This window comes from Mesoplodon densirostris, chromosome 3 (assembly GCF_025265405.1).
Source record: "Mesoplodon densirostris isolate mMesDen1 chromosome 3, mMesDen1 primary haplotype, whole genome shotgun sequence".
Classification (NCBI taxonomy): domain Eukaryota; kingdom Metazoa; phylum Chordata; class Mammalia; order Artiodactyla; family Ziphiidae; genus Mesoplodon; species Mesoplodon densirostris.
In genome coordinates, this window is record NC_082663.1 from 173,182,286 (window position 1) to 173,470,643 (window position 288,358).

Below are 288,358 nucleotides of genomic sequence, written 5' to 3' on the forward strand. Positions count from 1 at the left end.
TTTTGATTTGTAACATTTCATCACATATTCAGGAATAAACTACTTTATAAATGTATCCTTATAATTGCTAATTTGTATTTTGACATTTCGTATCATAACTTTGATGAATATACATTTTATTCTTAATGAGGTTAGATTTTTCAATCTTTTATAATTTTCATTTTTGTGTTTTTTTTAAAAAGATCCTTACTTAGCCCCAGGTTATAGATATCCTTCTGTGTTTTCTCTTACAAACTTTAAAGTATGCTTTTAAAGTTGAATTTTTTTCCTGTATGATGTGATTTGAGGGTTCAACTTTTTCCTTATGGATAACAAATTGTTCCAGCATTGTTCTTTGAACTGTAATCAAATTTTCTTATGTGCAGTACTGTTTCTGGACTTTTTGTTTTGTTCGATTAGTCCATTTCTCATTCTCTGCTACAGTATCATAGATTAGTGCTTACAGCTTGATTATAAGTCTTCATTTCTGCTAGTGTAGTTGTCCCACCTATTCAACTTCAGAAATATCTTGGCTATCTTTTGGCCTTTTGTTCTTACACATATATCTCAGAATCAGCTTGTCAATTTCCCCAAAACATGCTGTTGGCATTTTGATTAGAATTGCATTGGATCTATAAATCAATTTAAGGAGCATCAATGTCTTTATGATATTTAGCTTCCAATTCATGGACATGGTATACCTCTCCATTTACTTATGTTTTCTTTCATGTATTTGAATGAAGTTTTTAAATTTTTCTCCATCATGGACTTACACATATTTTTAGATTTATAACTTAAGTTTGTTATATCCAGGTAAGTGATACATTTTTAGATTATGTTTTCTATTTGTTAAAGATATAAAGAAATTTATTTGGAGTTTGTACATTAATCTTCTTAAATTCAGCAACTTTTGAAATCTTTTATTAGTTCAAATAATATATCGGCACATTTTTGGGGTTTTTTATGTAGACAATTTTATCATCTGCATATAATGACAGAATGTTTTCTTCCTTTCCAATATTTATACCATTTTTTTTCCTGCTTTACTTCTACTGCTTACCAATGCGATGCCAATACAATAGCTACCAACACAAGGTTGATTAGAGAATTTTTCAAAAAGAGCCAAAGGGCTTTTTTCCTTATTTTAGTTTTAGGTATCTCATTATTATGAATAATACTTGGTTACTTTGCAGCTATCCCTTAACAAGTTAAAAAAGTTCTCTTGTATTTTTAGTTGCTGCATTTTTTCTCATCTATGGAAGTTGAATTTATTGAACATATATATATACACACACACACATATATATATATATATATATATATATATATATATATATATATATATATATATATATTGTGTGGTACGTGGGCCTCTCACTGTTGCGGCCTCTCCCACTGCAGAGCACAGGGTCCGGACGTGCAGGCTCAGCAGCCATGGCTCACGGGCCTATCGGCTCCACAGCATGTGGGATCCTCCCGGACCGGGGCACGAACCCGTGTCCCCTGCATCGGCAGGCGGACTCTCAACCACTGCACCACCAGGGAAGCCCTGAACATATTTTTTAAATTAATTTATTTATTTATATTTTATTTTTTGTTGCGTTGGGTCTTTGTTGCTGTACACAGACTTTCTATAGTTGTGGCGAGCGGAGGCTATTCTTTGTTTTGGTGCGTGGGCTTCTCATTGTGGTGGCTTCTCTTGTTGCAGAGCATGAGCTCTAGGCATGCAGGCTTCAGTAGTTGTGGCACAGTAGTTGTGGCTCAGTAGTTGTGGCTTGTGGGCTCTAGAGCACATGCTCAGTAGTTGTGGTGCATGGGCTTTGTTGCTCCGTGGCATGTGGGATCTTCCTGGACCAGGGCTTGAGCCCATGTCCCCTGCATTGGCAGGTGGATTCTTAACCACTGTGCCACCAGGGAAGCCCATTGAACATATTCTCTTTGTCTATAAGATGATAATTTTTTGTCTCTTTAATATGTTAATGTGATTAATATATTGATTGGATTTTAAAGTTTTTTTGTTTTTTCAATTTTATTTTATTTATTTTTTATACAGCAGGTTCTTATTAGTCATCAATTTTATACACATCAGTGTATACAAGTCAATCCCAATCGCCCAATTCATCACACCACCACCACCCCGCCACCCCCTCCCCCCCTCCCCCGCCACTTTCCCCCTTTGGTGTCCATACATTTGTTCTCTACATCTCTGTCTCAATTTCTGCCCTGCAAACCAGTTCATCTGTACCATTTTTCTAGGTTCCACATATATGCGTTAATATACAATATTTGTTTTCCTCTTTCTGACTTACTTCACTCTGTATGACAGTCTCTAGATTCATCTCAACAAATGACCCAGTTTTGTGCCTTTTTATGGCTGAGTAATATTCCATTGTATATATGTACCACATCTTTTTTATCCATTTGTCTGTCGATGGGCATTTAGGTTGTTTCCATGACCTGGCTATTGTAAATAGTGCTGCAATAAATATTGGGGTGCATGTGTCTTTTTGAATTGTGGTTTTCTCTGGGTATATGCCCAGTAGTGGGATTGCTGGGTCGCATGGTAGTTCTATTTTTAGTTTTTTAAGGAACCTCCATATTGTTCTCCATAGTGGCTGTATCAATTTACATTTCCAACAGTGCAAGAGGGTTTCCTTTCCTCCACACCCTCTCCAGCATTTGTTGTTTGTAGATTTTCTGATGACGCCCATTCTAACTGGTGTGAGGTGGTAATTCATTGTAGTTTTGATTTGCATTTCTCTAAGAATTAGTGATGTTGAGCAGCTTTTCATGTGCTTCTTGACCATCTGTATGTCTTCTTTGGAGAAATGTCTATTTAAGTCTTCTGCCGATTTTTCGATTGGGTTGTTTGTTTTTTAATATTGAGCTGTATGAGCTGTTTATATATTTTGGAGATTAATCCTTTGTCCATTGATGCATTTGCAAATATTTTCTCCCATTCTGAGGGTTGTCTTTTCATCTTGTTTATGGTTTCCTTTGCTGTGCAAAAGCTTTTAAGTTTAATTAGGTCCCATTTCTTTGTTTTTGTTTTTATTTTCATTACTCTAGGAGGTTGGTCAATAAGATCTTGTTGTGGTTTATGTAAAAGAGTGTTTTTGCTATGTTTTCCTCTAAGACTTTTATAGTGTCTGGTCTTACATTTAGGTCTGTAATCCATTTGGAGTATATTTCTGTGTACGGTGTTAAGAGTGCTCTAATTTCATTGTTTTACATGTAGCTGTCAAGTTTTCCCAACACCACTTATTGAAGAGGCTGTCTTTTCTCCATTTTATGTTCTTGCCTCCTTTGTTGTAAATTAGGTGGCTATATGTGTGTGGATTTCTCTCTGGGCTTTCCATCTGGAACCATTGATCTATATTTCTGTTTTTGTGCCAGTACCATACTGTCTTAATTACTGTAGCTTTGCAGTATAGCTTGAAGTTGGGGAGCCAGATTCCTCCAGCCCCATTTTTCTTTCTCAAGTTTGCTTTGGCTATTCAGGGTCTTTTGTGTTTCCATACAAATTGTAAAACTTTTTGTTCTAATTCTGTGAAGAATGCCACTGGTAATTTGATAAGGATTGCACTGAATCTGTAGATTGCTTTGGGTAGTATAGTCATTTTCACAATATTGATTCTTCCAATCCAAGAACATGGTATATTTCTCCATCTGTTTATGCCATCTTTGATTTCTTTCACCAGTGTTTTATAAATTTCTGAGTACAAGTCTTTCACCTCCTTAGGTAGGTTTATTCCTAGGTAATTTATTCTTTTTGTTGTGATGGTAAATGGAATTGCTTCCTTAATTTCTCTTTTTTTGTTGTTGGTGTATAGGAATGCCAGAGATTTCTGTGCATCAGTTTTGCATCCTGCAACTTTACCAAATTCATTGATTAGTTCTAGTAGTTTTCTGGTGGCATTTTTAGGGTTTTCTATGTATAGTATCACGTCATCTGCAAACAGTGGCAGTTTTATTTCTTCTTATCCAATTTGTATTCTTTTTATTTCTTTTTCTTCTCCGATTGCCATGGCTAGGACTTCCAAAACAATGTTGAATAAGAGTGGTGAGAGTGGACATCCTTGTCTTTTTCCTGATCTTAGTGAAAATGCATTCAGTTTTTCACCATTGAGTATGACGTTTGCTGTGAGTTTGTCATATGTGGCCTTTATTATGTTGAGGTAGGTTCCCTCTATGCCCATTTTCTGGAGAGTTTTTATCATAAATGGGTGTTGAATTTTTTCAAAAGCTTTTTCTGCATCTCTTGAGATGATCATACGGTTTTTATTCCTTAATTTGTTAATGCAGTGTATCACAATGATTGATTTGCATGTACTGAAGAATCCTTGCATCCCTGGGATAAATCCCACTTGATCATATTGTATGATCCTTTTAATGTGCTGTTGGATTCTGCTTGCTAGTATTTTGTTCCAGAATTTTGCATCTATGTCCATCGGTGATATTGGTCTATAATTTTCTTTATTTCTGATATCTTTTTCTGGTTTTGGTATCAGGGTGATGGTGGCTTCATATAATGAATTTAGAGGTGTTCCTCCCTCCACAATTATTTGGAAGAGTTTGAGAAAGATCGGTGTCAGGTCTTCTGTGAATGTTTGATAGAATTTGCCTGTGAAGCTATCTGGTCTTGGACCTTTTTGTGTGGGAAGATTTTTTTTTTTTTTTTTTTTTTTTATTTATTTAGTTATTTAATTTATTTTCAATTTTTAAATTGAAGTATAGTTGATTACAATGTTGTGTTAATTTCTGCGATACAGCAAAGCGATTCAGTTATCCATACATATACATTCTCTTTTTTTAGACTCTTTTCCATTATGGTTTATCATAGGATATTTTTTTTTTTTTTTTTTTTTTTATTTTACAAATTTAATCAGTTATACATATACATATGTTCCCATATCCCCTCCCTTTTGCATCTCCCTCCCACCCTCCCTATCCCACCCCTCCAGGCGGTCACAAAGAACCGAGCTGATCTCCCTGTGCTATGCGGCTGCTTCCCACTAGCTATCTACCTTACATTTGGTAGTGTATATATGTCCATGCCGCTCTTTCACTTTGTCACAGCTTACCCTTCCCCCTCCCCATATCCTCAAGTCCATGCTCTAGTAGGTCTGTGTCTTTATTCCTGTCTTACCCCTATGTTCTTGATGACATTTTTTTCTTAAATTCCATATATATGTGTCAGCATACAGTATTTGTCTTTCTCTTTCTGACTTACTTCACTCTGTATGACAGACTCTAGGTCCATCCACCTCATTACAAATAGCTCAATTTCATTTCTTTTTATGGCTGAGTAATATTCCATTGTATATATGTGCCACATCTTCTTTATCCATTCATCCGATGATGGACACTTAGGTTGTTTCCATCTCCGGGCTATTGTAAATAGGGCTGCTATGAACATTTTGGTACATGTCTCTTTTTGAATTATGGTTTTCTCAGGGTATATGCCCAGTAGTGGGATTGCTGGGTCATATGGTAGTTCTATTTGTAGTTTTTTAAGGAACCTCCATACTGTTCTCCATAGTGGCTGTACCAATTCACATTCCCACCAGCAGTGCAAGAGTGTTCCCTTTTTTCCACACCCTCTCCAGCATTTATTGTTTCTAGATTTTTTGATGATGGCCATTCTGACTGGTGTGAGATGATATCTCATTGTAGTTTTGATTTGCATTTCTCTAATGAGTAAAGATGTTGAGCATCCTTTCATGTGTTTGTTGGCTGTCTGTATATCTTCTGTGGAGAAATGTCTATTTAGGTCTTCTGCCCATTTTTGGATTGGGTTGTTTGTTTTTTTGCTATTGAGCTGCATGAGCTGCTTATAAATTTTGGAGATTAATCCTTTGTCAGTTGCTTCATTTGCAAATATTTTCTCCCATTCTGAGGGTTGTCTTTTCGTCTTGTTTATGGTTTCCTTTGCTGTGCAAAAGCTTTGAAGTTTCATTAGGTCCCATGTGTTTATTTTTGTCTTTATTTCCATTTCTCTAGGAGGTGGGTCAAAAAGGATCTTGCTGTGATTTATGTCATAGAGTGTTCTGCCTATGTTTTCCTCTAGGAGTTTGATAGTGTCTGGCCTTACATTTAGGTCTTTAATCCATTTTGAGCTAATTTTTGTGTATGGTGTTAGGGAGTGATCTAATCTCATACTTTTACATGTCCCTGTCCAGTTTTCCCAGCACCACTTATTGAAGAGACTGTCCTTTCTCCACTGTACATTCCTGCCTCCTTTATCAAAGATAAGGTGACCATATGTCCGTGGGTTTATCTCTGGGCTTTCTATCCTGTTCCATTGATCTATCTTTCTGTTTTTGTGCCAGTACCATACTGTCTTGATTACTGTAGCTTTGTAGTATAGTCTGAAGTCAGGGAGCCTGATTCCTCCAGCTCCATTTTTCGTTCTCAAGATTGCTTTGGCTATTCGGGGTCTTTTGTGTTTCCATACAAATTGTGAAATTTTTTGTTCTAGTTCTGTGAAAAATGCCAGTGGTAGTTTGATAGGGATTGCATTGAATCTGTAGATTGCTTTGGGTAGTAGAGTCATTTTCACAATGTTGATTCTTCCAATCCAAGAACATGGTACATCTCTCCATCTATTTGTATCATCTTTAATTTCTTTCATCAGTGTCTTATAATTTTCTGCATACAGGTCTTTTGTCTCCTTAGGTAGGTTTATTCCTAGATATTTTATTCTTTTTGTTGCAATGGTAAATGGGAGTGTTTCCTTGATTTCACTTTCAGATTTTTCATCATTAGTATATAGGAATGCCAGAGATTTCTGTGCATTAATTTTGTATCCTGCAACTTTACCAAATTCATTGATTAGCTCTAGTAGTTTTCTGGTAGCATCTTTAGGATTCTCTATGTAGAGTATCATGTCATCTGCAAACAGTGACAGCTTTACTTCTTCTTTTCCCATTTGGATTCCTTTTATTTCCTTTTCCTCTCTGATTGCTGTGGCTAAAACTTCCAAAACTATGTTGAATAAGAGTGGTGAGAGTGGGCAACCTTGTCTTGTTCCTGATCTTAGTGGAAATGGTTTCAGTTTTTCACCATTGAGGACGATGCTGGCTGTGGGTTTGTCATATATGGCCTTTATTATGTTGAGGAAAGTTCCCTCTATGCCTACTTTCTGCAGGGTTTTTATCATAAATGGGTGTTGAATTTTGTCAAAAGCTTTCTCTGCATCTATTGAGATGATCATATGGTTTTTCTCCTTCAGTTTGTTAATATGGTGTATCACATTGATTGATTTGCGTATATTGAAGAATCCTTGCATTCCTGGAATAAACCCCACTTGATCATGGTGTATGATCCTTTTAATGTGCTGTTGGATTCTGTTTGCTAGTATTTTGTTGAGGATTTTTGCATCTATGTTCATCAGTGATATTGGCCTGTAGTTTTCTTTCTTTGTGACATCCTTGTCTGGTTTTGGTATCAAGGTGATGGTGGCCTCGTAGAATGAGTTTGGGAGTGTTCCTCCCTCTGCTATATTTTGGAAGAGTTTGAGAAGGATAGGTGTTAGCTCTTCTCTAAATGCTTGATAGAATTCGCCTGTGAAGCCATCTGGTCCTGGGCTTTTGTTTGTTGGAAGATTTTTGATCACAGTTTCAATTTCAGTGCTTGTGACTGGTCTGTTCATATTTTCTATTTCTTCCTGATTCAGTCTTGGCAGGTTGTGCATTTCTAAGAATTTGTCCATTTCTTCCAGGTTGTCCATTTTATTGGCATAGAGTTGCTTATAGTAATCTCTCATGATCTTTTGTATTTCTGCAGTGTCAGTTGTTACTTCTCCTTTTTCATTTCTAATTCTATTGATTTGAGTCTTCTCCCTTTTTTTCTTGATGAGTCTGGCTAATGGTTTATCAATTTTGTTTATCTTCTCAAAGAACCAGCTTTTAGTTTTATTGATCTTTGCTATCGTTTCCTTCATTTCTTTTTCATTTATTTCTGATCTGATTTTTATGATTTCTTTCCTTCTGCTAACTTTGGGATGTTTTTGTTCTTCTTTCTCTAATTGCTTTAGGTGCAAGGTTAGGTTGTTTATTCGAGATATTTCCTGTTTCTTAAGGTGGGATTGTATTGCCATAAACTTCCCTCTTAGAACTGCTTTTGCTGCATCCCATAGGTTTTGGGTCGTCGTGTCTCCATTGTCATTTGTTTCTAGGTATTTTTTAATTTCCTCTTTGATTTCTTCAGTGATCACTTCGTTATTAAGTAGTGTATTGTTTAGCCTCCATGTGTTTGTATGTTTTACAGCTCTTTTCCTGTAATTGATATCTAGTCTCATAGCATTGTGGTCGGAAAAAATACTTGATACAATTTCAATTTTCTTAAATTTACCAAGGCTTGATTTGTGACCCAAGATATGATCTATCCTGGAGAATGTTCCATGAGCACTTGAGAAAAATGTGTATTCTGTTGTTTTTGGATGGAATGTCCTATAAATATCAATTAAGTCCATCTTGTTTAATGTATCATTTAAAGCTTGTGTTTCCTTATTTATTTTCATTTTGGATGACCTGTCCATTGGTGAAAGTGGGGTGTTAAAGTCCCCTACTATGATTGTGTTACTGTCGATTTCTCCTTTTATGGCTGTTAATATTTCCCTTATGTATTGAGGTGCTCCTATGTTGGGTGCATAAATATTTACAATTGTTATATCTTCTTCTTGGATTGATCCCTTGATCATTATGTAGTGTCCTTCTTTGTCTCTTCTAGTAGTCTTTATTTTAAAGTCTATTTTGTCTGATATGAGAATTGCTACTCCAGCTTTCTTTTGGTTTCCATTTGCATGGAATATCTTTTTCCATCCCCTTACTTTCAGTCTGTATGTATCTCTAGGTCTGAAGTGGGTCTCTTGTAGACAGCATATATATGGGTCTTGTTTTTGTATCCATTCAGCCAGTCTGTGTCTTTTGGTGGGAGCATTTAGTCCATTTACATTTAAGGTAATTATTGATATGTATGTTCCTATTCCCATTTTCTTAATTGTTTTGGGTTCGTTATTGTAGTTCTTTTCCTTCTGTTGTGTTTCTTGCCTAGAGAAGTTCCTTTAGCATTTGTTGTAAAGCTGGTTTGGTGGTGCTGAACTCTCTCAGCTTTTGCTTGTCTGTAAAGGTTTTAATTTCTCCATCAAATCTGAATGAGATCCTTGCTGGGTAGAGTAATCTTGGTTGCAGGTTTTTCTCCTTCATCACTTTAAGTATGTCCTGCCACTCCCTTCTGGCTTGTAGAGTTTCTGCTGAGAGATCAGCTGTTATCCTGATGGGGATTCCCTTGTGTGTTATTTGTTGTTTTTGCCTTGCTGCTTTTAATATGATTTCTTTGTGTTTAATTTTTGACAGTTTGATTAATATGTGTCTTGGTGTATTTCTCCTTGGATTTATTCTGTATGGGACTCTCTGTGCCTCCTGGACTTGATTAACTATTTCCTTTCCCATATTAGGGTAGTTTTCAACTATAATCTCTTCAAATATTTTCTCAGTCCCTTTCTTTTTCTCTTCTTCTTCTGGAACCCCTATAATTCGAATGTTGGTGCTTTTAATGTTGTCCCAGAGGTCTCTGAGACTGTCCTCTGTTCTTTTCATTCTTTTTTCTTTATTTTGCTGTGCAGCAGTTATTTCCACTATTTTATCTTCCACCTCACTTATCCGTTCTTCTGCCTCAGTTATTCTGCTATTGATCCCATCTAGAGTATTTTTTATTTCATTTATTGTGTTTTTAATCGATGCTTGATTCGTCTTTAGTTCTTCTAGGTCCTTGTTAACTGTTTCTTGCATTTTGTCTATTCTATTTCCAAGATTTTGGATCATCTTTACCATCATTATTCTGAATTCTTTTTCAGATAGACTGCCTATTACCTCTTCATTTGTTAGGTCTGGTGGGTTTTTATCTTGCTCCTTCTCCTGCTGTGTGTTTTTCTGTCTTCTCATTTTGCTTATGTTACTGTGTTTGGGGTCTCCTCTTTGCAGGCTGCAGGTTCGTAGTTCCCGTTGTTTTTGGTGTCTGTCCCCAGTGGCTAAGGTTGGTTTAGTGGGTTGTGTAGGCTTCTTGGTGGAGGGGACTACTGCCTGTGTTCTGGTGGATGAGGCTGGATCTTGTCTTGCTGGTGGGCAGGTCCACGTCTGGTGGTGTGTTTTGGGGTGTTTGCGGACTTTTTATGATTTGAGGCAGCCTCTCTGCTAATGGGTGGTGTTGCGTTCCTGTCTTGCTAGTTGTTTGGCATAGAGTGTCCAGCACTGTAGCTTGCTGGTCGTTGAGTGAAGCTGGGTGCTGGTGTTGAGATGGAGATCTCTGGAAGATTTTCGCCGTTTGATATTATGTGGAGCTGGGAGGTCTCTTGTGGACCAGTGTCCTGAATTTGGCTCTCCCACCTCAGAGGCACAGCACTGACTCCTGGCTCCTCAATTTGGGATGATTTGTTGTCTATTCATGTATTCCACAGATGCAGGGTACATGAAGTTGATTGTGGAGCTTTAATCCGCTGCTTCTGAGGCTGCTGGGAGAGGTTTCCCTTTCTCTTCTTTGTTCTCACAGCTCCTGGGTCTCAGCTTTGGATTTGGCCCCGCCTCTGCGTGTAGGTTGCCGGAGGGCGTCTGTTCTTCGCTCAGACAGGACAGGGTTAAAGGAGCAGCCTCTTCGGGGACTCTGGCTCACTCAGGCCGGGCGGGAGGGAGGGGCACGGAGTGCGGGGCGAGCCTGCAGCGGCAGAGGTCGGCGTGACGTTGCACCAGCCCGAGGCGCGCCGTGCGTTCTCCCAGGGAAGCCGCCCCTGGATCCCGGGACCCCGGCAGTGGCGGGCTGCACAGGTTCCCGGAAGGGCGGTGTGGACAGTGACCTGCGCTCACACACAGGCTTCTTGGCGGCGGTAGCAGCAGCCCCAGCGTCCCACGCCCGTCTCTGGGCTCCGCGCTTTCAGCCGCGACTCGCGCCCGTCTCTGGAGCTCCTTTACGCGGCGCTCTTAATCCCCTCTCCTCGCGCACCAGGAAACCAAGAGGGAAGAAAAAGTCTCCTGCCTCTTCGGCAGCCCCAGAGTTTTCCCGGACTCCCTCCCGGCTAGCTGTGGCACATTAGCCCCCTTCAGGCTGAGTTCTCGCCGCCAGTCCCAGTCCTCTCCCTGCGCTCTGACCGAAGCCCGAGCCTCAGCTCCAGCGCCACCCGCCCTGGCGGGGGAGCAGACAAGCCTCTCGGGCTGGTGAGTGCCGCTCGGCGCCGCTCCTCTGTGCGGGAATCTCTCTGCTTTGCCCTACCCAGGTATGTGGGGGAGTTTCTTGCCTTTTGGGAGGTCTGGGGTCTTCTGCCAGCGTTCAGTAGGTGTTCTGTAGGAGTTGTTGCATGTGTAGCTGTATTTCTGGTGTATCTGTGGGGAGGAAGGTGATCTCCGCGTCTTACTCTTCCGCCATCTTACCCGGAAGCCCGGGAAGATTTTTTAATTACAGTTTCAGTTTCATTACTTGTGATAGGTTTCTTTATATCTTCTAATTCTTCCTGGTTCAGTCTTGGAAAATTGTACCTTTCTAAGAATTGTCCATTTCTTCATGTTTGTCCATTTTATTGGCAAATAGTTACTTGTAGTAGTCTCTTATATTCCTTTGTATCTCTGCAGTGTCAGTTGTGGTTTCTCTTTTTTCATTTCTAATTTTGATTTGCATCCTCTCCCTTTTTCTCTTGATGAGTCTGACTAAAAGTTTATCAATTTTGTTTACCTTCTCAAAGAACAGGCTTTTAGTTTTATTAATCTTTGCTATTGTTTTCTTCATTTCTATTTCATTTATTTCTGCTCTGATCTTTATGACTTCTTTCCTTCTACTGACTTTGGGTTTCATTTTTTCTTCTTTCTCTAGTTGCTTTAGGTGTAGGGTTAAATTGTTTATTTGAGATTTTTCTTGTTTCTTGAGATTGAATTGCTATAAACTTCCCTCTTAGTACAGCTTTTGCAGCATCCCTATAGGTTTGGGCCATCGTGTTTTCATTGTCATTTGTTTTTATGTATTTTTAAATTTCTTCTTTGATTTCTTCAGTGATCTCTTGGTTATTTAGTAGCAAACTGTTTAACCTCCATGTATTTGTATTTGTGTTTTTTACAGGTTTTTTTTCCTGTAATTGATTTCCAATCTCATAGCATTGTGGTCAGAAAAGATGCTTGATATGATTTCAGTTTTCTAAAATTTTCCAAGGATTGATTTGTGACCCAAGATGTGATCTATCCTGGAGAATATTCCGTGTGCATTTGAGAAGGAAGTGTATTCTGCCACTCTCAGGTGGAATGTTCTATAAATATAAGTTAAATCTACCTGGTCTATTGTGTCATTTAAAGCTTGTGTTTCCTTATTTATTTTCTGTTTGGATGATCTCTCCGTTGGTGTAAGTGAGCTGTGGAAGTCCCTTACTATTTTTGTGTTGCTGTCAATTTCCCCTTTCATGGTTGTTAGCATTTGCCTAATGTATTGAGGTGCTCCTATGTGGGGTTCATAAACATTTATAATTGTTATATCTCCTTCTTGGATTGATCCCTTGATCATTATGTAGTGTCTTCCTTTTCTCTTGTAGCAGTCTTTATTTTAAAGTCTATTTTATCTGATACAAGGATTGCTACTCCAGCTTTCTTTTCATTTCCATTTGCATGGAATGTCTTTTTCCATCCCCTCACTTTCAGTCTGTATGTGTCCCTAGGTCTGAAGTGGGTCTCTTGTAGACAGCATATATATGGGTCTTGTTTTTGTATGTATTCAGCCAGTCTGTTTCTTTTGGTTGGGGCATTTAATCCATTTACATTCAAGGTTATTATCAATATGTTTGTTTCTATTGCCATTTTCTTAATTGTTTTGGCTTTGTTTATGTGGGTCTTTTTCTTCTGTTGTGTTTCCCACCTAGAGAAGTTTCTTTAGCATTTGTTTTAAAGCTGGTTTGGTGGTGATGAATTCTCTTAGCTTTTGCTTGTCTGAAAAGGTTTTGATTTTTCCATTGAATCTGAATGAGATTCTTGCTGGGTAGAGAAATCTTGGTTGTAGGTTTTTCTCTTTCATCACTTTAAGTATATCCTGCCACTCCCTTCTGACCTGCAGAGTTTCTGCCAAAAAATCAGCTTATAGCATTATAGTGATTCCTTTGTATGTTATTTTTTGTTTTTCCCTTACTGCTTTTAATATTTTTTCTTTGAATTTAATTTTTGTTAGTTTGTTTAATATGTGTCTTGGTGTGTTTCTCCTAGGGTTTATCCTGTATGGGACTCTCTGTGCTTCCTGGGCTTGGGTGACTATTTCCTTTCCCATGTTAGGGAATTTTTCCACCATAATCTCTTCAAATATTTTCTCAGACCCTTTCTTTTTCTCTTCTTCTTCTGGGACCCCTATAATTCGAATGTTGATGCATTTAGTGTTGTCCCAGAGGTCTCTGAGATTGTCTTCAACGTTTTTCTTTCTTTTATCTTTATTCTGCTCCTCGGCTGTTATTTCCACCATTCTATCTTCCAGCTCACTTATTCGTTTTTCTGTCTCAGTTATTCTGTTATTGATTCATTCTAGTGTATTTTTCATTTCAGTTATTGTGTTGTTCATCTCTGTTTGTTTGATCTTTAGTTCTTCTAGGTCTTTGTTAAACATTTCTTGTATTTTCTCAATCTGTGCCTCCATTCTATTTCTGAGATTCTGGATCATATTTACTATCATTACTCTGAATCCTTTTTCAGGCAGATTGCCTATTTCCTCTTCATTTATTTGGTCTTGTAGGTTTTTACCTTGCTCCTTCATCTGTGACATATTTTTTTGCCATCTCATTTTTTTTTTTTTTTGATTGGTGGAATTGTGTTCCTGTTTTACTGGTTGTTTGGCCTGAGGCTTCCAACACTGGAGTTTGTAGGCTGTTGGGTAGAGCTGGGTCTTGGTGCTGAGATGAGGACCTCCAGGTGACCTCACTTCGATGAATATTCCGTGGAGTCTGAGGTTCTCTGTTAGTCTAATGGTTTTGACTCAGAGCTCTCACCGTAGGAGTTTTGGCCCAACTCCTGGCAGTTCACTTGGGGGTTCCTCCTGTCTCCTTGGACATCGAGGTCCCTACCAGCATCCAGTGGGTGCCCTAGTTGTGGGGGGATGTGAACTCTGCATCTTCCCATGCTGCCATCTTCCCCCATACCGTTTTTTGTTTTTAACAAAAACAGTCCCTAGTGTTGGCAAGCTCTTGCTGCTGTGATTGGACAAGACAAATAGGAGAGGGGTTTAGTCACCAACTACATGAGCTGGGTCCAGCCATTAAACTGCAAACCACAAAGCTGTTTTACCCAGGTTGACATTTTGTTCAGGGGCCATTATTTTGGAAGCATTTTCTTGGCACCAAATGCACATCTGAACATTTAAATCCAAATATGCCAACAGATGCTTCTAAAGTAAGAGCATTATAAAACCAATTTCACTTCAGTTAGTAATGCTTTCTCCATCATAGTTTAAATAAACTTTTAATTTTTTAATACTTTTAGATTTACGGAAGGCTTGCAAAGATAGTATAGAGAGGGTCCATTTACTCCACACCCAGTTGCCCCTGCTATAAACATCTTAGATTAATTAGTACAGTATGTATGTCACAATTGATGAACCAATATTGATATATTATTATTAACTAAAGTCTATACCTTATTCATATCTCCTTAGTTTTTACCTAATTTTCTTTTTCTTTTCCAGAATTCCATCAAGGATATCATGTTACATTTAGTCATCATGTCTCCTTAGGCTCTTATTTGCTTTGACAGCTTCCTTCTTATTGATGACCTTGATGGTTTTGAGGAATAGTGATCAGATATTTTATAGAATGTCTTTTAATTGGGATTTGTCTGATGTTTTTCTCATGAATAGACAGGGGTTATGGTATTTAGGGAGAGAGATCACAGAGGTTAAGTGACATTCTTACTACATCATATCAAAGTACATACTATCAACATTATTATCACTGTTGGTACTGATCTTGATCACCTAACTAAGGTAATGTTTGTCAGTTTTCTCCTCTATTAATTTAATCATTTTTCTCCCTTTCTGTACTATATCTTTGGGAGGAAGTCACTATGAGCAGCCATTAGACAGTCACTAAGGTATATAGAGTGTTTTCCCTTCTCTTTGAGGAAGAGTATCCAAATAAATTCTTTGAAATTCTTTGTCCAGATGATATGTCTCTTTTCCTCCATTTATTTGTTTATTTAAGCATTTATTTATTTATTAGTTATATCATTATTTACTTATATCTGTATTGACTCATGGATATTTATTTTATACTTTACATTATAATCTAATGCTAATTTATTTATTTTGTTCAAATTGTTCCAGGTTTGGCTATTAGGGGTTCTTTCAACTGGTTCCTCTGTCCCTTAACATAATTTCATCATTGTGGGTATTTTTTCTGGTATGTGTGTGTTGAGGTGGTGAGGGTAGTGCAAATGTCTAACTTTCTGGCATTACAGGATGCTCTAGGCCCAGCTTATATATTTTCCACCCCAATTCTGAAATCAGCCATTTCTACAAGGAGCTCCATTTCCTTTTTTATTTTATTTTTAATATTGGAGTGTGGTTGATGTACAATGTTGTCTTAGTTTCAGGTGTATAGCAAAGTGATTCAGCTATACATATATCTATGCTTTTTCAAATTTTTTTCCCATTTAGGTTATTACAGAATATTGAGTAGAGTTCCCTGTGCTATACTGTACATCCCTGTTGGTTATCTATTTTAAATACAGCAGTGTATATATGTTGATCCCAAACTCCCAATTTATCCCTCTCCTCCAACTTTCCCCTTTGGTAACCGTAAGTTTGTTTTCTAAGTCTGTGATTCTGTTTCTATTTTGTAAATAAATTCATTTGTATCTTTTTTTTAATACTTAGCTTATAAGCAATATCATATGATGTTTTTTTTAATTTATTTTTGGCTGCGTTGATGCATGCAAGCTTTCTCTAGTTGCAGCAAGCGGGGGCTACTCTTCATTGTGGTGTGTGGGCTTCTCATTGTGCTGGCTTCTCTTGCTGTAGAGCACAGGCTCTAGGCACACAGGCTTCAGCAGTTGTGGCATGCAGACTCAGTAGCTGTGGTGCACAAGCTTAGTTGCTCCGTGGCATGTGGGATCTTCACGGACTAGTGATCGAACCCATGTCCCCTTCAATGGAAGGCAGATTCTTAACCACTGCACTGCTAGGGAAGTCCTTGTGTGATGTTTGTCTTTCTCTGTCTGACTTCCTTCACTTAGTATGATAATCTCCAGGTCCATCCATGTTGCTGCAAATAGCATTACTTCATTCTTTTTTATGGATGAGCAATATTCCATTGTAAATATATAACACATCTTCTTTATCCATTCATCTGTCAATGGACATTTAGGTTGCTTCCATGTCTTGACTATTGTAAACAGTGCTGCAATGAACATTGGGGTGCATGTACCCTTTCAAACCATGATTTTCTCCAGATATATGCCCAGGAGTGGGTTTGCAGGATCAATATGGTAGCTCTATTTTTAGTTTTTTAAGGAACCTCCATACTGTTCTCCATAGTGGCTGTATCAATTTACATTCCCACCAACAGTGCAAGAGGGTTCCCTTTTCTCCACACCCTCTCCAGCATTTATTGTTTGTAGATTTTTTGATGATGGCCAGTCTCACTGGTGTGAGGGGATATCTCATTGCAGTTTTGATTTGCATTTCTCTAATAATTAGTGATGTTGAGCATCGTTTTTATGTGCCTCTTGGGCCACCTGCATGTCTTCTTGGGAGAAATGTCTGTTTAGACCTTCTGCCCATTTTTTGATTGGGTTGTTTGTTTTTTTGATATTGAGCTGCATGAGCTGTTTGTAAATTTTGGAGATTAATCCTTTGTTGGTTTCATCATTTGCAAATATTTTCTCCCATTCTGTGGGTTGTCTTTTTGTTTGTTTATGGTTTCTTTTGCTGTGCAAAAGCTTTTGATTAATTAGGTGCCATTTGTTTATTTTTGTTTTTATTTCCATTACTCTAGGAATGGATTGAAAAAGATATTGCTGCAATTTATGTCAAAGAGTGTTCTGCCTATGTTTTCCTCTAAGAGTTTTATAGTATCCGGTCTTATATTTAGGTCCATTTTGAGTTTATTTTTTGTGTATGGTGTTAAAGAATGCTTTAATTTCATTCTTTTACATGTAACAATCCAGTTTTTCCAGCACCATTTATTGACAAGACTGTTTTTTCTGCATTGTATATTCTTGTCTCCTTTGTCATAGATTAATTGACCATAGGTGCATGGGTTTATTTCTGGGCTTTACATCCTGTTCCATTGATCTATATGAAGAATAGTGTTAGAAACCAGTATCTGGGCAGTATTTTTGCTGGTTTCTATGAGTGTGTGCTTTCTTGTAGGCCCTCTCAACTGACTGAACAGGAAAATATGTGTGTATACTAACTCATATATGTATGTACACATATCTACAGGTATTTCTATATGCAACCATTAGTACCTACCTATTTTAAGCTAAATATGAGTTTATACTTATGTTTCCAACTCTAATCCATTACCACATGTATCACTCTAGCTTTCTTATTTTGTTTGTCTGTAACCTGCCACTCCAACAGTGAGAAACCTGGCTCCTACTACTGACCATCCATTTATTTAATTGTTCAGTTTCAGTATACATATAAAGTGGTTTCAAAATTGTTAAACCATGCTTCCATGGGATACAACCTTATCAGCTGGAGTGTGGTGCTTATGTGCTGTTTCTTTTGCATTTAGTCTTGTATACCCTACCCATCCTCAAAGTTAGTTAGGTCAAGACCATTTCCTTCTACCCCCTTAAGGAAGGCTATTTCATGTATTTCTAACACAGTTAAATTATTTTGTCATAGTCTATATTCCATCTTGAGATTCCCCCAACCTTCTAATTTTTTAAAAATTTGCATATATTGAGGTTTATTCTTTGTGCTGTAAAGTTTTATGTACTTAAACAAATTCATAGTGTTATGCATCCATGATTACAGTATCATACAGAATATTGCCACCACCTAAAAATATCTCCTGTACTTCACCTGTTAAACATACCCTCCCTGATTTTTTTTAATTGTTGTTTTGGACAACAACCTTCTAGTTAAAAAAACAAATTTATGTGTGAAAAGCATTTCTCAAACCAATATAATTTACAGAAGAGCTTGAAAACATGGGTCCACCTCTTTGAAGAGTCAGGATCTGAGTAGGACAAATCCAAGGACATTGGACCTTTAGAATAGAAGGAGAGAAAAAGGAAAACATGAGAGCACCCACAATAAACATCACTCATTTTGTAATTTGTCTTTAAAAAGCTACAACGTATCATTGCTTCAATGTGTAAAGAGCCAAGTTTATTCATCCGCTAAATGTTTATTGAGCACCTACTATGAGCAAGATATCATTAGGCACAGAAGATCTAGTCATATCTAATACATACCTCCTGCTTTAAAAAGTATTTCATCTCATAGCTCTTCATCCCCAGATTTTCATTACCTTTCAGAGAAGTTGAAGGAATGGTAGAAAGAGGTTCATAACAGTAAATATATAAGTTCAGATGCTAACTCTGACATTTACTGACTTATTGACTGTATGATCTTGTTAGGCAAATGACTTACCAAGTTTTTTTTGTTTGTTTCCTCGTATATAAAATGAGGTAAGAACATCAACCTCATACAGTTGTTGGAGACATTCTAAGAGCTTCTGTCCTGAAGAGTGTCTGACACGTCAGGAGCGTTCTGTATGTGATTTTGCAGTGGGGTTACACCCATTCACACTTTTTTCAAAAGCAGTACCTACTCTGTTTTCCTTTCTTTTCCTCCATCAGATTTGATCATGGACTTGTCAAAAGGGTGATAGATAAGACAGGCTTTTGACAGGCAAACCTCTCTGTAAGCAGCCATAGGGCACTTTTTAAAAACAATCTTCTGGTCCCCAATCCAGATCTACTGCACCAGAATTTCCAGTATAAGGATAAGGGTTGGAGGACCTGATGGCCTGTTTTAACAGCATAGAAGGTAATTCTGATCATCACAGAAATTAGGAAAATACTGGCAGCATCTTCCTACATTGCATTCATTGTTAAGAGGAAGTATGCCCAAGACCTCACAAAAGGAAGTGATAAGGAAGTATGGTGCAGTGATATTGACAATAAAAATATAATGCTAATGGTGGTGGTGGCAGTTAATATTCATTGAGTACTCCATTGTGTGCCTGGCTCTGAGCTGAGCCCTTTATAAGCATTATCCAACTGTATCCTCACAACATCTCTATTAGGTGGATGCTGATATTTTTCTCTTTTTACAAATGAGAAAATGAGCCTTAGACTAATTAATTAATTCATCCAAGGTCATCACTAGTAAGTAGTGAACACCTGTTTTCCCTGACTTCAGAGCCATTTCTCTCAACCACAACAAAAAAGTAATTATGGACAAAATGCTGACAAGTGGAGACTTGGGTACCAGGCCAAGATTTAGTCTTGTTCGTACACTCTACATAGACTATAAAATTCAAGTATTTGATAAAAGACTGATTTTTAGGTCAGTCATTTCATATGGCTCAGTTTCCCTATGGGAGAAATAAATGGGAGTTGTAACATTCTGTGGTTCCCACATTTGCCTTTTCTCCCCCCATTTTTTGTTTATTTCAGCCATGATTTTTGTTGTTGTTGTTAGTTTTCTATTAGAGAGGAAGAATGAGTCTGTAATTTTCACTTTGATGTCCAAATACAACCTTTCTGATTAAATTGTTTAGATATTCCTTCAACAGGAAAAATAATTCTGACTCTGAAGATACAAAAAGTTCTGAAGTTACGCAAAACTAAACCAAATAGGATTTTAAAACCAAGCCACTTAATCTCCCTTTCTGCCCAAATTCTATAATAAACAGCCAGTAAACAGTCAATATGACTGTGGAGTATCAGTACCTGTATCACAGCGTTATCTCTTCAACCAAAGCAAACACTTACTGAGGAGAGACTATTTGTCAAGCAGTGGAGACAAAAAAAGAAAAATAGGCCATGGTCACTATCTTCAAACTGCTTATCCTCTGTGACCAATAAGGCAGCCATTTCAGCTGTGACAGTGAAGACAGATGGTACTCTGGGAGACATGTGACTCTGGGTGTCTAGAAAGATTTCATAGCAGAGCTGCATTGATGTTGGCCTCAAAGTATAGAGAGGAATTTTGATAGATGCGGATATACTTCCATGGGAGGACAATACACAGAGTACCATGAGCCAAGGTAGGGAAGTGAGGAATTAGAGGACATACTTCAGTAACATAGGGTAGTAAACTCAGCATGTCTGAACACCAGTAAGTGTGGACACAGAGTGGAAGAGAAGATAGGAAAAACAACTTGGGGCTAATTGAGATTTTGTTCTGAATGTGACACAGGGGAATGACTTTGTTGTAGCTGCAGTTTTAGCAAAGAAGTGACACATTCCAAGCTGTGCTTGAGAGAACCTAAGTCTGACAAGCCGTGTATATAGAGGAGAACTTGGACTGGGGGCTGACTGAAGATAAGGACATTAGTTAGGAGGTGGTTACTAAAGTCCGGTAAAAGGAAGTAGAGATTTGAATAGAGGGAATGGCACAAGGGATAGCAAGGGAAGATGCATGGATGAGAGGGTCATGGGTGGGGTACCCAGCTGGCTTCCTCTGCAGAGGACAAAGTGCCAGTTCTGAGAGCTCCTTAAAGAAGACAGGCTGTGAGCCTCCAAGTCTGTACTCAGTCATTTCCTTAAGTCCTGTTTCTTTACTTTACCCAATAACTACTGGATAAATAAACACATCTTTAGCAGAAAGAGAATGAGATTTCAATTCCACAAACTTAGATTTGTATTTCAGTTCATCCATTTATAGCTCTGTGAACTTGGGCAAGTCATATAACCCCTCTGAGACTCAGTTTCCTATTTTAGTGGGTTTTGGGAGAAAGAAAAGAGATTTAAAGTGTATGGTATATAGTAGGTGTGCAGCAGAGGGCAGTTGTGATTATTGGTATCACAGGTGTTCCCGTGGAATGGAAGGGTAGCAGAGACCTTGGAGGGCCCTATCGAAAAGATCGTCCATGGTACAATTTTATCGTCTCCTTTTACTCTCAACTAAACAGAACTGAAAACCATTTTTCTCTTCTTGCTTACACATATTTCCACCATATTTGCAAAGGTCCTGTTGGTGAGAAATCAATTTTTTATACCTTACTTGTATTCTTTTCCAACTGAGAGAAGACTTTCATAGACATTAGGATAAGCATCAAAATAAAATGAAACATGTTCTGCTTCTTCCAAGGCTTGATTCACCATAACAACCAATACTGTCTCTTACATATTCAGCAGACTCCTTCTAACCTCCATTTGCCATTATAATTCTTGAAACAAACAATAAAATAGCACCATATATTTTTAATAATTTTAAACAAAATTCAGCTCCTGAGCCACTGCCTGCCTCCTCCTTCCAGAAGCAAAAACACAGCTCAGAAATAATAACAGTATGTAACATTTATTGAATGCTTGTTTTATGCTCTGAATTTTGCTCGTCTTACTTGATTACCTTACTTAATCATCAATAAAATCTGAATAATACACATAGAACAAATGTTACTGGTTAGTAATATTACCGTTGCTACTTTTTGTGGCCTTTTAACTACAGACAATTTGCTATGTTTTAGGGTTTTTCGTTTCCCCAAACCTCTGTTTTTCCAAGTATTCTTTTGTTCTTCAGCATTACCTTTTCTCTTTGTCCCATCCTTAATGATGTGGAGGGGACAAGCCAGGACCTTTCCATCTGTTATGGACTGAATTATATCTCCACATTTACCCCGCCAAATACTTTTGTTGAAGTTCTTACCCACAATACCTCAGAATGTGACTGTATCTGAAGATACAGCTTTTAAAGAGCTATTTAAGGTTAACTGAGGTCATATGGTTGGTCCCTGATCCAACATGACTGATGTCCTTCTCAGAAAAGGAAGAGACACAGGGATGTACTTACACAAAGGAAAGACCATGTAAGGACAGAGCCAGAAAGGGTTATCTGCAAGGCAAGGAGAGAGGCCTCAGAAGAAACCAAGCCTGCCAGCACCTTAATCTTGTACTTCTAGATTCCAGAATTATGAGGACATAAATTTCTTTTGTTTAATAACTCACCCCATCTGTGATACTTTTTTACGGCAGCCCTAGCAAATGAGTATGCCATCTGACCACAGGCTTTTTCAACTTTACTTGTACTTCTGAAAAATCTTTAACTACAAAGACCCTGCTTATAAAGTAATTTTAAATTAATTTATGTCATTTTTCTCTTTATCTTCAGTTTCAAAATATTCTCTAATTTACATTACGACATCTTCTTTGACCAATGAGCTATTAAGAAGTATGCTGCTTATTTTCTGAACATTTGGTAATAGTCTAGTTATCTCTCTGTTATTGATTTCTAGTTTAATTCTATTGTGGAAAGAGAACATACACTCTATCATTTCAATCTTTTGCAATGTATTGCTTTTGGCCCAGGCAAGGGTCTATTTTGATAAATGTTCTAAATCCACTTAAAAAGAATTTGTATTCTGCACTGATTGGATATGTTTTACAAACATTGATTCTATATCTTAGTTTCTTGTCTGCTTTTTTTTTAATCACTTACTAATTGAGGTGTGCTAAAATTTCCAACTGAGATTACGTCTTTGCCTAGTTCTCCTCTTAGTTCTGTCCACTTTTACTTTACATATTTTAAAGTTATGTTATTAAGTGCATAGAAAATTTGAGTAGTTATGTTTGTTTAATTAACTTTTCTATTATTATGAAATGTCCTTTTCTATGTTTAGTAACACCTTTAGTCTTAAAGCTTTATTTGTCTGAAAGTAATATTATAACTGCACATAGTTTCTTTTGGTTAATTTCCACATGGTATACATTTTCCATGTATTTAATGCCAAGTTCTTGATGACTTTATATTTAGTATGTAGCTTTTTTAAAAATTAATTTTATTTATTTATTTTTGGCTGCGTTGGGTCTTAGTTGTTGCATGTGGCATTCTTTAGTTGCGGTGAGTTGGGGCTACTCTTCATTGCGGTGCGCGGGCTTCTCATTGCAGTGGCTTCTCTTATTGCCAAGCACGGGCTCTAGGTGCGTGGGTTTTAGTAGTTGTGGCACGTGGGCTCAGTAATTGTGGCTCGTGGGCTCTAGAGTGCAAGCTCAGTAGTTGTGGCTTGTGGGCTCTAGAATGCAGGCTCAGTAGTTGTGGTGCATGGGCTTAGCTGCTCTACGGCATGAGGGATCCTCCTGGAACAGGGCTCAAACCCGTGTCCCCAGCATTGGCAGTTGGATTCTTAACCACTGCACCACCAGGGAAGCCCTAGTATGTAGCTCTTGTAAACAGATTAGTTGTTGGTTTTTGTGAGTTTTTTTTAGCAAGTCTGACAATCTTTGTCTTTTACTTAGAATGATAAGTTCATTTACATACAATGTAATTATTGCTATAATTTGGTTTAAGTCTACCATCTTGGCTTTCATTTTCTTTCTGTTCTATTTGTTCTTTGTTTCTTTATTCCTTCTGTCCTTCATTTTTTACTGATTATTTTTAATTATTTCATATCATTTTAATGTTTCATATTATTTTATCTCTTCCATAAGCTTTTTTGGTTATTGCTGTTTTGCCTTATTATTTTAATAGTTACCCTAAAGTTCAGACTATGCATCCTGAACTTAAATATACTACTTTAATTATTAATACTTCTCAAATATTGCAAGAACTTTACAACAGTTTAACTTTTTTACTCCTTTCTATCCTCTGAATTATCATTTTCCTGTATTTTACTTCTATGTGTTGTATATAAACTCCACAACACAATTATTATTATTGCTTAAACAGTTGATATTCACATCAATTTGTCTTTTCTAATTCTCTTAATTCTTTCATACAGTTTTGTGCTTCCTCTAGGGTAATTTTTCTTCATCCTGAAGAATTTCCTTCATTATTTCTTGTAGTGTCATGGCTGGTAACAAATTCTCTTAGCTTTTTTTTTTTTTTTTTAATATCTTTAAATTTTACATTTATTTTTGAAATATTTTTTTATCTTCCTCTTTTAAAATTAATTTTTATTGGAGTATAAGTGATTTACAATGTTGTGTTAGTTTCTGCTGTACAGCAAAGTGAATCAGTTATATGTATATATATATCCACTCTTTTTTAGATTCTTTTCCCATATAGGTCATTACTGAGTATTGAGTAGAGCTCCCTGTGCTATACAGTGTGTTCTTATTAGTTATCTATTTTATATATAGTAGTGTGTATATGTCAATCCCAATCTCCCAGTTTATCCCTCCTCTCACCCTTTCCCCCTTGGTAACCGTAAGTTTGTTTTCTACATCTGTGACTATATTTCTGTTTTATAAATAAGTTCATTTGTACCATTTCTTTTAGATTCCACCTATAAGTGATATCATATGATATTTGTCTTTCTCTGTCTGACTTACTTCACTCAGGATGACGATCTCTAGGTCCATTCATGTTGCTGCAAATGGCATTATTTTGTTGTTTTTTTATGACTAAGTAATACTCCATTGTATATATGTACCACACCTTCTTTATTCATTCATCGTCAATAGACATTTAGGTTGCTTCCATGTCCTGGCTATTGTAAATAGTGCTGCTGAAAGATTTCTTGATGGATAAAGCTTTTTTTTTCTTTTTATGTAGTGTGAAGTTAATCCATGTTTTATGGCTTCCATATTTCTCATTGTGAAGTTACTATAGTTTTGTTTTGCTTTGTTTTATTTTTGTCTCTTCTTGCTTAAATATTTTCTTTTGTCTTTGATTTTTGGCACTGGAATGATTTGAACCAAATTGCAAGTTATTTTATCTTACTTGGGATTTGCTTCTTGAATGTGTAGGTTGAAGTCTTTAACTACTTGTGGAAACTTTTAAATTATTTTCTCTTCATATATTGCTTCTACCCCTTTGTCTCTTTCTTCTCATTTTTCTGGGTCTCTGACATGATTGTTAAAACTTAAAGCTCTAAAACATAGGCAGAACACTCTATTACATAAAGCACAGAAAGATCCTTTTTGACTCACCTCCTAGAGAAATGGAAATAAAAACAAAAATAAACAAATGGCACCTAATGAAACTTAAAAGCTTTTACACAGCAAAGGAAACCATAAATAAGACCAAAAGACAACCCTCAGAATGGGAGAAAATATTTGCAAATGAAGCAGCTGACAGGATTAATCTCCAAAATTTACAAGCAGCTCAATATCAAAAAGACAAATAACCCAATCCAAAAATGGGCAGAAGACCTAAATAGACATTTCTCCAAAGAAGATATACAGATTGCCAACAAACACATGAAAGAATGCTCAACATCATTAATCATTAGAGAAATGCAAATCAAAACTACAATGAGATATCATCTCACACCAGTCAGAATGGCCATCATCAAAAAATCTACAAACAATAAATGCTGGAGAAGGTGTGAAGAAAAGGGAACCCTCTTGCACTGTTGGTGGGAATGTAAATTGATACAACCACTATGGAGAACAGTATGGAGGTTCCTTAAAAAACTAAAAATAGAACTACCATATGACCCAGCAATCCCACTACTAGGCATATACCCTGAGAAAACCATAATTCAAAAAGAGACATGTACCAAAATGTTCATTGCAGCTCTATTCACAATAGCCCGGAGATAGAAACAACCTAAGTGTCCATCATCGGATGAATGGATAAAGAAGATGTGGCACATATATACAATGGAATATTACTCAGCCATAAAAAGACACGAAACTGAGCTATTTGTAATGAGGTGGATAGACCTAGAGTCTGTCATACAGAGTGAAGTAAGTCAGAAAGAGAAAGACAAATACCGTATGCTAACACATATATATGGAATTTAAAAAAATGTCATGAAGAACCTAGGGGTAAAACGGGAATAAAGACACACACCTACTTGAGAATGGACTTGAGGATATGGGGAGGGGGAAGGGTAAGCTGTGACAAAGCGAAAGAGAGGCATGGACGTATATACACTACCAAATGTAAGGTAGATAGATAGTGGGAAGCAGCCGCAGAGCACAGGGAGATCAGCTCGGTGCTTTGTGACCGCCTGGAGGGGTGGGATGGGGAGGGTGGGAGGGAGGGAGATGCATGAGGGAAGGGATGTGGGAACAGATGTATATGTATGACTGATACACTTTGTTATGAAGCAGAAACTAATAATAAATAAATAAATAAATAAATAAATAAAAGCAACACTAAAGACCACTTTAGCTTCAAAATAATAAATAAATAGTCAAAAAATCAGTTTCATTTCTATACAGTAACAATTAATTATCAAAATTAATTAATAAAACAATCTCATTTACATTAGTATCACAAAGAATAAAATATTTAGAAATAAATTTAACCAGAGGTAAAATATCTGTACACTAGAAACTATAAAGTATTCATAAAAGAAATTGAAGAAGACACAAATAAATGGAAAGATATCCCACATTCATGGATTGGAAGAACTAATATTATTAAAATGTCCATACTACCTAAAGCAATCTACAGATTCAATGCAATTCCTATCAAAATTCCAATGGCATTTTTCACAGAAATAGAGCAAACCATCCTAAAATTTGTATGGAACCACAAAAGACCCTGAGTAGCTAAAGCATTTTTTAGCAAAAAAAAATCAAGCTGGAGGCACCACACTTCCTGATTTCAAATTATATTACAAAGCTATGGTACTCAAAACAGTATGGTATTGACATAAAAACAGACACAACAACCAATGAAACAGAATAGAGAGCCCCCAGATAAACCCACATATATGTGGTCAACTATGACAAGGGCACAAAGAATATACAGTGGGGAAGGATAGTCTCTTAAATAAATGGTGTTGGGAAAAGAATACAAATACACATGCAAAAGAATGAAAGTAGTATAGGTATTTCCTATGCCCCTCACAAAAATTAACTCAAAATGGATCTACATCATAAACATAAGACCTGAAAACATAAAACTCCTAGGAGAAAACAGGAAAAAAATCTCCTTGACAATAATTTTTCGAGTATGACACAAAAAGTACAAGCAACAAAAGCAAAACTTAATAAATGAGACTAAATCAAAATTTGAGACTAAATCAAACTAAAAAGCTTCTGCACAAAAGAAACTATTAACAAAATGAAAAGGCAACCTATGGAGTGGGGGGAAATATTTGCAAATCATACATCTGATAAGGGGATAATATCAAAAATAAATAAAGTACTCACACAACTCAAGAGCAAATAATAATAAAAATTAATTATTAATAAATAGGCAGAATAACTGAATAGACATTTTTTCAAAAGAAGACATAAAAATGGTTAATAGGTACATAAAAATGTACTCAACATCAGTACTCATCAAAGAAATGCAAATCAAAACCAAATGAGGGGCTTCCCTGGTGGCGCAGTGGTTGAGAGTCCGCCTGCCGATGCAGGGGACACGGGTTCGTGCCCCGATCCCGGAAGATCCCACATGCCGCGGAGCGGCTGGGCCCGCGAGCCATGGCCGCGGAGCCTGTGTGTCCGGAGCCTGTGCTCCGCAACGGGAGAGGCCACAGCAGTGAGAGGCCCGCGTACAGCAAAAAAAAAAAAAAAAAACCACATGAGGTATCACCTCACACCTGTTAGAACGGCTATCCTCAAAAAGATGAGCTAACAAGTGCTGGTGAGGATATGGAGAAAAGGCAATCCCATGCACTGTTCGTAGGGATGAAAATTGGTGCACCCATTATGGAAAACAGAATAGAGGTTCCCCAAAAAATTAAAAGTAGAAGTATTATATGATCCAGCAATCCTACTTCTGGGTATATATCCAAAAAAAATAGTATTTTTAAGAGAGATCTGCACTCCCATGTTTATTGCTTCATTATTCACAGTAGCCAAGATCTGGAAACAATGGATAAAGAAAATGTGAGATACACCCATGTACACCCAGAACTATCAGTCAGCCTTAAAAAAGAAGGAAATCTTGCCATTTGCAACAACTCGGTTGAATCTGGAGGACACTATGCTTGGTGAAATAAGCCAAACACAGGAAGATAGTGCAATCTACAAACGTCAAACTCATAGTAGCAGAGTAGAATAGTGGTTACCAATGGCTTGGGGGGGGAATGGGGAGCTGTGATCAAATGGTATAAATTTTCAGTTATAATATGAATAAGCCCTGGAGACCTAATATAAAACTTAGTGACTACAGTTAATAATACTGTATCATGTACTTGAAATTTTCTAAAAGAATAGATATTGTGTTCTCACTGCAAAAACAAAAAAGTAATTTCTGAGGTGATGATGGATATGTTAATTAGCTTGATTGTGGTAATCATTTCACAATGTATACATGTATCAAAACATCACAGTGTACTCTTGAAATACATATAATTTTTACTTGTTAATTATACCTTAATAAAGCTGGGGGAAAATGTCCGGGTGGCAAAACAAGCCATGAAATAGGAAGTCTTCTAGATTTCACAATGCCACAGTAGCAAATACAACCATCAGAAGCTCTGCTGGTTTCTCCTTCTCCTGGAAGTGCCGCTCTGGCAATAGCAAGCTAGTCTGAGAGCCTACTCCCAGACTTGGAAATTCCTCCAGGAAAAAAGAAAAGGACTCTGATCCCAGCTTCCCTAGAAGGGGCTCTTTCCTCTAAGGAATTCTAATTATCCATCTATATTTGCTTCCATACCTCTTCAAAGTCTTTTTAATAATCATACTTCTAAATATTGATTTTGTTATGTGTGGTTGTTGCATAGAAGCAAAATCTTTTTAATACATGTCCTTAATTTATCCTGCCTGGAAACAGAATTTCTACACTGAATTTGGCGTGAGAAATTTCCCCATAACATCCCTCACCAGGTCTCCATCTTGAAAATCACAAACACCCAGTGCTTATTAAATACGACCAGACACTGTACTAAGAATTTCAAGTGATATAAACATGTACAATGCATATATGGCCCTTGCCATTATAGAGCTTGCAATTGAGTGAGAGAGCTACAATTTTTTTTAATCAGTATACAATTTAAAAAGTTAAGTGATATAAAGGAATAGCATGAGGTAAAAGATTCCAAGAGACTATTGACTTAGATTGCAGGGTCAGGTAAATCCTCTCCTAGGTGACAATTAAATTGAGACCTTGATGCCCAAATCCCGCCTCTATGCACTGGCACCAAATTGAATCTCAGAGACAGAATTTTGGGTGAAGTAGAAAAGAATATCTTTATTGCTTTGCCAGACAAAGGGAGCTAGAGTGGGCTAATGCCCTCAAAACTCTGTGTCCCCAACCTGGAGGGGGTAGTGAGGAGTTTTATCATAATGGTTCAAAGAGGAAGGGATGGTCAACTCGTTGACATTCTGTTGCCAAAATCTTGGCTCTCTGTACACCAATGTCAAAGAGAAATATGGAGACAGAGTTATAGAGGAGAAAGAAAGAGGGGTTTTATTTCTTTGCCAGGCAAAGAAGGAACACAGTAGGCTAGCAACTCAAGAACTGTGTCCCCCTTCCTAGGGAATAGGGAGAGGTTATACAGTCAGGACTCAGTAAGAGGTATGTGATAAGGATCAAGGCAGTAACAGTCTTGATTTCTTCTTTCTTCTGCAAAGTTTCAAAAGGGTGGGGTTGCTGACAAGATTAAGGTGTGTGCATGGTCTCAGGGGGTCAGGTCTCCTAATCTTGATGAGCTTCTCCAATGGTCCCTTTACTCTTGCCTCAGGTGCTTTCTGGCTGCTCCCCCCTTGATTAGCAACTGTTTGAATCTGCCCTTTGGAACTCAAGGAAGGTCATGAAAGCTGGAGTCTTGCCTACAAGAAATGGGGAACAAAAAGGCCTCCATGCCCGGGAGCCCCACAGGGCCCTGCTTGGCATCAATTCTTCTGATTGTTTGGTGATGTTGTAATTGGGAGTCAGCATCATCAATCTTCTGGTTCCAACTGGTCTGGGTTCTACATTCTTGTGGGCAGCATAGAGTTAACTTCTTTCACCTGGTGGGAGTTTTAGTATCTGCAAAAACTCAAAGATATTATTATATATACCCCTTGAGGGGGAACCAGGACCCTGCCCCAAGGCTGCACTATTGTTTCTTGACTGCTCCTCCCTTGTCCCAGCACCCCCATCTTCCCTGATTAGCAACTGTTTGAACCTGCCCTTTGGAACTCAATGAAGGTCATGGAAGCTGAATGAAGCCTATTCCCTGCAAAAAAGAAATGGGGGACACAGAAAGGCTTTTGTGCCCAGGAGCCCCACAGGGTCCTGCTCAGTTTCAACCTGAAAAATAAGAAGAAATTATACCAGAGAAGAATGGAAACAAGATCATTTCAGAGAGAATAAACGTTATATGCAATAGTGTAAAGTTGGAAAATGTCATATTGTGATTTGTAATAAGAAATATATATTTGGTCTTCGTCCCCATTTCTGACACAGAACTCCAAAAACCCTTGGAACTTCCTGTGATAAAACCCTTGGAACTTCCTGTGATAAGAGCAATAAATGTGTCTTTTGTTATGTTAATGAGGTGACTTTTGTGCCACACCTAAGGATGGGGGCTGGATGTCGAGAAAAGTGATTAGAGATTGGAACTTTCAGTCCCACACCCCTGACCTCCAGGGAACTGAGAGGGGCTGGTGATTGAGTTCAGTCACCAATGGCCAATGAGTTAATCAATTGTGCCTCCATAAAAACCCAAACGGAGTGGGTTTGGAGAGCTTCTGGGTTGGCAAACACGTGGTATGCTCAGAGAGGGCATGGATGCTCCATGACCTTTTCCATATCTTGCCTTATTCATCTCTTCCATCTGGCTGTTTTTGAGTTATATTCCTTTACAAAAAACCAGCAATCTAGTAAGTAAAATGTTTCTCTGAGTTATATGAGCTGCTCTAGCAAATTAGTCAAACCCAAGGAGGGAGTCATTGGAACCTCTGATCTATGGCCCATTGGTCAGAAGCTCCGGTGATAAAGTGGGTTTGTGACTGGCTTCTGAAGGGGCTGGGAGCAGGGGGCAGACTTGTAGGACTGAGCCCTTAACATGTGGGACCTGATGCTATCTCCAAACAGCATTGAGTTAAATTGTAGGGCACCCAGCTGGTATCTCAGAGCATTGTTTAGTGTGGAGGAAAAAAAACTCATATTTGGTGACCAAAAGTATCAGAAATGGAGAGTTCTGTGTGAGCAGTAAAGGAGACACAGGAGGTGGAAGACTGAGTTTTTCTAATACAGATGCTGTCTTTATCAAGCATTGGAAACCATGCAAGCTTGAGTGAGAAGGAGCCTGCTAGGAGAGATGCTAGGTCATTTAAAGCCTTATGATCAGTTAAGGTCTTATATTTTATTCACTGAATAGTTTTAAGGACTGAAGTGCCAATTTGCTCTGTGGAGAATGTGTTGGGAAAGAGTAAAACTGAACACATGTAGATGGGTTAGGAAGCTATTGAAAGTGTTCACATGGAAAATGACAATGACTTGGATTAGGATGGTGGCTGTTAAGGTAAATAATTGATTGGATTTGAAATATATTTTAAAGGTAGAATCAGTAGGACTTGGCCATGGAATAAACAGGGAAATGAGAGAAAAGGAGTTATGAAAAGTTTTGGCTTTAAAAAGATAAAAGCTTATATTTTGTTTATGTAGATTTTCCAAAATACTTCACATGCATTATCTGATTTGATTGCCACAGTAACACAATGGGATCAACATTATTATCCCTTTTACAAAGAAGGTTCAAAGGAGTCATGTGGACTGTCTGCTGTTAATCTAGTAATTAACCCACAGCTGAGACCAGAACCAAATTCTATAGTACAGATCTTCCTCCACTTACAATGGGGGTTACATCCTGATAAATCCATTTTAAGTTGAAAATATGGTTATTTGAAGATGCACTTAATACACCTAACCTACAGAACATCATAGCTTAGATTAGCCTACCTTACACGTGCTCAGAACACTTATACTAGCCTCCAGTTGGGCAAAAGCATCTCACACAAAGCCTATTTTATAATAAAGTGTTGGATATCTCATGTAATTTATTGAATACTGTACTGAACGTGAAAAAGAGTGTTTGTATGGGTACAGAATGGTTGCAGGATATCAGTTGTTTACTCTGATCACGTGGCTGCCCGGGAGCTGTGGCTCACTGCTGCTGCCCAGCATCACAAGAGATGATTGTAGCACTTACCACTAGCCCAGAAAAAGATCAACATTTGGAATTCAAAATACTGTTTCTACTGAATGTGTATTGCTTTCACACCATTGTAAAGTAAAAAAATTGCAGGTCAAACCATTGTTAATTGGAGATCGCCTGTACTGGTCCAGAGCTCTTTTTTTGTAGTAGTATACAGCTTTCCTCCTTCGGTGTGTGTATAAGAAATACAAGAGAGGCAATAATCAGAAAGTTGATGTTTCTGCCATGTCCTCAGTCACTACAAAAGTCCCAGCCAAACTCATCACCGAGTAAATCAAAGAGTGTTCTGGAGCCAATAGTAATAATATTAGATGCATTTTATTGACACCTTCACAATCTTTCAAGCCATTAACATTATCTCATTTGTCTTAATAATCCTTTGGAATACATACCAATATTAATCCTTTTTAGAGCTAAGGAAACTGAGGCACAGAAAGAAAAAATACTAGTAATTGGTCAAGCGAAGATAACACCAGAGCCTACACTATGCTGCCCGTTATGAACTCGAGAAGAAAATTTAATAGTAAAATCATGATTGCCCAGAACTGAATCCAGACTCAAAATATGGGCATTCCAGTGCTGGCTTTGTCACTAGACTGTAGCCTTTAGTCCATTTCTTGCCCCTCAACCCCTGCCTCACCCATAGCCTCAATTTCTACCTGTAAAATGAAGGGCTTTCATTACACAATTTCCAGGGCTCCTTCTGAGTCCTATTCTTGTTTTTCCTGTCCGTTTGTAGATAATTATATTTTCAAGAGTTGGTTAATATAGTTTGTGTTACTACCTGCCAATCTCCTCACCTACCACCCCCACCCAATTTTTTCTTCAGGCTTGAAAACCTCCCACTACCCCAGACTTTCTTAGACAGTTCTCAGCTGGCTTTTCAGGGTGTTCAAGAAACATCAGCTTGGTTGCTAGCTTGGCAATTAACTCATCCTGCTAGCACACTCTGTGTGAATGCGCTAAATTGCAGAGGGTGTTTATCATATGTCAGGCTGACAGCCTCCTGCTGCTGGCTTTGATTTGCTAAATACCTGCAAATAATAGGTGCCTGGAACACCTGGTCTGCAGAGCAGGGTGCAGAGCAGAGCTGCAGGCAGCATCTCAAGAGGATCTGGTGCGCCCACCCGTATCCCCTGCCTGTCCCTCTGCTTCTCAGAGAGAAGTGAAGAGAAAGTGGCAGAACCTTAAATGAACTGAGATCGACCTTAGTCTGGACTGCAACCAACTCAACCAAGGGAGGTGGGAACCCACTGTCATCCCTTTGCCCTGGCTGATGCTATCATGATAAACTAACGAACAATTATGCTGTGCTTATTACTATATGAGGATCGATGCCAAATACATCAGCTGCACAAACTTATTTAATCTTTACAGCACCCCAGGAGTTTAAATAACTTGCCCCCAGTTATCCAGCAGGTGGATAGTATAGCACAATTGGATTTGACTTGTTCAGATCTCACCTCAGCATGAGAATTTACCATTAGGTCTCCTAATCCCTTCCCATTGCCCTGTTTTCCACAACCCAAGCATCGCTAGGCATTCTGAAAGGTAGTAATGAGTTAGCAAGCAAAATGCTTTCTGCCGTGTTTATCCTTCTCAGTTATGTAATCCCACTGCTCAAAGTGCAATGGTCCTGACCCAAGCTGTGAAGGTGTGATTTACACAGTGGTAGAAAGAGATTTGATGAGCAACCAATCAGAGCATTCTTTTGAGACTACCGTCTCCTCTATCTCATGCTGACTCTGGCTCCACTCAAGTCCCAGTCTTTGAATTTGGAAGTTGAAAGGCATCGGTCAATTGGTTCAGTTGGACATAGTATTTTATTGAAAACACTGAAACGCCAAAAACCAGGTACCACTGCTTATATTTAAAATTTGTTGCGGTCAGACAGACTTGAATGAGACTTTTGCTTTTTACATATACAAACTCTGCAATCTTAGGCAATTTGCTTAACATCTCTGAGTCTTGGTGTCCTCATCTGTAAAATGGAGGTGGTATAGTACTTTCTTCAAAGGTTTCCATGAGGATTACAATGTAAACTTCACCAGGGAGAGGAAGCATGGGATTGTGAGAATACATGTGCTTTTGAATCTTTTCTCTGAGACTTCAAGACACTGAATAAGTCACCCGGTGTCTGTGAGTCCATGTTCTTCACCTGTCCGTGGGAATAATAACACTGCTTTGAGGGTTGTTGTGAAGAACTAAATGAGATAATGTATTAAAAACACCTAGAACAGCAACTGCCACAGACTTCTTGCTCAGTTAGCACAGCTCTCTCTGTTGACACATATTCGTATTTTAATTCCTTAATTTTTTTTGCACTCACACGTAAACTAGATGATGTTATCACGTTAGTAGAGAAAAGAATATTAATTAGGTTGATGAACATAAACATCACTCAGGAATTCAGTGAGTTTAATATCTTTGTAGACCTATTAGCTTCTCCCAACTTTCATAGTTATGAGTTGTGGACTTCAGCAACACAAATGTATATGAGTCAGAAGCAGGACTGAGCAAAAAGGTGTAGTTGCATGGTGTCAACCCGCAGTCCCAAAACAGCTCATGAATGCTGGTGAGCAGTTACTATCACAGCCTGCTGGTTCTGTGTGTGCAAGTAGTGCAATTTTTCTCTTGAATTTGGTAAGCTGGAATAAGGGACACACTGAGGCCAAGTTCCTTCACTGGGGGCAAGTGGTGGCCTGCTGTGTCTGCACTTCCCAAACTAGGGCTTTTGTACCAGGACCTCAAGGTCCCACAATTGACAAAATACTTCCCACTGTTTGTCAGTTCTGTTTTTCTTCTTCAATGTAAAGTTATTTGACTTACTCTTCAATCAGGAATAGGTAATTATAGCTCTTGCGAAGTATAAAAAAAAAGTTTCCATGCTGGGTTTGTATAAAAATGTAGTTGTCATGGCCCTCAGGAGAAGGGGGCTGGAATTTGCAGAACACATGGCAGAATCTTTCTGTAGCCCTCTCTAGGAAGTCTATTCTGAAGAGACACAGGGACAGCTGTTCCCTCCAAGAGCTGTCAGCACACATGAGGGAAATGGAAATAGGCAGAATTCTTCTCAAAAACTAACTTCTAGGCCAAGAGAGGAATGTGGTAACCTCAGACCCCTGGCACAAGAAAGCCTAGTAAGTCAGAGGCCAATACCCAAATTACAGATGCAGTAACATACCTATAATTTGAACCACTGAAACATTGTAACAAAACAAAGGGGTCTATTTTAAAAAATAAAATAAAAGACAAGGTGATGAACAGAAAAAAGTCCTGGGTTTAGAATCAGAGAGACCTTGATTAAGCTCCTAGTTGTGGGATCTGGAATAAGTTATCCATCCTCTCTCAATACGAGCTCATTTTTCTATAAACAGGGATGCTAATGTCCACCTCAGCAGGGTTTTGTGTGGATTAAGTGAGATAATATACAGAAAATCCCTAGACTGATTTCTGGCACACAGCACTGACAAATACATGGTCGCTTTTTTCATTCTTGAGTCCTCCTGGGGAAAAGGGGATTCTTCAAAGTGTTTCGGGTTTTAAAGTTTGTTCTCTATCCTCCATGTTTAAAAGGAACTCTCAAACTTGGGTATTAAGTGATACTAAGGCCCTTTATTGAACATTTACTATAGGCAGGCACGAAGCCAAGTGATTGACATGTATCCAACATTAAGTGGTACCTTTCATTATCGCCTCCTTTTTACAGAGTAAGAAACTGAAGCTATAGCTTTAAGTAACTGCATCAGTGACCTAGTTAGGAAGGATCAGAATCAGGATGGAATCCAGGTCTACCAGGAGAGCCAAAACACTCAACAACTGTACTTTTCACCTACCCTGAATTCTAGGCTGCGTGACCTCATTTATCCCTATGCTTTTTTTTCCCACTCTTCCTGACCTCTTTTCAGTATCTTTTCTACAGTAAAATCTTAACTCATTTGGGATTTGTAAGCATTCTGATGTTGAGGCTACCACCACTGCACGTTGTTCAGGAACCACTTGCTTCATACCCAGCGTAAAAGAGTGGTGCTATGGGTATGTTTAAACTATTTAAGGGGGCTCCCCTGGTGGCGCAGTGGTTAAGAACCTACCTGCCAGTGCAAGAAATACGGGTTCCAGCCCTGGCCCGGGAAGATCCCACATGCCGCGGAGCAACTAAGCCTATGCGCCACAACTACTGAGCCTGTGCTCTAGAGTCCACAAGCCACAACTACTGAGCCCATGTGCCAACTATTGAAGCCCATGCTCCTAGAGCAGTGCTCCGCAAAAAGAGAAGCCACTGCAGTGAGAAGCCCAGGCACCGCAATGAAGAGTAACCCCTGCTCGCGACATCTAGAGAAAGCCAGCACACAGCAACAAAGACCCAACGCAGCCAAAACAAACAAACAAACAAAACACTATTTAAGGAAGTGAAATGTCCTCAAGCACCCCTGAGTATCATTGTTTTTGTTTACTCATTAAATCAAGTCACCTCAGCTGGGCAAACACGTGTCCATCCTAAGTCCGTTCCTGTCTATGACACTGAGATAGAAGTAGCTTTTGAGTTTACCTTATTTACCTCCTTCACTTTCCATGAAAGACCTTGGGCTCCTAGAGGTTAATAGTAGCAGTACAGTAGTAGTAGTCAAAGCAGTAGTGGCAGCCACAGTCAGAGTGGTTGTAGCAGCAGCATTGAATGCTCACTATGAACTGGACAGAACGCTATGCACTTTATTTGCACTATTACATTTAGTTTTCACAAATGACTATGAAAAACAGACATTATTTCTATCCTCATCTATAGATAAAGAAACAGAGATTCTATAGTTCATTCAAGGTCAATTAGCCAAGTAATGACACTATAGTATTTGCAGAGTGTGTTCAACTGATAATATAGAATAGCAACCCCAATTTAAAGGCATTGTCACACTGGATTCCCTCATACCATCCCACATGAGTTTGGTGGGTGTCTATTTTCTGAAATGTGCAAAACCATATAAGTGAGGCAGATAAAATTATAAAGCATAGAAATTCAGAGAATAACTGTCAGTGAGGCTATTTGACCTTCTGTGAAGCATTAGAACAAGGACCAGCAAACTATGGCCTGTGGGCCAGATCCACTCCGCCACTTGTTTTTGTAAATAGAGTTGTTTTGAGACACAATCAAGCCCATCCATTTATATATTGTCTGTGGTGGCTTTCAGGCAACAGTGGCATATTTGAACAGTTGCAAGAATGACTTTATAGCCGGTAAAGGTGAAAACATTTACTATTTGTCCTTTGACAGAAAAAGTCTTCTGACCCTGGCCTGGCTTCGAACATCACCAGTTCTACTGATGTCCTACATTCCTCCCAGATCACATGCCAGCCTCCCACTGCTTCTCAGAGGTAACTAATATTCTAAATTTTGGGTGGACCATTATCTTACTTACTAAGAAAAAAGTTTTGGCACATAGGTATTCATCTGCAATATTTCATATAGTTTTGCTTGCTTTGTTTAAAGGAAACTTTTTATTGAAGTACACACAGAGAAGTGCACAAACCATAAGTTTGCGGCATACTGAATGTTTACAGAATAAAAGCAGTACTAGCGGTAGTAGTTGGGTGGTGGCAGGGGTATTACCCCCACCAATGTACAGAACATTACTAGGACCTCAGAACACATTCTCATGCACCTCCCCAGCCACTATCCCTTCCTGAAAGTAAGAACAATTATGACATCTATTACCATCCATTAGTTTTGCCTCTTTTTTTATGAAGATGAAACCGTTGATTGTGTAAGCTTGTACTTGGCTTCTTTGCTAAATATTGTGTCTGTGAGATTCACCCATGTGATTGCATAAAGCAGTTTGTCAATTTTCATTACTCTAGTATACCATTATATGACTATACCACAATAGTGTCAGTATTTTAATTATCATTCAGTTGTATTTTAAATTTCCGTTATGATTTTTTTCTGGTCTCAGGACGAAAGATGTAAGGTTTTTTGTTTGTTTCCTTTATTTCTTTAAATCTATCCCTTTTAAAAGGTTATTTCTAAATGTACTGTGATTATATGTGTTCTAATAATGAACATATTCTGAAATTTATTGATATTTGCTTTATGGCCTAGTATTAGGTCTGTTTTATGAATGTTCCATAAATGCTTGAAGAAAAATATTATTCTTTAGTTGTTAGAAGCAGAATTTTCTGTACATTTATTATATCAATCTCGTTATGTGTGTATTCAAATTTCTGTATCCTACTAATTTTCTCTCTGCTTGTCTTAAAATTGATAAAGATATATTGAAAATTTCCATGATGGTGGATCTACCAATGTGCCCATGTAGTTCCATCATAGATTATATCTATATGTGTGTCTATATATGTATAGATACGTATAGATATAACATTTTATTAGATACATATAATTTCAGAATTATTATGTCTTCCTGGTAATAAAACCTATCATTATGTCACTATTTAATAGTGATTTACTTTATCACTAATCATGCTCTTTATTTATCTTAAAGTACAATTTGCCTTATTACTCAGCTTTCCCTTGGTTAGTACCTGCCTGATATGCTTTTTTCCATCATTTTTCTTTCAATCTTCCCACAGTCTAATGTTTTAAATGTGTCTTTTAGATATCATAGAGTTGGATCTTTAAAAACTTAATCTGATAGTCTCTGTCTCCCAGCTGACAGGCATAATTCATTGTAATTGTTACTACTAATATCAATATAATTGAACTGTTTTCTATCATCTTATTTTATGCTTTTTTTCTCTTTTTTCTATGACTTTTACTCTATCTCCTTTATGCTCAATCTTTCTTGACTGACTGACTAAGATAGTTATATGTTTTCCATATCTATTTCTCCTCTTTCACTTTTCTGGTAATGATAGTCTATTTCTATTCTTTTACCCTTAACATTTTCCCATGAATACTTAACCTGGAATTTAATCAACAGAACCAAAAAACCCTTCCTAGCTACCAAAATCTACCCCATTTTAAAAGCCATTGAGTTATAAATGATAATTTTTTTTTGGTCTATAGTAATAATATTTTAGAGTCTAAAATTTCACAAGGAATTCCTACTGTGTCTATTTTTGGGGCCCAATAGTAATAAGGACACAGGAATTTATATTCCTTCCTTTTCCTTTCTTTATTTTTTTAATTTTCAAAAGAGTTACCAGAATTTAAGACATACTTTGATTGATAAAGTTTTTTTTAAAAAATCCATCTTGTAAGCAGACTGTGAGATCTCAGAGTAAGGCTCAGGCAAGATCACATTAGGATCACATTTGGAACACGGAAGAAGCAAGGCCACTCTGCAACCACAAATGATTAAACACAGCCTCCTCTGACTGACCTGCATGATTCTGATGCTGCTTTACCAATGACAGCTCTAGCCCCTATAATCCTCCCACCTCCTAGATAAAATGCACTAGGATACAATCACTGCTGCTTGAGAGCTTCCAGTAAAGAACCAGCCCTGGCTTTCTTAATCCCTCCTGAGAATCATCCAGCACAAGCCTAAATCCTACAAGAAGCCCTTCCTAGTCTCCTTTTCCCTTACTAAAATGTTCCCATGGATTCACTGGAAGGTGTTTTCCTTTGCTACAGCAAGCTAAATAAACCCAACATTTTTTTCTGGGTGTTCTTGGTGGCTTTTAGTCAGTGGGTTTCAACAACTTTGATCTCTATTTTTTTCAATAACAAGTAAATTACTTAAGTAATGATGAGATCATGTGGGTATTCCTTTTATTCCAACTTAACAAACTTTCTAGAACAATCTATATAGCAAAATCAAGTTGTTTTAATACAGGTGGCTTTTGGTGATAGGTTTGAAAAAGTATGCTTGTGGTATACATAGTCTAAACTTTGAAAATCGTACTTTGTACCTTGCTAATGTAAGAGACAATGTGGAACTAGAGAAAAAGCATCAGAAAAGCAAGACATAGGGTAGACCCCATCATATTATTCCTCCTAGGTAACTTACCTGTCCTGAATCTTGTTGTCTCCATTTGTGAAATGGGCATATTAATAACCTACCCACTGATCTCCAAGTTTTACTGCGAATATAGGCATATGACTTAAAGTTTATTTACAGAAATCAGTGTTGTCAATGTAATCCATGCAATATGGCAGTTCTTGCTTTGCTACATAAAAATCACCTGGTGAATTTTTTTTAATACCGTTACCCATACAACTTAAATCAGAATTCAGAGCATGAGAACTGACCCAGAATAGCCAAAACAATATTGAAGGGGAAGAACAAAGTTGGAGGACTGACACATCCAACTTCAAGACTTATTTTAAAGCTACAGTAATCAAGACAGTGTGGTAATGGCAAAAAAAAAAAAACCCAAAAGATTAAAAAAAAATCCATATTTTTGAAAATACCTCAGATGATTCCAATGTGCAGCCAAGTTAGAGAACCAGTGGGTTAGAGAAGTGCTTTTCAAACATTAATGTTCATACAGATTTTTTTTTTATACAGCAGGTTCTTATTAGTTACCTATTTTATACATATTAGTGTATATATGTCAGTCCCTGTTGCCCAATTCATCCAAAACCACCACCCCCAGCACTTTACACCCATCCGTGTCCATACATTTGTTCTCTACATCTATGTCTCTATTTCAGCCATGCAAATCAGTTCATCTGTACCATTTTTCTAGATTCCACATATATGCATTAATATACGATATTTGTTTTTCTCTTTCTGACTTACTTCACTCTGTATGACAGTCTCTAGGTCCATCCACATCTCTACAAATGACCCAATTTCGTTCCTTTTTATGGCTGAGTGATATTCCATTGTGTATATGTACCACAACTTCTTTATCCATTTGTCTGTCGATGGGCATTTTGGTTGCTCCCATAGCTGGGCTAATGTAAATAGTGCTGCAATGAACATTGGGGTGCATGTGTCTTTTTGAATTATGGTTTTCTCTGGGTATATGCCCAGTAGTGGGACTGCTGGGTCATATGGTAATTCTATTTTTAGTTTTCTGAGGAACCTCCATACTGTTCTCCATAGTGGCAGTATCAATTTATATTCCCAACAACAGTGCAAGAGGGTTCCCTTTTCTCCACACCCTCTCCAGCATTTGTTGTTTGTAGATTTTCTGAAGATGCCCATTCAAACTGGTGTGAGGTGATACCTCATTGTAGTTTTGATTTACATTTTTCTAAGAATTAGTGATGTTGAGCAGCTTTTCATGTGCTTATTGGCCATCTCTATGTCTTCTTTGGAGAAATGTCTATTTAGGTCTTCTGCCCATTTTTGGATTGGGTTGTTTGTTTTTTTTAATATTGAGCTGCATGAGCTGTTTATATATTTTGGAGATTAATCCTTTGTCCGTTGATTCATTTGCAAATATTTTCTCCCATTCTGAGGGTTGTCTTTTTGTCTTGTTTATAGTTTCCTTTGCTGTGCAAAAGCTTTGAAGTTTCATTAGGTCCCATTTGTTTATTTTTGTTTTAATTTCCATTACTCTAGGAGGTGGGCCTAAAAAGATCTTGCTGTGATTTATGTCAAAGAGTGTTCTTCCTATGTTTTCCTCTAAGAGTTTTATAGTGTCTGGTCTTACATTTAGGTCTCTAATCCATTTTGAGTTTATTTTTGTGTATGGTGTTAGGGAGTGTTCTAATTTCATTCTTTTACATGTAGCTGTCCAGTTTTCCCAGCACCACTTATTGAAGAGACTGTCTTTTCTCCATTGTATGTCCTTGCCTCCTTTGTCATAGATTAGTTTACCATAGGTGCAAGGGTTTACCTCTCGGCTTTCTATCTTGCTCCATTGATCTATGTATCTGTTTTTGTGCCAGTACCGTATTGTCTTGATTACTGTAGCTTTGTAGTATAGTCTGAAGTCATGGAGTCTGATTCCTCAAGCTCCGTTTTTTCCCTCAAGACTGCTTTGGCTATTTGGGGTCTTTTGTGTCTCCACACAAATTTTAAGATTTTTTGTTCTGGTTCTGTAAAAAAATACCATTGGTAATTTGATAGGGATTGCATTGAATCTGTAGATTGCTTTGGGTAGTATAGTCATTTTCACAATATTGATTCTTCCCATCCAAGAACATGGTATATCTCTCCATCTGTTGGTATCACCTTTAATTTGTTTCCTCAGTGTCTTATAGTTTTCTGCATACAGGTCTTTTGTCTTTTAGGTAGGTTTATTCCTAGGTATTTTATTCTTTTTGTTGCAATGGTAAATAGGAGTGTTTCCATAATTTCTCTTTAATATTTTTCATCATTAGTGTATAGGAATGCAAGAGATTTCTGAGCATTAATTTTGTATCCTGCAGCATTACCAAATTCATTGATTAGCTCTAGTAGTTTTCTGGTGGCATTTTTAAGATTCTCTATGTATAGTATCATGTCATCTGCAAACAGTGACAGTTTCACTTCTTCTTTTCCAATTTGTATTCCTTTTATTTCCTTTTCTTCTCTGATTGCTGTGGTTAGGACTTCAAAACTATGCTGAATAATAGTGGTGAGAGTGGATATTCTTGTCTTGTTCCTGATTTTAGAGGAAATGCTTTCAGTTTTTCACCATTGAGAATGATGTTTGCTGTGGGTTTGTCATATATGGCCTTAATTATGTTGAGGTAGGTTCCCTCTATGCCCACTTTCTGGAGAGTTTTTATCATACATGGGTGTTGAATTTTCTCAAAAGCTTTTTCTGCATCTATTGAGATGATCATATGGTTTTATTCTTCAGTTTGTTAATATGGTGTATCACATTGATTGATTTGTGTATATTGAAGAATCCTTGCATCCCTTGGATAAATCCCACTTGGTCATGGTGTATGATACTTTTAATGTGTTGGATTCTGTTTGCTAGCATTCTGTTGAGGACTTTTGCATCTCTATTCATCAGTGATATTGGTCTGTAATTTTCTTTTTTTATAGTATCTTTGTCTGGTTTTGGTATCAGGGTGATGGTGGCCTTAGAGAATGAAATTGGGAGTGTTCCTTCTTCTGCAATTCTTTGGAAGAGTTTGAGAAGGATGGGTGTTAGCTCTTCTCTAAATGTTTGATAGAATTCACCTGTGAAGCCGTTTGGGCCTGGACTTTTTTTGTTGGAAGTTTTTTTTTGTGTGTTTGTGTGTGTTACGTGGGCCTCTCACTGTTGTGGCCTCTCCCGTTGCGGAACACAGGCTCCAGACGCGCAGGCTCAGTGGCCATGGCTCATGGGTCCAGCCGCTTGGCAGCATGCGGGATCCTCCCGGACTGGGGCACGAACCTGTGTCCCCTGCATTGGCAGGCGGACTCTCAACCACTGCACCACCAGGGAAGCCCATGTTTGAAGATTTTAAATCACAGTTTCAATTTCATTGCTTGTGATTACTGTGTTCATATTTTGTATTTCTTCCTGGTTCAGTCTTTCAAGGTTATACCTTTCTAAGAATTTGTCCATTTCTTAAAGTTTGTGCATTTAATTGGGATACAGTTGCTTGTAGTAATCTCTTAGAATGCTTTGTATTTCTGCTGTGTCTGTTGTAACTTCTCCTTTTTCATTTCTAATTTTATTGATTTGAGTCCTCTCCCTCTTTTCTTGATGAGTGTGGCTAATGGTTTATCAATTTTGTTTATCTTCTCAAAGTACCAGCTTTTAGTTTTATTGATTTTTGCTCTTGTTTTCTTTGTTTCTATTTCATTTTTTTTCTGTTCTGATCTTTATGATTTCTTTCCTTCTGCTAACTTTGGGGTTTGTTTCTTCTTCTTTCTCTAGTTCCTTTAGGTATAATGTTAGGTTGTTTATTTGAGATTTTTCTTATTTCTTGAGGTAGGTTTGTATAGCTATAAACTTCCCTCTTAGAACTGCTTTTGCTGCATCCCATAGGTTTTGGATTGTCGAGTTTTCATTGTCATTTGTCTCTAGGTGTTTTTTTTTTATTTCCTCTTTGATTTCTTCAGTGCTCTCATGGTTATTTAGTAACGTAGTGTTTAGCCTCCATGTGTTTGTGTTTTTTACGTTTTTTCCCCTGTAATTCATTTCTAATCTCATAGCATTGTGGTCAGAAAAGATGCTTGATATGATTTCAATTTTCTTAAATTTACTGAGGCTTGATTTGTGACCCAAGATGTGATTTATCCTGGAGAATGTTCCATGCACACTTGAGAAGAAAGTGCAATCTGCTGTTTTTGGATAGAAGGTCCTATAAATATCAATTAAATCTATCTGGTCTATTGTGTCATTTAAAGCTTCTGTTTCCTTATTTATTTTCATTTTGGATGATCTGTCCATTGGTGTAAGTGAGGTGTTAAGGTCCCCCACTGTTATTGTGTTACTGTCGATTTCCTCTTTTACAGTTGTTAGCAGTTGCCTTATTTATTGAGGTGCTCCTATGTTGGGTGCATATATATTTATAATTTTTATACCTTCTTCTTGGATTGATTCCTTGATCATTATGTCGTGTTCTTCCTTGTCTCTTGTAACATTCTTTAATTTAAAGTCTATTTTATCTGATATGAATATTGCTACTCCAGCTTCCTTTTGATTTTCATTTGCACGGAATGTCTTTCTCCACCCCCTCACTTTCAGTCTGTATGTGACCCTAGGTCTGAAATGGGTTTCTTGTAGACGGCATATATATGGGTCTTGTTTTTGTTTCCATTCAGCAAACTTGTGTCTTTTGGTTGGAGCATTTAATCCATTCCCATTTAAGGTAATTATCAATATGTATGTTCCTATGACAATTTTCTTAATTGTTTTATTTTTTTTGTTTTATTTTTTTTTGCGATATGTGGGCCTTTCACTGTTGTGGCCTCTCCTGTTGCAGAGCACAGGCTCCAGACACGCAGGCTCAGCGGCCATGGCTTACAGGCCCAGCCACTCTGTGGCATGTGGGATCTTTCTGGACCGGGGCACAAACTCGTGTCCCCTGCATCAGCAGGCAGACTCCCAAACACTGTGCCACCAGGGAAGCCCTTGGGTTTGTTTTTGTAGATCCTTTTCTTCTCTTGTGTTTCCCACTTAGAGAAGTTCCTTTAGCATTTGTTGTAGAGCTGGTTTGATGGTGCTGAATTCTTTTAGCTTTTGCTTGTCTGTAAAGCTTTTGATTTCTCCATCGAATCTGAATGAGATCCTTGCCAGGTAGAGTAATCTTAATTGTAGGTCCTTCCCTTTCATCACTTTAAGTATATCATGCCACTCCCTTCTGGCTTGTAGAGTTTCTGCTGAGAAATCAGTTTTTAACCTTATGGGAGTTCCCTTGTATGTTATTTTTCGTTTTTCCCTTGATGCTTTCAATAATTTTTCTTTGTCTTTAATTTTTGCCAATTTGATTACTATGTGTCTCGGTATGTTTCTCCTTGGTTTTATCCTGTATGGGACTCACTGCGCTTCCTTGACTTGGGTGGCTATTTCCTTTCCCATGTTAGGGAATTTTTCAACTATAATCTCTTCAAATATTTTCTCGGGTCCTTTCTCTCTATATTCTCCTTCTGGGACCCCTATAATGTGAATGTTGTTGCGTTTAATGTTGTCCCAGTGGTCTCTTAGGCTGTCTTCATTTCTTTTCATTCTCTTTTGTTTATTCTGTTCCACAGCAGTGAATTCCACCATTCTGTCTTCCAGGTCACTTATCCATTCTTCTGCCTCAGTTATTCTGCCATTGATTCCTTCTAGTGTAGTTTTCACTTCAGTTATTGTATTGTTCATCTCTGTTTGTTTGTTCTTCAATTCTTCTATGTCTTTATTAAACATTTCTTGCATCTTCTCGATCTTTGCCTCCATTCTTTTTCCAAGGTCCTGGATAATCTTCACTATTGTTATTCTGAATTATTTTTCTGGATGGTTGTCTATCTCCACTTCATTTAGTTGTTTTTCTGGGGTTTTATCTTGTTTCTTCATCTGGTACATAGCCCTCTGCCTTTTCATCTTGTCTATCTTTCTGTGAATGTGGTTTCTGTTCCACAGGCTGCAGGATTGTAGTTCTTCTTGCTTCTGCTGTCTGCCCTCTCTACAGTCATTTTTTGGGAAGAGGGTTTGATGACCTACTCACACAGCTATAACCAAAAACCCTTCAACATTCTCCTTTCTTAAGGATGAGAAGAACATTCCCTTAATGAGAAGGATCCATTACAATTATTTCTGGAATCCGAACAGGTGCTATAGATGTGAATGAATTCTGGTCGTTTTCATTCTGTGACCTTTGAATATTTCCCCAACCATCGCAGAGCCACTCCTGGGGGTCGGATTTAATGATGACCATGTTCTTATTTGTTTCTGGGACTTAAAACAAGGGAGGAATTAATGATGATATGAGCACAAAAAAGAAAACCAGTATAGTTAAGTAGTTGAAGCATGACTTTGGAATCAGCTAGATATGGTTTGAAATCCTGACTCCCAATCCTTCAAAGCTAGGAAGCTAGACTCTCTGAGTTTAGTAATTTCATCTGAAAAATAGGTTTACAGTGGTATGTACCTCACAGTGTGGGTCAAGTGACATAGATACGTGAAATGCCTACTGTCAAGGTCATAATGCAGTGGCCTCATGTTCAGTAGGTACCTATTATTTCATTATCAGCTACCACTGAAAACTGGTACACACAGGTCTGTTATGACAGCATGTTGAAGGAGCAAGCACAAAGATTAGGGATTTTGGAACATCTGCTATCCTCTATCTGTCTGGTTTAATTTAGATGAGATGGTTTCCATCTCTAGCACCGATTGCCTCCTTTGTCAAATGAAGGAATCACATCAAATCTTTTCTAAGACTGCTTCAAGCTCTCATAATGATAAAGTCTATGAATTCTTCCCTCTGGCTCAATTCAGAACACGATTTATTTGAAACTGATCATATGCTATTTTTGAGTATCTACCCATGAGCATAGGATCTTTTGACTACTTTTGTTATATCCCAAACTATTAGACATTCTATTGGGGTTTGAATATGATAATCCCACCCCTCTACCCTCAAGTTCTGAACCAACTGAGAAATAGATACAGGGTGCATACAGCGATGCAAATATCAGCTTTTCCCCCTTGCCTCACAGGTATAAGCTGGATTGAATCATGGGGCTTTGATCTGAGGTTAAAATGGGTTTCCCACTCACTGTGTAGTGAACTGAATTTTCCCACCCACTCATCATAAGCAGGACTTGTGCAAGCCTCACCCTTGAGAACATTTCCTTCCTCCATGTATTTTCTACAGGAAAAGCAGAGAGAGAGCAAACACATGAAGTGGCCAATCGCCCAGAGTGAGAGAGACATACATACTCAAGAATGTGAAGTGATAACTTCTGATAAAAAATTCCTCCTCACCTTTTTCCTGGATGTTACTAATCAGAAAAGTCACCCGTTGCCCTGTGCATATGCTAGAAGTGATTTTCTAATTGCTGGTTTCTCTTTTGGAGAGTAGTGGGGTGATCTCTATACCAGTGGAAATAGTAATAAAAGAATAAGTGTTCCTTTTTATACAGGTCAGGTGCCTAGTAAATATCAATCGATTCCCATAGTCTCCATTTACATATAGAAAACATGTTTGTCACTCTTTGCCATATCAGGAAGTTTATTCATGTTATTAGGATATTTAATTAAAATTATTTATTTATGGTCACACTTAATGATAAGAAACCCCCACTTTTTGAAAAGAATAGTTCCCAAAGCACCTTTATCTGTCTGGAGTAGATCAATTCTGAAAGAGACTGAACCTGAATAGCTATCACATCTAAGCCTAAATGGTGCAAAAGAAAGCAGTTCACATCAAATAGCATAGGATGGCTAATGAATGTGTGTGTCTTTCTGCTTAACCACTGTTTAAATCAGTTGTTTACAAACATATTTGTTGCAGTACAATCCTATTTCTAAGTGAAATCTTAGATGTAACTCCAATACAAAAAAAAAATTAAAAAGTGAACTACTTTTATTGAAACTGCAGTATGTATCCAATAACATGCAGTGTACATCACTTCCTCATTCTGCCTTGGGCCCCAGGGAGCAAGTGACTTACTGGCAGAGATGGAAACACATTGGTCTTCTAGTCAAGGACTCTTTCTAACTCATTTCATTATCTGCTGAAATATTTGGGGATGGGATTCCAGCCTTATCTTCATTGACTTTGGAATAGCTCACCAGGAGAAAGTACGGATTTCTGAAAATTTCATGGTCTTTGTGGCTCTTCCTGAGGAAGAATGAAATCTAGAGTCCTGAGTTCTAATCTTGGCTTCAGCCCTAACTAGCAAGTTATTAAACCTCATCATAAATCAGTTTTCTCACCTATAAGATGGGGATAAGAGTAACATAATATCACATGAAGTAGGTAACTTTGCTAATTGTTCAATAAATGATGATGATTTTAGTGATAATTATCATTGTTATTTTTGTAAAACAGCAAAATTCAAGTTTAAGACAGTGGTTCTCAGTTATAGATGGTTTTATGGCTTGAATCGTGCCCCCCAAAAAGGTATATTGAAATGTGAATGTGACCTCATTTGGAAATAGCGTCTTTACATATGTAGTAAATTTGAGGTCAAAATGGCAAATTAAAACCACAATGAGATATTATCTCATACCTTTTAGGATAGCTATTATAAAAAAAAAGTAAGTGTTGATGAGAATGTGAAGAAATTGGACCTACAAATAGTGTTCGTAGGGTTGTAAAATGGTGTTGCCACTATAGAAAACAGTATGACAGTTTCTCAAAAAAATAAAAAGTAGAATTACTATGTGATCCAACAGTCCCCCATCTGGATATATATTGAAAAGAATTGAAATCAAGATTTCAAAGAGATGAATACTCTTGTGTTCATTGCAGTTTTATTTATAATAGTCAAGATATGGAAGCAACCAAAATGTTCATTGGCAGGAGAATGGATAAAGTGTGGTGTATACATACAATGGAATAATATTCAGTATTAAAAAAGGAAAGGCACTATAATACCCAAGACCATCTGGGTTTTCCCCTATGTTATCATCTAGGAGTTTTATAGTTTTGCACTTTACATTGAGGTCTGTGATCCATGTTGCATAAATTTTTGTGAAGGGTATAGGGTCTGTGTTTAAATTTTTTATTTTATTTATTTATTTTTTGCATGTACGTGTCCAATCATTCCAGGACCATTAGTTAGACTATATTTGCTCAATTGTATTGCATTTGCTCCTTTGTCAAAGGTCAGTGGACTATATTTATGTGAGTCTATCTGGGCTCTCTACTCTGTCCCACTGATCTATTTGTCTAGTCTTCCACCGAAAGATACAATTGTTGCTGTTATTATTTTGAACAAGCTGTTAGATCGGTTAAGAGTAAGAAAAATAAAAGTGATCATTTACCTTCACTTATTCCTTCTTCAATGCTCTTCCTTTCTTATGTAGGTCCAGGATACACTGTCTTGATTACAGTAGCTCTATAGTAAGTCCTAAAGTCAGGTATGTGTCAGTCCTCCAACTTTTTCAGTATTAGATACTATACAACAAATGTACTTCTGACCTATATTATATTATTTCTCTCTAAAGAAGTTCTTTTAACATTTATTGCAAGGCAGATATAATGGCAACAAAGTTCTTCAGTTTTTGGTTGTTTGAGAAAGTCTACTTCTCCTTTACTTTTGAAGGTACAGAATTCTAGCTCAATGGGTTTTTTTCCACAACACTTTTGTTTTGTTTTGGGGTTTTTTTAGTTTGTTTTTTTGTTTTTCTAACCATCTAATTTTCATTCATGGTCATAAAAGCTTTTCCAGTTAAAAGTCTTACTTAATGTGTCTATAATTACTTTTTCTAGATTTCTTTTCTTTTTTTTTTTAAACATCTTTATTGGAGTATAATTGCTTTACAATATTGTGTTAGTTTCTGCTGTATAACAAAGTGAATCAACCATATGCATACATATGTCCCCATAGCCCCTCCCTCTGAGCCTCCCTCCCACCATCCAAAGCCCACCCCTCTAGGTGGTCACAAAGCACCGAGCTGATCTCCCTGTGCTATGCAGCTGCTTCCCACTAGCTAGCTATTTTACATTTGGTAGTGTATATATGTCACTGCTACTCTCTCACTTCATCTGAGCTTACTGTTCCCCCTCCCTGTGTCCTCAAGTCCATTCTCTATGTCTGTGTCTTTATGCCTGTCCTGCCCCTAGGTTCATCAAAACCTTTTCTTCTTTTTAGATTCCATATATATGTGTTAGCATACAATATTTGTTTTTTTCTCTCTCTCTCTCTTTTTTTTTTTGCATTACGTGGGCTTCTCACTGCTGTGGCCTCTCCCGTTGCAGAGCACAGGCTCAGGACACGCAGGCCCAGCAGCCATGGCTCACAGGCCCAGCCGCGCCACGGCACGTGGGATCCTCCTGGACCGGGGCACGAACCCGCGTCCCCTGCACCGGCAGGCGGACTCTCAACCACTGCGCCACCAGGGAAGCCTTGTTTTTCTCTTTCTGACTTACTTCACTCTGTATGACAGACTCTAAGTCCATTCACCTCACTACAAATAACTCAGTTTTGTTTCTTTTTATGGCTGAGTAATATTCCATTGTATATATGTGCCATATCTTCTTTATTCATTCATCTGTCAGTAGACACTTAGATTGCTTCCATGTCCTGGCTATTGTAAATAAAGCTACAGTGAACATTGTGGTACATGACTCTTTTTTTTTTTTTTTTTCTTTTTTCTTTTTTTTTTTTTGCGGTATGCGGGCCTCTCACTGTCGTGGCTTCTCCCGTTGCGGAGCACAGGCTCCGGATGTGCAGGCCCAGCGGCCATGGCTCACGGGCCCAGCCGCTCCGCGGCATATGGGATCCTCCCAGATCGGGGCACGAACCCGCATCCCCTGCATCGGCAGGCGGACTCTCAACCACTGCGCCACCAGGGAGGCCCATGACTCTTTTTGAATTATAGTTTTCTCAAGGTATATGCCCAGTAGTTCATATGGTAGTTCTATTTTTAGTTTTTTAAGGAACCTCCATACTGTTCTCCATAGTGGCTGTATCAATTTACATTCCCACCAACAGTGCAAGAGGGTTCCCTTTTCTCCACACCCTCTCCAACATTTATTGTTTGTAGATTTTTTGGTGATGGCCATTCTGACCTGTAGGAGGTGATACCTCATTGTAGTTTTGATTGGGATTGCTATAATGATGAGTGATGTTGAGCAATCTTTCATGTGTTTGTTGGCAATCTGTATATCTTCTTTGGAGAAATGTCTATTTAGGTTTTCTGCCCATTTTTGGATTGGGTTGTTTTTCTTTTTGATATTGAGGTGCATGAGCTGCTTGTATATTTTGGAGATTACTACTTTGTCAGTTGGTTCATTTGCACATATTTTCTCCCATTCTGAGGGTTGTCTTTTCGTCTTGTTTATGGTTTCCTTTGCTGTGCAAAAGCTTTTAATAAGTTTCATTATGTCCCATTTGTTTATTTTTTTAATCTTTTTAAAAATAAATTTATTTATTTATTTTTGGCTGCATTGGTTCTTCAGGCAAGCAGGGGCTCCTCTTCCTTGTGTTGCTCACGGGCTTCTCATTGTTGTGGCTTCTCTCACTGCGGAGCACAGGCTCCATAGTTGTGGTATGTGGGCCCAGTTGCTTCAAGGCATGTGGGATCATGGACCAGGGCTTGAACCCATGTCCCCTGCATTGGCAGGTGGATTCTTAACCACTGCACCACCAGGGAAGCCCTATTTTCATTTTTATTTCCATTTCTCTAGGAGGTGGGTCAAAAAGGATCTTGCTGTGATTTATATCATAGAGTGTTCTATGTTTTCCTCTAAGAGTTTCATGGTGACTGGCCTTACATTTAGGTCTTTAATCCATTTTGAGTTTATTTTTGTGTATGGTATTAGGAAGTGTTCTAATTTCATTCTTTTACATGTAGCTGTACATTTTTTCCAGCGCTACTATTGAAGAGACTGTCTTTTCTCCATTGTATGTTCTTGCCTCCTTTGTCATAAAGGTGGTGACTGTATGTGTGTGGGTTTATCTCTGGGCTTTCTATCCTGTTCCATTGATATATATTTCTGTTTTTGTGCCAGTACCATACTGTCTTGATTACTGTAGCTTTGTACTACAGTCTGAATCAGGGAGCCTGAATCCTCCAGCGCTGTGGTTCTTTCTCAAGATTGCTTTGGCTATTCAGGGTCTTTTGTGTTTTCATACAAAATGTGAAAATTTTTTTCTATTCCTCGTTCAGTCTTGGAAGGTTGTGCTTTTCTAAGAATTTGTCCATTTCTTCCAGGTTGTCCATTTTATTGGCATATAGTTGCAGGTAGTAATCGCTCATGATCCTTTGTATTTTTGCAGTGTCAGTTGTTACTTTTCCTTTTTCATTTTTAATTCTGTTGATCTGAGTCTTTTCCCATTCTTCTTGATGAGTCTGGCTAATGATTTATCAATTTTGTTTATCTTCTCAAAGAACAAGGTTTTAGTTTTATTGATCTTTGCTATTGTTTCCTTCTATTCTTTTTCATTTATTTCTGTACGGATCTTTATGATTTCTTTCTTTTTGCTAACTGGTATTTTTTTGTCCTTCTTTCTCTAATTGCTTTAGGTGTTATGTTAGGTTGTTTATTTGAGATGTTTCTTGCTTTTTGAGGTAGGATTGTATTGCTATAAACGTCCCTCTTCGTACTGCTTTTGCTGCATCCCATAGGTTTTGGGTCATTGTGTTTTCATTGTCAATTTTTCCTAGGTATTTCTTTATTTCCTCTTTGGTTTATCAGTGATTTCTTGGTTATTAAGTAGTGTAGTGTTTACCCTCCTTGTGTTTGTATTTTTTACAGTTTTTCCTGTAATTGATATCTAGTCTCATAGCACTGTGGTCAGAAAAGATACTTGATACAATTTAAATTTTCTTGAATTTACCAAGGCTTGATTTGTGACCCAAGATATGATGTATACTGGAGAATGTTCCATATGCACTTGAGAAGAAAGTGTATTCTGTTGTTTTTGGATGGAATGTCCTATAAATAACAATTAAGTCCATCTTGTTTAATGTGTCATTTAAAGCTTGTGTTTCCTTATTTATTTTCATTTTGGATGATCTTCCCATTGGTGAAAGTGGGGTGTTAAAGTCCCCTACTATGATTGTGTTACTGTTGATTTTCCCTTTTATGGCTGTTAGCATTTGCCTTATGTATTGAAGTGCTCCTATGTTGGCTGCATAAATATTTACAATTGTTATATCTCCTTCTTGGACTGATCCCTTTATCATTGTGTAGTGTCCCTCTTTGTCTCTTGTAATAGTTTTATTTTAAAGTCTATTTTGTCTGATATGAGAATTGCTACCCCAGCTTTCTTTTGATTTCCATTTGCATGGAATATCTTTTTCCAATCCCTCACTTTCAGTCTGTATGTGTCCCTAGGTCTGAAGTAGGTCTCTTGTAGACAGCATATATATGGGTCTTATTTTTGGATCCATTCAGCCAGTCTATGTCTTTCGGCTGGAGCATTTCATCCATTTACATGTAAGGTAATTACCTATATGTGTGTTCCTATTACTATTTTATTCATTGTGTTGGGTTTCCTATTGTAGGTCTTTTCCTTCTCTTGTGTTTCCTGCCTAGAGAAGTTCCTTTAGCGTTTGGTGTAGAGGTGGTTTGGTGGTGCTGAATTCTATTAACTTTTGCTTGTCTCTAAAGGTTTTAATTTCTCTGTCAAATCTGAATGAGATCTTGCTTCATAGAGTCATCTTGGTTGTAGGTTTTCCCCTTTCATCACTTTAAATATGTCCTGCCAGTCCCTTCTGGCTTGCAGAGTTTCTGCTGAAAGATCAGCTGTTAACCTTATGGAGATTCCCTTGTATGTTATTTGTTGCTTTTCCCTTGCTGCTTTTAATATTTTTTCTTTGTATTTAATTTTTGATAGTTTGATTAATATATGTTGTGGCGTGTTTCCCCTTGGATTCATCCTGTATGGGACTCTGCACTTCTTGGACTTGATTGACTCTTTCTTTTCCCATGTTTGGGAAGTTTTCAACTATAATCTCTTCAAATATTTTCTCAGACCCTTTCTTTTTCTCTTTTTCTTCTGGAACCCCTATAGTTCAAATGTTGGTGCATTTACTGTTGTCCCAGAGGTCTCTGAGCCTGTCCTCAATTCTTTTCATTCTTTTTTTCTTTATTCTGCTCTGTGGTAGTTATTTCCAGTATTTTATCTTCCAGCTCACTTATCTGTTCTTCTGCCTCAGTTATCATGCTATTGATTCCTTGTAGAGAATTTTTAATTTCCTTTATTGTGTTGTTCATCATTGTTTGTTTGTTCTTTAATTCTTCTAGGTCCTTGTTAAACATTTCTTGTATTTTCTCCATTCTGTTTCCAAGATTTTAGATCTCCATTACTATCATTACTCTGAATTCTTTTCCAGTCAGACTGCCTATTTCCTCTTCATTTGTTTGGTCTGGTGGGTTTTTACCTTGTTCCTTCATCTGCTGCACTTTTCTCTGTCTTCTTATTTTGTTTAACTTACTGTGTTTGGGGTCTCCTTTTCTCAGGCTGCAAGTCCATAGTTCCCATTGTTTTTGGTGTCTGCCCCCAGTGAGTGAGGTTGGTTCAGTGGCTTGTGAAGGCTTCCTGGTGGAAGCAACTAATGCCTGTGTTTTGGTGGGTGGGGCTGGATCTTGTCTTTCTGGTGGGCTGGGCCACGTCCAGTGATGTGTTTTGGGGTGTCTGTGAACTTAGTATGATTTTAGGCATCCTCTCTGCTAATGGGTGTGGTTGTGTTCCTGTCTTGCTAGTTGTTTGGCATGGGCCTTCCAGCCCTGGAGCTGCTGGCCGTTGGGTGGATCTGTGTCATAGCTTTGAGATGGAGATCTCTGGGAGACCTCTTGCTGATGGTTTTTACATGGGGCCAGGAAGTCTGTGGTGGTACAGTGTCCTGAAGTCAGCTCTCCCACTTCAGAGGCTCAGGCCTGACACCACGCCATTGCATCTAGACCCTCTCAGTCACACAGCAATCTGGGAGGCTGCCTCTTTTTCTGTCTTTCCTTGCCCTTCTTGTACAGCAGTCCAGTTTCAGATTTCACCTGGGAAGCTCCAAGTTTTCCCACCAACACAGCTCCGTAAAAGCCTCCACCAACTCTGTGGGAGGAGTGTGCACCTAGCTTCTAGATTTCTATTGAGTAGTTTATTTCACAAAGTGAGGTAGTTTCCTTGGAGATAAGCAAATACACAATGAATGTTATTAGATTACCTTAATCAGTTTGACTTGGGCAAGTTTATTAGCATCTAACCCAAGGTAACAATCACAGGTTCTTCTCTCTTCCGCGTGGTTCAGCCTGCCCTTGATAAGGCCGGTAAGGGGAGGACATGCCTAGCAGTGGATCACAGACTCTCCATGATATAGAGCGCAGCTTTGATAGTGGTTCTGGATTTTTCTTAGGGATGTAGGGAGAAATAATAATTCCTGTCTGTTTGGACAGAAGCCTTTCATAGCACTTTAAATATTTCACTTCACTCTTTTCTTGCTTGCCTGGTTTCTGGGAAGTTAGATGTAATTCTTATCTTTGTTCCTCTATAGGAAAGGTTTTTTTTCCTCTGGCTTTTTTTGTTTTTTTTTTTCTTTATTTTTGATTTTATATAGTTTGAAAATAATATGCCTAGGTATAGTTTTCTTTTGACATTTATTCTACTCAGTGTTCTCTGAGCTTCCTGGATCTGTGGTTTGGTATCTGCCATTAAGTTGGGTGAAATTCTCAGTATTTTTCAACAATATTCTCAATATTTTTCAAATATTTCTTCTGTCCCTTTCTTTCTTTCTTCTCCCTCTGGTATTTCCTGTATTCCCATTATGCATTTGTTACACATTTTGGAGTTGTCTTACAGTCCTTGCTATTCTCTTCTCTTATTTTTCTGTTATTTTCTGTTTGTTCTCTTTGCTTTTCAGTTTTGATGGTATCTTATGAAAAAAATCCTTAAACTCAGAGATTCTTTCCTCAGCTCTGACCTGCTTATAAGTAAGTCTATCAAAAGCAGTCTTCATATCTGTTAAAGTGTTTTTTGTTCTCTAGCATTTCTTTTTGTTTCTTCTTTAGGATTTCTGTCTCCCTGCTTACATTGCTGTCTACTTTATCAATTAAAGCTCTTATCATATTAATCATCCTTGTTTACATTCCTTGTCTGATAATTCCAATATCCCTACCTTATCCGGTACTAATACTTGCTCTGTCTTTTCAAATTGTGTTTTCTGCCTTTTAGTATGCCTTGTAATATCTTCTTGATAGCCAGACCTGAGGTACTGGGTAAAAGGAATTGCTGTAAATAGGCCTTTAGTACTGTGGTTAGTCTTTTAGTGAACCTGGGAATGTCACATGTATTTCAGCTTTCCTCCCCTCTTAGTTGGAACAGGATGCCTAGAGAGGGCTGGAGTTAGGCATTTCCTCCTTCCACATAGAAGGTGAAGGTGGACAAGAGCTGAGTTTTTCCTTTCTTTCACATGGAAGGCTAAAACAGACTGGAGTTAGGTATTTCACTTTCCCTAAGTCAGGTAGTTTCCAATAATACTTCAGCAGGTTAGGTTCTGGCTGACTAGTTTCTCCTGAGGGTAACCCTTGTTAAGAATAACAGAGTGCTCTGGTGTAGTTGGAAATGGTTTCTTTTTCCCTCCCACTGCTAGAGTCATGAGGGGATTTTTTTTTCCCTGATGTTTATTGTGAGAACCTGGTGGAGCTCCAGGAGGTAAAACTCACAAAAATGTGGAAACACACCCACAAACCCTCCCTCGGCCATGACTTGGTCCCCTGGTGTCTTTTTTATTTTTTAAATAAATTTATTTATTTTATTTCTGGCTGCATTTGGTCTTCGTTGCTGCGTGTGGGCTTTCTCTAGTTGTGGTGAGCGGGGGTTACTCTTCATAGTGGTGCACCGGCTTATTGCGGTAGCTTGTCTTGTTGTGGAGCACGGGCTCTAGGCATGCAGGCTTTAGTAGTTGTGGCACACAGGCTCAGTAGTTGTAGCTCACAGGCTCTAGAGCATAGGTTCAGTAGTTGTGGTGCATGGGCTTAGTTGCTCCGCAGCATGTGTGATCTTCCTGGACCAGGGCTCGAACCTGTGTCCCCTGCATTGGCAGGTGGATTCTTAACCACTGCAGCACCAGGGAAGCCCTCCCCCAGTGTTTTTAACCCTAAGAATTGGCCACACTGAGCCTTCAGATGTTTGTCAATTACAGTTCAGGTTTTCCTACCCTGACACTGGTTCCCAAGGCAACTTCCACTCATGACTCTCTGCTCTGGTCAGCGGAGACTCCCTGTATTCACCTGTCTCTGTCTCCAATCTTGAGGGCAGCAATTTGTCCTGTGTCTCACCTCTCTTATGGATCCAAGAAGAGTTGATGACTTTTCAATCTGTTAGGCTTTTTACTTGTTAGGATGGAGTGGTAACTTCCAAGCTCCTTATAAGCTGACACAGAATCCAGAAATCCTGATAGTTACTTTTTTTTTTTTTTTTTGCTGTACGCGGGCCTCTCACTGCTGTGGCCTCTCCCGTTGCGGAGCACAGGCTCCGGACACACAGGCTCCGCGGCCATGGCTCGCGGGCCCAGCCGCTCAGCGGCATGTGGGATCCTCCGGGATCGGGGCACGAACCCGCGTCCCCTGCATCGGCAGGCGGACTCTCAATCACTGCGCCACCAGGGAGGCCCCTGATAGTTACTTTTTAAATGAATACATTTATATTTTTTAAAGTAATTAATTTAATTAATTTATTTATTTTTGGCTGCATTGAGTCTTTGTTGCTGCGTGCGGGCTTTCTCTAGTTGCGGCAAGCGGGGGGCTACTCTTCATTGCGGTGAATGGGCTTCTCATTGCAGTGGCTTCTCTTGTTGTGGAGCACAGGCTCTAGGCACGTGTGCTTCCATAGTTGTGGCATGTGGAGTCAGTAGTTGTGGCTTGTGAGCTCTAGAGCTCAGGTTCAGTAGCTGTGGTGCACGGGCTTAGTCACTCTGTGGCATGTGGGATCTTCCTGGGCCAGGGCTCTAACCCATGTCCCCTGAATTGACAGGTGGATTCTTAACCACTGAACTACCAGGAAAGCCCACATTTATATTTCAAACAAATGAATTTATTTAAAGAAAACTATAAAGTAAATATTAGTATCAATAGTAAATGGAAATGGCCCCAAATCCAAAAATGTGGTAATGAAAGACTAACATCTGGAAAATGTTGCTTTATGCAACATGTATACACAGGCACATCTCATTTTATTACACTTCACTTTATTGCCCTTCAAGATATTATGTTTCTTACAAATTGAAGGTTTGTGGCAGCCCTACATTGAGCAAGTCTATCAGTGCCATTTTTCCAACAGCATTTGCTGACTTTGTGTCTCTGTGTCACACTGTTTTGGCAATTCTTGCAATATTTCAGACTTATTCATTTATATTTGTTATGGTGATCTGTGATCAGTGATCTCTGATATTACTATTGCACAAGGATTGTGGCTTAGTGAAGGCCATGATGGTTAGCATGATTTAGCAATAAAGTATTTTTAATTAAGGTATGCCCATTGTGTTTTTAGACATGATGCTATTGCACACTTAATAGACTACAGTATAGTGTAAACATAACTTTGATATGCACTGGGAAACCAAAAAATTTGTGCCTTGTTTTATTGCAATGTTCAGACATATGCTTTATTGCGGTGGTTTGGAACTGAACCTGCAATATCTCAGAGGTGTTCCTGTATATATTAGACTCTTCCTAACCACTCTGCTACTCTGCCTCTAGACCAGCATCCCAATCCAGCTACTGGGGAGAATGTTTAACTAATGGAGGCTGAGTATGCCTGGGGTGCCAATTTCCTGTGCTGCCTAAAGAACTGCTGGAGGAGACTGAGTAACGGAGGCTACTCCAGAGATCAGTATTGTGCTCATGAACATGTGAAAACCCTTCAGGAGGCTGACACACTTCATAGCGTAGAAGTGGAGAGCAGAGTCATGTGAGGGACCAGAAATAAGGAAGGCAGGCTTTTAAGTGAAGCATTACTTAGTATTTTTCTGAGAACTAATCATTCCCCATGACACATACACTGCTGTGGATGCTGGAAGCCCTATTTGTATTATGTGACCCCTTCTCCTTAGCTGTTGTTTTTATAGCAGGGTTGAAAACCAGCTCAAGTTTTGCCCAGTTTAAAAATCAATCCCGTGGAAATTTAGAATTAAAACATGTGACATTATTCAGTTTCTGTCATTGCTTGAACTAGAAGGACATATAAAATAGGGTGCTGTGCTATGACTAATTCCTCCTATCGGCACAGGAAACCGGAAGTTAGTTGACAGAAAGGGAGAAGAATGACACAAGAATATAGCAAGGAAAGAGGGTGAAAGTCCCTGTAGGCTCATAGAGAAGTTTATGGTTAATAGTTCCTAGTTCTAGTTAGTTTCAGTTACCATTTGCTGTGCAGACTAACTCAAAGTTTGTGCTTTAAGTGACAACCATTTCATTGTATCCCATGATTTTATAGGTGAAGAATTATGGCAGAGCTTGGGTGGGTGGGTCTCCCACTTCATGTCATTGACCGAAGTTACCAACTGGTATTCATCTGGCAGAGAGACTGGTCTAGAGGGCCCATGATGTCTCCACGTATATGCTTGGTGCCTTGGTGAGACTGGCAGTAAGGCTTGGTTCAGCTGGAAATGTCTACCTGACCATGTACCTGTGACCTCTGTAGCATGGCGGTCTCAGACTATTCAGACTTGTTTCAGAGCAGCTCAGGATTCCTCCAGAAAATATTCCAAGAGAGGAAATGGAAGCTTCCGGTCTCTCAAGGTCCCATGCTGGAAGCTGGCATTGCATTCTCTTCTGCTCCAATTCTATTAGTCAAGCAATTCACTAAGTCCAGTTTAGATTCAAGGGGGAGGAGAATTAGACCTGACCTCTCAATGAAAATATTACTGAATTAAGTCATATAGACCCTGCTTGGGCCCTAGTCCGGCCAAGGTTCTCTGCCTCTGCAGGGGCGGGTTCTTTTTCCCTTCAGTTCTGAGTAAGCAAATAATAAAACTAAAGCTGAGATGGACACAGCACAAGCTTTATTCAGTGGCCAAAGAATGGAGAAGCAGTAACTAAGTTCACAGATCAACTTCTCACCCACCTGGCTAGAGGGATTTAATTTTAAAAATAAAGACAAAGGGAGGACAAGTGAGACCATTGATGTGGAGGCATATGCATTAGTCTATGGGGAAGGGACAGTGTTTTTTCGAGGGAGTAGGGTGCCACCCCCTTTTTATCCTATTTTTGGTACTTAATGTCTGGTCATGACCACTGGTAGGTATATCGTGTAATATGCTGATGTAGTAAAATCAACCTATAATGAGATGCAGGGTCTGTTGGAGGTCAGATTTGTAGCCATCTTTGTCCCAGCTGGTTCCATCTGGGGTTGTTTGTTGTTTTTGTTCTTAGCTTCCTTTCTTATCTTTTGACCCTTTAACTTAAAGATTTATGTTAACTCTGGCTAAAGGTGGGGATTGGCAGGTTTTGAGCAAAGACCTGGAGCAGCTCTGGCAACAAAACGATTAGAAAGGAAATGGCACCATCCTTAATTCTGCTGCTGCACTTGGGTTCCCTGAGAATGTTGTGTGCCTCCACAGAAATAGCCGATTTGGGATAGGCTAGTTTAAACTACTTTTAGCTATTTGTAGTTGTCATATCAATGAATAGGTCACAAGGATGATGCTGTGTATTTGGTTGGCCCTCGGAAACTCTTTGAATGTAGCTGAGCGAAAACTAAAGATTCAGTAGAAAATGGGTTTATAAGTTTAGGCTCTGCCACAAGAAAGACCAAGGTTCAAATGCTGATTTCACAACTTTCTAGTTTTGTGACCTCAGACAAGTTACTTTGGTTCTCTAAGATTCAGCTTCCTTATGTGCAAAGGGATAGGCTAACAGTGCCTTCCTCCTTCATTGACAGTAAGGACTCAGGTGAGATCATAAACATAAAACTCTTAGCACAGTGCCAGGTACATAGTAAGCACCCAATGAATGTAGCTATTATTCTTTTCATTAATTGTTGTTGTTAGAATTTCTAGTCAAAACAACGTAAGAGGAAGGTTATATACTCAAGGAATATACAAGCTAGCTGGAAGACAGGATATTTCTACTAATAGAGAAATAACATTACAGCTAGCTAGCTAGCATTAAATTAAAATGAGAGAATGGTAGAGAGGGTAAGTTCCTATAGTTTATTAGAGAAGAATAAAATATTATAAATCAGAAAAGGTCCCACAGCAGAGGTCAGGTTTGAGACAGACTTTAAAAGATGCACTAGAACTAGGCAAAGGTAGAGAGGAAGGGAAAGAATTTCAGGCAGGTAGAATAGTAGAAACAAAGATAGTCTGGTAAAAATGTGCTTTATGTTGTCAGGAATGCTTAGTGGACCAGTCCAGATGCAAATGCTGTAGGAGGAGAGATGTAAAGAAGGTAGGGTCTTCCCTGGTGGCGCAGTGGTTGAGAGTCCGCCTGCCGATGCAGGGGACATGGGTTTGTGCCCCTGTCCGGGAAGATCCCACATGCCGTGGAGCGGCTGGGCCCCTGAGCCATGGCTGCTGAGCCTGCACGTCCAGAGCCTGTGCTCCGCAACAGGAGAGGCCACAACAGTGAGAGGCCCGCGTACTGCGAAAAAAAAAAAAAAAAAAAAAAAAAAAGAAGGTAGGTACCCAATGGAGTGAGAGCCTTGAATGCGGAGCTAAGGAATTTGTAATTTATACTTAAGACTGGGAAGTTCCTTGGAAAGTTTTAAAATAGTGTTTAGTAACAGTGTATTAATTTGCTAATAGAATATAGACTTGTATGAAGAGAGAGCAATTGTTTAAAAGGAGACTATTTTTAAAATTTGGACTGTGAACATAATATATTGTATAAAAAGATGAGAAATAATGGAGGCCTGATGGGATAGCAGGAAATGAATGGATGGTGGGCATATAAAAGATGTCATAGAGGCCACAGTGACAGGGCTGACAGAGCTTATGACTGACTAGATGTGAGGAAAGTGGAGGAGATAATGAGGTTGCCTGGGTATCAGTTCTGAATAAGACAAACAATAATTGTGCCGTTGACAGAAATGGCAGACAGAGAAGGTGGCTAATTTGGACCAAGACAGTTGCTAGAGGGAAAGAGAGAGAGGGAAGCCTTGGATGGAAGGACAAAGAGAAACTAAGAGGGCAGAAGAAACTAATAAGTTGCAAGATATCATCGTCACTACAACCTTCAAAGGAGAAAATATGTGCTAACGGCCATGAATCATTCAGCCCAGAAGCACAGGCATTTACACACTTGAGTGAGAGCTTTTGAAATAATGCGTCATGTGGCACAATTTGTAATCCCTAATCCCAGAGACCTTCTGTTGTGATTTTCAGAAGCATTTAACCGGAAGCTAGGCATTCAACTCAGAAGTTGAGATATAAAATAAGGGTTTTTTCCCCCAGCCCTCTCCCAACATTTGTTCACATAAAAGCAATGAGATCAGTTGTTATGAGAGGAATCTGACACATAAATTCTTCTATTGCAGTTATACATGACTAGGTCCCTTCAACATTCTGTGTGTGGGTGTGGGTATGCGTGTGGGTGACATAAATATTCCCCAGTGGACTCATTTCTTCCTTCATAGACAAGTATTCCAAGACATAGTGGGTCTCAGCATGATTACCTCAATCCAGCGGTAGTTCCTCCAAACACAAAACAGCCTGTCTGCCTTTGTGCCTCCAAATATATTTCTTGGCTGAGAGCAAGCAGAGAGCTATTTACTTCACCCAGCATCACATACAGTCTAATCAGCTGGGCAGGACATCACTCCATAACCTACAGGGTTGGAGGGTTGGAAGGAGTTACCTAGAGTCCAAGCCCACAAAAGCAATCTGAGAGTCATTGTTTTCAGTGACCACTGGTATCAGAGGCAACCACTAATATTTACTCCGAGGCAAAGATGGTTCCTAATTTGTCTTCCTGTCTCCAATTTATCTTCGCTGTCTTATTCTGTTTGGACTGCTGTAACAAAATACTGTAGCCTGGTTATCTTAAAAACAACAGAAATTTATTGCTCTCAGTTCAGATTAAGTCCAAGATTAAGGCACTAGCCTGGTGGCTTTCTGGTGAGGACCATCTTTCTGCTTCCTAGCCAGCACCTTCTCTCTGTGTCCTTACATGATAAAAGGGACAAGAGATCTCTCTGGGTCAAAAAGACACTAATCTCATTCATAACGGCTCCACCCACACAACCTAAGAAACTCCTACAGGCTGTACCTTCTAATGCTATTGCTTTGGGGGGTAGGATTTCAACATAAAATTTTGAATGTTATTTGGGACACAAACATTCAGACCATAGCATACACTGTTATGAGATTAGTCTTCTCAGAGAATAGTTGCAGCCATGTCCTTCTCTTGCATGAGTAGGATATTTTATAGATAAATGTTTTTACTCCTTTATAAGTGATTCCCCAGCATCCATTCCCCTTCCTAATGGCCTCCTTATATCCATTTCAAAGCTTCCTCTTCCATTGTATTTATATTGTCTTGGCAGATTTTCCATTACCCACCCCAGCCCCTCCAACTGTAGTAGCATGATATTTATTCTATCTGCTATGTAGTCCAGTTAAAGGCTGTCAGGAGACCCAAGAGTGGCCCAAAAGACCTCTTCCTAGACCTTGAAACTTGACCTGTCACTACCAGCAGAGATAGCAGTGACCATGGGAAGTCCGTTCTGCCCAGGCTCTTCTGGTGACCAGAGAGCCTTTTTTCCCTGCTTCCTTCTTTTTGGTCTTCCAGGGCTTCCCTATTCCTTTTTCCAGTGGGGCCAAGGAGGTGTCCCCACCTGGAGCTCTCCCACCCCATTTTGGATACCCAGGGTCCCTGAATTCCCTGCTCATATGCCCCAACTTACATCCAGCCTTCCCCCATATTTCTGCTCCTAAGGGTGGACCACACTGCCTTTGATGCCCACACCCCTAGGATGTGAGGCTGGCCAAGGGATGGCTGATTGCAAGACGGTGGTAGGGTGTGAATGAAACTTGCCTTGGGGTATTCATATGTGCACTGGCACATATGAATGTGCCTTTCTCAAAGGAGGTTCCTTTGAGAAACCAGAAAGTGCAATAAAAGCAGAGGATGGTGTGGCAGGGGGCACCTTGTGGGCAGAGGTTGCCCAGTTTGAACTGTGTAGGGTAAGAAGTCTTATAGCTTATGAAGTGCCTAGAAGAGGGGGAAGGAGGATTTTAGCTGTCAAGCAGCCTTATGAGAATTAAGAGCCCCCCTCCGCCCCAGACACCTCAAAGAAAAGAAAACACAAGAGATTTTCTGATGGATTTCCTGAGCCATTAGAAGAGGAAGCTGAGGTTAGAGGACCAGGAGCCAGGGAAAGTTTTTTTCTGTCCTCTCTATTCCTGCCTGGCTTCTGCTGTGTCTGCAAATCCCCAGGGCAAATGTGCAGGCTAGCTGCAGTTATTTGGAAGTAACTGTTGCTTTGCACATATTTTTGTTGTTGTTGTTCTGAAGATGTATTTGTCAAGAGAAAAGAATAGAACATATTTCATGTAATAGTTTGTTAGTTTGATTTATAACTCATAAATAGTTAAACATATAGTATATGGGCTTCCATTTGTCCATTTGCTCTGGTGCCATGAACTTTCCTGATATCCTACCTGCCTTTCTCCAGCTTTATCTTCAGGCTCTCCCCAATTCTATAAGCCCCACATATCTTTCCAACCATCCCTTTTTGCTGTTGGGTCAAGGTCAGCTTCTGTGTTTGCAACTGTGGGCACCTCCCAGAAGATTTGTCTGCATTTGGTCTAATAAACCCCTATGCCTTATATTTCCTTCTTTTGTTCCCTAGTAGTTATTGTTTTGGAGGTGTGTGTGTGTGTGTGTGTGTGTGTGTGTGTGTGTGTGTTAAATACAGAAAACAAAAAGAAAAAAAATCACCCAAAATTCAATTAACGTTTTTGTACAGTCTTTTTCAATACTTCATTTTTGGCAGAACTGCTATTACAGTCACATGGTTTTATATCTGTCCTTTTCACTCAGCATAATCATTTCCCTATCACTAAAAGCTCTTTAGAAACAGTATTTTTAATGATGGAATCCCACTGTGTGGATATTTTATACATACCTAACAAATCCCTGAGTTTTTTCATTGGTATAAATAATGCTGAGATTCAGATCTTCAGATGCAAATCCTTTTCTACATTTTTTATTATTTGTTTAAAAATAGATTCCGGGGCTTCCCTGGTGGCTCAGTGGTTGAGAGTCCACCTGCCGATGCAGGGGACACGGGTTCGTGCCCCGGTCTGGGAAGATCCCACGTGCCGCGGAGCAGCTGGGCCCGTGAGCCACGGCTGCTGAGCCTGTGCATCCGGAGCCTGTGCTCCGCAACGGGAGAGGCCACAGCAGTGAGAGGCCCGCGAACAAAAAAAAAAAAAAAAAAAAAAAAAAAAAAATAGATTCCTAAAGGAGAGAATGTACGTTTTTAAGACGATTGATAAATATTAACAGAATATCCTCAAACAAAGTTTTCCCAATTTGCCTTTCCAGCCAGTGGAGTTTGAGAATGCCTGATTTCCCCACACCTTCCCACTCCACTTCTTTTTCATCAAATGCCCTCAAGGTCATTATCAGCTGCACGTTCTAACCCCAAGCGAGAGCTCCCTACTTACACACACACACACACACACACACACACACACACACACACACACACTCCCTACCACACCTCGCTTCACCATCAAAGTAAAGGAGGGGCCATGGTAAGGTTTAAGAACAAAATGGATAGAATAGAGGAGATAAAGAGACTGTGAATTGAACCATAGGTGGGATGGAAATCTCTCTTGGCCTTTTTCCCCTTGGGTATTGTTTCATTCTTTTGGTTCTGTGAAGTTAGAGACTCAGCTCCTCCTCCTAGAAGTCTAGAGGACTTCTTCCTCTCAACTTGGAAAGCCAACAGGAAACAGGTGATAACTGAAGGGAACACATAGCCAGCCACTAATCCAGGTAAAGGCTACTTTATTGGGTCACATTTGTTTCAGGCCAGTTTAGCAGATGTATAAAATATAAAGGAGATGGAACCAGACCCTGAACAGTATTACTAAAGAGTAATTGCCTGAATTAACTTCTGAATATCTCCCTCTATGGATGAGGGAGATAGGATGTCAGGGTTAACAGGGGCTGTGTTTGACAAATCATCATGCACTGGGTGATTTAGGATCTCACCATTAAAGACCCAACACTATTTTATTTCAGATTCATTTCTGTCAGGCATTTGCCATAATGCAATTCAGTCAGATGGGTTTGAGGTCTGGTTATCTGGTTAACTGGTAGAAGATGGAATGAAATAATGCCTCCCACAGAAAACTCAGAAAGAACAAAGGGATGCCAGCTAAATCTGCTGTTATGGCTGGAAGCATCCCAGAGGCTGGGGTTGGAGTGAACCGGGTGGTTTCCCAGAATGGCCTACTGTGGGAAAAGTCAGAGGTCAAGTGTAGGTTGTATGGAAAAGAGGAGCAACCTGGAAAAAATCAAATCTGCCTAACTTAGGTGGTTGGACATGGGAGAAAATTTCCACGTAGGCCAAGACAAAGTGAGAAGCCAGGGGAATGCACGGAAGTGAAGAGAGAGTTTCCATGACGATAACCATCGGAGTGCCCATTTTTATGGAGCATATGGACAAACAGCACTCTCTATAGTGCTGTGCTCTCCCCACCCCATCAGGCCCCATTTCCCACTAAGAATTCCATTGTTAAAAGCAGATGGTTCAAAATCCCATCTGTGCATTTTGAGGGCATCCCTGTTCATCTCTCCCACCCTTTTACCTCAAAATTTTCATGGCTCTGATGAAGACCCAGATTTACTTCTCGTATAAAAAACTAGACAACATGGGATTATTTTTTAACATCTTTATTGGAGTATAATTGCTTTACAATGTTGTGTTAGTTTCTGCTGTATAACAAAGTGAATCAGCTATATGCATACATATATCACCATATCCTCTCCCTCTTGCATCTCCCTTCCACCCTCCCTATCCCACCCCTCCAGGTGGTCACAAAGCACCGAGCTGATCTCCCTGTGCTAGATAGACAACATGGGATCTTTAAAAGTGAAATGCCAGTCTTTGTTTCAGAATATCTGGGATAGTTGGAAAAATCCTGAATTGTGGTTTACAGTGAATATGAGAAAGATTGTGTATAGACAAAATATCTGTTTTTGTTTGTTTATTACTTTGGAAAAGAAAAACACTCTGGAAATGCCTCTCTGGGTGAAAGGGTTTATGCGATTTATGTATACCAGAAACAGTCTCTACTCTTTGGAGAAGGGTTTAAGCTATCACCTTGCTTTCTCTAGTTCCAATTCCCTTTTCTAAGTTATCTTGGTACTCTCAAAAAACCAAAACTGCTAGGAGAAAATGCCCCAAATCATAACACAGACCAAGGAGAAACATGATTACACTGAATTAAAATTAGTTTGCCACCAGCTCTGAATTAAAGGCATCAGGATCCAATATTTATTCGCTTTCTATTCTAGAGAAGACAGTTGGTGGTGGTCCTGCCTGGCCTTAGAGAAGGAAACAATTTATTTCTTCCCTAAGAATCAGTAGATTTGCAGGCCCTGAGCTCAGAAAATGTTTGTCCTGTCATAGAAAAACTTGAAAAGTACATGTATGCCTTCAGTGTTTGTGAATGTTCCAGTACCATGTTTCCAAGCTGAGGGGGAAAGGGTCAGTGGAGGTGGTAGAAAAAAGTCAGTTATGCCCCTTCAATGCACCTCAGATTTGGAGACTCATCTTTGAAAGTACATTTGCCTTTATTCTTCTTGACTTAAGTTAATGGGATGAAAATAGCTTCAGAATACATCATTTCTTTTCTAGTTTCACATAGCTGCAAACCCTTTATCAAGGAGAGCTGACCTTCCACACTCTAGTGAATGTGTTTTGTTCTCTTAATTTCGCCAGCAAGCAGATAACCTATCCAGTGTCACTCGCCAAACCTGGCATAGGACAGTGTGCATCTAGCTCTGTGTTAGGTCCAAAATAGAGACAACAGTCACTAGAGGGAAAATAGTTTTCCAGAACTGTAGACTCAATAGGATTTGTGATTTCCTATCTTTGATGGACTATTTTAGGGATAAGGAGCAATGCAAAGGATGTGGGTGGTTGAGTTTTTTGCTTGTTTAAGTTACCCTGAAGGGTCATCAATAAAGATGATGAAACAAAAAGAATGTGGAATTCGGGTTCCTATAGACCTAGATCAACTAGCAGTCAGTATAATCTTAGCCAAGTTATTGAACACAATGTTTCCCACACCTGATCTCACACATCAGAATCATCTGGGCTTCAGCCAAAGAATCAGTTTCTTAAACAAGCACTTTAGATGGTGCTGATGCACAACCAGGGTTGGGAGCCTCTCATCTAAATTCTCCATACTCAATTTCCTCACCTAGAAGTTGTGGTTCAAATATCTACCCCACATATGAGTTCTCAAGAAGACGAAGGATAGGAAACATCTATTTCATTGTCCTGCACTCAATACATATTAGATATTCTCTTTGAATGAATACTTTTGAGATGATTTCCTCCAGAAGATTTCACCTTGCTTTTTAGGAGGCAAGCTATTTATCATAACTACCAACTATTATTTCTTTACCACCCAAGGTAGTTACAGCAGTATTGCTGCTAAAAGAACCCAACGCATCACAAACAAAACATCTCCCATCCGAGGGGCATGAGGAAAAAAATGAGTGAAATGTTTTTCTTCTTTTTACCTGAAGATTTAACTCTGTAAAAGCAGTAAAACACAGATTTGAAAGATCAGGATTACTTGCCCTCCCCCCCATTTCCTTTCTAACTGAATGCAAATAGAGATGGGACAACCATTTTGCAGCAGGAGATCATGTTAATTTCCTGGGTCATTCCCTCGAGGTGTCTTTAAAAGTAGCAGTCATCTCTGTTCAAAGCAGTTCCCTCCCATTAGATACATCGGCTCCCCGAACGTTTGATACATTTTAATAGTTGCTTTCTGTTCCCTCAAAAAGCATCACTTGGGTAGAGGACTTTTTCCACCAGCCTTGTCCACTGTGAGAACCACAGCATTGGAAAATGACACCAAACTCCTGCCAGGGCAATTTTTTCAAGATGGATGTTCCATGATGATGTCCATATATCTGTAGAGCATTTGTTTTTACTTTCAAATTCCTTCCGTAGCCTGATGGATTCAGCTCTTACAACATTGGAAGGAGGTAAAGCAGGTATAATTGCTGCCTTCTTAAAAAATGAGAAAACTGAGAATCTGAGACATAGTTAGGTCCCAGAGCTGGTTGAGTGACCAAAATGGAACCAGAAACACCAGATTCTTAGTCTATATTCTTTAGGACTCCAAGCCCAATGGGCTGAAGCAGCGTTGGCTCTTAGAACCAGGAAGTCCCATGAAGAGATACAGTTTTAGGCACAGATGGCTGCTGGAATTCAAATGATACCATCAAGTGTCAGTGGCATCGAGTCCCTTTGGTCCTCTTCGCATGTATCTTTGTATGCATGTGTGTGTGTGTCTCTGTAAGTGTCTAGGTGTGTGTGTTGCTCCCGCTCTGTGTGTCTGTGTATACATGTACCTAACACGTAACTCTTCTTTCTCTGTTTTTGTCTCTTTCTGCCTTTTCCTTTCAGTCTTTCTCTGCTCTGCTCATCTCTCTCTGTCTCTCTTTCTCCAGATGTTTCTCCCCATCTAGCACTTCTCTCTATCAGTTATCAGCTCTGTTTTCTTCTTTTTTTTTTTTTTTTTTTTTTTTTTTTGCAGTACGCGGGCCTCTCAGTTTTGTGGCCTCTCTCATTGCGGAGCACAGGCTCCGGACGCGCAGGCTCAGCGGCCATGGCTCACGGACCCAGCCGCTCCGCGGCATGTGGGATCTTCCCAGACCGGGGCACGAACCTGCATCCCCTGCATCGGCAGGCAGACTCTCAACCACTGCGCCACCAGGGAAGCCCTGTTTTCTTCTTTTTAAGCTTCATTCTCATATCGGTTTGCTCCATGTGGTAGTTGATGGTCCCTTGAAGTTTCGAGCCTCCATGCTTACAGAAAGTTGGAGTATAATGGAAATCTCTCTCTCACAGAAGTCAAAACAAACCTCTAAAGCTGACTCTGGTTGACCTCCCTCGGGTTATGTGCCCGCCTGTGGACCACACTGATAATCTGGCCAATCCGAGTCACGTGCTGCTCTTTGGAGGGGGCCTTTTGGATTCAGTTTCATTTGGAGGGAGGGATAACAGTTCTCGAAAGGAAAAGCATGAGGCTCTTACTACAAAAGGGAGAAGTCACCTGCATTGGCCAAAGCAACATATATCTACACAGCCTTCATTTTAATGCACCAGATATTATCTCCTGTTTATGGTGTTTTTAAGGATTCTTACTCCTTTAAAGTCCAGTCAAAAAGAGAATTCCATGTTACTTGAATTGATGCCACATGATAACAAGCCCTGAGAGTGAAACCACGTGAACAGACTAAGCTCCTGTTTCTTACAAATAAACATCATCCATTGAAGACTTTAATGAGAAAATGTGTCCTGTGCAAAAGAATATGATAGAAGGAAGGAATGCTTCCTTCCTTATAAGCAAGTCACATCCTCTGAGACTCAGTTTCACCATTTGTCAAATGGGGTGACATAAGTCAGAGGGACTTTTGCAGACCACGGAATCCACTCTGGTTAGTTCAAACAGAAAATGATTTATTATAAGCTGACATGATTTCTGGGAACAACATTGGGCTGCTATTTAGCCAGGATCAAGGGCAGTTAGGAGAAATGTTCAGTCATCCCATGGGCTGTTGTGTGGAGGCTTCCTTGCAGATGTCACCCACAACTTGGACCAAAGGCAAGGGAGAGAGAGCAGAAGTTTCAACCCAGCTGCCCCAGAAGAGCCTCCACCATTGCATTTGCAAGAAGCACCAATATTAGTGTGCAGAGCTGCCACTGTGTATTAATTCACTTCCCACATACAAATACAGAAACCACAACACAGACCCACTCCTGGATGTGAGAGGAAGGTCTGGGATTGAGCTTTATCTAAGGCATGGGTTCTCTGAGCACATGAAGGATAGCTGCTTGTTGGGTCCCAAGGCATGGGCTTTGGTTTCCGGCCACTCTGGGCTCAAAATTGTGTGGTTTTACTTTAACCTCTTTAAATTCTCCATCTCTAGCCCTTGTTAAATAGGAGTCCCTCCAAGGACAGATCAGGTATACAGGGCACTTGGTACATAGCCAGCACCCCACACAAGGTAGCTCTTTGTGTTTTCTCTATGAAAGTCAGACATTTGTGAAAATATACAATAGACGTGTCTTTTCCTTCTCTCCTAAGATCATCTCCTTGGCCCATCTGTCTACACACAACCGCACTGAATACATTTTCCTGCACACGTTTGTTGCAAAAGTCTCCCCAGGTGCAATGTTAGTGATTGGCAGCTGTAATTTCCAATTTGTAACACCTTCCACCTGAGACCTGGCTCTGCCACCCACATGGCAGCACAGCCACCTCCCACCATCCACAGGCTGGGCTCCCACAGCAGAGGCAGCTGTACCCCTGCCCTGGATTGGGAGTCATAAGACACTCTGGGACAGATCGCTGAGATCTCTGCTTCCTGGACACCAGGCCTGTCTCCCTGGCATCATTCAGCTGAAAATAGACAAGGGGTTTATTTCAAGATCCATGGAGAAGAAACAGATAGATGGGATGATGATTAAAGTGAAAGACGGGCAAGTCTTCCTGCAAATTCCAGAATTAACCACACTCCCCTACAAGACTTCAGGCCTCTGCAGCCAAAAGGTTGGATGCCATTCCTCCTGGCTCAGAGCAGTCAATTACTAACCTCATACCTTGAACCAGAATTTGAATTCAATTTTTGCTGTTTTCTGTCCATTGCCTTCTGTATCCTTTATAAGAGTGTAAGACTCTGGAGGGAAGGTGTCAAGATCTATTCTTTTTCTATAGTTGACCCAGTCCCTAGGTCAAAAAGTGTGGCTTTGAAATCAACAGACTTGTCTCAGCTACTTACTAGCTGTGTGGTATTAGGCAAGTCACTTAACTTCCCTCCATTTTAGTATGTTGGGGGGAGCTGTGTAAATAAGATACTTTTTAAGCATCCAACATAATATCTGTCACAATAAGAGAGACAACCCCTGAAAATGTGGACCCTGAACTCAAGACTCTCTGGGGTTTTGTGTTGGCTCCAGCACCTACTGGTAGTTTTCTGTAACTTCACTGTATAACATTTATGTATTTTTAAAATGATTCCAGTGATAGTCCATAATATATAGTGTTGCTGTGAGGGTTGAGTGAGAGAAGCCATAAAAAAGTGCTGAGCAGAGTGTCTGTCACACAGAGTAAACTTCAACACAATTCTCCATGGTCTTCTCATCAGAAGCTAAACTCAGACAAGCTGAAAGATTACACACCATCTGAATCTTCTCAGCCTTTCAGAAGCATTTTTGGTTCTCTTTTTAATTTAGCGAACTAAATATTTCCTTATTACCACTATTGTTCTTTTATTGCCATACCTCGCCTTCATCCCTAGAATATCACTTGCACTGGATTGTTAAAAAACAAATGGTGGAAGTTCTTTCTGATACATTAGTTATTTTGGAGCATCAGGGCTTTTAAATATAGCAAGTAAGTACCTTATTCTCCAATGACCCCATACTTTCCCCTCCACATTCCAATGGCCAAAGAGCAGAGATGGTCTCTTCAGGCAACATGGCTCCCCCTGCTGGATGAAGGAGGTTTGGGTCCTCTTTTGACGCAGATGAAAGGAAAGGGGCAATGCAAATAATAAGAGCTCTCCTAGCTTCCCACACTACAAATCCAGCTACTGTTTTGTAGGATGTTCCCTTCTAAACATGACTCTGGTAGCTGAATGCCACATGAGGCTCCAACCCACAGTCATCATCCCCTTCTCAGAATTCTTATTATGCTCTGTATCAAACATGGAATTGTTTAGATCTTGCTTATATTCTAACTTTGTATCATTCCATTTAGTTTCCTCAGCCGCCCCTATAATCATCACTTCTGTCTGTATTGGATTTTCCATTTACAGATGACTCATATAAACTTCCCCTTCCCTTCCTTCCTGTTCCTCTGCCTGCAAAAGAAAAATTAGGGACACTTTTTCAAGATGAGGGCAATGAAAGCAGAGATGTTCTAAGAGAATGTTTAATACAGGAAAACAGGCACTGAGTGCCTGGTCTGAGCCCTGAAGTCCTCACAGTGAGCTAAGGAAGACAGACAGACAGACATGAAGAACGCACTCCATGATGACATGAGACAGCACATCCATGTCTTGGCCCATCAGTGGCTCAGCAAGGCTCAGAAATCTCTGAATATATCCTCTCATTAGAATCCATATTTTTGCAACTTTTTTCCCTCCCCGAGCATTCAATGTCTTTCAGTTGGTGATCACACTCATCTCTTTGGAGGACTTCCAAAAAGAAAAAGGAGGTCGTTTCCTTCATCTGAAGTGCTGTCCTCCTTTTTGACACTTTCAACTATGGATACCTTTTATTTTTCCTTTTCACTCGTTAGTGGTTGTGTCCTCTCATCTTAGTCCCTTCCTTGCTCGTGCTTTCCTTGTTCAACTCAAAAGGTGGTAACACGTTGTGGGGTTGTGTTATACTTTGACTAGAACAAGAGTTTTTCATTGCTATTCATGGTTGGTAGGAAGAAAAGACAAGTTCAGCTTCATGGAGTGTTCTTGTATCCAACTTTGAAGAGATATCCACTCTTCTTGGTCATGGTTTCTTAGAAGAACCAGATAGAGGTGGATAGGATCTCTCAGGTAGTGAGCCTTTGGTGACATCAAAATAAGACAGCATTAGTAGCCAGAAGGCCAGAGTCCAGGAGACCACCCTGAGCAGTCAGCAATGACCAGATTCACTGGAATGAGGCTGCAGAGGGAGACAGGGAGACACACATTGGGGTTTCTTTTTTTTTTTTTTTTCTTTTCTTTTTTTTTTTTTTACAAATTTAATCAGTTATACATATACATATGTTCCCATATCCCCTCCCTTTTGCGTCTCCCTCCCACCCTCCCTATCCCACCCCTCCAGGCGGTCACAAAGAACCGAGCTGATCTCCCTGTGCTATGCGGCTGCTTCCCACTAGCTATCTACCTTACGTTTGGTAGTGTATATATGTCCATGCCGCTCTTTCACTTTGTCACAGCTTACCCTTCCCCCTCCCCATATCCTCAAGTCCATGCTCTAGTAGGTCTGTGCCTTTATTCCTGTCTTACCCCTATGTTTTTCATGACATTTTTTTTTTCTTAAATTCCATATATATGTGTCAGCATACAGTATTTGTCTTTCTCTTTCTGACTTACTTCACTCTGTATGACAGACTCTAGGTCCATCCACCTCATTACAAATAGCTCAATTTCATTTCTTTTTATGGCTGAGTAATATTCCATTGTATATATGTGCCACATCTTCTTTATCCATTCATCCGATGATGGACACTTAGGTTGTTTCCATCTCCGGGCTATTGTAAATAGGGCTGCTATGAACATTTTGGTACATGTCTCTTTTTGAATTATGGTTTTCTCAGGGTATATGCCCAGTAGTGGGATTGCTGGGTCATATGGTAGTTCTATTTGTAGTTTTTTAAGGAACCTCCATACCGTTCTCCATAGTGGCTGTACCAATTCACATTCCCACCAGCAGTGCAAGAGTGTTCCCTTTTTTCCACACCCTCTCCAGCATTTATTGTTTCTAGATTTTTTGATGATGGCCATTCTGACTGGTGTGAGATGATATCTCATTGTAGTTTTGATTTGCATTTCTCTAATGAGTAAAGATGTTGAGCATCCTTTCATGTGTTTGTTGGCAGTCTGTATATCTTCTGTGGAGAAATGTCTATTTAGGTCTTCTGCCCATTTTTGGATTGGGTTGTTTGTTTTTTTGCTATTGAGCTGCATGAGCTGCTTATAAATTTTGGAGATTAATCCTTTGTCAGTTGCTTCATTTGCAAATATTTTCTCCCATTCTGAGGGTTGTCTTTTCGTCTTGTTTATGGTTTCCTTTGCTGTGCAAAAGCTTTGAAGTTTCATTAGGTCCCATGTGTTTATTTTTGTCTTTATTTCCATTTCTCTAGGAGGTGGGTCAAAAAAGATCTTGCTGTGATTTATGTCATAGAGTGTTCTGCCTATGTTTTCCTCTAGGAGTTTGATAGTGTCTGGCCTTACATTTAGGTCTTTAATCCATTTTGAGCTTATTTTTGTGTATGGTGTTAGGGAGTGATCTAATCTCATACTTTTACATGTCCCTGTCCAGTTTTCCCAGCACCACTTATTGAAGAGACTGTCCTTTCTCCACTGTACATTCCTGCCTCCTTTATCAAAGATAAGGTGACCATATGTCCGTGGGTTTATCTCTGGGCTTTCTATCCTGTTCCATTGATCTATCTTTCTGTTTTTGTGCCAATACCATACTGTCTTGATGACTGTAGCTTTGTAGTATAGTCTGAAGTCAGGGAGCCTGATTCCTCCAGCTCCATTTTTCGTTCTCAAGATTGCTTTGGCTATTCGGGGTCTTTTGTGTTTCCATACAAATTGTGAAATTTTTTGTTCTAGTTCTGTGAAAAATGCCATTGGTAGTTTGATAGGGATTGCATTGAATCTGTAGATTGCTTTGGGTAGTAGAGTCATTTTCACAATGTTGATTCTTCCAATCCAAGAACATGGTACATCTCTCCATCTATTTGTATCATCTTTAATTTCTTTCATCAGTGTCTTATAATTTTTGCATACAGGTCTTTTGTCTCCTTAGGTAGGTTTATTCCTAGATATTTTATTCTTTTTGTTGCAATGGTAAATGGGAGTGTTTCCTTGATTTCACTTTCAGATTTTTCATCATTAGTATATAGGAATGCCAGAGATTTCTGTGCATTAATTTTGTATCCTGCAACTTTACCAAATTCATTGATTAGCTCCAGTAGTTTTCTGGTAGCATCTTTAGGATTCTCTATGTATAGTATCATGTCATCTGCAAACAGTGACAGCTTTACTTCTTCTTTTCCCATTTGGATTCCTTTTATTTCCTTTTCTTCTCTGATTGCTGTGGCTAAAACTTCCAAAACTATGTTGAATAAGAGTGGTGAGAGTGGGCAACCTTGTCTTGTTCCTGATCTTAGTGGAAATGGTTTCAGTTTTTCACCATTGAGGACGATGCTGGCTGTGGGTTTGTCATATATGGCCTTTATTATGTTGAGGAAAGTTCCCTCTATGCCTACTTTCTGCAGGGTTTTTATCATAAATGGGTGTTGAATTTTGTCAAAAGGTTTCTCTGCATCTATTGAGATGATCATATGGTTTTTCTCCTTCAGTTTGTTAATATGGTGTATCACGTTGATTGATTTGCGTATATTGAAGAATCCTTGCATTCCTGGAATAAACCCCACTTGATCATGGTGTATGATCCTTTTAATGTGCTGTTGGATTCTGTTTGCTAGTATTTTGTTGAGGATTTTTGCATCTATGTTCATCAGTGATATTGGCCTGTAGTTTTCTTTCTTTGTGACATTCTTGTCTGGTTTTGGTATCAAGGTGATGGTGGCCTCGTAGAATGAGTTTGGGAGTGTTCCTCCCTCTGCTATATTTTGGAAGAGTTTCAGAAGGATAGGTGTTAGCTCTTCTCTAAATGCTTGATAGAATTCCCCTGTGAAGCCATCTGGTCCTGGGCTTTTGTTTGTCGGAAGATTTTTTATCACAGTTTCAATTTCAGTGCTTGTGATTGGTCTGTTCATATTTTCTATTTCTTCCTGATTCAGTCTTGGCAGGTTGTGCATTTCTAAGAATTTGTCCATTTCTTCCAGGTTGTCCATTTTATTGGCATAGAGTTGCTTATAGTAATCTCTCATGATCTTTTGTATTTCTGCAGTGTCAGTTGTTACTTCTCCTTTTTCATTTCTAATTCTATTGATTTGAGTCTTCTCCCTTTTTTTCTTGATGAGTCTGGCTAATGGTTTATCAATTTTGTTTATCTTCTCAAAGAACCAGCTTTTAGTTTTATTGATCTTTGCTATCGTTTCCTTCATTTCTTTTTCATTTATTTCTGATCTGATTTTTATGATTTCTTTCCTTCTGCTAACTTTGGGATGTTTTTGTTCTTCTTTCTCTAATTGCTTTAGGTGCAAGGTTAGGTTGTTTATTCGAGATGTTTCCTGTTTCTTAAGGTGGGATTGTATTGCCATAAACTTCCCTCTTAGAACTGCTTTTGCTGCATCCCATAGGTTTTGGGTCGTCGTGTCTCCATTGTCATTTGTTTCTAGGTATTTTTTAATTTCCTCTTTGACTTCTTCAGTGATCACTTCGTTGTTAAGTAGTGTGTTGTTTAGCCTCCATGTGTTTGTATGTTTTACAGCTCTTTTCCTGTAATTGATATCTAGTCTCATAGCATTGTGGTCGGAAAAGATACTTGATACAATTTCAATTTTCTTAAATTTACCAAGGCTTGATTTGTGACCCAAGATATGATCTATCCTGGAGAATGTTCCATGAGCACTTGAGAAAAATGTGTATTCTGTTGTTTTTGGATGGAATGTCCTATAAATATCAATTAAGTCCATCTTGTTTAATGTATCATTTAAAGCTTGTGTTTCCTTATTTATTTTCATTTTGGATGATCTGTCCATTGGTGAAAGTGGGGTGTTAAAGTCCCCTACTATGATTGTGTTACTGTCGATTTCTCCTTTTATGGCTGTTAATATTTCCCTTATGTATTGAGGTGCTCCTATGTTGGGTGCATAAATATTTACAATTGTTATATCTTCTTCTTGGATCGATCCCTTGATCATTATGTAGTGTCCTCCTTTGTCTCTTCTAGTAGTCTTTATTTTAAAGTCTATTTTGTCTGATATGAGAATTGCTACTCCAGCTTTCTTTTGGTTTCCATTTGCATGGAATATCTTTTTCCATCCCCTTACTTTCAGTCTGTATGTGTCTCTAGGTCTGAAGTGGGTCTCTTGTAGACAGCATATATATGGGTCTTGTTTTTGTATCCATTCAGCCAGTCTGTGTCTTTTGGTGGGAGCATTTAGTCCATTTACATTTAAGGTAATTATTGATATGTATGTTCCTGTTCCCATTTTCTTAATTGTTTTGGGTTCGTTATTGTAGTTCTTTTCCTTCTGTTGTGTTTCTTGCCTAGAGAAGTTCCTTTAGCATTTGTTGTAAAGCTGGTTTGGTGGTGCTGAACTCTCTCAGCTTTTGCTTGTCTGTAAACGTTTTAATTTCTCCATCAAATCTGAATGAGATCCTTGCTGGGTAGAGTAATCTTGGTTGCAGGTTTTTCTCCTTCATCACTTTAATTATGTCCTGCCACTCCCTTCTGGCTTGTAGAGTTTCTGCTGAGAGATCAGCTGTTATCCTGATGGGGATTCCCTTGTGTGTTATTTGTTGTTTTTGCCTTGCTGCTTTTAATATGATTTCTTTGTGTTTAATTTTTGACAGTTTGATTAATATGTGTCTTGGTGTATTTCTCCTTGGATTTATTCTGTATGGGACTCTCTGTTCCTCCTGGACTTGATTAACTATTTCCTTTCCCATATAAGGGAAGTTTTCAACTATAATCTCTTCAAATATTTTCTCAGTCCCTTTCTTTTTCTCTTCTTCTTCTGGAACCCCTATAATTCGAATGTTGGTGCATTTAATGTTGTCCCAGAGGTCTCTGAGACTGTCCTCTGTTCTTTTCATTCTTTTTTCTTTATTTTGCTGTGCAGCAGTTCTTTCCACTATTTTATCTTCCACCTCACTTATCCGTTCTTCTGCCTCAGTTATTCTGCTATTGATCCCATCTAGAGTATTTTTTATTTCATTTATTGTGTTTTTAATCGATGCTTGATTCATCTTTAGTTCTTCTAGGTCCTTGTTAACTGTTTCTTGCATTTTGTCTATTCTATTTCCAAGATTTTGGATCATCTTTACCATCATTATTCTGAATTCTTTTTCAGGTAGACTGCCTATTACCTCTTCATTTGTTAGGTCTGGTGGGTTTTTATCTTGCTCCTTCTCCTGCTGTGTGTTTTTCTGTCTTCTCATTTTGCTTATGTTACTGTGTTTGGGGTCTCCTTTTTGCAGGCTGCAGGTTCGTAGTTCCCGTTGTTTTTGGTGTCTGTCCCCAGTGGCTAAGGTTGGTTTAGTGGGTTGGGTAGGCTTCTTGGTGGAGGGGACTACTGCCTGTGTTCTGGTGGATGAGGCTGGATCTTGTCTTTCTGGTGGGCAGGTCCACGTCTGGTGGTGTGTTTTGGGGTGTCTGCGGACTTTTTATGATTTTAGGCCACCTCTCTGCTAATGGGTGGCATTGTGTTCCTGTCTTGCTAGTTGTTTGGCATAGGGTGTCCAGCACTGTAGCTTGCTGGTCGTTGAGTGAAGCTGGGTGCTGGTGTTGAGATGGAGATCTCTGGAAGATTTTCGCCGTTTGATATTATGTGGAGCTGGGAGGTCTCTTGTGGACCAGTGTCCTGAAGTTGGCTCTCCCACCTCAGAGGCACAGCACTGACTCCTGGCTCCTCAATTTGGGATGATTTGTTGTCTATTCATGTATTCCACAGATGCAGGGTACATCAAGTTGATTGTGGAGCTTTAATCCGCTGCTTCTGAGGCTGCTGGGAGAGGTTTCCCTTTCTCTTCTTTGTTCTCACAGCTCCTGGGTCTCAGCTTTGGATTTGGCCCCGCCTCTGCGTGTAGGTTGCCGGAGGGCGTCTGTTCTTCGCTCAGACAGGACAGGGTTAAAGGAGCAGCCTCTTCGGGGGCTCTGGCTCACTCAGGCCCGGCGGGAGGGAGGGGCACGGAGTGCGGGGCGAGCCTGCAGTGGCAGAGGTCGGCGTGACGTTGCACCAGCCCGAGGCGCGCCGTGCGTTCTCTCAGGGAAGCCGCCCCTGGATCCCGGGACCCCGGCAGTGGCAGGCTGCACAGGCTCCCGGAAGGGCGGTGTGGACAGTGACCTGCGCTCGCACACAGGCTTCTTGGTGGCGGCAGCAGCAGCCCCAGCGTCCCACGCCCGTCTCTGGGCTCCGCGCTTTCAGCCGCGACTCGCGCCCGTCTCTGGAGCTCCTTTACGCGGCGCTCTTAATCCCCTCTCCTCGCGCACCAGGAAACCAAGAGGGAAGAAAAAGTCTCCTGCCTCTTCGGCAGCTCCAGAGTTTTCCCGGACTCCCTCCCGGCTAGCTGTGGCACATTAGCCCCCTTCAGGCTGAGTTCTCGCCGCCAGCCCCAGTCCTCTCGCTGCGCTCTGACCGAAGCCCGAGCCTCAGCTCCAGCGCCGCCCGCCCCGGCGGGGGAGCAGACAAGCCTCTCGGGCTGGTGAGTGCCACTCGGCACCGCTCCTCTGTGCGGGAATCTCTCCGCTTTGCCCTACCCAGGTATGTGGGGAGTTTCTTGCCTTTTGGGAGGTCTGGGGTCTTCTGCCAGCGTTCAGTAGGTGTTCTGTAGGAGTTGTTCCACGTGTAGCTGTATTTCTGGTGTATCTGTCTGGGGTTTCTTATATTTTGAATGTTCAGTATAAAAAGTGCAACTGAATCCAGTGAGTGATTGCACCTGCAACAGCAAAGGAAAAAAAAAATCTTGTAGGAGAAATTAAGACAGCTTCAAACTTCTAATTTGGGAATGAGACAAATTATAGTCTTAATTCAGTCCTTGCCTTCTGATCTACCAAGTGGCAGGAGGGCAAAAGGATTCTAAAGAGCTGTTTTCGCTTCTCCTTGTGCACACAAGAAATGGAAATATATTTAATAGATTGAAACAATATAAAATCTGGAAGCAGCTTTTGAGGTTATAATTACTACCTGCACTTGTTTTGAGTGATGAAATCAAATCTCAGATACTGTGAGTGACATGCCCAGTGCCACCCATCCATCAGTGGCAGACTAAGATTCAAACTCAGGACCTTTAACCTCTTATCCACTGCTCTTTGAAGTCTATAGAATTCCTGTCTTTGGGAGAATATTTGTTGTTGGTCCTCATAATTAGAGGAATCTTAAATATTGCCGTTTTTAAAAAATTGCCAGTTTTGTGTTATGGGTCCCCAGTATTACAGGAATCTTAAATATTGTTCATCATCCAGACATGTATTTTCCTGATAATACACTTTGAATCAAGGCTACAAAGTCACTAATTGCAATGAAAGTGCATGATGCTTGGCCATGTTAAAGTCAGAGAGGCAAGCAGATAGGACGCTGAATGTACAGTGTAGAAATCAATAGCACAGAAACCTCACATCTCAACAGGGGATTGAGATCGCAAGTCAGCTTCTAAAGCAAACACCACAACTAGTGAAAAATCACCTTGCAATAGCCCTGAGAAGGCACCACACTGGCGATCTATTATGAACTCTCAGGCTAGCCAACTCAGACTGCATTTGCTCCAGTTTTGGAACAGATTGCTCTTTCTTCGGTTGAGCACCAGATGAAGTGGTGAGTTGGCTTGCATCCAGGGGCAATGTTGTAAGAAAAATATGTATCTTTAAACACTAAACACTCAGCAGAGTGAAATGCTCACTCCATGGGAAGCAAGAGAAAACTTGCTAGCAAGGGAGGAACAGCGGGTCTGCGGCTCCCATGTCCGGCTGCCTTGGGCCATATGTTTGAGAGGAGTGACTGGCCAGCCACCTGCATTGTTTAAACTCTTACCCCCTCTTTGCTTCTTCCTTTCTTTGCTGAGTTCCTGGAGTTCAGTTTGCCACAATTAAATGTATGTGTGACTTAACATAAATCAGTGGCTCAGAATAATGAAGCTACATATATACGCACATGTACTTATTTTTGGTGAATTCTCTACCAAGCAGCTTCTGTGCTTCCATCTTAGCTGCATTTATCTTTACCACAACTGTATGGTGAAAATTTTTAAAATGTGGTATAATTGGGAATCAAGAGAACTAGATTCTAATCCTGGTCCTGCAATTAACCAGCTGAGAAATGTTGTTAAGTTTGTCTAACCTCTGAATTCCTCATCTTCCCGGAGAGGACTCAGAGTAAATACCCAAGGTGACTTTCAATTCTAAATTTATGTTAGATATTTAAACAGCTGGTGACCGCAAGTGCTAGGAATTCAACCAAAAATAGAAGAGAGGACTTCACAACAGTAATCTGATACCTCTTCCTTCCTTTTTTCTGCCTGTTCTTCCTTTCTCTCCTTCCTTTCCTAGTCGATTTCTGATCCCTCTCCTCCTCTTGTCACTTTCCCTTGCTCTGTCTCTCCCTCCCTTCCTTCCAAACCATAATTCCATGCCCACTGTATTCTAGAGATGACATAGGCCCTAGGGATACAAAGATAAATTTGAGATTAGATTCTACTGTCTCTTCTACATTGAAAAGTCTTTTCCCTTCACTTATCTTAAATGCAGCTGAGCAAGTCCAGTCTGATACTATTGTCATATAATAATTCAGTGTGAAGTTTCTTTGGAAAATCACATCCTTTATCCAGTTTGGATAAGCAAAAATACTTTTAGGTTCCAGCGGGGAGTCACACAAATCTTTCTAAATTATTGAAATGTTACCTGAAGCTGTCTATGCTCTATTTGTTGATAAAGAAGGAAAATGGACTAAAAGCATCTAACAGAGTATTCAGAGCCATGTGGAATCTTTCTTCCATCATGCCCCCAGTGTCAGGACAGGAAAACAGTGTGGCTCACTAGAAAAAGCCCAGGTATGGGCTATTAGACTGACCTAGTTCATGATGTAGCTCTACCGCTTACATGTAAGCGGGTGTAGCTGGGTCACCCTGAGTGCATAACTTCACCTCTCAGAGCTGCTGATTCTGCATCTGTAAAATGTAAGTGATAATATCTATCTGGCAGTACTGTGGTGAGGAATGACATCGTGGAGGCAAAGAGCCCAGGAGAGGGCTGTACGCATCATAAGTGTAAAAGAGAAGGTAACTGAGCATAACTATAACTCAAGGGAAAGGAACTCACCTTCACATAGCACCTGCCATGTGTTTTATTAGGCTGATTGTTTTATTAGGCTGGATCAGGCTGCAGTGACAAATTGATGTCAAAGTATATAGTGACCCAAACAAAATAGAAGTTCATCTGTCACTCATCTAACAGGGCAAGTTGATGTTCCTCATTGGCAGCTGGCTGTCCTCCATGTGGAGATGCTGAGACCCAGTCTCCTTTCCTCTTGTGGTTCAGTCCCCCTCATCATCACATGTATTTAGCTGACAGAGAGAAGAGAAAGAAGGCATCCCTGCTTCCTGAAAGCTTTGGTCCAAAAGTGGTTATATCACTTGTGTTCTCAGGCCATTGTGGAGAACAACTCACCAGACCACATCTGGCTGTAAGCAGGACCTAGGAAATGTAGTCATTGCTGGGAAGACACTACCTAGAAATGACTATGTCCCAAAGAAGGATGGCAGAAGTTTGGTGGACAGCTGTCTTTGCTACACTGACTGCAACTGTTAATCTACCTTAAATCTATGAGGTAGGCATTATCATCCCCCTTTTTACTGACAAGGACATTTCAAGTCAGTCAGTAAGTAACCTCCAGGTCATTGGGATCTAACTCCAGGTGTCAGATTCCAAGGCTGGCCTTCCCAATCTCACCTCACTGCAGCCCTCTAAGGAAGGGTTCACAAACCCCTGAGTGGTGGGTTGGATTATACCCACGCAGCATTCCCCAAAGGATATTAATTTACACATTAAATGTGCATGCATAGCCTTTCTTTATCAATCAGAACATCTGGCAAATCTGGATCTCTATTCTAGCAAGGCAACAATTGCCTGAAGATTGTTTCCAGCTTTCGATGCTTTAGATGGGGCATATGCTTTCCGGTTCAGTCACCACTATCCCTGTCTCCCCAGTTCCAACTTCACCCTGTCCAACTTCACCCATTGACATCATTTATGGAGGCTCTCTAGGCATTTGAATCTATCACCTCTACTATAAAAGCTATCTCCACTATCTTATTTCTTGACAGGGAGAGTCAACATTTTGCTCTGCAAACTTGTTATAGTCCTTAGGAAATCAAAGAAATACATCTATTTGTTGAAGCTGTCAGAAAGAGACTAATACGCTTTGTGCATCTTCAAATTTTGTGCTTCTCACCTCTATCTTTCACCTGAGTTTTATTATTCAATCCTGATTCACAAACCCATCTAAATACATTTCCCTGCAGCTGGACCCCCATGGATACAGAAGAGCTCTCCAACTCCACAATTGTCTTGTGTTTCTTTTCCTGGTTTCCTCCCTCCCTGCACTTATCTACCCTCCTCATTCCACTCCCAACAATCACTTTGCTTCTATCAGTTCCATCTATCTAATCAATGCATCAGCTATTTGTCAACAGAGCCCAGGGAGTTTCAACTCCATGTTCTCAAGAGTAGAGTTCAGTGAAGGAGTTGAAAAGGAAAGGACAAAGGACTGAGACGGGAGATGGACACCGACTGGAGAGCAGGAGTGTCCAGTGTGATCCGATAATCCACTCCCTCTGTGGGCTGGTCCCCTAACCCTGAAAATCAGTTCCAGCTTTGCAGTCTGAAGCATGGCACCCCAGAGGACAGGAGGTGTCCAGCCAAGCCAATCCCATCATATTTAAATAGATGTAATTTTGATTCAAAGTTTTAGCTCTCTGATTCATCAACCAACCAGGTTCTGCTTTGACATTATAGTGACTTGCAATATGAAAGGTGTTCATAGAATTCTCAGTTTCTATATTTATTTATTATTTGGGTTTCCCAAGAGCATGTTTTTTCAAAATAGTTGCCTCACTATGTCCACTTTCTATCATCAGAGTCTTCATGCAACTTTCTCATTGGCCATTCTGCCCTTACTGCCTTAATCCTTCATCAACTCCTCAAGCAGCCCTTCTAAGTGAAAGATTAAGAAAACTGTGTTCCCATGATTTCACACAGTATGTCCTGAAATGGGTCCCCTACAACTCTAATTCAACAAGAAGCTCCTAAAAGGAAAGTTTCATGCTCCTGTAAGTTTTGCTAAAACTCCCTACTAAGTCATTCTTTAGCATATTCATGACACAAGTTAACAAATCAAAAGCTCTGAAAGTGTCTCAGTTAACAAAACAAAAAATCATTTCAATGTAACTCTGTATTTCCCATACTTACTCTACCATAGAATCCCACCCCATCCCTCCTTTACGATGAAACACTTAGTCATGTCTGCTGAAATTAGTGTTTCATGATGAATATTTTAGGAAATGTTTTCCCAGCATCAAGATGAATTTTATTCATTGAAAATGCTTATTTGCTGTTTGTTGCCTTTTTTCAACCCTACTATACATGCGCTAGAATGAATTATTGCTTACAAATTTTCCTTACTTCTATATCCATAACTTTTGCCATGTAAATTTCAGTTCTCATAAAAGGTGACTTTGCTCTTGACCATGTGATTTGCTTTGCTAATGGTATATATAGACTAAACATGAGCAATGGCTTAAAATGGGCTTGCGTAGTTGAGCTTGTCCCCTTGCACTTCTGCAATGATCATGAAAAGAACATGCTCCAGCTAACCCACCCATCCCCGAAAAAGGATGAGAGAAACATAGAGCTGAGCAGCCCCGACCAACCCACACACCTACAGCCTGAAGCAGGACTTCCCCAGCTGACCAGCAACCGTGATTAAGAAATCAATGCCTGTTTTGCAGCTTCTGAGATTTTGAGGTTGCTTGTTATGCAGCTATGACTGATTAATCTAACATGCTAGGTTCTATCCTAGAAAATATCTGGCTATAAGTGAAAAAAAATTACTCTCTACCTTTAGTGACCTCATAGTAAGAGAGACTAGAAATAAACAACTAGTCATAATTCAAGACAAAGTAAAATGAAGGTGCCAAAAGTAGTACCAATAATATGCTGGGAAAACATAAAAGTAAAAATGATGTTCTCCATAAGTTCTTAAGCAAGAAGGTAGAATTTTGGCTCATTCTTAAAAGAGTAAAAGGATTACACTACAAGAAGAATCAAGAAGAAAGACATTACAGGTCTTCTTAGTGGTATAGCATGCACAGAGAGAAGAATAAATGTTTTCCCTCTCAGGGAATAATACTGTTCTTTTGTGTGTATATATTGGTTTGCCTTAATTATACCTGAGAAAACTAGAAGGCTACCCAAGATCACATAGCTAGTATATGGCAGAACTGGGTTCTTGAACCTAGGTCTCCTGACTAGTTCTAGACTCCTGTTCTGTAGGTTTTTATGTAGCCTGCTATAGGATGGAAAAGCAAAAATAGAAAATTAGCTTTTTGTTGTGCCTGGGAGTAACCACAGGGGTACACAAGTAGGCAAATAAAGTGTGTATATCACACTGGTGATCAGCACCGTTGTTGACTTAAAAAAAATGCACAACGTGGAAGTTGCAAGTTAAGTTTTATCTGGGGCAAAATGAGGACTGTAGCCCAGGAGACAGCACCTCATATGGTTCTGAGAAACTGCTCCAAAGAGGTAGGGGGGAAGGAGAGTATACATGTGATTTTGGTGAAGGGGGAAAGCATGCAATCCAGCACATATTTTTGTAGAAGTTTTCTGCTAGTCTTCTAAAGGTTTCTGCTAGTCACAAGGAGCAGTCATCACCATGAAGGATTTTAGTGCTTCTCTAGATATGAAGAGATACAAGAATTGGGCTCATAAAATCGGCTCCTGAAAATATGTAACTATCTGAAGACCTGTTCTGCCAGTTTTTCCCAGAGCACAGAGCGCCTCATTTCTGCTCTCCACCCTGAACTCCTTTCAGGGGGTGTTGAAAATCAGCAGCTGCAGCAACACATGATTTAATCCTTGTAGAGGTAGATGGCGAGTGCCAATTTGTAGTCAACACCATCATCATCATAATCATATCAACAATAAGAATCATAAACACCACAATAAAAAGAACAAAAACTTCACTAGCCATCATAGTTGATATTTATTACTAACCCACCATGTGCTACATGCTCTTCTAAGTGCTTTTCATATGCTGTCTTAATCTGTTCTCCATAACGATAACCCTATGAGGAAGGGACTACTATTAGCCCCATTGAACAAGATGAAATAGCTAAGGAACAGAGAAGTTAGGCCACTTTCCCATGGTCACGTTGTATGTGGGAAGCTACGACATGAAACCATCCTTTTCTCTCCCAGACGCCTGAGCTCTAACCACTGTGTTGAACTTCCACAAAAAATTAGACTCCCCTCTGGGGGCTTTTTAAAAAATACTGATGCTGGGCTTCCCTGGTGGCGCAGTGGTTGAGAGTCCACCTGCCGGTGCAGGGGATGCGGGTTCGTGCCCCGGTCCGGGAAGATCCCACATCAGCCCGTGAGCCATGGCCACTGAGCCTGCGCGTCCGGAGCCTGTGCTCCACAACGGGAGAGGCCACAACAGTGAGAGGCCCGCGTACCAAAAAAAAAAAAAAAAAAAAGCAAGGCTCATTAGGCATTTATGGTGGGCGTGGGCAGGGTAGAGGAGGAAGAGTCAGCAGAAGTGGTGGTCAGAGACCATGACAGAAGGGCTTTGTATGCAAACCTAAAGCCACTGACTTTGGGCCAGAGAGCCTTTGAGTTTTTATGCGACAGATGCAGCCTATACTAAAAATGAAATCCTATATTTCTCTTCCAGGCTGAGCAACCACCCTGGAGGATTTAGGGTTCAGTAACCATGTTGCCATTATAGAATAAGATGAGGTATAGTTTCAAATGAATAAAGTGAATCTCTTTTAAATGAAATTTCAGTCTGTTTCTTCCCCTTATAATAGTTCATGGCAATAACTAAGAAAGAGAGTCACAGGGTACTGTGGGAGTAGATAACCAAGAGACCTAGCTTAATCTGGGGGAGTTGAGAAGTTTGTCCCCAGGAAGCGACACCGAAGTCAAGATCTGAGACCTGAGTACACATTAGCCTTTGTCTTAACTTTGTCTTAACATTTTAGAATCTGCAAAATCAAGTTACCCCTCTTCCTGGGAAGGTCACTGGGTTAAAATATCATTGGGTCCACCTGTAAAATGGAGATGATACTGGTACCCACATCATAGGGTTGCTCTAAGGCCAAAAGGAAGTAATACATAGAAGATGGTTAACATGAGGTCTAGCACATAGTAAGCATGCCAGAAATGCTAGCTATCAATCTCAGTATATGTTTTCTTCTTATTCTATAAGAATGGTGAGCCTGTCTCCTCTAGACATAAAATAATTTTGGTCCATAAATTGTTGTAAAATAATGATTAATATAGTGTTTTTGTGAATCAGTGAGTCTCAGAGTCAGAAGCAATGGAGCTCCACCTCCCATCAAATGTAGGAATCCCTGTTTCCAAAGTCTTAACAGATGGTCTTCCAATACCCACTTGGATGAAGCCAGTGACTATTTGCTCCCCAACTGGGCAGCTGTGATCACAGGGAAATTCTTCTCCATATGGAACTCAAATTAACTTTCCTGAAACAGCCACCCATCGCCTTACTTCTGTTCTCTGGGTCACATAGAACAAGGCTCCTGTCCCTCCCACATGATAACCCTTCAAATCTGACAGTAGCCTTCCCACCCAGACTACAGAATGGGACCCCTCCATTGCACTGCCCTCTCTTCTCTCTCTGACCTTTAGTGATTTTAAAAGACAGAGGCCTTTACCGCAAAGCTCACATCTCATTCATCTCTGTATCCAAGCATCCAGCATAGTGTCTCATGCATAGTAGGCACCCAGCAAATGTCTGTGATAAATGAAGGAAAGAGTTCCTATTTCCAAGTGTATTACTCTTTTTTTATTGAAGTGTAGTTGCTTTACAATGTTGCATTCGTTTCAGCTCTACAGCAAAGTGATTCAGTTATATATACACATGTATATATATGTGTGTATATACATACATATATAAAACTTTTCAGATTCTTTTCCATTATAGGTTATTATGAGATATTGAGTATATTTCGCTGTGCTATCCAGTAGGTCATTGTTGGTTTTTTATTTTACATATAGTGGTGTGTATCTTTTAATCCCAAACTCCTAATTTATCCCTCCCCCGTCCACTTTCCCCTTTGGTAACCGAAAGTTTGCTTTCTATGTCTGTGAATCTATTTCTGTTTTGTAAGTAAGTTCATTTGTATCATTTTTTTAGATTCCACACAAAGTAATATTCCATGATATTTGTCTTTCTCTGTCTGACTTTACTCAGTGTGATAATCTCTCAGTTCATCCATGTTGCTGCAAATGGCATTATTTCATTCTTTTTTATAGCTGAGTCATATTCCATTATATATATATATATATATATATATATATATATATATATATATATATATATATATATATATATACCACATCTTCTTTATCTGTTCATCTGTTGATGGACATTTAGGTTGCTTCCATGTCTTAGCTATTGTAAATACTGCTGCTATGAACATTGGGGTGCATGTACCTTTTCAAATTAAAGTTTTCATCTTTTCCAGATATATACCCAGGAGTGGGATTTCTCGATCATATAGTAACTCTATTTTTAGTTTTTTAAGGAACCTCCATACTGTTCTCCATAGTGGCTGTACCAATTTACATTCCCACCAACGTTCTAGGAGGGTTTCTTCTTCTCCACACCCTCTCCAGCATTTGTTATTTGTAGACTTTTTGATGATGGCCATTCTGACCACTGTAAGGTGATACCCTATTGTAGTTTTGATTTGCATTTCTCTAATAATTAGCAATGTTGAGCATCTTTTCATATGCCTGTTGGTCACCTCTATGTCTTCTTTGGAGAAATCACTATTTAGGTCCTCTGCCCATCTTCTGACTGGGTTGTTTATATTTTTGATATTGAGCTTTAAAACACAAAATAAAACTGAATAATCATTCAGCCAGTTTCATTCCAAACTCTAGTGTGTGTCAGAAAACATCACAGGGAACTTAGTAAAGATGCATATTTCTGAAGCACACCCAGAGATTCTGATTCCATCAATCTGGAGTTTTCCCAGTTATTTGCATTTTTACCAAGCACCTTGGTTGTATCTGAATCAGGTGGTGACCACACTTGGAGAAATGCTGCTTTAAGCACTCCAGGCATCAAACCAAGCAACTTTTATTAAATTTGGTGTTTGGAAGCAGCAAATACGTTTCAGTTATTTCTACCTAGAACAACTTTTCGTTTGCTCTCTTATATATATATTTTTCTTCTTGAAGTATTTTTTTCTGGGTTACCCAGCCATAGCTCCCCTCCCATGTTGAGCAGTAAGTACATTCTTTTCAGACCTCCTAAGGAGATAATAAGGCATTGCAATTGATTGCAATTTATTAATCAGAGCAGGATGTTACAGAGTTTGAGGGTTGGGGACGGTGAGTGAAACACAGTCCTGAAGTCTAGTATAAAGGCAAGCAAGGGCAGAAAGTGACAATGGAATAAGACAAAAATACACAGGAAGTTTTAAGCTGATTCTCTATTTTACACTGTGGTGTCCTAATCTATAAAAAGTAGATATTAAAACCTGACTGGTCTACCACCACAGCCTGGTATGAACCTTATTCTATAAATATTTATTGAGTGCCTATGAGGTGACAGGTACTAAGGTGCTAAGGATACATCAGAGAACAAGACCAAATTCTTGCCTCACAAAGGCACAGATAAAATATATGTGTGTGTGTGTGTGTGTGTGTATATATATATATATATATATATATATATATATATATATTTACATACATTTATGTTATACTATATTACATGACACAGCAAGTAAGTAGAACTGAATAATGTGATAGAGAGGAATGGAAGGGTGCAGGTGAGGTCTCCTAAAATACAGGAAGGTCAGAGAAGGACTCTCCAAGGAGGTGATATTTAGGCAGAAACCTAAGTGATGTAAAAGAGCACGGCTTGTGAAGAGCTGATGAGAGAAAACTTCAGGAAAAGGTAATGACGATGCAAAAGGCCTACGGGGGCATCAGAGGGTAAGGAGTGGAGTCTGCATGTTGGACGAACAGCAGAAAGGCCTGCATGACTGGAACAGAGTGAGCTAGTTAGGAGAGTGGTAGATGCAAATAAGATCACACAGACAGAAGCACACTGAAAAGTAGTCCATAATGGAACAGTGTTATTCTCACAGGATAGTAAGCCACCAAGGACCATTATCAATCATCTAATCCAATCCATTCACTCAACAGATATAAAACCACAAACCTAGAGAGGTTAACAGACTTCTCTTAAGTAGTAGCCTAAGAAGACTAGTGCTCAGGTTTTATAATGTGTAATAGAGCTTTTGTTGTCATCTTTCCTGGTTCTCTTCTTCCTCATCTTCCATTTTTCTTTTTCTTCCTTTGTTTCTCTCTTCCTTTCCCTTTCTGCTAAGTCCTCCTCTGAGTTCCTAATTTCCCTTCCTTTTTTCCCTCCTTTTTTCTATCCTCTCCTCCTCTCCATCCTGCTGCCTCTCTCTTCTTCCTCATGGCATCAGTCTTTTCTAACCCCATGGCTTGTGGTCAGTGTTACAACAAGGCAACAATATTTATCCCTATGTGAAAACAGTTCTAACCAACACTCTTTGCTACTTAATGACATGAGATGATTTCAAATCCTGAAATCTGCAAACCTCAAAATACCACTCCCCTAGTCATCCCTCCCTCTCTTTAAAAGCTACCTGTTATTTTCACTAAAAAAAATCCCTTTTCCTAGTGTCTGATTTAAAGCCACTTCCATGATTACAGAACATCTGCACCCCAATGCAAGATATTTGGTACAGAAGGTAAAAAGCATGACTCAATTCAAACAGAGCATCTAATATAAAGGGTCAAGCATTAACTACAAGTCACTGCCATTAAGTATAGAGGACGTTAGACAAACCACAGGAAACTGATACCCCTCTTAAAGAGTTCTGTTTGTTCATATCTGGCCTATTTCTGAATGCAGAAGTCTTATTTCAGTCTGGAATCTTATGAGAGATGATAGGCAATGGTGATACTTTGAGCATTGATACTGGTGACCCATACAGATGTCTGATTCTATACTGTGAGTATAGAAGCAATGCAACGTGAGTTCATCATGTCTTCTCCCCAGCACATATTCCCAAGTGAGTCCTAATACAAATCTCTGACCATTATATTTTAATTTCACATTTCTAACCACATAACTAGAGAATGCAGAGCTGGCATCTGTAGAAATTGATTTTTCTTTTTCTCTAGAAAGAGTCCTTTGCTGTCACAACAAAGCATATTCTTTTCCTTAGAAAGAAAGTAAAAGGAATTACTGGGAGTACTTTTATCCTGCCAAGTAACCAACATCAGTCTTCCACACAGTTTTTCAATTCTTCCAACTCTGCCACTGCTAAAAAAGAATAGCTACACACACATAACTGAGTCTCTAAAAAGTAACAAGACAAAATTTATTCCCACAGCTAGTCTCCCTGGGACTCAGTTTGTTCATCTGTAAAATGAGGGAGTCAAATAAATGAGGTTTAGTTCTGTGACAACTCTACCATCCTATTCCTTCTAGGTCCTCAATTCCTCACATTAGGAATGATTCTACATGGGAAGTAGAATGAGTCTCAGACTTCTCCCTCATCTCTCTCCTTACCAATAATCAAAGATAGATATTCTCTATGTCTTTTGATCTTGATATTATTAAAAATATGTACTTTTCATGAAATTTCAGAGGGAGTAAGAAAAAGATTAAAATTTTGTTATGGGTTGCTGTGAGATGCTGAACAGTACCACATGATGGTTTGGGGATTCAGCCTGTGAGCTTGATTACACTTATAGGTACTGTTTAAATATATAAGAGAATTTTCTTTATAAAATGTATATGCTTAGATAAGGAACTACAAAATGTCAGAGAAGAGTTTGGCAAATCCAAATCCCAAAAGGCAATGATGAAACTGGACAGAATTGTTACAAGCAATCATTGTAGGGCTCTGTAAAATGACCAGAGGCAAACAATAGAGAAGTGTTTATTCAAGAAAAACTACTAAACATCTATAAGGACAGCGAGAGTCTGTGACTTTTTAGGCTGTGTCTATCCCCAGCTACCAGGCATGTTAGTTTTACCATGGCTGGGCAGAGTATGAGAACAAACAGTTCTACAACCATAGAGGGCTGGCTTGATTTGGAGCAGAGTGGAGAAAAGTCACATGCCCAAGAGCTTTGTCAAAAATAACGGTGATCTCAGTGCCAGTCTAGGAAGGCAAACAACACATCTGCCTAAGGCTGTACTACTGACTGAGCCAAGCAACAGGTTAGCCAGAAATGTGGTAGGGAAATGCAAGGAACAACGCAGGCATGACACGTTTTGATAATAACCCAGATGTTTCTGGTGGTCTAGAAGGCATGTGTCTGCTCAGGAAAGACAAGAGAAGCCCTTAGATATCTACTCTTCTCTGACTGAATGTGAGGTCTTGCACAAGCAGAAAGTAAAAGATGGGGCATGTTTGTTAACTGTCTGAGCTTTGAAGGCATTCTGCAATTTACACACAGAGCCATCAGCAAAAGGTTAAAATCTCAAGGTGTTTAAGCAAAACTTCTGAACAGTCTCCTGACCACTAAGCTCTGCTGACCTAGGGGCAAACCCAAGAAAGCCAGATCTAAAAATTGTTTTTAAAAAAAGGATTTAAAAAAAAAAAACCTAAGTGGTAACATCAGTGGTCACACAATGCAGGTTAGACAGATTCTACCAGCCAGCCAAGTCACTAATTAGTCCAGCCAAGTCACTAAACCAATAAACAGCTAAAACAACATCTCTTGAGAGTAGAGAAATCAGAATCCAGAGTGCTGCAATATATTGCTCATTTCAATGCTAAAAATGTTCAGTTTAAAAAAAATTATGAAAAACACAACATAATAGGAAAGTTTGACCAATGAAGAGAAAAAGAAAAGCATCAATATAAATTATATTTGAGGGCATTCAGACGTTTACTTTAGCAGACAAAAGACTTCAAAGCAGCTATGTAATAAATTTATTCAAATGAATAAAGGAAATAATGTTTAGAAAATTAAAGGAAAATATAACAGCAATGAATCACCAACTAGAGAATATCAGTAAAGAGACAGAAAATATAAAAGGAACAAAATTGAAATTCTGAGTTAAATGTACAATAACTGAAATTTAAATAATACATCAGAGGAGCTCAATAGATTCTTTGAACTGGCAGAAAAATCAACAAACTTGAGAATAGAACAATAAATACTATGCAATCTGAAAAACAATGAAACACTGAAAAATAATAATCAGTGAAAAACTGTATTACTGAGTTTATAACATAGGACTATATAATATATATAAAAATAAATGTTCGAAGTTTAAGAAGAGAATGGAAATATATTGGAGAAGTGTTTCTATTGTTCACTGGATTTAAGTTTGTATAAATCTCAAGTCAATTTTGATAAAGAAAGATGCATATTGTAATCCCTAGAGCAACCACTAAGAAAATAACTTGTAAAATATATAATTAAAATATCAACAAAGAAATTAAAATGATTTATTTAACATAAAAAGGCAGTAAAGAGGGAACATAGGAACAAAAAGTATAAAACACATAGAAAATAATTTGCAAAATTAGAAATAAATTCAACCATATTAAACATTAAATATAAATAGATTAAACATTCCAAACAGAATGCAGAGGCTATCAAACTGAATAAAATAAACAAACAAAAATAAGATCCAACAATATGCTACCTGCAAGAGCTTTAAATACAAAGACACTTAGACACAAACACTTTACATACAAAGACTTTAGTTTAAAACAAAAGAATGGAGAAAGCTATACCATGCAAAACAATAACAATGAGAAAGCTGGAGGAACTATACTAATATCAGACAAAATATACTTTAAGACAGAAAATGTTAGTAGAGACAAAGAGGGTTATTTGATATAATAAAAGAATTAATTAGGAATATATAACAATGATAAACATATTTGCACATAACAGCAGAGTCCCAAAATACATGAAACTAAAACTGACAGAACTGAAAAGAGAAACAATTGAACAATAATAATTAGAGATTTAAAAACCCTTCTCTCAAAAATTGATATCAAAATTAGACAAAATTAGCAACAATATATAAGACTTAAGCAACACTATTAACTTTCAACCAAAATGACCTGATTGACATCTAGGAAGCAGTTCACACAACAGAAAAATGCACATTCTTTTCAAGTGCGCATGGAACATTCTCTAGTATAGAACATGTAATAGGCCATAAAGCAGTATCAATATATTGAAAGGTTTGGACATCACACAAAGTATGTCCTCACAATGGAATTAAATTAGATATCAGTGACAAAAGGAAATGTGGGAAATCCCTAAGTATTTGAAAATGTAACAACAAACTTTTAATAACCCATGGGTCAAAGAAGAAATCATAAAGAAAATTAGAAAATATTTTGACATGAATGAAAATGAAAGCACAACATATTAAAATTTATGAGATGTCAAAAAAGCAGTACTTAGAGGTAAATTTATAGCTTTAAATGCCTATATTGTAAAAGAAGAAATATCTTAAGTCAGTAAACTAAGTTTTGATATTTAGAAAGTAGAAAATGAAGTGTAAACTAAACCCCAAGCCAAAGCAAGAAAACAGAAGTTAATAATAAATGTTAGAGCAGAAATCAATGAAGTAGAAATCAGAAAAAAAATAAAGAAAATCAATATAATCAAATGACAAACTTATATCTAGACTGACAAAGAATAAAAAAGAAGACACAGATTACCAAAGTAAAAAAATGAAAGAGTGGACATCATAACCAAGTTTAGAAAAGTTAAAAGAATTTTCAGAAATACTATAAGTTCATGCCAACAAATTATACAACTAAGATGAAAAGGAAAATTTAATAGATACAAATTACCCAAATTGACTCAAAAATAAATTAAAAATCTAATAGACCTATAATAAGCAAGAAGGTTGAATTAATAATTAAAAGTAAAGCTTAAGGCCAGATGGTTTCACTGGTAAATTCTTTTAAACATTTAAATAAGAGATAATAGCAATCCTCCACAAACTCTTCCAGAAAACAAAGATCAGGGAACACAGCAATTTATTCTACAAAGCATGATACGAAGGACAGATAAAGATATCACTCACAAAAAACAAAAACAAAACAAACCAAAACCAAAAAACCCACTACAGACATACATTCATCATGCACATAGATGTGAAAATTCCTCAGCAAACATTAGCAAGCCCCTTCAACAATATATAAAAAGGATTGTACACAATGACCAAGTGGGATGGATCCCAGGAATGCAAGGGTAAATTAGTATCTAAAAATCAATGAACGTAATACATCATATTAATAAAAGGACAAAATCCACAAGATCATCTTAACAGATACAGAAAAAGCATTTAAAACATCCAAATCCCACTAATATTTTAAAAAAACAGAAAACCAGTGCTCAACAAATTTAGAATGGATTTTCCCCAACGTGATAAAAGGCAGTTACAGATAACTTATATAACTAACATTAAATGTAATAATGAAAATATGAATTCTTTCCCCTAACATCAGGAACAAGCTAAAGATGTCTACTTTTGCCATTTCTATTCAACACTGTGAGCTTTATCTAGTGAAATCACTCAATAAAACAGACCAAAGAGCATCAAGTTTGGAAAGAGAGAAGTAAAACTCTACACATTCACAACCAAATTATCCTGTGTGTGGAAAATCTAAGGAATACACATATACACACATGCACACAAACTACTAGAACTAATAAATGAATTAAGCAAGGTCATAGGATAGAAGATCAACATACAAAATCAATTGCATTTCTGCATGCAAACGCTGAACGATCCAGAAATGATTTTTTGTTCCATTTATGATACCATCAAAAGAATATAGTATTTACAAATAAATTTAGTAAAAGAAGTGCAATATTTACAAAACATCATGGAAATAAAGAAGACCTAAACAAATGGAGAAACAGTCTACATTTATGAATTGGAAGCTTCAGTACTGTTAAGTAGGAAATGTTCCCCAAATTGATATGTAGCTTAAATACAATCCTTATCAATAAATCAGGAGGGCTTTTTTTTTTCCAGAAATTGACAAGCTGACCTCAGATTTATGTGGAAAATGCAAGGGACTCAGGATAGCAAAAACAATTTTGAAAAAAACAAAATTGGAAGACTCACATTTCCGAATTTCAAAATTACTATGAAGCTACAATAATCAGGATAGTATGATGTTGGCATAAAGATAGATATATAGATAAATGGAATAGAATGAGAATTTGAGAATTTAGGAAAACATTTATGGTTAGCCTATCGATTTCAACAAAGTCACCAAGACAATTCAATGGGAGAAAAGATAGGCTTTTTAACAAATGATACTGAAACAATTAGATATCCATATGAAAAAACGTAATTAGAACCTTAACTTCACACCATACACAAAATTAACTCAAAGTGGATCATAGAGCTAAATGTAGGAACTAAAATTATAAAGCAACATCAAAAGCACATCCATAAAAGAAAAAAGATAAATTGACTGTCATCAAAAACTTTAGTACTTCCAAAAGTACCATTAATGAAAAAAATAAGCTATAGATTGGAAGAAAATAATTGCAAATCATACAGCTGATAAGGGAGTTGTATCTAGAATATATAAAGAACACATCAATAATAAGACAACCCAATTAAAAAAAAAAAGCCAGCCTTGAAAAGTATCACAAAATGCTAAACATAGATTTACCATATGATCCGGCAAGTCCACTGTAGGTGTCTAGCCAAGAGAAATGAAAACATATGTCCCACAGTCTTGTATGTGAATGTTTACAGAAGCTTTACTTGTAGCAGGCAAGAAGTGGAAGCAATCAAAATGACCATCAACTGGTGAATGGATAAACTCTGTGTATCTACAATGGGATACTATTCAGAAATAAAAAGGAATGAGCTATTGATAAATGCAACAACATGAGTGGACCTCAAATGAGTGAAGTAGGCCAGGTGGAGAGGACGTGGTCTATCTAAAGCAGCCAATTATTGCCATATGGGAATATCAGCACATGGGCCTACTGTTGCTGGATCTTCAGATTTTACAAAAGGAGTGAAAAGCAACCCCTGTATGTGAATTCTCCTCAGAGTTCATTTATAGATTCTATCTGGTTATTTTGTTATCTGTTGGTTTATGCCAGGGACCAGAAACGTTGGCCAGCAGATCAAATCTGGCTCGTTAATGTTTTTAAATTGTCTGCAAGCTAGAATAGTTTTATATTTTTAAATACTTGGAGAAAAGCTAAAGGGAGAAAAGTAATTTGTGGTACATAAAAGTTATTTGGCATTCAAATTTTCAGTGTTGCTAATTTGTTTATTGCCTATGACTTTTTTCATGCTTGAACCACAGAATTGAGTAGTTAGGACACAGACCTGTATGTAGCACTCTTATCTCACTGCTGTTTGGTGCACTACTAATCACAATCATGCAGTTATAACTTGAGAGTATTTCAAATGTCATGCATATCACCATACAATATCTTTTTAAATTAATTAAAAATTAATTTTTGTCAAAACAGGAAATGAAGAAAAAAGAGGACCTTGAATGTTGTGCTTTTAATGCAAAGTGGGATGTTAACTATTTATTATGAAATTACACAGCAAAGCATTGTGTTCATTATGCAGTGGCACTCTAGCTGTGCTAAGGGATTATAATTCATTTCAACATCACAAGATGAAGAGCTCATTACAATATTCCCAACTCACAGGAAAACAACCGTTAGAAAAATTAGATAATTTAAAGGGATTATCTCATCACAGCAAAATGTCTTTACACCTAGAAGAGAAATGAACCAAACTACAATTAAAGTAAGTGTCAGATGGACCCATTTGCTAGCCAAGCAAGAGAAATTTACCAATGGTGAGTTAGTTAAATCATGTTTAAATGTAGCCTCCAAATAAATACATTCAGAAGAAAATTAATTTGTTTAAACTATTAGGCTTTTAGTGAAAACAGTGGCTCAAAGTATTGAGGACATTGGGAACAACACCAATAGTCAATTAAAAACAAGGCAAATGATTTTGAATCATCTTCCTTGCTCTTAAGTTGACAGATTTTACCAATACTTTTCTGTTGTTTTTGAAGGGTCAATGCCAAATTTGAAGTGACTAGAGAATTAGCCTCTATAAATAATTTGCATGGCATATTTATAGGGGAGAATATTTTCAGTGATTTGAAAACACTGTTCAGTGAAAACTGATGTGGAATCTGCTAAGATGTATTACAACTGATGGTGGTAAAAATGTATGAGGGAAAGGAAAATATATAAACAGACAAATTTATAAAAGTTATGGAAATGGAAGATATTTAAAGCCTGTGGTTATTCATTGCATTATTCATTGGCAGGTAGTTTGCAGAAAATACTTGACTCTATCATGTTATTGAACTAGCATGCCAGCAGTGACTTCATTCACCTTGTGGACTTAAGCATCATCAGTTTCATGAATTTTAGTCAGAAATATAAGCAGAATAATTCCCTACCACCCAGAAGTTCAATAACTTAGCAGTGGTAAAGTTTTATTGTAAATTTTTTGAGTGGAGGGCCAAGAGTGAAATTTTTCTGAACTAGAAGAATTGCTGTCAACAAATATTGAGTACTAGATGGCTTTGAAAATTAGCTATTGCTTCAGACTTCATAATATTTCTGATTAAATTCAACCTAAAATTACAAGACAAAATAGTGTATGATACCACAATGTACCATACATTGTGGCTAAGTAATTTCAATGTCAACTTGTTTTAATCACTAGTAATGGCAAGCTGTATTATGCACTTCCCATGCCGTAAAAGCTGAAACAAGAAGTGAGTTTTTCATTTCCATGTGAATTTGTAGCATATATTCTTTTTCTGAGTTAAAACTTCAGTTCTAGCAACATTTTTCAGACCTCAATGAAAGTGAGAAGAAAATTGTCAAATTTCAAAACTCATGTTACTGTAATTGAGGAGCTTCCACTTAATCCTCAAATGAAAATGATGAATCAGCAATGTAATGACATGGTAAAAAGAAAATATTAACAGAAGGATCTAATAGAATTCTATAAATGCCTTCTAAGCAATGAATGTTTCCAATTAAAATCATATACTTAATGATACCACTCAATGGGAAAAGAAGGGTCTCTTCAATCCAGTGTTGTGACAACTGGATGTTCATATGCAAAAAAGTGAAGTTAGAATCCTATCTTATACCACATACAAAAATTAACTTGAAATGAGCCAACCTAAATAAAGAGGGTAAAACCATAAAACTCTTCAAATAAATACAGAGGCAATCTTTATGACCTTGAATTTCATGATGAATTTTATATATGACACCCAAAGCATGAAAAACAAAAGAAAAATAGATAAATTAAACTTTATCAAAATCAAAAACTTTTATGCATCAATGGACACTATAAATAAAGTGAAAAGATAATCTACAGAATGGGAGAAAATATTTGTAAATCATATATCTGATAAGGGTCTAGTACCTGGAACCTATGAAGAACTCCTACAACCCAACAACAAAATAACAAACAATCAAATTTTAAAATGGGCAAAGGAATTAGGCAGATATTTCTCCAAAGAAGATTTATAAATGGCCAATAAGTACCTGAAATGATGCTCATTGTTAGTCATTAGGGAAATGCACATCAAAATAACAATGAAGTACCACTTCACTGCCTCACACCCATTAGGATGAGCTATTTTCAAAAAAACAAAAACAAAGAACATGGTAAGTGTTGGCAAGGATGTGGAGAAATTGCAACCTTTGTGCATTGCTGATGGGAATGTAAAGTGGTACAACTGCTGTGGAAAAATTTGTCAGTTTCACAGAAAGATAAACATAGAATTACCATATGACTCAGCAATTCCACTCCTAGGTATATACCACCCCCACTCCCAACTGAAAGCTACTACTCAAACAAATACATGTATAAACATATTTATAGCAACATTATTCACAATAGCCAAAGGTGGAAACCTCTGAAGTGTCTATCGTAAACATAATAGATACATATATACCATAAAAGACAAATTATGATATATACATCTACCAAGGGATGAAGTACTGCTACAATGTGGATGAAACTTGAAAACATTATGCTAAGTAAAATATGCCAGAAAAAGTCAGATATTGTGTGATTCCACTTATATGAAATAATCAGGATAGGGAAGTCTACAGAGTCCAAAAGCAGACTGATAGTTGCCAGGGACGGAGGTAAGGGGAAAATGGAATGCAACTTCTTAACGAGTGCAGGATTTGCTTTTATAGTGATAAAATGCTTGGAACTAGATAGGGGTGATGGTTGCAAAACATTATGAATGCACTAAATGCCATATTAAATGGGCTAATTTTATGTTATATGAGTTTTACCTCAATTTTAAAAAATTCATATGCTCATGGATTGATATTATTTGTTTGATAAGACCTACCTATGCAAAAAGAAATTTTCAAAGATGAAATATATAAACTTTAGTCACAGATCAGATGAGTATTACCAGATGAGTATTTACAATCAATTTTTATTATTGGAAATACGTATTTGACCCCAATTAAAAGAGGTGTTAATGGAAAAAGAGATCTAATGGAAAACTGATGAATTCATAAAAGTGCTAACAAAAGATCAAGATGAAAAAAAATTAATTACATGGGACTGAGTGAACTGATGAGGCTGATTATAATTTTTGTGGCTTTCTGTTCAAATAATAAAAAAAAAAATCCCACAAGGCCTCAGAGGCAAAAAATATACAGATCAATTTTCACTGCAAAGAAAAGGAGCTGTTACAGTGGAGGATTACTGGACTGAATGTCAATATTATGACATAGTATGAGTGTGTTTCGTTTCTGGTAATTGCAATCATTGTTGCTTTTGTTGTGGTCATCCAAAAAATAAATAAAAGGAATGTTAGATAACCATAAAAAAAAAGAGATGTTACTACCCCCCATTCCATTCTTTTCATTAGTAGGCCTGTATTACAAAAGAAAAAAATTATCTAATATTATATTTGTATTTTGTCAACAAAAACATTGCAGAAATTTGTTTTCTGTCTTGTTAAATAAGTATGCATATTAGATCTCTATTTCTGCATAGCAAATTACCACAAAATTAGAAGCTTAAAACAGTACCCAGTTATTATCTCAAAGTTCTGCAGGTCAGAAGTCTTAGTATGGTATTCCTGAGTTCTCTGCTCAGTCTCACAAGGCTGAAATCTAAGCGTCAGCTGGGCTACATTATCAGTTGGAGTTGAGGTCCTATTCCAAGCTCATTCAGATTGTTGGCAGAATTCAGTTCCTTGGCTGTAGGACTGAGGTCTTTGTTTTCTTGTTAACTGTCTGGCTAAAGGTCTCTCTCAGATCCTGGAGGCTGCCCTCAGGTCCTAACCACAACTTGGCAACTTACTTCTTCAAAGCCAGCAAGAGAATCTCGGTCTGCTATGACAAAGTCTTGTATAACATAACATAATCACAGAAATGACAATCCCATTACCTTTGTCACATAATTAAACCTGATCAAGGGGTGAAATCTCATCATAGTTGTGGCCCTACCCACACTCAAGAAGAGGGCAGTATGTCATTGGTATAAACCAAGAAGCAGGAATCTTCAGGGCTATCTTAGAATTCTGCCTGCTTCCTACATGATCTCCTCAATTTTGCCTCTTGGTCTTCAAAATCTAAAATATTTACTATCTGGCCCTTTACAGAAAAAACTTGCCATCTCCTGCTCCAGCTGATTTCCTTCAATGTGTGATTTCAGCTGCACACACCCACCCTGATTCTTGTAGACTGAAAGCATGTGCACAGGAAAAGGTGTATCCCCCAAACAAAAAATTGGACTATTTCTGTGAACTCAGACAAGAATGAAAACTACCTCAGCTCTGTACCTGCTCATCTGGTGTCTAGCTGTTCACAGTTTTCTCCAGAATAAGCTCTTTGCCAGCATTCCGTATTAGCATTTGAGACTGAAAAGTGAGGACAGTGCCCAGATGTTTCTGAGCATCTCAGCTTCCTGTTTTCCAACATTGTAAAAATCCATTTCTCCTCAGCTCCTTGTTTTTCTCAACAGAATATATTGACTGTAACGTTCTCCCAACAGTTTTAAATGCCTTCTGTTTCAAACACACAATTTCTTTGGGAGCTGAGATTGATTTCTGAACTTTGTTCTGTTTCATTGTTTTCCTGCCTGGCCCTGTATTGGTACCATTCTGTTTCAACTACAGTAGCTTGTTGTTCCATTTTCCTGATAGGGTTAGTTTCTTTTTTGATACACTTCTTTTCATGAATCTTTCTCGTGTGGCTTATCTGTTTTTTGGTTTTTTTTTTTTTTTTTTTTTTTTTTACCACTTAAACAAATGTATTTATCTCCACATTCTGGATCAGAAAACTGAAGAGCAATGAGATGCAATGTCTTTCCCCAGGTGTGTGTCAAAGCAAAGGTTGGATCTCAGGGGTGTCAGTCTCCTCTTTGGAGTTTTGTATTTATTTTGTATTTTTGTTTGTGTTTAGACTTTTTAATTCCATTTGTTTTTTGCTCTTTTCCCGTACTTTGTAAAACCCTGCTTGAACTGTTTGAACATCAGCTGTGATCATCGCACCCTAGGGTGTTTGCCTGAGGCAGCTCCTAACTCAAAGGATGTACAGCTGAGTTACCACATCTCTGGGGGCCTTGTGTGATGGGGGCAGTTGCAGAAGGCAAAAGTTAGAGCATCTCGAAGAGGGGGTAAAATTTAGGGGGCAGGGTCATGGGTCATTTTATAAAACTTTTCACTTGAAAATAATTCCCAGCTTACAGAGAAGCTGCCTGAATAGTAAAGAGCATACTCTCTACCCAGATTCACCTTGCTTTATCGTTCTGTTCCATTTGCCTTCTCTCTGTCCATATGCACGACTACTCTTTTTCCTGAACGTTAGAAAGTAAATTGCATACATTATTGCCATTTATCCCTAACTACTTCAGTGCACATTTCCTAAGAAGGATATTCTTTTCTACAACCACAATACAGTTCTCAGCTTCAGTGAATTGAACATTAATATAGAAATTTTATCTAATCTGCTGATGGCATTTCTTGTCAATTTATCCAATAATGTCTTATATTGCATTGTTTTTCCTCCAATACAGAATCCCATCTAGCATCACATATTATATTTAGCTATCATGTCTGGAGTGTCCTTTAATTTGTAAAAGTTCCCCAGACTTTCTTCTACTTTTATCACATTACCAGTTTTGAATAATAAAATGTTTGGGCCTTTTAGGGAAAGATGGGGACATTCCCTTTAGGAACTCAGTGAGCAGGCAGAGGGACCTCCCTCATCAGAGAGGTGATGGGCCACCTTTCCCAGGATGAGGATTTTCCCACCAAAAAAGGATGAGCTATTTGCTAAGGTGGATTTGTCCAAGGAGAAAAGGGAAAAGACAGCAAGTTGCCTTGAAACCAACTAGGTCAGTGTCAGCCTCCCAGCAACTGTATCCAAGGCATCCTGCTTCCATCCCTCCTGGTGAGTCTGTGTCTCCCATAAGGACCCACCAGCAGGTAGCAAGGGTGCCAGGTCCCACAGGCTGCCGTCACCACTGCCATCTGGTCTGTATTATGGGGTATGCCTCCTCCACTGAGCCCTAAAGTCTCCTTCCATCCATGCAGAACCTTCTCTGAAGGGGATAATCTGTTTTTCCTACCCATAGAAAATGTTCTTTAAAAAATACTTGTTCAAATAGGACAGTGATGTCCTCTGTGTCTGCCACATTTGAGGTTAAGGTTTAGGGTATACCAGTAGGTCATGCTTGGATAAAGGGGGAGCACCACCTCCTAGGGCACACCTCCAGAAGAGCCTGTTCATGGAGAGAAGTTGACAGTGGTGTTGCATATCCACTACCATCCAGCATTTCTTCATTTCCATCTACTCAGAGAGTCTTTAAAATATTTTTTCTTGATTTTATAATTTAAAAGTTGCACCAAAAAAACAACAGAATTATTATAAAAGTCTCTAAGAGCTGTGAAGGTGAGAAATGTGATAAAGTCCTAAGCCCAGGTACTGGCTCAAGCAGCCCTTTTCCCTAAGCCTTCACCCTCCTGAACTTTACATGTCGGTGGGGTGGATGGGGCCACATGGGCCTGCTATGGCCAGAAATCCTCCATGAAGAATGAAAGACAAGTGGCCTCATGTATCACCAATGTGAGAATTGCAGTCTGGGGAGGCTGGGCCCTGAGTTTGGAAGAGTGGGGACAAATCTGTGTTTCTCAGTCTCTTGGTGGGAAAAACTGACGAGATGCCTTTCCCTTCCTTATGAAGACTGGGGAGACAGGCCCTGGGCTTGGCCTTAGTGAGGTGGAGAGCAGTCAATGACTTCCCCTCACCCACCTGGCACATGCTCTAAGAGCTGGACTTCCAGGGGTGTGTGTGTGTGTGTGTGTGTGTGTGTGTGTGTGTGTGTGTGTGTGTGTGTAACTGTAGGGACAACAGCTGGGGGATTTGTCTCCCTCTCTGCACAAATGAAAATGTTTATCATTTATGTAACTTCACTTCCTGTCTCAAGGCCAGAGAGGGTGCAAACAGCTCAATGGGTGGACCATGAGCTATTGGGTGGGTGACCTTGGCTATTGACTGTTGGATACAGTGGACCTAAGGGGAGCTGGGGATGGGGTGGTGGCATAAAGCAGTTTCCCTTCTGTGTTCTTTTTCCCCCAAATGGGAGAATGGCAGAGGGGAGGTGGGGGAAAGATTCAGAGGAATTTCCTAGCAAAACTAGAAGAAGCACTAGGACATGCAGTTCATCAGCTTGGACATCTTTTCACATATTCAGGGACCTCTCAGTTCTGTCTCCAGCCCTGGGACAGGAACTGGATTCAAAAGTGGGAACATAGAAATGGACACCAGGCTTAGGTCAGGTTTCCCCACCTTCCCCACTTGACAAGATAGCCCAGCTGTTAAGTGATTCAGGGATGGGAACATTTTCCTGAAAGTACCAGAAACAAACTTTGAACTTGACCATGATGGGGATGGGCTCCTTTTGGAAAAGAATACTGTCCTCCTGAAATCTTTGCCTGGTGCTTGGCTGCATATCTTCTTTACAGGCAAAGGGATCACCCAGCCATCAGTGGTGGGAATGCCCACAGTGCAGCTACACGGGGAAAATGAGACAGGGTGAAGAAAGGTGTGGGGACCATGAGTGAGAAATGAAGAAACTGAATGAAGAAGAGAAAGGATCAACCATCTGGTTGGAAGGTATGGAATGTCCCTATTTTCCTTAACTGAGACTCCTGCCTTGTGGTCTTCATGAGCTTGGTGCAGCCCTGACAGGATCCTTCAGGGACACCCTCACCACATGCTGCACAGGAGGGTCCTTCAGGCTTCTCGGGGGGAAAGTGTTGCTCCTACTCAGCCCACCAAAGTTGGTGTGGGCAAAAGCATCAAATGCTTCTCATGTTCACCCATGTACACTGGGGCAAAGGCAATGAACAGTTTAGGGTAATGACTGCTGGAAAAGAAGTTTTCAAAGAGGTGGGAGACACCAAACAAAGGAGCAGAAGTTTTGTGGGACGTTCTCATGGATGGTGTTGTACAAGAAGTCCTGGGCCCTCCTGAGAGACCACTGTTGGTCTTCATGCTCAGAGAGGTGAACAAGTCAGGGGCATCCTGGGCCACGCCAATGCCTTCACTTTGTCCTACCTAATGAATCATAGGCCTAGAAAGAAATGGTTCTAATATGTAAGTCTTTGCTTATTTCTTATCCCCAAAGCCCCTTTGCAGCTTGGTTTAAGTAACCAAGAGGCTGGTCTCCTGAGTTTGAGAACTTCCCTTGCTCTGCTGTCTTGTATTCCAGATTGTTCTACCCATCTTGCCCATGAGACAGTGAGCTCCCTGAGGAAAGGATCTCATCTCTCTTATACTCCATTCTGTCACCTGCACCAAGAACAGCCTGGAACGGAGTAAGTGTTCAAAGTTTAGAACCTTTGCCTGATGGTCTGCTTCTTTCTACCCACCCAAATGTGAGTCAAATGAGGACATCTCGGTCTGCAATCCATACTGGCAGGTATGCCTGTCTCAGTGCAAATGAAACAACCAGAGGAGAGCCCTCTGGCTGCGTTTTTGATGTCACGCTGTTAACCAGCTTTCATGTTTCAGGTTCTTTATTGTATAAACATTGCTGTTCCTTGGAGGGCTAGGTACCTGTATCCTGCAGCTGTATGTGGATCTCCTTGAATTTAAATTTCATGACTGCTTTGCAGAGATGTCATGGGTAGCAACAGGATCCCCGATCTTGAGGGGTTGTGATGTGTAGCTTCTCCAGCTCTCTGGGGCTAAAAATACCCTGGCTCCCTGCGTCTCCTCCAAGAGCTGTAACCTCATTATGCAGTGATGACTGTCTTTCGTGGGGAAGGATGAGGGATCAGAGCCGTCTGGTATTACACACACAGAGACTCAGAAGGAGTCTTATTTGTGGCTTTCACTTTTCGTTTGGCTTCTTCTGCTCAAGTCAAAGAGCTTAAAATTAAGGACCTAAGAGAGGAATCAAAATATTAACAGCTTTTTGTTTGTTTGTTTGTTTTACTATTTCCCCTGTCCTCTTCGGATGGCAGTTTAAGGTCATAGAAAATTAGCTCAAGCTATGGGACCTGGTTTGTCATGACAGTCTGGTTTGTCATTATTCTCTGTGTGACCTTTCGGAAGGTCATGTCTCATGGTCACTATTTCTTCAGCCATAAGATGGAAATATCAACTCACCTGATAGGTTATTTTAAATGAAAGGGAAATCCAGCTCTCAGTTGTCCTCTTGTCTTGGGGATCCTTTGTTTCTCTGGGCTGCCTCTGTGATCACCCAGCACCCAGTCAGATGCAGATCTCAGCACCTCCTCAAGCTCCTCTAAAGGACCCACTCACACAAGTGTCTTCATGAGTAAGGTCAATTTTGCTGAAGCATTTGCAAGATTGAAAAGGAAGTTTATATTACATACATGATTTTTTTTCAACTCTCATTACTTGTTTTTTGCTCTCCTAAAGAGCTTCAGCTGAGCTGTCGTAAGTATGATGAGGGAAACAATGCTCTTCTTTTCAACCCTTTGGGCACAGAGGGACCAGTCTGCCTGGCCCCTCTCATTCCCGCTTGGGGAACTTGAGTTCCTTCCCTTGTCATAGTTATGTAGAATAGTTTTCCACCCTCTAATCCTTGGGGTCTAGCCCCTGAGGCTCTGAAGTCCTAAAGGACTTATGAAAACAAATTTCAAAAAATAGGCAAGTGTCTTTAATGAGAAAGTCGTGTCCTTGTTGTAAGAAAATTTAAAAATCTCCCTGGGGTCAGACTGCTTAGATTAAATTCTGATTCTGCAGTTTATTACCTTGTGATCTTGGGCAAGTTGTTTCCCCTTGGTAAATTGTAATTTCCCTGTCTCTAAAATAGGAATCAGAGAACTTACATTATAATGTGTGTGTGTGATTAAATGAGATGATACCAAAAAAGGGCTTAGCACAGGATCAGGCTTGTAAGCCCACAAATGTTAAGAAACAGATGTGTAAAATGCCTAGTACATAGCGAGCTTTCAATAGGGAGCAGCTATTGCTCTTTCATAGGCTTTTATGTGAGTCAGATGTTGTCACGTACATTAAAATGGTAGAGATTTCAGTCACTGTTGGGGAAATATTTTCAATTGAATATGCAGTTAGGTGGGGAGCATTTCTGTACTCATTAAATCAGAACCATCTGTGAAAAGGAACCATCCTGGATGGATTTGGAAATGTAAGTTTTCCTATGTGTTCAAGAACCTTTTAAATTTAGGGGGATGCATTATCTGCCCCATATTTCCAGACCAAGGTACAGTTATTCTTTTTCCCTTATTAAGTATAGTCTGGGTTCGTGGGGTGGTCTTTCACCTTAGCCAGAGGTCTGGACAATAGGATTCAGTTCCACAGGTATTTATCAACTTTAATCTCATATGGCTTTTAGTGAATGGTGTCACCTACTTCATGGTAGACAAGGTGATGTGCCACCCAGATTCCCCTTCATGGAAGAACTTGTTGCCCTGGTTATCAGCAGGCAGCCTTAGCTGACAGCTTCTCTGGGCCTTGCTTCAGTGGCAGGAAGACCCCCAAGGGCCTGCCCTTCTGAGAGAGTCTCCTTAGAATGACTGATGAAGGCATAGGCTGGAGGATGTAGCCTGTCATGTAGGCTGGAGGAGGGCCTGTCATGTTGATACTTCAGGGAACTACTCTGTGGGGTTGGCTGAGGCATTGTAGGGTCTGCAGCTCAGTTGGGCTTCTCCACCTGCCCAGTCCTTCTCCTGCCTTCCTTCCTCCCTCATGCATTGATCCCTAATGAATATCCTGCAAACCGAACTTCATCACTATGTCGCTTCTGGAGAACTCAACCTGTGCCATGTTATTACATTCTTGACCTACATCCTTGATCTCTTAAGGAATGCCTGGAACCATGCTAAATATTATGGGGTTTATAAAGGAAGTACACAAATCCTTGTACTCAAGGAACACCATAGGGAGACAGAACACACACACACACACCTAAAATAGCTAAGTAATAATGCAACATTATTTATGTGAAAATATGTGAATTTGCGTGATTACATGGCAAAATGAAATGTAGAGAGAATATATACAGAAAATTAACAATAAGACCAGGTTAGTTCAGGGATTTTTCAAGCTTGTGTGGGTTCTGAAGTTTGAGGGGAACTGGGGTAAGCGTTCTAACATGTAATTGAAAAATGTTTTCCCTTTTAGGAGGAAATAGGCAGACTGGCCTTCCCAATTCGTGATAAACAAACAGATTAAATACAGCTATTAATCCCAAGAGTCCTTGCAGTTCTTTCAGAAATTGCAAAACCAGAGCCTAGAAATCACTGGGACTGCAGCCGGGTGGAGGAGCCATGCTTGTTTTTAATACTGCTGACCTGACAGCTTAAAGGGTCATCATGATGTACTGGGTGCCCAACATGTTGGGCAGACTTAAGGAGATTCTGGAAGGTTGTAGATAAGAAGGTTTCACAAAGACAAAGTCTGTGCTCAGTTATGGAGCTCCAAACTTGCCTCCCAGACAGCTTCCTATTCAGTTTTAAGTGTCAGATGGCAGGGCCTCTGTCATCTCAAACCCTGGGTCCCTTTAATACAATGAGGAGGAAGGTCTACTAGGCATTTGTAGGATGGGCAAATATATGAGCTGAGCACAGGAAGAAAAGAAAACTCTTCCATGCTGCCTTGCTCATTCATTCATTCACTCATTCAACATTATTTATCGAAAGCCTATTATGGGGGGGAGAGCTTCAAGATGGCAGAAGAGTAAGACATGGAGATCACCTTCCTCCAGACAAATACATCAGAAATACATCTACATGTGGAACAGCTCCTACAGAACACCTACTGAACGCTGGCAGAAGACCCCAGACCTCCCAAAAGGCAAGAAACTCCCCCACATACCTGGGTAGGACAAAAGAAAAAACAGAGACCAAAGAATAGGGCCGGGACCTGCACCAGTGGGAGGGAGCCGTGAACGAGGAAAGGTGTCCACACACTAGGAAGCCCTTTTGCGGGCGGAGACTACAGGTGGCGGAGGGAGAGAGCTTCGGAGCTGCGGAGGAGAGCACAGCAACAGGGGTGCGGAGGGCAAAGCGGAGAGATTCCTGCACAGAGGATCGGTGCCGACCAGCACTCACCAGCAGCCCAAGAGGCTTGTCTGCTCACCCGCCAGGGCGGCCGGGGCTGGGAGCTGAGGCTCGGGCTTCAGTCGGAGCGCAGGGAGAGGACTGGGGCTGGCGGCGTGAACACAGCCTGAAGGGGCTAGTGCGCCACGGCTAGACGGGAGGGAGTCCGGGAAAAAGTCTGGAGCTGCCGAAGAGGCAAGAGACCATTGTTTCCTGGTGCACGAGGAGCGGGGATTAAGAGCACCGCCTAAACGAGCTCCAGGGATGGTGCGAGCCGCGGCTATTAGCACGGACCCCAGAGACGGGCATGAGACGCTGGGGCTGCTTCTGCCGCCGCCAAGAGGCCTGTGTGCAAGCACAGGTCACTCTCCACACCTCCCTTCCGGGGAGCCTGTGCAGCTCGCCACTGCCAGGGTCCCGGGATCCAGGGACAACTTCCCCGGGAGAACGCACGGCACGCCTCAGGCTGGTGCAACGTCACGCTGGCCTCTGCCACCGCAGGCTCGCCCCGCATCTGTATCCCTCCCTCCCCCCGACCTGAGTGAGCCAGAGCCCCCGAATCAGCTGCTCCTTTAACCCCGTCCTGTCTGAGCGAAGAACAGACACTCTCAGGCGACCTACACGCAGAGGCGGGTCCGAATCCAAAGCTGAGCCCCGGGAGCTGTGAGAACAAAGAGAAAGGGAAATCTCTCCCAGCAGCCTCAGGAGCAGTGGATTAAATCTCCACAATCAACTTGATGTACCCTGCATCTGTGGAATACCTGAATAGACAACGAATCATCCCACATTTAGGAGGTAGACTTTGGGAACAATGATATATATATATATATATATTTTTTTCCTTTTTGTCTTTTTGTGAGTGTGTATGTGTGTGCTTCTGTGTGTGATTTTGTCTGTATAGGTTTGCTTTTACCATTTTTTCTAGGGTTTGTCTATCCGTTTTTTTCGTTTGTATGTTTTTTACTTAAAAATTTTTTTCTTAATAATTATTTTTTATTTTAATAACTTTATTTTATTTTACTTTATTTTATTTTATCTTCTTCTTTCTTTCTTTTTTTTTTTTCCTCGCTTTTATTCTGAGCTGTGTGGAGGACAGGCTCTTAGTGCTCCAGCCAGGTGTCAGGGCTATGCCACAGAGGTGAGAGAGCCAAGTGCAGGACAGTGGTCCACAAGAGACCTCCCAGCTCCACGTAATATCAAATGGCAAAAATCTCCCAGAGATCTCCATCTCAACACCAAGACCCAGCTCCACGCAACAACCAGCAAGCTAAAGTGCTGGTCACCCTATGCCAAAAAACTAGCAAGACAGGAATAAAACCCCATCCATTAGCACAGAGTCTGCCTAAAATCATAATAAGGCCACAGACACCTCAAAACACAACACCAGATGTGAACCTGCCCACCAGAAAGACAAGATCCACCCTCACCCACCAGAACACAGACACTAGTCCCCTCCACTAGGAAGCCTACACAACCCACTGAAACAATTTTAGCCACTGGGGACAGACACCAAAAACCAACGGGAACTACGAACCTGCAGCCTGTGAAAAGGAGACCCCAAACACAGTAAGGTAAGCAAAATTAGAAGACAAAGAAACACACAGCAGATGAAGGAGCAAGGCAAAAACCCACCAGACCTAACGAATGAAGAGGAAATAGGCAGTCTACTTGAAAAAGAATTCAGAATAATGATAGTAAAGATGATCCAAAATCTTGGAAATAGAATAGGGAAAATACAAGAATTGTTTAACAAGGACCTAGAAGAACTAAAGAGCAAACAAACAGTGATGAACAACACAATAAATGAAACTAAAAATTCTCTACAAGAGCTCAATAGCAGAATAACTGAGGCAGAAGAACGGATAAGTGACCTGGAAGATAAAATAGTGGAAATAACTACTGCAGAGCAGAATAAAGAAAAAAGACTGAAAAGAATTGAGGACAGGGTGCTTCTCTGGTGGCAGAGTGGTTGAGAGTCTGCCTGCCGATGCAGGGGACATGGGTTTGTGCCCCAGTCCGGGAAGATCCCACATACCGTGGAGCAGCTGGACCTGTGAGCCATGGCCACTAAGCCTGCACACCCAGAGCCTGAGCTCCACAATGGGAGAGGCCAAAACAGTGAGAGGCCCGTGTACCACAAAAAAAAAAAAAAAAAAAAAAGAATTGAGGACAGCCTCAGAGACCTCTGGGACAACATCAAATGCACCAACATTCGAATTATAGGGGTCCCAGAAGAAGAAGAAAAAAAGAAAGGGACTGAGAAAATATTTGAAGAGATTATAGTTGAAAACCTCCCTAATATGGGAAAGGAAATAGTTAATCAATCCAGGAAGCACAGATGGTCCCAGGCAGGATAAATCCAAGGAGAAACAGGCCAAGACACATATTAATCAAACTATCAAAATTACATACAAAGAAAACATATTAAAAGCAGCAAGGGAAAAACAACAAATAACACACAAGGGAATCCCCATAAGGTTAACAGCTGATCTTTCAGCAGAAACTCTGCAAGCCAGAAGGGAGTGGTAGGACATATTTAAAGTGATGAAGGAGAAAAACCTACAACCAAGATTACTCTACACAGCAAGGATCTCATTCAGATTTGTGGGAGGAATTAAAACCTTTACAGACAAGCAAAAGCTAATCAGCACCACCAAACCAGCTTTACAACAAATGCTAAAGGAACTTCTCTAGGCAGGGAACACAGGAGAAGGAAAAGACCTACAATAACAAGCCCAAAACAATTAAGAAAATGGTAATAGGAACACACATATTGATAACTACGTTAAATGTAAATGGATTAAATGCTGCAACCAAAAGACATGGACTGGCTGAATGGATACAAAAACAAGACCCGTATATATTCTGTCTACAAGAGACCTACTTCAGACCTAGGGGCACATGCAGACTGAAAGTGAGGGGATGGAAAAAGATATTCCATACAAATGGAAATCAAAAGAAAGCTAGAGTAGCAATTCTCATATCAGACAAAATAGACTTTAAAACAAAGACTATTACAAGAGACAAAGAAGGACACTACATAATGATCAAGAGATCAATCCAAGAAGAAGATATAACAATTGTAAATATTTATGCACCCAACATAGGAACACATCAATACATAAGGCAAATGCTAACAGCCATAAAAGGGGAAATGGACAGTAACACAATCATAGTAGGGGACTTTAACACCCCACCTTCACCAATGGACAGATCATCCAAAATGAAAATAAATAAGGAAACACAAGCTTTAAATGATACATTAAACAAGAGGGACTTAATTGATATTTATAGGACATTCCATCCAAAAACAACAGAATACACATTCTTCTCAAGTGTTCATGGAACATTCTCCAGGATAGATCATATCTTGGATCACAAATCAAGCCTTGGTAAATTTAAGAAAAATGAAATCATGTCAAGCATATTTTCTGACCACAATGCTATGAGACTAGATATCAGTTACAGGAGAAGATCTGTAAGAAATACAAACACCTGGAGGCTAAACAACACACTACTTAAACCAAGAGATAACTGAAGAAATCAAAGAAGAAATAAAATAACTAGAAACAAATGACAATGAAAACACGAGGACCCAAAACCTATGGGATGCAGCAAAATCTGTTCTGAGAGGGAAGTTTATAGCAATACAATCCTACCTTAAGAAACAAGAAACATCTCAAATCAACAACCTAACCTTATACGGAAAGCAGTTAGAGAAAGAGGAACAAAAAAACTCCAAAAGTTAGCAGAAGGAAAGAAATCATAAAGATTAGATCAGAAATAAATTAAAAAGAAATGAAGGAAACGATAGCAAAAATCAATAAAACTAAAAGCTGGTTCTTTGAGAAGATAAACAAAATTGATAAACCATTAGCCTGACTTATGAAGAAAAAAACGGAGAACACTCAAATCAATAGAATTAGAAATGAAAAAGGAGAAGTAACAACTGACACTGCAGAAATACAAAGGATCATGAGAGATTACTACAAGCAACTGTATGCCAATAAAATGGACAACCTGGAAGAAATGGACAAATTCTTAGAAATGCACAACCTTCTGAGACCAAACGAGGAAGAAATAGAAAATATGAACAGACCAATCATAAGCACTGAAATTGAAACTGTGATTAAAAATCTTCCAACAAACAAAAGCCCAGGACCAGATGGCTTCACAGGCAAATTCTATCAAACATTTAGAGAAGAGCTAACACCCATCCTTCTCAAATTCTTCCAAAATATAGCAGAGGGAGGAACACTCCCAAACTCATTCTACGAGGCCACCATCACCTTGATACCAAAACCAGACAAGGATGTCACAAAGAAAGAAAACTACAGGCCAATATCACTGATGAACACAGATGCAAAAATCCTCAACAAAATATCAGCAAACAGAATCCAACAGCTCATTAAAAGGATCATACACCATGATCAAGTGGGGTTTATCCCAGGAATGCAAGAATTCTTCAATATATGCAAGTCAATCAACGTGATACACCATATTAATAAATTAAAGGGGAAAAACCATATCATCATCTCAATAGATGCAGAGAAAGCTTTCGACAAAATTCAACACCCATTTATGAGAAAAACCCTCCAGAAAGTAGGCATAGAGGGAACTTACCTCAACATAACAAAGGCCATATATGACAAACCCACAGCCAACATCATCCTCAATGGTGAAAAATTGAAACCATTTCCATTAAGATCAGGAACAAGACAAGGCTGCGCACTCTCACCACTCTTATTCAACATAGTTTTGGAAGTTTTAGCTACAGCAATCAGAGAAGAAAAAGAAATAGGAGTAATCCAAATTGGAAAAGAAGTAAAGGTGTCACTCTTTTCAGATCACATGATACTATACATAGAGAATCCTAAAGATGCTACCAGAAAACTACTAGAGATAATCAATGCATTTGGTAAAGTAGCAGGATACAAAAGTAATGCACAGAAATCTCTGGCATTCCTATACACTAATGATGAAAAATCTGAAAGTGAAATCAAGAAAACATTCCCATTTACCATTGCAACAAAAAGAATAAAATATCTAGGAATAAACCTACCTAAGGACCCAAAAGACCCTTATGCAGAAAATTATAGGACACTGATGAATGAAATTAAAGATGATACAAATAGATGGAGAGATATACCATGTTCTTGGATTGGAAGAATCAACATTGTGAAAATGACTTTATTACCCAAAGAAATCTACAAATTCAATGCAATCTCTATCAAACTACCACTGGCATTTTTCACAGAACTAGAACAAAAAATTTCACAATTTGTGTGGAAACACAAAAGACCCCGAATAGCCAAAGCAATTTTGAGAAAGAAAAATGGAGCTGGAGGAATCAGGCTCCCTGACTTCAGGCTATACTACAAAACTGCAGTAATCAAGACAGTATGGTACTGGCACAGGAACAGAAATATAGATCAGTGGAACTAGTTAGAAAGCCCAGAGATAAACCCATGCACATATGGTCACCTTATCTTTGATAAAGGAGGCAGGAATATACAGTGGAGAAAAGACAGCCTCTTCAATAAGTGGTGCTGGGAAAACTGGACAGCTACATGTAAAAGAATGAAATTAGAACACTTCCTAACACCATACACAAAAATAAACTCAAAATGGATTAAAGACCTAAATGTAAGGTCAGATACCATCAAACTCTTAGAGGAAAACTCTATGACATAAATCACAGCAAGATCCTTTTTGACCCACCTCCTAGAGAAATGGAAATAAAAACAAAAATAAACAAATAGGACCTAATGAAACTTAAAAGCTTTTGCACAGCAAAGGAAACCATAAAAAAGACGAAAAGACAACCCTCAGAATGGGAGAAACTTTTTGTGAATGAAGCAAGTGGCAAAGGATTAATCTCCAAAATTTACATGCAGCTCATGCAGTTCAACATTCTAAAAACAAACAACCCAATCCAAAAATGGGTAGAGTACCTAAATAGACATTTCTCCAAAGAAGATATACAGATTGCCAACAGACACATGAAAGAATGCTCAACAGCATTAATCATTAGAGAAATGCAAATCAAAACTACAATGAGATATCATCTCATACCGGTCAGAATGGCCATCATCAAAAAATCTACAAACAATAAATGCTGGAGAGAGTGTGGAGAAAAGGGGACCCTCTTGCACTGTTGGTGGGAATGTAAATTGATACAGCCACTATGGAGAACTGTATTGATGTTCCTTTAAAAACTAAAAATAGAATTACCATACAACCCAGCAATCCCACTACTGGGCATATACCCTGAGAAAACCATAATTCAAAAAGAGTCATGTACCAAAATGTTCATTGCAGCTCTATTTACAATAGCCAGGACATGGAAGCAACCGAAATATCCATCAACAAATGAATGGATAAAGAATATGTGGCAAATATATACAATGAAATATTACTCAGCCATGAAAGGAATGAAACTGTTTCTTGTAGTGAGGTGGATGGACCTAGAGACTGTCATACAGAGTGAAATAAGTCAGAAAGAGAAAAACAAATACTGTATGTTAACCCATATATATGGAATCTAAAAAAAAAATGTCTTAAAGAACCTAGGGGTAAGACAGGAATAAAGATACAGACCTACTAGAGAATGGACTTGAGGATATGGACAGGGGGAAGGGTAAGCTGTGACAAAATGAGAGAGTGACATGGACATATATACACTACCAAAGGTAAAATAGATAGCTAGTGGGAAGCAGCCGCATAGCACTGGGAGATCAGCTCGGTGCTTTGTGACCACCTAGAGAGGTGGGATAGGGAGAGTGGGAGGCAGGGAGATGCAAGAGGGAAGAGATATGGGGACATATGTATTTGTATAACTGATTCATTTTGTTATAAAGCAGAAAGTAACGCAGCATTGTAAAGCAATTATACTCCAATAAAGATGTTTAAAAAAAAAAAAAGAAAGAAAGCCTATTATGTGCCAGGAACTACACTGAACACTGACCTCAGAGCTTAATGAGGGCTTGTGGGAGCAAGAGACCATAAAAAATAATGTCAATACATAGGGCAAAATGGGAGGAAGGCTCTTCAGCACAGGCTAGTGGGAAAAGCTTTTCAAAGAGAAGACAAATCAATGGAAACCATAGAACCAGAAAAAGTTGACCAGGTGGAAAGGTGGCAGGTGGGATGGGGGGATGTAATTTTAGGCTGGGAGACAAGCATGTGGAGGGAGGCTAGGACAGAAGGTAGCCTGGCTTTTTTGCAGAACTGCAAAGAGGCCTGTTGTCTGGAGCTGATCAAAGGAGGGAGTAGGTAACTCAGATGAGGATAGAAAAGAGGCGGGGGGGGGGGGCTTCCCTGGTGGCGCAGTGGTTGAGGGCCCGCCTGCCGATGCAGGGGACACGAGTTCATGCCCCAGTCTGGGAAGATCCCACGTACCGCGGAGCGGCTGGGCCCGTGAGCCATGGCCACTGAGCCTGCGCGTCCGGAGCCTGTGCTCTGCAACGGGAGAGGCCCGCGTACCACAAAAAAAAAAAAAAAAAAAAAAGAGGACGGGGGCAGGTCACTCAAGAAGATGTTCCAGAGTTTGGATTTTGACCCAAGAGAAAAGGAAGCTATTTAAACTTGAATCATGATCCAGTTAAATTTAAAAGCACATTCCTCCTGCAGGTTGGAGAAAAGGTGCTCCCAGATAACGAGCAAAGCTCGAGAAGGACCAGTAATGATGGAAATTTTCTTTGTCTCTTTGTCTTTGTTCCCTTTGTCTAGTCTTTCTCTCTCTTTCTGGTGGCCTGCAGCCCCAGAACTGTACTGCAAAGCTTGCCACCGTGGGTGCATGCTGATGAAACCGATGATGCTCTAAACTATGTTTTGGGGGATGCGTACCAGACGTAATGGAGTACATCAAGAAAGAACATGAGTGTTGTGCCAGGTAGGTGAGGTGCAGGTTGAATTTTGACAGCTCATTTCACCTTCCTGGGCCTCAATTTTTGTTCACCTTTAAAGAAAATTAAGCAGCATCCTCCCTACTCTCCTTCTATAAGAGAGGTGAGGAGACATGAGATATGACTTAAAGACATAATTTTTTTAAAAAAAATAGAACCATTTTTCTTTGTAAAGTATTAGCATTAAATAACCAGGGAGGCAGGTTGACTACATTGGTGAGAAGTCAGAAACACAGAATTTAAAAGAAAAGACACAGTTTTGCTATTTTCAAGCACATATGGTTATAACAAGTAGAGAAACATTTATTCTCGGGGGTATGCTACAGAATTTTCTTATGGAGCAAACCATATAGCTTGGAAGAATGCCGTGAGAGGCTTGAGAGGCTGTGGGGAATGCACGTCAGCTTACAGGGAGCCTTCAGAGAAAGGCAGAGCTATGTGCTAGTGGTAGGAAGGGAACTTTTTTCCTAAGAGGGAAGGAGAGAAAAGAAGAGGGGAGGGGATGGGAGGGAAGGGGAGAAGGGAAGGGAGAGCAGGGGAGGGAAGGGGTGGCAGAAAACTCTGCAGGGCATAATGTTTGCTCTCCCCCTTGACCCTCGAAATGTTCAGTGAGGTGATCTAACTCACAAAATGGGAGTAGCTTTATCTCCCCAGAAACAGAAGAATAGGCCAACACCACAATGGCTGCCAATCTAGAGACAGAAGTCATCAGGAGGAAGTAAGCTCCTAGGAGCCCTTAGAAATTTTGGTGACACTTCAGTCTTTCCAGAGCCATGGAACCAGCCATTGAAACAAAGGCTATTCTCCACAAGGCAAGAAAGCCACTACTATCACCTTGGTCATAAGAGAAAGCAAACAAAGGTCATTACAGAATATATTTAGATGGACCAGCATCTTGAATATGAGCACATTTTGCAAGGCTGCCAACTTACTTTAGGTCAGTTTTCTTATGCAGACTACACTTAAGGTCATTTTATCAACATCATTATTTTCTCTGGCAAACTCTTTCTTCCCAGAGCAGGAAAAGTTGCCTTCAGCCCAGTTCCTTCTCCAAATCATGTAATTCCATTACATATGAAACTAGGAGCGCTTATGTTCATCCTTTAAGAGGTTCTCCAAATAGAAGGCAGCACAGCCTTATCTAGGGTGTGGCTAGTAATGAACTCACTGACATGAATGGATGAAAGAATGGAGATCCATGCTTCCTGCTGGGCAAGAGGGCATTCAAAGGAGGAGCACATTTTTATATCATATTTTCAGATTTGGTTTTCAATGTGGTATTTTAATATTGTAAACTGTTTAAGGACTCTGGAAACTAACTTCATAGGTTCAAATCCTATTTCTACCATTTGCTACTGCATGACATTTAACCAATCTCTTAACCAATCTCTCTGAGCTTTAGCTTGAACATCCATGAAATGGGCATACCTACCTTGTAGAGCTATTGCAAAGGTTAAGTATATATAAGTCCTTAGCACAGTACCTGATACTCCATAAACAATTAGTAAATGTTCTCTATCTGTATTTCTATAACTATTATCTTTAATAATTTGGGCTCTTTGTCACTGCTACCCAGAGCTATAATTAGATTTAAAAAAAAAAATTTAAGAACACAATTTCTCACTAAACTAGACTAAGCCAAACTTTAAAGAAGATGGGTTCATGTTCGAAGTTATGCATTTGACATTTTTCATTCTGATCCTTATTTTTATTGGCTCTCTCTTGTCGAAAGTGTCATCAAATTTTATCTGTCCTATTGTCACCTTCTGTGAAGGCAAAAGGAACAACCCTATTCAACTGAATTTGATAATGACACATGTACAGAATGACTTTGAGTTAAGAATGGAGATTATATCTAAGGCATGGGTTAAACTGGAGAAATGACATAAGTATGGGCACCATACCTAGACAGACATTAAGCAAATTCACCTTTTATCTCTAGTTCTGCCTGTACTTAGTTGTATGACCTTGAGAAGGTCACTTATCCTCTCTGAGTCTTGCTTTGCTCACTAGTAAAATAACACTAAGCAACATTATCTAGGTCCATTTTTGTTTTAAATTGTATGTAATTCATATTACATTTTGAAAATTGTAGAGGATATTCTGGATTTGGATCTGCAACTAGAATGTATGGTGGAAAAAGAACAGGGCTGAAAGCCAGAAGATACAGGGTTCTGAATCCAGTGCTTCCCCTACATTTTTATTGTGACTAAACTCTTGACTTTATTTTTTTTAATTTTTATTTTTTAATTGACATATAGTTGATTTACAGTTTCAGATTACAACAAAGTGATTTAGTTATACACATATATATATATAATTTTTCGGATTCTTTTCCATTATAGGCTGCTACAAGATATTGAATATAGTTCCCTGTGCTATACAGTAGGTTCTTGTTGTTTATCTATTTTATATATAGTAGTCTGTGTCTGTTAATCCTAAATTCCAGTGTATCCCTTTCCCTTTTGGTAACCATAAGTTTGTTTTCTATGTCTGTGAGTCTATTTCTGTTTTGTAAATGATTGCACTTTTATCATTGTTTTAGACTCCTCATATAAGTGATATCATATGAAATTTATCTTTCTCTATCTGACATTTCACTTAGTATGATAATCTCCATGTTGTTGCATATGGCATTGTTTCATTCTTTTTTATGACTAATATTCCATTGCATATATATACCACATCTTCTTTATCCATTCATCTGTCAATGGACATTTAGGTTCCTTCCATGTCTTGGCTATTGTAAATGGTGTTGCTATGAACATAGGGGTGCATGTATCTTTTCAAGTTAGAGTATTTTCCTGGACTTTATTCTTGACAAAACTCTGTTTCTTCATTATTTATAACATAAAATTGTTAAATTAGCTGTGTCTCTCCAAACCATTTCATAGGTTTGCCAAACAATGGGTTCTACAAATAGGTTGCTTTACTGTAGAAAACTCCAGAGAGTTAAAATGCTAATGTACACTGTGACAGTTCTTTGCAAACTTCCTGAAACTTCTTTGAAGAAAGAGTCATTTCTTTTTCCCACAGTAGCTCTTGTTTCATGGAACACCCTTTGAAAAACATCAAGCCAGGCAACCAGCCAAGTCATTTCTGACATTGATAGCCCTAGGTTCTGTGAATTTGTGGGTAAGGAGAGCAGTGAAAGCAAGGGAGAAGCAGATTTCAAACCACAGAATCAATGTAGCATTCGTTATTCGCTGTCCACAGGAGAGAAGTAATGCTCTCAAAGAGTTAAAACTGCCTTCCCCTGGGCCCAAATCCACAGGTCCAGAGGAGCTTGAGTGCTGAAGGCACTATCCCTTCTGTTTTATTAAGGCTTAGGGATAGAAAGATGGGAAAAAATTCTATGACATTGTAAAGTATTACAAGCCTCTGTTCAGTGGCATCTGTTATAGTTCAGATAAAAGCAATCTGGAAAATAGAAACTTTAAAGAGATTTCTTTGGCAGAACTGGACAAGAGTGCTGAGTGCCCTTCTCGTGTCTAATGCTGATAATTATCTGTGAAGACCTCTCTTGTTCTCCCAGATGACTTTCTCTAGGTTTCAAATACGCTCATTCCACAGGGCTTGAAAAAGTAGAGAGGTTGTCGACCGCTGAAATTGTTTGACTTGAAATAAAAGACTCTAAAACTCAATATGAGAAAAAAATGCCCCTAACAGGTCTTCTTCAACAATAAAAATTAGAATTGCCTAAAATCACAGTAATGTTTCACAGTAAGTATTTTATCAACAAACCGATGGTCAATTTTGTCTTCATTACAAATTCGGTGATGAGGGTGTTAAAAAAACTTGTCATTTAAACACATAAATGAATGAGATCGAATTATAAATAGTAGAAGTAAAAAGACCTTAGAGGATTGTGTAGTTTGCTCTCCCCACTCAGATCAAAGAAGAAATCAGGGACAGTGATTTGCACAAGGTCACATAAATAAGTTAGTGGTGGAATCCAGGTTAGAAATCTTGTCTTGAGTCCTCATTCTCTCTTTAGGCTAAACTAGATTTGCCTGGCATAGATCTGGATATTTTATCTTAAAAAATATGACAAGCCTTTGTTTTAGAATCTTCACTCCACCATGGAAATGTGGACATTTAAATCTTTGAGGAGTTTACATGTTTAAGAATAATAGCATGAGCAATTACCTCTAATAAGCACAATAGCTATACTGCTTTAATGAAATGTCACCTAGTGGAGCTTTGCAGGCAAGACACACTTCTTCCATTCATCCTTCTCCAAGAGAATTACCTTTCTTAAGTTCACATTTTAATCAATATCATTATCTCCCTGAGTGCTACATGATTAAAAATAACACTGAAAATTGCCCTACTTCCAGAGCACAGCAGGGAAGATGAGACTGCACAAAGGTAAGTTGGTTCACAGGAAAGAAGGTATTTGGGGGCAAATTGAAAACCATGTAACTCAGGGGCCTTAAACCTTCACCCCCATTTGACTATAACACAAAACAAAAGAAGAATCAGAAGGAAGTTTGTTAGGCTACCACCTTTCCATGGCATGAGGCATCCAAGTCTGCATGGAAGGTGAAGATTGGAAAGAGGGAACCTTCTATTATGAACAGCCTACCAGAAAAACCTTCCTGGAATCAGAAAACCTTGGGACTAGGAAGCACCTAAAATGTTGTTTGGTCCAGCTCTCTGACTGGTCAGGTTCTCATCTATCCACCCAGATTGTAATGTGGACACAGCCCTCACAGAAGAATGAATGGGTGGATCTGAAAAGCTCCACATGGAAAACTAAGAACAGTGGATGGGTACCAGGCAGGCTGATTTCCACTCAGTAGGAGGAAAAATTGTCAAAATCTAAAGTGTCCGACATGGAATGAAAAGCCTTTTGCTGGAAGGCTGGGTAAGCATAAATCAGGACTATTCCACTGGTTGCTGATTGTCAAGAGGCTTAATCCTACAGAGACCTAATATTTAAAAGGAATTGGAATGAACTGTTTCGAATGATGGAAGACTTGGGAATCTGTCTTAGGTTGGTTCTCCTGGTAAACAGACTCTGAGAAGGAGATTTGGCAACAGGATGTTGATTGAGAAGTGCCTTCAGGATCAACACCTTCAGGGAAATGAGGGCAACAGGCCTGGTCCGAGGGAGGTATTGAGCAGTACTGCACAAGCAGGAAAGGCCTCCTCAGATCCTGTGGGGAGGTCTGTGATTGAATGGCCTTTCAGAGCTGTCCTGCCTTGGGATAAGGGCTTGTATATACCTACTAACTAGTCCTGGCTTTGGGGAAGAGTTGTGACCTTGGATTAACAGCCCTCTTTTTGAGAATAATTCCCAGAGAGGAACTCACTGAGAGCAGTCAGCAGTCAATACCAGAGTGACTCAGCTCTGAAGGGGCTGTGGACAGCACACAACAGCATCCACTACAGCCAGCTCTCCCCATCTCTCTAGAAGCTAACCAGGAAGTTACTCTTGTCATCCTCCTAGGTTAAATAACCCTTAACCTGGAGGGTTTTTTTGTAGAAGAGTGTTCCTCAAGTCTTTTCATTTTCTATCTACATGCTTTAGAATACACCCCACAATAGTTTGCATTAGAAACCTGATTTGTCCTTTTCTGGTATTTGTCATGGAAATTTGGCCTCACTTTGAGTTTTTTTTTTTTTTTTTTTTTCTGTACGCGGGCCTCTCACTGCTGTGGCCTCTCTCGTTGCGGAGCACAGGCTCCGGACACACAGGCTCCGCGGCCATGGCTCGCGGGCCCAGCCGCTCCGCGGCATGTGGGATCCTCCGGGATCGGGGCACGAACCCGTGTCCCCTGCATCGGCAGGCGGACTCCCAACCACTGCGCCACCAGGGAAGCCCTCACTTTGAGTTTTAACCTCTCTTTCTAAACCTGCCTTGTTTCTTAATCTGTAAAATGTGAATAATAATAGTAACGCCTCTCATGAGTTGTTATGGGGATGAAATTAAATAATAACTGTGAATTAGCAGAGTATCTAATTTGCAGTAAACACTAATGTTCTATCCTTATTACCAAAAGAGATAGAGATTCATGTATATCACACAGACACACAAACTCTCTCTCTCTCTCTCTCTCTCTCTCTGTCCTTTAACCTCCAATGTCCTTGCCTCTCAAAGGTCCCCAAGACCCATTCTGGAGGTCCATGAGATCAAAATTACTTTTATAATAATACTGACTTTTCACTTTTATTCTTTCTTAAATATAAAATGGAGTTTTCCAGAGGCTACATGACGTGTATTGATGTTACTGTGCTGTTGTTAACAGCTTATTATTGCTATTTCTTTTTAAAGTCACAAAAATTTAACCTTTTTAAAATTGCTAATGCAATAACTATTGGTAGATATAATCCACATGAACAAAAAAATTATTGAGGGTCCTCAATAATTTTTACAAGTGTGAAGGGATCCTGGGACTAAAATGTTTGAGAACAACTGACCTGGACAAACTTTGTCTTCTCCTTCTAAATCTGTTTGCCCAACAGCACTCTTACCACAAGCCTGCCTGGTGGCCTTCCTGACTTCTACTTCAAGGCTGCTCTCCCTGTTTTTACTCAGGATACAATCTTGGAGATGGGGACATGGGATAGGATCAGAGAATAAGTACACAGTATGCTTTGCCCTTAGAGACAGTCAAATGGGAGGTTCTGAAATATCAAATGAGGTACCAGAGAACTGGACACTATAGTTAGAAATTGCATGGAAGATGCTGAGTGACACCAAATGGATCACAAATTGACTGATGTCCTGCTGGCCAGCTGCTGACTGTATTTTAAGAGGACAGACATGTGCAGCACAATGTGGATTCCATCATTAAATAAATTATCATGTGAGGCTTTCACTAATGATTACCATAGAGATGACTCATGCAAGTCAGGTTGTCAGTGGAACAAAATTGCAACAATGCAGTTTCAGACTATCAAAACCTAGGAAAAGAATAACTCTGACAACATTTGCACACACCTTAGTTTCTTATCTTCCCTCCAGGCCTTGCTTGTGGTGAGCTCTCAGGATGAGGAGGGGATAGAATAAGAGGAACTGGGAACTGTGTACCTATAGGGAAAATTTCACATGGACGGGAAAACGGAAAGCAGTAAGAAAGACCCTCATAATTCTATGTAACTGCCCTGCAACAGCTCTGGTGATTCTCTCAGTTTCCCTCCCAACAGCCCCATGAGGTAGAGATGGCCACCCACATACTACAGATAAGAAACCTGAGGATGAAGGCGACTTAAATGATTTGCCTACGGCCACAACTCAATTAAGAGAGAACTGGGTTACTCTCCCACATCTTTACACCACAAAACAGAATACTTTGCCTTCTTTATGCCTGATAGATCCATGTTTAAATTGATTTTAATGTATATTTATTGCCTAAATAGGTACTGAGTTAGAATCAGTGGGATCTTCAAAGATATAATGAGGCACCTACCTGGGCCCTGCTCTCAAAGGAGCCACAGGACAGGCTGAGAGAGAAGCATCCTGCAGGAGCCATGAAGTAGTCATAGAGTCCTGCAGAAGCACAGAGGGTGATGAAAAGGAAGAACATTTCTGCAGCACTACTGCATGCCATTCCCATGGCATTTCACAAGCAACCTCTTGTTTCATCCCAAAACTCTCTAGAGAAAGTATACAGTAAGTCCCCTACATACGAACCTTCAAGTTGCAAACTTTCAATGATGCAAACATGCATTCATATGTCCAATTACATAAGTTAGTTCCCATGTTTGGCATACATTGTCACGTGCATGCCTCCTCTACCAGTGGTTGTGCTTTTGTGTACTTTACTGTACAGTACTGTATAGAGTACAGTAGTACAGTATTTTTATTTCAAACCCAGAATGTCCAGAAGCAAACATAAAAGCAGCAGTGATGTAGCTAGTACTGCTAAGTGCCAAGCGATAACGATGGAAACAAAAGTGAAGATAACTGAGAGAGTAGAGTGAGGTGAAAAGATGGTAGACGTCCCTCGTTCAGTAACTGAAGAACAGAAGAGATTCACAACACAGGAAATGACAAGGGGATTTTCTTTATTTGAGGAGGCACTGTTAGTTTTTGAAGCACAGAACCAAAATGTAGAACGGTACACAAAAGTTGCAGCAGCCATTCAGAATGCAGTCCAGTGCTTCCGTGTCATCTATGACAAGAAAAAAAGACTAACTACCCAGACATCACTGGATCATTTTTTCAAGAGGGCAGATAAAATTGAATCCAGCAAGGAACCAGAACCTGTGCCATCAAGGTCAGGCATCAGTGCAGTTGCAACTTGCCCTCCGTCTCCTATTGCTGACGATCCTTCAGCTCTACCATCTCCCACCTCCCCTCTCTCCTCCAGTCACTAACTCTTCTTACCTGTTCACTCGATGCCAACCCCTGTATGCCAGCTGTTGTACTGTACTACTGTACTCGTCAAGGTACTGTACTGTAAGATTAAAAATGTTTACTTTTTGTGTTTGTTTTTTATGTATTATTTGTGTGAAAAGTATTATAAACCTATTACAGTACAGTATATAGCCGATTATGTTAGTTGGGTACCTAGGCTAACTTTGTTGGACTTAATGAACAAATCGAACTTATGAATGCACTCTCAGAACAGAACTCTTTCATATGTAGGGGACTTACTGTAGTTATTGTCCCTATTTTGTAGATAAGTAAACAGAGGCCCAAAGTGATGAAACACTTTGTCCAAAGTATACAACCAGCAAGTTCTAGTGCTTGGATTCAAATCCAAATCTGTGTGAGGCATATAGCCCAAGGTTGCTCTCTGTCCCACTGCCTAGAGAAAGACCTAATCATCAGGAATTGGGAAAGACCTTGTATGAGAGGATATACAACAGTCTATGATACCTTTGTCCATCCCTCACTTAGAATTAGCCCTTCCCTCTAGGCAGTGTGGGCTAATGGCCAGGATGTGGGTACTGTGGATTAGATAAGAGACTCCCAAAACTGGTATTAACCATTTGCTTGCAGAGGGGCACTCTGGATGAGGGATTTGGGGTGTGCAAGAGTTTTATCATTTACAAGATAACACTTCTGTGTTTTTATTAGTATACCAGGTACAAGTGTTACTTCTTCAATTAAAAGAAAAGCTAGTTACAGAGAGAGGGAGTGATAAGTGAAGGAAGAAAAGGAGGAAAGGGTTTTTGAGGTGGAATTAAAGGATGCATAGGATTTTGAAAGATAGAAAAGGGGAGAAGACATTAAACCAAGTTGATGAGATGGTGTGATGGGCTGAATTGTGTCCCAAAATTCATACATTGAAGCTCTAACCCCCTGTACCTCAAAATGTGACTGTATTTAGAGACAGAGCCTTTAGAGAGATGATTAAGTTAAATGAGGCCATTTAACTTAAGGTAGGGGTCCTAATCCAATATGAGTGGTGTCCTTATAAGAAGAGGGAGAGACATCAGGGATTCCTGTGCACCAAGAAAAGGCCATGTGAGGACACACTGAGAAAGCAGCCAACCGCAAGCCAAGGAGAAAGGTCTCAGGTGAAACTAAACCTGCCAGCACCTTAATCTTGGACTTCCAGCCTCTTAAGCTCCAGAACTGTGAGAAATAAATTTCTGTTGTTTAAGCCACCCAATCTGTGGTAGTTTTCTGTGGCAGCCTGAGCAAACTAATACAGATAGCAAAGTACAAAATCTTTGTGAGAGTCCAGAGTGGCCACCGTAATGAAAAGTCAGGGAGGATTATAGAGAGATAAAGTAGCAAAGACAGATAGGGCAGATGACGGAGAGCCTTGTGTGTCATTAAAGAAGGTCAATTTTCAGACCAGCTATGAATAGTAAGAAAAAAGGGGGAAGAAAAGAGATTTCTCAACTATAGTTCTTCACATCTCAGAAATACTTGTAGCAAAAGAGAATCTGCTAAGAATTTCTAACAGTACTTTCTTTCCCTGGCCACTTGTAACGTTACTTTGTCTAAGCAAATTTATGATTTTCCATACTCTAATTGGTGACTTTCTTGCCCAGTTCTTTTTGTTTCTTTCTTGATGCCATTCCTCTGCCTTATTTCTGTATCCCAATTTTATTCTAAGTTTTAACTTTCTGAGGATTATGCAACAGCAAAAACATACTGACCTGCAAATTTACTAATCAGCATATCAGGGTGAGGAGAGCTGTCAGAGTATTTGTCTAGTCCTCTTTGTTCACAAATAAACAGAGTGAGGCCCAGAGAGGGAAGGGACCCTCACAAGGTCACACAGGCACCCTTGCAGTCCAGTGTTCTCTCCTGTTTCCTGTGTTTGGTCCATCACATTTATATATATTATACATAATATATAAAATGTATATATTTTATATGTTTAAATATATAATTTGTATATATTATTAATATATATTTATATATATTTAAATTTAGGTACAATTTTTATATATTTAAATATATATGTACTATATGTATTATTTTTCAGATTATTTTCCCTTACAGGTTATTACAAAATATTGAGTAGAGTTCCCTGTGCTATGCAGTAGGTCCTTGTTGGTTATCTATTTTATATACAGTCATGCATGTGTATAATCCCAAATTCCTAATTTATCCCTTGCCAAAAAGAGAGTGGTTTTTTAATTAATTTTTATTGGAGTATGGTTGCTTTACAATGTTGGGTTAGTTTCTGCTGTATAGCAAAGTGAATCAGCTATACATATACATATATCCCCCCTTTTTTGTTTGGATTTCCTTCCCATTTAGGTCACCACAGAGCATTGAGTAGAGTTCCCTGTGCTATACAGTAGCTTCTCGTTAGTTACCTACTTTATACGTAGTATCCAAAAAGGAGAGGGTGTTTTATTCTTAGTGAGGTGAGCATTTGAGCCAGGGAAAGGAGAACTGGTTTTCAAAAGCTCGCTTGGCTGCTATGGGGAGAACAAACTGATGGGAAGAAGGAGAAGGCCAAGACACTGGGAGGAGTGGTCCAGGCAGGTAATGCGGTGGTCCAGGCAGGAGATGGAGGGAGCGCCAGCTGAATGTGCACGAGTGGAAATGATGAGCATGGTTCAGGGAGGAGTGGTCCAGGCAGGTAATGCGGTGGTCCAGGCAGGAGATGAAGGGAGCGCCAGCTGAATGTGCATGAGTGGAAATGATGAGCATGGTTCAGTTATGTGACATATTTAGACCCAGCATGATCTTGGTTTTCCCTGTGAGCTGCCTTGGCCTGTGGTGAAAACCATGTTTACACAGCCTTCCTGAAGGGCTACTGAGCAAATAAAAATGCACACTTCACCCTAGAGCAAGTCAGCAATTTTAGTCACATATATTTCTAAACCCAGACCTAGAAAGTAAAGTTGTCCCCCAAAGGAATGTAGTCTGAAAATACACATCTTCGCCTACAACACGGAAAAAGTTTTCTGTGATTACAGAGCAGTTTAGCTCCTTCGATCCCCCAGTTCCACCTTTCTGCCCACTATTTTGGTCCCACATATACTGTATAATTAACTGCTACCTTGCCCGTGGCCAGGTTTAGAATCCAGGAAGACCAGGGCTGTTGATTTGACTCCATTTATGGATGACTCCTCTGTCTCGGTTCCACTCGAGGTGTAGTACTAGTCTAAGCCAGGCCGGGTACTTCAACATCCCTTGCTTATGAGTGACTCTAAAATATGCGTGTGACCTATCTGGCCAATAAAATGCTAGAGGACAGTCTGCTGGGGCTTTCTATTAAAAGATTTATTATCCCTAGGAAAGAAACACAGAAAGAAATTGTTTAGCTTCTATCTCTGGCTGTTATCATGTCTGATGGTGAGGCCTGTAAATCCTGCAGCTATCTTTGCGCACATAACCATCCGTAAAATGAAGCCCAGGCTGAAGATGACAGAGTACAAAGAAGGGAAGAATTTGGATCCTTGGTGACATTATTGAGGCACTGATCAAATATGCCTAGAACCTGCCACATTGCTAGACATCCAGTTTCGCGAGATAATTTTTCTTTTTGCTTAAGCCAGTTTGCATTGTAGTTTTTGGTTCCATGCAGGAAAATTCATTCTAGCAGATATGTTGAGGCTCATTTTGTTTAAGTATTTATTGAGCACCCACTAGATGCCATGCACTGTTCTAGGTGCCGGTAATAGAGAGGTGAAGAAGACACCACTGCCTATTCTTATTACACTTAATGGTCTAATTTGGGGAGATGGGAAGCAAGTAGAAATAGATGGGTTAGCTTAGACACACCAAATGCTAGAAAATAAAGCAGGGTAAGGTACTAAAGAATTACTAGGAACATGGAAGAGGAGAGCAGAGTCTACAAAACTATTAGATGTATGCAGAAGTGGGCTGAGTACAGGGATGAGCACAACTCAATGTTTTATAATAGCAACACTCATGACAGGTACTAGAAATAACCCAGGTGTTCATCTGTGGGACCTAATGAGATAAATCTTGGTACATTTAAAAAAGACTAGAGTGTTGGTCTTCCCTGATGGTGCAGTGATTGAGAGTCCACCTGCCGATGCAGGGGACATGGGTTCCTGCCCCGGTCCAGGAAGATCCCACATGCCATGGAGGGACTGGGCCCGTGAGCCATGGCCGCTGAGGCTGCGCGTCCGGAGCCTGTGCTCCGCAACGGGAGAGGCCACAACAGTGAGAGGCCCGTGTACTGCAAAAAAAAAAAAAAAAAAGACTAGAATGTAAGATTATATTGCTTATATGACACTATCTCTAAGATAAATTATTAATAAAAATAGAAAGCTGAGTGAGGAATAGTATATGTTGTGTTACCACAACTCTGAGAATTAGAAAAGGGACAGCTGGATATAGATATAGGTATAAATATACTTCTGACTGGATATGCAAGAAATTTTATCAGTGTCCTTTAGGAGAGGTGCCTTTCTGTACAGTTTTAGAATTTATTTTACTGTGTGCCTTTTTAATTTATAGGAAAAAATCCATTAAAAAAATTTAGTGACATCTAAATTTTCTTTCAATGCAAATCTGAGTCCAGGAATAATTAATATAAGTAAATATCATTGCTTAGGAGGAGTGACTTTTGATATATATGACATCAGAGGAGAAGAACCTGACTTTAAATAGGAACCAGGCAAAAAATGAGGCCACCTGTCCTCCCTGCTGTCACCTGGCACATAATCTTCCCACCATCAGGGATAAAAGCTGCAGGAAAAGATTCTACCTCCAAAAGCTCTGAAGCTACTGAGAGCAGCATTGTATGGGACCAGCTGCCAGGATTATCCACAAGACAATTTCAGGGCAGAGAGATGATGGGGAGAATGATAGAAAAATACATGAGAATGCTATAGGAGGCCAAAACCCCGAAAGATGATGGGAGTACCTAAGGAAGGGCCCCCATAACCAGGAACCTCTAAAGACCTGGAGGTTGATGAGGAAATGGAAGGTTATTACCAGGTGTATTTACATGACCTTCCAGGGGATTTTACCCCCCATGTTCTTTGATCTGAGCCAGGCCAAGAACCCACATGGATTTTACTTAAGCTGTGACCTCCCTCTTCACTGAACATGTGTTTTGAAAAACCCTCATCTGCTACATGTCAAACTCATATTTGTAACACAATCAGCAGGTCTCCAAAGGAAGCTGACTCAAAGCCAACTTCAAGAGCAGAATGGATTGGGCAATCCACTACAGTAATGAAGAAGACTAGTAGCAGCATGCTTTTCTGGATGCCTGACTTTTTCCTTTCAGTTGTTTTTTGTTTTTTTATTTTACTTATTTATTTTTGGCTGCATTGGGTCTTCGTTGCTGCACACCGGCTTTCTCTAGTTGCAGTGAACCAGGGCTACTCTACATTGTGGTGCGCCGGCTTCTCATTGCAGTGGTTTCTCTGGTTGTGGAACACAGGCAGTAGTTGTGGCTCACGGGCTCTAGAGCACAGGCTCAGTTGTTGTGGCACACGGGCTTAGTTGCTCCGCGGCATGTGGGATCTTCCCCGACCAGGGCTCGAACCTCTGTCCCCTGTCTTAGCAGGCAGATTCTTAGCCACTGCGCCACCAGGGAAGCCCTTCCTTTCAGTTTTGTCTTCTTGTCTTATCAATAACTATTACCTATTTGGTGGCTAGTGAGCCATTTTCTGATAAATAGCACATGTGGTGAGAAATGATCGATCAGGATGAGGAAAATAAGCTTTTGTTCACCCATGGAAGCTTCCACACACTCACTGTACTGTTCTGTAAGTACCTATCCTTCAAGGTGTCACATGTCATTGCTTAAAGATAAGCAGAGTTGCTGAAACCTTGGGACTTTTTGCTGTTTCCTACATTAACTGTACAAGTTCAACCAGATCATTTAACCTCTTTCTAACTTGCTTTCTCCTTCCTAACATAGGATGTTAGGCAGGGTTGGCAATCCATGGATGAGAAAGGGAAAATACTTAGTGGTTCCCATTTGAGATTGTTTTGCAAATCCTAATCTCTTAAATATATTCTCTCATCTAAAGCAAGAAAGACTGTGACATGTGTGGCTTTCCTATGCCCAGGGCCCGTATCACTCATTCAGCATAACAGCACTCTCTCCTACTGCTTCTAGATGAGGCCTCAGAGCTTCAGGCAACTGCTTTAGAACTGACAGGTGATCTAGACTATCTGCCACCCTTGAAGCTGCTCCAGCCAGGCTTCTGCTTTGAATTGTATCCATGGTTTGGGTCCCAGTGGTATCAATCTCCCTTGCATTTGTGCAGTGTGACGTGTGTGTGGTGTAGTATATGGCACCATTGCTAATGGATGACTGCTGAAGAGCTTTTAATTTGCATAGAACACATCCTTATGCTGAAACGGAAGCTAAACTTTCCTCGTGGATCATCGTCTGTCATTGAGAGAAAGTTTGGCAATTGGTGGTTTCCTCATTAAATCATTTCTTGAGACTTTCTGAAAAATTTAAAAGTAACCCAATATAAGGGAAAGAAATTTTAACTCTCTTCTCTGTCCACTCTCTTTCCAGGTCTCCTTTCAAGGGAAGGGGGGAAGAATAGCTAATATAATTGGTCAGTGATCAAGAATTAATTGTGCCATGAATTTTAATATGTAGGGCCACGGCATTAATGGATCTTAGCCCATATTCTGCTCCTCTCTCCATGCCTTCCACTACACACAGCTTGGTTAGTAAGTCAAATTAGGACTTGTCCTTGGCAGGACATGTCACCTGCCTCTCCTCTTCTCAAACTTCATGAAACACTCACTCAGCTGAGTCAGGATTCTCCTTGGAGCCCTACCATCTGCCTGCATGCCAAGCCATGCTGGACATTGCACTGGGTTAACAACTCATTCACTTCACTTCCTTTCAATTAACAGAAATATTTCTGGTACCTACTGTGTGCAAGCATCATGGAAGTGGTAGGCTTATAGCACTGCACAAAGCAAGAAAAATAGATCTTACATTCTAGGAAATAAATAAGCAAAACTAGAGTTCTCCAGATGGTGAAAAAGTTCTTTGGAAAAAATAAAGCAGGCAACTGGGACAAGGAATAGAAGGGTGCAAAGGAGATGTGATCTGATTTCAAGTAGCATGGTCAGGAAAGCCCCCACTGAGAAGGTGACAGCTGAGCAACACCCAAGGAAGTGAGGATCAAGTCATGAGACTATTTTGGGGAAAGAGCAGTCCAGGTACGGAAAGGAGCAAAGGCCAAGAGCAGGGGGACATGTCTGGGTATCTGAAGCAAGGAGGCCAAGTGGCTGGAAAGAGTGAGCAAAGGGGAGTATCGTAGGAGATGAGGTCAGAGTCACACGGTGGATGGTGGGGTTCAGATTGTGTGGGGCTTTGTAGGCCATTGTGATGACTTTGGATTTTACTCCAGATGAGAGGGAATATAGGGGGAGCTGTCTTAATTCCCTGTTGCTACTGTTACAAATGACCACAAGTTGAACAGCTTGAATCAACCCAAATGTATTCTTTACAGTTCTGGCAGTCAGAAGTCTGAAATCAGTTTCACTGGACTGAGGTCAAGGTGTCAGCAGGGATGATTCCTTCTGGAGGCTGGGAGGAGAGACTCTGTTTCCTGGCCTTTTTCAGGGTCTAGTGGCTACCTGCATTCCTTTGCTTGCAGCCCCGTCTTCCATTTTCAAAGCATGTTGTTCCCATCTCTGCTTCCATCATCACATCACTCTGACTCTGATTGTTCTAGCATGCCCTTATAAAGACCAATATAGTTATTGATACATCAGACCCATGCCCGTCCCCACTCAGATAATCTCCTCATCTCAAAATCCTTAACTTAATCATACCTGTGACACCTCTTTTGCCATATACCATGCATAGGTTCTGGGGATTAGGACCTGGACATATTTGGGAAGCCATTATTCACTCTACCACAGATACCTTGCTCTGATTTAGGTTTCTAAAGTGTTCTTTGGCTTCTCTATTAAGAACAGTTTTGGAAGTGCAAGGGCAGAAACAAGGAAACCTATTAGGTGCTCTTGCAATACCTCAGGCAAAAGATGATGGTGGTTTAGTTCAGGGTGATGGCAGCAGAGTGGTTGAGAAGTCTTATCTTAGATATGTTTTGAAGACAAAATCAACATGGTTTGTGGATATGGGTCATGAAAAAATAGAAGAGGAACTGATTTCTCCAAGTTTTCATCCTGAGCAACTGGAAGGGTAGATAGGCTTTTTCCAAAATGGGAAAGGTTATTGAAGGAGCAGATTTAGAGGAAAGATAATTAGTATGGTTATATAGTAAATCTGAAATTAAATATTACATTTGAAATGCCTACTGAAGACTCACATTGAGATGTCAATATTGGAATTAACTGTCAGATTGAACCTAAACAGGCAAATCAGATTAGCCTTTACCATAATTGTGTGCTGAGAGTTGTTACACGTTGTATTTTAAATACAATTTGGCAATTATTCCTTGCATATAATTCACATGGGAATATTGTAAGAGCAGGAGAATATGGAAGATGGGCAAGAGCAGGACAGGATGCATGTACTACCAAAACTCTGACTGTCACACCATCAAAATAGCATCAAAAAGACCTTAAATCCCATTTAATCTTTAACACTCTATATTTACAAATATAGTTGCAATGTCTAAGGCTGACACTGAGATCTACCAAGATCCCCTTGTATCTTGGTTGATGGTCTGTTCCAGTGGTCTTAAACTCTGGTTTGCATTAGAAACAATAGAAGACTATGTCAAAATGCAACTTTCTGACTCCACCTGAGGAGTCTGACTCAGAAGGACTGGATGGTAGCAGCAGTGATCTGCAACCCCGATAACAGTGGGGAAAGAAAGAGGAAGGACAGATGAGTTGTGGTACATGATACATGTGGTGGGGATTTGGTTTGGTTTGGTTTGAGGTTAAGAACTTATTGAGGACTTAACATGGGCAGTTATGATAACACTTTATTCTCACGACACTCTGAGAGGTAGGAAGAAAGTACTATTAGTGTCTCATTTCACAGACAAGAAAACAGAAGCCCTAAGGAATTAGATGACTTTCCCAGGTCACATAGCCCATCAAAGCAGAGCTGAGATCTTAAGCTGGGTTTGTTTGGCTCTGACTCCCATATTCATGCTGGTGCCCAGTATTCTGTGTTGTTGATGGGAACATGGATTGATGAGCGTTTGGATGTGGGAAAGGAGATGATTCTAAGATGTCATTGATAATGTCTGGATTTATATTGGGATTTGTAGATTGAGTTTTGGAGCCAGGGCTCCTGTTTTCAAATCTGGATTCTGCCACTTGCCAGTGATGTGACCCTGACCTTTCTGCATTACCTCTCTATGTCTCACCATTCTCCTCTATAAATGGGGATACAAATAACTCTTACATCATAGGGTTACTGTGTTGGTTAAAGAAGGTAATGCATTGAAGTCTTATTCACCGTAGCCTACAACATCTCTACGTGATCTGCCATCTGCTTTCCTCTCCAACCTCATGTCTATACTACTCTCTCCCATTGTGCATCTTGCTCCAGAGATGCTGGCTTCTTTTGATTCCACAAACAAGTCTGATTCATTTGGGACATTTACCTTGGAATGCTCATCTGCCTAGAAAACTGCCCCTACAGACTGCTACATGACAAATTCTTTCTTACTCACTGAAAGAATGTCAGCTCAAATGTCTTTCCCATAGAGAAGTTTTTTCCTGTATGCCCAAAGGAAATGCCCTGCATCCCCAGTCACTTTTATTACTCTCTTTTATTAATGTTTCCACAGTATGTATCACTGTCTGAAGATTTATTGTTTGTTCCCTTGATTATTAATAGTATCCCTCCAACTAGAAATTAAGGTGCATAATGTCACTTGTTCACTAGTAGACCTAGCTCTTAGAAGACAAAGGAGAAGGAAAATACTTAGCATATCACCTGATGCATAAAAATAGTAAAAATATACTATTAATATTATTATTAAAGAAATGGTTATTAAATACCTACTCTAAGCCAGGCATTTTGCTAAACTAGATTTATCAGCCTTACAGCAGAGTATATCCTATGTTCCTTTAAGCCTCTGTTGTATATGGACTGAAACAGTTGTGGGGTGGGGGCTAGGCACAGTGGGAATCTCTAACTCTTAGAACTCACAACCGGATTTTCAATATATTTTGGAAATTCAAATTTATCTGGAACCTGTCCCATGCACACAACTCATTCTCCAAATCCACACCAGACAGAGTGACCAAACAGATGGACTCTGCATTGCACCTGGGAGTCTAGCCAACTCTGGCTGTGCTGGCCACATTGGAGAATCTCACAGAGTAGGGTGGAATTTACAAATTTCCAAAGGGGACAGAGATCCTAAGTCCCACTTCCAATTTTGAGTTATGCAGGTTATGAGTTTTAAATGGACCTTTTCATTGTTTATTTTCACTTAGCATTTGCTCCTTTTCATCTGGGATGATGAGACATCATCTTGCACCTCTGCCAGCCTCATCATCACAATTATCTGCCTGGCAGAGGATGGCTGCTTTGGAGAACAGATACAGCTTCTCTGGAGAGTCAAACATACACATCCCTCTTCTGCAGGTTTGTGGACATTGGTGAGGAAACAACAGGACATGTTCCTTGTACCAAGAAAATTTTTAGAATTTCTCATTCTTTCGCCATCTTGATTTCACAGCTGGGCAGAAATGCCCTTCAACTGAAACTGAAACAGGGGCAATTCCTAAAGCAGAACCATGGTTTATGTTAGAAAGAATTTCCAAGTCCTCTCTTGGGCATCTGCAATGAGATTTTCCAGAGGGCAACACCAGTAACTAGCTCTTCGTTGAAAACACCCATTCTAGACAGACTTGGAACTTGTCAGGTTAAAAGTTAGGTCTTTACTATCCTCCCTGTAAAATAAGTGTTGGAATTCAGTTCACTTCACAAAGACTTAGAGAATATTTTACTACCAGGCCCAATGTGTTGTAATTACCATGGTAAACAAGTCACTTTTCTCATGGAGCTCATTGTCCAGTGAACAATAAAGTCAAAGGAAATAATTCATTAGAAGTCAATGTGATGAGAACTAGGCTGTTATAGTGTATCTTTATTTTTTCTTTTTTTTTAGCCCAGAGATGTTTACTTAATCCAGATTTTGGTAGACAGAAATGTTTGCCAGAGGGAGAGGTGTCTTAACCTGAGTCCCGAATGATAAGATGTACCTGAAAGAATCCTGGACCAGAAGTCAATGGATCTGGGATCCAGGTCCAATTTTTTGAGTTGTTAGTCTTATAAAACATGTGTAAGTCATTTAAAATCAAAGAACATCAGTCTCTTCATCTTTGAGATGGGGATAATAATATATCTCCTAGGATCAGGTAACAAAATATATGTGCAAGTGACTGGTAAATTCTAAAGCATTCTACACAGTTCAAGGGAAGGTATTGTATGAGGCACCATTGCTGTCACTTTTCCAGCATCCCAGCCTGTGTGTGCTTGGATTGGGGCCAGAAAATTTCGCTTTGCCTTTCCCCAGCATCGTTCATCTTTGAAAGTGCTTGAGGTTATTTTGCAGCCAAGATCCACAAACAGCAACCCAAATTTATTGCCAGCTTAACTCTGTTGATATTCAATCTTATCTCCCACCACACCCCAAGCTCTGACCCCATAAGGTTTATTTTACTCTCCATACTTTCCCAGGAAGCAAAAGAGAATGTCCATGAATATTTACCAGCATGATTTGTGACTTGTAAACAGATTTGTGTATAAAATGTTAATATTTCAAACATCAAGGTTGAATAGTTTTCAAACTAAAACCAAGCTCTATTGCAAAGCAAACATGAGGAACAAGCTTTTCCATGGCAACACAACAAGATTTATTTTTATGTCCCATCTTTCAACACTCTCAACTCATAGGACAGCCCTTTGCACCTATCATCCTTAGAAGCACCAGAGTTAAAGATCTCTTCTCCTCAACTGAAATACATTTTCCCACTAATGAATATGACAGTGACCAATGTGGTCATCTCCAAGTGTAATGTCTGGAATCACCTCTGAGGTAGAAAACCAAACTCTAGAAACCCTGAGCCTAATGCCCAGAAAACCAATGTCAATTTCTTACATATTTTTGGACAAAGAAAACACCCAAAATGAAGAGTGAGATGAGAAGGGAAAAGACAACCTAAGAGAGAAAACAAGAGGAGCCACTAAGTGTTGATCTATGGAGACGATGCTTGTACCCTGTTCCACATCGTCTTCCCTCAAGATAAGCAACTACTCTTTCTCAGAGACAGACTTTTCTAGAAAACCTTTGATCTAGATGAGAAATTTTTATCCTAATATTAGACCCCAGAAAACTAAGATAAAAGCTACCTCTCAACTCAATACAACCTCAACACTTGCTTGATTTGACTAAAAACTCAAATTGCCCAAATAAAGTTAGAACAGTAACTTGAGGTAAGTGTTAGTGGAGGGTTTTGTTTTATTTTATTTTTTTCAGAAGAGGTTTTTATTCATTAAAATCCAGCAGAAGACTTTTGGGACCAGATGTTTCCATCTGGGGCTCCTTTGGAAGGGAATAGAGTGAAACAGTTAAAAACCGGAATTCTGTATGACAGACTCTAGGTCCATCCACCTCACTACAAATAACTCAGTTTCATTTCTTTTTATGGCTGAGTAATATTCCATTGTATATATGTGCCACATCTTCTTTATCCATTCATCTGTCGATGGACACTTAGGTTGCTTCCATGTCCTGGCTATTGTAAGTCAGAAAGAGAAAAACAAATACCGTATGCCAACACATATATATGGAATCTAAAAAGAAAAAAAAATGGTCATGAAGAATCTAGGGGCAAGACGGGAATAAAGACGCAGACCTACTAGAGAATGGACTTGAGGATGCGGGGAGGGGGAAGGGTAAGCTGGGACAAAGTGAGAGAGTGGTAGTGTATATATGTCCATATATACACTACCAAATGTAAAATAGATAGCTAGTGGGAAGTAGTCGCATAGCACAGGGAGATCAGCTCGGTGCTTTGTGACCACCTAGAAGGGTGGGATAGGGAGGGTGGGAGGGAGGGAGATGAAAGAGGGAAGAGATATGGGGATATACGTATATGTATAACTGATTCACTTTGTTATAAAGCAGAAACTAACACACCATTGTAAAGCAATTATACTCCAATAAAAACGTTAAAAAAATTCTGGAATCTGAGTATCTTAACTTTAGTTGTTGATGAGGTATTTGGTAAAAATGCAAATAGGTGAATGCAGTGGAATTTTCAGTTTCCCAGTTTTTTTCTATTGTCTGTTTCTCTGCAAAATAAGGGGGAAGTGTGAGTTTTATTAAAGTATCTCGTAACTGTCCTTATACTCATCACTTTTCCCATGCAGTGTCCCCCACATTGCCTGCTTCCTTCACTGTCAATATGATATATGTTCCAAGCTTACATGTATCAAACTTAGCTGTCTTGCTTCCTATTCATGAAAGGAATAATATTTTCATATTTTTAAGGAAAAAACTAACTGCCTGGTAAACTTACCTATGATTCAACAGCTGATGACTCCTCGTACCCCGAGTGTCCCAGTCCTAACTGTATTTTATAGGAGGTTCCTAGCGACAAATGCCTTCATGAAAAGAATTATATGTCTAATTCTAGATTGTTTAATAGGCCAATGGAAATAGAAACTGAAGTGAAGAAGCTTTCTAGTCTTCATATCGCTCAGCCTGCAATCTAGATCTAGTTAGGAATAAGCATTCGTACAATGAATATGAAAATTTGAGATCACAGAGAGCATCAATCATTCCATTTTAAAAATGCAATTTTAGATGACTGGTGCCAAAATCCTCATAAAGGAGCAGCTGCCTACTATGAGTATTGTAGTTTATGTATTTAAATGCATTAATCTTAGAAAACTGAACAAGAAGTCAGGAAAGCTGAGTGTTTTCTTATTCTTTGAAAGTCCAGATCTTCAGAGTGTGCTCCTCCATTTGGTTTTCCTGCATCTGTTATTTTGCTGTAGCCTGCCAGAATGCCAAGATGTAAATTATCATTACCAGTTAAATAGACTATTTTTTGCAAAAAGGAAAACCCAAAGGGAAGATAAGGGAAAAATTCTGCTATACGCTCCATATGAAAAGAGGTAGCTGAGAGGGACATGATTCTAGGTGGAGGGAACTGAAAAAAGTCAGCTTAATGTTTTAGCCCATCTTTGATTTTTAAGGGAAGATGAATACTGAGCTTAACACAGATGGGAAAGAAAGAATAGCAGAAAAGTGGCAATGCATGGTGTAGAAAGCAGGTCTTTGAGTAAAGACACCTGCTCTGCCACTAATAGGGTGCTTTAATGGGAAAAAGACAGTTTACTTTTTGGAACCCAAGTTGACCCATATAAAAAATGAAGATGTTGGACCAAATGGTCTCTAAAGTCCCTTGGAGGGATGCTCTGATGCTTGAGAAGTTCAGAAAACTGCTTGGGGTGCTTTGAACCTATCAGCTGTATGATTAAAATCTTAACTTATACCCTCCTTCCTCTTGTGCAATCTCAGGACACTTAGCAGTAGATTAGGCAGAAGGGTCTATTCCCAGATCTTTGGATCTGAAAAAAGTTGTGTCACTTTCTCAGCAACGATTTCAATTGTACATTTTGGCTTATGATGCATAAAACAGATTGTGAAAAATAAACTCTCCAAGCTGTACAGAAGAACTACTAGACATGGCATCTCATCCACTGGTTAAGTTTTTTAAAAGATTTGTCTGTACGTACACCATGGAAACCAGACACAATGATGTGATGTGCTTTGGATATTTTAAATGGGCCAGATTTCTAGTCAAAAGGGCGTAAAGCCAATCTGTAATCTTTGGAAAGCGTGGGAATAATACAGAGCCTAGAAAATCCCTGCAGTTGGCCTGAGACTGCTTCTGTCCCAGTCATTCATTCATTCAACAAATATCTACTGAGTACCTGTTATTTACCAGGCACTGTGCTAGGCATTGAGGAAGCCGTAGTAAGACAAACTTCGTCCTTATCCCCAATGAAACTTACAATTTAAAGGGTGCCATGACAGTTTCATGGGAGACAGCCTAGAGTTAGATGTTAGGGAAGAGTTCTCCCCCAATAATAGCACTTGAGAATTGAAAGATAGCTCTCCTGCCTCACCTAAGCCTTCTAGTTCTAGATTTTCCTCACATGAGATATTTCCCCTTTCCTACACTTGAACACACTGCAGTTTATCAGGGTCCTTTTAAGTGGGGCATCAAACATGAACCCCAGATGTATCTAAACTGAGAAGAAGGGAAGAGGATTCTCCATCCTCACTGTTCTGAATATGGAGTTATATTAATATAGGCTGCCATTCTATTAGCTCTAATAATAATGTTATAATAATGATGGTGGTGATAAATAAGATTAAGAGGATGCCAAGATTTTGAATGACTGGACTAAAGTCTGTCTTCCAGTCTCTATCTTGATTTAGATTCCCCCAAGAACAGAGATAAGTTGGGGTATAGTTACAAGGCCTAGATTACCTGACTCTGCAGTATACTCTTTACATGTAGTTCCTTCTGCTGAGAAACCCCTTCCTTCTCCCTATATTTCTCTGCTTGCACACTCCTCAGCTGGCCGTGCCTATAAAATCTTCTGGTCCTAGGCTCACTACATTCAGGAAGCCTTCCTTAACTCCCATACCTGATTGGTTTGCCCTCTTACATGTTTCCACAGCATCTTGCCTTTGCTTGTCATGGCACTCATCTTGCTATATTTGAAATGGCATTGTTGTTTGTATTCAAGCAACCATGAGTTCAAATGGGCATAGAGGGTGAATGAATGAATGGATGATGTTACCTACTTTGCTCTGGACCAATCAAGCATGACCTCACTCACTACTTATTTTTTTAAAAAGCACAGATCTGTCTTCAGCATAATTGTTTATTTATTCCCAATGAATATTCTTCCATTAGGCCTACTCTGATCTCCTCCAGTCTGTAGAAATATGACTTAATTTGGTTTCTGGAACAGAATTTTAAAAATACATAGCTTTTAAGGACTGTTTGGTAGATGTGAGAGGGGACAGTTCCACAATAATCAGGCTACCTCTCCAGCCTAGAAGTCCCAGTGAATCCCTCCAAATCACCTCTGGATGATATGTTCAGGAAACTACTCAGATCTCAAGGTACCACAAGGCAGCTGTCCTCAGGGTGATGCTATTAGTGATGCAAGGAGAGACTGTATTATTTCTCCCCTTAAAAAACTCTCACAAGAGTCCTCATGCAGCCCAGTGAAACATAAGCCAGAACCTAGGCAATTAGTAGAAGAAGAAGGAAGAATGTGGCATAAGTTTCTAAGAGACCTTGAATTAAACACCAAGTCTGTCCCTTATCAGCTGCGCAACCTCACACAAGTCACCTCCATTCAATGTGCCTCCCTGTCCTCTGTTGTCAAATGGAAATATTTCCTTTCCTTGAAACTCTGCCTGGGATCATGTAATATATTCTGTCTTAAAAGATATATGGTATCATATAGACCGAAGAATATCCCATTTGAAGTGGGTGGGTGAGTGGGAAGGACAGTAGGTTCCTACTCTTAAGAAGCAAATAGTTGTTCTGAAAAGATTCTTTTATGCCAGGGCTTTTCAAACGGTAGCACGAATCAGGGTCACCTGCAGGACTTGTTCAAATAAATATGGGCCTGAATCCTGGAGTTTCTGATCCAGTAGGTAAGGAATGGGCCAGGCACCATGCTGGGCTCTGGGAATATGGGAGTGAAGTCACTGGTCCCTGTCTTCACCGGACACACCGTTTCATTTAGAAGGGAGACATTAAACAATGTTCCAACACACAGAGTTTTACGAAGACCACATCACATTCAGACTTCTCCCACAGAAGATCACTAAGCCCTGTACTGGTACTCAAAGTTTGGTATACAAAGAAATCATCTGGCACGGTGGGTGTTAAAATGCAGATCCAGGCTCCACCCTCAGCGAGTTCAGTAGGTCTGGGGCAGAACCAGGAACCTGAATGTTTCACACGTTCCTCAAAGCATCCTAACGTAGGTGGTCTTCATACCCCACTCTGGAAACACTGCTTTATTACAAGGCGTCATTCTCTGCCGATGCATGTTTTAATGCGTTCACCTAAGTTAAAGTAGACCAGATTGTCTTTCCTTCCATTTTAATAAAGGATTTACTCAAAATCATGTCTCTGTGCTTTGCTCTCTTCTTCTGGTATTTCAGCGGCCTTCAGGGAGCTGTTTGAATGAAGCAATTCATGGACAGAACACCTGTTCAGGTGGTGCCTTGGCTTTATTTGGCAAACAATGATTAAAAACCAAAATCTCACTATTTCTGGAAGGAGATGGGCATCTGTTTGAAGGCATAGGTAATACTTGTGAGATGGGAGAGAGCAGCGAGACTATATGGTAGACTGTATACTATAGTCAAACACCATCTGATAATATTGAAACATGTAGGGAAAGCAAATAGATCTGATGTCATGTAACCATTCTTGTCACTGAGGGGGGCTATGTGGAGCTATGTGAGAGAATAAGCCTACAATTACTTCTGGGTTCAGTGGCACAGAATGAGCATAGAAGGAGTGACATGATGGGACAAAGAATTGACAGGCTTTAGTCCCCACTCCTTCAAGACAGGGTGCAAGCGATGCCAGTATAGAAATAAATCATCATAAACCCAATCTGCCGAGGCCTCTGAGACACTTGCAAGCACTTAATCCACCACCCCAGGAAGCAAGACCATGTCAACAAGGTTCGCCCTTTTCTCCACATTCCTTACTGACACAATCCGATGCTCCGTTAATGGCCTTTCCATGTTGTAAGGCTTGGCCCCTCTGTAACATGAGAAGGGGAGTGTGAAGGTGCAATTTACATTGTCAGACTAGCTTGACAAGACATTAGCACAACCTGTAACAGGAGGGAAAAACCGTCCAATCTCTATTAAAAGTTAAGTGGAAATCACACCACATATCAAATGGGTAAAAGTCCTTTGACTCTGGCTAGGAGGAAAAGTATATATATCAGAGAGAGATATAAGTAATTGGGCGTCTATCAAATCAGATGTTCTGTTGCTAACCTCTGTTATGGAAGCTGAAAGATTGATGTTAGATTATAATCTAAAAAGAGTTCCTGAGCGGCATTCACAATGATCTATGGTCCATAATCTTTTATTAATATAGCCATGTGCCAGTCTCCACAAGTGAGTCATTCATCAGGTCAAAACTTACCCACCCATTGTGCCATTATAGCTCTTCTTAGCAGTCATTCACAAATGTTTATGGACAATAAGGCATGCAGATGACAGAGTGAGTCACTATAGGAGGGAACAAAATTCAATCACAGAAACACCCTCTCCATATGGGGAGACGAGGTGTATGGAACAATGACCTCCTATCATATATGTAAAACCAACTGTCCACATCTTTCCTGGCAGCTTCCACAGTAAAGAGATGGAGGCAAAGAAGTCTTCTTATAGGAAGCAGAAGAAAATCTTGCAGAGTTGTAAGGGACAAAGTAGTCATAATTTGCTGAAGAGAAACCATTCTAAGAAGAAGATGCAAACGGCCCAGCATCTTAATCAGGTAAGTCCTTCCCTGATGAAAGCACTGGGAATTATAGAAAATAAGGTCTGTCCTGAATGATCAAATAAAGGCAAAATTAAAGTAAGACAGTATCTTCCACTGATTAAGTTGGCAAAATAAAATAATTTTCAACCAAGTTGGCAAATCCTGCTCTAGGGTTGTGTGTGATTTGCTCTGACTTTTCTCAAGGGACAATTGGCAATATGTATCAGTGGCCTTAAATTTGTTATACCCTTTAAGATAAAAATGCCACATCTACCAAATGATATGGATGTTGCTGAATCTAAACAACTCCACTGCAGAATTCTTTAGAAATTTTTATAAAATGGAAAAATTAGAAAAACTTATATGTCCAATAGTTGGGGACTGGTTAAACTATGGTGCATCCGTATGATGAAGCAGTGGGGAGACTGTTTAATAACTTGGAGAGTATTCATAACAACTGATAGAGAATATGATCGAATTTTGATTGTAAGAATACTTTATGTACATTTAAATAGCATCAAAAAGTCTAGAAATATATTCAATAAAATATCAGTCTATGATGGTTCTCTCTGACTTGTAACGTTAAGGGTGACTTTTTAAAAAATTTATCTGCCATGTCCACACTTTCTATAATAAACGTGTATAACTTCAGAAACCAGAAAAACATGGAAAGTATTTTTTCACAACTAAGGAAAGAGGTTGAACAGGTAAAGGTCAGTGTCTCCATTGCTCACAGTGTAAAGTTCAGATTCTTTCCATGGCATGTCCCCACCTCCTTCTCCACCCTCATCTCTTCTATGTTCCTACCAACTCTCTCACCACTAGCCACACAGGCTTCTTACCACAGAGCCTTAATGTAGTAAATTATATTATTTTTGCAGTTATTCATTCCCACCCCTTTCCCTGTAGGAGGGTCACATGCCTGTCAACTGCCCTGTACCTTGCTACGTCCCCAGTGTTGAGGACCATATATCCTTGTCCCATTGACTTTGGGCTTTGGCCAAAGGAATGTAAACAGAACAAGGCCACGCCCAACAGAAGCCCTCAGAGTCATGGCACATGTCCACCAGTGCTCTTGACCTTTCTTTAGGCTACAAGAATACCATATCTCACATAGGGACTGTTCCTGCAGTTTGAGTCCCTGAATGAGAAGCAGAGTCATAGCCTGGGCAGAGCTGCAGTCAACCCATAGCCTACCTGTGAAATAAGCAAGTAATACACCTTTATGGCATAAACCACTGAGACATGGAGGTCATTTGTTACTGCAGCAAAATTGACTAGTACACCTGGCACATGGCGTCTCTCTATCCGTAACATTCTGACTGGTCACCCCCACTCCACGTAGCCAACTCCATCTCTTCCTTCACAGCCCAGTTCTACTCTAACCCTTTGACCAGGTCAAATCCCTTCTCCGGTGCTTTCTCAGCACCAGGCACTGTTCCCTCTCAACACTTGTCACGATCTTAATTTCACAATTTTTGTGTGACTTCAGTCAATATCCGGTACACCAAAGGGCTGTAAACTCCTCAGAACAGGGAGCATGACTATCTGTTCACCGATTGTACCAGCAGGACCTAGCACAGCTCTTGACATGTAGTACATCCTCAATAGAAAAAGTTAAATAAATACATGAAGGAACCATGGAAAAACTAATTAAAGAACCTTGAACATAGAGTTGAGAAGCATAAATCAAATGGAGCAAATGTTTGGAAGGCATTATTGGTCTTTAGGTGAGAAAACATTATGAATCTTCTATAGCGTGAATAAATATGTGGTAACAGTGGTCAGGATCTCCTGAATAATAATAATAATAATATTTAAGCACTTTTGCTGTTAAAAGCACTTTATACATATTAATTCATATCATCCTGGTAACAGCCCTGTGAAATAAGTACTAATATTCCAGAGGGAAGGTCAGTACTTTGCCCAAAACCACACAGCTGGGAGCTGATAGAGAAAGGGTTTGAATCCAAGCCAAAGTCTGTGTTTGTAACCACTGGACTACGCTGCCTTTCTTTTGGTCTGAAGGTTATGAGTATTGGGAAAGTCTTGCAGAACTGCCTTGACAAGGCAAGAAAACATTTTTATTTAGTTTCCCTTTTGTATCCCATGGATTACTTGAGTTACCTATAGTTTCACACCCCTTGCTGAGCTGAGCACAGGCCTCTGCCCATATTAGGTGCTTAGTAAATGTGCTTTGTAGTTCTTGCCTTAGGAGTAAAATGTTTGGCATGGACAGGCAGTCATATGAGATCTAGTTGCCTGTATAAAAACCCCATTTAGGAGAGCAGGTTGGATGTGAAAATCTCCTTCAAAAACTAAACTTGACTCAAGAAACAAGGAACCTGAACACGGATTGTGTCGGCCGTAGGGCAGGGAGAGGAACTGATTGTGAGGCCCACACACCTGGCTTCTCCTTGGAAGTACTATGAGAGAGAGTGCACCTGGGGAGGGGCCAGCTTGGGGGGATTTGCTCCAGGAAGGTGATTGTAGTGTGAGGTCTGGGCCTCCAGTGAGAGAAAGGGCAGAACTAAGGCTTAATGTCATTGGTGACTGCTGGTGTGATAAAGACTTCCACGATGTCATTTCTAAGGCCTCTCATAGCTGCAGTATTGGTGAAGCTAACACTCTTTCCTCTGACAAAGCTCATTTTTAAAGGGAGGAGGAAGATACTGGAGTCAGCTGGAAAATTCCTGAGGGCAGGGGCAAAAGAGTGAATTGAAAACAATGGAGAACAGCTGGTCCTAGGCTGAGTTGAAAAGCCACCTAGAAATGCCAGGCTGGGATAGGAGAATTTAGGCCTATTCTAGGGTTGTATGCCTTAAAGTCCAGGCACCAACCACCCACATCAAAATCACCTAGGGAAAAGTTTTAAAATATGGTTTCCTGAGCCTTCCAGGAATCTGAAAGTTTCATGCAGAAGTCTGCATTTTTAATACCTGGATAATTTCTATGGATCCTAAAGTCTGCAAACCCCTCATCTGGAGAGACAGAATACTTGTCAGGGTAGGGAAATAAAATCCCAAATGCTTAGATTTGGCACCTGAGTAACAATGTCTTTTTTCAAGGATCATTTAACTCCTTATGTTAAGACCACCTGTGGATTCAGTGGAACAGCAATTAGCTAGGATGACGAAGTGCTTTTTAATAACAGACATGGGGTGCATTGTTAAACTTTCCTTACTGATCTCCCCAGTGCTTCACAGAGGAAGAAATAGAATCTCTTTTGGCCTGGTGGGCAGATTTCAACCTGGATCTCAAGATCTCAAGATCTCTCCCACTTTTCTACTGAGAATACAGGTAGTTGCTGCACCGGTCCTGGGAAAAGCTGGGCCCCGGAAGTTAGGATGCGATATAGCCAAGTCTCAGGCAGAGAGATGTAGCTCCTTGGCCTGGATTGAAGCAGCTGGACAGTGCCCCCATCCCCTGACACCTGACCTTCAAATTCCTACAGTTTTAAAAATGAATCACCAGAAAATTGATACTTCCCATTTTCCCTCACCTGGATTAAAGTCCTAAATTCTGGCTCCAACCCAGGGGCTCTCTCTCAAAATAAATTTCAGGGGCAGAAGCTGGGCTGGTAAAGATCAGGTCACGGCCAGGCTGTGGAGAGGGCGGGGCTAAGCAGGTTTCTGCAGCAGGGCTGGGAGAGGATATAAGGTGGAGGAATTGTGTTCAGGTGTGTGACACTGAAGGCTGGGCTTCAGAAGCAGTTGGGCCTGCCTGCTCCAGCCGGGGATGAGAAGGAAGCTCTCTCGTGGCTGTGTTACCCCGTTGATGGGGTAACTGGAGGGGGTTGCAACCCAGTCTCCCCCACTACAGTTCCCCACCAGAAGAAAAACCCAAGGAGTGCCCAAGGCGTGCTGACTCCCTCTCTCATAGCTGTGGACCCTACACCAAGGACAGAGGAGGTAAGGACCCTGCTTGATGCTAAGACCGTGGGGAAGGGTTGAGCTTTTCTTCTCAGCTCTCCCCACTGCTTGCTGGCCTGGGGCAGGGATGCTGCTTCCAAGGGAACCTCTGAGGCTGCTCCAGGCCTCACCCTCTGTATTCTGGGTGCTGCAGCCGTGTCTACTGCCAGCCACCTGCAGTTCCGGGCTCCCATGGCACCTCAATGCTCTATTTGGGGAGCTCTCTGTTCACAATGGAAGGCCCCGTGCGTGCAGCTGACTGGGTCATGAGGGTAGCTGCAGACGGTGATAGTGGTCCCTTGATGTGGTCCCCGCTTTTTCAATGCGCTGATGAGCAGACAGCCTCTGCCTTTGCTGTCGATAGCTTGGAATGAATTACCCGTATGGAGAGTCCATGATATACAGGCATTGGTCATTACCTGTACTACTTCAGGGGCTCTTTCCAGAAGCTTACAAAACCATTGTGCAGGATTTTGAAAGATGTACATTGTGTGAGGAAGAGGAAGAGTGAGACAGAGAGTTGGATTTTTGGTGGTAATGAATAAATAGGGTAAGAGCTTATTGAGAGCTTATGATTTGTAAAGCATGACGGTGAAGCCCTTTTCATCTTGTTGCAGCCCGTGTGGCAGGTGTTGGTATTATCTGCAATTAGTGATGAGGAGGCTGAAGGTCAGGCAGTTTAACTGAGGCAAACCAGGGTTTGCTGGTCTCAGTACACACTCTTGATTTATATCCATGAGGTCATATTTAACCAAGTGTCTTTCAGATTCAAAGTGTACAGAGGTGAGAGGCAACCGCCTGTGAAGAGGCTTTGCAAAGAGGCTTTTTCCAAGCAGAACAAAGCTGATAGCCTCCATCTCCCCCTGCCACGTTCAGGAATTAATTTAGACCTGGGTCTCTGCTTCTCAGGCCTCAATAGCCCCTTCTTGTGGATTCAGAAACCGTTAAGAGCTCACTGTCAGCAAGATGTAATCCCCATGGTCTGTGCCATTAAGAATTCAAAGATTACAGCTGAGCAGTGGAGCTGGTCTTTAAAACACCAGAGGAGGGCTTCCCTGGTGGCGCAGTGGTTGAGGGTCCACCTGCCGATGCAGGGGACGCGGGTTCATGCCCCGGTCCGGGAGGATCCCACATGCCACGGAGCGGATGGGCCCGTGAGCCATGGCCGCTGAGCCTGCGCGTCCGGAGCCTGTGCTCCGCAACGGGAGAGGCCACAGCAGTGAGAGGCCTGCGTACCACAAAAAAAAAAAAAAAAAAAAAAAAAAAAAACACCAGAGGAGAGGAATGCCTTTGAGAGCTGGACACTGGGCCAGTGCCCTGTGACCTCTTAGAATTAAATCCAACACCCTCAAAACAATTTACCAGGCCTCTCATGACTCCAACCCTTGCCCATTCCCCAACCTCACATAATACAGGGTCCCTCAGCTCGTGGTGAGCCAGCTGTTCTTTCCCTCCTTAGGACCTGTGGTTTTCCCTCTGCTTGGAACACATTTCCCTGGGCTCTTCCTGTGTTTGGGTCTCTCCCTTCAATAAGGCTGCAGCTCAGATGTTGCCTGTTTAAGAGGGCTTCCTAGACCCCAGCAACACAAGTAGACCCACCACTGCCATCCCCAGGTATACGTCCTTATAGTGTTGATTATAGTCATTATAGTGATGACAATCTGAAAGTCTGTCCTCTTGTTTATTGTCTGTCTCCCGAGTAGAACTCCATGAGGGTAGGGACCGTACATGTCCTCTGCCTGCTGGACACTACTGGGTCCCCAGCGCTTATATTTCCCAGTAGCAGGGGCTGGGTTAAAGTTTATCGAGTCAGTAAATAATAGAAAGGATCAGGAGGTATCATCGCCTCCTTCTTATCCAACACCTCAACTCAATCTCCCTTGGGAAGGCAAACGTCTTGGTCTAGAAACTGAAGTAAAGAGCATCTGTGTTTTCAAGTGCTCAAGGGGTAACTGATTGCATTTTTGGAGTAACATAAGGAAAAAGGCCGAAATCTATCAAGTGGATTTCATTCCCTGAGAAAGAGCAAGGTATGATAAGGCTGGCTCTGCTGGCCAGTCTTGATAAGCAACACTGCCTATGACTCAGCCCAGCAACGCCCTTCTGGACACAGGGTATTGACCTTGGCCTTGCCTGGGGTACTTGGCATGCCAGTGCAATTTCAGAAAGCTGAGAGTGCACGCTTCCAGCCCTGCTTCATCAAGCCTCTCATTCAAATTCCCACCAGCCTTTGCTCACATACCTTTTGCTATTTTGGGTGTCATTCATTTGTGGGATGGGAAGAGGCCCATGCTTAGGAACATGGGGTCCCAAGTGTTTCTAGGGACCCTACTGCTCTCTGCAATTGTGGGCACGTCCCTTTAGTGCCTCCATGTCTCGTGTTTCTCCTCTGTAAAATGGCCTGAGAATTGCTGCCCTCAACAGCCGGTGAGGTTTCAGAGTATTCGGGGGTGACAGTGACGTAGAAACCAGTGCGATATATCTCTTGCTTTACAAGCACCTGGCCCTGCAAGCAGTGAGGGGCAGAGAATACACAGGGAGTTGTGTTTGTTTTGGAGAATTTCACTTGCAGAAAATCCACAATTCAGAAGAAATCGATCAGAGGAAGAGACTTCTCTGCAGGACTCCTTCTCCTAGGCAGCTACCTCAAGAATCGACTTACACACTTTAATTAACACCCAGATGATTTGCGTTACAGTGATCAGCATTAGAATCCAGCCTAATGACAGGCACGCAGTGCTTGGCAGTATGTCACACGCTGGTGGTTTTTATGGACCCCTTCTTGCTCTTATGTGTTCTTCATTGTAATGTGTGGTAAGCCTTTCTGGCATCAGCCCTGGCCCTATTTGATTTAAGGGCCTTCTGATTTTATATCTGATCCTCAGGTGGTTCTGTGATTCTTTTCTTAAGGCACTCTTTATCTTGTTCTACTCTCTTGTACTATTCTTGATTTCCAGATTTTAAAATAGGCCTTTTTTGAAAGAAAATATATTTTTGAATTAGGAGTGAAGCCAGAGTCCTGAGGATTTTGTGAGGAGGAAGACGTCCGTAAACAAAGTCGTATCAGGGAAAGAGAATGACATTAAGTGTCCAGAGACCTCGACTTGAATCCTGGCCAGGCTTCTCAGTAATCCTCTCCCAACTCCTTGGGCCATGGTGGGGATAATAGCAATATTGGCCATGGACTTTTACTGAGAACTTAGTAAATGTTAAAACGATTCCTTGGATAATCTCATTTCATGGTCATGCTGACTATTCCTGTTTTTGGAAATGGGGAATGTGAGACTCGGAGGGTAGGAGGTCATCAGGTAGGGAGAGATGGAACCCAGATTTGAACATGTGCTGGTTGACTTAAGAGCACGGGCACTTATGTACCAGGTGCCTTGCTGTCTACTGGGCCACACTATGCTAGGATCTTCACATACAATTCGACATCCCTGGGACTGCCATCCTCACAGCATGTCATCCAATGAGAGGATGCCAGTGATGGTTCATTGAAATGATGCAGGTTTATTTCACCATTTTCCATACATCTTGTTTACCAAGATTTAGAAAAATGTTCTACAGATACTCCTTTTCTCGAAGTGACCTTTGAAGAAAATGACACATATTTCAAAATGAAAGCAAAATGGTGCATCTCACCAAGAGGAAACATGAAAATCATCAGCCCTAACCCGGAGCATAAGTTTGATGGCAGGCTGAACCCAAAATGTTTTAAATTCTTTAAATCTTCAGGAGAATTTGCAGATACTACATGCCATGCTAGGGGTTAATGATATAATCATGATAGTCAACATTTATTAACTACTTCTTGCTACTCGGTACTGATGGAAGCATTGTCGTCATGTTAACACATGTGCAACAGGCAGTCACTCACAGTGGTAAAGTCGTGGGCTTGTGGTTTAGGGTGCCTGGCTCTGTTAGATGCTAGCTGTGTGACCTTGGGTAAGTTTCTTAACCACTCTGTTTCAGATTCCCCATCTATAAATGGGGATATTGCTGAACTTTTCCCCTAGTGGTGTTGTGAGCATTGTCTAAGTGGATACATGTAAGGGGCTGAAACGGTGCTTGGTATATAACGTCCACTCAAATGTTTGCTGCCCCTGCTGCTTTTCCCTCAACCCTCTTATGAGCGAGGTCTTCTCACTCCCATTCTACACTCCCAAGTACAGAAATGGATGAAGAGTCAGGTCATAGGGCTAGGATGCAAACCTCCGACTGTGGTCATCCCAAGCCTTCCCTCTTCTATGTTGTTATTTCCTCTATAAACTCTAAAGGAAATGCACATTCCTCTGGGAACTCAGTTTGACAGGAGTTCACACTCCAAGACCCAACCTACGTTCTCTCTGTGCATGTACCTACTTGTGTCATTTTTAGGCCGGTAACTAAAGTATCTTATTGAAATGTCTTAAGCTGTGCCTCTAGGTTATCATCAAACCAGCCAGAACTTTCTCCTCTATTCAGGATTCTGTCTGTGGGCAGGCAACCACACTGGCCTTGTGGTGATAAGTTTGCTCATTAAAAGCAATCAGTAGCACTCCTCTTCCTCAAGACAGAGTGCTTACCTGAGCGGTTAGGGCCTTCTTTCAGCTCTGTGATAACATCGTCCTGTGCTGGCTGGCTGAAATCTGTTGATACGGTCTCTTGAGTTAGCATCTATGTTGGCGTAAGTGACCAGAAGAAACTGTCTGGGGGTCTGTCCTGGGCTGATCAAAGACAGATGCCAGAACTTGTGTTCTTTCGGTCGTGGTACCCAGTTGGATAATGGAGTTATTGTAGGGGTTCATTCTCCCTGGGCGGGGACTTGCTTCTGCAGGATCCCAGCATGCAATGTGAGAGCACCAGGATCCCCAGGAAGCCCCCATCTTGCTGCTGCCAGCACTAAGTGTGCATGGCTCAGAGATGCCTCCCAAATCATGATAGTAATAATTAACAGCTTCCTTTTATTGAGTATTTGCTATGTGTGCGTCTATTTAACTAGTTCATGGAATCTTAACACAACAATACTCTCAAGTAGGTTCCAGTATTATCCTGCCTATTTTAGGGAAGAGGAAGATGACATTCAGGGGAAGTCACAGACATGGTCAAGGACACCCAACTGAGCGGTGCCACCAGGACGTATACCCAAACCTATGTGATTGAACACGTGTTCTTCACCTCTGTGCTCATCAACCCCAAACTCCTCCTGCCTGAGTCACCCTCTCTGAGGTGCTGTGATAACACATTCCCAACTAGCCATGGAAAAACCGGTTCTGCTGGGCCAGGCCCACGTTGTGTGTAGACAAACCTGCCTCACCTGGTTTTGCTGGTCCTTCCTGCCCTGGACCGTGAGCTGTTTTCCTTTTGCTCCAACATCTCCAGACACAGCTGAACTCCTTAATGACCCAACGTGGCTTTCTCCCCGTAACCCTGTAGTCGCAGGAATATCACAGTAGGAAAGAGGGCAGAGTTTCTGTCTCTCCAAGGCACCCTCAGCCTATTTCTTACCCTTTTGAACAGGAACCCTTCTAAGCTGTTCCAACTTTTCTTTCCTTCTTTGTTCACTTTTCAGTCTGGTTTAAGAGCAAGCTGAATTTGATCAGATTATAAAGCATATTTTCAGTGCTGTGAGGTAACTCAGTAATTGGCATCTTAGCCTGGTGACTGGACTGTGAATTATGTTATTTACAAAAGCAGACAAAATGGTGGGCTGCATCGTGGCTGCCTGTCAAGAAAGTGTCATCCCTCGAAAGCAGTGCTTACTCAGCTGGGCTCTTACCAGGTGTAAATGCAGAAAGGAGTCGGAGAAATCTAGTTAAATCTTAGACACCATGCCCTTTTACTGTCTATGTGATCTTGAACACATTACTTATTTTCTGCAGTAGCATAACACTGCTTTCATTTTGTTCAACTCTGCATACATCTAGTAATAAGATTTCTTACAGTGTCTCAGGCCCTATACTGACCCCTTTATGTGTACCATTTCCCTGAATTCACCTACCAACCTAATGAGGTAAGCATTGTGCTCATCACTTTCAGATGAGGACACTCAAGTTGGTGAAGGTTAAGCACCTATTAAGTAAGTAGTGGGGGTGGGATTTGAACCAGTTCTTTCAAAGTAAAAATCTATACCCCTGACCAGAATAATGCACTGGCTGATGGTTCGATGTGAAATTCTTCCTTTTCTGCCAAGAGATCACACACAAGTCTTTCCCTTGCATGCAGTCTGATTTTGCAGCTCATGCTAAGGATGTTTTCCAGGCCTCACTGCACTGATCCTTATCTGCCCATCTCCTGATCGGTGACCCGAGCAGCTCCAACCCAGGCCTGGCCATTACTCATTACCCCTGCTGCTGCATTTGCTGTCCTCGTCACAGAAGATACCTCATGGATAAGTGTAAATCTTTTTAGTTTCCTAACCACTGAGAGAGCTTCCAAACAAATGCCTGTGCTTACCTCTGAGAATACAACCATCCATTTTCCCTCCCTCTGCATGGCAAAGGACCACCAGATACGGCTGCCTTTCCAGGACACTCAGAAGCAGGGGTTGTACACTGGCAAGTTGAATGGGTCACAGAGTCAGGGGCTGGGAGGGGACCCAGTAGGATGTACACCCATGAGTGCAAGGGCCTGCTCCTGTGTCACTGTTCCCCGACCCCTAGAGCAGTGCCGGGCACATAAGAGAGGCTCAAGCGTTTATTCCCTGGATCATTGTGTTAGCTTCAAAAAAAAAAAAAAAAAGTACATGTTTATTGCAGATTTTTCAGCTACTTGTTTGTTTTGCTTACGAAGAAACAAAGAAGGGAGAGGGTTAAATGTTGGGTATTAGAATTATTACATTTGGAAGCACATTTTCCTCTATCAGCTTCTCAGTATTTCTCTGCTCAGCTACTTTCTGAGTTAGCCTGGGCTCTCTTTTCAGGGTGAAGTTCGTCATTTCCATCCCATCTAATAATGCCATTTCTCCTGCCACGGCTACACTGGGAGGTCCGTCTCACACACTCCACCTCTTTCCACCACAGGTGAAAGCCTGGCTGGGCAGCGACCATATGAGTGTTCCTGAACACTACTTCTTCCCCATATCTCCTCCTTTCTTGAATTTCCCTTCAGGAAGAGTCCAGGATGATAAGATTTCCATTTATTGAGCACTAACAATGTGCCAGGCTCAGTGCTAAACACTTCCCTATACTACCTCATTTCACCATCACAAGACCTCCACCTCACTATTTTGCACTGAAAAAAACCCTGCCACTGGCAAGGTGAAATGACCCACCAGAGGTCACAGAGCTGGTGGGTGGTGAGCCCTGGTCTCTGTGCTGGGACTCTGGGCTCCCAACCTGAGCTCTCGCCATCGTGGGCTGCTCAGCAAACCTACCTCTGCCTTCAGCCCAGGTCCGCTAGGCACCCTCCCGTGTGAGAGGGATGCTGGTCCTTCTGACTACTCTCAAGCCAGATACCCACCCACTGAAGGGTGCCATTTTCTAGAAGGGCAATCTCCCATTGCTTTGGTGTAAGGAGCCTGGGTTTGGGTTCCCTGTTTCCATCAGGGGACACAAAATCCCGTAAGGGACCTGAACCTTCATTCTTGGTTAGCATTCTGGTAAGGATGACAGGAGGGTCTGCTATGTGGTCTGACGTAGAGAAAATGGCCTAGGAAAGGCTGCCGTTGGGTACAAGTCATGAGGCTGTTTTCCCAGCTCAGTGTGTGGAGAAGAAGGTCAGCTGGCAGCTCAGAAAGGGGGACGAGGGTCCAGTGCTTTGGTTCTTCTTGAACTGCAACTTTCTCACCTGTGGCACAGCCAGGGGCAACCTTCACTAAAGCTCACCAGACATCATTATTTCGATGGAACTTCATTTTATTGAAAAGGGAACTACTGTAAGTGGAAAATCAGTATTGCTCATCACAGAAGGTAACTGCAATTAAATACAATGAATGCACAGCACCATGAGTAAACTCTAGCCTTACACAGCTGTCCACTGAAAGCTCTGGCTCTGAGACCAGCTCTTGCTTTGTTTCAAAAGAGAGTTGCCAATTACCTGGCACCATTTCATGGGTGTGGAGTTTCAGTTTGGGATACTCTGGAGATGGGCGGTGGTGATGGTTACACAACAATATGAATGCACTTATATATATTTAACCATTAAAAAAAATGAGGCTGCTCTTTACATAGTTACGAAACAATGTTCAAGATGCATTAAGTGAAAAAAGCAAAGTGCTGAACAGTGTGACCTGAATGCTGCCATTTGTGTTTTGTTTTTTTTTTAAGGAATATGTATATACACATGCATCTAGGCTTGTGTATGCAATGATCCCTCTGGAAGGATGTCAGTATTTGATTCTGTAGAGGGAACAGGCTTCTGGCAATTGAAAATAGAGAGGGAGGGAGGGTCATTGCTATTTAATTTGTGTTCTGTGTGCATGTATAACTCATTCTAATTGACAGCTTTTTAAACCCTGATAAAGCTAAGCACCAAAATGAAACCATCTCCTTCAAGCAGTGGTTCTCACCCTTGCCTACACCTAGACACCAGCTGCTCCAAGTCAGGTCCCCTGACCAGTAGCATTGGCATCCCTGGGAGCTTGTAGCCTGTTAGAAATAGAGGATCTCAAGCCTACCCACACCCAGGGAATCCACATCTGCATTTACCAAGGTCCCCAAGTGGCTCACAGGACATTAAAGTGTACGAAGTACTGCACAGGACTAACTAAATCAGAATCTCTGAGGTGGGGTTTGAAACTGGGCATTGATTAAGGCTCCCAGGTGACCCCACCGGGGCAGTTGATGTACCAACTACAGACTTAGTGTAATTGGTTCTATATCAACCATTTCATTTTTCCCAGTCTTCTTACTATGTGATTCAGTTTATTCAATGTGGGCTCCATGTGTCCCTTGGAAATCATTACGTGTCCCACACATGGGAGCCTGGCCAGGATGGCTATCTCATGTCACGTGAATGTCACACAGGAACATACAATATTGACATTCACCTGAGCTTAGGTGGAAAGTGTTTCCCCTTCATATAAAATAGACCACAATTCTACACCAAGACACATAACGGTTACAGGCCTTTTTATCTAGGGATGGAGCATAATGTCAGGTTTTTTAAAATCAGACTTTGGAGTTTAAAAAATAGGGCTTTGGGGCTTCCCTGGTGACACAGTGGTTGAGAGTCCGCCTGCCGATGCAGGGGACACGGGTTCGTGCCCCGGTCCAGGAGGATCCCAAGTGCCGCGGAGCGGCTGGGCCCGTGAGCCATGGCCGCTGAGCCTGCGCGTCCGGAGCCTGTGCTCCGCAGCAGGAGAGGCCACAACAGTGAGAGGCCCGCATACCGCAAAAAATATATAAATAAATTTAAAAAATAGGGCTTTGAATTTGCCACTCTGAGCCCTATGTCAAATGGGGTTAATACCTGCCCCACAGAGCTGCCGTGTTTAAATAGGATGGTGCAGATGATGCTTGATCAATAGTAGGTGATAATTATGTTTTTGTCCCCTCCCCTCCTATCCTCCCTCTTTTCCTGCGCCCCTCTCACTGTCACTGTTCCCTTCACATTTGTTTATTCTGCCTTGAGCGTCTCTCGTACAGATGACATTTCTCACATTGTAGTTGAAGCTGAGGAGCTCGAGTTCCACCTCCCCCCATCTCTTGACAAACAGTAAAAACTCTGCCGTCTCTCAGCAAATTATCTGACACTTTTCTAAAATGCAACTGAAACCTCATTACGTGCATGAACACCTTTCCATCAGCTCATTCCTAGCTCTAATATTAATATAATTGTTGCCGAGACATTGCAGTTGGCCTCAGAGGAAGTCAGCAAGGCGTCGTGGTTAGTAACCCGAGATGGCTGCAAAAGCAAAGAGTTAGTGGAAGCCGCTAGCATTTCTGTGTGGCCAGATGACGCTGGAGAGTGGCTTCCAAGCTTCCCGTCTGTTGCCACATAGATGCGAGTTAGGAGAGAGATAAGGTGTCCAAGTCAGAATAGATGCCCTCCTCCTGCCCCCAGCACCCAAAGTCATCTTTTCAAAACATGAATCTGAACATGCTTAAAACTGATGTTTAAAACCGTATGAGATTTAATTTGAAAATATCTGTGATTTTGTGACAAAGGCATGTGCACTGCCAATAGTACTGTGGTTTGTTGACTATGTTTAAAACTCAAAGAATGCTACATTGCAGTTAGTGATGAGTGAAAGTAAAGATACATTTTTTTCCAAAAAAATAAAACCCTATGGGAGCTTCTCACTACTTTGCAAATAAAGACCAACACTCTTAACGGGGTCTACAGAATTTGGCTTCTAGATACTTCCCCCAATCATCTCCCCAACTCCCATTGGTCTAATTATTGGGCTGTCTTTTTCACCTGATTGAGTTCTTGTTTTGTTTGAGTCCCAATTCCCAGGCCGTAGACTAAGTCTGATTTTGTGCAGTATCATTGCCCTAGGGTCTAGCTTGTAGCAGATGCTCAATAAATAGTCATAGAAAAACAAAACACATGCAAGGATGTCATACAAGGGCTTCCTGCCTAATCTGCCCCACTCTGCTTTGCAGTGTTTCTCTGGGTAACACTGAAATGCTGCAAGTTACCTATATAGGCACCAGGCTGTGTTCTACCTTCTAGCTTTTGGTTAACTGGACCCCCTGCCTAAGATATCATTGTATTCCTCACTCACTTTGTGTAGGAAATCATACTCTTACACAAGAGTTTTTTCCTCCCATTAACTTCCTTTGACTCACCGGCCCTCTAAGCTATTATGGCCCTCATTTTTGTCCCCATTATACTACCTATATAACCTCTCATTTCACGTAACTCTGTTCCATGTTTGTGTCTGCCTCTCTAGCACCTTGAGAAAGAAGAAATGAGAAAATGTAAAGTGTGTGGCATAGCAGGTGATGAGTAAAATAGGATGTATGTAGGTGAATATATGTGTATGTCAATATGTCACCGGTATCATGGTGGATAAAGAAGTATGTCTGGTAGCTTCAGTGCTTTTGCACTTGGTGTTCCCTCCATCTGGATATTCTTCCTGCCTCTCTTCCTAGTCATTTTACCTGCCCTGCAGACCTCAGTTCAGTTATATCACTGCCACAGGGAAGTTTTCCCTACCCTAACCTATAGACTCAGTCAGACCCACTGCTATATGTTCTAGCTCCTTATGTTTCCTTTATGAAGCTTACTACCAATTATAATTATCAACTTTATTATCTGTTGTCAGTTTGCCTCCCTCTTTATACTGGAAGCCTCATGAGGACTGTCTTTATCTTTGTTTTCCCGCAGCATCTAGCATCATGCCCAGTACCCTGTAGATGCTCTCGGGGATGAACAGTCGATCATCTGCAGCCCTTACTAGAACCCTGAGTGTGAAAAGAGAAAGTAGGAAGATGAGGATGCCCTGCCTCCCTTCCTCCATGTGGTCCTGGAGGGTGTTCCTCCCCTGCCTATGCATAGAAACCCCGCCCAGTCATTCAACATCACAGGGACTTGCTGGGAAGCATTGTGGCCACTGATTCCCACCCTGCCCCATGGTGCTTCCTTCCCTGTTTAAATCAGGCCACAGCTCTCCTGCGAGCTTGTTCCTTGGAACACTCAGCCAGGTCCAGCGGCCAACTGCAGAGGCAACAGAGGGGCATGATGGCAAACCCAGAAGGGAAGGCAGGTGGCAGGGCGGACAGCAAAGTTGTCTTCTAAGTAGGTATGACATCCCAGACATGTTCTGTCTGGAAGAACGAGCCTCACCAGATTTTGGGGGCAGGTGGGGGAAGAGGTGTTCGCTCCCTCCTCTACCGGCTGCCTCACTCAAAATGGACACATGGTGTGATGTGACTTGAGTATAAGGATCTTTTTAGGTGACCCCCTACCCCGTCCACTTGGAGCTGACCATTTTCCTGTCATTGACTTTCCTGTTATTACCAAACAACTCCAAAGCTTTTCCTCCATTTGTCCTGTCCTAGAAAGCCTTTAGGTGACTGTCCCCAGCCAGCTGGAAGGTTAGAAGCATTCAAACATCCAGGCAGCCCAGGGAGAGGCTTGGAAGGTCTGTACGGAGTGCATTTGTCCTTGATTGGTGCTAGCCCTTTGGCCATGAGTTGGGCAGTAGCCTGGTTACAGAAAGGAGATCAGACAGAAAGAGAACTGAGCACTGGGACTGGGAGCCTGGGTCCACACCCAGCTACCTGCTCCCTGTGCCTCCTTTTACCACCTGCAAGACAGAAGGGTGGGACAAGATGAGCGATCTTCCCATTCTCTCTTTGCAGCTGTAGAGCTCAGAGGACATGATGTAGAGCCACCACGGGGGACAAAGAAGGACTTGGAGACACTTACATTTCCCACACACTTACCCCTACATCTCACACAAAGGCACATACCGTCACACACGCTCACACGTTCATTCACGTTCTTTCTCTCTTCTCAGAAGCTCTCATCTGTTTCATGCACCAGCCTACACTAAAGGACACATGACACCGTAGGTGATAAGAAAATAGGGTCCAGCTGAGTACGAAAAAGTTTGGAAGCCACCGAACCAGATGATCTCTGAACTCTTTCAGCCCTTTGAACCTTCAGCTTTAACACTGGGAGGCACAGTCCTGTTCCAGATGTCTGTTAGAAAGTAACAGAAATGTAGTGGTTTAAGAGTATGGGCTCTGGAGCCAGACTGCCTGGGTTTCAATCTGGCTTCTGCCTCTTACTGTGTGTCCTTAGGAAAGTTACTTAACTTCTCTCTGCTGTTCTTTCCTCATCTCTAAAAGGAGTATAAAGGAGTACCTGCCGCAGAGTTTTTATGGGATTAAATGAGTTAAATATGCAAAATGTGTGGAATACTACTGAACATAAACATGTATTCATAAATATTGGCAGTTACAATTTTAGAGCTTAACTAGTGGCTCTTAACGTATTGAGGGATGATGGATCCCTCCATAAAGAATCCATAAAGCTATGGATTCTTTCTTGGAAAACTAGATACCAAAACATCTTGTGCCTTCAATTGAGAGAGCAGTGAGTTCATTGTCGTCAGTTGAGCACTGAGGCCCAAAACAGGCAAGGGCTTCACCCAAGATCTTGTAATGAAGTAGCAGTGGAGCAAGGCTGGAGCATAAGTTCCCAGGCCCCAGCCTGGTGTCTTCAGGGCGTGCATACTTCCTCCCCAGTGCAGACATACGAAGACAGTCATGTAGACTCGGATTCCATCCCTGCTCTTCTACCTGCTGTTTGTATGACTTTGGAAAGTTTCTGAATATCTCTGTGCTTCAGTTTGCTTGTCTGTGCAATAGGGATACACCATATCTCACAGGTTGTTACAAATTGCTCACCTCTATGGGAGCACAGAGTAGGTGAGCTACCTGTTCCTACTCTGTTTCTATGGTAACAGAAAGGCTGTTCTGGGAAGTGAAGACTCCCCTCCACACAGATGGCGGGCTAAGGGAATGGGAAGGGTCTCATCTTCAACATCTGTGATGGTTCTGGGAAGTCAGCTGGTGCGCTTCAGGGAGAGTCCCAGGCCACCGTGTGGAGAGAGAAATCTCTCCTTATGTCTCTTCCCTTTCCTGAGATATCCAGGAATTTGGTTCCTTCTAGAACACAACCTCCAAAAAACCTTCCCTTCCCACCCTATGTTATTTCATCATACTTGAAAAAGCTTTTAAAGGCATAATTTAATATGATTTGAAGAAGGTTCAGTGCTTGGTTCAAAAAGGGAGGCTGGCAGGAGAACCCAGGTCTCTTGGTGCTGAATTCAGGACCCTTCCTTTCTAGCAGGCACCGTGTTCTCACAGAACCCACCTCTGGGCCCCTAAACTGGTCTCCAGCTTGTGTTTGGGTACCAGACTCAACAGGATTCCATTCCAGGCTTTATGAAACACCTATGACTACTCCTGCTCGGGATGGTGGTCATCATGCTGTTTCTCAGAGACAGGCTGTTTCCCAGGTCTAAACCCTGGAAGGAGTCTTTTTCATGGTCCTTTGAAAAGGAGCATTGGGCAACTTCCATCCCATGTTAGAAACTTCTTTCCCTGACCAGTTGTATAATTTGTACCTGAGCATATAGTCATGGCTGCTTATAGCCTTGCTTTTTTCATCTAGTTCATGTTTATAAGTCTTAACTCCCTAGTTAAATTTGTAAAGTGTCCTTGAGAGTAGGGTTGTGTTGTATAACCTCTTTGCCTTTGGGTCCAGGTGAGTTCTGAACCTAGAAGAAAACTCAATTTAACAAAACTGCTTTTTAAAATCTAACAAAGCAAAATACAAAAACCTGCTTAATTTTCTTTCATAAAGCAACAAATACAGACATATATAAACATTCCTCACATATATACATACATGTATATTTAAGAGGCACATAGCTTGCATTTTTTGGAGAACTATTTTGATGATTCAACTGAACCTGTCAAACAATGAACGATCAGGTAATTAACAGGTTCTGATAAATGATTGTTCATTAAACTTTATGATAAATGGAGCAGAGACTATCAATTTTTACATTAGAAAGAACCTGGTATGTCTCTCAAATTGCTGCAAATCTCTCCAACAAGGTATACATTTATTTAAGCACTTTCCAAAGGGACCTAGTTTCAGGGATTGCAATTTGCTAAGAGATTGGACTGGGTATTTCCATGGCAAACAATTCCGTTTACATTACACACAGGCCTAGCAACACGGCATGCCCTGAATAACTCATTACTATCAGGGTGAGGCTTCCGACCCTGTAAAAGGTGCAACAACATAAAGGATACGTAAAGGAGACAGAACACGCAGGTTCTTTACATTTGTTCAGTTTTGATTTTTGGTTCTTTTTGTTTGTTTTTTGCCAGCTCTCCCTTCTTAGGAGCCTTTAGATGGGGGAAATGAAAGAAATGAGTTGCATAACCAAATTAGTATGGGAGATTTGGGCCTAGAGGATTGAGGTGAAGTAGATAACGGATGGACAGGGATAATGAGCTCAGAGAGGCCAACTTGTGAACACAAACACTAGGTATATACATGCAGCTTTCATTTTCCCAAAGCTAGTTTTATGAGGCTGCAGACTCAGGACAGACGCCTCTGGTGCCAACTCAGCCTCCATGATCCAACACAGTTCTGAGGGTGGGGAGGAAATAAAAGGAGGCAGAAGGGAATCCCCCTAGCGTCCCTTTTCTCCATCAGTCTTGGCTCCTGGGATTTCAGAAGGAGAAGGGCACCAGAGAGCAGCGAGTCCCATTGAGTTTTATAAGGTGGTTAAGAGTCCTGCCAAAATGTGCAAAAAACGTAGAGCTGGGACTGGAAATGTGTATCTCTTAATTCCCATCCTGGTGCTAGTTTCATAGAAAGATGAGGAAAAGATCTCTTACCTGTCTATCTACCTAGAGATCTATTAGGAGGAGTTCTTGTTGCTGTGTGTGTGTGTGTGTGTGTGTGTGTGTGTGTGTGTGTGTGTGTGTGTGTGTTTTATTAACTTGAGATATAATTGACATATTAGTTTCAGGTATACAACATGAGTTGATATCTGTATATATTGCAAGATTATCACCACCAGAATAAGATATGTATCACCATACATAGCTACAAAAAATTTTTTTTCTTCTCATAGCAACTTTCAAATACACAATACAGTATTATGAACTATAGTCACCACACTTACAGTACCTCCCCATGACTTATTTTAGAGCTGGAAAAGTTGTCCTGTTTTGGTCACCTTCACCTACTCCCCTCATCCACCTCCACCCCTTCCTCTGGCAACCAGCATTCTGTTCTCTGGACCTATGAGCTGGGTTTTTTGTTTATTTAGATTCTACATATAAGTGAGCTCATATAGCATTTGTCTTTCTCTAGTCTGACTTATTTCAATTAGCGTAATGTCCTCAGGGTCCATCAATCCTTCTTGTTTTTTTAATAATTGATTTTATTTATTTTTGCTGTGTTGGGTCTTCATTTCTGTGCGAGGGCTTTCTCTAGTTGTGGCAAGCGGGGGCCACTCTTCATCGCGGTGCGCGGGCCTCTCACTATCGCGGCCTCTCTTGTTGCAGAGCACGGGCTCCAGATACGCAGGCTCAGTAGTTGTGGCTTATGGGCCTAGTGGCTCTGCGGCACGTGGGATCCTCCCAGACCAGCGCTCGAATCCGTGTCCCCTGCATTGGCAGGCAGATTCTCAACCGCTGCGCCACCAGGGAAGCCCAATCCTTCTTTTTATGGCTAAATAGTATTCCATCTTTATATATGTGTGTGTGCATGTATATGTGTATATGTATGTAGATAGATAACCACATTTTCTTTACCCATTCATCCATAAAGGGACAGTTAGATTGCTTCTATGTCTTGGCTTTGTTGCCTTGTTTAAGGGAGCTAAATATTTCAATCAAATTGAATTCTGTCACAATCTGCAGTACCGCTGTTATATGAAGGACTCAGATATTGTGTCATCAGCCATCTTGCCCTCTCGCCCCCAGTGAGCCAGTGGCCTCAACAGCCATCCCTTACCTGAAGTACTGCCTTTTTTAAGACCCATTTCTCAAAGAAGCAGGGGAATGGACTTTCTGAATTATGCAAACTGTACTCTTGAAGATCACAGAGAGCACAGGGAAGTGTGGCAGGCCAAGTTAGATCACCTCCCTTGAGCCATCCTACCTGGTATTCTCAGGGTCTCAAGAGATAGGGAAAGCATAATTATTTAATAACACCTAGGATCTTAAAAGATAATTACAAAGGACTGTCCTCATCCCACAAAAGTCCCATATTTCTTTGGGTAACTTATTCTTCATGTGAGAACTCATGTTCAGGTGCTATGCCAAGCACACAGGCTCTGCTCTACCTGTTCCCATCTCTGTCCAGTGCTCACTTAGTCTCTTTCAACACCAGTGGAAGTAATGTCTTTCCTTACTGGGTGCAAAGCTCCTTGGCAGTGGCTACTTTGTCTTCCTCTTGGGTCTTTACGCATAGTACAATGTTTATTTAAATATCTGTCCACTAAAATAGATTAATAATCGTGATGCTGAACAAAATGTCTTCACTCTTGCTATTTGCCAGACATAAAGCTGAGATCTCTACGTGCATCACATTTAGCAAGCAGGTCATTATTGTTTCACAGATGAAGTGGGAAAAATATTACCATATTTTTTTGTGTCTAAAGAAACCAGGATGGGTCACATGGTCCCTTCAGGTGAATTTCATCCCTGAGAGTATAATTCTGTGAAAACTGCTCTCTCTGACCTCCTAAAGAGAAACATTTTTGAAGACTTAACTGTTTAATCAAATTCACCGGGCTATCCATGCCTCAGACTCTCATACACTTGGGGTAAAGTTTCAATGTATATGAGCATGGGTACTCCTCTGTCATCCAAAATAATGTGTAAAGATTGGAAATGACCTTGAACGGCATTTAGTCCAGCCTCCTACTCCCAGTCAGCTCTGTACTTAAGTACCCTGGCCACATTTGGCGAGGGGAAGCTTCAATCTTTCCTTGTAATTCATTTCAGCTCATCCTTTTCTCTCACTTTTTAGGTCAGTTGAAGCTCACTTTCTTCATTTTTAGTTCTCAGGCACTGTCTTAACGCTGGGGTGTGAGGAGGTGGGGATGAGGGAGAATGTTTGTAGAATCGTTTAAAGGTTTTTAAGAGGCAGCACAAAAGTTAGTTTTGAGTTGTATCTCCTTTGTCCTCCAAGCCTTGAAAATGTATTAGGACCAGATGATGCTAGTCTTGGGTGTTAAGCCTGAAATGCAAAAGACACCAGAAGAAGTTTAAAAGTCGGCTTCTACCACTTTTGGGAAAGTTACTTCCTCATTTTTTAAATGTTTATAATGATATTTCCTTGATTCTAAGTTACACTCTTTTTTTTTTGTCGTGAATATTTCTTAAGCAGATTCAGCCTTATAAATTGCAAACACATTCATTGTTGTAGTTTTCCCATTCCCCTGTAACAATCCCCCAAATTATTAAATTGATTATCTTACCCCACACACACACACATATACAAATCCTCTTGGTCCTGAAATAGAATAATTTTTTTTTTTAACATCCTTATTGGAGTATAATTGCTTTACAATGTTGTGTTAGTTTCTGCCGTATAACAAAGTGAATCAGCTATGTATATACATATATCCCCATATCCCCTCCTTCTTGAGTCTCCCTCCTACTCTTCCTATGCCACCCTTCTAGGTGGCCACAAAGCACCGAGCTGATCTCCCTATGCTATGCGGCTGCTTCCCACTAGCTATCTATTTTACATTTGGTAGTGTATATATGTCCATGCCACTCTCTCACTTCGTCCCACCTTACCCTTCCCCCTCCCTGGTCCTCAAGTCCATTCTCTAAGTCTGCGCCTTTATTCCTGTCCTGCACCTAGGTTCATCAGAACCATTGAAATAGAATAATTCTTAATTCACAGGATAGTGAAGTCTGAGTGAGACTAAACTTGGTAGTACAGTTTTGAAAACTATAGAGACATATATAAACATTATTTTTTACAATGAACAATATCAAATTTATGATTTTGAGATATTTATATAGGGTGAAAAATACTGAGCTTCAATTAAATATTCTTATAGAAAACCTTTTTATTCCTGTTTGTTTACTTGCTCTCACAGCTTATTTTTAAAACAATTTTTATTCTATATTGGAGTAAATAGTTGATCTAAAATGTTGTGTTAGTTTCAGGTGTACATCAAAGTGATTCAGTTATACGTATAGCTATTCTTTTTCAGATTCTTTTCCCATATATAGGTTATTACAGAATGTTGAGTAGAGTTCCCTGTGCTATACAATAGGTCCTTGTTGATTATCTCTTTTATATATAGTAGTGTGTATATGTTAATCCCAAACTCCTAATTTATCCCTTCCCCCCACCTTTCCCCTTTGGTAACCGTAAATTTGTTTTCAAAGTCTGTGAGTCTGTTTCTGTTTTGTTAATAAGTTCATTTGTATCATTTTTCTTTTAGCTTCCACATATAAGTGACATGATATTGTATTTGTCTTTGTCTTACTTCACTTAGTATGATACTCTCTAGGTCCAACCATGTGGCTGCAAATGGCATTATTTCATTCTTTTTTATGGTTGAGTAATATTCCATTGTATGTATGTACTACATCTTTTTTATCCATTCCTCGGTCAGTGGACATTTAGGTTACTTCCATGTCTTGGCTGTTGTAAATAGTGCTGCTATGAGCATTGGGGTGCGTGTATCTTTTCAAATTATGGTTTTCTCCAGATATGTGATCCAGCAATCCCACTCCTGGGCATATATCTGGATAAACACATTATTATGGCTCAATTGGCTACTTGATATTTACTGAACATATACTACGTACCAGAATTTGTTCTCAGTCTAGGGGTTAGAGCACTGGAAAAAAAAAATCTGACCAAGTCCCTGCTCTCATGAAGTCTTTCTTTCTCTTAGTAAGAGAATGAGAATATACACACAAACAAGGGAGATAGAAAGTGGTGGATACTTATGAGAAAAAACAAGGTAATGGGACAGTACTTTGTGGAGGACCATTTTAGCTAAGAGAGTCAGGAAAAGTCGGTCTGAGCTGAAACCCAAATATCAAAAAGATATCTGTCTCATCTTGAAAGGAAGAGTATGAGAAAACATTTCAGACAGAAGAGCAAACACAAAGGCCTTCATGCAAGCCTGTCAAGGATGAGAGGAGAGAGTGGCTGGAGCACAGTGGATGAGGAGGAAGGGGGGCGGGTGGGCAGAAAGGAGAGAAATGAGCAAAGTCCAGATCATACATGGCATCTCAGGCTATGAGAATGAATTCGGATTTTAATTTACTCAGCCCCTGCTTTTAACAAACTCAGGAACTAAAGCCCAAAGGTGAAGTGACTTGTTCAAGGTCATTGAAACACTGGATGGTTTTGGAATTGAGATCGCCTCACTTGCTGACAGCTGTTCTGCTTTACTGAGCTGCTTGCAGAAAGCAGCAGTTGTTGGTCATCTAAGGCCTTTGAGATGGAACCTGACACTCTTCTGCACTCCTGTGATTTTTCCCAGGTTCTTTCTAATTTATTATTTTCCTCCTAATTAGAGATGAATAAATTCTTATCACTTAGCTGTTTTATAAACAAAAGCAAAAACAGAAGTGATTCCAAACCTTTTATGTTAACTTTAGGTATCCAAATGTTGAAATAGTCCGGATGGAGACAAGAACCTAATGGGTGACTCTGCAGACCAGCTTATCTGAGTGGTCTCTCTGGTGGTTCCACTGGGAAGGGTACTCTGACACACCGCATTTAACAAGATCCTGCTCTTGGTCCAGGACACTGTCTCAAGATGGTTCTGGTAACGCCATTTGTAGCCTCTGCCAGCTTCCTCTGCTTACTCCTTGTAGAACACTGATCTGGAACCGGGACAGGTATCATCAAAGACCATCCCTTATTAGGCCTGCCTAGTGGGAGAACCAGTGTGTTTCATCATAAGACCAAGGCTCTGGTGTCACATTTGAAGTTGAATCATTCTCCAGTGCCATGTTAATTTTCTTCATCTATTAGATCAAGTATAGTACTTAACTCAGAAGGTTGCTATCATAATGAAGCTGGACAATGTATACAAAAGCATCTGGTGTACTAAAGTACACAAAAGTGCCTATTAAAGTATCTGGCACCATAGTGTCCCTTCTCTTTCCACAGCATCACTTAGAATCAAGGGCCCTTTGTGTCCCAGATCAATCTGCCTTTTTTTGCTCTATACATCATAATGTATTGGAAAATACAAAATCCTAAAGAATAGTCTAGCGGGAAATTATCCTTATAATTGTTCAGCGCTTTAGGACAGAAACTATGTCTCATTGTATCTTCTAAAGACTTCACAATGTTTGGTCCAGTGATGGGCACTTAGTAGACACTTCCTAAATATTAATTGATTGATTTGGTATACATGGTACAGTTCAAAGCATCCAGTAGATGCTCATTAAATAGTTTACCTTTCCACGCTTTCAATGTTCAAAAGCTAAAAGTCTAAATCTAATGCCTGAGCTGCAGGCAACACAAACAGGTTCTAACTAACTTCAGAACATATGGAATTTATTGGAAGGATTTGGGGTAACTTTTAGAATCTAAGTGAAGACTGAAGAACCATGTTGTAAAAGACAGGCACCTGGGCCTTCATGGTAGGAAGCACAGGAAACTATTCGACTTGGTGCCACCCCTTTGGCAAACCCAGGGCTAGGCATTTTGACAGTCCCCCTCTGCCCAAGGCTCCATATGGGGAATAAGTAGTTCTTTACAAGGAAATCTGGCTGCTGCTGCAGAAGAGAGGGAGTGGAGCCTGAGTAGCCACAAATGACAAATATCCATTCATTATATGGGTTAAGAATAAGTCATTTACAAATAAGATCCAATTACAGTGGCTTAAACAAGAAGTGTAGACGGAAGCAGTCCACAGCTGATACATGGACTCAAAGATGTCCTCACAGGCCCATGTTCCCTGTCCTTCCTCTCTGCCTGCTTAGCACACTGCCTTCTCCTCCTCATACGTTATAGTCACAATATGAGGAAGGAGAGTGGTACCAGAAGACCTCCATTCCATCTCCCTGGACAAAACTGTGACATAGGGCTAATCCTAGCTGCAAGGGAACCTGGGAAATTCAGGTTTTTAAGTACACTTTGGTAGATTTAAGCAAAGGAGAAGTTGGTCCTGGAAGTACAGATGTGCTAACCTACCATGTCTGTCAAATGTCCACAAGTGAACATCAGTGTTACACAGGGAGTAGGGAGGAGATAACAACCGGCCTGAACCTGAAGAATTCCTTTCTCTGACTCTTCCTTCCATGGTGCTTATGCAAGATGTGAAAATTGTTCCATGGTGTCTACAGAACCCCTTCCTGGCTCAGGAAAACCTGAGTAGCACTGGATATGGAGAGTAAACTGGTTGATAGATGTTTTCCCAGAGGCTGTTTCTGGATAGGCCTCTTTGGTTAAAACCTCTTCCTATAACAGGTCAATTGTTTCTCAATTAAACTGGAAAGAAAAAAAAAAAGCGCCTTCTATAGTGAAATGTCTCAGAGATCCCAGGACAATCCATTTCTGTGGTCACACATTAATAAGAAAGGTAGGAGGAAAAACGTTTTAAAACTTTAACATGCTTTGTATAGTGTGTGACCCATTCTAACTTCTCAATAAATAGAGGCTATTTTCCAAGTTCCTTCAGAAATTACCTTTCCATGCTTTCAATGTTCAAAAGCTAAAAGTCTAAATCTAAAAGTCAGGTGCTGACACAATTCCAGACAGCAGTTAACCTCCTGTGGCAGGATTCCAACAGAATAACAGTAAAAGAGGGGGGGGGGGCAGAGACAGTGAGGGAAGGGTACATCGTGGAGAGTTACAAGTCCTCAGGTAAGTACAATTGTCCCACTTCTTTCTTAACCCCTTTCCCACTCCAGCTGTAACCCACAAACACGTTTTGTTATACCAGAGAAATGAGGTAAGATTGAGACAGAAGCCTAGGCATCAACGCTTAGGCTTTTTAATGTTTTAATGAGACAGCTCAGTTTATCATCCGTTTAACAGCCAAATTTTATTAAATGTCAGCAGTGTGTTCCGTGCTCTAGTGGGGTTTCATATACATTGTAATAATAATATTAGTTGACCTTTAGGAAGTGCTCACTGAGCCCCAGGCTCAGTGCCAGGGCTTTACATAAATGATCTTGACGCATCGCAAAAAACCTGCCAGGTGAAAGATGCTATCTCTTAACTTGTTTTACAGATAAGGAAATGGAAGATCCAAGCAAGTTAAGAAATATGTTAGATATCACACTTTCAAGGGGTAGAGCTGTGGGTCATACTTGCTCTCTTAAGCACTAAGCTGTGCTGCTGTAGAATTTTCTCAGCAGCCCTGTGGGACACAGATTGTCTCACTTTACTCCTGAGGAACCCAGGGCTCAAGGAGGTGGGTGACTTGCCCAAGGTCAACTGCAGAGCTCTTCAGTGGCAGAGCTGGGATTGAACCGAGCGAGACCCATCTGAGTCTTAGATACAAAGCTGGGCTATCAACGCCATAAGGCGTTTTCCTCTTGGCCGAACATACGTAGTGCGTTAACTCCCCACCCATAACTCCGCCATCAAGATTTACTTACACCGGGTAGTGAACTGGTCAAGAACATGGACTCTGGAGCCAAACTAGCTCTCTGACGTGAGGCAGGTTTCCTAAGCTCTCTAAGCCTCAGCTTACTCCTCTGTAAAATGGGGCTAATAGTAGTAACTAATTTATAGGTTTGTTGGCAGCACTTGGTATCATATTCATTCCAAGGGTTACTGTTCAATATCTGTTAGCTTTTTCTCCCACCTTGTTGGATTTGATCCATTTTCTAACTCATTGTATAGCCTTGAGGAATTGTCTCCTCCCTCCAGGCTTCAGTTTCCCCATTTGTGAGATAGGAAGAAGTTAATATGCTCCATGTTTCCTTCTGTCTGTCATCCCACACTTTTCACAGTTCAGTCAGGTGCCAAGAGCAGCTACATTGTCTCACAGGACGCCTAAGGGAAGCATGAGGTCTCCGTAAGAATAAGCACAAGGTTACTGTTGGCAACAGGACTGCCAGAAGCTCCCAGATTTTAGGATTATAATAGCTCTCATTCCAGGAGGGCTTGCTACATGCCAACCGCTCTTTATAACATTATAGATACATTACTGTATGTAATTGAAGAATCTGTTCATCTTTTTCCTTCTCTCTTGTTGATGTTATATATTACAAGTTGGGCAGACAGGCTTGACCAAGTTATCTAAATATAATATATATTATATATATGCCATATATTATATGGTAATGTGAGTGCACACACATGTACATACATGCACACACACACACACAAACACTGAGAGAGAGAGAGGCTAATACGATTCCCTTGTCAGGACTGTCTGCCCATCCTGCCTCAGCCTAGATGGTAAAGACCCAGAACAGGAAGAGCTAACACGTATTAGGTAACAGCTAAGTTCCAGGCGTTGCTAGAAGCACTTCCCCTGGGCTGCCTCATCCACCCCTGACAGGAACCCTGTTGTAAAAGTACTATGTTAATATCTTTATTAACTGATAAACACATGAGGCTCAGAGAGATGAAGTAGCTTGCTCAGCTAGGAAGTGGGATCCCCACCCTACAGTGTAACTCCAGGGCTTTGGTACTATCAACCACCACTCTCAGAATCTTCTATAGTTTCTGAACTTAAGCCCCTTTAAAAAAAAAAAAAAAAAAAGACAGGAAACCATTTCCAGCTTCCTGAATATTAAAGTCCTGGGATTTTTCCTGGTCCTGGGGAAAAGGGCATAGGGGTGACATCCTCAGCAGGGAGCGGAGGCCCTCAGTCCTAAAACCTTTGGTGATGGAAACTATCAGGGGAGCTTCCCCCATGGATATCCTGACCTCCTGTAGGCCACCAGGTAGACATTAACCGCTGGGCCACTAGTCAGGGATGACCTGCTGGTCCAGAGGGCCTCGTTCCGCCGTCCCTGACCGGGGCTGTGCATAAAGCTGCAGCTTCCAGCCACTCAGCACACCTGCACGCCTTTCTGAACAAGGAAAATACAGGGCCGGTGGGCGGGCAGGCAGGCAGGCCAGGTTCTGCTCCTGTTCTACTGTTGCTGGATGTGTGAAACCTGCAGAGAGCAGCCAGGATAAACCTTGTCAAGCATGTGACAGAGACTCTTTAATGATAGCTGGAGTTGTTCTGCAGTCAGCTAAGTGGGATGACAAATAGGATTTTAAAATGGTATCCAGGCTTCTGTAATATTTCATTTGCAGTGGACCATCAAACGCTTGGGTACTTAGCATTTTGTGTAATGGGAAAGAGCAGATTCATGTTGTTACAAGTTTTCCATTTACCAAGGAGATGCTCCACGGCTCTTGTCCCTTGATGGCTCTGTGAAGCCCACTTGCCATGCAGACAATGCAGTGTGCTTGGGCCTGTGACAGTCTGTCCGCCATGGCCTGGTGGAAGCCCCTCTCTCTCCGTGTGCAAGGCACAGTGAGCTGAGGACTACATGTGAGCGCCTTCAAGCCCCGATGCCTGCCACGACCTCAGCATCATTCCTTAAGAACAGGGACAAGCTTCTCTGAGACCCAGCCTAGCGACTTAGAGTTGCTAGACCAGGTTCTGGTTTTGGGTCTCCATCAACAAGCTACGTAGCCCTGAGCAAGTTGGCCTTTCTGAGCCTCAGCCTTCCTGTGTATAAGATAGAAGCTTTAGACTGGATGGTCTTAAAAGGTCACATGGCAAAAAAACAACCTGTCAGCCATTCACTGCTGTTGTTAATAGTTACTTGTATTATTAACTTTTGAGGAAAGGTAGTTGATCTACTAGGTTCTTGGCTCCAAGAGGGCAGGTATGTTTTGTCCGAGATTCTATCTCCGTGGTCCCACAGTGCCTCACACAGAGTGAGTGTTTAATAAATGTCAGATGGATGATAGTTGGATACATCCAATTTCTCTTCTCAGCTGGTGCTGGTGACAAATTCCTAAAGCTTACACAGTGGATCCCTTTAGCCATCTGACTTTGGTTCCTTCTTCTTACTTTTTATCGCTTATTAGTCAGCATGTCTTTGTAGTAACAGTGTCCTTTCCCAGCTCTCAGAGTGTTCCAAATTATTAACCAATCCGTTAACTAATTACCTACTCTGTGCTAGGGCCCTCTAACAGGTTCTATAGGGAAAAAACAAATTAGGAAGTAGGCACTGCCATCAAGAAGTCTATGGCTATTTAGGAAAAGAAAAGACGCTCTCATTTTTCTCTCTGTCACCTTCAGTTCTTGCCCTGTTATTCTTTTTTACCTCCATCATGAGCTCTATTGCTTTCTCCCAGAGGAGACATCAAGACTAGGTTCTCCTCTGCCATTTTTTATCTCCTCAAATGCCTAGGGTTTCTCTATTTTCAGGGAACTTTGACCCACTAGTTCTCACCCACGTGTTTGCCACAATTCGTCACGTTGCTGTTTGCTAGCAAGGGTGTCATCAAGGACTCCAAAACGGAGAGTGGTGGATTTGTTTCCCTAAGATTATGCAACAAATTACTCACAAGGCCAACCAGGACACAGGCACACTCAGTCCATGCTCTTCAAGTCTCTTGCCCACAGGAATATTCTTGAAAGTCTTAACATCCATCTGAAGTGCTACTGAGACAATGAGACTTCTTTTTTTCTTATAAAAAAAATGGCCTTTTTTTCCCCTAAAATTTGACCTCACACTTAAAGAGGCAAATGACTTCTGTAAAACTAACATTTGATTTTAGATTTCCACTATGTAAGCAGTAATGTGCTCATTTTTAGTTAGTCCTCTCATTAAACCCTTTTGGACATGATTTCATACCTGTACTCCCTCAAGGATGAGTGAAAGCAGGTGGACTTTGGAGCCGTCCAGTAAATATGGGCTTTGATCTTGCTTCTGTTACTCACCAGCCATTGGGCAAGTTAACTTCAATGAACATTCTCTTCAGTAGAATGGGTCCTTTATTTAAAGCTCTATCTCATGTGTTTTGTTTGGGAAGATTGAGTGAGGTGGAGTCTATAGAACAGAATGCTTGGGCTTCCCAGGTGGCCCAGTGGTTGAGAGTCTGCCTGCCGATGCAGGGGACACGGGTTCATGCCCCGGTCCAGGAAGATCCCACGTGCCACAGAGCGGCTGGGCCCGTGAGCCATGGCTGCTGAGCCTGCGCGTCCGGAGCCTGTGCTCCACAATGGGAGAGGCCACAACAGTGAGAGGCCCGTGTACTGCAAAAAAAAAACAAAAACAAAAAACCAGAATGCTTAGCCAATAATTGGAGCTCAATAACTTGTCTGAATCAAGTTCTACAGTGTATTGGTCTCCTGCTGTGCACAGGGACCTGTTGGGGGATGCAGAGAAAGGTGACCCAGATGACTCATTCATTCCCAAAGCAAAGGTCTGATATGTACCTATCATGTGCTTCCTATCCAATCCCTGTACTTGCAAGTCTCAGCTCAAATATCATCTCTGCCAAGAGGCCTTCCCTTCCGCCATATCTACAATCAGCCCCTAGTTACTCTTCATCATGTCACCTTGTATATTTCCTTCACAGTATAACAGTGTTTTCTTGGTTTCAGTTTTTATTGGCTGTTCCTTCCCCATAAGCTGGTGGATGCATAGACTGTGTCTTTTTATTACTAAATCCCCAGCCTTCAGCCCAGTGCTTGGGGCCAAGTAGACACTCTATTTTTAATCAGATGAATGAATAAATCCTAAGTGAAAACAAAGCAGCCATGGGTCTTTCCTTGATCTGATTCACAACCAAATGAGGAAGTGTAAGGACATTTTAGTTACATTATTAAAACCCCTCTATTTCTGTTAGGACTATGAATTTTCTACCTCAGGGCTGAAAGTGGTGGGTTTTATAAGGTAGATATAGATGGAAGTGCCAAGACCAGAATAGGAAGGGAAGAGTTAGTTGGGGTGAGAGACTTGGAAATCTTGGGTAGAAGGTAGCATATGAAAGTCCACAATATTTGCAGAGCATTCCCAGGACGGAGCCCCTCTGTTTAGCTGTGGTCAGTCTTCAGAGGAAAGCTCCCGTTCTGAGTGGAGAACTGAGTTTTGCATTAGACATGTTTCTGTTTGCACCATTTTTTTTAAGTTTTTAATTTTTTTTCTGCTTTATAACAAATTTAATCAGTTATACATATACATATGTTCCCATATCCCCTCCCTTTTGCATCTCCCTCCCACCCTCCCTATCCCACCCCTCCAGGCAGTCACAAAGCACCAAGCTGATCTCCCTGTGCTATGCGGCTGCTTCCCACTAGCTATCTACCTTACGTTTGGTAGTGTTTATATGTCCATGCTGCTCTTTCGCTTTGTCACAGCTTACCCTTCCCCCTACCCATATCCTCAAGTCCATTCTCAAGTAGGTCTGTGTCTTTATTCCTGTCTTACCCCTATGTTCTTCATGACATTTTTTTTCTTAAATTCCATATATATGTGTCAGCATAGAGTATTTGTCTTTCTCTTTCTGACTTACTTCACTCTGTATGACAGACTCTAGGTCCATCCACCTCATTACAAATAGCTCAATTTTGTTTCTTTTTATGGCTGAGTAACATTCCATTGTATATATGTGCCACATCTTCTTTATCCATTCATCCGATGATGGACACTTAGGTTGTTTCCATCTCCGGGCTATTGTGAATAGAGCTGCAATGAACATTGTGGTACATGTCTCTTTTTTAATTATGGTTTTCTCAGGGTATATGCCCAGTAGCAGGATTGCTGGGTCATATGGTAGTTCTATTTGTAGTTTTTTAAGGAACCTCCATACCGTTCTCCATAGTGGCTGTACCAATTCACATTCCCACCAGCAGTGCAAGAGTGTTCCCTTTTTTCCACACCCTCTCCAGCATTTATTGTTTCTAGATTTTTTGATGATGGCCATTCTGACTGGTGTGAGATGATATCTCATTGTAGTTTTGATTTGCATTTCTCTAATGAGTAAAGATGTTAAGCATCCTTTCATGTGTTTGTTGGCAGTCTGTATATCTTCTGTGGAGAAATGTCTATATAGGTCTTCTGCCCATTTTTGGATTGGGTTGTTTGTTTTTTTATTATTGAGCTGCATGAGCTGCTTATAAATTTTGGAGATTAATCCTTTGTCAGTTGCTTCATTTGCAAATATTTTCTCCCATTCTGAGGGTTGTCTTTTGGTCTTGTTCATGGTTTCCTTTGCTGAGCACCTTTGATTTTCCTGCAATCTTAGGGCAAGCTCATTACGTGGCTCTCCTAGGAGAGAAGGGATGCCACTCACTAGTCAGAGCTAAGATTATAAGGGAAAAAAAGGAAAATATAACCCTCCCCTCTAAAGGACTGCTACTTTTTAGAGAGCATTCCTGTACTTTTGTCAATGACACAAGTAACATGCTCATCATGAATATTTAAGAAAATGCAGATAAGCTAAGAGAAGAAAGCATATCTAATTCACCATCTCATGAGGCAAATGACCAGTGACACATTTTGATGTACATGCTTCTTTATTTTTTCCTTTACTTTTTTTTACTTTATTTTTTATTGAAGTAGAGTTGAATTACAATGTTGTGTTAATTACTGCTCTACAGCAAAGTGACTCAGTTATACATATATATACATTCCTTTTCATATTCTTTTCCGTTATGGTTTATCACAGGTTATTGAATATTGTTCCCTGTGCTATACAGTGGGACCTTGTTGTTTATCCATCCTCTATGGAATAGTTCACATCTACTAACTCCAAACTCCCAATCCAACCCTCTCCCACCCTCCTCCCCCTTGGCAACTACCAGTCTATTCTCAATGTCCCTGATTCTGTTTCTGTTTCATATATAGTTTCATTTGTGTCATATTTTAGATTCCACGTATAAGTGACATCGTATGGTATGTGTCTTTCTCTTTCTGACTTACTTCCCTTAGTATGATAATCTCTAGTTGCATCCATGTTGCTACAAATGGCATTATTTTTTATGGCTGAGTAGTATTCCATTGTATATATGTACCACATCTTTATCCATTCATCTGTCGATGGACATTTAGGTTGTTTCCATGTCTTGGCTATTGTGAATAGTGCTACTATAAAAATAGGGGTGCATGTATCTTTTTGAATTATAGTTTTCTCTGGATGTATGCCCAGGAGTGGGATTCCTGAATCATATAGGAATTCTATTTTTAGTTTTCTGAGGAACCTCCATACTGTTTTCCACAGTGGCTGCACCAACAGTGCAGGAGGGTTCCCTTTTCTCCACACCTTCTCCATCATTTGTTATTTGTAGACTTTTTAATGATGACCATTCTGACCAGTGTGACGTGGTACCTCATTGTAGTTTTGATTTGCATTTCTCTAATAATTAGCAATGTTGAGCATCTTTTCATGTGCCTATTGGCCATCTGTATATCTTCTTTGGAGAAGTGTCTCTTTAGATCTTCTGCCCATTTTTCAATTGGGTTGTTTGTTTTTTTGTTGTTGAGTTGTATGAGCTGTTTGTATATTTTGGAAATTAATCCCTTGTTGGTCACATCATTTGCAAATATTTTCTCCCATTCTGTATGTTGTCTTTTTGTTTTGTTTGTTGTTTCCTTTACTGTGCAAAAGCTTGTAAGCTTGATTAGGTCCCATTTGTTTATTTTGGTTTTTATTTCTATTGCCTTGGGAGACTGACCTAAGAAAACACTCGTAGATTTATGTCAGAGAATGTTTTGCCTATGTTCTCTTCTGGAGTTTATCATGTCTTATGTTTAAGTCTTTAAGCCATTTTGAGTTTATTTTTGTGTATGGTGAGAGGATGTGTTCTAACCTCATTGATTTACACGCAGCTGTCTAACTTTCCCAACACCACTTACTGAAGAGACTGTCTTTTTCCCATTGTATATTGTTGCCTCCCTTGTCAAAGATTAATTGACCATTGGTGTGTGGGTTTATTTTTGGGCTCTCTATTCTGTTCCATTGATCCATATGTCTGTTTTTGTGACAATATCATGCTGTTTTGATTACTGTAACTTTGTAGTATTGTCTGAAGTCTGAGACAGTTATGCCTGCTGCTTTGTTCTTTTTCTTCAGGACTGCTTTGGCAATTCTGGGTCTTTTATGGTTTCGTATGAATTTTAGGATTATTTGTTCTAGTTCTGTGAAAAAGGTCATGGGGAATTTGATAGGTATTGCATTGAATCTGTAGATTGCTTTGTGTAGTATGGCCATTTTAATAATACAATATTCAATTTCCTTTGTTAACATTTTATAGTTCTCTGTGTAAGTCTTTCACCTCCTTGGTGAGGCTTATTCCTAAATATTTTATCTTGGGGGCTGCAACTTTAAAAGGTATTCTTTTTTATGCATTCCCTTTCTGATATTTCATTGTTGGTGTAAAGAAGTGCAGCCGATTTCTGTATGTTGATCTTGTATCCTGCTACCTTGCTGAATTTGGTGTATATACTTCTAATTTACTATATATATATGCACTGACATAAAGTACTTAATTATTAAATGTGTTTCTTATGCTTTAGGGTATGCGAGGATTATTTCCATGCCATTTAATATGCTCTACCACATTATTTTTTAGAAATATAGAATACTTCATCTAATGGAGTCATCACACATTAATACCTGTGTAAAGGGAAAAGAAAGAGGGAAATCTTGGAGATCAGGAAAGGGGCTGTGTCTGGAACTTAAGAGCTCAGGCATTGGAGGTATTCCAGGTTCAAATCCTGGCTCTGCATTTATTGGAGGCAGAACATCTGTGAGCCCCGAACCTGTCACAGTATCATTTTCCTCTCCTGTGAAATAGGAACACTGATGGCAGCTCTTCCCTGGTCGGGCTTAAAGGACAAAACAGAATACGGTTAGTGAGAAGTTGGCCACATAGTGTCCAACCAGCATAAATTTACTTTCATATTTTAAAAAGGAAGAGAACAAGAACAGAAAGGAAATGTAAGCAGAGGAAAATGGAGGAAAGAAAAAAATGTGAGGGGAAGAGATGCCCTGTCCATAAACTGGAGGGATTCAGTAGTCGAGGGCAGGCTGGGACTCGGAAGGCAGCCTCAGGAAAGGAAAGGTCAATGGCTGTAGGGGGGTTTTCTACAGGAGTTGCTGATCTGGTGTCTAAGCTCCTCACTGCTTTAGGCAAAAAGAAAACACGGTAACAGCACGACCTCCTTCTTGTCCTTGCTGGAAAGCTTCCCTCTGAGTGCTGGTGCACGAGAGGTTCTTGACTTTTACTTCCCCATGAAGGGGCGCCCCCTTGAGGATGTGGGTGAGACATGGATGGCAACAACTACCCCACATGGGCTTGTCTTTCTCACCTCTGCAAAAGGGACCTCACCAGTGTCCCATCCCAGAATTCCCAGAACAAGTAGGATGTGTTAGCTCCACCTTCAGAAACTTAGATTCTGGTCTAATTAGCCCGAGAAAATTCATGACTGCTATTTTGTCGTGGAGGTTACTGTTGTTTTCCCCCTAATTTTGTTCATGCTTTGAATAGCCTTATTGAGGTATCATTGCTATACAATAAACTGCACACATTTGAAACATCAGAATGCAGGTTATGACATGTGGATGCACCTGTGAAACCATCACCACAGCTACCCCAGTAAACAATTTATCACCCCCAGTTTTCTTGTGCCCCTTTGTAGTCCCTCCCACCACCCCTGCCCCCCAAAGCCTTATACATGACTATAGTATTTTTCCCATCTTCTTATTTCCAATAATTAGACAATTTGATGTTATGGTATCCTTGTGGTTCCTTTTTCTTGGGAGTGGGTGCTCACTGTATTTTTCTCAATATCCCTGTAAAAACCCTGACACCCACTCCCACCCCATGTCAAAGCTGCTTCTGTAAAGGCAGCTGCATCTCTCTGTATATGTTACTTCAAATGGGAACGCTTTGAATATCGACCCTTACTATCACTTTTGATCTCGTTATGGATTGGAAATAAGGCTCACTGGAGATGATTTTGGCACCAAGGTAGAAGAGAAATCGTGGTTTCATTCATTCAACAAAGGGGAGGCTCCTCTGTCGAGATGCTTTGTGTGTGAAGAGTGAGGGCAAAACCCACCAGTTTCTTTGCCTCATGAAGCTCACAGCTCAGAAGTGGGGACTGACCACCTCTAGGGAGACAAATAAATATTTATCAGAAAGCATGCAGTGACAAAAAATTGTGGTTCTGTTTTCCTTTTAAACGTCAAGCAGAAGGAAGGAAAGCAGTTAAGGAAGTTGACAGCAGTTTCTTTCTCACCCAAAAGCTTGGGAAAGCCTGGGAGACAAGGTTGGAGCCTGGGTCATCAGCAGACGTTAAGGACCTGAGGCAGGAAAGAAACTTGGGCCTTGGGGGAACAGCAGACCCGCAAGGCTGGAGCTTGAGAGAAACGGAGAGAGGTGGGAGAATACAGCTAGAGGTGAAGACAGGGGCCAGATCAGAAGAGATCATGAAGGCCTTGGAAGAAGTTTGAGTTTTATTCTAAACACAATGAAAAACCATAGGAAGGTCTCAGTCAGAGAAGGAGCACATTTAATTCTTTGAAGATCGCAGCTTCTCACTAAAGGACTCACACATTAAGAAAATGTCAACTTTCTGCTTAAAACAAATAATTAGGAATCATTATAAAAAATGATACTTTAAATAATTATAATAATGAAATTCCCTCTATACTATGGCATCTTAGGTTGGAGAAAAATAACAAATGAGTATTTTATATGCTATCTGCTAGGCACAGCTCCAAGCTTTTGACCTAGATTTCTCATGTACCTCTACAAAACACGTATCATTCCTATTTTACAGATGAGAAAATTGACTCAGAGGTTAAATAATTTTCCCAAGTTGACAAAAGTTGGAGACTAGCTCGCTGAAGTAAATGAATAGGGCCAAGGGAAATGTCTTTTTCTGTCAAAACTCATCTGCAACTTTTGGCTGCAAGGGCACATTTAAACCTGTTTCCTAGGCTCCCTGGAGGCTAATGGCTTTTGGAAAGAAAAATAGGTCATGTATTGAAAGGAAGAGGTAATGGAGAAAATCACTGGAGGAAGTGAAGAACACAGGCTGGGGGGATTCTGGCACAAGGGACAGAGCGCCAACGATGGTCACCCAGAGCATGCACAAGGCTGCTTGGCCACCTGCCAGAGTCGTGGAAACCAGGCAGTCCTGGCAAAGAGGAGAAACCTCAGCAACTGCACAAACATAGTATCTGTTCTTCATACACAAGAGCCCTCAAAACATTAACTATAAAATTATTCTAGGACCTAGCAATTCCACCCCCTTAGTATGCCCCCAAAATGGTAAAAAACAAACAAACAAACAAAAAAAGTAAAAATAAAGGAGGGAAGGGAGGGAGGAAGTCTTAAACTTAGGATCATAACATCCCTAGTCGCAAAACTCAGAATGTGAAAACAACCAAAATATCCATCAAATGACGAATGGATAGGTATAACTGGCATACACACACAATGGAATGTTACTCAGCCATAAAACGAACTGGATTTCTGGTACATGCTACCACACAGTTGAACTGTGAAACATGAAGTGAAAAAAGCCAGATGCAAAAGGTCACATGTTGTATGAGTCCACTTATATTAAATACCCAGAATAGGCAAATCTGTAGATGTAGAAAACAGATTTGTAGCTGCTACGGGCTGTGTGGGAGGTGGGAGGGATGTGACTTCTTACTAGGTATGGGCTTTCCCTTTGGTGTGAGGGAAATGTTGGAATTATCTAGTTCCAACTTGAGTGATGGTTGCCCAGCATTGTGAATGTACTAACTTACTGTTGGCATACTCTAAAATGGTCAATTTACAGTGCGTAAATTTTACCTCAATTAAAAAAACAATTTAGTAGAGTCACGGGGAGCAACTAAAATCCCCAGCTGAGAAGACCTCAAAAGTCCACAGAGAGTGGGCTTCCCTGGTGGCGCAGTGGTTGAGAGTCCGCCTGCCGATGCAGGGGACACGGGTTCGTGCCCCCGTCCGGGAAGATCCCACATGCCACGGAGCGGCTGGGCCCGTGAGCCATGGCCACTGATCCTGCGTGTCCGGAGCCTGTGCTCCACAACAGGAGAGGTCACAACAGTGAGAGGCCCGCGTACCGCAAAAAAAAAAAAAAGTCCACAGAGAGAATCTCTAGAGAAGCTTTACTCATTCCATATATATCTATTAAACACCTGTTAGGTGTTAGGATGAGCCCAATAATACATGGACTTTGCCTTCATGGGGTTTACAAACAGACACTAGTCAAATAACCACAAGAATTAAATCATGAATAGGATGAATGCTCTGAAGGAGAATCTCCATGGTGCCAGAGGGCGGCAGTGAAGTCTTCCCTGGTAAAGTGGCAATTGAAGAATCTTCTAAAGGAATTTACTAGGGAAAAGGAGGCAGTCTGAGGTAGACAGGGAAGAGCACGTGCAAAGGCCCAGTGGCAAATTTCACGGTAGAAGTAAGGGTCTGACATCCAGTATAACACGAGTCTGGAGAGGCAGCCCGGGCCAGATCAGGTAGAGCCCTACTGGCCACACTCAGGAGTTTGTTTCTAGTCCTCAGAAGAGTAAAAATTACCCACCAAATACACACCATATCTCTCCCCTCCACTTCCTGTCCTCATAGCTCTTACCACCCCTGACATGTCTTTGTTTGCTACCTGTCTCACTTCCCACTTCTACGTAAGCTCTATAAGAGTAAGTGCTGGATGGTCAAAGACTTGTTGAATCAAGACATAGATTTCTGTTTTGAAAATACCACTCACGCTGCTATTGACTGAAAAAAATTGCACAACCTAAAAGTTGAGACATTCTAAGGACATTTGGCCAACATTCTAAGGACTAAGCCCAGGAGACAGGACTCTCAGATGGCTCTGAGGGACTGCTCTCAAGAGGCAAGCCGGGGGCGGGGGGAAGCCAGGATATATAGGAGTTTTTGTAACAAAGACCAGGTAGTCGGAACATCAAAGGATTACTGTTAATTAAAGAAAACCAGATATCTCAAGTTAAGGAATTTAGTGCTTTTCTATATAAGGGAAGATGCAAGAGTCTGGCTCACAGAAATCATTCCTTTGATATGCACCTCAGCTATCTGGGGCCAGTATCCTGCTTTTCTCCATGCTGAATCTCCTCAGAGTTCACAGGTGGGGGTGACTGCAGTGGCTGAGGGCTTGGCAGTGGGCAGCCCGTTTGTCTCCATTGTGAGTTCCCTCAGGGTTCACCGGCTGGGAAGCTATAATGTGATAGCTTGATGACTGCAAGATCCTTTGTTTACTGATATGGCAGGCAATCTTTTTCATTCACACTGCAATGTGGAGAATGTGTTGGTTTGGGGTGGGAGGAGAGGGGAGGCAGCCAGCTGCTTGATCTGTAGTAGAAAGGAGCGTCGGGCTTGGGGTACCTCTCCTGAGAACCCCTGTGTGAGCTGCACTGCCAGTGGGTGAGAAGTATCTAGTTCTGCAAAAAGCAGGTCTTACCTTCTAGAGAAGGATCCTCTTGTCAGCTGACCACTCTGGCCCCTTGATTCTGACCCACCTAGCAGGAGTTTAAATGGTCAGAGGTCAAGGGTAGGGGAATGTCCATTCAATGAAGAATGTTGGAAGGCTGGCGTCAGCTGGCAGGTTAGAGCCCTTGTTGAGAGCATTGTGCTGGGTCCTGTCCAAGGACCAGGGTTCTGCCCCAGCCTTCTGTTATTTCACCATGAGACCTTAACGTCTCCCTCTCTGTGGTTCTCCAAACTATTAAGGAAGTAAGTGATGAACTTGACCTAGATGACTTATCCCTACCATATTTTTTCCCACGGAAGATTTTGTCTGATGTGATAATAGCAATTCATGTTAGTTTGAGCCGTTGTGACAAAAGGTTACTGTGTTAGGAGTACTATAACAAGCCATTCAATGAATTCAGCAACACTTTTTTTTTTTTTTGCGGTATGTGGGCCTCTCATTGTTGTGGCCTCTCCCGCTGCGAAGCACAGGCTCCGGACGCGCAGGCTCAGCGGCCATGGCTCTCAGGCCCAGCCGCTCCGCGGCATGTGGGATCTTCCCAGACTGGGGCACGAACCCGTGTCCCCTGCATCGGCAGGCGGACTCTCAACCACTGCACCACCAGGGAAGCCCCAGCAACACTTTTAATAGCATTTTTTATATTTCATTGCTCCCAGGAACACCTACAGCTCAAAAATAGTACATACATGTACACAAAAATCTGATATTTATTCACTCTAACGATAACGTCTAGTTCTCACAAATTTTCAGACCCTTGACACCCATTTCATGGCTTCATGAATTAGGAGCAGCTGGAATGAAAAACATAAAAGATCATAATCACAGGAACAAAGGAAAGCAAAGCTGATTATAGAAGAGAAAGTGGAATGGCTCACAGCCTGTGCTGAGACTGGACTGTGTACTTCCGCCTCCTTCCCTCTGCTCCCTGATTCCAGACAGCTGCTTATACCTAATCCCCTGGCCCCCGGGAGAAAAGTCCCCCCAGACTGAAGAAGCAGATTGCCTTACTCCCTGGTCAGATGAAAGATTCTTTCCCCAGCATGCAGATCCTGGGCTGGTTTCTAGAACGGCTCACAAAATGAGGCAAGTTCAAAGAAGCTGCCTGGGTATTGAGAGAATTCTGTTGGCTTCTTAATGAAGTTTATCAGAGACGAAACTTCTGGATCTTTGAAGCAGAAAGGTCCAAGTCTAGAAGTTGGAATTGCTCTCCCTTGGCCTCTGCTGTGTTTGTTTTGCTAACAGATTCCTTTGTCAGAGGCACTGATTTTCTGTTCCCTAAGCTCATTTATTTCTCAGTACTAATATATTTTCCTTATCCTCTAATTAGGCAACACTTCTCACCTATTTATGGTAGTGAATGTCCACAGGCAAGAGTTACCCCTTCATGTACGCAGAGGCCAGTCCCCACTTGCGATCTGTGCTCCCACTGTATGCATGGGCAGTGCAGGAGCCACTTATCAAAAGTGACTCACAGAAGACTCCTTTGCCCATAGGCTTTTATTCAATGCATTATACAAATATTTGAGCAACTACTGCATTCCAGGTGCTATTCTAGATACCTGGGATTTTTGCAGAAAACAAAAGACAAAAATCTCTGTCTCCCCACATAAGTAAATTATATCATAGGTTAGCACTTAGTAGATGCCTAGTAGGGAAAAGCAGAGAGTGGAGTGACAGAGACTGGGAGTGTTCGAGGGTGGCAACAGCGTGGGGTGTATTTGTAAACAGGGTGCTGAGAAGTTGACTGTTAATAGGGACTCGTATCAGAAAAGAGTTAGCCATGCAGATGTCTGGGAGAAGAGGAATCCAGACTTCGAGGATAGTGACCAGAAGACCTTAAGGAGGGTGCGTGACTAAGGAGGTTGGTGTGGCTGAAGTTACAGGAACAAGGGGATCACAGTGAGGTTGCAGATGGTGTGAGATCTTGTAAGGAATTGGGCTCTTAGAGTGAAAGGGGGCCAGTGCCGAGCTTTGATCAAAGGAGTGATGAGATCTCACTGGTGTTTTGTTCATTACGTGCTTATATTTCCATTCACCTAATAGTTTAAACACCAATTGAAAATTCATGCCTGAATCAATTGTGTTAGAGCTGGCAGATGCTTTTTCTAATTCTGTCACTCATTCTGTGCTTACCAGCTGACATTCCTTTGTGAGATAGAGCTTTCTCTCAACGCTTCTAGGTATTTGATTGCTCAGGAATACATTTCCTGCTGAAAAGTAAAAATAAACACTTAGGTCATTCCCTTTAAGGACATATGTTCAAGGGAAGCTTTTTTTTTTTTTAATAGCCCCTCAAATAGAGACAAATGTGCCTTGTGCTTTAGAAGGACTCTCCCACTGTTTCCTTGTTACATCATCCTTTCTTTTGGGGATGACATTCCAGCAGGGAACCATTCCTTGAGTTAGCTGTCATTGTTTGGAGTCTCCTTTTAGGTGGTGCACCCTTGATACCAGGAAGGAAAAGAATGACCCTGGAGGAGGGGGCATCAGTAACCCTTGCCTAGCTTTGTTGGTTAGATGAGCTAATTGTTGCATCCAGATCCTAAAGAACAGCTGAGATTGTGCCATGTCCCTGCTCCATGATCTTCATTACTTAGTTAAATCCAAATGGCTTCACCCAGTTTTTAAGGCTCTGTGACATCTGTGCCCAGATGGTCTTAACTCCTTGATTCTTTCTCTCTCTCTTCCTCCTCCTTTCTCCCCACTTTCCTCTCTCTCTCTCTCTCTCACACACATACACACACACACACACGTACATACATACACACCCCTACATTGTGAACATTACCATAGCCCCTCTAAACTACCCAACACCCCAAAACAAACTCTGTTCTATCCTATCTCAAGATTTTGTCTGTGGTATAATTTTCCCTTGGGACGTCCTCTCTAGAGTTACCTACACCTATTGAATTTCATCCTTCAAAGCCTTCAACAAATGCTCCTTCCCCAATCTCTGCACTAAGCAGTCCCCAAATCTGATTCCTCTTTCTCTGTGCACTCACATCCCTTTGCCATATCCCCCTCTCACTTTGTTTCTTATGATCTCAGTTGTATAAATGTTACTAATGTTCATGGCTACATCAGCCTCAGGTCTACAAATATCTTTAGAAGTGAGGCTGGCATACTGACTTTTTAAATTTCTCCCAGCGATGAAAAGTTGTCTGGTTCATGGTAAGCACTCAAATATTCATGGAGAAGGATTTAAATAACAGCTGTAGCAATTTTCAAATGTCTACTTTCATTCATACATTTAACCAATACATACCAAGCACATATTGAGTCTCAAATAATGGGTACCATGAAGACTACAAAAATGAATCAAGAAATAAATCCTGCCTTTGGGCGGAGTCCAATTTAGGAGAGGGAGGACATATATGTAAAGTGCTGTATTACAGAGGAAGAAGTGCTAAAACCTAGAGAGTCAAGAACAGCAGGTTGAATTCACTCATGTTTCTCTTTGCTCTGCGACAGATATTTTCTCCAACAGCCTGTGAATCATCCTGTCACCTAGGATGAAAACAATTTCCACAAGGCCACCAGGGATTTTCTCTTGTCCCCCGGAAGAGCTGTCAGGGTCACACTGATGGCCTTCCTGGGCAGAGAACAAAGACATGGCAGGTTTTCTCTCTCTTACTAATTCAGGCTGGATTCCCTCTCAAAGGTAGTTTTACAACTTTCCTTTACACTAACCACCAGGCCTTATTTTTTTCATGATTCCTCTGAATTAGGACTGACACACTTAATCTGAGGTTTAGCCAAGGTGACCGTAAGCTTCAATTTGCTCTGACTTGCCTGAGAAGTCATTTCTGGGTCCCTCTGGGGTTATCAGCCAGCCCTCCAATACATCTGGAGAGAAGACAAACACTCACTGACGAGTGTTTTCTCTAATTTCCTGCCTATTCAGACTCCACGTCCCCATCTGGGTCAGGCAGGGTGCTACCTTCCTTGTTAGAATCACAGTGTGCTCCTTGAATCAACCCTCCTTATTAAAACAGGAGAGCTAAGAATCATCAGAGCTTTGCAGTTCTCCCCCTCAGTTCTCTGCTTGCTTATTCATTCACGTATGTATTCATTTATTCAACAAATAATGATTAATCCCCTCCCTTTTTATATACTGTGCCTATTCCCAAAAGGATCAGAGGTGGCTTGTGGGATCAAACATAATGCAAAACAGGGAAGCCGGGGATAAGAACAGAAAGGAAGGAGGAGGCATTGCCACCAGCTCCAAAGGTGGTTGGAATTCAGCCCTTGCTCTATTATAGCAAAAAAAAGATTTGCTGGATTTCTGTGTTTTTCCTTTCTGCCCAGCCAAAACATGCAAATTTGGGTGCAGAAGATAACTTTTTCCTGCAACTAAATACATTTATTGAGCATCCAGTGGAGTGCTTTGTTCTTGTATGCAAATGCCTTCAGAATAAATGAAAGAATTAATTCATTAGTTTGCAAATTTTCGTTATTTGCATGCTACCTTTCAAATGTTTGCCTAACTCCATGACTGTTATTATTTTGTAGTTTTTTTTTTAAATTGACTTTTCAATTTATTTTAAAAATACTTGTCCCTTTCATAAAGGAAATATTTATATCAAACACCATAACTAGATAGTAATGATAAAATAAATATAATTAAAAATAACATCATATTCTAAATGAACAAAACTAAAACTTGGAGCTGTGGTATCTTCCTTTGTGTTATAAGGGAGATTAGGATGTATTAATGATTAAAATCACACTAGCACCAAATTGAGGTAGCTAATTCTTTTAATTATTCAATACGAAATGGAACTAAAAAAGAAAAATCTCATTATGAATATCAGTGTTACATTACCACTTTTAGATAGCGTCCTGCATTATCTCACTTTGCCCAAAACCCTTTTAAGTAACATTCCCTGACCTAGGAAAACATTGGTCAATTAAGTGAAGCTGAAATTTGTGGGACAGAGGTTTTTTGCTGCCTGAAAAATAGGAAAGCTCTTTGTTCCTCTGCACATTAAGTTGATTTCAACAGGTAGAACTTCAAGCCTCCCACTCCTACACGCTTTGTTATCAACAAAGAATTGTTGCAGTATAGTTGGCCCCAGAACAGAGTGTGTGTGTCTCTGTGAGGAGTTAATAATCCTGATGAGGTTTTGGAAGCCTTGCTTAGGTCCAACAGTGGTGAATTACACTTATTTAACAATATAAGGTTGCTTATGAGCAATATGCTAGACAGAAAAAATGGACTATTAGTAAATTTGAAAGTCTTACAAAGTCAGGAATGTTTCTATTCACTGATTAGATGTCCTAGTATCAAGGTGCTTGGATTTAGATCTTAATTTCCTCTTCTCATACTCTAATGTCCTCATCTGCCTTTTTTCTTATCACTGATGAATATCATTAAGCGAAATCATCTACTTGGTAGGTAAGAAACTGCAAGAGGTGCCAGTGACATTCAATATGTATATCAGCAATGACACCTGATTTTAATGGGCATACAGTTTGGTTTTGTCTACTCTGACAGGTGGAATGGTCTGCTCTACCATTTCAGAACCACCACTTTCTCTTCTGTCTTGCTACAGGTTTAATTGTGGCTCCTCCCACAATTAACTCCTAACTCCCAATACCTCAGAATGTGAGCTCATTTGGAAATAGACATGCAGATGTAATGAAGTTATGATGAGGTCATTTTGAAGTAGGTAGGCTCCTAAGCCAATACGACATGTCCTCAGACAAATGAAAGATGTGTATGTAGAGATGTGCACAGAAGGAGAAAGCCATGTGAGCATGAGGGTAGGGATCAAGATGATGGGTCTATAGGCCAAGGCACATCAAAGATTGCCAGCAAAACACTGAAGCTATGAAACAGGCATGGACCAGATTCTTTTGTCACAGCCCTCAGAAAGAACCAACCCTACTAACGGCTTGATCTGGGACTTTGAGGCTCCAGAACTGTGAGACCCTAAATTTCTGTTGTTTAAGCCACCCACTTGTGGTACTTTGTTATAGCAGCCCTAGCAAACTCATACATCTTTACCAATCCCACTGCAAGAGAGATGGCTTGGAAACTTAGCACCTCTCTACTTTCTAAAAACTGCTGTTCCTTGCTGAAATAGCAAATCTCATCACTATTATTCAATTTACCACATGTACAAATGTACACTTGGAAGAGTCTTCTGGCAATTTGAAGAAAATGTGGTCTTTTTATTAAAGAAGTTGCCATCAATTAGGGTATAGTTATTTAGCTGATGGGTTAATGAAAATTTTTCATAATTTCAGGCACAAGTAAAAGGTTTATCTGTCTTTTAATATTCTGAGATACTTTCTTAGAGAGCCTCAAGGGAAAAGCAGCACTAACTACTTAAATGAAATGTATTTTACTGATTGTTGGACCATAAAACACTACTGATCTAACATAGGAAAGTAGCCATACCTACTCTTTTAATATGCTTAATTTAAAGGGAATGGGAGCTTTTGTTAATTTTTTTTTTTTTTTTTTTTTTTTTTTTTTTTTTTTTTTTTGCGGTACGCGGGCCTCTCACTGTTGTGGCCTCTCCTGTTGTGGAGCACAGGCTCTGGATGTGCAGTCTCAGTGGCCATGGCTCACGGGCCCAGCTGCTCCGCGGCATGTGGGATCCTCCCAGACCGGGGCACAAACCCGTGTCCCCTGCATCGGCAGGCAGACTCTCAACCACTGCACCACCAGGGAAGCCCTTGTTAATATTTTTAAAATCGTTTGCTATATATAGTCTGTTTTCATTTTATATGTACTTCTTTTGATAATTTGAAAAGTTTATACTTACGTTTTAGTATTAAGTGTAATATGAGTAGTAACTACTAATTCTCTATTTCTTTAAATAGTATCTATCAACTTTCTTACGTAAGCAGTGATAAAAACTACTGTATTTTCTCGTTTTCCCTTTATTCTTCCACCCAATTTCAGTTTCCAGTATTATCTTAGGTTGTTTCCTTTTGTTCTGTTATCCTTCTAGCTCTTAATTCACTATTCTCAACTATAAGACATTAGGCAATCAATGTATTTATATTACATGTCTTCATTTATACCTCTTTTCCCAACTTTTGTCAAGGTTAATAAGATGTATATTCTGCTCCAAAACAACTATCCCTGAATGACATTTAGGCTCAGTCCTATAGTTAGATTCAGTCCTCTCCATAAATCTTTTTGCTGTAATTTTTACAATCATATATGGATGGACTGAAGTTTTTCCTCCCAACAGATTTCTCAATAAAGTCTCTTGGGAACAATATTCCCTTAGTTCTTCCATGTTCAAAATAGTTTGGCTGGGTGTAAAGTTCCAAACTATATTTTCTGTCCCTGAGAATATAATGGGCAATGCTGCCTGTCTTTCAGCATTTGTTGAAGCTATTTCCCCAACTTTTCCAGTACTTGAATTGTTTTTCCTTTGGCTGCCCAATGGATTCCCTCTTTTTCTTTGACATCAATAACTTTTTTATAACATAAAACATATACAAAAAAAAAAACATAAACAAATAACATCGGCAGGCGGACTCTCAACCACTGCGCCACAAGAGAAGTCCCTGACATCAATAACTTTTTTATAGTATGTCATAATGTTGGCTATTCTGTGCTACTTCTTTCTTGGAATATAGAGTGTCCTTTCTTTTTTTTTTCAGTTTTTATTTTTTAACATCTTTATTGGAGTATAATTGCTTTACAATGTTGTGATGGTTTCTGCTGTATAACAAAGTGAATCAGCTATATGCATACATATATCCCCATATCCCCTCCCTCTTGCGTCTCCCTCACCCCTCCCATCCCACCCCTCTAGGTGGTCAAAAGCATGGAGCTGATCTCCCTGTGCTCTGCAGCTGCTTCCCACTAGCTATCTATTTTACATTTGGTAGTATATATAAGTCCATGCCACTCTCTCACTTCGTCCCAGCTTACCCTTCCCCCTCCCCATGTCCTCAAGTCCATTCTCTATGTCTGCATCTTTATTCCTGTCCTGCCCCTAGGTTCATCAGAACCATTTTATTTTTAGATTCCATATATATGTGTTAGCATATGGTATTTGTTTTCCTCTTTCTGACTTACTTCACTCTGTATGACAGACTCTAGGTCCATCCACCTCACTACAAATAACTCAATTTCACTTCTTTTTATGGCTGAGTAATATTCCATTGTATTTACATGCCACATCTTTATCCATTCATCTGTCAATGGACACTTAAGTTGCTTCCATGTTCTGGCTATTGTAAATAGAGCTGCAATGAACATTGGGGTACATGACTCTTTTTGAACTATGTTTTACTCAGGGTAATGCCCAGTAGTGGGATTGCTGGATCATATGGTAATTCTATTTTTAGTTCTTTAAGGAACCTCCATACTGTTCTCCATAGTGGCTATATCAATTTACATTCCCATCAACAGTGCAAGAGGGTTCCTTTTTCTCTACACCCTCTCCAGCATTTATTGTTTGTAGATTTTTTGATGATGGCCATTCTGACTGGTGTGAGGTGAAACCTCACTGTAGTTTTGATTTGCATTTCTCTAATGATTAGTGATGTTGACAATCTTTTCATGTTGGCATGAAATTCTTAATTCTTTTCATTCTTTTTATTCTGCTCTGTGGTAGTTATTTCCATCATTTTATCTTCCAGCTCACTTATCCATTCTTCTGCCTCAGTTATTCTGCTATTGATTCCTTCTAGAGTATTTTTTTTTTTACTATTTTTTTTTATTTTACAAATTTAATCAGTTATACATATACATATGTTCCCATATCCCCTCCCTTTTGCGTCTCCCTCCCACCCTCCCTATCCCACCCCTCCAGGCGGTCACAAAGAACCGAGCTGATCTCCCTGTGCTATGCGGCTGCTTCCCACTAGCTATCTACCTTACATTTGGTAGTGTATATATGTCCATGCCGCTCTTTCACTTTGTCACAGCTTACCCTTCCCCCTCCCCATATCCTCAAGTCCATGCTCTAGTAGGTCTGTGTCTTTATTCCTGCCTTACCCCTATGTTCTTGATGACATTTTTTTCTTAAATTCCATATATATGTGTCAGCATACCGTATTTGTCTTTCTCTTTCTGACTTACTTCACTCTGTATGACAGACTCTAGGTCCATCCACCTCATTACAAATAGCTCAATTTCATTTCTTTTTATGGCTGAGTAATATTCCATTGTATATATGTGCCACATCTTCTTTATCCATTCATCCGATGATGGACACTTAGGTTGTTTCCATCTCCGGGCTATTGTAAATAGGGCTGCTATGAACATTTTGGTACATGTCTCTTTTTGAATTATGGTTTTCTCAGGGTATATGCCCAGTAGTGGGATTGCTGGGTCATATGGTAGTTCTATTTGTAGTTTTTTAAGGAACCTCCATACTGTTCTCCATAGTGGCTGTACCAATTCACATTCCCACCAGCAGTGCAAGAGTGTTCCCTTTTTTCCACACCCTCTCCAGCATTTACTGTTTCTAGATTTTTTGATGATGGCCATTCTGACTGGTGTGAGATGATATCTCATTGTAGTTTTGATTTGCATTTCTCTAATGAGTAAAGATGTTGAGCATCCTTTCATGTGTTTGTTGGCTGTCTGTATATCTTCTGTGGAAAAATGTCTATTTCGGTCTTCTGCCCATTTTTGGATTGGGTTGTTTGTTTTTTTGCTATTGAGCTGCATGAGCTGCTTATAAATTTTGGAGATTAATCCTTTGTCAGTTGCTTCATTTGCAAATATTTTCTCCCATTCTGAGGGTTGTCTTTTGGTCTTGTTTATGGTTTCCTTTGCTGTGCAAAAGCTTTGAAGTTTCATTAGGTCCCATGTGTTTATTTTTGTCTTTATTTCCATTTCTCTAGGAGGTGGGTCAAAAAGGATCTTGCTGTGATTTATGTCATAGAGTGTTCTGCCTATGTTTTCCTCTAGGAGTTTGATAGTGTCTGGCCTTACATTTAGGTCTTTAATCCATTTTGAGCTTATTTTTGTGTATGGTGTTAGGGAGTGATCTAATCTCATACTTTTACATGTCCCTGTCCAGTTTTCCCAGCACCACTTATTGAAGAGACTGTCCTTTCTCCACTGTACATTCCTGCCTCCTTTATCAAAGATAAGGTGACCATATGTCCGTGGGTTTATCTCTGGGCTTTCTATCCTGTTCCATTGATCTATCTTTCTGTTTTTGGGCCAGTACCATACTGTCTTGATGACTGTAGCTTTGTAGTATAGTCTGAAGTCAGGGAGCCTGATTCCTCCAGCTCCATTTTTCGTTCTCAAGATTGCTTTGGCTATTCGGGGTCTTTTGTGTTTCCATACAAATTGTGAAATTTTTTGTTCTAGTTCTGTGAAAACTGCCATTGGTAGTTTGATAGGGATTGCATTGAATCTGTAGATTGCTTTGGGTAGTAGAGTCATTTTCACAATGTTGATTCTTCCAATCCAAGAACATGGTACATCTCTCCATCTATTTGTATCATCTTTAATTTCTTTCATCAGTGTCTTATAATTTTCTGCATACAGGTCTTTTGTCTCCTTAGGTAGGTTTATTCCTAGATATTTTATTCTTTTTGTTGCAATGGTAAATGGGAGTGTTTCCTTGATTTCACTTTCAGATTTTTCATCATTAGTATATAGGAATGCCAGAGATTTCTGTGCATTAATTTTGTATCCTGCAACTTTACCAAATTCATTGATTAGCTCTAGTAGTTTTCTGGTAGCATCTTTGGGATTCTCTATGTATAGTATCATGTCATCTGCAAACAGTGACAGCTTTACTTCTTCTTTTCCCATTTGGATTCCTTTTATTTCCTTTTCTTCTCTGATTGCTGTGGCTAAAACTTCCAAAACTATGTTGAATAAGAGTGGTGAGAGTGGGCAACCTTGTCTTGTTCCTGATCTTAGTGGAAATGGTTTCAGTTTTTCACCATTGAGGACGATGCTGGCTGTGGGTTTGTCATATATGGCCTTTATTATGTTGAGGAAAGTTCCCTCTATGCCTACTTTCTGCAGGGTTTTTATCATAAATGGGTGTTGAATTTTGTCAAAAGCTTTCTCTGCATCTATTGAGATGATCATATGGTTTTTCTCCTTCAACTTGTTAATATGGTGTATCACATTGATTGATTTGCGTATATTGAAGAATCCTTGCATTCCTGGAATAAACCCCACTTGATCATGGTGTATGATCCTTTTAATGTGCTGTTGGATTCTGTTTGCTAGTATTTTGTTGAGGATTTTTGCTTCTATGTTCATCAGTGATATTGGCCTGTAGTTTTCTTTCTTTGTGACATCCTTGTCTGGTTTTGGTATCAAGGTGATGGTGGCCTCGTAGAATGAGTTTGGGAGTGTTCCTCCCTCTGCTATATTTTGGAAGAGTTTCAGAAGGATAGGTGTTAGCTCTTCTCTAAATGCTTGATAGAATTCGCCTGTGAAGCCATCTGGTCCTGGGCTTTTGTTTGTTGGAAGATTTTTAATCACAGTTTCAATTTCAGTGCTTGTGATTGGTCTGTTCATATTTTCTATTTCTTCCTGATTCAGTCTTGGCAGGTTGTGCATTTCTAAGAATTTGTCCATTTCTTCCAGGTTGTCCATTTTATTGGCATACAGTTGCTTATAGTAATCTCTCATGATCTTTTGTATTTCTGCAGTGTCAGTTGTTACTTCTCCTTTTTCATTTCTAATTCTATTGATTTGAGTCTTCTCCCTTTTTTTCTTGATGAGTCTGGCTAATGGTTTATCAATTTTGTTTATCTTCTCAAAGAACCAGCTTTTAGTTTTATTGATCTTTGCTATCGTTTCCTTCATTTCTTTTTCATTTATTTCTGATCTGATTTTTATGATTTCTTTCCTTCTGCTAACTTTGGGATGTTTTTGTTCTTCTTTCTCTAATTGCTTTAGGTGCAAGGTTAGGTTGTTTATTCGAGATATTTCCTGTTTCTTAAGGTGGGATTGTATTGCCATAAACTTCCCTCTTAGAACTGCTTTTGCTGCATCCCATAGGTTTTGGGTCGTCGTGTCTCCATTGTCATTTGTTTCTAGGTAATTTTTAATTTCCTCTTTGATTTCTTCAGTGATCACTTCGTTATTAAGTAGTGTATTGTTTAGCCTCCATGTGTTTGTATGTTTTACAGCTCTTTTCCTGTAATTGATATCTAGTCTCATAGCATTGTGGTTGGAAAAGATACTTGATACAATTTCAATTTTCTTAAATTTACCAAGGCTTGATTTGTGACCCAAGATATGATCTATCCTGGAGAATGTTCCATGAGCACTAGAGAAAAATGTGTATTCTGTTGTTTTTGGATGGAATGTCCTATAAACATCAATTAAGTCCATCTTGTTTAATGTATCATTTAAAGCTTGTGTTTCCTTATTTATTTTCATTTTGGATGACCTGTCCATTGGTGAAAGTGGGGTGTTAAAGTCCCCTACTATGATTGTGTTACTGTCGATTTCTCCTTTTATGGCTGTTAATATTTCCCTTATGTATTGAGGTGCTCCTATGTTTGGTGCATAAATATTTACAATTGTTATATCTTCTTCTTGGATTGATCCCTTGATCATTATGTAGTGTCCTTCTTTGTCTCTTCTAGTAGTCTTTATTTTAAAGTCTATTTTGTCTGATATGAGAATTGCTACTCCAGCTTTCTTTTGGTTTCCATTTGCATGGAATATCTTTTCCATCCCCTTACTTTCAGTCTGTATGTATCTCTAGGTCTGAAGTGGGTCTCTTGTAGACAGCATATATATGGGTCTTGTTTTTGTATCCATTCAGCCAGTCTGTGTCTTTTGGTGGGAGCATTTAGTCCATTTACATTTAAGGTAATTATTGATATGTATGTTCCTATTCCCATTTTCTTAATTGTTTTGGGTTCGTTATTGTAGTTCTTTTCCTTCTGTTGTGTTTCTTGCCTAGAGAAGTTCCTTTAGCATTTGTTGTAAAGCTGGTTTGGTGGTGCTGAACTCTCTCAGCTTTTGCTTGTCTGTAAAGGTTTTAATTTCTCCATCAAATCTGAATGAGATCCTTGCTGGGTAGAGTAATCTTGGTTGCAGGTTTTTCTCCTTCATCACTTTAAGTATGTCCTGCCACTCCCTTCTGGCTTGTAGAGTTTCTGCTGAGAGATCAGCTGTTATCCTGATGGGGATTCCCTTGTGTGTTATTTGTTGTTTTTGCCTTGCTGCTTTTAATATGGTTTCTTTGTGTTTAATTTTTGACAGTTTGATTAATATGTGTCTTGGTGTATTTCTCCTTGGATTTATTCTGTATGGGACTCTCTGTGCCTCCTGGACTTGATTAACTATTTCCTTTCCCATATTAGGGATGTTTTCAACTATAATCTCTTCAAATATTTTCTCAGTCCCTTTCTTTTTCTCTTCTTCTTCTGGAACCCCTATAATTCGAATGTTGGTGCGTTTAATGTTGTCCCAGAGGTCTCTGAGACTGTCCTCTGTTCTTTTCATTCTTTTTTCTTTATTTTGCTGTGCAGCAGTTATTTCCACTATTTTATCTTCCACCTCACTTATCCGTTCTTCTGCCTCAGTTATTCTGCTATTGATCCCATCTAGAGTATTTTTTATTTCATTTATTGTGTTTTTAATCGATGCTTGATTCGTCTTTAGTTCTTCTAGGTCCTTGTTAACTGTTTCTTGCATTTTTTCTATTCTATTTCCAAGATTTTGGATCATCTTTACCATCATTATTCTGAATTCTTTTTCAGATAGACTGCCTATTACCTCTTCATTTGTTAGGTCTGGTGGGTTTTTATCTTGCTCCTTCTCCTGCTGTGTGTTTTTCTGTCTTCTCATTTTGCTTATGTTACTGTGTTTGGGGTCTCCTCTTTGCAGGCTGCAGGTTTGTAGTTCCCGTTGTTTTTGGTGTCTGTCCCCAGTGGCTAAGGTTGGTTTAGTGGGTTGGGTAGGCTTCTTGGTGGAGGGGACTACTGCCTGTGTTCTGGTGGATGAGGCTGGATCTTGTCTTTCTGGTGGGCAGGTCCACGTCTGGTTGTGTGTTTTGGGGTGTTTGCGGACTTTTTATGATTTGAGGCAGCCTCTCTGCTAATGGGTGGTGTTGTGTTCCTGTCTTGCTAGTTGTTTGGCATAGGGTGTCCAGCACTGTAGCTTGCTGGTCGTTGAGTGAAGCTGGGTGCTGGTGTTGAGATGGAGATCTCTGGAAGATTTTCGCCGTTTGATATTATGTGGAGCTGGGAGGTCTCTTGTGGACCAGTGTTCTGAAGTTCGCTCTCCCACCTCAGAGGCACAGCACTGACTCCTGGCTCCTCAATTTGGGATGATTTGTTGTCTATTCATGTATTCCACAGATGCAGGGTACATGAAGTTGATTGTGGAGCTTTAATCCGCTGCTTCTGAGGCTGCTGGGAGAGGTTTCCCTTTCTCTTCTTTGTTCTCACAGCTCCTGGGTCTCAGCTTTGGATTTGGCCCCGCCTCTGCGTGTAGGTCGCCGGAGGGCGTCTGTTCTTCGCTCAGACAGGACAGGGTTAAAGGAGCAGCCTCTTCGGGGACTCTGGCTCACTCAGGCCGGGCGGGAGGGAGGGGCACGGAGTGCGGGGCGAGTCTGCAGCGGCAGAGGTCGGCGTGACGTTGCACCAGCCCGAGGCGCGCCGTGCGTTCTCCCAGGGAAGCCGCCCCTGGATCCCGGGACCCCGGCAGTGGCAGGCTGCACAGGCTCCCGGAAGGGCGGTGTGGATAGTGTCCTGTGCTCGCACACAGGCTTCTTGGCGGCGGCAGCAGCAGCCCCAGCGTCCCACGCCCGTCTCTGGGCTCCGCACTTTCAGCCGCGACTCGCGCCCGTCTCTGGAGCTCCTTTACGCGGCGCTCTTAATCCCCTCTCCTCGCGCACCAGGAAACCAAGAGGGAAGAAAAAGTCTCCTGCCTCTTCGGCAGCTCCAGAGTTTTCCCGGACTCCCTCCCGGCTAGCTGTGGCACATTAGCCCCCTTCAGGCTGAGTTCTCGCCGCCAGTCCCAGTCCTCTCCCTGCGCTCTGACCGAAGCCCGAGCCTCAGCTCCAGCGCCGCTCGCCCTGGCGGGGGAGCAGACAAGCCTCTCGGGCTGGTGAGTGCCGCTCGGCACCACTCCTCTGTGCGGGAATCTCTCTGCTTTGCCCTACCCAGGTATGTGGGGAGTTTCTTGCCTTTTGGGAGGTCTGGGGTCTTCTGTGAGCGTTCAGTAGGTGTTCTGTAGGAGTTGTTGCACGTGTAGCTGTATTTCTGGTGTATCTGTGGGGACCCTTCTAGAGTATTTTTAATTTCAGTTATTGTGTTGTTCATCATTGTTTGTTTGCTCTTTAGTTCTTCTAGATCCTTGTTATATGTTTCTTGTATTTTCTCCATTCTGTTTCTAAGATTTTGGATCATCTTTACTATCATTACTCTGAATTCTTTTTTCAGGTAGGTTGCCTATTTCATCTTCATTTATTTGGTCTTGTAGGTTTTTATCTTGCTCCTTCATCTGTAACATATTTTTTGTCCTTTCATTTTTTTTTTTTTTTTTTGATGGGTGGGGCTGTTTTCCTGTCTTACTTGTTCTTTGACCTGAGGCGTCAGGCACTGTAGTTTGCAGGCAGTTGGATAGAGCTGGGTCTTGGTGCTGAGATTAGGACCTCCGGGAGGCCTGACTCCAATTAATATTCCCTGGGGTCTGAGGTTCTCTGTTAGTCCTGTGGTTTGGACTCGGAGCTCCCACCACAGGAGCTCGAGCCTGACCTCTGGCCTGGGAACCAAGATCCTGCAAGCCAGTTGCTGGGGGTTCTTCCAGTCCCCTTAGGTGTCTGTGGTCCCCCACCAGTGCCTGGTAGGTGCCCTAGTTTTCTAGAGTTTCCTTTCAAACTTGATATTCAAGTTTTTTCCTATGTCTGAGAAATTTTCTTTAATTATAATTCTTAACATTTGCTTTAATTGCCTATTTCCATTTCTTCATCATGGGCTCCAATTATACACATCTTTTATAACCACATCTGTCTTTGATACCATTAATTTCTCTCACTAATTCTTTTTAACTTTTCCCATTCTAGTATTCTGTGGTTTACTGCATTTATAGCAGTTTTTGATCTCCCTTGTGTTGCTTCCCAGTTCAGATTCATTTTTGTGTTGGCTTCAGTTTTATCTTCTGTTTCTTTCCTTAGACCAATCAGCTCTATTCTTCTTTTTTTCCTTTTGTATTCTTAAAATAGTTCTCTAGGTCCTAGAGGTCTGACTTGATCTCTGAATTTTAGTTATCATTGTTTCATGAGGTGGTTTGTTGTGCTGTTTTCACAGTGAAAACTCAGTCACAACTTGATCTTCTCCATGGCAATATTTTTTTTATTGTGTTCATTATTTTCAGTTGTTTTTCCTGTTCCATTCCCCTTTTGCTCTTCATAGTATCTATCTATAAAAGTGACAACTTTTATGAAGATTTCTTTGTGATTACCCATATTTGAATAAGATTCCTTGTTTCTATCCCAATTATTTGCAGGAGGTTTTTGTGAAGGAGGTGCTAGGAAGAATTTTAAATGGAAGGTTTTGTTAGTAAGTTTGTTCAGACTTTTCTTTTTCCAGCTGAAAAAATAACCAATTATAGGACTATTTCCTGTCCCACGGCACTTTTTCCTTGAAATTAGGCATTTGTATGATTTTTATTGTTAGTCCTACTCTTTCAGGTTCTCTTAGCCAGACAGGAAGGGAGAGTGAGATGGTAAATGATGGTAGCCTAGAAGATAAATTAGATTGTCCAATTCTCATATTGGTAGGGGAAAATGAGAGCTATTAGGTAGGGTATTTGAGTTTACAGTTGGGTTGGGTAGAGTATAGTGTTAACAACAACTGCTGCTCAGTATTCATTCTGCCAGATATGGTATATACACACACATGAGATAGAGATATATAGAGAGAGGAAATTTATAATAATGTAAAATAGCTATTATTTTGCTTTTTTTTTCCAGAAGAAGAAACTTAAGGCTAGTATCTTAAGCCTAAGAGATTAAGTAGTTTTACAAAGTCAGATAATCAGGAAAAGGTTGCAGAAGTAAAATTAGAACCAGGACTGTATGAATCAATCTCAGTGTACATTCATAACCTCACTGACTCCACAGTAGTTGATACATTTTTAACCCTTAAAGAAATCACTTGGCTTCCCTACTTAATTAATACAATTGAATAATTATTGATTGGATGGGTATTAATATATCCCTGGCTTCATCTACTACTGAGGGCCCCAAATCTTGATTCTCTTAATTTGTATAGGTATAGTGGTATGAATTCCAGGATTCTCCTCACCAAGTATTCCTGGGAATTTAAAGCCATGCCTAATGTTTAATCCCAATAAATGCTAGTCCTTACCAATTTGTAGCTCTTAGAAAAAGTCACTTATCTTCCCAAAGCTTAGGGTAGTATCATGTAGTTGATTTGTTGAGGAGAAAAACATTTCTTTATAAACTTATGATAATTCAACATCTGACTTCCAGATCAGAGAGAGATAGTTATGCATTTTGTTTTTGTTTTGTTTTTTGCGGTACGCGGGCCTCTCACTGTTGTGACCTCTCCCGTTGCGGAGCACAGGCTCCAGATGCGCAGGCTCAGTGGCCATAGCTCACGGGCCTAGCCGCTGCACGGCATGTGGGATCTTCCCAGACTGGGGCATGAACCCACGTCCCCTGCATCAGCAGGAGGACTCTCAACCACTGTGCCACCAGGGAAGCCCACCTTTTTTATATAAGTAAAACAACAAATTTTAGGTGGTGTGTTTTCATATTAGAAATGTGAATATGTTATCATATGCTTGTATGCCTTACAATGATGTTGTTGGAGAAGATGCAGGGTTTTAGTGGGGGGGGGTTGGTGCACATGATTTTGTCTAAAGAAAAGCATAAACTTCATAGCAGTGGTTTCAGCAAGTGAAATGTTGAGTGCAGATAGGGAAATTAAGTAAAGCCTCATTGTGAACTCTGTGATGATGTTTACTTGTAAATTTAAGTATGAGAAAAAGAGTAAATGGGATCAAATTAAATGTAGTTTTCCCTGAGAAATATTAACCAGCTAGTCAACATGTTCAGGTGGATTGGGAAACCAGAGAATTTGAGCAAAAAGTCAAATAATTACTGACTTTTTGTGTAAAATTAGCTGCTGTTCCACCCCAGATGTGGTGATAGTCTGGCAATTTCTTTTGATGAGGAAAGGTTGTTGTTATTTATGTACAGAAGTTTCAGAAGGCAGACCAGACACATCTGTGCAAGCAAGGCTCAACACTCCTCTAGCCTGTGATGCTCAGGATTTGGTTGGCTTTCACAGTTCTTGGGGATATAACCCTTTAGCTCTGTTAATTTGCCTGTATGCAGTGAAATAAGAAGCCAGTGTCATAAAGTGTACTTGAGAACCTCTAATATGAAGAGTAATATTAGCATATACCTTGAGTTCTAAGATGCTATCAATTATACACTGCATTGTAAATTTAATAATAGCATTTGGAGATTAAAAATATATCATTAAAGGTAAATATCAAGTGTAAGAGGTACCACAATTTCAGAAACATTAGAATGTGAAAAAGTAAGAATATATAGTAATATGATCTTATGAAACTAATCTGAATGGATACTTTCCAAAGATTTAAAGAAAATAAAAATACAAAGGATAGTGGAATATTAGTCACTGCTGAGGTTAATGGAAAATCAAACATGGACCTGTCATCCTATACTCTTTGGCCCAATTCAAAGTTAGTTACAATGGAGAATTGTGGGGAGGGCCATTTATGGACATACAGTTGAGGAGTCTCTATCTGATGTTACTGATGTGATTGCAGAGATGGGATTTGTACCCTACACAGTCACCAAAAGTCAAGGCAGACCCTGGAAATCAGAAACAAGACTCACATCAATAGGATATACAGAAGACAAAGTGAAGGAGACAACAAATGGAAGAGGCAATGAAGTGACAGCAAGAATTTGGGGCTGCTGACTATTAAAGTAGTAGAATGGAGAAAAATTATGGAGTTTTTCAACGAGGGTTTTGGAAGTCTTTCCCAAGGCTATTTACATAAAAACTCTCCCTAGAAAAACATTTGGTGCCTGGACTTTTCTTCCTGTTGAGGCACAGTCTGAGATACCCTCACATCTGATACCTCTGCTTCCAGTATTCTATTCAGGAAAGGCATCAAGGAGACATCAAATCAAATACTTGAGTCTACTAAAACTGTAGACTGATCTTGGACCAAAGTCCCAGGAGGCACTTTATATACCACTGTTTATAATCATGGATTGAATGTTCCAGCCTTTGGCCAAACCATGATGACACAAAAGTTATCAGAAAGTCCATCCTCCATCCATATCTTTGATAATAGAAGAATATTAAAAGATAATAGAAATAAGGCATAGGTTTATTTGGGCTCCTGTTAGTGAGTGAATAATGATTTGCGATTTATGGGCCTTAGACATATACATACAAAAGGACAGCTTGAGGAGTCTTAGAACATTTTAAGAGGGGTTCTCATCCCGGTCCATATACCTATGGTAACTGTATGGAAGTCTACTGCTAACTTACATAAAACAATCAATTGATTTAAAAGGGCTGGAAGAGAGAATGAAGTTTCTTTCCCTGGTCAGTCCATTGACAAGTATTTACTGACTCCTTATATTAAGCTTAGGTTGGTGACGCAAAGACTGTATAAGAAGCAAGGTGTAATTCCTGCAGAAGAGTTACCTAAATTGCAGTTGGAGAGAATACTATGCAACAGTTTACATTCCAAGCAGTCTTTAATTAGCAGTTAAATTGTGTTTGTGAAACAAACTTTATTTTTTGCTCATGCATCATTTGTCACTCTGTTCCACATCATCCTCACTCTGTAACTCTGGCTGACAAAAGGTCTGCCATTTGGAAGGTTGGTGGTCATGTCAACAAGGACAAAACATGGAGAACGACACACATCAGCATGCTTCCACCTGGAAGCATCACGTGTCACTTCCACTCTTACTTTTTTGGCCACCGCAGGTCACATGGCCATGCATTTCTTTCTTATTGTTTTTTATTTTAAATTTATTTATTTATTTTTGGCTGTGTTGGGTCTTCGTTTCTGTGTGAGGGCTTTCTCTGGTTGTGGCAAGCGGGGGCCACTCTTCATCGCAGTGCGTGGGCCTCTCACTGTCGCGGCCTCTCTTGTTGCGGAGCACAGGCTCCAGACGCGCAGGCTCAGTAGCTGTGGCTCAGGGGCCCAGTTGGTCCACGGCATGTGGGATCCTCCCAGGCCAGGGCTCGAACCCGTGTCCCCTGCATCGGCAGGCGGACTCTCAACCACTGTGCCACCAGGGAAGCCCCATGCATTTCTCTAAGGCACAAGAAAGGGTGATCCTCCTAAATGCTCAGAAGTAGAGGAGGGATGACTATTGGTGACCAGGAGCAATGACCACCATAGGATGTGAGCACAGAAGCAGTGAGAACAAGAGGGAGCAGGCAAGAGAAGAGATAGCCTGGACTCAGGCAGTAGAAATGGAAGAATGTTTTGTGCAGTGGAGGCTCACCCAACATTGTAAAGCAACCATACTCCAATAAAAATTAATAAAAAAGTAAAATAAAAATAAAAAATTCACAGAAAAAAAAGACATGGAAGAAATGAATAGATTTGAGAGACGTTCAAGAGTCACACAGAATTCTGTATCTGTCCTAATTTTTTATCTTAAAAAACTAACAAACAAAAAACAATCAAAATAATCAGGCAGGGCTTCCCTGGTGGCGCAGTGGTTGGGAGTCCGCCTGCCGATGAAGGGGACATGGGTTCGTGCCCTGGTCCGGGAAGATCCCACATGCCGCGGAGCGGCTGGGCCCATGAGCCATGGCCGCTGGGCCTACGCATCCGGAGCCTGTGCTCTGCAACGGGAGAGGCCACAACAGTGAGAGGCCCGTGTACCGCAAAAAATAATAATAATAGTAATCAGGCAAAATGGAGAGATGATTGTCAAAGAGTACAAACTTCTAATTATAAGATGAGTACGTTCTGAGGATCTAACAGACAGCATGGTGACTATAGTTAATAACATAGAATTGTTTACTTGAAAGTCGCTAAGAAAGTATCTCTTAAGTGTTCTCACCACACACCAAAAAAAATGATAACTACATGAGGCAATGGATGTGGTAATTAGCTTGATTGTGGTAATCATTTCACAATGTATACGTATATTAAACCATCATTTTGTGCACCTTACATATATACAATTTTTATTTGTCAATTATACCTCAAAGCTGTTGATTAAAAGATGTGATTATAAAGAATCCAAAAGGAGGTGGACCAATGAGAATAAAGAAATGTGGGTAGGCTTCTAGAACAAAATGTAAAAGATGTCTGTCGATAAAATCACCATTCACAAATGTATGTATGTGTTCTCATTTTGTACTTGCAACTGCAGCAGGTGCTCTTTCTGTTCTTTATTTTATTGCCCACACATAAATTTTTTTATTACGACTGTCATAATAATGGTTAATCTGTATTTAGAGTTCAAAGAGTACCACACACTCTACATGCATTACCTATGAATTAGGTGGTGGTATTGTCCCACATTATAGGTGAGGTCATTAAGTCTTAAAGGGGCAAAGTAACTTGCTTAAGAAACCAGCTAGTAAGAAATCAGGATTTGAACCCAGAACTTCTTAACTTAAAAGCCCTGGCTCCTAACCATGATCACCCACTACCTCTTTGGTCTCTACTGAAATTAGACAGGTGATAAGTTCTGAACAATTTGTGCTGCATTTAAGTCTTTGATTATCCTCCAGAGTGACATTGTAGAAACCTAATTTTACCAGATGACACAATTCCAGCTATATCATGAAATTCTCAAAGACATAATAACCAAAGTTCATGTGGATTGAAATTAAAAAGAATATCAGAATAATGCAAGCCCCACTGAAGTGTAAGGAGGGTGGGAATATGTGCTATGAAATCACAGAGCAAATGGTAGGCCATTCTGGGAATCATGGCGTTCAAAAACTCAAATGTTGGAAACCAAAAATATGGAACAGCTTATAGTCCATTTTGTCTTTTAACTGAGACCTCATAACATGAATGACACTGACAGTCCGTGGTGAAAAAAGGCAATGACAGTGGCCTTGGCACAAATCAGGCTAACAATTGTACATGTGCAAATAATGGGAATGAGCATTCATTAAATGCCAGACACTGTGCAAAGACTATAAAATATTTTATGTTGGGCGTGTATGAAAGCAATTATTGTGATGTAAGCCATAGTGAATCAACCTTTCATCTACTGAAATAAGATTTTTCCTTATCTTTGTCATTACAGATATTGACACAAATTATTTTAAAGAAGAAAAGCAACACCATTTCCATAGTTGGTATTCCGTTGTTTGGTAAGTTTCTATTTTTAGATATTTCCTTCCATGATATTTTATTTTAGAAATATGACTATGATATATGTTAGTTGCTTGTGCCTGTTTAGAATCCCTGACTTCCTTCTAATTAGGTAATCCCTTTTTCTTGTGAATAATATATTCAATGTGGTTAAAAGACTTTGGCACAGAGTATGTCATGGGCTGGTGTGGATGGGTACCTAATCCAGAGTGAACCAGTTAGAGGTTTTCCCAGGACTTTGGCAAAATAAAATGTGTCAGGAAAGACCTTTTAATGATGCTTATAAGCTGAGTCAGTATGTGTGTCTGGAGTTTCCAAAGGCCATCTGGCCCACCACACAGAAAAAGCCAGACTAAAACATGCAATTATTAGAGCCCTTGGATCTCTGAACATTCCAGTTCTGTGAGCCAATAAATTTCCCATTTTGCTAAAGTAAATGGGTAGAAAACAGTTGGGTAGAAATACAGTGATCATGGTGACCTCACTGAGACAGTGTGAAGTGGCAAGAATATACTGGATTAGAAGTTATAAAATAGTCCTGGTGGTGACCTTGACTCATGACCCTCCTTAACCTTCCTGAGTCTCTGTCTCCTTTATCTGTGATATGCTAATATTGGAAGACTTAAAATCTGAGGCCCTATTTCATCTTAAGCTGTTATTCCAAGTTGGTTGCTTTAACTCCATGAGTTCCTAGTTACCTCTCACCTAGAATTCATAGGAAGTGGTGAGCCACACACACTGCTTATCAGTACGTTTAGCTAAGGCAAGGCTTTTATTTCTAGATGAAGATCACATCTCTCTCTTCCCAGGTCTCACTCCACCTCTGTCCCAAGCAGCTACCTTGCAAATATGTATTGTTAGACAACCACAGGGCCTGCACAACAATGCATTTTTGGCTCTGAGACAATCCATCCCTTCTACCTGGAAGGTCAACTTGAGTACTAGCATTTGATGGAGAGAAAATCATGTACAAAGGCCATTATGAGATGTCTCTTACTTAATGTCTTTTTTTTTTCCTTTATACTCATGGAATACCTATTCCAATCAATGATTTCTGCACAACTGTACAATGCAAACTTATAATTCTTTTGAAAGGGGGATTCACATCTATTACACTGAAAATAAGCACATGTGTTTCAATCAACTGAGACTAGAAATTCCACTTTAAACTAGTAGCTAAATCATAATTCTGGTGAATGTTCTGTACTATTTGTCATTGACCTCCCATACTAAGTCAGAAGTGTTATACGTGGAGATCAGCATGTCTTTGGATTTCAGTGTGTACACATTATTAAAACTGTCCAATTTTAGGAAACCCTGAGATTCAGCCTACTGACATTCTGCTATGCTTCAAGTTGCTCAGGAAGAATCCCAGTTCTCTGTGTTTGAAAATAAAGATTAAACCTCACACTAAGACCAAGAACTTACTTGAAAATTAAAAGATGTCATAATTACTGGATACAGACATAACAAGACCAGTGCTGTAGATTGGCAAGTGATTTCTCCTAGTCAGCTCCTGTTACACCTACCTATCATCAATGGACTTTACCGCCAGCGTACCCAGATATTAACAGATGGGTTTCATTCAGTGTGAATAGTCACCATGTGTAAGCTCTGTAGATACTTATGTATCTAGCTATACATAACTCTTAAAAGATCCTAGACAGGGCTTCGTTGCTGGCGCAGTGGTTGAGAGTCCGCCTGCCGATGCAGGGGACACGGGTTCATGCCCCGGTCCGGGAAGATCCCACATGCCGCGGAGCGGCTGGGCCCGTGAGCCATGGCCACTGAGCCTGCGCGTCCGGAGCCTGTGCTCCGCAACGGGAGAGGCCACAGCAGTGAGAGGCCCGCGTACCACACACACAAAAAAAAGATCCTAGACATACACAAAGATGTTTATGTGACTTATAAGCAGTTTTTTTTTATTTATTATTATTAGCCTAGACTGGTGTCTCCTTAGCAATTTGTTTTCTGGGAACCTTTAGTTAATTTGCCATGTAAGCAGAGGGAACTTGAAAGCCTTAGTATGTCAGAGAGTTTGACAATCTCTAAAAGTTGCAACTTTGATATTCTAAAATTCTCCCCTAAATCTGATCAACAGTGTATTGAAATTAAATACACTTGCAAAATTTTATACCATTTCTCTTTTCCCAGTTATACTTAAGAGACCTTTTGCTCCTATTTAGAATAATAAGCTGCAGAGGTCCAATCTGTTGTGTATGGGATGAACCAGTGGAAGGAGCACTGGGCTAGGATGTTCCTTACCTCTCTCACTTCTTTGTGCTTGGACTATTAAGGTAACCTCCTGATTGTTCTGGCTCTGGTATTTCCCCTTAATGATTCATTCTAACTAACATCAAATATATTTTCAAAATTAACAGGTGCCTCCATGTCACCATCCCAATTGAAAACTAGGGGCTGCTTGCTGCCCCTAGAATTAATAATGATAGCAGTAGTAACATTAATAATTATGAGAGCCAATACTCACTGGATTTACTCTGTGCTAGGCACTATGTGATGTACTTTACATGTACTTTCTCCTTTAATCTTCACAATAACTCTCTAAAAGTTCATGGTTGTGGAAACTGGGGCCCAAAAAGGTTAGGTAATTTATCCAAGATCACATAGCTAGTGTGTGATGGAACTAAGACCTAAACTCACATCTGTCTGATTGAAGTTTATACTTTCAGCCATGATACTATTCTGCCTCTTCTTCCTAATGAAGCCCAGACTCCTTGGCCAGTCTTTCATAGAATGGAAGCCTTTCATTTGTTCTCATAAATCTGTTACTCTTTGATACACACCCTTTTCTCCAGTTCAGCTTCCTCTTTATTCTTTTTTTGAAAGTCATATTCCATCTTTCAGCTCTTTGGTTGTTCCATTTCTCCCAACTTTTCCACTTTTGCTCTTTCTTTTCACCTTTATGTATTGCACCCATTCTTGGCATCCTCAGTCATTCAATGAACAGGTCGTTATCACTAAGCACCTGCTGGTCAGTCACTATCCCTGTCTTCCATAAACTCACTGACCAGTGGGAGCATCAAATACGGGGTTGGGGGGTCCATTCCACAGTAGAAGTAGCTGAAAAAGATGAAAGTAACCCTATTCCAGTGTCTAGTGCTTAAAAAAGTATTGGTAAAGAATCAAAGTCCTAATTACTTCATTAAATCTCATGTATTCAGGGGTGAGTAATCTTATTTCTCCCAGGTAAATTGTAAACTGCTTGAGCATAAAACAAAGCCCTGTGTTTCTTCTGTATCACTTTCTCTTAAGAAATTCACTTAAAGTAGGTCCTACCTACTTTTTCTAAGGAAATTCTTTGTGGCATGAGTGTATTAAGTAAGATGAATGTCTAGATCTGTGTGTATACTGGCAAATATATTGAAGGTTATTGTACTGAAGGATAGGAGCACTGCAATAGGAACCAGGAATTTAAGGATCAAGACTAAGAGCCATTGGGCTTCCCTGGTGGCACAGTGGTTAAGAATCCGCCTGCCAATGCAGGGGACACAGGTTCGATCCCTGGTCCGGGAAGATCCCACGTGCCGCAGAGCAACTAAGCCCGTGCACCACAGCTACTGAGCCTGCGCTCTAGAGCCCGCAAGCCACAACTACGGAAGCCCTCATGCCTAGAGGCCATGCTCTGCAACAAGAGAAACCACCGCAATGAGAAGCCCATGCACCATAATGAAGAGTAGCCCCCACTTGCTGCAACTACAGAAAGACTGCGTGCAGCAGTGAAGACCCAACATGGCCAAAAATATAAATAAATAAATAAATAAATTTATTTTTTAAAAAAAGACTAAGAGCCTTTGATGGATGTGTGCCATTTGATAAATATACTCTCTGAGGATAGGAGTGATGATTTCTGCCTTTTTGACTTCATAGAATTATTGTTAAGCCAGTTAGGTAAGTGACATCAAAGGCTTTATGAAATATATCTTCTATCAGTGATTCTTACAGTGTGGTCTGAGGATCCCTAGGGGGTCCCTGTATCAGAGTTCAATCAGACGAACAGGACAAGTAGGTGATATATATTAAGAGATTTATTGCAAGGAATTGGCTTACATGATTGTTGGGCTGGCTACGCAAGTGTGAGCTCCATAGGGTAGGCCATTGGGCAGGCCAGGCTGGAATTCTCAAGCATGAGCTGCAACTGCTATATACAGACGGAATTGTTTCTTGTTCTTCAGGGAAGACACAACTCTGTTTCCAAGGCCTTTCAGCTGATCAAATCAGGCCCTATTTTAGGTGGACCGATTATGGACTTTAATCACACCTACAAAATACCTTCACAACACCTAGACTAGTGCTTGATTGAATAACCGGGGGCTGTAGCATAGCCAAGTTGACATATAAAACTAATCACAGTTCTCAAAGGTCTTTTGGGGTATCCATGAGTCCTCGCTTTTATAACTATGTATAAAGCTGGATTTTCCTTCAGATATTTCAACACAAGAACATGATGCAACAGAACGAATGGATAAACAGATATGAGAATCCAGCTGTCTTCTAATCCAAATGTTAATAAGATTTAGAATAATTCTCACTAACTTTTTGTGTTGGGAAATATAGTTATTTTTTGTTAAAATGTTATATATTAACATGCAATAAATATATTATTTTTTAACATCTTTATTGGAGTATAATTGCTTTACAATGGTGTGTTAGTTTATGCTTTATAACAAAGTGAAACAGTTATATATATACATATGTTCCCATATCTCTTCCTTCTTGTGTCTCCCTCCCTCCCACCCTCCTTATCCCACCCCTCTAGGTGGTCACAAACCACTGAGCTGATCTCCCTGTGCTATGCGGCTGCTTCCCACTAGCTATCCATTTTACGTTTGATAGTGTATATAAGTCCATGCCTCTCTCTCACTTTGTCACAGCTTACCCTTCCCCCTCCCCATATCCTCAAGTCCATTCTCTGGTAGGTCTGTGTCTTTATTCCTGTCTTGCCCCTAGGTTCTTCATGACCTTTTTTTTTTCTTAGATTCCATATATATCTGTTAACATATGGTATTCGTTTTTCTCTTTCTGACTTACTTCACTCTGTATGACAGAATGTAGGTCCATCCAACTCACTACAAATAACTCAATTTCGTTTCTTTTTATGGCTGAGTAATATTCCATTTATATATATGCCACATCTTCTTTATCCATTCATCTGTCGATGGACATTTAGGTTGGTTCCATGTCCTGGCTATTGTAAATAGTGCTGCAATGAACATTGTGGTGCATGTCTCTTTTTGAATTATGGTTTTCTCAGGGTATATGTCCAGTAGTGGGATTGCTGGGTCATATGGTAGGTCTATTTTTAGTTTCTTAAGGAAACTCCATACTGTTTTCCATAGTGGTTGTATCAATTTACATTCCCACCAACAATGTAGGAGGGTTCCCTTTTTCACCACACCCTTTCCAGCATTTATTGTTTCTAGATTTTTTGATAATGGCCATTCTGACTGGTGTGAGGTGATACCTCATTGTAGCTTTGATTTGCATTTCTCTAATAATTAGTGATCTTGAGCATCTTATCATGTGTCTCTTGGCCATCTGTATGCCTTCCTTGGTGAAATGTCTGTTTAGGTCTTCCTCCCATTTTTTAACTGGATTATTTGTTTTTTTGATATTGAGCTCCATGAGGTGTTTGTATATTTTGGAGATTAATCCTTTGTTGTTTCATTTGCAAATATTTTCTCCCATTCTAAGGGTTGTCTTTTTGTCTTGTTTATGGTTTCCTTTGCTGTGCAAAGGCTTTTAAGTTTAATTAATCCCATTTGTTTATTTTTGTTTTTATTTCTGTTATTCTAAGAGGTGGGTCAAAAAAGATCTTGCTGTGGTTTATGTCAAAGTGTGTTTTTCCTGTTTTCCTCTAAAAGTTTTATAGTGTGCGGTCCTACATTTAAGTCTTTAATCCATTTGGAGTTTATTTTTCTGTATGGTGTTAGGGAGTGTTCTAATTTCATTCTTTTACATGTAGCTGTCCAGTTTTCCCATCACCACTTATTGAAGAGGCGGTCTTTTTTCCATTGTAAGTTGTTGCCTCCTTTGTCATAAATTAGGTGCCCATACGTGTGTGGGCATATCTCTGGTCTTTCTATCCTGTACCATTGATCTATATTTCTGTTTTTTGTGGTAATACCATACTGTCTTGATTACTGTAGCTTTGTAGTATAGTCTGAAGTCAGGGAGCCTGATTCCTCCAGCTCCTTTTTTCTTTCTCAAGATTGCTTTGGCTATTCGGGGTCTTTTGTGTTTCCATATGAACTGTAAGATTTTTTTTTTCTAATTCTGTGAAGAATGCCATTGGTAGTTAGATAGGGATTGCATTAAATCTGTAGACTGCTTTGGGTAGTATAGTCATTTTCACAATATTGATTCTTCCAATCCAAGAACATGGTATATTTCTCCATCTGTTTATGTCATCTTTGATTTCTTTCATCAGTGTTTTATAGTTTTCTGAATACAAGTTTTTCACCTCCTCAGGTAGGTTTATTCCTAGGTATTTTATTCTTTTTGTTGTGATGGTAAATGGAATTGTTTCCTTAATTTCTCTCTCTGATTTTTTTGTTGATGGTGTATAGGAATGTCAGTGATTTCTGTGCATCAGTTTTGTATCCTGCAGCCTTACCAAATTCATTGATTAGTTCTAATAGTTTTCTGGTGGCATCTTTAGGATTGTCTATGTATAATATCATGTCATTGGCAAATAGTGATAGTTTTACTTCTTATTTTCCAATTTACATTCCTTTTATTTCTTTTTCTTCCCTGATTGCTGTAGCTAGGACTTCCAAAACTATGTTGAGTAAGAGTGGTGACAGTGGACATCCTTGTCTTGTTCCTGATCCTAGTGGAAATGCTTTCAGTTTTTCACCATTGAATATGATGCTTGCTGTGGGTTTGTCATATATGGCCTTTATTATGTTGAGGTAGGCTCCCTCTGTGCCCATTTTCTGTAGAGTTTTTATCATAAATGGGTGTTGAATTTTGTTGAAAACTTTTTCTGCATCTATTGAGATGATCACATGTTTTTTTTTTTTTTTTTTGTGGTACGCAGGCCTCTCACTGTTGTGGCCTCTCCCATTGCGGAGCACAGGCTCTGGACGCGCAGGCTCAGCGGCCATGGCTCACGGGCTCAGCCGCTCCGCGGCATGTGGGATCTTCCCGGACCGGGGTACGAACCCGTGTCTCCTGCATCGGCAGGCAGACTCTCAATCACTGCGCCACCAGGGAAGCCTGATCATACGGTTTTTATTCCTCAATTTGTTAATGCAGCATATCACAATGGTTGATTTGCATATATTGAAGCATCCTTTCATCTCTGGAATAAAGCCCACTTGATCATGGTGTATGAGCCTTTTAATGTGCTGTTGGATTCTGATTGCTAGTATTTTGTTCAGGATATTTGAATCTATGTTCATCAGTGATATTGGTCTATAATTTTCTTTTTTGTGATACCTTTTTCTGGTTTTGGTATCAGGGTGATGGTGACCTCATAGAATGAATTTGGGAGTGTTCCTCCCCCTGCAACTTTTTGGAAGAGTTTGAGAAGGATGGGTGTAGATCTTCTCTAAATGTTTGGTAGAATTTGCCTGTGAAGCCATCTGGTCCTGGACTTTTGTTTGTTGGAAGATTTTTAATTATGGTTTCAATTTCATTCCTTGTGATAGGTCTGTTTATATTTTCTAATTCTTCCTGGTTCAGTCTTGGAAAATTGTATCTTTCCAAAACTTTGTCCATTTCTTCGTGGTTGCCCGTAAATTCAAAGAAAAAGTATTAAAAGCAGTGAGGGAAAAACAAAAAATAACATACAAAGGAATCCCCATAAGGTTATCAGCTGATTTTTCAGTGGAAACTCTGCAGGCCAGAAGGGAGTAGAAGGATATACTTAAAGTGATGAAAGAGAAAAACCTACAACCAAGATTACTGTACCCAGCAAGGATCTCATTCAGATTCGATGGAGAAGTCAAAAGCTTTTCAGACAAACAAAAGCTAAGAGAATTCAGCACCACCAAACAAGCTTTACAACAAATGCTAAAGAAACTTCTCTAAGTGGGGAAACACAGAGAAGAAAAAGACCCACAAAAACAAACCCACAACAATTAAGAAAATGGTAATAGGAACATACATATAGATAATAACCTTGAATGTAAATGGATTAAATGCCCTGACCAAAAGACACAGACTAGCTGAATGGATACAAAAACAAGACCCATATATATGCTGTCTACAAGAGACCAACTTCAGACCTAGGGACACATACAGACAAAGTGAAGGGATGGAAAAAGATACTCCATGCAAATGGAAATCAAAAGAAAGCTGGAGTAGCAATACTTGTATCAGATAAAATAGACTTTAAAATAAAGACTGTTACAAGCAAAAAGGAGGGACACTACATAATGATCAAAGAATCAATCCAAGAAGAAGATATAACAATTATAAATGTTTATGCACCCAACATAAGAGCATCTCAATACATAAGGCAAATGCTAACAATCATGAAAGGAGAAATTGACAGTAACACAATAATAGTAAGAGACTTTAACACTTCACTTACACCAATGGACAGATCATCCAAACAAAATAAATAAGGAAACACAAGCTTTAAATGACACAATAGACCAGATAGATCTAATTCATATTTATAGAACATTCCACCCAAAAGTGGCAGAATACACTTTCTTCTCAAGTGCACATGGCACATTCTCCAGGATAGATCACATTTTGGGTCACAAATCAAGCCTCGGAAAATTTAAGAAATTTGAAATCGTATCAAGCATCTTTTCTGACCACAACACTATGAGACTGGAAATCAATCACAGGAAGAAAACTGTAAAAAACACAAATACGTGGAGGCTAAACAGTGCACTACTAACTAACCAAAAGATCACTCAAGAAATCAAAGAGGAAATAAAGAAAATACATAGAAACAAATGACAATGAAAACTTGACAACTGAAAATGTATGGGATGCAGCAAAAGCAGTTCTAAGAGGGAACTTTATAGCAATTCAGTCTCACCTCAAGAAACAAGAAAAATCTCAAACAATCTATCCCTACACTTAAAACAACTAGAGAAAGAAGAACAAAGTAAACCCAAAGTGGTAGAAGGAAAGAAATCATAAAGATCAGAGCAGAAATAAATGAAATAGAAACAAAGAAAACAATAGCAAAGATCAATAAAACTAGAAGCTGGTTCTTTTGAGAAGTTAAACAAAATTGATAAACCCTTACCCAGACTTATCAAGAGAAAAAGGGAGAGGACGCAAATCAATAAAATTAGAAATGAAAAAGGAGAAATCACAACTTACACTGCAGAAATACAAAAGATTATAAGAGACTACTACAAGTATAATCTTTTAAGACAGGAGTTGCAAACTAAGGTTGCTACAGGGACCAGGCAGGTAATCGAACCTCCTGAATCAGTCCAGTTGAGGAATGGGGAAACTCATGCCCTGTCCACAATGGCATTATTCAGCAATGGACAACTCTTTTTTTTTTAAATTTATTTTTATGGCTGCATTGGACCTTTGTCACTGCATGTGGGCTTTCTCTAGTTGCGGCGAGCGGGGGCCACTCTTCGCTGCAGTGCGCAGGCTTCTCATTGTGGTGGCTTCTCTTGCTGTGGAGCACAGGCTCCAGGCATGTGGGCTTCAGTAGTTGTGTCTCACAGGCTCAGTAGCTGTGGCTCACAGGTTCCAGAGCACAGGTTCAGTAGTTGTGGTATGAGGGCCCAGTCACTCCGTGGCATGTGGGATCCTCCCGGACCAGGGCTCGAACCCGTGTCCCCTGCGTTAGCAGGTGGACTCTTAACCACTGTGCCACCAGGGAAGTCCCAGCAATGGACAACTCTTGACTGGTGGGAAAGTGTACCCATGGCTGTCAGTTGTTTGGCTAGCTGAGTTCCACCAAAAAAGAATCTACATTATTATGAGGAGCATCGAAGTGTTTAATGCTGCCAGTGAATCTAAAATTTAAGTGTGTGCAGGCCAAATGAAATATTTGTGCAGGTAATTACCACTGTGTCACATCTGGTTTAGGAACCCTGAATATCACAGAAATTACTTGATGACAAACAACCAAGAAGTTATCAGCTACTGAGGTTTTCTGTAGTTGCTGGTGTTTTTCAGCTGAGCCTGTCCCTGCTCAATATTCCTTACTATAAAGGCTCTTCATCATCACTTTGTCTTTGCTTTTTAAAATTATTTTAGAAATCAAATTAATTGATAGAGGCCCAGCCTGAGACTTCACACTCCTTCGAACTGCTCATCTTTAGAAGCTTGTTCAACAAGTATCTAGAGAAAGAGCAAAGCTTAGGTTGGGGAAAGGTAACCAAGACTCGCCAAACTCATTTACTCAGTGATTCATTTCTGCGTTTAGCTTAACCCAGCACCTCAGGAGTTCAGGGAACATTTAAGGCAGGATTTCTCAACCTCAGCACTATTGACATTTGGGGCCAGATAATTCTTTGTCATGAGAGGATGTTCTGTGCAGTGTAGGATGTTTATCAGCATCCCTGGGATCTACCCACTACATGTCAGTGACTTCTCCATCGCAGTGTGACCATCAAAGATGTCTCCAGATATTGCCAAAAGTCCACTGGGGTGCAAAGTCATCCCTTGTTGAGAAACAGTGATTTAGGAGTGTTCATCCATGGCCCTTGAGGGTATCTTACCTCTTCTCATGCTGCTTATTCTTCCTAAGGGAAAATCTGGTAAATGAACTGTTTTTCCATCATGTTACATCTCCAGAGATGTTTGATGCTCTGGACCACTGCCCCACTGTCCATCCCCTTGCCTCAGTCCTGAAGGAACTAATTTTATGGCTAATCTCTCATATTACTAACTCCTCCTCATGCTTTTGTTATTGCTCAGTTCTTTTTCCAACCTTTGTTCATTAATCCTATACCAGTGTTTTCATTTGGCTAACCAGCTAAAAGGCCTCAAGTTATTTTCCATTCCAGGTACTTAAAACATAATTTTGTTTGTTCAGGGAAGATTAGTCTAGACCCTTGCCCTTCTCCTGAGTAAAGTGAAGACAAACAAGCGTTGCCTTATCAAAGTAACCATAAGATTTTTCTCCACAACTACTTCTGTTTCAGTTTGTTTGAAGAATTTTACAACTTTTTTAATGGAAATAATTACGTCAATCTGTTAAGGTTGTTGGGGAATTAAACAGGTCACATTATGTAGAGTGCTCACCCCAGTGCTTGGCACAAAATCACCACTCAACAAGAGTTATAATTATTAGTACCATTAAAATTTGCACAGCCTCTAGTAAATAACTGGTCTTAAGCTTATGAAGTTTATCCTGGGTATATGGTATGGGTGGGTGGGAGATGAAGGGGCAAAAGTTTCTGTCAAAAATTGCTTCTTCATTGGCAATTTGGGGCAGCAAGAATATAAAGGCCTACCGTGAAAAACTCTAAAAATCATACATCAAGAGCATGATGCAGCCAATGAGAAATGCAAATATGTACAAAATGATTGATTCACTTAAGTGTAGAAAAGCTGATGGCAGGAAAGGGGAACTACATACAGTTCTGTGATGTGTGATCTTTGAACACGATTTATTAGGGAATTTCAACAGCCAGACAAAAGAAACATGGCCTCTCTAGCAAAAACTGGACATAGCGTTTGCTATCTATTACTTGTTTTTAGGGTTCTAATTAGCCAGACAGTGATATTTTTAATTCCAACTTCATCGTGCAAATAACTTGGCAAATGCCTGTTAGTATTTACAGTTTCTAAATAGCTTGGAAAATGGGCTTATGCTTTGTGGACTCTCTATCCATTAGTCAGCATAATAGTCCAAGAGATACCCTAGACCCTCTTGTCCCAGAATTGTATGCACCTCTCTCTACTGAGGAAGTGGTGAGGGAAAGAGCACTGGTTTTATGAGTGAGGAGATGTGGTTTGTGGTCTCATCTCTGCCACCAACTTCCTGTGTGGCCTTGAGCAGGTTTATTAACTTCTCTAAGCTTTACAGTAGTGTCCTCTCCCACAGCACATGCAAACTGTGCAAAACAACCTTCAATTCTGATGCTAACACTCTGTGATGAACCAGATCTGTGATTCTAGGTCACACTAGTGCCAAGAAACCAGAGGACTCTGAGAAAGGGGAGAGAAAGAAACTAGGACTTGCAAAGCACTCTTCTCTTTAGCAGATGGATGTCTGTGAAATGCCAAGTGCCTTTTGAAAAACTTCTAGACTGTCCAAATTGTTAGGCAAACTTTATGTTCTTAAAAATTCCTACCTTGTACCTTACAGCTATTCAAAGTTTAGATGTTATGGATGTTTCATCCCTTCTAAGATGTTTCTCATGTCCATGCTTCTACTTAGTAGTCTGATAGGATCCAACCATACATGTAAGTTCACAGTTAACATAGCAACCAACCAAGGTCATTTGGAAAGATTTTCATGAAGTTAGATAGTATGTTCATTTCTTTTCACCTCCTTTTATTTCCAAGGTTGTTAATATTTCCCTTTTGCTACCCTCAAAATAGGCTTGTTGCTTGCTTTACCTTCTCTCTCTCTTTTTTTTTAATGGGCTCACTGGTAACTATCCATCAATATATCATATATCAATATGGCAACTTGTTCATAACACTTACCCCAATTAGCTGAGTAACAGACAACTCAGTAAAAAATATATATATCATACGTGAAAATTTCCTTTTAAGGGTGTGACTCAAAGTTCTCAATCAGCCCATAAACAATTCTGATTTTCTGTATGTTTGAAGTATTCACATAATCCATAAATACAATATATTGGTCCCACTTCCCTTATTTTGTATAATCAAACAGTAATCAGTAAGAACTATGACTACTACAGAATGGGACTTCTGAAGCTCTGAGGGCAAATTCATCACCAGCATGCATATAAAAGTCACTGCAGAGAGTCTTTTCTTTCTTAAGTGCCCTTGAAACCCAGCAACTAAATTATATTCCAGGCCCCCAAACAAAGGTATAACAAAGGTTATATTTGTCTCACACTTAATTACATGCATTGCAAAAGGTAAATGGACAGTCATTTTTGTACCATATACAGAGAATACAATCACTTATAAATTTTGATATTGCTGGCTCACTGATTCACAGAAAGCAGAAATTTATGCAAGAACCATGTCTAACAGCGATGGTGCTATGTAAACGCGCAGCCCAGCGGAGAACACTGCCTTCACTGTTCTGGGACTCGGCTCCACGCTCTCAGTCAGGCTATTCTTTCTCACAGGGCTCTAGTGAGGCAGCTTATTTGTCCCTTCTCCGTTATTGGTCAGAGTTGTTTCTTTCCAGGCCTTCTTCTTCTCTGAGTTTCCAAGAGAGTGTTAGCTTAAGGCCTCGCATTGACACCATCAGATATAATCAGAGAAATAAAAAATACCATAGGAGAGAAAAATGATATTTTAGCCAAGCAGCACAAGAGAAATATGCCACTTTCAAGCCCTGTTTTCCGTAGTTCCTAATGGAGCCCGCTCAGGAGAGACGTCATCTTTGCTGGGGTGAGTAACAGCAACTTGTCCCTTCCATATAATAGAGGAATCATTGCCTCCTCTGGTCACTGATTCTAACTTTTGAATCAGGCACAGCACATAACCATTTTTCTTTATACCACATTTGAAACTGTATTTGACTTGCTGAGTGTGAGATCCACATTTCTTTTGTAACAGAATGTTGTATTTTTCTTCAGTTGATTTCATTAGGGTAAGCTTTTGGCAAATGCTGCTTCCTCATGCAATAGAGCTTGCAGTTTGAATGGACCTGGATACGTTTTACGATAAAGAATCCATCCTGCACTCATCCATTGCAGGCATTGCAGGCTGAAGAAGGAGATGTAGTTAGTGTCTGTTTCTCAAAGCAGAGAGAAAATACAGCTTTGAGGAAAAGAGTGAGACTATTATATGGCTTCCCAATTTCATCTCGATACACCCTGAAGCTGGCACATTGCAGTGGATTTCAACTATAGGTGGGAACTTCTGGATTTCCTTTGAGTTCTAAGGAGAAAATTGATGTTTAAAGAAAATATGTTTACTCCCTGAGTGTTAACTCCTCCCCCCAGAAAAAAAAAGCCTCATGCATACGAGTCATGATGAGTAGTACCTTTAGCAAAATCCTACAGTGGCATGCCATTACGGCTGGGGTAACACAACTCTAACCACAAGGTGAAAAGTAAAATTTTAAAAATCACTCTGAGCAGCTAGTTGTTTAGCCTACAGGAGTTCATATACAAGGTGGAGCTCACGTGTCCTCTGAATTTTCTACACACTTCTGGTCGAGGTAGCTGGAGGGGAATTCAAAATTCTGGGGAGGAATTTGACCACCAATAGCCAATCTGGCACCCTGTTCCTTTCTTCTCCAACAGTCCTTTCTTTATTTCCAGATCTTGCAAACAGACAGTTAACATCGCTAGGAGTGTTACTCCAGTAACAGATGCACTGTTACGTTAAGCCATTAATAGGGCAAATCACAAACGTTGTTTTCTTTTCAGATGTTACTATAATTACGCCTAACAACACCTACTACTGAATTTGCCATTTCATTGCCATTGGTGACTTTTTAAAAATTTATCCGATCATTCATTTCTTAAATTCTATTTATATGGATTTAAATTGTATTTCTACCTCGGAGGGTTCAAATTCCCTCCTCCAGTTGTTAACATGTATCTTCCAAAGAAGGTAGCAGGGTATCACATATGGGTGGATTAATAGAAAGACTGAAGGTTGAAACCCACTGCTGAGTTTGCAATCAAACCATATTGCCCTTATGCTAAAAGATGGGCATTGTCATTTTGAGGCATATGGTGCTAGTAAACCCAGTTGAAGGAGTCTGCCATTCTGAAAGGCAGAACTGAGAAGGGAACTTAGGCCAGCTGTCTGGTTTACAGATGGTGAACCTGGGACTCAGGGAAATAAAGTCTGAGTTACTGAGACAAAACAACAGCCAAGGCTCATGGCTCTCAATTCAGTGTTGGTTATTCTACCATACTTGTTCTCCAAAATGGCCCTTGACATTCCAGAGGAGAATAAAAATCTCCTTCTTGACTCAAGAGTAAGCTAAGACAGGTTGGATTTCTGAGACTGTTTTTTTGTTTTGTTTTGTTTTGTTTTGTTTTTTGCTGTACACGGGCCTCTCACTCGTGTGACCTCTCCCGTTGCGGAACACAGGCTCCGGACGCACAGGTCCAGCGGCCATGGCTTACGGGCCCAGCTGCTCCGCGGCATGTGGGATCCTTCCGGACCAGGGCATGAACCCGTGTCCCCTGCATCAGCAGGTGGACTCTCAACCACTGCGCCACTAGGGAAGCCCCTGAGACTGGTTTTACTCACTTATTCCCTCTCCAAAAAATAAGGCTTTGTCAGATATCCCTCCACCCTTGAACCTAGGGAGCTCTACCTCCATTGCTGATTACATATCACTGATTTCTCCCTTTCAGTGGCATTGTTTTAAAATTTTCTTTCAAAAGTTTCAAGCATCTGGAGCCTTTTCTCCTCCTTATCTTTTAGTTCTCTATAAAATACAATTATATTAAGATTGAGCAAATGAGTAGTAACAGTAGCAGTGGGGTGGCTTCGTAGAAAAAAAAAATAGTCATCAAAATTAGAATTGAATCACTGTTCTACTTCTTGTGTGACCTTAGATAAGTTACTTTGCTCCTCAAACCCTCACATTGAGAGTGTGTATGTGTGTGTGTATAATCACCTAGTACAATGCAATGACTGGCTCACAAAGGCATTTTATAATTATTAGTCATTACTATTAATTGAAACCAGAAGAGAGGGAAAAGTAACTGTCATGGCATTTATTAGTGTTATATAATGTCTTAATGTGTAGAAGAAAGAAGAGGAGAGTCTCATTTTCTGCTTTTGGGATTAATGATCACTGGCTGCTGTTAAGAGCAGCAAAGAGCCTGCAGATAGTAAGCCACCTGGAAATGACCTGAATTATTGGACCTGGAAGAGACACTTCTATCCCTCAACCAAAGTTACTGCAGGCTGCTCTGATGTGGTGTGGTATCAATTTGAATTCACTAGATTGAAGAAAACACAGGAACACAAGAATACATGGTTTCTTTGCTGTATCTGCCTGTTTCAATAAAACTACCAGATCCATACAATTACTATCAAACTTGATGGTGAAATTTTCACATACATGCCACCGTATATTCTCCACCTCTTTCCCCCAACCCCAAGTAAAACCCAGAGCAGTGATTCTCTAGATGTTGTTTCTGCCCAGATCATTTCAGCATTACTCAGGAGTTCATTAAAAATGCCATTTCTCAGGCTCTACCACAGACATGCTGAGTCAGAAACTTGGGAAGACTCAAATCTGAGTTTTTAAGAAGCCTCTAGGTGATTCTGATATTGACCGGAGTTAGAGAACCATGACCTGGAGAACCTGCCCAGGTGCTTTAGGTACGTCAGTGTTTCTCAAAGTGAGGAGTAGGTACCAGGACAGCACTCAAAATTATCTGAGATAGGAACAAATGACTTTAGGTCACTCTCTGATGTGCCATCAAACAGCTGAATCACATAGTGAAAGTTTTCCCTGTCTTCTCTGTCAATCCTTAAATCTCAGTTTGATGTTGACAGGCCTTTAGTACCTCTCTAACCATTGCTAATCTCTTTTGTCAACAAAGAGTAGGATGCAAATCCAATGTAGGGAGCAGCAGAGTCTAACTAAAATTTAATGATATTTTGGTTGGTTTGTATTTACTTCTACAAATGTCTTCTACTTATGGCACATTATATTTGTTTTACACTTAAGTGGTGATAAAAAGTTTCCTTTATAAATGTTTAGTCTATTTAAAGAAAAGGTTTAGAAAGTAATAATACATTTGGTGTGTGGATATGGCAAAAAACCGGGATGTGGGCGTGAGTGCATCTGGAGAAACACTGGTGTACTGAAAAGAACTCAATTACACCAGTGCTTTAATTCCACTTGTGGCAGTTATTAGCTATATAGTCTCAATTTTTTGTGTATCAAATGAGAATGATGATACCGACATCACAGAAATGTTATGAGAACTTATGTATAGAAAATGCTTGCTGCAATCCTCAGAATATGGTAGGTGCTTGCTACATACTTGTTCCCTCAAGCTTTATTTAGAAGCCAGTTTGCTGTGTAGCCTTCAGAATAGCATTGCTTTCTGGGTTTCAGAGTCAGTTATAAAACAAAGGAGACTTGATGATTTCAAAGGCCCCTTCTCGCTCTTAGCTAATAGGTATATACATGTACATTGTATAGGTGTGTGTATATATATACACATATATATATAATAAATTCTGTATTCTTTACCTTTATATAAACATGGTGTAGGCATAAGCAGCTGTATTCCACAGATATAAACCTTGAGTGCTTGGGAATAGTATTGAAACTATGGCTCATGGATGAGCCATGTTGGAAAAATAAAAAATCAAGTCATGAGGAATGTACAAGCTGATGTACATTTCAGAACTCAGAGGTAATTTCATTGTATTTTATTATCATCTGTCAACCTTAAAGCAATACTGAGACTAGAAAACAGATCATCACAGAGGTTTCTGAAGAGAATGGTTTCTATGAGTTGGTATAAATATATTCAGAGAAACTTGTTCCTACTTAATAATAACCCATGTTTTTCCTTCTGAATTGCTGATGCATTCGCTTATGTGAAAGGCAGCTTGTCCTTTGCTCTCAGGTGAACTTGATAGAATAATAGAAAATTCTGAAAAATTCAATCATATCTTGTTGCTTCTCAAAGGAGTTTCTTGACTAGTTATTCTATTTAAGGAGAAAACGAGATGACAGTGTTTCTTTGGTCTTGTATAAAACGCTGACCAAGTTGAACAGCTTGGGTTCCAGGCAGCAGGTGCCACGTGGAGTTTTCCCTTCTCAGCATCCAGGGGATGGTGCTGTTGGGATTTGGGGGACCACTGGAAGGTGAAAGAAATACCTAAGGGGTTACTACAGGATTGAACTATTAGGAAATCAGAGGTGGTAACCATTAGCTTGTTTATTGCTTACAGCATTCCTGTCCATCAGGAGACCTAAAAATGAGGGAAAATGCTGAAATTAGCTTCTCTTAATCAGAATATAATAAAGCTTGCACTGTCTTTGATATAACTATTAAAGAGCCTCAGAAGGTTGATCTGCTCAAATATTGGCAATTCTGATGAAACACCCTAATGAGGTTATTCAACTTGATTCAGCTGTCACTTAATTGAAAATTACTATGTAAGACACAGGGCATGTGCTTGAACTCAGATGGACAAAGGTTCAAGTTACTATCTTCTCTTAAAGCTCTGGTCTCCTCATCTATAAACTGAGGATAATATGTTTCTATTTCACAAGATTGTTCTTAGATTATTTTCAACATCATCTCCTTGATTAATCAGAAGAGCCAACACTCAGTAAGCACTTACTTCCCGCCAGGTAGGTGCTCTTCCAAGGGCTAGGATCATTTAAGTCTCAATAAATATCTGAAGTGGATATGATTATTAGCTTCAGGTTAGGGACATGGGAACAGGCCGCAGAAAAAACTCCATTAACTTGCCAAGCAACACGTGCTCTGGCTCCAGATGCCTCTTCTTTAAGGCTTAAAAACACTTGGCATTGTTTCATATGTCAGTGTCTCATATGAGTTGAACCATGTGAAATTATAGACACTTGACAGTTTTTACATAAATAAATAACCATTTCATGTGGTTCTAGCTAATAAACATTGAATATGGGTAAACAGTAGCTACAGTTGCTACTGCTAGTAACAACAGCAGTAATAATGTTGATTTTATCTTTGAATCTTTTTGTTAATATAAGGAATATGAATGGCTTTAGAGTATAAAGACCACTAGCTTGGCAATCAGGAACTGTGTAAGCTCTAGGTCTTAGTTTCCCCACTAGTAAGATAATGGGGTTGGTCTTTTCCAGCTCTGATAGTCAATGGCAGAGCTTTAACAACTATTCATGGAAAAGGACCACTGTTTGTTTTTTTTTTTTGTCCAATCCATATTCAACCAATAACTAGTTCTACTGTGAATGACAAGAACATAACTCATGTCATACGTAAGGCAAGTTTCCCAATCACATGTTCAGATATCTTAGTAGGGTTAAGTTGATGTACTCGTTTCTAAACATATATACTCAATTTCTGTGTTTAACTTGCTGTAAACCAATAATCAACCGTTCATGGACTGGCACTGGTCCATGGACTGTACTGAGTAACATTAGAAGTCTATACTGTATATAAATAAATTCTTAAAAGAGAATGTGGCTATGTCGGTGTGTTTCTGTCCCTTTAAAAATGTATTCTTTGGAGATGAGAAATGAATATCATAAAAATAGGGAATTTTAAAAAGGAAAGTCACAGATGTGTCATACACAGAACATCACTCAGGGCATTTGAATAAGACAGAGAAAAGACAGCAGATAGAGAAAAAGATGAGAGTTTGTACGTTTATTTTGAACAACTGTTCTTTATTTCACAATAATTAACCACCTTCTGTGTTGTCATGTTTGAAGCACTAGGAAATTAGAGATAAATGAGACATGGCCCCTATCCTCCAGGAGCTCAGAGTCTAGCCAGAGATACCACAGATAAGCACATAAATGTAGACTAGGAGGGGTTCCCTGGTGGCGCAGCGGTTGAGAGTCTGCCTGCCGATGCAGGGGACACAGGTTCGTGCCCTGGTCCGGGAAGATCCCACATGCCGCGGAGCGGCTGGGCCCGTGAACCATGGCTGCTGAGCCTGTGCTCCGCAACGAGAGAGGCCACGGCAGTGAGAGCCCCGCGTACTGCAAAAAAAAAAAAAAAAAAAATGTAGACTAGGAGATAAAGCTCTAAAGGAAAACAAAGGATTTGGCTAGGGTATCAGAAGGGGCTTCACCCTTAAGGGGTAATTTCTTATATTTTGTTGTTTAGATTTTTTTTCTATTTTAAAAAACCTTTTTATTCATGTATAATTTATACACACACACACACACACACAGAGTACACTAACCTTGCATATACAGCTCAATGAATTATAACAAGATGAACACTCCTACTTAGTCACTTGATCAGGAAGCCACCACTAGGTCAAGAAATAGAATGTTTTTACGAGCTTTCCTGAGGTCCTGATATGCCCTTTCCCAATTATGGACCTCTCCCTCTTCACAAGTGTAACCAAGATCCTGATTTCTAACATCAAGGATTAAATTTGCCTGTCCTTGAAATCTTAAACGAATGGAATCACACTTATACATGGCTTTGTGTCTGGCTTTTTTGCTGAATGTGATGTCTACAATAGTGGTTCCCAAACTGTGTAGCAATGCATCTCAGGGCACTGCAGGGTATTTGTAAATTTTACAGAAGCATCATAATGCTCAACATCTGTCAGACAGTGAACAAAGTAATACTTCATGACAGTTCAGTTACCACATTAAGTTGTACTACATTTCTTGGTGTCATATCTTTGCAAACATTCAAAGGAACATTCAAGCTGTAATTAAAAGCAAGCATGTACAGAAATCACTGTGGAACAAAAATTGAGGATGGCAGTGTCCAATCTGATTCCAAGATTTGAGAAGCTGTGCAGTGCCTTGCAGGAATACACATCCCTTTAGTAAGTTACTGTGGTTGTTTAAGGATGAAATTAAGATTAGTGTTTTCTTTCAATTTATGTGTAGGTTTTAACATGACTGCTAAGTTGTTAGGACATAAATATTTATTAAGTTGTGACATAACTACTTAATGGGATTGTTATATTTTTCTTTTGGTGTAGTGGCACTTTAAAATTTTTTCTGAGACAATAATGACCTGAAAAAGTTTAGAAAAGTCTGGTCTATGAAATTCATTCGTACTGTTACATGTAACGGTTATTTCCATTTCTGTTTGGTTTTCTACTGTGTGAGCACACAATTTATTTATATACTCTACTATTGATGGAAATTTGTGCTATTTCCAGTTTGGAGCTATTATCAATAATGCTCCTATGAATAGTTTCGAACATAGCTTTTAGTACACATATGTGTGTTTCTGGTAGGTATATATTTAGGAGTGGAATTACTTAGTCATAGGGTATGGCTATCTCAACCTTAGTAGATACTGCTAAGTAGTATTCTAAGGCAGTCATTCCAATTTACACTTCCACCAGGGTTGTATGAGAGTTATCAGTTGTTCCACATCCTACTAACCTTTACTATTTTTAGTATTTTAATACAAGCCAATTCTAGCGGGCACAGGCAGATTCAGATTTTGTACTGCTTAAATCTTAATTCAATTTGGGAGGTGTGAGCTAAGAAAAAAATAGTAAATTATAAATACAAAGTTAAGAATGAATAATTATTGACTAGCAGAAAATAAATCCCAGCAGGTTATAAAATTTTAAAGACAAGAAATAACTCTAAATACCATTAAATCAAGAAAACTTGAGAAAAATGATATGAATTCACTGCCCATCACACCCCTTACAATTTTCCATTTCTGCACTTTTTAGCTGTCTATTCTTGGATTACCCCTTCATAGGGTAATTTTACATTATCACTTTCTTTAGAGAAAATAGAAAGACAATTCAGCTTTCCTTATAATTTGATAAAAACTTTTTTTAATACAGGTAGTTTAGAAAAGTATATTTAAGTTCAAAAATTTGTCAAGTTTGGGGAATCGCTATAGATTTTTTTTTTAAAAATGAACTACAATTTTTTAGGATGTTGCAGGTTGTACAGTAGGTAGTCTTTTATTTATTTATTTATTTATTTGGCTGTGTTGGGTCTTCGTTGCTGCGCGCAGGCTTTCTCTTATTGCAGTGAGCGTGGGCCACTCTGTTGCTGTGTGCAGGCTTCTCGTTACAGAGCATGGGCTCTAGGTGCGCGGGCTTCAGTAGTTGTGGCCCACGGGCTTAGTTGCTCCGTGGCACGTGGGATCTTCCTGGGCCAGGGATCGAACCCGTGTCCCCTGAATTGGCAGGTGGATTCTTAACCACTGCACCACCAGGGAAGTCCCTAGGTAGTCTTAAATATTCTTTGAATTGGTGAAACTTAGCTTCTTTGTCATCCATGTCCTGGTTGTAGTGATTTTTTATGTATTGAATTAGATCTTCTGCTTTGTTTAGTATTGCTATTGAAATCAGCACAGCAGAAATAGTTTATACCTGGAAAACATTCCTACCCTAGAACAGCTAGCCATCGATTAACTGTACCTGGGGGTGACCACAAGCCACATAAAAATATACCACTAAATCCAAACTAGAGGTACCCTCAGCCACAGCTCACATACACCCACAGCTACTTCTGTTGAAGTGATCATATGACTTTTCTTCTGCTCCATCCCCCCATTAATATGTTGAAATAGTCCAGTTACTTTTCTAGCTTAAAATGACCCTTGCATTCCTATGCAACCTGGTCATGATGTATTATCCTTCTTATAAATCTCTAGGTTTTGTTTGGGAATATTTGGTTTAAGATTATGATTTCTGTGTTCATAAAAGATTGGCCAGTAATATTTACTTTTTTCCAACTTTCTTGAGGGACAATTAACAAATAAAATTGTAAGATACTTAAAGTTTACATTGTGATGATTTGATGTACAAATACATTGTGAAGGGATTGCTCCTATTTGGTTAATTAACATCTCCATCACTTTACTTACTCATTTTATTTAGATGAGAACATTTAAGTTCTCCTCTCTTAGCAAATTTCAATTATACAATACAGTGTTATCAACTATAGTCACCTCAGATCTTAGATCTGAGACCTCAGATCAGACCTTAGATCTAAGGCCTTAGATCTCAGATCTATAGATCCTCAGATCTTATTGATCTAATAGCTGAAAGTTTATACAATTTTACCAACCTCTCCCTATTTCGTCTACCACCTAGGCTCTAGCAACCACTTTTTAACTGTCCGTTTCTGACTTTGAGGGGCTTTTTTCAAGATTTCTCATGTAAATTATAACATGCAGTATTTGTATATATTTCTTGGTCTGGCTTATTTCATTTAGCCTACTGGCCTCAAGGTCCATCCATGTTGTCACAGATTAGAGGCTGTCCTTCTTTCTAATGCTGAATAACATCCTATTGAATATGTATACAACACATTTTCTGTATACATTTATCTTTTTTTTTTAACGTCTTTATTGGAGTATAATTGCTTTACAGAGGACACGGGGAGGGGGAGGGGTAAGCTGGGGCGAAGTGAGAGAGTGGCATGAACTTATATACACTACCAAATGTAAAATGGATAGCTACTGGGAAGCAGCCACATAGCACAGGGAGATCAGCTCGGTGCTTTGCAACCACCTAGATGGGTAGGATAGGGAGGGTGGGAGGGAGATGCAAGAAGGAGGGGATATGGGGATATACCTATGCATATAGCTGATTCATTTTGTTATACATTTATCTTTTAAGGGGCACATAAGTGGTTTCCATATCTTAGCTTTTGTGAACAATGCTACAGTAACCATGGGAATGCAGATATCTCTCTGAGATTCTGTTTTCATTTCCTTTGTATATATACCCAGAAGTGAGATTGCTGGATCATATAGTAATTCTATTTTAGATTTCTTGAGAAATTACCATACTGTTTTCCATAGTGGCTGCACCAATTTACATTCCCACCAACAGTGCACAAGAGTTCCCTTTTCTCCATATCCTCCTCAAAACTTATCTCTTGTCTTCTTGATTATAGCTGTTGTAACAGGTGTGAGGTAATAACCCATGTGGTTTTAATTTGCATTTCGTTGACTATTAGTGATGCTGAGCACCTTTTCATATACCTGTTGGCCATTTGTATGTCTTCTTTGACAAATGTCTATTCAGTTCCTTTGCCCATTTTTTAATAAAATTGTTTTTATTTTTGCTATTGAGTTATATGTATGAGTTCTTTATACATTTTGAATATTAACCCCCTTATCAGATAAATAATTTGCAAATATTTCCTCCCATTCGATAGGATGCCTTTTCTTTTGTTGATGGTTTCTTTTTCTGTGCAGAAGGTTTTTAGTTTGAGGTAGTCCCAATTGTTTTTGCTTTTGTTACCTTTGCTTTTTTGGTGTCTAATCCAAAAATCATTGCCAAGACCAGTAACAGGATGATTTCTTCCTATGCTTTCTTCCAGGAGTTTTATGGTTTCAGGCTTTACGTTCAAGTCTTTAATCCATTTGGAGTTCATTTTTGTGTATTGTGGAAGATAGGGATCCAGTTTCATTCTTTTGCATGTGGCTGTGCAGTTTTCCCAGGACCATTTATTGAAGAGGTTATCCTTTACCCATTGTATATTCTTGGCTTCTTTGTCATAAATTAATTGATCATATACACATGGGTGTATTTCTGGGCTCTCTATTCTGTTCCATTGACCTATATGTCTGTTTTTATGCCAAAATTATACTGTTTTGATTATTACAGCTTTGTAATACAGTGTGAAATCGGGAAGTGTGATGCCCCAGCTTTGTCTTCTTTCTCAAAATTGCTTTGGCTATTCACATCTTCATAATTCCATACACATTTTAGAATTTTTAAAAATGCCTGTGATAAATGCCATTGGAATTTTGATAAGATTGCATTGAATCAGTAGACCACTTATATTAGTATGGACATTTCAACAATATTCTTCCAATCCATGAACACGGAATATCTTTATTTTTATTGAAGTATAGTGGGTGTACAATATTATATGTTTCAGTTGTACAACATAGTGATTCACAATTTTTAAAGGTTATATTCTAGTTATGGTTATTATAAACTATTGGCTATATTCCCTGTGTTGTACAATATATCCTTATAGCTTATTTATTTTATTTATAGCAGTTTGTACCCATTAGTACCCTATACCTGTCTCTTGTGATTTAATGACTATTTTTAATGTTATGTTTGGATTCCTTTTTCTTTTTTTATGTGTATCTAGTATAGATTTTTGCTTTGTGGTTACCATGATGTTTATATATAGCAGTGTGTGTGTGTGTGTGTGTGTGTGTGTGTGTGTGTGTGTGTGAGTGAGTGAGTGAGAGAGAGACAGAGAGAGAGAGATTCTTTAAAATTGCTGATCTCTTAATTTCAAATGCATTTTAACAATCTTGCATTTGTACTCTCCTCCCCCTCACAATTAATGTTTTGACATATTTTACATTTAATTGCTTTGTGCATACTTTTATATATCCTTATTGTGGATATAGATGATTTTACTACTTTTTTGACCTTCCTACTAGCTTTGTGCATGATGATTTCCTACCTTTACTTTATGTTTGCCTTTATCAATGAGATTTTCCTTTTGTAATTTTCAGGTTTCTAGTTGTGGCCTTTTCTTTTTCACATAGAGAAGTTCCTTTAACATTTCTTGTAAAGCTGGTTTCGTGGTGCTAAACTCTTAAATGTTGCTTGTCTGTAAAACTTTTCATCTCTCCATCAAATTGGAAAGAGAGCCTTGCTGTGTAGAGTATTCTTGGTTGTAGGTTTTGCCCTTTCATCACTTTAAATGTATCATGCCACTCCCTTCTCGACTACAGAGTTTCTGCTGGAAAGTCAGCTGACAGCCTTATGGGAGTTCCCTTGTATGTAACATCTTGCATTTCCCTTACTGCTTTTAATATTATCTTGTTATCTTTATTTTTTGCCATTTTAATTACAATGTGTCTTGACATGTTCCTCTCTGGGTTAATCCTGTATGGGACTCTTTTCTTCCTGGACTTGGATGTCTATTTCCATTCCCAGGTTATGGAAGTTTTCATCTACTATACCTTCAATTATGTTCTCGGTCCCTTCCTCTCTCTATTCTCCTTCTGGGACCCCTGTAAATATGTGAATATTAATGTGATTGATGTTGCCCCAGACGTCTCTTAAGCCGTCCTCATTTCTTTTCATTCTTTCTTTTTCCTGTTCAGCATTAGTATTTCTGCTACTCTGTCTTCCAGCTCGCTGATCCATTCCTCTGTATCATTTAGTCTACTGTTGATTCCTTCTAGTGTAATTTTCATTTAAGTTATTGTACTCTTCATCTCTGTTTGGTTGTTCTTTATATTTTCTAACTCTTTGTTAAAAACTTCTAACTTCTCTGCATCCAGCCCACGTTCTGGGGCTGGTGCCTGCCCACTGTTGGGTGGAGCTGTGTCTCAGTGTCTCTGGATGGAGGGCCTTGAGGGTTCCATGTCTAGTGTCTCTGCACTGGTGTGTGGGGCTGGGTCCTGGGCCCTCTGGTGGGCAGGGCCATGTCCAGGGGCAGCTCTGGGCTCAGGGGTTCTTAAGGCAGCCTGTCTGCAGGTGGGTGGGACTGGGTCCCCACCTAGTTAGTTGCTTGGCTTGAGACTTTCCAGCACTGGTGACTACAGACTGTTGGGCCAGGGTGGGGCTGGGTTCTGGGGCTAATAAGCTAGAGGAAGAATTCCAAATGGCACTTGCCAGCACTAGGGTCTGTGTGATAGAAGGAGCTCCCAAAAATGGCTGCTGCCAATGTCCATGTCCCCAGGGTGAGCTGCAGTTGCCTCCTGACTCTTCAGGACACTCTCCAAGGTCAACAGGTAGGTCCGACCCAGGCTCCTATCAAATTACTGTTTCCACCCTTGGTCCCAGAGCATATTGTGTGCACCCTTTGAAAGTGAAATGTCTGTTTCCCCCAGCCTTCTGGAACTCCTGAAAGTAAGCACCACTGGTCTTCAAAGCCAAATGCTCTGAGAGCTCATCTTCTCGGTACAGGACCCCTGTGCTGGGGAGCCTGATGTCATGCTGAGACCCCTTACTCCTATTCTCCTGTCTGTGGGTCATCCACCTGGGGGTGTGAGTCTTGACTATACCACCACTCCACTCCTCCTACACATCTCATTGTGGTTCCTTCTATATATCCTTAGTGTAGAAGATCTTTTCTGGTAGCTTCTCATCTTTTTCATTGATAATTGTTCTGAAAATAGTTGTAATTTTGGTGTTCCCATGAGAGGAGGTGAATGGAGGTTCTTTATACTCCACCATCTTGGAAACTCAGTATATCAGCCTTTGTCTTTTGATTGGAGATTTTAGTCCATTTACACTTAAATTATTGATAGGTATGGATTTACTATTGCTATTTTCTTGTTTTCTGACATTTTTGTAATTCCTTTTTTCCTGTCTACTCTTCTTACTCTTTTTTGTGCTTTGATAATTTGCTGAAATGGTATGCATAGATTTCTTTCTCTTTATATTTTCTTTATCTACTATAGGTTTTTGCTTTGTGGATACGGTGATGCTTACATGAAAGAGCTTGTATTTATAACAATCTTTGTATTCTTCAGCTCTGTGATTTCTGTTTAGTACTTTCTTATATATTCTATTTCTTTATTGATATTCTCACTTTGTTCGTACATTTCTTCTTGACCTCAGTGAGTATTTTTTGACTGTTACTTTGAACTCTTTACCAGGTAGATCCCTTATCTCCTTTTCATTCATTAAGATCTGTTTCTGGAGTTTTATCTTGTTCTTTTATTTGGATCATATTTCTTTGTTTCTTCATTTTTCTTGTCTCTGTTTCAGTTTCTGCACATTAGATAAAATAGCCACTTCTCCTAGTCTTGATGGAGTGGTCTTGTTTAGGAGATGAATTGTCAATCAACCCAGCCCAAGCTTTTGGTCATTACTCAAACCTTTGTAATTGTCCAAGCCTCATTCTTTATTCTTAGTGGCTCCCAGTAGTTGAGGGTCTGCCAGGACCAGTGCATGTCCCAAAGGGAGGATCACAGTATCGACAGAAAAAAAAAATCACAACCTAAAATTTAAGAATTAGGTTTTATTACTGAAGTCTTTAGCCTGGGAGACAGACTCTCAGCTAGCTCTGAGAAACTGCTCTGAAGAAGTAGGGAGGAGCCAGAATATATGTAAACTTTTCTTCTGGGAAAACATCTTGTCAAGCATAGAAAGATTACTGCTAATCACAAAGAAGAGACATCTCAAGTTAATTGTTTTACTGCTTTTCTATGTATGGCTGGATATAAGAATCTGGGGTCATTTTAAATTTTTCCTTAGATAGGCATCTTAACTACCTAGGGCCAGTATCCTGTTTTTAACCATCCTGAATCCCCCTCAGCCTACTTTTGGGGGCAGCTGTAGTGTCTGATAGCTTGATTGGGCCAACATTGTCATTTACTGAAGTGGCAGGTGACATTCTTTGTCCACAGCAGACAACAGCTAGATACAGGCTGATGGATCCTCAGTTAGCAGCTGGGAGAGTATATAGTTTAGGACCCTGCTAGGGAGGAACTTGGAGATGGTCTTTTTTGGCTGATTGATTGATTTACTTACTTACTTACTTACGTATGTACGTACGTACATACGTACGTACGTACATGTGCTGGGTCTGGGTGTATAGCTGTGCGTACTACTCCTGAGCCTGTTAGTGACTGCTTCTTTGTTTGCTACAGCCCTGTGGGACTTTTGAATGCAAACACCCTTGGCTCTCTGAGCCACGTGATGCAGGGCCCAGCCCTTGGGTGCCTTCACAAGAGTTGGGGTGCCAGACATGTGTGCCAGTACCTCCAGGGAGATACAGGAAAATTGGAGCAAGCTAAAAGGTGTCCACAGTCTTCCCTGTTCCCCAGAATGGGTCACAGTCAGGCCCTAGATGTGTGCTAAATTAAAAGTGAGGCCCTCGGGGCAGCAACTTTTAAAGTATGCAAATAGGCCTCTTTCAGGGAGAGACTGGGAAATAGATGTTTCTGTTTGCTCCCTCTGTAGTGAGCCCTGGAAGGACAGCCAGGTAACTATTATGTCTTTGTTTACTATAGTCCATTTGGACTTGTGAATATAAGCCCCAGGGGCTCTCAGAGCCAGGCAGTCCTGCGGGTTTGTCCTTTGGACAACAACTACAACAGCAGGAGCACCAGAAATGTGCGTAAGCTTCCAGGGAGATATTGGCAGTTTGCAGAAGGCTCAAGTGAGAAACTGAAGGTGGTATTGCTGGCTTCCCTGATCCAGGGGGGGGAAGATTATAGTCAGCACCTAGAAACCTGACCTTCAGGCAACAGCTTTAAAGTATGCAAAAAAGCCTCTTTCAGGGAAAAAAATCTGTAGGAGATGGGAGCTTTCCGCCAGCTCCCTCTGTGTTGAGAGCTGGGGGAGAGTCACAAGCCCCTTAGAAACTGTTTGCTTTTGTCTTATGGGCAGAAGTCCCATTGGCTTTGAGAGCTAGGTGTTTTGGGGCCCTTCCCTCAGGTGGGAGTCTTAAAAGTTGGGGCACTAGATGTGGGGTTCAAACCCTTCACTTCCCTGGGAGAAGCTGGGAGTTCTCTCCCAATTGTACAGGACTATGCCTGGGGTCAGGTTTATGGCAAAATTGTGTCTCAACCTTTCCTACCCATTTTGATGTGGGTCATATGGGTATTTCCTCTTGTGCTTAATGTATAGGAGTCACTCAGCTAGTTTCTGGATTTCTTCCAGAGGGAATTGCTCCATTGTAAACCTATAGATCTGGTGTGCCCAGGGAAGGGGGTGAGTTCAGGAGGCTCCCATGTTGCCATCTTGGATCAGAACTCCAATAATAATCTTCCATTTGTTTGTTTCATTTTACATAAGGTGTTCATCTGGGCCTGGTATCAAAGCTCTGCCAACCTCATAAAATAAATTGGGAAGTGATCGCTATTTTTCTATTTTTTGGAACAGTTTTTATGAAATCAGTGTTATGTATTCCTTAGATTTTAGAAGAAACCACTAGGGAAGCCAGGGTCCCTACATTTTCTTATGGGAATGGTTTAACTGCTGAGTTCAATTTCTTTAATAGCCATAGGACTATTCAGATTTCCTGTTTCTTCATATGTCAATTGGTAGGTTTATTATTTTTAGGAATGTATCCATATCATCTAAATTCTTAATTTCATTGATATAAAGTTGTTCATAATATCTTCCAATGATATTTTTTGTCAGTTAAATCTTTAATGATATTCCTTAATTTCCTTTATGTTATTGGGTTTTTTTGTGTGTTTTCTTTGTTTTCTCTTGATTAGGCTTTCCAGGGGTATATCAGTTTTGTTAGTTTTTCCTAAGTGCCACCTTTTGGATTTTTAAAATTCTATCTACTGAACACTTTCTTCAATTCAGATTCTTTGGGTTTCATTTGCTCTTTTCTTATTTCCTTGAGAAAGCTACTTGGATAATTGATTTTTAGCGTCTCCTCTTTTCTGGGATGTGCACTCAAGGCCACAATTTCTCTCTAAGCATGGCTTTATCTGTATCTCAAAAATTTTGATAAGCTATATTTCTTATTCGGTCCAAAATATTTTCTAAACTTCCATAATGATTTCTTCTTGTTCCATGGGTTATTTAGTAGTGTATTGCTTAGCTTTCAGATTTGGGGAAATCTTTTCTAGTTATCTTTCTGTTATTTATTTCTAGTTTATATTCATTGTGGTCTAAGAATATATTCTCTAGAAAAATGGTACAGCTGAACCTATTTGCAGGGCAGGATAGAGATGCAGATGTAAGAAACAAACGTGTGGACATGGTGGGGGGTGAGGATGAATTGGGAGATTGGGATTGACACACTGTGCATGTGCACTTGCACATGGGATTGACACACATAGCATGGGCACTGCCATGTATAAAACAGATAGCTAGTGGGAACCTGCTGTATAGCGCAGGGAGCTCAGCTCGGAGCTCTGTGGAGACCTAGATGGATGGGATGGGGGTGGGGAGGGAGGGGATATATATATATACATATAGCTGATTCACTTTGTTGTACAACAGAAACTAACACAACATTGTAAAGCAACTATACACCAATTTAAAAAACTCCTTTGAAATTTGTTGAGACTTGCTTTATGGCCAGCATGGGGTCTATTTTGGTAAAATGTTCCACATGCACTTGAAATTCTGTGCCAGATTAAATGTATATGATTAAATACTCTTGTTCATAAATTAATTAGATAAGTTATTCCTCCCCTTCCCTTTAGCATGGTTATATTATTTATTTGAAATGCAGTTGGGTTCATTTGTTTTCAATTCGCTTTCACTTAGAAGTTTTCTTCCTTCCCATCCTTATCAATTTCATATTTTAATATGAAGAACATTAACATACTTCTAAAAATCAAAGCTATGGCACACAGGTATACTCAGAAAAGCACCATTTCCTCCTGTATTCCTTCTACCTATCTCCATCTAGGTAACTAATATTATTGTTTGGTAACTTATTCTTCCTGTGTTTTTTTAAAAGATAAGTAGATGTATATGTGTTATCTTATTGCCTCTTCTTTCTTTTATGCAGGATAGCATGTGAGCTCTTTCACAATTTGCCTTTTTCATTTAACAATGTCTCCCAGAGATCACTCCACATCAGTTTATAGAGATCTTCCTCATTCTTTGTTTACAGATGGATAGTACTCTACTGAATATAGGGGCCATATATTCAATCAATCTCCTGTGCTTAGACATTTAGGTAGTTTCCGAAAAATAATACTGTAATTAGTTGCTTTGTGCATATGTATTTTTGTACTATTGTGGGGTATATCTCCAGGATAAATCCCTAGAAGTGGGATTGCTATATTGAAGGATAGATGCCTAAGTAATTTTATTAGCTGGTGCCAAATTCCCCTCAATAAGGGTTTTGCATTCCTACCGTTTTGCATTCCTGCCAACAATGTATGAGAGTGTCTGTCTTTCCACAGCCATGGAAACAAAGTGTATTGTCAAGCTTTTGAGTTTTTTCCAATCTGATGAGTGAGATACAGTATTTCAGTGAGTTTTAACTTGCATTTATCTTCATATGAGTGAAGTTGTATATATTTTGATATGTTCAAGGCTCAAATTTATATGTTTTTGTAAATTGCCTCTTCATGTCTTTTATGCATTTTCTATACAATTATTAGTATTTCTTTTTTCTTCAAGTGTTAAAGGTTTGTGTATAATATATTAACAACACTGGCCCTTTTTCTGTGATATCCACTGCAAACACTTTGTCTTAGCCTGTCATTTGTATTTTTACTTTGTTTATGGTGTTTTGTTTTGTTGCCTTGTATATTCAATTTATCAATTCTTTATTTATAATCTGGGATTTTTTAGTCACAATTTAAAAAATTTTCCTAAATATAGATTATAGAGTAATTCACCCATATTTTCTTCTAGTACTGGTAAAGTTTTATTTCCTACATTTACTTTCCTGATCAATTTAGAGTTTCTTCTTGTTTATGACATGAGGAGTGGATCCTTTTTTCTTCATTAAAAAAATGGTCATCCATTTGTTCCAACATTATTCATTAAAAAGATCATCTTTTCCCCAATAAGTCTAGATAACACATTTATAATAGACTTCTATTCCACTGCAATTTGTCTCATCATGAGCCAGTACTACACAGTTCTAATTATAGAGGCTTAGTAGTATTAACATCCAGAGGACTAGACCCCTCCCCCCACCCATAGCTCTTCCTACCTACTCTTTTCCTACCTACACTTGTATATTTATTTTTTATTTCATAGCTTTATTGAGGCATAACTGACAAAATTATAAGATGTTTAAAGCATACAATGTGATGATTTGATATACATTCATGTGAACTTTAGGTGCAATATATCTAGCTTGATAATAAAGTGTGTCAATATTTCTGTTGGGTTACATTAAATTTACAAATTAACATAGTGAAAATGAGATCCTGATTATGTTGAGGCATCCTAAGCAAGAATAGGATTATTTTTCCACTTGCTCATGTGTACTTTTATGTTTTTCATGAGTATTTATACTTTTCTTCATATAAAGTTTTGTTATTTCTTGTTATGTTGGTTCCTAAATATTTTATCTTTTTTCTTTTATAATTTTTGAATTTTATTTATTTTTTTATACAGCAGGTCCTTATTAGTCATCAGTTTTATACACATCAGTGTATACATGTCAATCCCAATCTCCAAATTCATCACACCACCACCCCCATCCCCCCACGGTTTTCCCCCCTTGGTGTCCATACATTTGTTCTCTACATCTGTGTCTCAGTTTCTGTCCTGCAAACTGGTAAACCTGTACCATTATTCTAGGTTCCACATATATGCGTTAATATACGATATTTGTTTTCCTCTTTCTGACTTACTTCACTCTGTATGACAGTTTCTAGATCCAGCCATGTCTCAACAAATGACCCAATTTCATTCCTTTTTATGGCTAAATAATATTCCATTGTATATATGTACCACATCTTCTCTATCCATTCATCTCTCGATGGGTATTTAGGTTGCTTCCATGACCTGGATATTGTAAATAGTGCTGCAATGAACATTAGGATGCATGTGTCTTTTTTTTTTTTTTTTTGCGGTACACAGGCCTGTCACTGTTGTGGCCTCTCCTGTTGCGGAGCACAGGCTACAGACACGCAGGCTCAGTGGCCATGGCTCATGAGCCCAGCCACTCCACGGCATGTGGGATCTTCCTGGACTGGGGCACAAACCCGTGTCCCCTGCATTGGCAGGCAGACTCTCAACCACTGCCCCACCAGGGAAGCCCTGCATGTGTCTTTTTGAATTATGGTTTTCTCTGGGTATATGCCCAGTAGTGGGATTGCTGGATCATATGGTAATTCTATTTTTAGTTTTTTAAGGAACCTCCATACTGTTCTCCATAGTGGCTGTATCGATTTACATTCCAACCAACAGTGCAAGAGGGTTCCCTTTTCTCCACACCCTCTCCAGCATTTGTTTATAGATTTTCTGATGATGCCCGTTCTAACTGGTGTGAGGTGATTTTCTCCACACCCTCTCCAGCATTTGTTTATAGATTTTCTGATGATGCCCATTCTAACTGGTGTGAGGTGATACCTCACTGTAGTTTTGATTTGCATTTCTCTAATGATTAGTGATGTTGAGCAGCTTTTCATGTGCTTCTTGGCCATCTGTATGTCTTCTTTGGAGAAATGTCTATTTAGGTCTTCTGCCCATCTTTGGATTGGGTTGTTTATTTTTTTAATAATGAGCTGCATGAGCTGTTTATATATTTTGGAGACTAATCCATTGTCCACTGATTCATTTACAAATATTTTCCCCCATTCTAAGGGTTGTCTTTTCATCTTGTTTATGGTTTCCTTTGCTGTGCAAAAGCTTTGATGTTTCATTAGGTCCTATTTGTTTATTTTTGTTTTCATTTTCATTACTCCAGGAGGTGGATCAAAAAAGATCTTGCTGTGATTTATGTTAAAGAGTGTTCTTCCTACTTTTTCCTCTAAGAGTTTTACAGTGTCCAGTCTTATATTTAGGTCATTAATCAATTTTGAATTTATTTTTGTGTATGGTGGTAGGGAGTGTTCTAATTTCATTCCTTTACATGTAGCTGTTCAGTTTTCCCAGCACCACTTACTGAAGAGACAGTCTTTTCTCCATTGTATACCCTTGCCTCCTTTGTCATAGATTAGCTGACCACAAGTGCGTGGGGTTATCTCTGGGCTTTCTCTCTTGTTCCATTGATCTATGTTTCTGTTTTTCTGCCAGTACCATATTGTCTTGATTACTGTAGGTTTGTAGTATAGTCTGAAGTCAGGAAGTCTGATTCCTCCAGCTCCATTTTTTTCCCTCAAGACTGCTTTGGCTTTTGTGTCTTTTGTGTCTCCATACAAATTTTAAGTTTTTTGTTCTAGTTCTGTAAAAAAATGCCATTGGTAATTTGATAGGGATTGCATTGAATCTGTAAATTGCTTTGGGTAGTATAGTCATTTTCACAGTATTAATTCTTCCAATCCAAGAACATGGTATATCTCTCCATCTGTTTGTATCATCTCTAATTTCTTTTATCAGTGTCTTACAGTTTTCTGCATACAGGTCTTTTGTGTCCTTAGGTAGGTTTATTCCTAGGTATTTTATTCTTTTTTGTTGCAGTGGTAAATGGGAGTGTTTCCTTAATTTCTCTTCCAGATTTTTCATCTTTAGTGTATAGGAATGCAAGAGATTTCTGTGCATTGATTTTGTATCCTGCAACTTTAACAAATTCATTGATTAGCTCTAGGAGTTTTCTGGTAGCATCTTTAGGATTCTCTGTGTATAGTATCATGTCATCTGCAAACAGTGACAGTTTCACTCTTCTCTTCCAATTTGTATTCTTTTTATTTCTGTTTCTTCTCTGACTGCCATGGCTAGGACTTCCAAAACTATGTTGAATAATACTGGTGAGAGTGGACATCCTTGTCTTGTCCCTGATCTTAGAGGAAATGCTTTCAGTTTTTCACCATTGAGAATGATGTTTGCTGTGGGCTTGTCATATATGGCCTTTATTATGTTGAGGTAGGTTCACTCTGTGCCCACATTCTGGAGAGTTTTTATCATAAATGGTGTTGAATTTTGTCTAAAGTTTTTTCTGCATCAATTGAGATAACCATATGGTTTTCATTCTTCAATTTGTTAATATGGTGTATCACATTGATTGATTTGCATATATCCTTGCATTCCTGGGATAAATCCCACTTGATCATGGTGTATGATCCTTTTAATATGTTGTTGGATTCCGTTTGCTAGTATTTTGTTAAGGATTTTTGCATCTATATTCATCAGTGATATTGGTCTGTAATTTTCTTTTTTTGTAGTATCTTTGTCTGGTCTTGGTATTAGGGTGATGGTGGCCTCATAGAATGAGTTTGGGAGTGTTCCTTCCTCTGCAAATTTTTGGAAGAGTTTGAGAAGGATTGGTGTTAGCTCTTCTCTAAATGTCTGATACAATTCACCTGTGAAGCCATCTGGTCCTTCACTTTTGTTCATTGGAAGATTTTTAATCACAGTTTCAATTTCATTACTTTTGATTGTTCTGTTCATATTTTCTATTTCTTCCTGGTTCAGTCTTGGAAGGGTCTACCTTTGTAAGAATTTGTCCATTTCTTCCAGGTTGTCCATTTTATTGGCATAGAGTTGCTTGTAGTAGTCTCTTAGGATGCTTTGTATTTCTGAGGTGTCTGTTGTAACTTCTCCTTTTTCATTTCTGATTTTATTGATTTGAGTCCTCTCCCTCTTCTTTTTGTTGAGTCTGGCTAATGGTGTATCAATTTTGTTTATCTCCTCAAAGAACCAGCTTTTAGTTTTATTGATCTTCGCTCTTGTTTTATTTGTTTCCATTTCATTTTTTTCTGCTCTGATCTTTATGATTTCTCTCCTTCTGCTAACTTTGGGTTTTGTTTGTTCTTCTTTCTCTAGTTCCTTTAGGTGTAAGGTTAGATTGTTTATTTGAGATTTTTCTTGTTTCTTGAGGTAGGCTTGTATAGCTATAAAATTCCCTCTTAGAACTGCTTTTGCTGCATCCCATAGGTTTTGGATTGTTGTGTTTTCATTGTCATTTATCTCTTGGTACTTTTTCATTTCCTCTTTGATTTCTTCAGTGATCTCTTGATAATTTAGTAACGTATTGTTTAGCCTCCATGTGTTTGAGTTTTCTACGTTTTTTACGTTTTTTTCCCTGTAATTGATTTCTAATCTTATAACGTTGTGTTCAGAAAAGACGCTTGATGTGATTTCAATTTTCTTAAATTTACTGAGGCTTGATTCCTGACCCAAGATGTGATCTATCCTGGAGAATGTTCCATGTGCACTTGAGATGAAAGTGTAATCTGCTATTTTTGGATGGAATGTCCTATAAATATCAATTAAATCTATCTCATCTATTGTGTCATTTAAAGCTTCTGTTTCCTTATTTATTTTCATTTTGTATGTTCTGTCCATGGGTGTAAGTGAGGTGTTTAAGGCCCCCACTATTATTGGGTTACTGTCGATTTCCTCTTTTATAGCTGTTGGCAGTTGCCTTAAGTATTGTGGTACTCCTATGTTGGGTACATATATATTTACAATTTTTATATCTTCTTCTTGGATTGATCCCTTGATCATTATGTAGTGTCCTTCTTTGTCTCTTGTAACATTCTTTATTTTAATGTGTATTTTATCTGATATGAGTATTGCTACTCAAGCTTTCTTTTGATTTCCATTTGCATGGAATATGTTTTTCCATCCCCTCACTTTCAGTCTGAATGTGTCCCTAGGTCGTAAGTGGGTCTCTTGTAGACAGCATATATATGGGTCTTGCTTTTGTATCCATTCAGCAAGCCTGTGTCTCTTGGTTGGAACATTTAATCCATTCACGTTTAAGTTAGTTATCAATATGTATGTTCCTATGCCCGTTTTCTTAATTTTTGGGGGTTTGTTCTGTAGGTCCTTTTCTTCTCTTGTGTTTCCCACTTAGAGAAGTTCCTTTAGTATTTGTTGTAGAGCTGGTTCGGTGGTGCTAATTTCTCTTTGCTTTTGCTTGTCTGTATAGCTTTTGATTCCTCCATGGAATCAGAATGAGATCCTTGCTGGGTAGAGTAATCTTGGTTGTAGGTTCTTCCCTTTCATCACTTTAAGTATATCATGCCACTGCCATCTGGCTTGTAGAGTTTCTGCTGAGAAATCAGCTGTTAACCTTATGGGAGTTCCCTGGTATGTTACTTGTCATTTTTCCCTTGCTACTTTCAATAATTTTTCTTTGTCTTTAATTTTTGCCAATTTACTATGTGTCTCAGTGTGTTTCTCCTTGGGGTTATCCTGTATGGGACTTGCTGTGCTTCCTGGACTTGGGTTGCTATTTCCTTTCCCATGTTAGGGAATTTTTCAACTATAATCTCTTCAAATATTTTCTCGGGTCCTTTCTCTCTTCTCCATCTTGGACCCCTATAATGAGAAGGTTGTTGCATTTAATATTGTCCCAGAGGCCTCTTAGGCTGTCTTCATTTCTTTTCATTCTTTTTTCTTTATTCTGTTCCACAGCAGTGAATTCCACCATTCTGTCTTCCAGCTCACTTATTCGTTCTTCTGCCTCAGTTATTCTGCTATTGATTCCTTCTAGTGTAGTTTTCATTTCAGTTATTGTATTGTTCATCTCTGTTTGTTTGTTCTTTAATTCTTCTAGGTCTTTGTTAAATATTTCTTGCATCTTCTAGATCTTTGCCTCCATTCTTTTTCCAAGGTCCTGGATCATCTTCACTGTCATTACTCTGAATTCTTTTTCTGGAAGGTTGCCTATATCCACTTCATTTAGTTGTTTTTCTGAGGTTTTATCTTGTTCCTTCATCTGGTACATAGCCCTCTGTGTTTTCATCTTGTCTACCTTTCTGTGAATGTGGTTTTTGTTCCACAGGCTGCAGGATTGTAGTTCTTCTTGCTTCTGCTGTCTAGCCTCTGGTGGATGAGGCTATCTAAGAGGCATGTGCAAGTTTCCTGATGGGAGGGACTTGTGGTGGGTAAAGCTGACTGCTGCTCTGGTGGGCAGAGCTCAGTAAACTTTAATCTGCTTGACTGCTCATGGGTGGGGCTGGGTTCCCTCCCTGTTGGTTTTTTGGCCTGAGGCAACCCAACACTGGTGCCTACCTGGATTCTTTGCTGGGGCTAATGGCAGACTCTGGGAGGGCTCACACCAAGGAATACTTCCCAGAACTTCTGCTGACAGTGTCCTTGTCCCCACCGTGAGCAACAGTCACCCCCTACCTCTGCAGGAGACCCTCCAACACTAGCAAGTAGATCTGGTTCAGTCTCCCCTGGGGTCACTGCTCCTTCCCCTGTGTCCTGATGTGCACACTACTTTGTGTGTGGCCTCCAAGACTGGGGCCTCTGTTTCCCCCAGTCCTGTCAAAGTCCTGCAGTCAAATCCCACTAGCCTTCAAAGTCTGATTCTCTAGGAATTCCTCCTCCCGTTGCTGGACTCCCAGGTTGGGAAGCCTGACGTTGGGCTCAGAAGCTTCACTCCAGTGGGTGGACTTCTGTGGTATAAGTGTTCTCCAGTCTGTGAGTCACCCACCCAACAGTTATGGGATTTGATTTGACTGTGATTGCACCACTCCTACCATCTTATTGTGGCTTCTCATTTGTCTTTGGACATGGGGTATCTATTTTGGTGAGTTCCAGGGTCTTCCTGTCGATGACTGTCCAGCAGCTAGCTGTGATTCCGGTGTTCTCACAAGAGGGAGGGAGAACACGTCCTTCTACTCTGCCATCTTAGTTCAAGGCCACAGATTTCACTTCTTCCTTAATTTTCTCCCACCAAAAGTATCAGCTCTGTGAAGGCACCGTCAGTGGCTGCTTGTTTGTTGTGTTTCCAGCACCTCTCTCTGTGCAGTTCTGGAAAAGAGAGAACCCCACACCGTGCAGAGCTTCACAGGGAAATGGTGAGGGTGGTCTCCAGGCACAGAAAACTATTTTATCTTTTTTATTGCTATTATAAATAAGATTTTCTTATTCATTGTCTTCCAACTATCATTTGTGTATATGAATGCTATTGAATTTTGTTATATTTTTCATTGAGAAGTATGGCTTTTAGAATTATAAAATGTCTTTGGCTTCAGTTTATGCTTTGGGCTTGAATTCTACTTTGTCTGGTATGAGAATTTCAATTTCTGCATTCTTATTGTTTTCATTTGCTTGTGGTAAATCTGTGCATTTCTTTATTTTTAGCCTCGAATCACTGCATTTTAGCTGCATCTCTTATATACAACATTGAATTTAGATTTTCATTGATGAATAGATTTGAGAATCATTTTATTTTAATAGATGAGTTAAGCTTATTCATGTTTATTGATGTGACTTATGTTTGGTGCCCAGTCTCATTTTTGTTGTAATTTCTGTGGGCATTGTATTTACTTTCTGTCTTTATTCACTGTGTCTTCTTTGCTTTTATTTTTTGCCTTTGGCTATTTATGAAGTTTTGTGTTTCTTTTTTAGTGTTTAGCTTGGTATTTATAGTATTCTTGATTCCCTTTGTCTTATTTAACACTTTATTATCTCAAAACTTTCATTGACGCCCCCATCTCAGAATAAAATCCAATATCCTTGCTATGGCCCACAGAGCCTTCCATAACCCATTTTTTCACTGTTCCTCTGAAGTTGTTTCCTATGACTCTCCATTCGTTCACTGAACTCCAGCATCATGACTTTGTTGGTCTTTCTCAAACATGTTCCCATCTCAAGGCCTTTGCAGATGGGTTACTTCTATCTGAATGTCCTTCCTCCAAATTTTTATACTGTTTACTCTCTCACTTCATTCAAGTCTGCAGTCAAATTTTATCTCATCATCAAAAGAGTCCCTGACCCCATATTTATAAATCACTGCTATGTCACTCTCTAGACCCTTGTCCTACATGATTTCTCTTCAAAACACGTGTCACGACTTGCCAATGTTAATAAAAGTCACAGATACTGAAGGCCGAAGAAAATATTTGAATGGTCCCTTCAATTAAAGAACATATTTTTCATGGCATCTTGGCATGGTTAAAATGCTGTCCAGCCAAAATTCTAAAACTTGAAAACCTGGGTCAAGTATATTGAGGGTCTCAAATAGACAACAGTACTGAAAAGGTATTTGGTAAATGGCTTGACGCTGCCTGACAGCCAGATGACAGCCCTGTCTGTTGAGGTTTTTCTCTAGGCTGTTACCACATCACAAATTGGAATTTTCATCCACATCTTGTTTTGATGGTACATATGAACCTGTTTTCTTACATTCCCAGGGCCATTCTAAAAGGAATCTAGGATAAGGGTCCATTCTGAACCCTATAACTCTACAGTGTGAGACCCTCCAGAATGGAAGTCTAGCACTAGCTGCCCCATGCAGTTTTCCAACTTCACGCTACATAATGCAGAGAAGAGAGGCATGGGGAGTTGATGAGGTATAGCATAGTAACCCAAGGCTTCAAAATGTGTGCCACATGAGAAGGAAATTGGAGTGGGATTCTAAGTACCAGCATAATCTTATAATTCTGGCAAAAGTTTGTGAGTGAAAGATAGCCCAGTCCCAAATGATGCCTACAATTTGTGGCTACATTGTAGAACCCGGGCATGGAAGAATTTGGTTCTTACAACTTTGCTCCAACTTCTGTGAGGTAATGAATACCTTTATAAACAGGAATGGTTATTGTATACAGGTGAGCTAATGATAAGTACAGGAATATCTCCAGGACAAAGATAGGATGGAGAATGGATCATGGGGAAATAATTTTTAAAATGGTTCTCAAGGGCTAAGGGATAAACTAGATGGTACTGTATTTGAAAAATGGGGGAGAACAAACTATAGCTATTTACATTTATTCTCTGAAGGCAAAGCTTGTGTTTTCTGTAAGAGGGCTTCTTTGCTAAGGACTATTAACTTGAGGGGAGAACTACCACCAAATGATATTTTAATAGCATAAAAAAATGTGCTACTTTGCTGTGATTTCTCAGAAAAAAAATATATCTTGGTAAAGAAACCTTGATCATATTTTAGAAGCTCTGTTAGGGCTTTCTCATGAAATAAGACAGTAACAACACTTTAGGAAGAGAAACACTAACATGGATTTCCCTTTTAGAAAATATTCATTTCAACGAATGTTTAACAAGCTCTTGCTATGTTCATGACACTGTACTAGGTACCAAGAGGATATAAAGAGAAATAAAATATATCCCTTCACCTCAAAGCATTTGTAATTTTGCTAAGAATATTCCAAGAGCTAAACTTTCTGAATTGTATGATAAGAGATAATAACAGTATATAAATGACCCTCCTCACCCACATTTACAGTAGCTGATTTTTTTAGTCCTGATTCAAAAAGTCCTTTCTAGTTGAAAAAAGGAAACCCCACAAAATGATTTCTTAGAACGGCCAAACAACTTAGCAGCTTTAGACAAATGTAATCAACAGTGATGAGAAAACATGCTGGGCTGACTGATGGGGTGGAGAGACTTTTGAATGCCTGGATATATGATAAGATAGTGAATCCATATGCCCAGAAGCCAAATAGTGATTTTTCCAGAGGGTTGTCATACTTCAAAACTCTTAAGAAAAAGAAAATTGAGACATTAAAGAAGGCATTTTCAGCTTGAGCAAGGGAATATTTGATAACTCCAGGAGGAGGGTCTGTTGTCAGGACCTCATAGTTCAGGGAAGAGCTGCAAGAAGTAATAATGTTATGTAATATAATGAGGAGGAGGAAATGCTAGCCAGAGATGGAGTATAATGAAGGATCCCTGAAGGAGGTGACAGCTAATTTCAGCTTGAAGAATATGGTTGGGTCAAGTCCATGGGAAAGAATGACTGAGTCAGAGGAACGAGAGTGAGCAAACACATGAATATCTGAGTTTGCTAGAAATCTTGTGAGGGAAAATAATTTGTCTGTTGGGTTGGTAAGAGCTAAAGAAGCAATGATAGTTTGCAACTAGTTCACAGAGAGTGTTCATTTGAACTTGATTTAATAAGCAATTAAGAAAATGTAGGATGTAAAGAAAAATGTGATGTGATTAGGGTTTTAGAAAGATAAATCTGATGGAACAATGTAAAGGACAAGTAGAGTACATGTGACAGTTGTCTAGACCAGAAAGGAGAAGCACGAGGATTCAGTTTGTTCTCTACAAATAACAAGCATATTATTGAGCACATGGTAGGCCTTCCACAAATATTTCATTCACTCAGCACTGAATTACAGCATGTCTACCTCATATAAGCATCTCTGGAGGCTAGAGAAATGGAGAACCGTTCCATTGTTTCCTAGAAACTTAAAATCTTTATTGATTCGTCATGATTTTACAAGGTTTTGAGGGCTTTCCAAGGTTCAGTTGCCCAACTGTTTTGAAATGGTTTGCATTCCACTCTCCAGGATATCAGTACTCAGGACCAAACTTCAAGAATTAGTTAAACAAAAGATTATAAATTGCATGAAACAAACAACAAACTTAGCTCTCGGTTATATTTCCATATTGCTCTTACTGGTTTTTTTCCCACTGAGATTGAAATGATATCTAGGTAACCAGAAACAGAAAATATCAGATCTGAGTACAGATTCCATCAGGAACCCTATGAAAACCTGTTTGTCCATGTGTGTGTGTGTGTGTGTGTGTGTGTCTGCGTGTGTGTGTGTGTTTTGGTGTGGGGTTGTATGATTCCAGTGCATGAAGAAAAATACCTATCTAGAAGCCAAACACCCTAAGCCAATGTCCCACTTGCTTCTTAGACATTAGCCAAATATGTATAGCATAGACAATAGCTACTTGACAGACAGGACTTTGGAATCAGGAAGAGGAAGAGCCTTTCCGGTTGAAAATATAATGGTAGTCTTTATCCTGATAATACTGAGTATGCTCCAGGCTTGCCTTCATCCTAACCCCTGAGGAGAGATATAAGTGGATTCAAGCCAGTGGGTCAAGATCCAGTGTAGCACATAAGCTTATTCCTGATGCAGGTAGGAGGTCCCAGAAAACAGCATGTTCCATAAAACCTTGGGCAGCAGAGAGGGGTGACCATATGCTCCTCCTGCCACTTCTACTTGGCATTTTCCACTCCCCTTCCCTCTACAAGTGACTGACAAGCAAACGTTTCATATTCCTTCTAAAAAAAAAAAAACAACCACCACAAGCAATACATCTCGGGTTGTTTTTCAGCAAGCACAGCCTGTTTCTGAGCCAGTGTTTGGAGTTAGAAGTGACAACTCAACCCAGGAATTTTGCTCCCCTCTCCCTCAGTCACATATTATTTTTTGGCCACATCTTAATCCAGGGTGTAAGAAACAGGACTCTTATAGAATGAAAGAAGTCTTGCTGAGGAATTCTATGTCTCTTGGCTCTACAACGTCTTTTTTGGATATTCTCCCACTGAGCATGTGTTCAGAGGGACTTCTCACCTCTTCAGTAATCTGTATCTTAGCTATCGCTTCTTTTTAAGGAAAACTTTGATTTTTCAGTTCCTAGAGAACACACAAAATCTTGTGGGGAGTGGGAGTAGGAGGCAGCCACAAATTCTTGTCAATAATGCAGTGAGGGCTTCCCTGGTGGCGCAGTGGTTGGGAGTCCGCCTGCCGATGCAGGGGACGCGGGTTTGTGCCCCTGTCCGGGAGGATCCCACATGCCGCAGAGCGGGTGGGCCCGTGAACCATGGCCGCTGAACCTGCGCGTCCAGAGCCTGTGCTCCGCAACGGGAGAGGCCACAACAGTGAGAGGCCCGCATACCGCAAAAAAAAAAAAAAAAAAAATGCAGTGAGATACCTACAGACTAAGGTTGTTCTGGCTATTACCTTTACTGAGAAGAATTGAGGATGCTGAGGTCTTTCAGAACCTTAATCCTCAGGGAAATATTTATCATGGTAACTAATCCATGTTTGGACTAGGAAACATATATAAAAACTTCTAAAATGTATACTACAAGGATCATAACCAAAGAGCTTCTCTGCTTGATGAGAATTCATGTGAGTATCCCAATGCATGTTGTAAACTGAGAAGATGCACCATCACTAAGCCCCCTGATTAAGATTTCATTTCATTAAATTTTAAATATGGTTCATCCTATTGACACATCTCTCTGTTTTTTTCAGTTTCATCCATGTTTATCTCCACCAATAGCATTTTATAAAGAGTGTTGTCCTGAAAATGCAACACCCTTTTGTACAGATTAATCAAATCTATCTTTTAGAAATTAACACATACTGGTTTCTGTCACATCCAGCCTGAGACTGAACTTGATCATCCTGGACAGCATGTCCATTACTTTTTAACAGCATTATGACCATGACAAGCAAAAGAATCTGTTGTTGCTCCTTGAAAGGATGAAAGTGAAGAAGTTCTTCCCAGAGAAAACAGTGCTTCTCCCTCTCCCCTAGGGACAATTATTTATCCTGAAATCATACTGCTGGGATAGTAAAGTCTACCTCCCACACATAGACTTTTAGAAATACTGTTGATGTGATCACTGTTGTAATGTCTAGATGCCCATCTGGAGACCTTGATTGTTTGATGCCTCCAGGTATGGTAGAACCATTATTGCCAATAAACTTCAGAGAGTGCGTAGATTTACATAAAAGTTTTTTCCATAGAGTTGAGGTTTCCCTCTAAAGTATTTGAATTATACTTTAGCCATTTCACATGGAAAGACTTGGGAAATTGTTTTTAAAGTCACTTTTTAAATTTTTAAAACATCTTCTCACTACTCAAATATAAATGATAAAAATCATACAATGTAAAAATATGGTTCTTTTTTACAGTCTTCATTTTTTGCTTAAAATTCTCCACTCTTTGTGAATTGTCCGCTTTCCTCCACCAGATTCTATAACATATTCATCACAGTTATTTTAAAGTCTTTGTCTTCTAATTCCAACATCTGAACTGCTTCTATTGACTACTTTTTCTCTTCATTGTATTGGGTTGGCCAAAATGTTCATTCAGGTTTTTCTGTACGCTCTTACGAAAAACCCAAACAAACTTCCTGGCCAACCCAGTAAATCATCTTCTCCTGCTTTTTTGCCAATCTCATAATTTTTGGTTTCATGCTGGACATTGTATGTAAAAAGAACCATAGAATGAAACAAATATTGGGCTTCCCTGGTGGCGCAGTGGTTGAGAGTCCGCCTGCCGATGCAGGGGACACGGGTTCGTGTCCCGGTCCGGGAAGATCCCACATGCCGCGGAGCGGCTGGGCCCATGGGCCATGGCCACTGAGCCTGCGCGTCCGGAGCCTGTGCTCCACAATGGGAGAGGCCACAACAGTGAGAGGCCCACATACAGCAGAAAAAAAAAAAATTAACTCCTTGAAAAGAGCATAACCTTTATCTTCAGACTGCTGATGTGGAAATTTGAGTCAATCAGATCAACTAATCTATAACTGAGCTGGATCTGGGGTTTCTTGGAGCTCTTGTTAAATTCAGTTCACCACTGACCTCAACGGATTTAAAGGCAGGATCAGAGCTTTGCTTTCATCAGGCCTTAGGGACCTCATTACTAGTGAGAATCTTGAGTTTCCTCTATATTCTACCATCAAGCTGTCAACTCTTAAAATTGTGGGAGATCTCTCTTCTTTATGACACAGCTATCAGTCTTTTAGGTTTTTGTGCCTTGTGAGATCTACCCACCATACTACCCTGCCACCAGGTCGCCACCTGGTAGCAGATGCCACCTGCCATTTGGAAGACTGATGCCTTAAAAAAAAAAAAAAAGAAAAAGAGGATGCCTTATACCTGATGAAGGCCCACCCTCCTTAAAGTAAATCTCTGTCAGATCTCTTGGCCCACCACAGATTTTGGCATTCTAACCCTGTGCACTTGGTTAAGGTCCTGTGGAAAAGAGTTGGCAGGTGAGAGCATTCTTGCTTGGCTTTGGATTTGCTCAGGATTCTAATCTGTCATGCCATCCCCTACCTAGCCATGAAAAGATAGTTACACATTGGGCTGGTTTCTCCCTACCCCCATCTATGGCATGTTTGCTTCTTTTTCTGCCATGCCTTCAGGAGTGAAAGGAGTGGTGGCATTATTCTCTCCTAAGAATTGCTTACCCCATTCTATTTGTTTTATTTAGATATCTTTGTATCCTCAGCTCTCCAATGGCTTTTTTAGAAGTATGATTTTGTGACCTATCTAGTTTCATCTTATTGTCAGGGTGGGAGCAGCAGTCTCTTACAACACTTTCTATTCTAACTGGAAGCAGAAGTCATACATTAAAAATTGAAAGTCATCTTTCTTGCTCCACAGATGAATCCATGTGTGTGTGCTTGTACACACAAACACACACACACACAAACACACACACACACACACTTTTATTCATTCATTCATTCATTTCTTTCTCTGTGTCATATATATTTAACTTTTAAAATAAATATTTAGTCTGCCATACCTTCTCCCTACAACGTTCTCCTTTTTTCCAACGATGTGTTGGGTGTATATTTCCATGCCAATACAGGTGGAATTGCCACATTCTTTTGAACACTTGTATAACATTCCATCATATTAGCTGAACTATCATTTACCCAGGCAATTTCTTAATGATGGACGTTTAGTCATTAAGTGTTTTAATATGGTAAATAATGTATTCATGAACAATCTTAAAAAGGTATGCAGAGTTTTATGAGCCTTCCTTAGGTTGAATTCCTAAAACTAAAATAACTACTTTGCAGGTGTTTCCTTTATCTAAAAGATGACATTAAACCCAATCTAATTTTTCCAAATGGCTCTGTGATACCATTATGACTCTATCACTCTATTGCTGTGATTCCCTGATCACTTGTTGGGCAAGTGTTGGACTATTTGACCAGTAGTCTTGTACTTGCATAAAAACCTGGGACCAGAATAACCCAAAGTAGGTTCTGTGGAACACTAATAATATGAATATTCCATAAAAGGGGTTCTGTGGTCAAGTTAGATTGGGAAGCCCAGTATAAAGTAGCCACGATCCTTCTTTCTTAGAGATTCAGAGTATACTTCAATATACTAAAGAGCTTGTAAAGCCATGAAGAAGAATGACAATCTATTTAATTTTATCTCACCCAGCATTTTGCACACTGATCAAGTAACTCTCATTGCCTATTATATATTGACACCCTATAGAAAAAACACAGTATGGAAATGCTGCTGTAAGTAATTTCGTTCCTTTAAAAATAAACCCAAATATTCCTGTTTCTTCTATCTCTTCCCTTGTGATTAGACTTTCAGCACTTTTCACAATGAGTTACCCTTTTCTCCTAATCTCTGAATCTCCTAATCTCTGAATCTCCTAGTCCAGAAAGACTACTCCCCCTTAGAGATGAGGAAGGTTCATACTTGTTAGATTTGTTTATAAATAGATATAAGAAGACTTTAAAACCAGAGGTCCAGATGAGCTCTCCCACGAGTCAGTAAGGAGACCTTTAATGCCAGAACTCTATTGAACTCATTTGGCCTTCCCATAACTCTTCTTTTCTTCTTTCAAGTTAGTCATCTGTATTTTCCCATAAGTGAAGGATGATGTAGTTTGTTATCCCCTGGATTCCTGATTTAGGGAATTCTCTTGCTTTTTGAAGGCTTAAGTAGGGTGCATGTATCCAACAGAAGAGGAAAAGTAGGAAAATTCAGTAATCTTACTCAAGGTATCAGAAAAAAGCTGTGCAGTTAAACAAGAGAGACCATATGCTAGGTAGTCACCATTAACTCTAGACTTAATGCTAGCCGTGATGCTAAGAAGTTTACCTGAATCATCTTATTGACTTCACTCAACAACAGACCACGAAAATACTATTTTTATCTCCATTGAACAGATAAAGAATGCTGGAACCATTGAAACTAAAAGCAAAAAAACAACAGCAATTCATTTAAAGTCACAAAGAAAAAGAAAAACAAGTGGCAAAGCTGAGATGTAAACTAAGTTTGACTAATTTCAAAGTCTGTCTTCAACCACTACACTATTCTGTCTGCTGAGAGTGTGGATGTGTGTGTGAGAAAGAGAGACAGAGGCACAGAGGGAGAAAGAGAGACACAGATGGAGAATGAAAATGAAACTAGCCAAAGTGGCTGTTCTGATGTGTCAGATTAACTAGAGTGAGAGTCAGAGATTGAAGGACAGGCCAAGCAGGGGTAAAATTTCTACTTGTCAACCACCCCTCTGGATCCCATTCCATATGCTGTCCTCATTTCTCCTCTGGAGCTTCCATTGACGTCAGTTGTAGAATATGCAGTAGAAATCTGCACTGCAGATAAAGGCACTACAGAGGATCTCTGAGCTAAGAAAAAAACCAGTCCAGAGAGTTTCGCATATAGAAATTTGCCTCCATTCCTAACAACTTTGGATGACGTGACGTCAACACTGTTTTCTACGTGCCTAACCAATCAAGTACAAAAGAAGGCTTGGCTTAATCTGCAGCTGGAGTCACACTTGAGAAAGCAAAGAACGGGTTTTCAAAGCTCAAAAAACCTTAGGCCTATTTGATCTGGTGTCATGATTACATTCTGTCACATGCAAAAAGCATATTTATTCAACAAACGTGTATCAAGCACTTCACACCCAAGCACCATGTCAACTGTCACAGTGCGTACACACACACACAGTCGTTGGAAAAAATTAAGAAATGAATTGCTTGAGTGCATCTGGTAAGATTATAAAAAATGGAAGATAAAAGAAAATATTAAAATGTGTGCTACTAAATTTTGCCATAAGAATAAGCATTAGCAGGAAATAATTTAAATGACATTAGTGAAATAAAGTTTTACATTAGAAATCTTATATTCATCCAACAAATATTTACTGAGCAGCTCTTACATGCTAGGTATATGCTGGGTTTTGGGAAGGTGGGGGATGCATAGGACAGTTCTTGACACCAAACAGCTTACAACTCAGTGGGCAAGAGAGACCAAATAAAGATAATAACCACACAACTTTTATTAAGAGGTATAACAGTGGCATAAACCAAAAAAAGGAAGAAGAGTCCCAAAGAATTAACCTTTATGAAAATGCATAAAGCTAGTTGACATGTCATATTTAGTCTTTGGAAATGTTAGAAAAAACTGGGGAGATCACAGGTAAATGCCCTCTCTTACTAAAGAGAAAACAAGGCATAGAGGAAGAAGGTGGCTTGCCCAAAGCTAGCAATCGGTAAAATGGGACTAGGAAAACCCTTGACCCCCAGGCTAGTGTGTTCAGCACACTTTGTTAGAGATATTCAAAGAAGACACATGACCTTTTCTGGCACACTTCTCACTTGGGAAGCTGCTCTATCTACTGATTTTCTACTGCAGATTTTCTCAGGTTGGGGCAGTCATTTGTCAGCATGCCCAAGTACTCACCCAAAACCAAATGAAAATGCAGACAGTTTGAAATAAAAGTTTTCATTACAAAATGTGACAGAGGGTACTTTCTTGCAAACTATTTTACGGTAGAACCACCTGCAAAGTGGGAACTGCTGGTGTTTACTGAAACCTGCCCCCTCTTGGCATAACTGGAATGAAAATAAGCGGCTGATGTATTTCTGCAATGTCACTGATCAGAGGTTTGTTAAAGTACCTCTTGTTTGTGTTGGATGTATCTCTAGACCACTAAGAGCTACTATATTTTCCAGGAATTAGTTTAACCCTCTTTATTATTCATAAAATAATGAAAAGTGGAAAACCAATACCCAGTCTGAATCCTCTTTCAGTTTTAGTCATTGTACTACAAGACACAGAGGCAAGAAAGTTTTGTAGAAACTAGACAGGAATCTTATTAAACAGGTTCATTATTTCAACCCCAGAATTCTACTTCTTAGAGTTTATCTGGAAAGTTTACTAAAAGAAGAAAACATTCATTGTATTAAACTAACTTTTAAGAGAACTAGTTATAATAATAATAGTATAAATTATGCAGACACCTTAAATATTGAATAGTGGTAAGTTAGATCAATTTTAGAACATTTTAAAGCCACTAAAAATACTAATGAATAGCTATATAGTTTCATGGAAAATTATTTAACATAATGTTTGTTTTCTGTCATGATGGCCAATAAGCTAAAAATCATACAGACAATTTGACTACATACTCTGAAAGCCACCTAGAAATGAAAATATAACAAACATCCTTTTAGTGCTAGCTAAGCACCCAAGAAAGTAAAGAAAATCCTAAGGGGTCAAAAACAAAAATTTTTTGTTACTATTAGGGGTATTATTCTGAGTGACTGAAGTGAGTTTGAGGGATGGCAGGTAAGACTGGTAGTCCCCTATAACATAAGAACTTGATTTTTAGTGTGCAGGAACCAAAATCTTGAGTCTCAATTATTTGAGGAATTTTGAACTAAGTTGTCTATATAAAAGCAAAAATTTCGGGCTTCCCTGGTGGCGCAGTGGTTGAGAGTCCGCCTGCCGATGCAGGGGACATGGGTTCGTGCCCCGATCCCGGAAGATCCCACATGCCGCGGAGCGGCTGGGCCCGCGAGCCATGGCCGCGGAGCCTGTGTGTCCGGAGCCTGTGCTCCGCAACGGGAGAGGCCACAGCAGTGAGAGGCCCGCGTACAGCAAAAAAAAAAAAAAAAAAAGCAAAAATTTCAAAGGACTCTGACTTCATTGAAAGACTAGAGTTGAAGAAAAAAAATCTGCCTATGAGCAAAGGGACATTAGAATCTTATATACAATGTCCTAAGCTCAAGGAAAGGTATAAAGAAGTCTCTGAAAATTCATAATGAATCTGTCTTTACTTGTGTTTGGAGTTTGATTTTTATATCATCTGCTTGGTCCAGGAAATATGAAGCTGTAAAATGCACATACACAAATGGTCCTGGGATCTTCTGCTCCTGGTCATGATGGAGTAACTGGACTAGAGTTGCTTCTCTCCATGAATGATTAAAAAACTAAGCAAAATATATGAAACAGTTCTTTTCAAATGATGAACACAAGGCAGTGTAGGCCTATGGTCCCTAAGAGAAGGGGAGAAAATTAGGTAAGTTTTTGATTTCCCTAACTTCTGCTTGTAGGCACTTTCTAGACCACACTGCAGGGAGGGAAAACCCAAGCAGAGCTCAACAGACTCAATGATTAGAGAAGACTGAAATAAGGGTTCAGGAAGGCTAAGGTGAAAGGAATTTGTGGGCTAGGGTACCAGAAAAGAGGAAACTCTACAAAGAAAGAGTTCCAGAAAATTTCATGGGGTCCCTTTGATTGTGTTACTGAATATTAAAGTGCACATGTGCAGGATGAAACTACATGAGACCAACCAAAGAAAAACTTGGGCATTGTTAGCTGGTCCATTCAGAGTTCATACAGGGCTGGGAGATAATTGTGTTCTGAAAAGTTGGTGGAGAGTAAACATTAGACAGTGAGAGCACTTGATAGCAACTCCATAAGACCACACCCTACACATTTTAGCAGGTGGGATAAGTTAGCACTAGAGTAAAAGTTACTTTAAAGAATTTTTAAAATATAATTCAAAAGAGCAATGTGACCTACAAATAACTTAGATGACTACCAGAACAAAGTCCAACACTCTTTAAAGGGAGACAAATGATCCAGATACTCAACGATGTATAATATTCACAATGTCGAGCACTCAAACTACTACTAGACTTAGAATTAAGCAGGAAAATGTGACCCATTTCCAGAAGAAAAATCGGTCAGTAGAAACAGATCCAGAAATGACAGAGATAATGGAATTAATAGACAAGGACCTTAGAATAGCTGCTATAAATATTCTCAGTGATCTAAAGGAAATTTGAACATAGTGAGGAGAGAGATAAATGATATAAAGAAGAAGCATAACTTTATAGCTGAAATATACATTATATTTAAATAAAATATTCACTAGGTGCAATTAACAGCCCATTCTACATTGAAGAAAAGATTATGGACCTAAAGACAAAAGAATAAAATTATCCAAACTAAAGCAAAGAGAGAAACAAAATAGTGAAGGAAAAAAAGAGAGACTCAGTGACCTGTGGAACAATAATAAGTCAAATAACCATGTGTACTTAGAGTTCTAGAAGAGAGAATCGGCAAAAAAGTATTTTGAATTTTTTTTAATGATGAAAACTATAAAACTAAAAATCCAATTAACTCAATGAACTAAAAATCTAATTATCCATGTAGGATATATACAGAAAACAACACTACAGCACATCAAAATTAAATTTCAAAAAAACAGTGATAAAAAAGAAAATCTTAAAACATCAAGAAGAAAAAATACACATTACCGAGAAAGGAATAAAGGTAAGAATTATTAATTATTCATAGAAAACATGATCATGTACTGGAAAATCCTCAAAAGAGCTACTAGAACTATAAATAAATTTAGGAAGGTCACAGGTAAATATAGAAAACTCATTTGTGTTTTTAAAAACTGAAAAAAATGATTAGAAATGAAATTTAAAATACTGTTCACAACCATCAGAAAAAAATTAAACAAACTGTTACCTAAAAACTCTGCTGAGAGAAATTTTTAAAAATCTAAATAAATAGAAAGACATGTTAAATTCACAGATTAGAAGACTCAGTGTTGCTAAGATGTCAATTCTATTGAAATTTGTGTATGTATTCCACACAATCTCAATGAAAATACAAGCAAACTTTATTGTAGAAATTTAAAAAGTGATCACAAAATTTTTATGGAAATACAAAGAACTAACATAGCCACAGAAACTCTTAAAATGAATAATAAGTTTGGAGAGTGTGTACTACCTGATTTCGAGAATTACTATAAAATTGTTTTGCTCAAGATGATAGTGTAGTATTGACATACATGTGAACATACAGACCAATATAACAGAATAGATGATCAATTGTTTTTTGACAAACAGCCAAGATAATTCAACAAGAAAAAACTGTCTTTTCAACAAATGGTGCTTGAACAATATGGCTATCCATACAAGAAAATAACAAACTTGGAAAAATGAACTTGAATAAAATGAACTCACATCAGATCTAAACCTATAAAAACGTTGAAGGAAACATTCTTCTTTGTTTGGAATGTTAAAGCTTAAAAAAATGCGAAAATGATTTATCAAGAATAATGGATATTAACACAACAAATATCAGAATTAGACAAGAACTTCAGATAATAGAAATGGCAAAGGTTATAAAATATGATTGAGGAAAAACATAAAAGAAGGAACTGATATATGTGTGTGTGTGTACATATATATATATATATATATATATATATATATATATATATATATAACACCAGGCAAATATAAAAAGAACCAAATAGAACTTCTGGAAATAAAATTTTTTAAAAAAGTCAGTGATTTTTAAAACTAATTGATGGTTGAACTGGAATGGAGAAGTGATGAACTAGAATATAGTTATGAAGACATTACCCAAAAAACAGTACAGTGAGTTAATGAGATAGAAACTGAAGGGTAAAAAAAAAAAATTAAAAAAAAAAACAGATATGGAGGAAAGACAGAGAAAGATAAAATGAGACTGAAACCCCTAAAACTATTGTTTTGATATTTCACATTAACTAGAATGAGATTCAGAGATTAAAGTCTGTGCAATACCTAGACACAGAGTAAAACAGAAGAATAATAGACAAAAATCTCAGAAAAACGTATAAAGTATGTATATTATTTGCAAAGAAATAATCTGACAGACTTCTCATTGTAAAATAGAGTATAAAGAAAACAGTGCTACAGAAAAATAACTTTTAACCTCAGAATATATATCTATATTTAAGAGTTAGAACAAAACAAAGACGTTTTCAGACAAAGACTAGAAGAACTAGTAAGAGACTCCACTAAAGCAATTAGTAGAGAAATTAATCCAGTAGGAAAAAATGAATTAACAGAAAAATGCCGAACAATAAAAGTTTAAGGGCTTCCCTGGTGGCGCAGTGGTTGAGAGTCCGCCTGCCAATGCAGCGGACACGGGTTCGTGCCCTGGTCCGAGAAGATCCCACATGCCGTGGAGCAGCTGGACCCGTGAGCCATGGCCGCTGAGCCTGCGCGTCAGGAGCCTGTGCTGCACAGCAGGAAAGGCCACAGCAGTGAGAGGCCTGTGTACCGCAAAAAAAAAAAATAAAAATAAAAAAAATAAAAGTTTAAACATTTCAAGAATTTTAAACAAATACTGACCATATGAGAGAACAATAATAATATTTGATTTAGAAGTAATAAAGACAAAGGTAGAATTAAATTCTGAGTAACAACTGGTAAGACAGGTAGGATCAAGGCAGGACACAGAAATGAGCAGAGTTAAAGAAATCTAAGTTCCACAGGAGAAGTCAAGATATAATTAATTTCAATTTTTTAGGTGTCTGTGGTAAATTGTTAAGGATAATCAATAAAAAAGATAAAAATACATTGAATAACATCTAAACCGGCAGAAGACAGAGACACAAGAAGAGTAAATGTTCAACTAGAAAGTACTGAATAAAATGGCAAAATGAAAATGTGTCAAATCACAAAAACATCAATAGGTTAAACTTGCCTATAAAGACAGAGATTAGCATATTGGATTAAAATTACACAAACCAATCTGAAGCTCTTAATTTTTAAATTAAGGATACAAAGTGGCTGAAAGTAGAAGGATATGAAGAGATTCTAACCAAAAGAAAGTTGGCCCATCAGGATCAACATCACATGAAATAGATGAAATAGACATTAAAGCAAAATTATTAGAAATAAAGAGCCTCACAACATTGATAGAGTTACAGTTCACCAGGAAATCTCAAATTTTCATACACCTAAGGGCATAACCTCATAATAGGTATAAACAGACTTACAGAATTATAAAACCATGATCTTTTTGTTGTTGCTATTGTTTTAATTTGTTCAAGTACAGTTGATTTACAATGTTGTTAATTTCTGCTGTACAGCAAAGTGATTCAGTTACACATATATATACTTTATTTTTCATATTCTTTTCCATTATGGTGTATCACAGGACATTGAATATAGTTCCTCATGCTATACAGTAGGACCTTGTTATTTATCCATTCTATACATAATAGTTTGCATCTACTAATCCTAAACTCCCAATCCATCCCTCCAGCATTCCCCTTCCTCCTTGGCAACCACAAGTCTGTTCTCTATGTCTATAAGTCTGTTTCAGAGATAAGTTCATTTGTGTCATATTTTAGATTCCACATATAAGTGATATCATATGGTATTTGTCTTTATCTTTCTGACTTATTTCACTTAGTATGATAATCTCTAAATCTATCCATGTTTCTGCAAATGGCATTGGTTCATTCTTTTTTATGACTAAGTAGTATTCCATTGTATATATGTACCACATCTTCTTTATCCATTCATCTGTCAGTGGACATTTAGGTTGCTTCCATGTCTTGGCTGTGGTGAATAGTGCTGCTGTGAACATTGGGGTGCATGTATCTTTTTTTTTTTTTTTTTTTTTTTTTTTTTGCGGTATGCGGGCCTCTCACTGTTGTGGCCTCTCCCGTTGCGGAGCACAGGCTCCGGACGCGCAGACTCATAGGCCATGGCTCACGGGCCCAGCCGCTCCGTGGCATGTGGGATCTTCCCAGACTGGGGCACGAACCCACGTCCCCTGCATCGGCAGGCAGACTCTCTACCACTGCGCAACCAGGGAAACCCGCATGTATCTTTTTGAATTAGAGTTTTCTTCAGGAGTGGGATTGCTGGATCATATGATAACTCTATTTTTAGTTTTTGAGGAACCTCCATACTGTTTTCCATAGTAGCTATAGCATTTTACATTCCCACCAACAGTGTAGGAAGTAAAACCACAATCTTCATGGGAGATCATCATTGCTTTCTGATTAAATTTTCATGTGCTTCAGCTAGAAATTAATAAGAACGTATATGTATTTGAAGAATACATTTAGCAAGCTTGATGAAATGAACACACAGAGAACCCAACACCCTATTTAGATAATAAATATTCTTTTTAAGGACACATGGTTATTTATAAAACTTTCCATGCAGTAAACACAAAACAAATCTCAATAAATGCTAAACAATTGGTATCCTACTAAACAATTTAATTAGAAATTAAGCACTTACAAAAAGACAAGTTTAAAATTTTTGTATTTGGAAACAAACAAATAAGTAGTTAAAAGAAGAAAGAATAATAGAAATTTTTAAATATTTAGAGCTAAAAAGTAATGAAAATGCTACATATCGAATTGTAAACCTTGTAAGAAGGAAAACTAACGCCTGAAATTTTCATATTATGAAAAAGGAGGCAATTAATCAGCTAACAGAAGAGCTAGTGCAATAGAAGGAAAATAAGAAAAATTTTAAAACAGCTGATAAACTAAAAAAGAAATGGAAAAAAAAGAAGTCAGTAGTTGGTGCTTAGAAAAGATTTACCCGTAATAAGCCGTACATACTCCTGGCAAAGTTAATCAAGAAAAGAAATAGAAAATACTGTAGAGATTAAAAAGAAATACAGAATATTATTTACAACTTTAGGTCAATAGTTGTGAAGGTTTTAGATTACATGATCAATTTCTTTAAAAATATAATTTATCAAACCTAAGTCAAGAAAAAAGAATAGAAAAGCTGAACGTTCATTAAAAATCCTAATACACATCTTAACCACTAAAGAAAGATCTTAACCACTAAAGAAAATGGAATTAATAGTTAAAACTATCTCTTTTCCCCATCCCCAGCCCCTTCTACTCATACCAAGTCAGTTTTTCAGGTAAGTTTGACTGTATGTTCAAGGAATAGATAATATCAATGTTAAACAGTTCTAGAACAGGAAAGAACGCTTCCAAGTCATATTTAGAGCTAATATAACCTTGAAGTCAAAATCAGACAAGCAAAAGAAGAAAGAAAAATCATTGGCCATCTCACAAATGAACATAGACGGAAAATCTGAAATAAAATAATAAATTAAAACTGTCAGTGGTTTTGTTTTTTAACATCTTTATTGCTTTACAATGGTGTGTGTCAGTGGGTTTTGAAAAGACATCTCAAAGGTTAAAAAACTAGTCACAGACTTGGAAAAATATTTGAATTTCATCTAACCGACCAAGCATTATTATCTAGAGTCAATTAAGAAAGCTCACAGGGGGCTTCCCTGGTGGCGCAGTGGTTGAGAGTCTGCCTGATGATGCAGGGGACACGGGTTCGTGCCCTGGTCCAGGAAGATCCCACATGCCGCAGAGCGGCTGGGCCCGTGAGCCATGGCCACTAAGCCTGCGCGTCCAGAGCCTGTGCTCTGCAAAGGGAGAGGCCACAACAGTGAGAGGCCCACGTACCGCAAAAAAACAAAACAAAACAAAACAAAAAAGAAGAAAGCTCACAAATCAACAGTAAAAGACAAGCTAGTAGAAATGAAGGCCAATTTATACTATGTGCAAAGCGCTATGGTGAATACTAAGTTTACAGCAGGGAAGGAAATAGATGTGATCTCTGCCCCCAGGATGCTCACAGCATAGTGAGGGGACAAGAAACAATAAACAGGTAAACAAATAGATAAATCAAGTTGAATACATTTTATTATGGATTGAATTGTGTCGCCAAAATTCATGTGTTGAAGTCCTAACACAGTATCTCACAATATGACCTTATTTGGAAATAGTGTCACTGCATATGTAATTAGCTAAGGTAAGGTCATTAGGGTGAGCCCTAATCCAGTGTGATGTCCTAATAAAAAGGGGAAACTTGGATACAGAAGCAGGCACACAGGTAGAATGTTATGTAAAGATAAAAACAGAAATGAGGGTGAAGCTTCTACAAGCCAAAGAACTCCAAAGATTGTCAGTAAACCACCAGAAACCAGGACAGAAGCATGGAACAGTTCCATCCCCTACAGCTCTCAGAAGGACCCAACCCTGCCAACACCTTGATCTTGGACTTCTAGCCTCCAGAACTGTGAGACAATACATTTCTGCTGTTTAAGCCACTCAGGTTGTGGTACTTTGTTACAGCAGCTGTGACAAACTAATACACATTTCTTTAAAGATAATAAATGAGGTAACGTATTGGAGAAGAATGGAGGATCTGCCTAGATAAATGGTCAAGGAAAGTCTTCCTGACAATTAGTTAAGCTGACGTTGGAAGGATAAGAAGGTTACAAGTCTGCCAGAAGTTTGGGAAAGAACATCCCGGTGAGAGAGAACAATGTGGCCGAGCCAGCTAAGGTAGAGAAAAGCTTATTTACAACATATTAAAAGGGAACATGATTGCGGGAGCCGTAGCAGAAATTGATGGTAAAATATAGGTTCTTGGGCCTTTTGAAGGATGAATTATGACCCAAAGCAGAACACTCAAAGTCAAGTTTGTCCTCATCTGTTTGGAGGTCTCCAAGGCCATGGTCACCTTACAGGATCCCCTGACCACCCTCAGACCGAGACAACATGCCATCCTCAAGGTATTATCCCCATAGGGAGTATGGTGAAAGCACCATTTCCAGGGATGTGAGTATAATATAATCTCAGATTCATTAGAATAACTCCAAGCCCCAATCTGCCCTCCAAAGTACCTTTTTTAAAAAAATTTTTTATTTTATACTGGAGTATAGTTGATTTCCAATGATGTGTTAGTTACAGGTGTACAGCAAAGTGATTCAGTTATACCCACAGAAGTATCCATTCTTTTTCAAATTCTTTTCCCATTTAGGTTATTCCAAAGTATCTTTACACCATCTCTGATATCTGCACAGTCTATTTGAATATTCCTTGTCCACTCACCACCTCAAAGCACAGCCCATTCTGTTTCTTAGTTCTTAGAAGTTCATTTCGACTAGGTAATATAAACACATGGCATAAAGTTTAAAAGATAAAAAATGGTTTACAGTGAAAATTATTTCCCTCCTTCCCTGCTCCCTTCCAAACAGTTTCCCTTACAGAAGGAATCACTATTACCAGCAAAGTCTATGCGTTTATAAATACATATGAACATTTTATTTTAGCAACACAATCAGAGCAATTATACACACCCTCCTGCCTGGTGTTTTTCTCTCGTAGCTTCCATGTCGGTAACTAGAGAACTATTCTTTCTTAACAGCTGTATGTATGGTTTTCTTCTGTGGTTCTAATGTTGCTAGATTCTCTCTTTGACAGAATTGAACTCTGCATCTCTTTATTTTTTTCCTCATCTGTCTGTTTTCTGGAGCCCTTGAAAATGGAGCTAATCCCACTTGTACTCTGCTTGAAGTCAGGAAAGTTTCCCTGTACTACACAGAGTCTGATAGAGTACTCTCCTGCCATAAATAGTTACAGAAGTGATGGTGAATTCTGGAAGGCAGTGTAGATATTGGTTAAGAAGACAGGCTGTGTTCAAATCTGGACTTTGCCACTTACAGTTAAGTGACCATGGACCAGTTCCTCAAACTCCCTGTCTCCTCAATTTCTTCAACTGGAAAATGGGAATAATAATAGCACCCAGGCAAATAGAGTTGTTGAGTAGATTACATGATGTTTGTCAAACGTCTAGCACATGGTAAAAAATTCAATCAATGCTAATTGTTGTTAGCTTCCATCTTCCTTAGAGGATAAAGATCAACTTCCTAAGACCTCTCGGACAATGCTCAGAGAGAAAAACACACACAGTGAAGGAAAACCTCTGCTCTCAGCTTGCATCTCTGTCTCTTGAACGTTATCTCCTCTGCTGTAAGGAATAATTCTGTGTGGGTGTATGCACACTTATTAAGGAAATATGGCAGTGCCAGGTTACCTTTTACTAGTCTGCCTGGTAGCTTGTTTTCAGATCTTGTCCTTACTGGCAACAAAGGCAGTTGACCTTGGTCTGTGTCAGGAGAATGTCATTTGCCTTGCAACTATCTTCCCACAGAATCCCCCCATCTCAAACCTGGGGCATCTGCTCACATACACTGCTACAGACCCCAAGGACCCAGAGAGATCCTCTGAGTCAGTCAGGGCCATGGCAAGCACTATGCAAATGCTCTTAAGTGCCTTCTACTTCACTGTACCAGGGCCTTCGCAGGCAGCGAGACAGATTTCTGGCTTGGAAAACATGGGTTGGTCCCAGGTGGCCTGTCTAGGTGGGTACGACCCAGTTAGTGTAGTCACCCAGAAATGCTCGTGTGTGCTTCCAGTCCTCAAATCAGCAGCATGGAAGGCAGCTTTGGTTCTACTTCTAAAAGGAGCAGACAGGTTAAAACTTCAGTGATGATCTAAATGGTTTCTTCAAGATACACTTAGCAAGACAATTCAATTTAACAAGATGTTATTAAATACCAGTGATTGTTTAAATGAATATGTGGAGGTGCTGCCTTGTAGGAAATGCAAATTAGTATTAATTACTGCTAAGTGATTTTAATCAGCAGCATTTAAATTTCAACATTTCTCATCAAATTGGGATACTTATGTGCAGAATCCTAAATATAATATATAAGCAGTGATAAATGGTCTGTAAAGCCCTTCTTTCTTCACGGAAGGAGAATAAAACTAATATGTGGCCACATAGATGCCAAGCTCTATTCTAAGAACCTTACAAATAATACAATTAACCCTCACAATAACACCATGAGGTACTCCTATTTTTTTATCTCTGTTTTACGTATAAATAAACTGAGGTACAGAATGGATACAGGAGCAAAGATCAAACACCTTTATGTGGAAGGTGATGGAGCCCAGATTTGAACCCAAGCAGACTGACTCTGGAGCCCACATGCTTAACTGCTGATCATAACATCTTCTCCCAAATGACTGCCGGTTTCTAAATATCTGGTTTGCAAATTTCTAGTGTAATACTGAGGGAACATGGGGCTTTAGATCCAGATCAGCCTGGGTTAACATCCTGACTCCACACTTACTAGCTGTGTGAAGGTGGACTCCTAAGCCTGTTTCTTCATCTGCAAATTGTCAGCACCAATGCATGGTCACATGATGAGATAATACATGCAGAATGCATGGTAAGATGATGCTACAAGGCCTAGCACGTAGCACAAACTCGAGTTTACTCCCTTGACTTATTTCTAGAATACTGTTTTATATACAACACTGTGGTAGACACAGGGCAAAAATGATGAGCAAAGGCTGTTCAATGTAGTTCACCTTCTTATCACACACACAAATGAGCATGTAATGCAGTCTGGACAGTGCTGAGCAGGGAGGTACGTGCTACTGTGAGTCTGTATAAAGGGAACTTTGATCAGGCAAAACAATGGTTTCCCTGAGGAGATGATGAACACCTGCAACTTCATCCTTTATAGAAGTAGCTATTTGGCCAAACAGATCTAATTGTCTTTATGCATGGGCATGGGTGTAGGACATTAGATGGTTTATTTGCTGTGAATCTGAGCATTTGAACTCAGGAGTCCATCAGAGAACGGTAGGCTGGGTCAGGGACTATGTCAGAAATTTGATCTCCGCCTCCCCGGGAATCCTGCAGGGATGGTGTTGGAGAAACCTCAGTGTGACTTTCTCTGACACAGTCTCTAACACACAAGAACTGCTCAGTACACATTAGTTGAAAGTATAAAGTACAAATACAGAGCACAAACGGGAAATTCTGAGATTTATAGAGTACCTCACATTATTCAGAGCTTTTTCTCTACAACACTAATGTAGAGCTTAGTGTAGACTACCAGGTTTAAATTCTTCCACCACCTACAGGCTGCCTGATCTTGAGCAAGTCATCTCTTTCCATGCCTCAGTTTACTCCTCTTCAAAATGGGTTATGGTGATAATTAAATCCTATAGTGTGTAAAACACTTAGTACAGTTGCTGGCATATGGTAATCTTCATAGCAGTGTTAATGGACATAGTAGTCCGTGGCAGGTGATATATTTTTTTTAATCCATGTAACACAACTAAAACGATTGGTCATAGCATTCTCCTTTTATGTAAAAGGAAAAACTGACGTTCAGGGGTCTAAGGTTACACAGCTAGTCAAACCCAGGTCAGCAGGATTGAAACCCACCAAGCCAGGTGAACCAACAGAAGCCTTTAGAGCAGGACTGTGCCATTGGGAAAGCATCAAAGAGAAACGCTTCTCAGGGAGTGTGCACAGAAACGTGAAGTCAGCTGAAACTAGTTCCTTCCTTCTGAGCTGAAGGCACAGCTTATGTTGAGCCCCAATTTTTTCCCCTCCTTCCCTTTTCTGGAGTGGGGTGAAAGATGCAGAATTGTGGGACTGGAGAGAGACAGATTCCTCTCCCATGAGCTCAGCAGGAGAAAGGTGAGAAGCCAGACAAAGGCATTCCCCTCTCTGCCTGGGACTCTGGATCCTGCCACAGTAGTGGCTGCAAGTCTGAACCCAAGGTGCCCCCTAATGTGCACAGGCCACATCCAGGAGGCTGCAGCTGGGGGATCAGAGATGCTGCAGCTATGAGCAACCAACGGAAGGCAGGAAGAAAGGGAAAGGACTCCAGTGCCTTAAGCAGTAGACAGCAGGCTCTGTGTGAATTCAGTGTGTCACTAGCCCTGTGTTTTGGTCTTATCTGGGCCAGGGTTTCTCATCCTCAGCACTAATGATTTTGTGAGCTAAATAATTCTTTCCTATAAGGGGTTGTTCTTCGCATTCATTGTAGATGTTTAACATTAGCCCTGGGATATTTTTACTGATATCTTTCCATTTAGGTATCGATTAAAGTCTTCAGGTATGACAACCAAAAATGTCTCTGGACATGGTCAGATGTCTTCAAGGACAAAGTTGCCCCCAGCTGAGAACTAGGACTTGACATCTGACTTACGAACCGATCTTGGCTATGGGTTAGGCATGTTCCTGGCCCCATTTAAGGGCAGAGACAAGAATTTGTGGCCTGACATTACCTGAAGAAAAAGTCCTGCACCACAAGGCTAGATATCTTTATTCTGTCTTTGCAAATTGAGGCAAATCAGGAAGCATTTGGCTTCCTGGAGGAAGCAGTCATGAGGCACTCATCTTCCTCAGCTTATTTTCAGCTTTCTAAGGCACACCTATATTTTTAGGAAATAGTTTCTCAGCACTTGATATGAGGTGGTATGAACCATTTCCAGAGATGTTTCCTGAAGGAAAAAGTTGTTACAGAAATCCCTGCCATGTTTCCACCTCCACCTCCACAGACATGGCTGGAAGACAGCAGCGTATCAGTAACAGGCTAGCAAACATTCATCCTGAAAATCATGCTTAGCCCTATGCAACAAATATTTCTTGGGCAGATCTCCTGTGCTAGGCCTTGTGCCAGATGAGGTGGAAGGTGCTGAGATGAAGAAGGCATTGTCCCCAACTCCAAAGCTTCCAATCTATTTGGAAGGACCACGTGGGCTATATATCTTCTAAATTCAAGACCTGCAGTTGGAATCCAGATTTGGATTCTATCTGATCAACTGGTGAATTTGGGGTATATATTGCCAGGAGCCAGGATGGGTGTTTGAGCTCTTCGTAGACATTGATTTGCATTAGAACTTCTGTCTTTCTTGCCTGGATCCCTGGTTTGGAAAAGCATGGGTTCAGGAGAACAGATAGTCATTGATTCACTCAGTACATATTTACTCAGCACAGTTATGTTCAAGACTGTGCTACTCTGAATGTGAGATGGTGATCAAAGCATCTTCAGTTTATTCCCCCATAGCTTACCATCTAAAAGGGAAGACAGACATTAGGCAGAAATGTCACAAAATAATGTGTAATAGCCACTAGTAATAAGAGCTCTAAAGGAAAAGATCAGGTGTCCCCCTGTCTCTGAGCCTGGCTGCAGTCTGAGACTGATGGGAAAGGTGCTACAAGCAGAGGCTAAAGGAGCCGTTAACATGAAGGACTTTGTGAGATAAGAGTATAAGCAGAGTGACTGCAGGACCAATGAGGCAGTGAAATAGCGAGTTGCATTTCTGTAGGGGAAGCAGCACCATTTTAGTTCCTGGTAGGGTTTGTGGCCAGAAAGTTCCCTGGGCAGGAAATGTGTTCACAGAGAGGACCCTGGGGGTTGGGGTGGTGGTTGAATATATCCCAGTGGATTCCTGAGCCACAGAAACCAAGGAGGAGGGGCCAGAATTACACAAGTTCCTGTGAAACTCCTCTAAGAATTCCTGGAAGTAACTCTAGGACATTCTGAGGGCTAAGCAAGGGTTTTACAGCATCAAAGTGGAACCAAGAGTCTGCAAACGCTGCATTACAAACTTATTTAATAAGAAGCACAAGAAGGCCTAAGCTGTGAGGGCCCTGTAGGGGAGGGCCCTCCAGATGACAGGGAAGTTTCAAAGCTTCTTGGAAGAGGTAGGCCTTTACTTGAGCCTTGAAGTATGAATGTTTTAAATTTGTTTCCTAAGCTGATGTCATCATTCCCAAATATTATCCAGGAAGTACCTTCTGCTCAGACTGAAGAACTACTGAGAATCAAAGGGCAATGGCCTATCTCTGCTGAATCCAGAGGAGGAAATAAAGAAACCAGTTGTATTAGGAGCTAATCAAGTAAAAATGGAAACTATTAAGCAAGATCCAAGAGTCTTCTCTGGCAGGAATGTATTGCCTGTAATTTATCAATCTACAAATATTTATCCAGCATGTACTTTGTGCAAGCCACTGTAGTGAGAACTCTAGGTCACAGTGCTACCATCAGTGCATCAAATCCTATCTCTACCACATTTTAGCTGTGTGATAAAGGGCAAGTTTGTTAACCTCTCTACTTTTCAATTTTTTCATCTATAAAAAGGAAATAATATCTGTGTGTAGCTGCATGCTTGGTGTATAGAAAATGCTATACAATTGTTACTGTTGTCTTTGTAATTTTTAATCATCATCATCTTAATAGGCCAGACTATATTGACTGTATTACAGGATTCCACTTAGTCCTTATATGATACACAGTTTTATTATTTCCATTTGTTTCCAAAATGAGGAAACTGAGGCCTAGAAAGACTAAGCAATTAAGTGACTTAGCTACTGAGTTTCAGAGCCAGGTTTTAAATCCAGGGTGTTGGACTCCAAGTTCATACTCCCAACCACTACCCTACAATGAGAGGATTATAAGAAATAATGTATATGAAGTACCAACCAAGATTTTTGACACTTAATAAATGACAGTTACGGGCATTTTCATCATTATCAATGGTGCACAATTTCCTCCTTAAATGAGACAATGGATATACAACATTTGGTTCAATAACTGGCACATAGTTAGTGCTCCAACTCTAAGGGCCTTATTCCACCTGGCAAGGAGTAAGGTTCAAATTTGTAATCAGGATACTTGGCATCTTGAGTGAGGGAGAATTATGATTGAACCCATCAATTGTAAGGAAAAAGGAAAATTATTTTCTTAGTTTCTCTAAGAAACTGAGAACTCCAAATCCTATCAGGTTGCATAAAGCTGTGGACTCCAGAACTTTCTGCTTTCTGCCCCATTTTCCCATTTGACCATTCTCACCCCCAAGTTATGTGTTTTTCCACAAGCGTCAGCCAGCCAGCACTCATGAATTGCTTAATTCAAGCTGTGATTGGGCACCTGAATCCAGTCATGCGTTGATTTTTAGGCACATACTGAAAGTTGTGTTCAGAATTAGAAGAACCCTTCATCCCTTAAATAAGCGCTTTTGACAGCAGTGTCAGCAAAGCAAAGATCAGCTTTAATTAACAGTGACTTCGGAATGTGTGATGTTTTCCATTAGATCTGAAAGGAGGAGGAGAAAAGACAACACATGTCATCACCACGTGACCAGAGAGAAAAGGAGCTAAATTCAGAATGCAGAAGTAGATTCCTGTTTGCTTAAAAATAAAAGGGAAATGTTTAGAGAACTCGAGTGGTTAATGGTGGAGATGGTAAAACCAGATGACTAATCTCTCAGAATGCCCCATTATGTATGGTCAGTGGGCAGCTACATTGTTGGTGCCATGGGCAAGTCAGCCTTAAGGAAAGATACAGGAAAGTGTTCTGAGCATGAGGACTTTTTTCACTCATTTGATGTACCTTTATAAAACACAGATCTGAAAAAAATCAGTTCTTGTTACAACCTAACATTCTTTGATGAATCTCCATTTCACTAATAAACAGTCTTTCCCTTGCCCCCTGTATTAATTTCCTAGGGCTACCATAAAAAATTACCATATTTGGTGGCCTTCAACAACAGAAATTTATTCTCTCACGGTTCTGGCGACTAGTAGCCCGAAATCAAGGTGTCAAGATCTTGGGGAGGATCCTTCCTTGCTTCTTCCCGAGCTTCCAGTGATGACCGTTGATCCTGGGTGTTCCTTCCCCTGTAGATGCATCACTGCAATCTCTGCCTCTGTCTTCACATGACCCCCTTCCCTGTGTGTCTCTCACTCTGTGTCTGTTTTCTCTTCTTAAAGGATACCAGTCACTGGAATAGGGCCCACCCTACTCCATGTGACTTCATCTTAACTAATTATATCTGCAAAGACCCTGTTTCCAAATAAGACCACATTCTGAGGTGCTGGGTAGACATGAATTTTAGGGAGACACTTCAACCCAGTTCACACCCCTTCCACTCTCCACCTTCACCAGCTGAGACTTAGCCTTAGTGGCCTCCCCTCAATTCTCTGAATATGTCACACTCTTTCCCACCCTTTGAACTTCCAAGTCCTCTCAGCCGAGAATTTTCCCCTGGTTTAAATGTCACCACCTCAAAGAAACCTTCCCTTGCCCACTCTGTTGAAGTTCCTTGATCCCATCAACTGTTCTCAGTCGCCATACTTGTTTCTTTTCTTGTATTTAGCATCACACCAGTGCTCTGTGTGTGTGTATCAATATTTTCTAGCTTTCTCACTAAAAGTCAGCTTGTCCACAACTAGCTTGTTCCCTCCTAGCTTGTTCTTCCAGCATCAATAAAGTTCCTGTCACAGATCATGTACAAAGTAGATAGTTGTTTATTAAAGAAACAACTTGAGTATCTATTCTATGCAAGGCCAGGTGCTGGGCACTTGGAGGACAGGGAGTATGTGAAATATAATTTGTGCCCTCAAAGAACTTAGGCTGGGGGTGAAATCAGAGGTAGACAGAAATAATTCTAAAATAGGATGTGTGAAGTTTAAGCAGAGAGGGCCTGAAAAGTGCTGTAGGACAAACTAACAATTTAGCAAAGCTGGCAGTCTCCGGAGAACAGGGGGACACAGGTAGGGAGAGACTTAGCAAAAGGGAGCTGGTATCGATGCAAAAAGTGATAGTAATTCAGGATGCACGTAACCAAGAGTAACCCCCAGGGCATTTGATGCGTCTGTGGGCCTGGCACAGTGGAGCCACGTGGCATAGGTATGTGAACCCAGCTGCTGCGGCAGGCAAGGCAGTCAAGGGGAAGGTGCAGCGAATGACGCCTTTCCCAGCTATGGGTTTTGGGGTCCTGGTTCCTGGGCCTCAAGGGGCCTGGAAGCCATATGTTTTTAATGAGTTCTGACACACACTGGCGACTCAGGGCAAGATTTTGCTGCCCGCGCCTGGGTACCCCTGGCAGCTGGGGCAAGTTCTACCTGGGAGTTTTCTTTAGGTTCCTGCCTGCCCTCCCTCCCTCCCCTCCAGTTTCCAACCTAAGAAGATTGTTTGTTGAAGCTCCCGGTGAAATTAAATCCCGATACTCCTGGAGTAAATGGCAACCAGTTTTTACTACAAGAGAGAGCTAGCTTAGAAAGAGCTGCCTTTCCTGCCTTTTCTCCTACTCTTTCTGTGCTCCTTTCTGGTCCTCCAGCTGCAGGGGCTAGTGCCTGGATGAAGTGTTCACTCTCGTGATTCTCACTTCCCGTAAGAGTCTTCAACAGACAACGTGTTGGAGGAAAAGGCAATCCCTTAACGTGCAGAAAATGTAAAATGTAATTTCCTTTGCGATCTCGTTAGAATCAAATGTCTTTCTGGAGGAAGGAGATCATTCCAAAGGGCACATGCAAATGTGAAGCCAGACAACACTATATAAGGGTCCTGAGGATGCCATAGTGGGCCTTGTACCCTGACTATGTTTACTAGGGAATTCATTTAGTAGGTCCTGTTTTTGGAGGCTGAAAGAAATAATACCTTAAAAGTGCTTAGCACCATGGTTACACAGGGTAAACAACCTGTTACTGTTAGCTACTATTACCACTCATTACTGTTAGTATTAATATTAATGCTTTCACATTGCTTGTGGAAGTGGAAATCTCCATAGAACCTAGGGCGAGGTCCTGTTTTTGGAGGCTGAAAGAAATAATACCTTAAAAGTGCTTAGCACCATGGTTACACAGGGTAAACAACCTGTTACTGTTAGCTACTATTACCACTCATTACTGTTAGTATTAATATTAATGCTTTCACATTGCTTGTGGAAGTGGAAATCTCCATAGAACCTAGGGCAAGACTGGGCCCTCCTTAAACACTTGTTGATGTATTGTCTGAGAGGACTTGGAGAGGCAGTGAGGTTCAAGAAGAGAGGAGATTCCATGTGGCTGAAGGTGGCTGGAGGACACAGGTCACAAAAAAGAGGGAGAAATAGCTGCCATGGGAAGCAGAAGGGGCACATTGACTATTTAAGGAGACTGTGGTGTGATGTGGATAAGCTGATCTTCCAGATCTCTTTTTACTGGACTACACATCAGTTAGGTTTCTAGAGTGGGCCTGGTGGGGTTACCAAATATGGTGAGATTAGAAACGGGGTTCTGGGTTAAGGAGGCCCAGTGACCCTCAGCCACACCTATCATACAGATTCATACTTTGTTAATTTCCTAAGGCTGCCATAACACCATACCACAAACTTGGTAACTTAAAACAACAGAAATGTGTTCCTTCACAGTTCTGGAGGCCAGAAGTCCAAAGTCCTACAGGGCCACACTTCCTCTAGGGGCTTGACGGAAAGATCTATTATTTGCCTCTTGCAGCTTCTGGTGGCTCTTGACATTCCTTGACTTGTGGCTGCAGCCTCTGTCACTGTGGTCACATTGCCTTCTCCTCTGTCTCAAATCTCCCTCTGCCTTTCTCTTAAAAGGACACTTGTCATTAGATTTAGGGCCCATCTTCTTAAGCCAGGATGACCTCCTCATCTTAAGATCCTTAAGTTAATAACATCTGCAAAGACCTTTTTCCAAACAAGGAAACATTTGTGGGTTCCAGGAATTGTGATAGAGACATATATTTTAGGGGCTCACTATTCAGCCCACTACAAGTATCCTGGAGCTGAGAGAGGTTAGGTGACTTGCTGAAGATCTTGGCACTAGCAAACAAAGGAGCCCAATGTGGAAATCTGAGGATCAGAGATGGGAAGTGACTTACCCAAGATAGTATGGTAAATACCAGAGTCAAGTCTTCTTTCTACACCAGTCTTCAATGATTTTACCCAAAGGTATGAGTAATAGGGGTATTTTCTGTAATACTTGGAAGACCTTTTTGTCTGGGTAACTGGGAAACTTTAAGGGAGAATATTTTGCTATTGAGATATCCAGTCTGAGACTCAAATCTTTTCTTTTTTTTTATGAGGATAAGAAAAGATGGTTTGTAATAAGATAAAGGAATGGAATGGCCAATGCAACCATGCCAATGTTGAAATACAAAGGGAGATGATTTCTGTATAACATGGGCCTCCATCATTACCATCAGTGAGAAGCATTTATCTATTCATGCACTCATTTGTTTATTCATTTAACAAATATTGAGAACCTACCCTTTTGAGGCAGTGTGCTTAGGGCTAGGGAGACAGTAATGAACAAAATGAATGTTCTCCTTGTATTTATGGAATTCAACACAATATAGGAGAGACAGACAACAACAATAATAAAACAAAGGAGTGTTATTTTGAAATTTGAAAATTGCTGTGAATGAAATAGAGTATTGTGAGAGAGTCTATTGCTGATGATACTACTTTAGGTAGAGGAATTAGAGAAGGTCTCTGTGAAATTTAGGTGAGATTTGGAGAAGCCCACTAGGCAAAGAGGCTAGAAAAGGCATTCCATTTCAAACACAATGCCCTAAGGGGCCAGTGAGCTTGCCACGTTCTTGGAAGTCACTTATGACCAGAACTTAGAGCTGGATGGGGAAGGTGAGTGGTGTGAGATTGCAGAGGTGGGCAGGTGCCATTTTTCACTTTGTAGTCCAGGAAAAGGTGTGAATAAAATTCAAAGTATAATGAAATTGAAGTGATTTAAGTGTGTGTGTGCAGGGGGAGGGATCTGATTTGCATTTTTCAAGTTCTCTCTGTGGAGGACAGATTATGGGAAGGTAAGATTGAAGCAAGAACCTTTTCGGAGTCTATAGCACTGTTCTAGGCAGCAGATAGGGAAGATATGAACTTGGGTAGTGACTGTGCTTATAGAAATGAAAAGATAGGTCTAAGATATCATTTGGAGGTGAACCCCACAAGACTTGGTTGATGTACTAGATATTGGGCATCTGGAGAAAAAATAAATCAGGAGCCAATGGGTGTACGATGGTGCCATTTAGAGAGATAATGAAGAGTTAAGAAGTAACAGAATGCTGGGTAGGGCAAGCCAAACCAGATTCTGGAGAGCTATTGTTGAGCCACATTAAGTTGGGAGGCCTATGAAATATCTAAGTGAAGATATCAAATCAGACATTGAATACATGAGTCTAGAGCTCAAGAGCAATGGTCTAAGCTGGAGATATAATTTAAGAATCAAAAACCTATAGATGGTATTTAAAGTCATGGGAAAGGACAAGGTCACCCAGGGAGAGAAGAACAAGGTACTCTTGCAGGAAATGGATTGATATCTCACTTTGCCCTGATTTAAGCCTGAGGTCTGATCAGTTTTGTACTCTCCCTTTTCTAGTTTCTAAATAAATTTCCCTCTGCTGCTCCAAGCCCTCTAGACCCTCAAAGTGCTAATGAATAAAACATAGCAATACGTACAAATGACTTAACATAGAGAAATCAGAAATGTGGACAGTGTAGAAAGTGCTTGGGCATGACTTGTAGTGCAATCCTTCACAAGAATAGTTTAACCCGCCACTTGGGGTTCCGATGAGTGTCACCATCACTTCCTCTCCTCCAGAACATTGCATGGGTTCACAAAGATGGGATTTGTCCTTGATGAGGTGTAATTACATGAAATACACTGAATTCTCTCCTGTGGGCAAATCCATGTTTACTATTTAACTGCCCCCTGCTTGCTTCATGAAGAAAGCCTGACACAGAACTATCCCTTACTTCCAACCCAGTTATAATGGTAAAGACACAGCTGCCAGCAGGTATAAGATAGTCAATAGGTGACTCTACAAAATTCAGTTCATCTGAAACCTCCCTTAATATTTGTTGAGATTAGATAGATTGAGAACTCCTTGAGTGAGCTGTTGCCTTTTCATGCTTGTATCCCTGGTTCCCAACATAGAGCCTGCCCCATAGTACAAGTCAGTCTGAATGGCTGGGAAATTAAGGGCCCCTCCCTGACCTCTCTTCCCACCATGGTCTCCATCATTCTTTATAGCCCACTACACAGCCTTCTTTAAATTTCTTAAATACACTAGGCTCATTCTGACCTCAGGGCCTTTGCTCTTGCTGTTGCCTCTGTCTGGAGCACTCTTTCCTCTGTTTTCATATGGCTGGCTCCTTTTTGGATGCAGATCTCAGCTCAAATGTCATCTCCCTTAGAAGTCTTCTCTGACCACCCAGTCTAGAAGAGGCTCTGTTCATCTCTATCCCTACTTTATTATCCATGACCTGTACTACTTCCTCAAATGACTTAATCATTTATTTGTTTTTTATTTTGTTACCACCTCCCTCCACTCAAACAGAATCTCCTTGAGGATAAGGTCCTCATCTGTCTCATCTCCTACTGTATCCCCAGGACTAAGACAGTCCTGGCATATAAAGACACTCACTCAATAAAAACTGATTTAATGAATATAGGTAGCATTAGAGCTTTTGACTATATGTCAGTGGCTTCTTTTCTTTTGGTAAATGATTTTATTTTTGTGTTTAATTCCATGATGCATTTAAAATTTATCTTTTGAGTGAACTTAATTAGAAATCTAGTATTCTATTTGTAATTTATTTTTTAAAATATTACTATATTTTATTTATTTTTTTATCCTTTTATAAAAAAACTTTTTATTAGAGTATAGTTGATTTACAATGTTGTATTAGTTTCAGGTATATGGCAAAGTGAATCCATTATACATACACATATATCTACTCTTTTTTAGATTATTTTCCTATATAGGTCATTACAGAGTACTGAGTAGAGTTCCCTGTGCTTTACAGTAGGTCCTTATTATTATCTCTTTTATATATTGTAGTGTGTATATGTCAATCCCAATCTCCCAATTTATCCCTCCTATCAGCTGCTCTTATTAAAGCTTTACTCTTACCTCATTATATCCTCATCAAAAACCCCTATGAGGGGGTAGTCATTATTTTTCAACATCACACAGCTGGTTGCTGCTGAAGCCAGAAATCAAAGCCAGGCCTGCCTGATATCTAAGCTCTTTTTCTTTCTAAGTCTTCTGCTTCACAATACTTTGAGAAAATGGATGAACCTTATGATAAAATAAGATGGTGGGAAATTTTTCAATCTTAAATGCCTTTCCTCTTAGCCAAAGTCATAGTCAATATAGTGCCATTCATTTATTTATTCATTCATTCATTTAAGAAATATGTCCTGTGTATCTTTTCTACTCAACACACTGTACTAGGTGATAGGAACGTCCAGACAAAGGGGCTCAAAAGTAACGTTCACCTCTCTTTTTCCATTTGCCATTTCAAAAATAACTAATGAGCACCAACTAGTCATTGTTTTAGTATCTGTTCCAATGAATCAGTCTCCTTCCAAATTGTTGTGACTGCCTGTCCCTTAATGCCTGCCTCTCCACCTCCCCATCACCTATTGTTCTTGGTTCTACTTCTCTGTTGCAAGAGGTGTCCTCCATATGGCAAAAAATACTGCCACAGTTGGCTCCAAGATTACATCATCACAGCCCAGTAATGACAAATCAAAGAAGAGCCTCTCTCTTCCTGTTTCCTAAATTGTAAATCCCAGAAAAGACTTTGATTGGCTTAGGTTTGGATCATGTGACTTCTCTTGAACCAATCACTGTGGCCAAAGGAACACAGTAATCAGAAATGCAGGCCTAGGTCTCTTGCCTCCCTCTATGGTCAACAACCCCATCAGAATCACATGGTTCCCCAATAAAAATTAAAAAAAAAAAAGAATCACATGGTTGGAGCAGCAGGGGAAGAGTTGGCCAGAGGAGGGGGATGATGCAATATACATGAGACAATAGATGTTCACCATCTTGACTTATCAACTGCCCATCAGATTCTCGGGAACAGGGATATTGTCTGTTTTGCTTACCACTATGTTCCCCATGATGAAGACTGTTCCTAGGACACATTAACTCCTCAAAACTGTCTATTGTGTTTATATGATGACTTTAAAAGAATGACGTTTTATTTACTTGAAAAAAAAAAACACATGATTTTCATTATAACAAATTTCGCAATGGATAACTAAATATTACTTTTATACCACACCATTGTTGAGGACTGTTGATCTAGGGAGTGGGAATACTAATACTTAGGCTGCATAGCTTACCAGGCTTCCCTGATGATTAAATGCTATTATTATTGTGAAAGTGTTTCAAAAAGTTTTAAACAACATACAAATATAAGGCATTTTGTTGTTAATTGTCAACTAGAAAATGAAGGCTCAGCGGAATTGTCTAAATAGGCTCTTAAAGGGGTATGGCGAAAAATGGGACTTTGTAAAGAAAGTTTCAAATGGCAAGAAATACTTAGCCAGCAAAAGACAATTTTCTAAAATGATGGTTTTGAGAAGAATGAATCAGCAGTGAATGTCAGTGCAAAACATTATTTAGGAAGTCTGGACAAACTTCTGATTAAAGATATTTTCCAGAGTGACTCCAGCAGAAATAATAAAATGCTAGGCTCGAACCTATTCACTTAGTTCTCCTAGCTAACCCGAATAAGAGAGCCAGGCTCACACCTCCTATCAAGTACACCTGGCTGCTTTTAAGGCTTGGCATAAGTACGTTCAGTACTTTAGGTCTCATTATTTTATGCTAAGTGTCAGCCTCCTGCTAAAAGACAAGTGGAAAGGAAGCCAGACTGCTGTCCATAGGGAGAGAGACCAGTTCTATTCATCATGAGAACGAGCTAATGCACAGATAAACTGCTGTCATGAAAACCAAATACAGCAGCTTAGAAGAGCAAGTTTGTGTATCCTTCCCAACTTAAAAGTAGGCGAGCAGGCTAGGGCAGGTAGGCAGCTCCTCGTGGTCACTGTGAGTCACAGGCTGGCCATTTGGTTCTGCCATCCTCCACATGTGGCTTCCATCTCTGGTTCCAAGGAAACTGCTATACTGTTTTCCAGCCAAGATGAAGAGGGTAGGAGGAAGAGTCCTGGCAAGTAGATTTATCTTTATGGAGATGACCCAGAATCTGCAAATACCACTCCAATTCATATTCCATTGGTCCTGATGTAGTCACATGGTCACACATAACCCCAAGGGAGACACAGCACTGAACTATCTAGTTGGATGGCAATGTACACAGACAACACTTAGGGCCAGGGAGGGTGGCTGTTTCTAATAGAAAAAGAGGACTATGGATCCTGGGGGACAAGCTAGCAGTCTCTGCTGTGTCGTGTGTATATTGAGTTCATGCTGTGTTTGAGACTTTCAACTGTGAATAAGATGATGGCCTGCATTCCGGAAGGCAAGAGACACTCTCACATATAGCAATAACTCTCACATTACGTGGAGTGTGACAATTATTTCCATCTGAGTGGAACTTAGGAAAAATTCTTAGAGAAGGTAACATTTGAAATGGACCTTTAAGATTGGATAAGATTAGGGCAGACTGGAAATTAAAGTTAGGAAACAAGACTGAGAAGAGGGAAAGAAGGGTCTATAGTCAGTGTGGAGGGAAAGCTGGCATCCCAGCCAGAGTCATCTGCGTAGCTGGAGCCTTTTGAGAACCATCCACCAATCACCAAAAAAAAAATGAAGACGGATATTGTTGGTTCTCACTCCAAATCCATTCTCTCCTGTCTCCTTAATGACAATTTTAACTTTTAGTTGAGCATATTGTCCGCCTCACACTTCTTTAGAGTTATATGTGATCATGTGACCAAGTTTTGACCAAGGATATATTAGGGGAGCATTGTATGCAACTACTGAAAAGTGTTCTCAAAGAAATTGCTTTCCTTCACACTTCCTCCAGCCTGCTGCCTAGAATTCAGATGTGATGGCTAGAGCTCTGGTAGTCAGGTCGCATCAGAAGAATGAGAACCAACCCTGGTAATAGCAGAACAGAAAGTTGGAATCTGCCCACTTTTCTGATGACTCTATAGAAGCACCTTAGTGGGAAGCCCTGGACTGACTACCCCCAGACTTCTTTAAAGCAAAAAATAAGACTTTAGGTGTTTAGGCCACTGTTATTTGAGGTTGTATGCTACATTCGGTCACACCAAGTCCTAACTAGCTTTCAAACCCCACCTGGTGCTATATTAAACTTAACAACGGATGGGCGGTTAAACCAAAAGTGAGCTTATTAGTTTCCTTTTACTACCATAACACATTAACACAAACTTAGAGATGTAAAGCAACAGAACTTTATTTATTTATCTTGCAGTTCTATAAGTCAGAAGTTCAACATGGGTCTCACTAGGATAAATTCAATGTGACCGCAGAGCTGTGTTCCTTTCTGGAGACTGTAAGGGAAAATCCATCTCCTTTCTAATTCAGGTTGTTGGCTGAATTGAGTTCTTGCAGTTGTAGGACTGAGGACCCCCATTTCTTTGCTAGCTTTCAGCTAAGGACTATGCCCAGCTTTTAGAGGCTGCCCACATTCCTTGGCTCATGGCCCACCATCCATCATCAAACCAGCAACAGTAGATCAAGTCCCTACATTTCAAATCTCATCTACCTCTCCTTGCATCATTGCATATCTCTGGTCAACTCTTTTGCCTTCCTTTTCTACCTTTACAGATCCATGTGATTACATTGGGCCCACCCAGATGATCCAGGATAGTTTCTCTATCTTAAGGTCTGTAACCTTAATTCCATCTGCAAATTTCCTTTTGCCATGTAATGTAATATATTCATAGGTTCCAGGGATTAGGGCATGAACATCTTTAGGAGGGTATTATTCTATCTACCACATTCAGAGAATATGAAGTTACCTCAGCACCCTCCTTCTCCTGTCCATTTGAGATCTTGTTTCAGCTGTCCTCCTCATTTACTGGTGTAATGACCCAAGGGGCAATTTGTCCTGGATGCTTGAGGTCCATTATAGCCTTGACACAGTCAGGAGTCCCATCCTCCTCTAATTCTCAGGAATAATGCAGTGTCTCTGCCTGATCTCAAGAACAATTTGGGATGATACATTAACTTGATACAAACATCTATGTTTGTAGGGCCAGGTTACAGGCCAAATTTGGTGAATGCTGGGAGTTTTCTCAGGTAGGTGGGGCTTGGGACCAGGAGTAAAACTAGGTCTGTGTCTACCTTTCCTCAAAGGCAGAACCTGAAAGAGCCTGAGCGACTGTGGAAAAGGATGTAGGTCTGTTCAGCGAGTTGCAAAGAACAAGTTCTTTACAGATTAGATTTGAGGATACGATTGGAAAATGGTTGTAACAAACCTAAGGCGAGAAGAGAATAGAGAGAAGAGAAAAGAAAAGAGGGAACAAATGCCCCTCAAAGAAAATGTGGAGATGGGGTAACATCCAAATTATCTAACTGGAGCTGGGGAAAGGTCACCTGATTAGTAGTGTTCTCCTTAAAGAACCATTATGGCTTGATCTTTGTACTTTCTGCCTTGTTGCAATTTGGGGAACGTGCAGTTTGTGCAATTTGGAGAACTTCAGTGTGAGGTCACTGGAATGTAAACTCCAGGAGGACAAGGACCTTGTCTGTCATGCTTTCTTTAGTCCCAGCTTTCAGAGTATTCTTCTGCACAGAGTACTAACAAATATCTATTTCCATGAATCTGAATTAATGCATTACTGAATGATTGAATGAGTAATTGGTGGGAATCCAAGTCCTTCTTTAGTCATTTTCCCACTGGGCAGTGCAGTTTTGTACCTAAAAGCTTATGCTCTGAAGTCACACATGGATCCTGGTCCCACCTCTGCTGTTTATCCCACCAGTGTGTTCCCTGGGAATTTACCTGAGTCTGTTTCCTGTCTGTAGCATGTAACCAAAAAATTACTACATTGTGAGGTCTCATTGAGGTCATAGATAAAAACTTCATAGTATAGTTCTCAGTAGTCAATGAGTATTAGTTCTTAATGTTAGTCTGAGCCCTCTGCTCAGACCAAAGTGGTCTCCCCTTGATCGTCAAACTTAATCTCCAGCCTACATGCCTTTGCTTGTATGAATTATCTTGTCTCTCTAGCATGTTGTGCACAATGTCTGGCATATAACATAGAAACCTAAAACACTTGGATGGATAGATGGATGGATAGACGGATGGATGGATCGATGGAAAATTAACTTATAGTCTCTGGCAGCTCCACAGGAATTTATGTATCTTCATACTCACCCGGGTCAGCCCAGTGCCTTACCTACAGTAAGGGCTCACTAAATGTTGGTTGGATGGGGATAAAAGGAAAGAAAAATCAGAAAAAGTGAAAATCAAGACCAGTGCCCACCTGGATTCATTCTTCTTTCAGGGTGTCCTGTTGAAAGACATTGTTGAGAAGAGAAGCAGGGAGTTGACAGCCACTCTCTGAACTCTATCCCAGGGCCGTTTTAGAACAGGAAAGTTAATTATGGACCCAGATTAACAGTTTCTTTTTTGATATAGTCAAAGTAAAACCAGCAGGATGCAATTTAGCTCTTCCCCACTTTCCAAATAGCAGCAAATTTTCATACAAAACAAAGAGGCACTTGAATTGCAAATTACTTAGAGAATCAGCCAGCAACCCCAACGGAAGAATATTTCTGCTACTTTCAAAACCCGGCTGTTGCCCTTTCAGGATTAACCATGTAGTGGGACCACAAAGGCTTGGGCGTCTTGCTGTTTCAACTCTGGGCCAAGTGGGAGGAGGTGACCCATTAAGGTTTGCTGGAATGCTGCAGCATGGTGTCTGCTCAGAACATTTTTTCTTTTCTCTGAGTCATCTCTAACTCTTAGATCACTAATCTCCACTCACAGAATTGGGGCTGATGGGTCCCTAGAGGTCATCTCAATCAAAGGTGGCAAGAGCAAATGCCTATGAGGGCAGACAGGGACATAAACGAACAGATCAGGTGGTGAGGGTGTGTGTGTATATGCCCACTGGGAAGTAGGTGAGGATTGGAGTGAACTCAGAGCCCCCATCTAACCATCATGGTCATTCAGGGATGCTGGTCCATTGTTGATCATTGTTAGATAGTTCTGAGAAGTCTGTCATTGTATAATCTGGATTCTTACTTGAAATATTCTTCTTTTTAGCTGTTGGCACATAATTAATAAAAGAGGAAAATACCATCTATTGGCTTGATATGGCTTGTGGGCCACCAGCTTAAAACTTCTGATCTAGCTCAACTTCCTTTATTGATAGATGAAGAAACTGAGGTAGAGAGAAGGAAATCATTCATAAAAGGTCACAGAATGACAAAATCTTCAGACTTCTCATCAAGTGCCTAGCTGATTACACCACACAGCTTCCCTTAAATCCCTGTCCCCTACAAGACACAGGGCAGCTTCGTTTTACCAGAGTATAAAACTTTTTTCTGATTTAAATAAATGATTCTTATTTTGGGGAGAGGATTTGGAAGGTCCAAATCCAAGGAAACATAAAATAAAATCACACACTGCTGCCACTGTGCTTTTGTTCCTGGAGAGACTGGAGCCTAGGGTGGGAACCTGGTTAGAAACAGGCTACTTCCAGACACAACCACTGGAGGGCAAGGTGACATCTCAGTTGGGTTAGTGCCAATAGGTGTAGGAAAGTCAAGACAGGGGTTGAAAATGCATGCGTTCATAGTGGCCAGGAAGGTGGCAGAAATGTGTTTAAAAAAAAACAAAAGAAGAAAGAAAAAAGCCAGATGGATAATACAATGAAGAAAGAAAATATGTCTAAAGGACTCAGACACTTGGATTCAGTCCATGTCACTGTGTGGGGATACATGTAGTGTTGACTGTCCTTTTGATTTTTTTCAAGTGAAGCATAAAATCTAAGTTTTTATGTAAAAATTTTCAATCTTTAAATGTAGCTCAATTTTTTTTTTTTTTTTAAGTGTGTTAGAACACACAAAGGAGCAGGATTTGGGTTGTGGCCTTCCTTTGTGACCTCTGCTTAGTGACTCACTGTAAGTGGACCAGTCACTGGGCAAGTCAGTCAACTGGGTGGAGAGTTTGCTTGTGATCAGTCCAGTCGCAGACCAGCAGACACAAGGGCACGGAGATGACAGGGTCAGGACGACGAGACAGGCAGAAGATCCGTAGACTTAGGGCAGCTGTCACCTGGGGAAAGAGGGCTTCCACCAGAGCCACCCTGCAGCCTGGGAAGATCCTTGTGAGGGGGGATGATCTGTGCAAATCTAAGGCACCTACTGTGGCCTTTTGTAGTGTAGGTGTGGGTGTATGTGCACACGTGTTAACAATCTTTACTTTGCGAAAGTCATGTAGATAATCTCCCTTAGTAATCCAGTGGAAGACTCCTTCATTTTCTCTAAACCAGAAATATTTGAAGTCAGTTAAGATAGCAGTGGGTGTGTTGATCCCTTCCACTTTGCTGCAATGAATCGCTGAATGAGTAGGCAGCAGACTAGCATGGCGGGAGCCCTTGAGTGGAGGTCTTGGACTTCTCACCCTAACCTTTCTCTGAGCCTCCATTTTATACCTTGTAAGGTGAGATTTATGATACCTGCCCTCCTCTGTTTTAGTGAGGATTTTCGATTGGAAGAGACAGAAAACCCAACTGGCTTAAGCAAAAAAGGATTATGTATTGGTTCACGCAACTGGAAAGTTCAAGCATTTCGATCATAGCTAGATGCTAGTGCCCAAATAACTTAAAGGCTTGGTACCTCTTACTCAAAACTGCAGTTGTGATTTCCCATGTTGGCTGCCAGCAGCTTCAAGTGTGCATCCTCACCATCCTAAGTGCAATAGAAAGAGAGCTTCTCTTCCCCTACATTTTCAACGTGAGTGTCAAGACTGACATGAATTGGCCTGAATCGGGGCCTATGCCCATCCCTGAACCAGTGAATGTGGCATAGAAGATGGAATGCACTGGGTGGCTGGACCAATATGCATTTCTCAGAGCAATTAGGCATTTAACTATAGTTTATGGAAACAGGACGTGCACCCGGAGGATAACAGTTTATTCCTCTCTGGTAGGAATAAACTGTTCCTACTGAAACAACTTCCTGGGAAAATGTCCAGCCTGATCCATGAAGTTTAAAGCTGGAGCCATCCAGTAGGAGAGAAAAGGGCAAGATACTTGATGACCGGATGATGCCAAAATGAGATTGTATGTTTTATATTGATTTTCTCTCCTGCATCTTGCAGGCTTGGTTTGACAGGAGGATCAGGACCGGTGACACTTGTTTCAGTGAAAGGAGGACTGTGAATAGTGAGTACTTTTTCCTATTTGTTTGTTATAGAATGTGAACTCCTTTCTGGTACCAAGATGAGATTTATTAAACTACCATTCCTTCCTCCAACCAATTTAAACAAATATCCACTGGCCTCATTAGTAAATCAGATGCCAAGTATATGGCTTAACTTTTCTCTATTATATATATATATATGTTCCCCAGAGCAACATAGGAACTCTCAAGGTACAGATCACTTAAGATATATTCTTGGCTACAAGTAACAGGAAACACAGACTCAAGATGGCTTAAGTAATAAGAAAAAGATTATTAGCTATCATAGCAAGATGTCCTAAAGTAGGATAGGTCCATAGTTGGTTAATTGAATAGTTCAAAAATGTCACCATGATCTGGGTTCTAACATCTTCAGTGGACTGTCTCTTTCATTTATTTATTTTTTTTTGACTTTTTTTTTTTGTTTTTTTGTTTTTTACGGTACGCGGGCCTCTCACTGTTGTGGCCTCTCCCGTTGCGGAGCACAGGCTCCGGACGCACA